This window comes from Phaethon aethereus (assembly GCF_964289735.1).
Source record: "Phaethon aethereus genome assembly, chromosome: 1".
Classification (NCBI taxonomy): Eukaryota; Metazoa; Chordata; class Aves; order Phaethontiformes; family Phaethontidae; genus Phaethon; species Phaethon aethereus.
Window position 1 is genome coordinate 97,556,788 of NC_138575.1, and position 288,358 is coordinate 97,845,145.

General features: G+C 38.8%; 1 protein-coding gene across 1 annotated transcript; it reads right to left on the minus strand.

The window, feature by feature from the left end:
* Positions 1-28,282: 28,282 nt before the first annotated feature.
* Positions 28,283-155,460, minus strand: CBLB (Cbl proto-oncogene B; the record flags this gene model as incomplete). The annotated part of the gene is made up of 19 exons (XM_082011107.1): positions 28,283-29,494; positions 34,840-34,959; positions 37,260-37,397; positions 38,700-38,831; positions 38,931-39,019; positions 43,516-43,659; positions 51,403-51,497; positions 54,031-54,396; positions 56,693-56,878; positions 64,960-65,163; positions 69,062-69,193; positions 71,486-71,573; positions 73,051-73,188; positions 75,347-75,468; positions 79,621-79,777; positions 91,338-91,484; positions 144,718-144,968; positions 154,013-154,171; positions 155,314-155,460. 19 exons carry the CDS (start codon positions 155,458-155,460, stop codon positions 29,232-29,234), a joined length of 3,078 nt encoding a protein of 1,025 aa, XP_081867233.1. The 3' UTR covers positions 28,283-29,231.
* Positions 155,461-288,358: the final 132,898 nt, after the last annotated feature.

Consider the following 288,358-nt stretch of genomic DNA (forward strand, 5'->3'; position numbering starts at 1 on the left):
GAGTTACGACTTGCAGTATTGACAGGACCCCTCTTGCCTTACTGAAAGCAACAGTTTCTAAGTCCTTGGTCAGCTTTATTCATCATCACTGCAGAATGCATGAAACTTTCTTTAGAACAAAACCATTCTTTTACTCAAGATTTCACATAGTTATACTATTATTGATTTTATCCTGGAAAGAGGCACTGTATGTTAGGTTAGTAACAGGTATGAAAGTTTGTCCATATAAAATGAAGTGTATACAAATAATTGGGTAGATGCAGAAGTTCTGTTAGGAATTACAGGAGCACTACAAAGCTCCAACAGCACCACCCGGTGTTCACATACATATACACCACTGGTGCATATGTATGTGCCACTGCTGCATCTCTCCTCTTACTACCCAAAGTAGAGGGTTAGACCATTTTTCTGTCCGACTAAGGCCGTTTTAAATTCACACTGTGGTAGCACAAGAGTGCGGAAAGCAGCTAACCACATAGAGGTTTCTTGAGTTAGTCATCAGCCGTTCTTAAAAATGAGACTCGTACATGTTCAGTGGTGCTACGTTGTGAGTTTCTCATCAGGAAAGCTGTAGACGGCCCTCATTTTCAGTGATCTTAAGTAAATAGCATTGGATACCTACTGGCGGTAGCATGGTTCTAAAGCACATAGTGGAATTACGACATTTCATATTTAGATTTTAAAAAGTTTCTTATTTAAATAACGACAGCTCTCCTTACTAATAATTTCAATACGTTAGTGTTATCTGAGATTTTAAAGTACAAGGCACTATTTTTGCACTAAATATTCAGAATTCACTGACTTTATATAGAGGATGATATAGTATATAGAGATGCAGCATTGCTGTATGCACTTTGCTATCAATATCACTGTTTTACTAGTTTGGAAAAGGGAACTATGCCCTATGAATGATTTAAAAGTGGAAAATCAGTAAATTTGGATTTTGAAAAAGTTGCAGTGTAAATACCCAGCATTTCTACTGCAATTCTATGGGAAAATCCTGTAGCCTTTTGGTTAGGGCTTGTTTTGTACTTTTTTTTCTGGACCTGGTACCTTCTGCAACATCGAGGGGATTAGATGGAGCTGAAGTTAGCTGGGGATATTTATTGAACACAGACGTTCAAATAACAGTGTGTGCTTTCGGTGCAATCTTTTACTCTAATTATTTCCTATCTTCAGATCAGTAGATCTACAGAAGTGAAATGGGCATAAATCCATTACTTGCCAGCTAAACTTACTGGATTTACCAGGAACAATATTGCAACAGCTGTTCTTATCATGAAAGAAAGTATTCTCATCACTGAACTGCAGAAGAGAGTGCTATTCATGTAGCTGTTTATTTGAAGGTTAGATACTGAGTAGTTAATGTTGGTTAACATTGTAAAATGTTAAACTGGCTTTATCTTTCATATTTTCAGAGAATACATATAGACCAATTGAAGCATGAACGTGGATTGTATTTAAACATATACAAAGAAGTGACAGCTATTCATGGTTCAAGTATTAAACAGATCATACTACCGAGTTTTCAAAGGATTTTAGACACAATTATCTCAAGCTAAAAAAAAAAACAAAAAACAACCCACAAACTAATTTTGGCAACAGCCATGATAATAGGTCACCATGTTGTGTTCTGTTTGAAATATTTTTTTGTAAATGTCTGCACTGAAGATTTCTTTTTGTTTGCCTTTATGTAAATTTTTTACGTAGCTATTTTTATACACTGTAAGGCTTTGTTCTGGGAGTTGCTGTTAATCTGATGTATAGTGTAATGGTTTTATTTCAATTGTTTTTATGACACCCTCTGAGCAGGTACATGTCTAATTCTGATTGTTATCAGTGAAGCCTCTGCTTTCTAGCAAGTACCTAAAGTATAAGATTGTCTTAAAGGAAAACGTCAAATTCCTTTTTCATTCTTTGAAATCACAGTAAAGAGGAAGGGTGACAGCTGTGACAAGAATAAACTAAAATGTTAATAAAAGTGAGCATTTAAAAAACCGTGCAAAGCTAAACAGCCAGAAAGGGAGTAAAGAGTTTCCACGAAGAAGTCTGGGTATTGAGCAAGGAACACAATGGAAAACTCCTAGCCTACATACAGACGGTGGCTAATAATCCTTTTCTTCTAGACCAAGACACACATTTTGATTGATCTGTTATTAGTTGTCTTTCATGTTAGAATTAGGATGAGGAACTGGAATTCTGGATTAATTTTGATCCCTTTACGTTATCCACTGCCTTAAAGTACTGTACCTTTTCTTCATTTCCAAAAGATACCAGTCAGAATTGGAAACTTTTTTTTAAAAAGTGGTCATATCAAAGCTGCATTTTTTTTCCACAAAAATAGAATATATATATATTTTTTGTGTGTTTTTGTTAACTATGCTACAGATATTGAATGCACCTTGAGATAATTTTAGTGTTTTTAACTGGTACCTAATTTATCAAGCAGTACATATAATTGTAACAATGAAATGTCTATGTATCTTTAGTTACATTCAAGTTTGTAACTTTATAAACATGTTTTATGCTTGAGGGAATTTTTAGAATGGTACTGACAAGAAAATGTTTTTGGGTAAATGGCCAATAGAAGTTGTACTTAAGGGAGAGAAGTTTCATCATATGCAGCAGGTGAGTTTCTGGAAGAAAGTAACAAGGCAGCTAGCTTTGATGGAGAGGAGCAGTAGAGTAAGCAGAACATCAGGTTTCCATTTACAACTATCCAGGGAAAAAGTAGGTTTTTATAGACCGGTAGGCAAAAATAAATAAATAAATAAATAAAAAGAAAAAGATGGACGTTAGGAAATGTATTTTGCCACTTTTGCATTATTTAGGGGGAAGAAAACACTGTTACTTGTAAATTTGTAAAATGTTAAATGTTTGGGCAGTAGTGACTGATGTCTTAATAAAAGCTTCCTGTAGTGCATTGCCATGGATTAAATACATAAGATGTCCTATAAACTCTATGCTGTATAAAATATTAGAGGGAAATCCTGTTATATGCCTCTAAACTTTGATTTGTTACTGTTTTATTTGGCAAAAAGAAAAAAAAATTACAATCTTGGTCAATATTTAAACCAAAGTAAAATGGGGGAAAAAACCAAAGTAATTTGTTTTGCATGGCTAAGCCATTCTGTTATCTCTGTAAATATTGTGATTTTTTTTCTTTTTAGAATTTTGTTAAAAAAATTCTAAAATTTTTAAACACCTGTTTTCCAAAATAAAACGTAAACACACAAAAAATGTTACTTTATCTACAAATATATCTTTTTCTTTTGGTGCGAGAACACTGCCAAGTGATACATGTTTTTTTAAAAAAAACACGCAGCGGGCGTGACTCTGAACAGGAGAAGTTGGAACAGCGTCCTGTGAAGGAGGGCGCAAACATCACCTCTCTTTGTTTATAACACTACAAATAGTTCTTAAATACAGAGAAGAAACCTCCAAAGATTGTAAGGGAAAGCATAGGGAAGGGCTGAAAATTTTCATACCACTGTCTGAGGAATACAGGGGGAGAGGAGAAGACAAAAAGTCCTTCAACTTCCACAGCTACAAAAAAGGAATAAAAGTGACTCCTCGCCTTTTGGGATTCTGCTAGATCTCCTATGCACTTTAAACCGGCAGTCCTAGGAGCTGGGTTTTTCACTGCTCCGAGTTCACGATAGGCACGTTTCAAGAACCAAGAGCGCAAAAGAATTAATGTTTCTATCCATGCCTAAACAACAATAAAACCGAAGTACGTCTTCGCTCGCTTGTCTGCAATCTCGGTTTACGAGGACACGCATGAACACGAGGGAGGGCGCTTGCCTGGAGCTCACGCCGTTGCCGACCCTCATCCCGCGAACGTGCCTCCGCGGCGTCTGGCTGGGACCAGAAGTCCCGCGGAGCTGGGTGGGCTCGGCGTGGGTGCGGGGGCCTTCTCCTGAAGCAGAGGGTCAGGACGAACAGAGCATAAGCGCTCACCCGGAGAGAAGCGTGTGCCCGGTAGGCACGCGCAACCTTCCAAAAGTTCCTCGCGCAGGTCTCTACCTGTGACCTGCTTAGAAAAATACACCCCAGCAGTGAATCTTACAAATCTGATTTTGTACACCACCCCGGAGCTCAACTTCATTCAGATTACTGCACACAGGAAGCGGGGGGAGAAAAAAAAATCCCTGCTTACAAATGGTTTAAAAGCACGAGCCAGGGGCGTGGGAGAGCGCTGAGCCTCTTGTTTTACGGCTGGGAAACCAGGACAGTCGGTGGTGACCGCGCGTGGCTGTACTGCAGCGGGTGTGAGCCACGCTTAAAACGTGATAATGGCGCGGGCAGAAGGTGAGGCCTTCCGGGAAAAGAGAGTGCTTGGGGTCAACACAGCAAAAAGCAAAGCAGCAGGGGAACCATGACTTGCCCACATCAACCCAGCACTACAGGTGGTTTAGGCAGTAAAGTTTGTTTTTAAGTACATCTATGAATAATTATATATAATCTATATATACAAAATCAGTAGAGAGAGATAAATCTGTATCAATTACTACTTCAACATTATCAGATACTAACAAACACGAGTTTTACCCATATTGGTACCAGCCCCTAGAGACAGACAAAAAATGAATAAACGTAAATTTGTTGTCTTTTTCTAAGATAAGATAAATGTCATTAGGGAACATCGGATATTCACCTAATATCCTCAGCTGCTGGCTGTTGCAGTTAGTTAAATCTGATTTACTTGTAGTACCACATGTAGCTGGATAACTTCCTGTTGACTTCATGTTTAGACAGCCATATGTATGTAATTACCTCCGCTAAGATTAAGCAGTGACATATGAAATGAGCTCATGACCTCCTGTGCAACTGTTTTCTGGGTTTTCTTTTGACTTGAATGCATCTCCATCCAGGTGTCTGTTTCCAAGAATCGCCCAATCCAGGTTTTTCAAACAGATTTTGAAATTCCATTCCTCCAGGCAGAAGATGAAGGAAACAAACACAGGCGGAACATAACTTCTCCTAGTTCCAGCGGGCAGGTAGGAAGGGAGGTGGACGGGCTGCAAACAGACCAACGAACCAACCCCACCAGACACACCTTCACTGTGTACGCCTCGTGTGTAATGCAGCGCAAGCTTTCGGTAGCGATTTGCTACGTTTCAAATTCTCAGAGAATCAGAAACTAAGCTTATTACTTATTATCAAATTATGTCAAAGTCAATTTTTAGAAGACTACTAACTCCACCAGCTACTCACAAGTCTTTAAATGTCCTGTAATTCATACTTTTTTCTCATTTGCTTTCTAAATAGAGACATTTATTCTGTTAGCAGCAAGGCATTCACTTTGATGTAGTAATGAATTTCAGCTTGAAAAGGTACAGCCTGACAAATTATGAAATTATACTCCGTTTAGTAAGAAAACAGTAATGTACTTCTCATCACACACCCTCCCCAAATGTTTTTGCTGTTCTCGTGTTCCCCCGGTGATACAGATCAGGCTTCCGTGGTCCTCTGCCCCTTGTCCTCGTGCTCGTTTTCACATCTCCTGCTCCAGTTTAGTTCAGAAGTGCCAAAGCACCTTGAGATAAGTACCAGCACTTTAACACAACTATAAACATAAAATGGGCTGTGAAATGGCAAAAAAATAGAAACATACCCAACTTCCCATCGTGGGCTTCTACATGTTCGTATCCGTTGTTCTGGAGTCCCCTGGAGTTTCTCCATTTTGGGAAAATTGCACAAAATCTCATCCACACTACAAAGGCTCAACTGTAATCCCACAACACATACTTACACCTATAGCACCAGCGTGACTAAGGCTTTTACTCTTTTTTTTGGCTAATGCTTTTCCTGTCACTCATACAACTAGAAATAATGTTAAATAAATATCATCAGGAATCTTTGTACTGTAACGCCAGCACAAGTCTTACGTTTAAGGATGTGATCTTTTTCATATATTTCAGTCCAGGTAGTTATGATGCAAGGATTTATTGCATACTATCCAGCCCTGGACTTGAGAGAGAGCAGAGTGAAGAAAGCTACATCCTATTGCTCTAAGAAGTAACAGATTAAATTCTGTTTAAGTATAGTCATTTCCACCCATTTACTTTTTCTAGGAAAAAGACATCCCTCTAAATACAAACCTACATTCAACCTCGCTCAAAAAAACCCTCTGAATAATAACGCTTATATTAAAAGAGGCCAACTATAAATCCAGAAGAGGAGCAATGCTTCCCTCAGCTCAAACTTGCATCATCCTAATGCGTATTTTGTCCCGAGATTCTCACCGGAGCCATCAAGTAATCACCTGCATAGGTACATCACTGATGACAATTTGCGCTCTCCAGAGCTAGAAAGCAAATAGAAATTCAGATTGTGCCATAAGTGTTCAATCATGTCTGCACACCAGATCCAAGATTTCATTAGTATTTGCATCTGTCACAAGAAGAGCTAGTCTAGCATGGACAACAAAATACATTTAAAAGGAAGAACATAATTGAATCTAAATTCAGGAAATGAAACCAATTAAAGAGTCAAATAAAACCTCATCTAGACAAAATATTTCCACAAATTCAATTTCAGTGATGTTGATATAAAAGCGCTCTCTGTTTCTATTACTCCGGATAAAGAAAGATCACAGTAATTTCCATTAATTTAAGAAAGTAAGCAAACACAACAAACACAACTGGCCAAAGTGACTGCACTTACTAAACAGAAAGAAACAGGGTATGGAAATCAGATCAGACAGACTTTCTGATAAAGTTAGAGTTATCAAAATTACCAGTGTGTGGAATAAGGTAGTTTCACTTCTATGTGCAATGTCTTTCTAACCCCCACTTGCTGCACCTCGAAGAAATCCATTTTGCAGTGCAGCCAGATTTGCTGCTGTGTCTTCTGCACAGTGCTGGGTCCCAGATTTTCCTAATGCAGACTCTATCGGGAACAACAGTGGAGAAGCAGAGTGTTTTCACTGAAATTTTTACACATATTATAGGCAAGGTTAAGAAGTACAAACTTGGCAACAAAAGCCAGCAGTGTTTAGAAGCTCCTGAGAAGGTAGCATTCGCGGACCACCACCTCTTTTCACTGGCTCTGCCTGAAAAATTGATCATTTGGTCCTTCAAAAAAGGGGTGCGGGAGAGTAAAATTGCCAGTAAATAGGAGCATAACTCACTAAAACTTACCTTTAACCAACAGCTAGATCTTTTTCAAGTACAATTTTTCTTTAAAAAAAAATAAACAAAGCTGAGATGAGAATGTTGCTGGGGTCACTGCCCTCTGAGGATGTAGTCCTTTGACAGCTGCAGTGCTCCATCCTAATGCTCTCTGCTGTTCTCTCTGGGGTGCTTATTCAAACATTTGCTCTCTCCTCCTCACGCATATGCTTTTCCACATTTACACTAGCTAAAAAGGTGCTAATAGCTACCACCAAGAATGGATCTGCATCCCCAGGCAGCCAGAGCTGTCCTTTATGAAGCTGCTAGCCTTAGTGTCCATCCTTCGCTCCAGCGGAGGAAGCCATCACATCTCTTCGTATAGCTCTGGAGAGGGAGCAATACATAGTAGTGGGCAGAGGTAAATTCAACAAATGAACAAATCCATCTACTTCCAGTCACAGCGGGACAGAGATCTAAATGCTGAAAAGTAACTTTAACCATTACAGAACGTATGCAGAGAGCTGGCATGAAGCTGGATATATTTGCTTCCAAAGTTTTAAGGAAGGTCTAACAGCTGACCCAGCAGAAGCACCTGGAGCAGAACTTGTCGACGCACTAATCCAGCCTCAACATAGCAGTAGGTACCAAGAGAACTTTTTAAACATTTGCATTTTTCCCATCAGTACAATTCCACTCAAAAGTTCAGAGGCGAACTGAGAGAAGAAAACTTTCTTGTGATCTGTGAAAATAATCAGGTTGGACAGGATAAGCCTTTTCAGCTCTAAGAGGTATGGTGACCAACCCAAACACCTCAGCCTCCTCACTATACATAATATTGCCTTTATTATAATTCAGCTTTCAATGCAAAAAAAAAAAAATCTACATAATTTTCATGAGGAAAAGTATTCAAAAGCATTTCAAGGTATTATTAACTAATAAACCCTTACCAAATGATATTTTAATGCACTCAGCTCTTTCATCCAACTAGATCTTGACACAAGACATGAGTATAGTAAGTAATCTGGCATAACAATGCATTATTCACCACCCCCGATAAATACGCTTGAAATACAAGGCATGGCCATTTGTTGCTGGCTGGGCGTATGGAAGAGACACGGCCAAAGAAACAGTGAACATGGCTATATTAAACAGCAAAGGTAAGAGAATATCTGAGTGGGAAAACAGCCTCTCGCTTTCTACCATCCTGAAGAGAATTTTGGTGTGAAGATGTCACAAATGGCACATGCAGTTTGTATTACTGATGCTCATCCCCATGGGAAAAACACTAAATTTGGCTAATTCAAAAACAAACACAGCAGGACAGAGGTGGTAAGAGAGAAAGTGTCAGAAACCGAGGGGCCAAGATGGAACATACACTGAAGTGACTCACAGGCCATTAAAGCCGACCAAGAATCATTAGAAAAGATCCAAAGGAAATTAAATCGGGAACATGAATTTTCTCAAAAAGAAACCAGAACAACATCTGTAGATTTCACAGCAAGACAATAAAACAGGCTGCCCAGGAAAAAATCCTGCCTGTAACAGCAGCTATAAAGTATCCAAACAGATTTGGAAAGCCGATTATAAAGTTCCAAGTAAAAATTTTCACACACATCCCCCTGCCCAAAACAGGTACCATAAGCTGAAACTAATCGGAACCAAAATATGAGCAACCGAGACAGTCTTGACCATGATAGTAACTAGTGAGCTATAACTGGGAATAAAAGAGCTTTTAAATTAAATACATCATACAAGAGGAATTCAAAGGATTGCAGACTACTCTGGAAGACAGCCTAAGTGGAGGAGGATTCAGACTGATAGTTAAGGCATGTTTACGGCAGTTCCTTACTGTCTCGGGTTCTACAGAGACACAAGTTGTACAAGGTCCAGTTTCAGAAGAATTACCTGCTAGGTTGTTGCCTCAGGGTCTGACCCTCCTCCGTTACGTTGCAGGCTTGAGACACTACTGATAGGAACTATAATGCTTATTGATGAATCAACAGATTACTAACAATTAATAAATCAAATAACCTAATTAACTAATAAACAGACTTCTGTTACCAATTTACATTACTTGGCTTGTTATTACACACCACCAGAAAGCCACTGTTCATCGCTATTAAATCCTATTAACTACAGACAGCTACTCCTGAAACACAAATGTGTCACCCTTCTCTCCCCACACCACTTAACATTAGCAAATAATCCCTCTGCACTCTACCCTCCTGCACCAGGCCTTCCCAAAGCAGACCCGACGGGAAGTCCAGTGAGTTGTCCCAGGGCTTCCCTCCGGCATCCCGGTGGCCTTGAGCCCACAGGGCAGCCACTCTGCCATCTGTAGAATTTCGTACTCTTACTGCTGGAAAATCTGCCCTCCATTTTTCTTTACCTTACTTTTAATTTTTCCATTCCTGAACCCACCTTTTTGCTCCCCTCGTACCTCCTTTTCTCCAGCCAGTCTCCTCCCAGACAAACACCCTGCTTCTAGTTGCTTCTCCATTGGTTACAGATCTGATATATCCCTACCCAAATTCAGTGGTTTCGGTATCAGTACTGAAGTAATCTCAGCTTTATCTGGTATTACTGATACAGTTACTCTACTGTGGGTGGCCTTGCAAATCAAACTCCCCTACGGTTGCCTGGTTCACACCAGCTACCTTTAGCTTACATGCCTTCCAAGACAAATCACTCTACCTGAGCCTCGATAACACTACCTGGTTCCAGTTAAGTACAAGCACATTCCTACCCTCTGCGTGAACAGAGTGCCCGTGACAGCAGCTTGTTTTTCCAGACTCTCTTCGTTCGCATACACCATCCTGCTCTCTCTTAGCTGATGCGTTGCAAAGGGTTGCCCTTGACGTGTGCTTTGGACAATCTGGAGGTTTCCTGCAGAGACCTCAGAATACAAGACCTGGTATTCCAGCAGGACGTCTTGCTCCCCCCCTGCAGGTTAACTCCAAGTGACCTGAGACAGGACAAAATCCATAGAGGTCATGGCCGAATGAATAATTTGTGAAATAGAGGTAACCCAGAAAATGAGTTGATTTTAATCCACAAATTCAAAGAGGTAGCAGAAATGTTGTATTGCTCCCATCCCGTTGCCCCCCAGATCGAGTTAAGAGAACATAGTTTAACTATGCCAGGTATTTTTTTGCAGCAAAGCCCTGTGTGAAGAGAGCATCCAACGCCAGTCTTACCAGTGCCTGAAGTAACCAGCAGAAGCAGAGCTGACTGCTTTGAGCAGAGAGCTTTGTTCTCCCTCTTCACACTTCTGGTGCCTGAGCTAGTGCCAGTGAGCATGCTTGGCAGGAGGAATTGTCCCGCTTGAACCTATCTGGGGAAGGGGAGGGTTTTAGGTGGGATAAACATCCCAGTTAACACGAACAGGGTTTTAACTGTAGACAGCTAACTTTATTAGCCACAAAGATCAAGCAATCGTCACAAACATACCCTTCTGATCCCTAATCATTCTTGACAGCAGGTGGAATTTTGTGTTTTGAATTAGCAGTCCGTCTTCCCTCACATCAGAGATCATTCCCTTCCAGTACAGCCTCCGCGCCTGCAGAGCAAGGCAGCATTAATAGGTTTTTTTCTCCCCTGCTGGTGCCGAACAGCCTATGATTAATCACACTGTCACCGGATCCTGTTCTGATGAGAAAAGTAAGCTATGCGTTATTTGTATTTCTAAATACGTTAGGCATTTACAACATGGTTTGAACAGTTGCTACACTGAATTTCTGTGACACTGGCTTGAATGGCAAAATGACAACCGTTTAGTATGTGGAGATCTGCTAGCCATTTCTAAGCCCTGGCTGAAAGTACCCAGGCTCAACAAAAAAAATACAAGAATTATTTTCTCCATTTCCTCTAAAACCTGTTACCAGTAAAAACTCAAAGTCCATTACCATTCCATTGGCAGTTGCTTCTTACATGTAATTAGCCTGCTGAGAAGGTGCTGGTGACATTGCTTGCTTTACTGCTTTCCAATGAAAAGGTTCAACTGTCAGAATCGTTCAGAATTTTTTCAGCATTGAACTGGGCTGCAATCTCTGATGGCTTAGCCATTTTTTATGTTCCTATATTCTGCAAAATAAAGCCTTGTACAACAGCGAGCTCAGGGCCCTTCAGCTGGGACATCTGCCCTCCTGAGTAGTCACCTGAGGCAAACAGCAACCTACCAGATTTTTCCAAACCTACAAGTTTTACCTCTTCCATTAAAGGCAAAGATTCCCCTCCCTCCTTATTACTGCTTTTTATTGCAATGAAGTGATTTGATAGTTCTGCCTGGTTGTTGACTAAGTCCCAGTGCATATCCTATGATATTTGGCAATTGTCTCAAAGACAACTGGATCACATTCAGAACCTCACGAGGAAGTCAAACGCTGTCATTTTATTACCAGCTTCTTATTGAAAGCAAAACATCAGACTGAAGCTGATGTATTCTGTTGACACAACAAGCTGCAAACTCCTGGCTTACTCTTTCCTAATCAGAAGCCTAATCAAATTTTACATGTTGATTTGATCTGATTATTAACCTGCCCAGGAAGGAAACTTCTTTTTTCCCCAGTTATGCAAGTCAGGACCCTCCTGGGCTCACTGCCGAAGTCCAGACACTGGCAGGCGCTGGTACGGACCTGCCATCTTGTTTTGCTGGGGCGGAGTTTTGTCACCTCTTAAATAGCGGGTGAGACCAGCCCCGGAGAAGCAAAAGCCCCACAAACACGGTGCTGGTGGAGGGGCAGGGGCGCGCCCACAGGCCGCGGTCCGGGCTGCACCCCCAGCATCTCCCACCTCAGTCCCGCTGCCTGATGGAGCTCCAGGCCTCCCTCACCCGCCTCCGATCAGAGGCTGCTCCTCTCGCCGCCCTCCGCCGGGAGCCAAGGCTATGGCTGCTCCCCCGGCAGCCGCGACTCGGCCGCCAGCTGCGCTCCTCTCTGCTCTCCTGCCTCCCCCTGCACCCGAGCCCCGGTGAGGCTGCAGCGCGTTTGCGGGCGCAGCCCGCGGCTTGGCACGGCAGCGTGAGAGCGTCCCCCCGCCTGCTGCTCATCGGGCTGCGACGCGGTGGCCGGGGCTCAGGGACAAGGCGGAAAGAGAGAGCGCGCTGCGGGGACGACGGGTGGAAATGCTACGGAGCAACATCAGCAGGCACATCGGGGAGCAAAGGGGTGCAGGTGACAAAAAGGAAAGTGGGGGGGAAATGCCTTCTAGAAAATAAGGGAGAGATCTAAAACCTACAGAAAAGCTGAGGAGCGGGAAGGAGAGGAGAGAGCGGAGATCTGAAAGACCAGACTGAACATGCCAATTCAAACTAGAGAGAAAAGGAAGGCTGGTGAAAGAGAAAACACCACAGGACAGAGGAATAGGCTGAGCTGACAGTAGCAACCATCAGCGAGATAGTGAAACACTACGGAGAAAGGATCCGCTGCTCTGCAAAGGACAGACAAGGAATGACACAAGGAGGACAATAAAAGGACTTTTTTTTTTTTTGAGATGGTAGGAGAGTAACATCCTCAGTGCTTTTTCTTGTTTTGTAAACCGCTGTTAATAAATATTCTGCACTGAAAATATACACTAGATTTGTATGTGCAAGGAAGCATTACAATAAATGGAAAATGGAGAGGGAAACAAGGAACAGAGAAAAAACAAATTGCCTAGTGAATTCTACCCTGTGCTTCAAATTTCCATTGGCAGGCATTCAGAATGGATGAGGTGAGTTGTTTGCACTCATACTGGGGCAATGCTACTACCTGGAGCTTGGGGGAGGGAGGAGAAGGGCTTTGAATGTTTCTGAAAAATGTACGCTTCTTCAGAGCACAATCCCTCAAAAGAAAGGAGCAGTGAGTAGAGTGAGATAAATTATAACACGCTCCCTCCACCACGTAGCAACAAAGATAAGCTCTCAATACAATTACTTGATTTTTCATTTTTTTGGAAGGGGAATAAGTAAACATCCATCTAATGATAGACGGACATCACCATGGATAGTTCAGAAAACAAAGTATTAAAAAAAAAAAACATTCTAATTACAGCAAATCTTAGTGGATTTAAAGCATTTGGGGGTCATCTATCAAAATTAAAGCACACTGTCATTAGAGAACCGCATTAGGACGGGATACATCTTGCATTACAAGGGAGCTTTCCAAAATTAAAAACAACATACAGGGAAAAATGTCATTCCTTTGAGCTTGTACTGAAATCTTAGACAACTTGTAATTAATATGCATGCACAATGACTTGTAACTTGGTGGGTAATATCACTGTCATGTGCCTTTATAAAACTTGGTAATTTTAATGCCATTTTTATTAATATGATTAATGCAAGCCAGTTTGTGTAGATGGGAAGGAACAGAAGCAAATCAAAGTTAGCAGTCGGCTTCATTTAAATTCAGGTTGGTAGGAATGTATACTGCTCCCTGGCCTGAGATATCAAATGGAAAGGGGAAAAAAAGCCCTCAGAGAAATTGAACCATTACTTACAGAAGAGGATTGGAAGTTGTCATCCATTTAATGGAGCTTGTTCAACCATACTTTGGGACATAATCTTACCTTCTGCAAAACGCGAAGATAATGGATAAGAATTTCAAACAAATTTTAATAAAAAACATTATTTTGCAGGCTGTAAAGGAGTTTTAGATTGACAAACACCCTCCAACAGTGAGTTGGAAAATTAGAGGGGCAGTTAAATCCACACTGCCTTGATTCAGGCTCATGAGACTCACAAAGTATCTGCTGAAACGTGGGACTGCCATTTATGAGAAATCAAACTTTCTTCTATAACTTGAGACCCTGTTATAAATGAGCACGTGACCCTGCAACTCAAGCTCAAGAAAAGAGGCGGCAGAAGCCGCTGGCCTCCCTGGAAGCCAAGGCCGTAGCGTCTCAGGTTAGAAGAGCTACACGCCCGAAGAACTGCTGCTATGTACGCACAGCCAGCCTTATACTTCAGGAAGAGTTTTATTTCAGGGTTTACGATACACATGCAGTAAGTCCTCTACGCTCAGGAGGATGTGTCCTTCATGTCCTCCTGTGCACACACACAGAGCGGTGGACTGAACGTGCGGGGGACCGAATTTTTCAGAGAAGCTCTGGGCAGGGTTGTGTATACACACAGAGCCTGGCCTGTGCAGATGTTGTCAACTCGGAAAGATCCTTCAGAGATGGACACAGTTAGGCCCTTGTTTTATAGAGCACGGGCTTTCATCAAACAGAACTGAAGTCAAGGGGAGAAATCACTGTCCATATATTCAACTAATTCTGAACTCTGATGGGAAAGTCTTTACAGAGAGAAAGCTGAAAGAGTGGAATTAAACCAGTGCTGAAGTGAGAGTCCACATGGGTGCAGGTGAGCATTAGAGATATTGCACCAGTACTGTGTAGGAACTAAGGCAGACAGTCAAGGTTTGGAAAGAACGTGCCTTTGGATAAGGTTAAGTGCACTGGACAGTCCATACTTTGGTGCCACACCATCTTCAGAAGAGCTGTGCGTCCACCTATCAACCAGTTCCTGGACTCTTTCTTTTTTGTTTGCTGTTTCTCCTTTTATTAACAAAACCAACCACAAGCAGGAAGACTCTACTTTCCCCCTTCCACTGCCTCCTACCTGTTTATCTTTTGCCTGATCTCCATCCTGGAAAGCCTCCCTCCAGCTAGTTTTGATAGAAAGTGAAGCAAAAAGAATCAGTCTTCCAGCAAAAGCCTTTTTGCCTGTCATTAAATTCCCTTCAAAGCATCTCAATGGCTATAAATCTCTCCCGCCAGCTTTATATATTTGCCATAATTTTATCCTTTATCTTCACTGCTGCTGCAATTCTACCTCCCTTCCAGCTTCAGCCTTGTTTTATTTGATCGTTGTCTCCCATTTGTTTTTGATCTCATGGCCACAGATTTGGATAGTGATGTGACTTCCAATCTTCCTTTAAGCATGTGACTGGCACAAGTAATTAGACAAAAAGAGGAGGAAAGTATCCAAGTTCTTGCTTAACCTACACACTCTCAAAACAAGATCCCAGTCAGTGAGGACGCAGACAACATGAGCATTGTGTTGTCAGGAATGACAGCACTCAGGCTGCTTACAGCACCTTCTGCCGCAGACAGATAGAAACCGCAGCAGCTGCAGAATCAATCTTCCCGCAAAGCACAGTTAAAGCAAATTCTTCACTCCCAGGGCAGAGTCAAGATACCACCTCCCCCTGCAGGCAAACAACGGGCAAAAATATTTTTAAAAAGTAAATTAAAATAGTGCAAATATCCCACAAAAGAGGTGGCACACCATTGAACAAACTTTTCAAATAGCAGTGACCAGCTGGAATCCTCCCCTTTCAGTAACAACCAAGTTGACACAGAGTAGAAACTGGATCATTTCAAAGCACACAAACATTCCACATTCCATTATAAAACTTAAGATTTGCTAAAAAGTGGATTAAAAAAAAAAATTGTAGGAAAAAAACCTAGAAAAAACCTGTTACTTTCACAGTCTATAAAATCAGTCCCTTCTCTTCAACATCATTTCTCTGCACTATTGCAACCTGCAAGCTCTTACAAATTTGAGCCGTTTTTCACATGTGTAGTTCAGTGGTCTCCTACTTAAAGGGAAACTACATGTTATTAATAGTCACTGTGGAGAAAATCACCAGGCCAAGTAGATGACTTTCTATCATTTGTATCTTCTGACTCACCCCAAGGAAACAGCAAGCACCATAGCCTTCCTGGCTATCACACTTCACTACATCCCACAGGACATGCTCATATCTGCATTTTCATTTTTTTAAAAAAGAAACCCTCTCCTTTAATAACAAGGGGCCAAGATCACCAGCTTAAACCTGCTGCCAGAGATGGCATACCACAGTGTCCCTCTACCCATTTTCCTATGAACTTCCACGGTTCATACTGGGTAAGGGTAAGGTAAGCACAGGGTCTGATGCAAGGAATAGTATGGGAATTCTTGCCCAGCCAGCAATTGCACTTCCCTCAACTTCGTAGCCGCTCTTCAAGTAACAGGGAAATAGGATGTCTTAGGCTGATAAAAGCAGTCACATTGGTGTTGCCTCAAACAGCAGCCTTCATCTGGAGTCAACACCACATCAGTGGTGGCCTGATCTGTTGCAGTTGTACAGCCCAAACCCTCAGCAGCTATACCACTGCTCACATCTTACCACAAACCACAACATGCCTTCTTCCTGAGACTCCCCTAGAGTCTATTTAACTTAATTTGAGAGACCCCACATGTTCACAACCTGAGACTCCTGTAACCAAGCCATTCCACTTACAGATTAGGAGTTACCACTCAGCATCACAGAGAACACTGAGAAGGTAACAGCACCATAGACGCGTACAGACAAGTAGGATTCCCCCAACCAAACACTGAGAAAAGATACCGATGACTGAACACATTTAAAAGCTTAAGGCTCTCAACATTGCATTGATATTTGACTGTCTAGACAAAAAATTACTGCACTTAAAGTAACACTTACAGAGCTGGCCAGGCAGCTAAAGGAAGCTGGGTTCTTCAGGATGGCACAAAACAGCTGAGGAACGGGTAGCTAATGAACAGCTTGTAACGAGATGACAAATACTCACTGTGGAAGAGAGCAGGGGCAAGAAAGAAGCAGCACATTATTGTTGCTGAATGTTCCTAGGCAATGAAAATTGTAAAGGAGAGGGAAGATCACAGTGCGACGTGGATCTTGAAGAGAGGGGCACAAGTTCTCCTCAGCTGAGGTACTTAAGCTGAATAGCCAGCAAGGGTGGGAATGCACAATTTCAAAATTTGCTGAGGAAAGTCTTAACAACAGAGGAATAGTTTCCTAATGAGCAATGAAAAGGGATGAGGAAAGCTTAGACAATATATAAGAATATATAATATGAACCAAGAGAAAAATGTGAAGCATGAGACTGAAGAAGTTGAGGGAAGACAACTAGGAGAACACCATGAGAAGAGAGCTGTAAGAGTGTAATTAAAAAATTTGCATGTGCTTTTACAGAGAATGGAACTGGGAGAATGAAGGTTCTAAGAAAGATCCTAAATATTAATAAAGGTATGAAGAGTTCCCCTGCTGCCATATTTCAGGTGTCTGCAAATTAAATCTAATTGAATTTCACACATATATGCAAAGGTATCTCAACACTGTACAAATTTTTTTGTGGTTGAAATTCCCATGCAACCTTTCACAGTTGTTGATGTAGAAGAAATGGTGCCCATCAAAGTATTCATTTCCTTGTACTCCCCTATGTGTCTATTTTCTCAAATTTTCCCTTGTCTTATTCCTATTTTATACTACAATAATATATTAGTGTATGTTTCTACCTTCCATTAAGGACAAAATTGTTGGTGGAGGACATGGCATTTTATTCTGTATTCTCCATTTGTCCAGCATCTAGTTCAATGGGGTCCTGTCTCATGACTGTAACAACAGTCTTTGTCCTGGATCAGATGAAGAGCAAGAATGATAGCAACATCTCTTTCATTCTTTGTTTCCTCTAATCTCTCAAACATGAGAAAAAAAGCAAGCCAAACCCACTGCATTTAAGTGTCAACATCCTGACAGTTTCTTCCTGTCAACCTATTAAAGAAAAAAAAGAGAGAACAGTTAAGGGAGAAAGGAAACAAACTGTAGATGCCCACATGATGAGAAGCCCTGTCCCTTGGCCGACGTGACTTTTGTTTTCCCAGCACAGGGAGGCAAACACCATTACTTTTACCTGCCCTTTGAACTTTTCATAACATCTCCATCTGAACTCATGATGGTTCGACTCTTCCTTTAAACTGAACTAATAAAATTTTTGTCTTTGCAAAATGACCCAAAATCACCAATAAGAAAGCTTGGAGAAACAATAAAACTGACCCTGTGTTGCTTTGTTCCATCCATTGATCACAGCACTATTGTAGAAAGGGCAAATTTCTTATTCTCTAGACAGAATAAGGAAACGGTGTTTTGTGGCTTCCAGTTTGCCTTCTCCAGCATAGTGTACAATGCCAACCTCCACTTTCAGAACTGCAAATAAATGATCTACACTTGTGACGTGTATTTAAATTCCAATTGGCATACAATTAAAGTACAACTATGCTTCTCAAGAAATAATATGCTCTTAAAGCGTAAACAAAAGATCAGCAAAATCACTGAGACTGTTTCTTAGAGACATAAACCATCTTCATATACTTCTTACTGCTTGCCACAGGGACACTGTTTTACATGCAAAGGATGCCTCCCTCTATACATGTGGGTTGTGGTATCACCATTCCTACAGTATCTTTCAAAGCATTTTGAAAACCATGTGCACCAAATCTTGTGGAACCTGCCTCCCCCCAATTAATCTGATAGAGCTTTCATAAGTAAACCAGGTTGCCCCTTCCCAGTCAGGAACAAACACCTCAGAAACCATGGATTTTACTCAACAGAGTTTAAAGATTAAGATCTTCAAGGTAAAGGACTGAAAATAAATTGTCAAACCTCGACTCAATGCTGCACAACCAACCATCCTGTCATTATCTTTACCGGGTATTTTTAGTTTGAGTCTCAAAGTCCAATTTCTCTCTAAACTCAAAGGCAAGTTCTAGCAAGACTTCCTCCTCTCAGGATATGGCTTTGTAAAACGGATCTCTTGGCTTGAATAAGGCTCAATTCATTAATGAAAACGTAGAATACAAAAAAGTGCCGAAGTCTTAAGGACTTCCCCCTTCTTTCTTATTCTCTAATCCAAGAAAGCCCACTGTCATTGAAGCTTTGAATTAGCTGACACGCAGCCCAGAGATCAGGCAAGCATTTCTAAGCTTATTGTAGGCTCTTTTTTCTGGGACTCTTCCCCCTTTCTACATGTTATTCAGCAGACATGCAAATGAAGTACTGTCCAGTTTGTTCCCGAGTTCCTTACACAGACGCAGGAGCAGTGCTCTCCCTTGCACATTTGTAAGCTGGCCTGGCTCACAAATTTCTGCAGTCTCCAGATGTGCTTGTGTGTTTAAACTGACTGAAACACAAATAAATTGCATTTCTTAAGCAACAGAACTCACACAGGCTTTACTAGTACCACCGAAAATAGCCTATCCTCTAGACTTTAGGGAGATTAAATATTATAGACAGGCATGGAACTAAAAAGAGGGCATCTCCCTCTCCTCTCTCTCCCTGCTTCTGCCTTCTACACACTGGAACCCCTAACCAAGGGCACCATTACAGAGCTTCTCTGGGATATGTATTTTTCAGTTGCGATACCAAAAGCAGCTACTGATTTTAGATAATTTTAGGTGCAGCAATTGCAAAGTCTTAAAAGATACTGGACGATCAGGAGGTCACTTTCGAAACGGGACCACCTGAAACTGAGGTTTCCCAATTGCCCCCAAAATAATCGCATTATATTTGTGCAATAACAATGTTCCAGCGTGCCTAATGGCTGTATGAGTTAATGCCAATGATGAATATAAAGCATAATCACAGCATGATTGCTCTGTAGTTGGAAAATTATTTCCACCACTGCATTGAAAAGTGAAATCCAGATTTCAATGCTGAGAAAAAAACCCAACCTTCCATTTCAGAGAATAACCTGTTGCAAGTACTGCATGCAAGAAGAATGAATGTGTAACCAGACTGTAGGCTGCTGGCACTCAATACAGGGTAAAGTATAACCCCTAATACTTAGTAATTACATGACTGGGTAAGGCTTAAACTGACATTCCTGTAACACACAATTGTAGCCCCAAATTAAATACACCCTGTTACTTACATGTATTAGGAGCCTTCCAAAGACTTAAGGGGAGGTCCTCTGCTGTAGTAAGGGGTCAACATTTTCTAGATTTAACTGGTTCTCCAAACTGGGCTCTGAATCAAAACTGCTGAATGACAAATAAGGTTTTCTTTGCTTAGTCATTCATTTGCAAGATTTGGTGAACTTTCTCATTATCAATTTCAAACCCACTTATTTTTATGAACATTTTCTAATCTTAGATGTTAACTAAACATACTTTTGTTATAATATCAAGAACAAATAAAAGGGCCATTCTTTCTGTTTGAAACTTGCTGTTAATTTAAAGCAGCACTAAACAGGATTATTAAGTCATATTATCTACCACCATTTGTGTTTTAGCTAATGATGATATTTGCATTTCTTATTTACTTCTGGTGAAATAATGTTCACTGAATTAATGATTTTTCTTCCTCCTTTTGCTCTTAAGAGTATTTCCTTAATCTGTTTTCATTTTCTTCCTTTGCAGGTACCTCTGTCACATCCCACTTTCCCCTGTTTCCTCTGATAAACCTTTTTACCCTGTTGTCACTGACCTGCCACCAAGCGATAGATAACAATGTCTTGTTCAAACACTGAAACTGTTGAGCAAGCATCAGTAAGTTGGCATCATTTCATAAACTATATAAAGAGCAGAAGTTTTCTTACTTGTTGATTAACCAGGGAGAAAAGAAAATAGCTGGAGAATACGTGGCTCTCTCAACGGCACTGTTCAACATATACCTTGAAAAACAAGGTGTGTGGGGGGAAAGACTACCAGTATCTTCCTTTCTTTAAAGGCATGTGTGACAGCTTCCCAAAAACTGAAAATTGATTGATAAAAGCTTTTCCGTCATAAGAACCATTCTAGGGGAAAAAAAATAAAATAAATAAAACCAACAAAACAATGCTTCTCCTAAAATCCCTTTTATCCCACAAACACATGCTACTAACAAATATGCCAACCAGTCCCCTTCCACTCTTCTCATACAGCCATCTTGACAGACTTTGCTACAGTTTTCAAAGGGAGAAGACCAGGCAGTCTCAAGAGGCATGGATATTACTGTAATGGAGAGAGCTCAAACACAATGATGACACAGTACAAATAATATAAGGTCCCATAAGGGCAGATCAGTGGAAAATAAATTTCAGCTCAACCAACCAACCCAGAAAATCAATCCACATTGCTAAGATAGTTTGTACATCAACGGCAGCCTCTGTGTATTAGCCGTTAGTCCACGCTGCTCTACCCATCAATAGCAAGGAATTAACCTTTGTCCTGTGCACCCCATCACAGGAACCTTGTGTACTTCACAAGACAAATTATATCAACCACTAAATAAGCGTGGAAATGACATGGGTTTCAGGACAGGTTGAATTTTCAGTGTTATGCTCGTGCCACCACACGTGAATAAAGCAAGTTACACAGCCACAAAAAGAGAAAAGCATACCCACAACATCTTTGAATGAAGCCACAGACAATTTTAACTTGGTCTCAGGCCCTTAGATATTGTTATGTGATGTGGTTAAAAAGGGAACCAAGAGTCAGTTTGATGGCAGATTCACAGCCTGCAGCGGTGCCCCATAAAAACAAAGCACAGATACAATTAAGACTCTGCCTCTTGAAGACTGTTTACTCAACACCACCAACACATCAAAGGAAAAGATGCCAATGCTTGAAGACAAATCTGTTTAACTGTGAGCCAGCTCTGTTTATTGACAACAGTCTTCTTGCTAGAACTAAATCTCAAAATAGATAGAAAAGCCTTGAAGGGCCTGGAAACCACCATGTTAAACCACTGACAAAAAAAAAAATGTTGCTATGAGAACTGACTGAGCAGCCTGCCACACAGAATTTCAGAGCTGTGCCAGAGACCACAGCAAAGTGAGGGTGAAGAGTAGTATTGTGAGGTTAAACACTAAAATAAGGGGATTAACTATGGTGCAGGTCACCTAAGAATGGTACAGGCAGCCACGTGATGCCCTTTCCATGCGATTATGCTGTGCCTCAAACATGGTAAGGCATGGTGACCCACTTCAGGGCACCCTTGCACACTACAACTCAAATTCCCTCCTCCACCCACGCTCTGAAACACTCAAACATTTTTCCAAGATGTCGGATTTTTTCTTTTTCCCTTCTGCTTTTTGCTGTTTGCTCCAGACTTCTACCCATCTTCTCTCACTCGATTCACCTCAGTTTCCTCTCACCATTTCCCCTTCACCCCTAGTCCCTTCCTCCTCTTTCCATTACACTATTCCTGCTGCCCCAAAATCATGGTTTTAACACACCACCTTCACCACCTCCTTGCTCACTTAGCTTGTACATTCTCAACCCTTGTCTCTCCACCTAGCTGCCTCGTCTCTGGAGGATCTCTTGCAGGTGGGTAGTCTACATTTGTGTGAGACCTAATATAAACAGTCCCATTTCTGTGAGATTTTGGGAAAGCGACAATGCTTACCCCAAGGCAGCAGCATGCAAACCCAGGAACCCTCTATCTACAGTCATGTTCACAAATATTGGTTCACCTAAAGAGCTACAAAATTATCATCATCACAACCAACCTGTGGGCAAGGCTACCTAACAAATGAAGAATAAAGTTCTTTTGGGGACCATTGGTAGAATCATTCAGAAGTCGTGCTTTTACCTTTTCTGTGTGAGAATTTTCAAGCTACATGATACTTCTTTCTTTGACATCAAAGGTATAGAGTTCATCTTTTATCCCAGCCACTCATGATAATGTTACCTTTATCTCAAGTGACTTCCCAACTTCATTGACATGTCTTATAAAATTAACTCCTTCAACCTGCACCTCACTCAGTACTAGAAGTAATCAAATATAATTGTGACTTTCCAAGCTACAGACCACATTCATGGGACAAACTTAACTCTCATATTGAGACACAAACCATCTCAAACACAAGGACTGTAATTAGGAGAAGATGTCTTTATTGTTTTCACATCTCAGAAGGAGAATAGGGATCTGCTGAAATTAGCAGTGGATTTCATCTCTGTCCCTGACAAACAAATAATGAAACACAAGAATGTATTTCCAGGCCAAGAAAGGAGCAGGAAAAAAACCCAGTGATATTAACAAAGAAAACAGGCTTTCTCACAGAATTCTGAATCCATTTTGGATGACTGTGTTCACAGGGGCCATTCGGATATGGCACAGAGAATCTGTATAATGATTGAGACAGAGAAGACTAGCAGAACGCTTATGAAGGATTACAGAAAATACAGATGTGGTCCAAGCTGAGATGGGAAACTGTCAAATGTCTGTTGTTACTGAGATGGAGGATGCGCTGGTGGTTGATGCCGCTGTGAAGAGATTTGGGGTGGGAGGAAGAGACGAAAAACCGTCTTAGAGAGAGCAGATGAGGATGCAAAGTGATGCATCTGTTGCAGGACAAAAGCAGGGCTGAACTTGGCCCAAGCTGGGATGTATGACAACAGGATAACTCTAATTTCAGTCTTACAAGCGCAGATAATAAAGATACTACTGATAACAGCCATAATGAAAAGCCATGGGAAAAAAGAGAATAAAAATTTTGAAATAATGGTCCAAGAATTATATATGGATAATATTGAACTGGTAATGAATATGTAAACTTCAAGAGGAAACACCTGAAAGTCACATGTTCAAGCAAGATAATAACTTCAGAAAATGCCAGCCACTACGCTGAGCTATTTCTCAACAGCTGATGATGTAGACTCACTTACCTTTGGACAGCATTTGAAATTCAGTGATATTCAATCAGCAAATTAACAAAGGACATGTTCTCCTTAGGGCACCTATTGCCTTGTGTTCCAGTGAAAACTAGGGACCATTTATTATTTTCACTGTCCTAATCATTACACGTACACATAGAAGAAAGCTATCTATTTTGGAATAAATATATGCACCTCCCCAGCTATCTAGAGAGAAAAACTTGCCTTTTGAAACATGGATGACTATAGTAGCTTGATTATTCTGCACATTCCATTCAGCTATCCAAAAGGAACAGATATTTTGCAGAGGTGAGTACTGTGGCCTAATTCTGAACTCCGCAGGTTGGCATCAGTTGGAATACTCTCTCCTCCATGCTTCACCAGACTAGCAGGTAGATACGCATGTACATATACACACCCGTCAAAAACCGAGATGATGAGCTTTAAAACAGAGGTGTTTACTTAAATGCTTATGAAGCTTTTGGTTGTTTTGCTAGTATCAAAAAACATTCTGAGCAGAGTGCTACTTCCCACTTCCCTCTGCTGCTAAGATCCTGGCATCCTGTTCCAAAACACCATGTCCTTTAAAGAACTTCTTGGAGAAGGACACAGTAATCGAGACTGGAGTAGTCTTACCAAATACTCCTTCATTTGCACTAGACACCCAGGCAGTTCAAAACATCTTGTACGCCAACAGGAGAGAGGGGCTTGGATTGTTAGAACAAAACTATCATCTTCTATGGAGTTCTCTGCCCTTCTCCCATCTTGATGGCTACCATGGCAGCTATTGCAATAAAAAAAAAAAGCTGACTTTTTTCATTATTGTAGTTAGACTTGGTGATTCCTTCACAGATCACGACAGATGCAAGCAGCTTCACAGTGTCAGAAGACCAGTATTCAATGGGTTTGTGCTTTTGTTTCTGGCAGGTCTAGGAAGCAAAAAGTTTTGTCATGGTTCATATTATTATGATGCCTTTGAATTCCTTATGATGTTCAGGAAGGTTATGGGATTTCACAAATCGAAGATTTTTTTTGTGATTTAAGATTAAGAGGTTTGGGATTTAGGAATTATTTTGAATAAGAATTTTCCCTGATAGACATGAAATCATCTGCGGACAAACTGAATGTTCAGGTGCCAAAGTAACACACAGTGGTTTAAAATCTAAACTTTCATTTTCCTGATTGAGACTCGTTGCAACTGATAAAGGGAGGCAGGTATCTTGTACAGAATTAATAACTTTGTCTACCAAACAAAAATTCCTGAAACATTCCTGGAGCACCCAGCTGCTAAAATTTGATTATAACACAACTGAGGTGACAGCTGGCTTTCACATCAGAAGAGTACAAATGAAAGAAACAGGCAACTATAGTGCTACGGACAAGTACACCAAAGAGTTAACTTCCCCTATTTAGTAATATGACTAGTAACCTATATAATGGACAAGGATTTAACATAGACTGAAGAAAGTACCATGAAAAACTCATCATTGAAGGTCTAATCCAACCTGTGGGGAATGGTGGTGTGCTTTAAATAGTATCAGCTGTATTATCATGCATAGTAGAGGGGTCAGATTTTCTAAACTTCTTTCAGAATGCTGGAATACAGTAAGAAAAAAAAAAGTTTTACACTCTAAGTATTTTTTACATTAAAAGTACAATACATGAGAATGTAAATGCACAGAATGTTAAAGAAATATCAATGTGACCTTACTGTAATTTTCTTCAGGAAAACAATCCTGTAAATCAATGTACAGTCAGACTACACGTTCACCACTTTGGATTCTAAGTATTTAATGATTATCATCTTTCTGCCATACAACTATTACATGGACATTCTGAAATAACTGCCAATTTATAAATTTTTACCATTAAATTTTGAAATTTAGAAATGATGTATGGGGATATAAAGGAAATGCCTCAATGCAACGATTAACCTTATTTTAGAGCAAGGCCTCATTTTTTTGGCTTACAAAAAAATGGTTTCTAAGACCGCTACAGAGAATTGTCTATGTTTCTAAAGCAGCATATGAAAAGTGGTAAAATTCAGTAACAGAGACCACAGAGTCTTGAAAAATCACAGACCAACCCGACATTCTGTTAACATTAATTTTATAAAATACCTTACATGAACAGATAAAGAACTTGAGCTTACATAATAACCAAAATTTAAAAAGAATGTTGAATAAAATATAAATTAATTGAACACATCACTAAGTTTGCCACATGTTAGACAAGTTTATAAAAGGCATTTTCAGATAAAATAGTTATTTGAAAGAAAATCCTTCAAAATGGAAACTACTGAAGTCCATTTTCAAGAAGTCATTCCTAAAAGCGCTAAATTCCAGGTCAACAGGTAGTACCTGAATTTGCTTAGAATACTGTGTTTATTTGATTCAAAATCTGTCAAGCTTTTAAGACACAAATTTAAATGCTTTCAGGTCAGAGTCATCAGTGCAAAGTAAAGTTTCAAGCTGAAAATGAGAGAAATATAACAGAAGAAATGATCCTGGTACAAAACTTCCTTAATTCACATTATGAAAAAAACTGTGCCAGATGCACTCTTGAGATACGGAACATTAACAAATTTTACCAGTGGCCATTTTAAGGTTCCAGCCAAGCCATTAACATTGATGATCATATTAAATTAATTTATTTTATCACAATTCCAATTTTTTTCTACTCATAGTCTTTGGAAGAGATCCATGCTGCTGATGTCCACTTACTTTGCTCAAGTTCTGATTCAGCCAATTTGCTTAAACTGCAGTAATTTAGCTAAAGGTAGGTAAAAGGTGAGGCCAGCAGACATTAGAATGATGGCTGAAAGCCTGCAGTGACATTGAATCGGAAGAAATATGATAGCACATGTTTCTGAGTTTAACCAACTTCGTTTATTCAAGCACTCTCGCTGAAGTCAGTCTTCCTTAAAGTTATATATGTGCATAACACACTACCAGGCTCAAACCTTTAAGCCTTTCAAAGGTTAAAATATGTTCATAGAACTATGTATTTAGAGAACTAGACTGTAGCCAGATTAATTCATTTTAAGCCTATTAATTCCTGCATAGTAAATATCGACACTCCAGGCAAAGCAATTTTGCTGTGTTTGACTTGAAGACTATTTCAAACCTGTTTTGGTTAATAGTTTTAATGTTCCACTATTTAGAAGTGTAATTAACACACTCATTTAAAGATTAATGGAACTCTTCTCAAGTTACCACTCAAAATATTGCTCATCAAGCTTTTTTTAACATAAACTAAAAAAACAGAAGTGTCACTGTTGGTCACAACCAGAAAGGAAAAGGAAAAATTTAAAAGCCTTAATCTATCAGGCAGCAGTTCCAGCCTCTAATTGAAACATAAGGCTGTCATTTATACTAAGCTGCTGCATAAAAATGAGAAAATGAGTTTTCCATTACAATTCCAAATTTCAAAACTAAGTCTGCAGATTGTTTGCTCATCCTGGTAAAGTGTTCTTTTTTCCACTGTCATCATTGCTATCCTGACAGTTATGCTAGAACCTCATTTAAGTAATTCCAGTACAACCACAGTGTTTAATTTAATAGTGTGAATAATTTTGATTTATAGTCAGCTAAAATCCTAGAGGGATGTTGTAAACAAACCAAATGAACAAGAGGATTCATGACTACACAAAACCTTCCCCAAAACAGAGGAAAGATACACTTACTTGAACTAAAAGAACAGAATATAAACTTCAACCAAAACTTTTTATACGCTGTACTCAAGGAATGAACATTTAAAGGAAGTCACAAATGCCCTTTTCTAGGACATAAACTCAGAATCATTTGCTTAAATCAAAATGGAACAGCTCTTCCCTATACCCTGAATTCTCCTGATCATCTTTTATCACTGAAACAGATTAATGATATCCATACTATGCTTTGTGATGCTACAAAATAATTTATTTAATTAGTTTTAAGAGTAAGTTCTTTGATGAAATGATGGACTTTGAGATATCACAGTAATTTCTACTGGGTGTTTCCAGTTATTTTGAATCCTGCAATTCAGCCATTTGCTGTCTTTAAAAAAAAAAAAATCTTTTAAAACAAATGCATTGGCTGCTGAGATCTAATCCTGTAAGTGATCTGAGAGAAGGAGAACACTGACAGCTGAAAGGGAACAACTGATATATACCTCACACCCAGCTTAGCACACTGTGAAAATTCTCATATACTGGTCACATCTCAAAATGTGAAAAATATTCTAACTACCACATGGTTTTATCTTTTTAATTCTAAGAAAAGGAAAGAAGATTTCAAAGTTTCGTAAAAAACAATGAACAAAAACAAACAAACAAACAAACCCAAAAACCAAAACCCAAGAAAGCAGCAATCTTAAGAATTATTCTGGAAATATTTGGACTCAACTTTGAGTGTACTAAGAACAGAGTTGTCTTCTCTGTCTTTTAAAATTGGGAAGATTTTTAATTTGGCTTGCATCAGTTTGGGCTCAAAAAATAAAATGTCAAAGCCTGGAGTATCACTAACCATGTAAAGCAAAGATGTATTTCCAACTAAGCAGCTGGGAAGTGAGTGGATGAATTTGGGTATTAAACACATACTTGAGAATAATAAAGTGTACAGAGGAGGAGGTTACTAAAGAACTTTGCAAAAAATATTGCTACAGTAGCATTAGGAATTAACAGTGCATCAAAGATTTAAAGTTTCCATGTTAATACAAACTGCTCCAAGCCATAATGAACCACAGGATAATCACTCAAAAAATTAACCGCATTCTACGTTACAGAAGCTAGAACTGGAATTTACCTGAATACCATTAATATGATTCAAAAAAGATTCCTTCTAGTCTGGCAAGCCTCAGTTTACATAAGTCACAGAGAACTGGTGCCAGTAGTGTGTAATCAAAACACAGTTGTTATCATGTGCATTTGGCTTTTTTTTACATGTCGGAACTCAGTATCACTGCTCCATGAAGTGTTATTTGTTGGTTGGGATTTTTTTTGTGGAAACTATATATAAAAGACCTTGAGGATTACAGGTCATAGAATTCATGTTAAACAGAAAGCTGCCCAACATTACTGTCAAAATACCTTTAAAAAGGCAGTTCATAGATAGAATAATGCATTTTACATTCAGATATTTCCTCTCTCAAAAGCAAAGGAATCTCAAAAGAAAAAAAAATCAGTAGTGAAGGCCACATACTTTTTGCATTTGATGAGCTGAAATGCAAAAAACAATTAAAGCATCTCCTAAGAGAAAAAAAAACAAAACAAACACAGAATTTCTGGAAAGTGATGATTTAGTTGATGGGGTGGTCAGCATGGAAACTGTTGGGAATGCTACAGCAGAACTGACCACAAGTACAAGGGAATATGAACAGGAACATAGTACAGGTATCAACTAGAAAACTGTAACTTGCCAACTTGTAAACAAGAAAAAGCATTTCACAGATTAAAAGTTCTAGCGAAGTAAACTTCTTTAAATTATTTTGTCAGTTCAACCCTGATTTAAAAAAGTATGGCTAGCAAAAATACATAAGCCTCAGCATATTTGTAAGTCTTGATCAGAGCAGCCATGAGCCTTTGATAAACGGCTGGAAACAAACACCCTTCTACTAAGGATGAAAGAAAAATATTCCATTCTCTTCTTCCTCTCATTCCCCAATCCACATGTGTTTATGTAGAATTCACATGCTCCAAGAATATCTTGACACTGCTATAGATTGAGTCGTGGGGAGACCGGTGGAGGAAAACAGACAAACTCTCTTAAAATACTACGGGCCACGTCAACATTATTCTGGGCAATTTCAAGTGCCCTCTTGACTTCTTCAAAGGAATAGCCCTCTCCCATAAGTTTTGCTATTTTTGCATCCACATTTTCCGCGGAACTGTCTGAGCTGTATGCTTTCCTGTGGTGTATTTCTGGTGCAGTCCTCCGAGGAAGTGGTTTAGGGGGCCTGGCTGGTGCTTGTGAACCATCTGTTTCAAATAAAGGAGATAAGAATAATTATAAATTGGCTTAAAATATAGGTACGTCAAGCCTCATGAAACAGTTTAAAAAGTAAAATTCTAAAGAAACATGAAGACATATTTTAATTCATAGATAGATCTCATTTTAAAATTTGGTCAGAAGCAAAGAACATCCAAAATGGACATAGTGTAGTGAAATACTATTATAATAATATGATAGGAACATGCAAGTTACAATCTGAATTATCCAAAGTTGGAAGAAAAAGAAAGTATGATGAAACAAAGATGGTGAAAATAGCCAGCCAAAATTTTAAAGTTTGAGAACTTTTTCTTAGTCTGTTTAAAAAAAATAAAAGTTTGGTCACAATTTTGTTCAGGACCATAAACTGTGCAAAGAGGAATCCAGCCAAATATGCCTGAGGGAGAAAAATTCTTCACGTGTTGGTACATCTTGCAGATTCTGTTCAGTCAATTGCAGTTCATTTCACGCATAGCAGCTATGCACGAGTATAAAAAAAAACCCAGCTTCTTAAAAAAAACCCTCTAGTCCAAGTATTTTCAGTGGTGAGGACAGGATACAATCCTTCTTCTCCAGTGCCCCTTTGGAAATACCTCCTCTTTCCTTCTCTTCTATGGAAAGGTTAACCTTCACAGTTAATGCTGGTGCTAAGAATCATGATGTGCTGATGAAAAAAAAAGCGCTAATATTCAAACTTGCTAATCTTCTCAGAGTCAAGAGTTCTGTGCTTAAGTAAACTTAGTACTTTACTTGAAACCTCTTCATCCTCACCGATTCCACAATAAGAAGCTTAAATACAAGCAGGCATAGGGCAGAAAACACTTTCAAGAGCAAAGTATTTAAAAAAAAAAGGAAAGTCTTTAATCCTTCAAAAAGGGTTCTAAAAAGTTCCATCAACAGTGACTTTGATAGATAAATTGGAGGAATTTCTGGCTGTGATACTTTCTGTTTACTTACACTGACAGCAATGGCATTTTGCAGTGTTAAGTACTTCAGAGGCAGTTTTTTTAGTGATGAAAGAATGTTGTATTTCTAGTATTGCTGTTACAAGATGCTACCTTATCATAACGCTGGATAAAAAGAACTGTAATTCAACTGAGTGCATTAAACACTTCAGATGAACGAAAATAGTCCACATTAGTGAACGTCTAACCACGGTGTATTTCTCTCTCAACTTAGTTTCCGTGCATTCAGATGAGAGTGTTGCTATAAATTTTAATTCCATTTCTTAATTCAGAGAAGATAACCAAATCAGACTTTTAGCAAGATGGTGATATTTGTATGATAAATACATGACAGCAATTTGGTTAAAAATTTACAGTAAAGGCTAAGATTAATTTCGTCTTAATTTCATTGCCTACTTTCCTTGCAAATAGTTATAACACAACCTAGAGATAGTAAGGGCTACTTCATATTTGTTATGATTTTTTTATCTTTGAAGATTAAAAGAATTATATGAATGCTGAACATTCTAGTAAACACACCTGAAGCAGACCCAAATCTGCTATGAAGGTGTGGAAGATCCATGAAACATATTTGTTTGAGAAATTAACTATAGCTCCGAAAATGTGGTTAATAACTAAAAACAAAATAAGAAACAACTTCAAATTTCTCATTTCACTTATTTTAAAAAACTCGAGAGCAACAGAATAATATTCTTTGTATTTAAATAATGGTATACCATGTTAAAAACAATCAATTTTCTTTCACAAACATTTAAAACTGTTTTAATATGCACATTTTATTATGGACTTCATTTCTATAGAGGATGAAACAAAATTAATTTGCAAACTTTATATTTTCCCCTGTGCTTGAAGCACAGAAGAAATTCCTTATGCATAGATCAGATCCTTCTGTGTGTGTGCTACATGGGATTTTTTTTGCTCTATCCAGTCTAATACAGGCTTAAAACTGAAGTATAAAACTTGTATAAAACCTTCACTTTGCTGAAGCTTCCAAACAAACTTTCTTAAGCAATCACATCATTTAGAAAGGTCATTTTTAATTCTGTCAGCAGATCTGCAGCACTGGCATTTTATTCTCACTACAGTGACATCTCTCTATAGCACAGATACTTCAAGATCTTCAGCCTTCTCTAACTCAATTCCCATTATTATTTTCTTAAGCACTGACATCTCTTTCAGTATCTTCAGATCTATATAAAATTCTAGCTGAAGCTGGGTATCACATTGGATCCTGAGCTTAAAGATACTAAGCCTAAGCTACATGTCCATCTGGACATTGAGATAGAGGTATTTAAGCAGGACTTTCCTTCCCAACCTCCCATCCTCTCTGATGTTTCAGCCACCATGCATGTCTTATTAAAAACTCAAATAGATTTTCTAATTGTGTAATTCAATTAACAGTTTCTATAGCAAGGAATTTCCTCTATCACTCACATTTCTGTAATTCAGCACTAGATTTAATCCTCAGGTAACGAGTTAGTATAAAGCCAGAGACAGGCACATTTAGTAAGTGTTTAAAAAGCGTGGAAAAAGATGAGAGATCTGTGGCACAGTGGGAGGATATTTGTAGTGATGCCAACTGTCTATTCCCCTCTGCTGTGAAATGGCCCTCTTCTTTTCTTGCCTTGCTGCTACTCCTGTATGTTCCATGGTCTTTCACTGACAGGCTGAGAAGCATCAGAGAACCAGGTGACGAAGGCTTGTTGTGCAAGGACCTCTGTGGAGCAATGGCAAGCAGCTGTATCTAATCTAACTGGAGTACAGGAACAAAGCATATCCAGGGGATACCTATACTAAGGCACTGACAGGGAGAAAGTGAGAAAGGAGTAACTGCGCATATCAGTCCATCAAGCTTTTATGCCTTGTCTTCATATTTTGCATTACTACAACAGATTAGTTCCCTTAGGGTTAATTGAAATCCACCCTGAAATCATATGTGACACCCTCCCCCCCATCATTTCCATGTAAAGGAATTTAAATTTGCATGCAAGAGCTTTAATAAGGCCAGATGAGTGAATAGGAAGCAGAAAAATATACTTAACCAGCGATCTGAATCCATTTCTTACAGAATAGCTAAATTCAGTAAAATACAGCAGACATCTGTATTAGAGGCCTAATTTTCTTCTACTTTTCCCAAGTATCATTGGCTTTGCGTAGGTAAAATATGCTATTAGCAATATCTCCTTCTCTTGCTTTTATTGTAATAATTTTAAAAAGTTGTACTGAAGAACTTTGAAAAAACATGCCTTTGGGATACTTAGGTGCATAGTTGAGAACTATTTCTTAAGTGTTCAATACTAAATATGTTGCTGAATTAGAATAAATTTCTCATTACATGTTAATGATTCAGTTAAACATCATGACAGAAATCTTAAAAACAGTTAAACCAAAGCACAGAAGTTAAAGGACTGCCCATGCTACTCCAGGGAGCCCAGTGGCTAAATTATAATTAGATTTTAGTGTAAACTACATTTCTTTTCCAGCTAGTCCAAAGAATCACCAAACAAAAGGGCTAAAATAAAGCTTTTTTAAGTGAAGTGATTAGTTCACAATAAATGCAAAAACAAAAGTTCTGAATAGAGTTACATCTCTACATTGTCTTTTTAAATCATAGGTGAAGGTGAATCAGTTCATCCTGAAGCTCATCAATTCTGTTCTATGGTATTACTGCCACTGTAAAAACAACTTTCCAATTAAGATGATGACATGATCTATCACACAGTTTTCATTTAATTGAAATTAAATTGAATATTTTGCTGTACATCATGCTGATTTAGAACAATATTTGTAACAAACGTCCACACATGTGGGTGTTTTAGAAGATGGCTCTAGGAAACATACAGATAGAAAAGTATTTATTTAAAGTGACATCAGAATGTACCAAGATCTTAAGTAGCAAACATCTTGCAGCAATTTGGGAAAATTAAAAATTGTTCTACCACAGAACTGCACGAAAACTCTGTAGCTTTAAAAGGTAGTTATATCACTGTCATAATTTGCATTATAAAAGAATTTAAAATGCCCTAAATAAATCAGGTTAACATTGTAAGACAAATAGATCCCTCAGTGTCACATATAAAACTTGCATTATAAAAAATTACAAATTAATATATTTAATTAAATTTATATATTAATTAATATAAAATATTAAAAATATTTAAAAAGAGAAACACTGTTATATTCGTAGAGGTATCCTCCCAAAAGTGCTGGTATTTACCAAAGGCATCATACTACTTCTCAGATATGCTATTCATTAAAAATTCTGTAGCGCTCCTCAGGCTTACTTAATTTCCCCCATACTCCCATACTTTAAGTTGGAAAAATATATTCTTTCATTCCTATACCACAGCAGAGATGAACTACGTATTCCTAAGAAGGAGAGATATAATTACAATTTAAAAATGTATCATTTTTCCACTCGTGACTGTTGCAATTAAACACTGATGATCATTACAACTGGAAGACTGGAGAAGTAAGTCCCTTCATCTCCTCCTGCATTAGAAAGAGTTTTCACACACAATTCGCTCTTATCTGGAGAATGAATAATGATTCAAAGCATCACTTGGCTCTTTCTTTGTGTGGTCTCCCCACACAGTAAAATGATGCAGGTGGGACAATCCTCCCCCTTCCACATATACCATACCATGCATATCTAACAAAAAGGAAATTTGTTTACGAATTGGTGAAAGTACTTTGAAATCCAGGTAATATTTTATTTTAGATTTTATATCTTATAATTATTTTAATTAATTTGAGTAGCTTCCCCTTAAATAGTATTCATGTTGTCTGAAAACCATAAGCAAAATTTCTATGGCAGAGGAACTGCTTCTGCTGGACCTGTTCCACTGCAAATGGAAGACTGAATTTTAATTGGTTTTGGTTCTTCTTGTTTTATTAAAAAAAAAAATTCTTAGAACTTCAGACAAACATATTAACAAAAAGGATCAGTAAATAATAATACTTTAGAGTGAAGCTACTGGTTTTTTTTGTTTTTTAGAAGTAATAAAACTAAGATGGAAGCAAGATGCCCGTGGTCCCTGCAGGACTTCTATCTCTGGTGAGCTTTAAACATGGCAGAAAATTCTCTGCCTTTCTCAAACAATAAGGAACACTAGAACTCATAAAAGCATTCAGTTTTGCAGCTGGTGAAATTGATGCCATAATATCTACACTTACAGACAACAGGTAGCCACTTTATCTTTATTGCTGAACTTCAATCTCTGTTATCCTTTGATGATTTCGTATTTGTGTAAAGCAATATTACCATTGCCATTTGTAGCCCAGAATGACAAAAACCTTATTGGACATTATGGGTGAAAGTTATTTGCTTCAGAAAGTTGTAATTTTCTACAAGAATAGTTGTACCTTACCTGAAGAGGGAGGAAGTTGATCATAGTCTTGAGATGTCCTATTTGTTTTGATGTTTTCTCCAGTTACTCTGCGAGCAGGTGGCAAAGGAACATGACCAGTTATTGGATCAAAATGGGGATCTGCAATAACAGAATAAAAAAGGTGTCTTAGAATAATTAGAATTATTATTTCGGGGAGGGCTGATGCATTAAACCTAGGCTTAAAATGGCCTCCCTTCAGACAGAGGAGCTATGAATACAAACAGAGGTGTTCCCCCACAGCATGGGCATATGCACATATACTTCCAAATCCAGCACTTGCACAGTAGCCATGTAACTATGTCTTGAAGTGACAAAAACAAGAGCACAGCTCAAAGGTGGTCTGTTGTGCACTGACCATGGCTCTTCTGTTTACATCCATGAGGTACTTTTAATTACCCAACCCTGCTAGGACTGTGGCCGGCAAAGCATGGAAGAGGCTGCTAAGCCTGAAGCAGCACAGTTAGAAACATCCCAGCTATTTAGTTTGGTTAGAGCTTGGTAACACTTCTATGCTTTGCATTTCATAAAGACTGCAGGGCAGATTTCCCATTCACACAGTCCCAGCTATGGGTATATATTACAGGGACTGGTAAAGGCTGTGACTAGGCTTCTCTCTGCTGATTACAGGAACAGAATGTAAAAGATGAGAGAAATATATAGTCCTGAAATATTGCATTCTCCTTTTTTTTTTTTTTTTTTTTGGCCATTGAGGATGCAGCTGAGCAAGTGTTAACATCATCCTGGACCTGGCTTTTGCTCTGGACTCATGAAAGTGTTTGTGTGCGAGTGCAACCTTTCGCTGCTGTTGATGATAACATTATTATTCTAATCTGACAGACTGATGGATAGCTGAGAAATCACCCCCAAGACTTGTACGGAAACCATCCATCAAAAACTCATCATAAATCATCTACAGCAGTTTATTTGACAAGATGCAAACTGAGTAATATGGCTTAGAAATAACATATGAATAAAAAAGACCAATCCACAGAACCACATATGCCTAAGTAGATTTATGCACTTATAAGATTAATGGAAACTGCTGATTTTATTCACTATGCAAATATGAAGAACAATACATGGCTGTAAATACATTTTCCAGGTTTTTATTTAAAAGCTATTAAATGTTTTTTAACACTATCAGTGATGTTTCTTAGGTTATTTGGAAATAACACTTAGTAATTTAAAACCCTGCATGTTTCCGGGAACTGTGCACAGATCAACAGAGATTGTGTGCGTCTGTGTGTGAGGGCTTCTATTTTTCCTCTCCATTCCCATTAGAACTGAATGGTGCAGTGTGTGTTTCTGCATCAGATGATACAATTGAGGCACCCATTCAGACTGGACTGAATAATAAAAACAGTCCATAAAAGGTCATTCCAGTTCAACCTAAACTAGCTCGCTTTCATCCCACAGCTAGTATCACTCACAAAGGTCAGCCAAACACCCGACAACCTGCCAGGCTATTATGGAGTTGCACATGACTGCTTGTCATCTACATTCTGGCATTCCTGTGATACTATCATCAAAACATTTCATTTATCCCTCTCCATGCAACTTCTAAGAAAAATAAATAGGAGGAGGAAGACATCTAACCACACCACAAGGTAGATAATCACTGAAAATATTCCTGGGACAGATAAACTTAAGGCACCAACATCCTTTGGAAGCTTCCAGAGAGACAAAAAAGTCAATTCACAGATATGCACTACAACTCACAAAAATCCTGTTGTAATCTGTACCATCAGCAGCAAATGTATTCAACTTAATTATCCTGACAATCAAACACTTTTCAACTCAAAGACAAAATTCATAAATAGTGAACAGAGCTTTTATACCTTTTACAAGCAAAACACCAGACTGAAAAAGTGTCACAGTGATTCATGGGGAGAAATAGGTGAAAAATTGACTTATCAAAAAGGTTATGAACACAGTTTCCTGAATAGAGTTTTGCAGCAAAATTTTACAACAATTCTAACAAAGCAGGATATTCTTTTCCCCAAGTTCCAACTTGAAAATAAAACCTATGAATTATGTTTTACTATAGAAAACAATGGAATTGACAAAAGGATACAGACTAGTATTACAGATTACAAGAGAAAACTTGACACTTCATGAGTAACAACCCTTACTAGAAAAGTACAATCTACCAAAATGTCTAGCCTGGTATAGAAATATTGACCTTATTTCATTACTTTGTGATAATGAAAAGTGAAGTCTCTTTATATTCTGAGTTGTTTCATCTCCACCAATAAAAAATAAGGTGTTTTTAATATTTCGTATAATGAAGTATAGACAAAAGAGACTTCTGAAGTCTGATGACAACTTTATCACAGAACAGATAAGCTCCTGACGTAAAGGAAAATGAAATAAAATACATGTTTCCTTTGTACTCCTACCAGAATGAAGGAACAGTTCATGTCCTGAAGGAGGTCGGCTTCCTGAGCTAGCAGGTTTTGTGTGCTCAATCATGCTGTGCCGAGCCGGTGGTGGCGGTGGTGGTAGTGAAGGGGGTGAGCTATCATATGCATCTTCGCCTGCATTTTAGAAAAGAATTATTAGATGAACAAAACTTCATTAAGGACTGTAGAATAAAGAGTGTAGCTTAAAATTTATTTCTCTCTGGCTGCTGAGGCCTTTAATCCTAAGGATTCATGTAGCAGTTCGGTGACTCGGTAATGAAACTGTAAACCTGACTCTTACTACGCACAATCCTCTTTTTAGGTCATGCTCTGAATGACCTTTTGCAGTGCACAGTTTCTTTCCTGGGATGGGGGGAGAGATTTCTTTCAGTGGCTCAATTGCAAAGTATGTATTGTAATGAAAGCTCCACTGAATACCTTGTAGAATAACAGCTATGTTTCAGTGGCTAAGCAGAAATATTTATATTCAAACACCAGTGCTGACTACATTGAATCTGCTACATTTATGCCAGTATTACCTTTATCTGCTGTTCTAAAGCTCTGACCCCAGATATAAAATCAATTTTCTACGGCTTGGCAAAAGAATGTACCCCTTACACAAAGGTGGTGAAGACAGGACTGGGGTTACCAAGCAGTGTGATTTTCGTGTGTTTTTCTGCCTTCCATTCTCGCAACTCAGGAACACTTCAGGGACCAGAGAGAGTATAGTGCAGGAACATGGCAAATGTTCAAAAGGCTTTATGGAACCAGAAAGTTGGAAGATGACACATAGATGACATACAGTCTAACAATCTTGCAGCTGCACTTATCAATGAAGGTGTGGGTGGTGGCCAAGCCCAGCACCGGTACGCATGCAGAGCTCACTAACTTTTGTGTAGGAGAACAGAACAGAAATAAGGGTTGGAAAAGATAGCTTTTGGTGACTGTAGGCAGCAGTGAGTTTTGAAGTGGCCCTTGATAGTGGGAAAAAAACCCAGAAATTAATTCATTAGTTTAATTTCATTTTCTTTGACTTAAACACTACCTCTTCAGCATTCTTCTTTGTATTTGATAAAAGAAATGGAATTATTTAAGCTACAGTAGGAAAAAGCCTCCACTCTTGCATTAAATTGCAATGCTCAAATTCATATTAAAAGGACAAAAAATTACAATTTATTTTAGGGAAAGCAGTTTTACTTTTCTTTATAGCTTGAATACAACTTTAGTATGCCTTTTTGTCCATCTTGCATGAGACCTTACAGACAGATACCAAGCACAGATCATTGACACAATTATTGACTTACAGCTGTAACATTTAGCCCATAGCTTGTTTGGTACTCTTAACATACTCAACATTGTTTGTTTTTCAATGAACATGGCATTTGGTCCATCTAGGCAATGTTAACCATTAAATATAATCAGCAAAAAGTCTGCAACCTAAAGGGGGCACCAGAAGATCATAATCGGAGGGTGTCCTGTTGAGCAAAGAGCTGTGTTTTGGGTTGTCTCTGGTAGGAGGTCGTGCAGGTGGCAAAGGTACCGGAACAGTAGGCGAGTCATAGACATCTCCTGAATGACACAATCACAAGAAGTGAATGTTTTCTTGCTGTACCCCTAGAACAGCACAGAGTAAATTTTCTTGCTAAATAGTGAAAAATAAAAACATACCTAACTCTGGATGTTTTGATTTCTTCATCTCAGAAGTATTGCTGTGTCCCCCATTCGTTACTCCAGCACACTGACCATTCTCACACACCCTGAAGACATACATTAAACAGGAAGCAATCAACCACTTATCCAAGTATCAATTCCCAGAATGACCAAGTACCTTAGTTGGCAGTCCATTATGTGGAAACAAATGAAAGACAGTAAATTGCAGCAATTTTAAACTTCACAGTTTTTATATTGAGAGCAGATACTGGTAAACCATCAAGAAAACTCCTTTGAAGGATTATATTGCTTTCTTAGTGGGATACTGACATGGCTTAAATAACTTACTCAAGGCTGCAGTACAAGATCGAGGAAGAACTAACATTAAACATAGTCCTCACTTCAGAGGTCATTATTTTATTCACACAGTTAAGTCACAGACTCAATCATTCTATTTTGCCTTCCCAGCTGTTGAATCTTCCCTAGCAGAAATATGGTACGGGAAATGTAAATTTTGGTAATCATCCATGCTGAAGTACACAGAAAAGTCATTAAACAAATAAAACAAAACAACAACAAAAAAACCCCAAACAGAACACCACAACACACTACTAGCAATAACAAATTTCAACTAAACTCTTAGCCAAACATAAAAAAAAAAATTGAACTAGCTAAAGCAGTTTTGCAGGTGCCTACTCATTTCTGTATCAAAAAGGTGAGTCTCACTGATACTTCTACCACAGTTTACTATTTTTTTAAAATGGAAGCATATTACACCCTCAAAATCAAACAACAGTATCAAATTAAATATGAACATCTTCTCAACCAAACAATACAAAGTTGCCTATAATCTTGCCTGTTGAAATACTGCAGGGAAAACACAGAATAAAAGTCTTTTCATAATATTAAATATTGTTTAAATAAATGTGAAAGAACTGGGAAATTACTCCTACCATTGGAACTGTGGACCCTGCATATTCAGAAAGAACAGAGAGTTTCTTTGGAAAAAGGCCACCATGCTAAACAATTCCAGCTTTAAAATAAAAATCCCAACCCACGATGAACCATTATTACTAAATACTGGCAAGTCTGCTAGAGTTATATACAGCTAAAATTTCAGATCTTGGGTTTTTACCAATAGTATGAACATGAATAAACCTATCAGCTTTGGCCATATGGAAAGGAGGGATGAATAAAGGTCTGGAATCATTTAAAATATATAAACAGGAAAGAGGAAGTGAAAATTGTGTTTGCGGTCCCAAGAGTTTTAACTAGGAGTAATGAAATCAATGTAAGAATAATTACAAGATTTTAAAAACAAAACAAAAATATAACGGTAAGAGCTATTTTGTTATGAATTAATTTCCCCAGGGAAGTAGTAGAGGAAGTGGTGCTTCTAGCTTTGAAATTAGATTGGTTCAATTTCCCAAATGCAGTGGAGGCAACACTTCCTTTGACTCCTCAGCATATACACTACATAACTGAGAATACTTTCTACTTTGATTTGTATCTTCTACATTTTCAATAATCTAACCAGCCACAGGCACTAACATAACTTAACATAACACCACTTCAGAAGTCTTCAGGTCATAATGAGCCCAGTTAAGTGATCAGTTTACAAACGATGCTGAAATACCTGTTTACATCAACAGTAAGCACCAGAAAGAACAGCAGCAAATGAGTACTAACAAGCAAGCCTTCTGTCCTTTACTTTTCCTTTTGGAAAAAGCTTTATTAGGAAAAGTCAGTGAATATAATAAAGTATCATTCTTCTAATAGCAGCCTAACTAGTAATGCTGAAATTCTTTCCCTCCATTTCTCATTGCTGAACTTGTCCCATACCTGGGAAGAGATGATCAGCTGTAACAAAAAACAGACAACTGATCTGCCAGAAAATAAGACTGTGAATTTTTTTTTGCATTAATCTTGCAATATTTTTAGCATTGTCATATCTACCGGTAAAAGAAAAAAGACTCTTAGAGGCACTACAAATTTGGAGGTAGGATGGAAGCATGACATAGTTCCTAAACTACAAAATATTCAGAAGAAATTTTGTACGCTCTTCAGTTTACTGAAAACTCTGAAGTACTATCCAAGAACTGAGGAAGCAACACTTAGGAAAGAGATAAGAGAAAGTGACACTGGGGGACACAACTGAAAGGTGCTAAAAATCTATGACAATTAAAAAATAAAATAGTAAACTCTTCTGCTAAACAATACTGACAAATTAAGCTTTTGTTGATACTCTCTTCCCTCTGAGATTAAAAGAACACAGCATCAACCAAAATCAATATTCTTTTTGAAAGCTTTATCCCAGCTTTCACATATAAGCAGTGACATTAGCTAAAAGGAGACATTTTAAGTATATGGAACATCATATATATTCATACACAAATATTCAGTAGGATTTTCTTTTTTTTTTTTTAATGCTTTGTTTTGAGCTAAAATTCAAATGGTTTGTTTTGAGCTAAAATTCTTATCAGAATCTATAATAAGAGCTGTTGGTTATAATCATAGAGCAACCTAAATGGTAAACTGAGGTATTTCTAGCAAGTCCTGGATTAATGCCAAAACACCCACCATAAGCACAAGACCAAGTATGCTAGCTAAAAAATAATCGACAAATGAAATCAGCTTTCTATCTACAGCCTCTATTAGTAATTCTAATGGCCTGGTGAAATCCTTGTACCAAACAATTGAAAACACTCAACTCTTCTGCAAAAGAAGGATACTGGAAAATGAAAAGTTTCTAGTCTTCCAGCTGGTTATTTTCTCAAGAATCTTGCAGTGTGCATCTAGATACTAGTGTTTTAGTTCAGGTCAGGAGCATAATTTGAAACAAATCTCCACAAGTCATCCCCACTTAACAGCACGTCAGTTTACATTGCAGAGAGGTCTCAGAGCATGCAGACTCAAATTGCTTCTGGATGTTGTTAACTCAAAAGATGTCCTGCAAGAGCTCATCCAATGTGCTGCAATCACTGCAGAGTACTCCAGCCACAGGACCATGTTAGGGCTAGTCTGAATCAAAAAACTCCTAAAACATGCAGCGTGGATGTGGGGTCCTTGCCGTCAACAGTCCCTTCTACAGACCCACTCCTATAGCACCACACTACTTACTAACCTAGACACAGCCCTCAGAAGCTGCTAAACCAAGGTAATCTCTTCACATACTGCTCTTCTGCTGCAGACTTCTTGTTTTAGAAAGGTTACATCCTGTGTAACTCTAGTCATGCAAGCAACTCAGCCTTTGTTAGGTGACTTTGCGTGGTACAGAAAGACATTCCCATGCAGAACCACACCACAGTGATAAAAAAACCAGCATAGGTAAAAAGGATTAGAACCTTCAAATATTTTTTTTTTTTTTGTTTCTTGCCATTTTTTTCTTGGCCAACGTTGAGAGTTTTAGTCTTTTTTTTTTTTTTTTTTAATCTCATAGGATAGATAGGAATTTAAGTACTCAAGACCATGAAGCTCAGCCAACTGTGTAATATTCAAACCTACTGAAGGTTGGATCAGCATTTCTAATAAAAGACAGAACTTTCAACCTGCATGCAAGAAGTGATCAGACTATGACCTTTTTCCCAGCTGGTCTAAATGTCAGATTAAAGGGGTCTAAAGATTGTAATTGGTTAATTTTGGGGTAAGAAACATGTCAAGCTTTATTGATGGTGAGTCCTTGACATCACATTCTGACAAAAAGAGGAAGAAATGGCAATAGGTCACTGCATTTTTTTAATAGCAGAAGAGTCTGAACTTTTTAGATCAATACTTCATTTTAATATCATAGGTTTTTGACCTACAAGACCAGTACAGAACTGGCCCTTCTCTTTCCCAAGACTTATTCTCTTAATTCCAAGACATTAAGATTTTTTTATATGAGTCAAAGACCAAGAATTTCACCAGGAATGACACAGCCTTCAGTTGCCGTGTCCCTTGGCTCCAAATCTCCTTGCCATAATCCATTAATAACTCAGAACTGTGAAAGTTTGGAGATACTACATTAGAACATGTTTAAAGCAAAAAAGATGTATTTAATGTGAATTTAAAAAAAGGTTCTCTTCCTGAAAAGCACAAAGAAAACATACTGTGAAACCTTTGGCTCAAAAAGCCAAAAAGACATAGTCCACACGGGACAAAAAGAGATGTACATACAGCTGCCAAGTCACATATTTTTCAGTACTGCATTGCTTCTTAAAATTAATTATATGAAATGTGAAAGTCTAAGATTTTCAAAGCTCACTTTGGGAATTTCAGTCACACAATGCTCTTAAAAATTAAATCTGCAAGAGTTGCGGGGGTTGAATCTTCTGGTCAGTTCTGAAACTTCAACCTAAGTGAAAAAAGGATCAATCGCAGAAATGGTATTCAAAAGCAAAACCATCCAATTCTGACACAACAGAGATACAATAAAGCAAACCTCACAGGTTTATGACTGTGGTCAAATGAAACAGATGCATAAGTAATCCAAGCTTGAAAAGATAAGACATTTCAGAAGGCGGGCAAGCTTAACTATTATTATAAATGTTGAATCCAGTTAAACTTTGGAAAAAGCAGAGGTTTTTTTAAATCAGTTGCCTTCAAGGCTGCTAAATGACCTTACCGAGCAAGAGGTTTTATATTATGACTATGAGGTGGTTGTGAGCTCAGTATTACGGGATGTGAAGAAGGAACTTTGTATTCATCATCATCATCTGTGTGATCCCTTGATTTATCAGACACAGAATTTGCTGAAGGAACAGGGCACCTAAGAAGATGAGAAAAAGATCACTTTTGCTTTGACTGTTACATAATTGACCTCAGTATATTACAGAAAATACTGTTCTTTAGCTTCAACATCCTTAATACATATCTGGTACACATACGGTAACAAAAACACCGTATCAGATTAAAACTTGTAAACTTCCCGGCTTTTTTGTCACTGAGAATGCATAAAGAAAAGGGCAGCTGACCTTTTAAGAGTTAAACAGCTACTTTAAGCAAGCACAACATAACAGAGAACTGCAAAGAATTACAGTACTAAATAGGCACTTACAAGGCTTAACCTGTTGGCACTTATCAAAAAGAACTAAACAAAAGTTAATTCAGGGCAAATAGTATTTAGCAGGGCTCAGTGAGGCAGTAGACATTCACCCTTTCAGTGAAGTCTTGTTCCTGCCATAACATTACCAAACTCCCAGAATTTGCCTATATTTTAAATTATTTTTACTTCAAACAATAATTGCCTTTAATTATCCTCCCAGACAGTGATTTAAACCACTTCTTGAAAGCAGGGGAGGCCCAGGAAAGAGGTAGACCTTACAACCTCCATTTACAGGTAACAAGTTCCATCATGGAGAATACTGCTGGGTAAGAGATTTCTTTTAAAATTAAAACCTAACTCCTATCTAGTTTTCTGTTACATGAGTGTAAGCAAAATGATGGACAAAAATTTCAATTTAGTGAGCAGTATGGGGAAAGTAATTTTGTTAGATAATAACAAGTTCAGCATACCTTTTGGCCCTCATGAAATATAGCTAACTAGGTTATAGGTCTAGCAATTAACATCATCTACTCTTTTATACTTACAGCCCCTCCATTTATAGCAATTACTCCAATACATTAAGATAAATAAGAAACTCACAAAACATCTGAGATACAAAAGCTCCCATCAAGGACTTAAATTAACTTCAGCTTGATCATACATGAAAACCACAAACAGAAGTTTGCCACAAAAAAAGCCAATAGCTGGAGGACCTCAAATAAAGATGTGCAATGCATCCACAGCCATTTTGATTTGTGGCTTGAAAGTATGCCTAATGGCCCCTGAGCTGAACTACATGCTACATTACAAGATACATCTACTTCATACATCATTTAGGGAAGTTCTTAAGGACTGTAAGGAAATATGAGAAGGGAGTGGATATACTTTCTCTTCCTGTGGTCTAATTCGTTTGATTTTATCATAAGGGCAAGAGCTGAAATGACAGGCCAGGCCTATCTCATTTTTCTCAACACGAGAAGCACCTGAATCACACAGCACACTTCTTCACAAAGGAAAAACATGTGTCTCCCTATTTACTGTAGATGATGCCACATGACTTCACAACATTCAGATATTCCATGAACAAAAATGCATAACTAACTACCATGAGTATTAGCCAGTCACTAAATGAAGAAATAAATAAAGGGAGAAACAGAGAAGGAAGGGGGCTGATGTGCTGCTTTTGTTTGAACAAAGTCTAGAGCTCCCTAGGTACTTCTAACTTCTCAGACACTCTTTCCTTCAATCAGTAATATACTTTTGACTTCAGAAACAAGCTCATGAAAGATGGGAATCCAACTTCTTTTGCAATGACATACTAGCCAAAGACAGGCAAAAGATGATTTACGCCACTGAACTGCAACCTCTTCAGCCACCCTCTGTAGAGGGAGCAAAATTCCACACAGTAATGCAGTGTGAAATTCATTTTTCCACCTTTGATTTCTTAGATGGACAAGATGTTTGTGTCACTCTTGTGTGGTCATTTAAAGAACAGAAGGTAAAAATGTACCAGGACAGTGGGAACTCTGTAGCATTCTTAGGTAGACAGTCGAAAGGCCTACAAAGAATAGATTTTCTCATTCCTGTGGACCTGCAATCATTCTTACACGGCAATCCAGCATGTTCTGGAGATTTTTTTTTTTTTTTATATATATATATATATATATATACACACACGTGTGTGTGTGTCTCTAAGTATATATAAGCCTGTGTTTTTTGAAAATAATCACAAATTGAATTGCAGACTTCTGCAGATAGCAATGTTTGAAGTATTAGTATCTACACCAGAAACACCCAATATTGACCAAACCACACTGGTAATACTGTTTGAAGCCCTCTTCAAAGGCTATTCCTGGGGAAAAAAAAAAAACACCAAAAACCCCCTTCTCTGAAGGCCCTATCTGAAGCTGGTTATTTTGATTCCAGGAATTTTGATTCCTGGAACACTGTGAATTATGTTAATTTTTTTTAAGGAAATCTACAGAGTAAAACTGAGAGCCTAATCACCACCTGAACTAAGTACGGCATTGTAATAGCTAGTCTTATCAGCTTCCTGATAGAAACAGTTCTCAGACAGGAAGCTGCAGGATTTACTTACTGACAATTTACAAACTAAATAAATTCAGTATACTCAAGGAATACATAAAAAGTTTTCCCTTCTTCACCATGCCCCTGCTTTTTTTCTCATTTATTCAGCAGACACAAGAACCTAACTTATGTTGTAACAAAGCTATACCTTTATTCACAGGATACCAGTGTGTATACATATGCCAAAATCAATTTCCCAACATCACTGCACTGCTGAGAAATTGTTACTGGTTTGGAGCTATTATTAAAAATGTAAGTTCCAAGTCTCCTGCTTCTGAAGAGTGTGCAGCCTTAGACAAGTCCTTCACACTAGGTAAAGACTCTCCTTCCCTACCTTGAAAGTAAGGAAAATATTTTCCAGGTTGTAAATATTGCTATGTGACTAATATCTGAAAGGTGCTTTTTATTTGTAAAGCAGTAGAAGAGTTAGAGTACTAACATACAGCCAATATACTCTCCATCAGGGTCCTATAATTGTCCTATATTTACATTATATTTTATTAATAATTCAGAATTATTATTTTTTGAAAATAATATTGCTCTTCCAATTTCCTCCAGTTATAACAGTATTTGACTCCAAACATCTTTTGCATTGTTCTGCTAGAGGTCTACCCGATTTTCTCCATGATTATTGAAATTACTTCAAGATCAAAGTGTTTTATTAAATCTCTATCATTCTAAGACTAACTCTATTGATCTACACAAAACCACCTAGTAAGATAAAGAGACAAATATTTTACAGGTTTTTGTAACTAAACAGATGAACATTGTCATTGTAAGCGAAGACATGAAACACTTAGGCATCTGTTTATCAAGCTGGTGAAACTCTCTGTAATTAACAGTTTACAAAACTTCATTACTCTTACATCTTTAGAAGATTTGTGTACAGAGGAATACAGAACTGACCAGTACATTGTATTTATATACTCTCTAGTTCCCCTTCCTGTTCCTTAAGTGGAAATACTTTAAAACTGAAAGTCAGAATTACATTCTGGTAAGTGATGACTTTGTATTTTCTGGTTTGTTGAACAGAAGGATAGATGTCAATCTCCCTTATACTACTGAGCACCAAGGGTCAAAGGCAAAATAGGAAAAGATGTGAGAATTCATTTTTGTCGAGTCACTTAATGTCTAGCTTAGTTGTAAACAGAACTCCAAGGAAACCAACATCTCACACTTATTTAAAAGTATTTCAAGGGAAGTTTCCCCTTCCATCATTTACTGGTAAACTGATTCACAGAACTTAGGCAGGATAAACTTGCAGTCCATGTATTTCAGTCTGGATCAGGACTGTGCTTTTGAAATGAATCCCTTTAATCTCCCCATTTACCATGCTTTGATTTGCACCGAGGAGTGCATTAACTTGAATACTTTCCAGATTAAACTACAATACATGATATACTCCAAGTGTGCCCGTACTATGTTCCAATTGCTAAAGACTGTTCACATTCATGGGGCAAGACTACAGCTAGTTGAACTGCTGCCCCGTAACGTGTATGGTACAGACATCAGGCCCTTACTATCAACTCTTCCGTCCTATGCAGAGTACTATTTGCTAGTGCAGACAAAAGCTTTACTCTTCTAAGGCCTCAAGCAAACTGTTTCAGAAAAATAAGTGTTAAGTTATATGGGCCACATGATCAAGTCAACTGCCCCTGAGTGCACTCTACCCTTAAAACCAAAGGGTACATGAAGCAGTTCACCTTCATTCGTAAGAGGAGGACACAATTTTCTATTTGTCACAGAGTAAGCCTGCAACGCGACGAGAATTACGACAGAACAGCTGATGCATCCAAACTCACTGGCCTGTCAAGCTATGAGCTAAGGGCACGTTGTGTCCTCCAGAACATCATCTCTGACGTCTAGAACCTGCACGTTAGTAGCACCATGCCAAAGGCTGATTTCAAGGGAAGCAGAATTTCTAAGCCACAGTTGCCTTTAATGGAACTATGATTTCACCTTCAAAGTTTCTTAGCAATACAGAAGGGATAGCAAGAGGAGAAATACCTTTAGGTGCTACTTTTCCCTCAACTACCTCAAAGCAAAAAGATATTCCTAATATATTTATAGAATACAAAAGGTACTTGGAATTGGATGTCTCATTATATACTTAATAATAGATGCGCTCTCACAGAAAATACCACGGTAGTATAAAGCACTTTCGAGACAAAGAAGCCGATTTTCTATTGACGTGGCAAAATGGGACCTTCTTACAGGAAGAAAACAAACACTATTTAACTCGAAAATTTCTAAGTTTGGGGGAAGAACGGTTCTGTATGTTTGACACAAAAGTTTTATTTATTTTTTCAAGACTAAAATAGCAATTTGATCAAAGCTGCTAAAAATAAGCTGACATAATTGCAGCAGTCCAATAAAAAGAGTAACTCTTTCAACATGTAGGGTCAGCAACATAGCGGCTGAGTAGAAAATAAAAATCGGATGCTTGTAAGTCTAGCAGCTCATTATTATAGTGTGGTTAATAATGATCAATTTAGTAAAAGGAAACTAAATAAATAAATCGGCACCATTTCCAGAAAAAAGACACTAGTGCTTTTATATTAATGTAATTGTATTTTCTTTACTAAAAGTCATATTTGTAGTGTCTTATTCAGTAAAGACTGATCAAACAAGTTAGGTAGAGAAATTTTAGAATTGTGACGTTTCAACTAATGGTCATTTTGCCTCCTCACTATTTAGACTAAGATATTTCATTCATGGTCAATGTATCCTTCAGTCAAACCTGTGAAAGTACAGACTTACGATAATACCTACAAAAAATAAAATGCCTTGCAGCTTTATGAAAGAAACTAGCTCTCAAGCCACAACTCCACAGAGAACGGAAAGTAGAAAAAAATTAGAAACTTGCACTAGACTGACTGCAGTAGCACAGCTGTGGAAAGCAAGAGTATTTTGGATTAAGTCCAATTCAACATATTTATGAGGGCTTATTGCAGTCAATTTAACAGGAGGAAAAATACACTGTAACAATATTCACTCTGACATTTCAAATTAAATCATGCTAAATATTATTTACGTTATCTTTTTGAAAGCTATTGTCATGGTTGGTAGAAATATTTAACCTATAAAACTTGCTATTTTTGAAGATTTTGAAGATTCCCCACCACCCAGTTTTTCCACTTACATATTGCCATGCACTATTACAGATTATTGGGGTATTTTCTAGTAGTAACAAAAACCTAATTTGAAATAAATTTTAAATAGACATATTAGTGTTTCAAGAAACAACATACAACAATCAATTTTTAATTTTAACAGTCATTCCATGTGAAATTTTAGTAGTTGTTAATTCATTTGAACTTCTGAACCCTAAGTTATATATTGATATTTTTACATTTTAAAATTCAAAATTTAAAACATGCTGTATATTTCTTTAAAGTACGAAAACAAACCAGAAGTAAAAGTTAATTTCCTCCTGAAAAGCTTATGGAGTTTGGTTTTACCAAATTAAGACTTTCTTCTGGTTGTTTTCTATTAGTTTTCTAGTATAGTTTTCTATTCAGAAGACTTCAGCTAATGAAGATGTTTCTTTTGACCAAGCTAAATTCACACAGCCTAGTTTTGGATTGGCTTGACATGGATTTTGTGCCTGTTCACATTGGAAAGTTCACAAGATATTGTAGCAATGAACACTGTATGGTGTATGTATACATCGTACTAGGCTACATTTGCAAAAATCCAAGTAAAAAATGGGATTTTCGTGAAGCAGAATGTTTTGATATTTCAACACCATGAAAAATAAAAATAAGAATCTTCCCTTCTTCAGAATTCAGTTTGCTTTGGAATATGAAAGTATTTAGTTTGTCTTTTGGATTTATTGTTTTCTCTTTCTGACTGACAGGCGGTGGAACATCCCAGGGTTTGCACTGTATCATGGAAGTAGTCATCAATCCAAGGAGATCAATCTATAGAGGGGATTGATTACATGAGGTATCCAAATGGTACTACTGTGATATCCTACCTCAATCAGATTACATCACAACATTTAATTACAAAAATGTCTGGATAATGTTCTAAAATTTGCTTCTGAACTGAAAGTAAACATAGATTTCGACTACTTATAAGGAAGAAATGTACACAAAGGAAGAAATATCACAATGAGGGTGGTGAGACACTGGCACTGGTTGCCCAGAGAGGTGGTAGATGCCCCACCCCCAGAAACATTCCAGGTGAGGTTGGATGGGGCTCAGAGCAACCTGATCTCATTGAAGATGTCCCTTCTCATTGCAGGGGGGTTGGACTAGATGACCTTTAAAGGTCCCTTCCAACCCAAACTATTCTATGGTTCTATGGAGAGCTTCAATTCAGCAATTATTCCACCTGAACACATGTCTCTGAATGAAAGTCAATGCTCCACTGCACCTTTATTCTAGCACTTAGGAAGAAAAAAATCCCAACATATCAATAATATGCTGAAATATATGTGTCTTTTATGTTACCACTAACTGAACAACGGAGTGAGTGCTGAAGATATGGCAAAATTACACACTAATGAGAAAATTCTCAGTATTAATATGTACCGACTGCCCAATTACTTTATTTGACAGCAAGAATCACAAGCAGTACATGGGAAAGAAACTGTAGGATAACATCAAACATTGCGATAAGCTCTGATTTCCTTAGAAAACCACAAAATATTGACAAATAGCTTTATAGCATTTCCAAGCTTTCTAATGTAAATATCTCTTGTTGGGCAGAAAAATCTGTGTGATTCAGAGTCCAAAGACACTTGCTATGCACAGCAATGTCTTGGTACCAAATAAACAGCCATGTTACTGGAAGACAAGAATAGTCTACAACTTGAAATGACAAAATTTCCTAAACCATATTCTGGAACTCAGGGAGGTTGACTCCATTTAAAATGGGTATAAAATGTTTTTCTTTGTTTTTCAGCCACAACAAAGAAAAGATACTGGTGTGAACCCTGGGCTCCCTGCGTACAAAGCCCAGAAAGCATGACTAGATTGAGGGCAGAATGCACACATATCATGCTCTTTATCATTAGTACCTTCCCAGAATCTCTCATCTCCTGCGATAAATAGCTCTGACCACACTTCTGTAGTAGTAGAAGCAAAACCAGTGTCTGCTCCCACAGCCAAATGCCTGTGAGCAAGATCTGCCATAATTTATTCTCTCTTCCTAGCAAAATGTAGTATGTTCAATTAACATTAGAACTGCTCCCACTTAGTCAATACAATTTATGTTTCCTTTGTAGAACCACATTAAAGTTAATGGAAAATGTATCACCAAGTTATATTCATTCATTTTACTTCTTTCTTTTTCCCGTTTGTCTTCTAGCACCAGAGAATCGGTGTATTATCTAACGTTAACACATTTCTTTTACAAATAAAGTTAACTTACTTCATACTAGGGATAATGGAGGCAGCTGGAAGAGGTGGTGAAAGCCGTGGAGGGACATCATATTCTTCATTTATCAGATGGCCATTTGAAAAGACCTAAAAATCACAGAAGTGTTACAATAGGTCCCTCTTCCTGTTTATCACCATGGATGTTCATCAACAAAACCGACCTTGAGAAGATTACGGGTAAAGGTTTTCCTAGTAGTTCATGCTATGGAGCTGTTATCCGAAGTCACTCTTTCATACCTGTTTCAGCTCACCCCATTTGGAGCTGCAGAACACGTTAGCTTAAAACTTCACCAAAAGAGGAAGTTCCACATCATGGTTACTAGATGGACTACTCAGTTACAGCTGAACTGCTTGGGGGAAAATTAAGGTTTTGAGATTGCAAACCAATCAATGTGAGAGAGATAAGTACAGTGGGAAAACAACAGGTACAGCATGCTAAACATATTGATGTTTTTAAAACTCTGATACAGTGCCTGCCAGAATCCACGTCCTACCCACCGCACTTTCTGATTCTTGGATTTTACCAATAGCAGAAAGATTTATATATGAATCGGGGATAAAAATTCATTAAATATTTCCCTTGTGAATGTGCACACAGCCTGAAATGGTAATTCAGAGTTGTCAGTTGCTCCATTTAACCAAATAGCATAGATCTGTAACCTGAAGATGACAGTTCAAACAGCATTTGTTTAAATACATATGTAACTTCTCCAGCCTACAATGCCACTTCTACACTGAGTTATTATTCTGATTTGAGAAGTATTCATTCCATCAGCTTCAATACTGCACCAGACCACAACTGGAATGCTATATGAAGACATAAACCCAGTATCCTTTTAAAATCAGATGAAAAGCTACAGCATTTTGAACAACAGCTTAGCTGTAAGTAAAATTTTGGTGGTTTGCCTCAATGCTGATAAAAGGACATTCTAATTATATATAACATCATGGACCTCTTAAGCACCTTTCATCATATCTGTCAATGTTCTTTACCAGTACTAATCGAATTTCAGTAACATACTTTCAAAATAACCAAAATATCCATGTAAAAAAAAATTAAAATGGGGGTAGAAAGGTTAAATAGCTTGTAACCTTGGGAAAAGCAAATAGAAAACCTGATGATTTCTAACTACCGTGACTTAACCACAAACCCATCCTTCTTAGCACAAGCTATTTAGTCTTCAAGGAGGAAAAAAAAAAAAAGAAAAGAGCAGCTTTGAGTTAATAACCTGTTTTATGAATAAATTAACTCAGCTGCTTTGATAAAACTGATTAGAGCAGAACTAGGAATTTTTTCTTAGGCCATCACCACTTCATCTCTTTTCAAACCTAGGCCTCCCCAACAGTACATATTCTTGCAAGCTGTCTGAAGCTGCCTAATGCCAGAACTACTCCCCCTACGCTCTCCTCCCCAGATATCTTCAACTAACATACAGAAACAATCCTTCAATTTTTTTTTTTTGGCAGAAGAAACACCATAGTTATAGACATACAATACTATTCACTGCAACCAAGGACAGGAAAACATACTTCTCCTGTGGGTGACAAGTAGATGTCCCCTCACTAAACCATGCAACCTTTCTGCCGATTGTCTAGCAAGTGACAACTCTGAACACCCTCAGCACTGAAAATGGATTATTGGACGTTACACTGGACATTTGTACAAGAGAAGTCAAAAGCTGCCATGGACAAATTACAACAATGTACAACTCCAGCAGCTGGAGTTCTAATTTAAGTACAAAGAAGGAAAAATTTAGCTGAAGATATGTGTATTACTGTAAACAACTGACAAAGAAAAAGGGAGCTGTAGAATATTGATGATAATACTAAATCAAATAATACTGGGGTTGTGCCACTGAACACTTTCAAGGATACTGCCCATGCAGCCAGTGGTAAAGATACAATAAATGATTCTACATTAGCTTGTCTTGGGATGTATTTGTTTCCTCTTTCTTAGGGTCAAGGCAGGTTAGAACTTCTCCTTTAGAACACAGTGAACATCATGACTAAGTTAATGCTCCTTTGAAAATGATGTTTTACTGATGAACAGCACAACTGACCTTTAGAATATTTAGCTTTTTATGTTAATGCACACAATATATCTGACAATTTAAGTATATTTGTATACATCATCTGTAGATATTGCATACTTTACAGATTGAAGGAGTTCCAAGTCCTCACCTCACCTATGACACAGGTAACTGGAATATCTACTATTCCATCAGCACCTGCATACACAATTTTGGCATAAGACACTTCCAAAGTGGACCTGAGATGCTGTATTACTATACTACAGCATATAGTGCTATATTATTATCATGCACCAACTGCATGAATAATTTGCTAAAAGAACATAGGAAATCTAGAATTTTCTCTCCATGCCATTTTTTGAAGGTTTTGTGTCAAAATTGTAACTTAGACCCTCATGTACTGTTGCTTTACAAATTCACAGTATTTAACAAACCATTTATTTATGACCAGCTTATTATTAAGTACTTACAGGAAAGAACTGGAAACAGCAGATCAACACTAACCAATATAAACGTAACTTTGGCCAGTGCAAAACAATGCTGCAGTAGGTTATCAAATTAGGATTCAACACATCTAGCTCATTTCATACCTTGGCACCTTCTGCAGGCAGCTCATGACGTCTATGTTTCCTCATAAATCCTGGATCAGAACTTAGACGGTTGTGCCTTCCATTTATGTTTGAAATTGCAGTCAGTCCTGGTTTGGGAGAAGTATCATTCCCTATTCGACATCCTGCTAACTGACTTGTCCCAAACACATCTCTGGGACACCAGCCTTCAAGGGGCATCGGCTGGTCTCTGGAAGGCACGCTTTCCGGATGATGCAGGTGCCTGCTTATCCTGTTGTCTGGTGGAATTGGAGGGGGTCTCTCCGGTGGGGGTGGTGGAGGATCACGCAAGGGAGGTGGTGGTGCTGGCAAAGGTTTGTCTTGTTTCCTCACCATACAAGGAGAAGACTAAACAACACAGAAAGTTAAACAAAAAGTTAGATATAGACTATATTTCCCACATGATCAAGTATGGCTTGAGATATTTTCAAGGCAGCACAAGCGTACTTGCCAGTAGTTTAAATGTTAGTCTTGTCTTTGCATTCTGCAGACAACCTGGCCTCTCTTCAGCATGCCCCCATTTCTGCTGTTGCATGACTAACCCAAGGAAGGAGGTGGACGTGAGAAAAGAAAACTGAGGCAGATTTATCTGACCCGTAAATTTTTTTTCCAGAATCCTTTGCTTTGATACTTTGAATCACTTATTTAGCTGCTGAAATGAATTCTGAGGAATGTTTGGAAAAAGCTGAAAACCAAGTTACCAGAAGAAAAAAACCAAACAACATATCCAAGTAGATGTATAGCTTCTAAGAGCACAAATCTGGTAAAAACAGAACATTTTCATTAGGAGTGAGTTACTAACAGCATTTGACAAAATAACACTTGGGCCTGGTCTATTATGAAATGTTTTTCCTCTTACCACCAGCTACCATAAGAAATACAGGGAAGATTATTTCCCTTGGAAGATGTAATTTTCATGGACTCTGGTAAGCCTGCATATTATTGTTACCACTTGAAGAGACGGAGGCCACAAAAGTTTTAAAGTAAGAATAGTATTTGCTCTCACTTCACAGGCTAACCCACCACTAGTCTTCGAGCAGCACCTCAACATGTTACTTAGATTGAAAATAAGAGTTATTGTACTGCCAGGTCTATTCAGATAAATAGGACAGTATATCAAATATAGCAGTGTTTAATTCAGCTTCTACTTAAGAAAAATAGTTATTCTCACTGTCAAGGCAAGACTTTAATGGCTAGGTCCAAATTTTTTGTTATAGGTCATAGTTATAGTTTTTCATTGCAGAAACAAAGAAGAGTTTTTTGACTGAAGTAGTAGTCTTGTCAGTACTAAATTGTCTTTTTTTTTTTAATATGAAATTTTTTAAGGTATGAAAAAAATCCCTTGTTGCTCCCATCTTCTTTCCTTTTCATTCCTGCAAATCTTTTTTTTTCCCTCCAGGAAAAGTTTCAAGGAAAAAACCTTGCATTTTCAAAATAATGTCACCAAAAATTTAAAGCAATATTAATGCTATTTCTGAATTTCTGTTTTTTATGAGACATGAACTTTGTAAAAATATGCTGCTGTAAAATTTATTTTTAATCAATGTGCCAAATGTATTATAAATTCCCTTGTATAATACAAAAAGTGATGAAAGAAGCTTAAAGAAACTATTCAAACATCTGTTTTTTTTTCTCTGAATTATAAACCGCTAGAATCTTAATAAGAGGTTGATTTTTCAAGCTTGAAGTAAAAACCTGACAAAATAAATAGGGTACTTCATACTGGATTATGAATACACAAGTTTCAAGTCATGTTTTGAACTTGAATTCATCATCTAAAAATCAAAAGGCAGATCTAATTCCCCCTCTCTATACAGCAATCACAACAAAATGATCAACTCATAATAGAGAGCAACAAACACAGTCTTTGTTCTCATTCATGCTTATCCACTCAAAAAATCATTAACTCTTTAGTATCATTAGTTTTACATAACACAGCATACAGTTTATTAGCTATAGAGTCATTATTATTTCCCTTGAAACTTGAGTCCTAATATATGCCACTTAAGGTTTTGAAAGCAGAGTATCTGCACATATTTTTCTTGTAAGTATACTGTGAAATTGAGCATTCATCATCATCAGACCACAACATATAATTTAAATGAGATAATGACCTTAAAATCTGTTTTGAGGAAACTTTCATTTCTGTTTACTTTCTTGAATTGGGGTTTATTACAGAATTAACCCATTACAGCAATGTCTTTAAAATTCTGACCATAACCCAGTGCAATGCAATCATCAAACAGAGGTCACATTTGACCAACATAAGGTATTATGCAAAAGGACAGGCACTCCTCAAAGTCAGCTGAGGGAGAATCATAGAATAGTTTGGGTTGGAAGGGACCTTCAAAGGTCATCTAGCCCAAACCCCCCGCAATGAGCAGGGACATCTTCAACTAGATCAGGTTGCCTAGAGCCCTGTCCAACCCGACCTTGACAGATAAGAGGTGTAATCAATATGTATCTAATCTGTGGTTTTGCTAAACTACAAGGAATTAAAGTTCTTTTGGACAGAGCAAACTCCTGAGAAAGAAAATACACATGGAAAATTTCATAATAGTCTATCTTCCAAAACAAAAAAGCGAGCTCACCTTGAAAACAACCAAATACAATTTTTCAATATTTGCGTATCAGTAAGATTTACCTTTGGTGATCCAGTTGGGCTAGCACATGGTGACCGTGCTACTCCCTTCTGAATAAGATCCAGACGAGGAGGTACAGGTGGAAGACTAAGATGTGGGACTTGCAGGGGGTCTGGAAGTGGTTTTCTTCTTTGTGCAAGAGGAGAAGATCCCGGGGAAGTCACTGGAGAATTCTGCCTCTCATTGCACTTCAAGACAGAGGAAAAAAAAATGATTAGTATTTACCTGATGACCAAGTATACAATTTCCATTCAATAACTAAAACATTTGATACTTGTCAGGTACTTACTAATAGTCATTTATCATAATGGACACTCTGCTACTCTTAATTAATAGACAGTATAGGTGCTCAGCTTACGGTTACTGAAAAAGAAGTCAACAACTCATTCTACCACAAAACTAAGATACATGTCAACTTGTGATGAAAATAAAAGAATATATATTCCAGTAATTTGCTTTAAAAACAATCATTGCTATACAAAAGGAAACAATCACAAACAGAGATTCTACTGTAGTAGTGCTACTCTTGATGACCTTTTTATTCATAGAGAGTACTCATCTAAAATTCTATACAAGACTGCTAAAAGCCAGATGTCTATGATATTGTCTGTTAACTACAGCCCACTTTCAAATCATACTTCCATAGAAAATGTAATGTATGTGTCTTCCGAAAACTTATGAATCAAAATCATCAGCCATCCAGTAGGCAAAGCATTTACTTCTTTCCTCATTTGCTGATTTACAAAAAATGTTTTAGGACAATTCAATTTACCATTTTAGTAAATATTAAACTAGTGACACACACACATGCTTAACATCCCCCCAAGTGATGAATCATGATTTTTTTTTTTCTTGACTTGTCCTTTCAAGTTCATCAGACCAAAGATTTCAATTCTCAATACAAGCTCCATGCATTTTTGCAACTAGTTCCTAAATCTCATTTGGCCAAGTTTTAACAAAGACAGTTTAGTTGTTTGCATATATCAAATGTGTGCTTTCCCTGACAGTAAACATGAGTAGCTGTAAGACATTCACACCAAGCATCAGCCTCAGGCCATTTGTGCAGAGGCATCCAAGTATTCTTGCTATATAACTTGCCTATAGAGGCTAACAATCTGCCATCTTCTTAAGAGGAAAGCATATAAAATTGCTCACAAAAACGCATCCACCTCAAAGCTAAATCACGTTGATGAAAACCTTTCTCCTCTTTTCATAAGCTTTTTCTCACCAATGCTATACATCCCATAGTAATGACAGGGATGGGACTAGGAAATTCTTTAACAAGGTAAACAAGTAAACAGCATTGCCTTTCTTTACATATAGTGATTATGTCAAAAAATTTGAAAAATTCATAAATTCAGGAGATCCAGGAAAAGACTCTAGTGTATACTCACTCCTTGCCCTGTGTACTACAGCTTAGTTTAATATTCTGTCCTATACAATTGGGATAGCTACCAGATTTCCTTTTGAAACCACAGTAATACTACCACAGTATTACTGGATAATACTGCAAGAAAAAACGAGACAGAGGAGTGAGGAGGTGTTGAAGACCTAGAAGGCTGAAGTTCAGTTCCATTGCTAGAATGATACTATTTTTGGCGATATGTAGGGTCTTACCATTTGGCCTACATGTGTAACTTCAGTGTCATAGCTACACATTCAATTTCAAGAGAATTGAGCAACTCAAGATTTGTGCTCTTCATGGCTACCAGAAGCTTCCCAGTTTCTCCTTTCTATAAAGAAGTGGCCACAATGTTCATAGTAAATAGCCTGACCATAGTCCTTAAATTTTCTTTGTTTCCTTTAACTGGTCAATGTGCCTGACCTTGACTGGAAGTCCAGCCGGATAAACACATGAATGATTGCGAGGTGCTTAGCCTCTCTGAACATTATGGCAAGTTGAATAACCAAGCTAGATATCTATCTCACAAGCATGCCTAAGCGACCATAATTATAAAATAACTATACAATGAACGTCAATTCATTTTCCTTAACAGAAAGCATCTACCAGTTAAATAGCATAATAAACACTGTATCATTTAATAGCATTAGTTTTCAAAGTTTAGCTACAACTCCACCAAGCATTCCTAAAAGCCAAGAGCAATGTAATGTAATATATTCAATGCTTTGTCTTCAGCGTCAGACAGAAAATGAATTTAATTCCCAAATTATTTGAAATAGAACCAAATAAGGAGGTGTCTAACCTCCAAAAAGATACAATTATTTAAAATAAATGAAAGGGTTGTAGTAAGTCCCTACATTTTAGGTGTTGCCCAACACACTGTGTCTCAGTCAGCAGGGAATTGCTCCAGAAGATCCAAGAAACAATCCTCTCTCTATATATAATAGGAGTTGGAAACAAAGAATAAGCAAAATAGGAAATACTGAAAACAGAGTACTGGACTGGAAACATTTGTTTGGAATTTAAGGTGTTCGTTAATCACATTAATTAACTTGACTTCCTGATGAGGGTAACCTGACAGAGCCTCAAATGTTGCACTGTGTGCTGTTATGTGAATCCACAGCTAAATGAACAACACTGTAGTGACAGCATTTTAAGAATATCCACCACTGTTTCTCTACAACAACTTTCTCTTACACAGTTCTGCTCTAAAATAATCACTAGGCAAAATTATACACTCTTCCCTCAGTAAGTCCACTGGTCTCATCCATGTGAGAGTTCTTTTCTCCAGCCGTCAGTCCAGCTCCAGCAGGGAGAGAAATCATGGAAATATTCATATTTAAAACCCACTGGGGACTGATGTTATTTTCACATTTATGGAACTAAGTGCCTGAAAGACACACCTAATATGTAGTAAGCAGTAACAGAAACTAGAACAATGTAAAAATTTATTAAAAAATTCAAGATTCTTAGACCCTGACATGGTTTTAATCCCATTGAAAGAGATAAATTTATGTGATAAAATTCTGGTTCCATATGTATTTGGTATTTAGCTCTCTCTACCCACCCTATTCCATGAATGGTAAATCACAACTGCAAAAATTGAAATTTTTTTCCAATGTCTTAAGTGTGTGAAAAAATTTCAATTTAAGCTTACACCAGTGTCTTGTGTCAATATAGCAAAATAATCTTTCAGTCCCTTGAACTACTACTGCCTACAGCCACAATGCTATCAGAGCAGGCTGTGGCCCCAGCGATTTCAAAAAGAGAACTGATGATGTCCCACAGGTTAAAGAATAACTTCTGAGGCACAAGGGAGGGGAAAAGAAGAAAAAAAAAAAAAAGGAAAAAAAAAAGAAAATAGCTGATAGCAAAAGGTGTTTCTCTCCCCTGCAAAGAAGCTTAATCCATGTCACCTTTTGGTGCTGAAGTAAGAGAGAACGCTTTGCTGGGAAAAACTAAAAATTATGATTTCTTGTTTAGATCTACTGAAATTAAAAATAAACCAAAACTTTTCTTCAGCATTCAGTATCAGATTTCCATCATATTACCATTATAAAATATTTCTCCTGTCCACCCCCACCAACACGTCTAGCTGCATCATTTGATATTTGTTGACACCTAGGCCAGTAAGATAGCTGCACTTCATGTGGATGCCAGGGCATTAACAGATGTACATAATACCTACTCTTTCTGGAAGACTCCCTAAGGACAAAGAGATTTAAAATTTCTCTGTTTGTCACCTACTTGGGATTTCTGTGTATTTTCTGTTCTCTAGAAATAAAGCAGCAATGAGAGCAGCACAGTGACAAAAAGATAAAACAATCAAGCGATTAAGACACAAACTAATGCAAATGAACTGGCAGTGACAGAAGACAGACCTTCAGTGTACAAAGGGGCTCTGCTGCAATACACACAGACCTGTGCAATAAAGATGCAATTTAAGGAAAAGAACACAGACTCCTTTGTAACAACATGGACTGCATCTGGTTGGCATGACTGCTGCCAAGGGAAAAAGCAGCTGTGACTTACCTTGCAATTGTACTGCCAAGCAGACCACACTTGTGTTATTTAATCAGATGTATTTATTATTGGGATATACTGGTATCTGTTTGCTCCTAGTGGTTGTGAATTCAAGAAGCAAGGCTGCTTTTGTCATTGATTACAATTTCTAGTGAAGGTTTTTCTGATGGAAATATTAGCAGTCGGGCTATTGAATCTAGAGTTTTAGCTTCAAACATCTTCCTGCCAGATGGGCACATAAGAAAAGCACACTCAACACAAACCCTAACAAGTGACTGACTGAGGAATATTATCCTCATTGTTAATGTCTTGCTGCAGCAAACTCAGTAATTTATAAATTGCATAATGAGACATCCAAGGAGGTCCAAGCAGACCTATACCAGAAATGGACTTTTCATTTCCAAGTAGTTCCCTGAAGTTTGTTCATTTATAATCAGAGTAACTCACATATTTGTGTTATTTCTTGTTAGGATAAGTTGTGCCTAGACAGATTAGTATAGTCTGGACTTAAATATTTGCATGAGGGTATAAAGTTACATCACTTAACACTGATGGCTCTAAACCTGTCTATGTAAAAACTGTTTGTTCTTTATTTGATCTTTCCTTTGCTGATCCAAGAAAATGAATGTGAAGGAGAAGGAATTAAAGCTGTGAGAGTCAGCACCACACTGCCCAAGAGAATCAGTAAAATACATTTTAACTAAGGGAGGCACACCGCCTCCCAGCATTTATGCCTCTTTCAAATACTAATAAATTCAGCATTTATATGATGAAATTAAAAACATTATTACTATGTAATACATGCCTTTTTTCATTACCAGAAAAAAGTCAATTTAATAATATGGAAATGAGGGGGAGGAGTCAAAGCCATAGCCTCCGCCCACATTTTGACAACCAAGGTCTTTTGTCATGGTTTGTTAAGTTTGACGTAAGAAGCCTAGTCATAATAAACAGTGGCTTTCAGCTTTGACAATTTCCTATAACTGTTCTAAAGTAACAGTGTGAATCAAAGTCAGGTTTTGGTGCATTCACACAGTTAGAAATTAACTCCAGAGAAGAGGGTAACTCCTCAGACAACCAACTTCATCTAGTACTAGAAGAAAGTGTTTTTAGAGAATGTTAATTCACTTTAAGCTATTGAAAACCTCATAATCTCCTATACCTAGGCCCTTCCTCTATGTTTTCATGTAGTATTATTTGGATCAAACAATTATCTTAGCACTTATGAATTCAAAATTATTTGCTCTTAACAAGAACTACTGCACTAGGCATTTTCCTCGTTTTCTTTCTTTCTTTAAGAAGTGTATCAAGTTATGTCTTGTACAAGGTAAAGTGACTGATAGCTGAATTCATCGGGACAATGGAATATTAAACATTATGGAGTAACAAACACAGTCTACTAGAGACTCAAATGCCCTCTTTAAAAATGAAAAAAAAAAAATTTTTCAATATTTACCTGAGCCTGTAATCTGCACTTTTTTTTAACATGCATTTCATAGTGTCATGCTTAGCTAGCACAAACAGTATGGAGCTGAGAAAAAGAACACTTCAGGCAATAACTGCATTAGCTAAAATCTCACACCACAGGGCTGGAAGTTTCTCAGCAATGAGGTAATTAAGAGAGGTTTGGGCACCACTCTTCATCTATCTTTCATAAAGAAATATCTGAAGACAATTTGGAAATTAAAAAAATAAGCTGCTTGATGGGGCAGATAAACAGACTAATTTCAGTGGATTTCTCTAAAGCCTGTTACAGCTGATCTGCTGCTGCTGACTCATACACAACACCTAGCAAGAATGATTCATTTTTCTTAAGGTGTATCCATTTACTCATTCCATTAAAGAATGAGTAAGTAGCTTTGTGATTATTCTTTTCCTTAGAGCAATTTCAAGTCTGAGGTCCCTCAGGGCCTTAATTCAGATATCTTTTGCAGTTTATGAGTATGCTTCAGAGATAAAGTGATAAACTACAGAACTGGTATTTTTCTGATATCCAACTTATATTCATAATTCATACAAGTACAGCAGGTGATAAAAAATTGTGTCTTCTTTACACCTTAATGAGAATTCCAGGAAGTGATTTTCTGCTTTTCATTTTGTCAAGAAGAGCCCACTTAAAAACCCATACAGGCCCCTTAATCAGTGATGAACCTAACGGTGTGTGCTTCTAAAATGAACTTAACTGCAACTATTCTTTGCATTATGTATATTACTGTATTATATAAATTTTCAAGTACAAGTCTCAAAGATAGTGAAAACTGCTAGTAACACTTGGAAACATTTCAAGAGTGCCCCTCCTAAAAGGCTTCCAGGACAATAAGGACTGATGTGAGTATTTCCACAACACCTCGTAAAGCCCGACAGTCACTTTCATCAGGACTTCATATCCCTGTAACTCTCCTCCTCTAGCAAGTTTAATATCCCAGCTCATTACTAGCCAGATATGCCACAAGAAGATTTTCTCAGTAATACCAGATGGTCTAGACAGGTGATATGAGACAAAATCAGCCCATTTGATTTTCAAGGATTAACAGCTTTATGTTGAGAAAGCATATGACAATCCTTGTAATAAAGTAAGAATTGAAAAATTTGTTCATTGGGATTACAAAGTAACAACATTATTAGCAGGTTGTCTGCAAGAACTAAAATATTGTCTTTTATTATGTAACTTCCATTGTTTCAACAAATCAAATTACTACAACACAGTCGTTATGCAGTACCACGTTCCTATTAACAGCATTAACACAAAACAAAAGGAAAAGTCAAAGAGTAAAACCCTACATAATGTCATAGAGGGGAAAAAAATAATTTCTTCTAGCAAGCTCTGGAAAAAAAACACTGTTTAGCAGGAAAAATAAATGATTAGAAGAAATAGACAAAACTGATGAAGGCATTAGTAACAAAAAGTATATATGAGTACTGACATATTCCACACAGGTGGTGTGGTTAAGCACATCACTGTACAACCATTGGTAACAGTTTTAAGATGAAAACAGCAGCTGAAAATCACCTGATAATTCAACATTTTCAAGTAAGGATAACAGAGTGGAAAATGCTGTTCCTAAACTTCAGGGATAATTAGTCGGTTTCTTCAGCTGAACAATGAAATTAATGACATAAAACCAGCAAGCACCAAAGCACTCAAGCACTTGGGGCATACTGGAAATAAGCTTTCTTATAGTAAAGCCTATTGGTCCTGCTTTTGATAAAAGCATAATGCATTTTTGCCTTATCATGGAAGTGATAGTGTTATAAAAGCCCATCAATTCAAGGCTATCTCACAGAGGTCAGGCTGCAGACTGCAATTTAAGTCCAGGCAGGAATGATAAACTGTTCCCAAGAGTAGGCCATGTTGTATTACATACACAACACAAGAATGATTCATATGACTTAAGAGGTTAGGAAGGATACCAGAAGTATGTATATTAACTGACACATACTCTCAGATATGAGAGTATTTTTTTTTAAACAAATACAACAATAAGGAAATGGAAGGGTAAGATGTTACAGAATTAATTCCAAATTCGATCTAGATGACCTTAGAAAAAGGTAAAATATGGAAAATGCATTGTAAAATTAGTGTTGCATGGCCTATGACAATATCTATTCTGGGCTAAAATACAGTAGTGAAAACTACCAACATAAAATAAACTTTTGTTACTGATAGTGCTTATTTTATCAGTGATAAAATCACCTGTGATCAAAGAAAGATCCCAGAATTTAATGTAGAATGCTTTCAGGACAAAAAACATCCCGAAACACAAAGTCACTATGAATAATTTCCGATATACTTTTCCCGCTAAAAATACCTAATACTAAAAACACGGGGGGCGGGGAATCATAGACAACTCGCATGAAACATGATTAAAAGCTACTTGTCTGCAACATAAACTGGGTTCCAAGTCACCTTTTCAAAGCAATAATATTTATAATCTATTTAGAAACTCAAGTTTAATCCCAAAACATTCTGTACATGTGTATACATAATAATATATTCTATATATATAAAATCTTTTGTTCCTTTCAAATAGAAGTTCAGGGAATTGTCCATACAGAGTATTTTGGGCAAGAGTCTCAGCTGGTGCAAACTCATGCTTCCTCCATTATAAACAGAGTTAATTCAGTTGGTATCAGCTGAGAATCTGGCATTTATTTTTTTTTCTCCTATTCAACTTCAGTATTATTGCTGCAATATTGATGCATTTTGTTTTTTCAAGCTGAGGACTGTTCAGTGAGTTGCTGAAACCTAGAGCATGAAGTGCCACCTCTCATTACTTATAAGTTACAGGCAGCTTCATTTAAAAACATACAGCTTTATCTATTGTACAGTATTTGAAAATTTACCTTTCGGACTGAAGCCAAACGATTCATCATTAAAGACTCTTCTCTATCATCATCGTCATCCAAGTCCAACATGGGCATACTAAAGCTATCAATAATACTGCAGCACCTAGAGTTTTCATCCCTTGGATCAAACGGATCCACAATGATTGGTTCAGTTCCTTTGATTTCACAGCGGCAGAAAGGACAGCCTTGGCCATCAGATTCCTACAGCAAGACAAAAAAAGTACATAAATTTTTAAAAACAAAAAATGGAAGTAATTTTAAAAGTAGCTCTTATCTTTCTACACCAAAATGCCTTTAACAGGTCTCTTAAGAGCTTATAGAAGCACTGGCATAAACAGGGAACAGATTCACAGATATTTAACGATATTAAATGGTAAAATGACTGCACTTTTAAAAGCTATCTCTCTTCAAAAGTTTAAGCTTCACTTAAAAATAACTAGTCAAAATGCAACTATTATCTCTACAAAGCCCCAAAATTGTAGTTATCTTAGTATTACAGGTCAGGAAGTAACACCTTGCCTTTTAGGATTACAATTTTCCTGTATCTTCAGATGAAAGAAGGCAAGTTGCGTATACAGAGATAATGCATTTTATTATATATTTTTATATTACATATAAAGTATTTATTTTCCATTTTAAGTTTAAAAATGCAGATGAGCTTTATGGCATGCAGCTCTTATTCTCTGAAGATCATACATACAGTCCATCATGGCTGCAACATTACCATCATTCAGTGATATGCATACAGAACATCTAAAGCTACAAATATTTTTTGACATGTTTAAATACAAGCCAGGACTTTGCTACCTTTTCAATAAATTATGTAAAACAAGATACTATTTTCACATGTTATCAGAAACAAGAATTACTTGAATATTAATTTCTAAGTGGTATATTGTGTTAAATGATTTTCAGGCAGCCATATTTCTATTCCTTTTACTCATTTCAGAATTTTTTTTTCCTCATCAGGAGCAATCAAAAAGCTTTTAAAGTAGATTCAGGCTACTAATGAACAAACGTATCAGACAGAAGTTTTGCAAGCACTTATAAAGAAATTTTTCCATCAAGAGGCACAATGTAGATTTGAATTTAAAAAAAAAAAAAAAATCAAACAAAAAAAATCCACACACCCAAAACAGCCCTGACACTTTGAGAGATCAAGATACTTCAATCTGAATTCAGAAATCACATTGTGTCACATACATACCTGCAGTCAGGTAGACAGACAGCTATAAAGATAGGAATGCCAAAATTAATTCTAAACCACCTACCTATCCTGAAATATCATCAAGCGAGCAGGGCTTTTTGATTTCTCAGAGGTAAGGCCCGCTTTAATTTTTTCTAGCTTTATCTTTATCTTGACAATCTTACTAAACTGACAAATGATTTTACAGTTTGTGGAAGAACTGTATCCCAAGGCCAGATAACTATAAATGATCTCTCCTGACAACAGTCATGTCTATTTGCATGGTTAGTACTGGATTTTCATTTTGTATGGAAAGGTGTATGTAATGTACTTCTAGTAGCCTTGCATCCTAATTACAAAGGACTAGTCAACATCACTTACTACCTCAAAGAGCACCTCCAAATTATATGGACCTAATGAAGTAATCACTGCCAAGTGAACAGAAGTCCTCCCTTACTCATACAATTCTTCACAGTTTCATTTTCTAAAAACAGCCTTACAGATGAGGCACAGAGCTTTCCATTTTCAAGGCTTTCTTGTACCTGTGCTGTCAAACAGTTCTATACTAGCAGTTTCCTTCCTTCCTTTTCAAAAGCACTAAGTTCACCAAAATATACTGGGTAACAAATGACAGCAGCAGACACTTGTATTCAACAGTATGAATATGACTGAGAAACTAAAACTGAGATCTGAGGTCTGTATGACTACAACGGTTTGTCCATGCCCGCAGAAAAGTTATTTAGAACACTGAGAGAGTAGCTATTGTGAACCTTACAACACCGCGTATATGCCCATATGCTTTTAGTCCAGAGAGGTAGTTTTTAGACAAGAATAGATTTCTGTGGAAGAAAATGACATTTTACTTTTGTTGCATAATACAAAAAGGAAAGAGTTAAATCAAGTCTTTTTTCAGAGACTGATCTCCATAAAGGTGAACAACTCTGAATCATTCTTAGTATTACATGCAGATCTGATGTTGCTTACTCAACTTTTTTTTGTTTAGTGAAAACATCTGTGCTGGGCCTCTTGAGGCATGTCTAATGAGCCTTTATGCTGCCAATTAAACACTAGCCCACCAGAAGCTAGCTGATGCTGTTACAGTGTAATGTTTCTTCATTGCCTCACTAATTATACAAAAGTTAAATTTGTAATGAAGTCCGAAATGTACCTGGCCAATAACAGCTGGTTCAAATGTTCTGATGAAGCTTGATGCTTTCAAACATGTCAATTCTCTGAGCCTAAAATGCTTTGTTGTCCTCTTCCTGAATCCCTAGCCACTGGCCACAGTACAGAGGACGTTAGCTTTTCAAGTCTCCAGAATCAGAGCACACCACTGGCACCACACTGGAACATGCTGCTACCATGCTATGAGACATCCGGCAATCAAAAGTACAAAGATTTCAGACCTTTTGCTTAGTCCTTTCAGCTAAGCAGGAAAAAAAACCCCAAAAGCTACAGATCTCAGAATTTCAGTTTTCTTTTTTTTTTTTAAAGTCAAAGATTAACACAGTCAGACCTCTGTTTGTCATTCAGAATGAAAACAGTAAGAACAGAGAAAGGGTACTCTTGAAATGAGAAATATTATTCCAGCTCAGCAGCTGCTTAGCAGTGAAATAAATATTCTTATTTGGGTATGTCTAAAATGGAATTTTCTCAGAATTCTCAAAATCTCTGATCTGTGGGCAATTTCAAAGATTTGTGTTTGGAGCATCAAGCTCAAATTTCAGAAAGAACAAAAAAACAGAAACTGAAAATACCCCCTTTTCAGCAAGCTTTATTGCTAATGGAAGAAAAACTCAAATGATACTTCCAATACATCATGTTGGCTTGCCAATGATGATTTCTTAATTAGGAATTTTAAAAACTACAGTACTTTAAGTCATATCTCAAACACAAGAATGAAAACTCATTTACTGAGATGAACTCATTTCAAAACAGGTCAGAAATGGACTTGAGTCAAGGATTCTTTTTACCCTTCTCACTACACTTAACAACCAAAGACTGGTGCCTAACTGTGGAACAGAGTCCTGCCTTAGAATGAGATGACCCATACTTCTCCCCACATAATACAGATACAAAAGAAGAAAGGGACTGGGAGAAGGAGGCAGAATTGATTTAGTTTGAGAAGTACCTATTAGGAGAAATTCTGAAGTTTTAAAGAGGAATGACCTCTGCTTTTGATTTTAAGTCAAATGCTTGTTAACTGCACTGAACTAAAGGCACCAGTCCTCCCTCTTCCCACAGACTGATATGTCCATGAACAAGATGGACAAAACACACCAACCTTTGCCACCAGGAAGTCTCTATGGTTTTTTTAGGATATTCTGTAAATGACAGTGAGAGATTAGTTTCCCCTCCACTCAATCTCTTACCCCAGTCACCATCTAAAGCTAGGTGGTTTAGTACTTTATGTATTAACAACATGAAATGCAAGAATCCTAAGCTTATTTTTCCACAGGCCATTTCATGACTGCTACTATTGATTGAATCCTTCTCTCCCCAAAGACATCCTGCCTCCTTATAAAACACCACCTAGTCAGTTATCCCCTTCCAGCTGCTACCTGTCTCTTCCTTAAATCATTTAAATACATCATGAAGTGACCTGGGTGGCTGAATTGGCACCAAATGCCCAGCTTTCACTGTCTAAGTAGATATTGCGCTCAGGACATAATTTCCACTTCGCAGCAGTCAGCAAATAGTCTTGACAAGCCCAGAAGTCCAGATTTTAATGACTCCTGGAACTTTATTTTTCACAGATTTTGGTTCATAAATTGAAAAAGTGTGTAATTTTAAATATGCATGTCCTTGAACCCTCTTACTGAGTACCTGGAAAAGTAAACATATACCCACACTGTAAACAGGACGTAACAGAGAAATCCATCCTCTTCTCCACTAATTGAACTATGACAGTACCTGCCATGCTGTAAGACAAGAAGTGCACATAAGGTGTCCACAAGGCTCTATCTTCACATCTTTGTCATTCTCTGCACAGATTTTACACAGCTGAAAAGTGGAACCCATTTCACAGTACAATTCATACTGCTCCTGTAACAAAATAAAGTCATATGATTATTTCTTTACCGTGATCTGTTCACAAAGAATATACTTAAGCAACAGTAGTGACAAACATCTCTCCGAGTCTCCTGTTTTCCAACCCACTTTACTTATTAGTCAAAGAAACTATTGCTAGTGATCTACTTAAAAGCCACACCAAGGTTACTGAACCAGCTTACTTTTTTGCTTCTTCAAACCTATGATATACTACAATGCATGCTACAAAAAAAGTTTAAAATATCTGTGCCTATTAGGTTTTCTACAGACTTCTCACATGTAACTACTAGGCAAGCCATAGATCCTGCTTTTCCTTGGCTACAGTTAAAAGGAAGCTAATGAACACGTAGTTGTAAGTGAGAAATTAAGTGATGAATGGGAACAACATTGGGATTTCCTTTTCTAGGTATCAGTTTAGGACTAATAAAAGTTATTGGATTGAAAACTGACAAGCAAAAGGGCTTTCTACCTACAGCAAGGATGTAGTATGGTAGTATGGTTAACTGAAGTAAACAACCCTTGTGAAGGAAGCATGGCAAGAATACATCCAGGTTAACACGGCAACAGTCATGCACAGATCATTCAGTACTTTGTATCCTTACAAGACTGTCAGGAAGGTATAAGTACACCTTCAGGAGGAATAAATAGATAAAACTTGAGTCCAGAACATTTTTCTAGAATTAGGTATTGTTGGGGAACGGGCAATCAAATACATTTGTGTAGAAATAAAGCTTTTTTAGTCTTGAAAAAACAAATTTTGAAAGCTTAAAGTAAATCGAATCCAGGTCACAGGAAAATAAGTAGCTACGGCTGAGTAAAGGGAGGGAAGATGAGGCTAAGAAAAACAGAAAATAAAAGACAGCTCCTATCTGCAGCTGTAGTCAGTATGTACTAAAGATGCTTATGGTAGAGCTCTCGCAAAGAATCCATCTCCAGTGATCTAACCGTAACTTCTATACCACCTTGTCATAGTTTAAGCAGCTCTAGTGACAGCTTTAAACTACTGCGGTTATATATTATCTAAGGCAGTATTGACATAGTTCAGACTCTGTTGAATTACCATCAGAATTAACTAATGGTGTCCTCATAACTACAAGTTCAGAAGCAACTGGATTCATTCCCTGAATTTGAAATACAACACTGAGAATGTCTAAGCTGCTTTACCCTTCCTTGAGGAAAAGTAAGGATATGGGGCTTGAAAATCGTTCTGTGCAGCACAAATATCTGAAACTTCTGCATTACTCTTTCATTATCATTTTAAGACTAGAAGGAAAAAAAGGAAGTCAGATAAGTGGAAGTACACTTTCTTCAGGTAATTGTTTTTGGGAATTCTCTTAGTTAGGAAACAGATATTTTCATAGTGGTATTCCTGATAATAACATAGATAGTAATGAATACTTATTTTCTAAAATACGTCCGGAGGTGGTATGCACACAGAGCACTCAGAATTACAGAAGATTCAGCAGGACACTCGGTCTACTCTGAAGGAATGGAAGACCATTTGAAATAGTATGGCTTGTATCTAGTCTGATGTCTTTCCTTGAACATATCTTCAAGTCTTCCAGATGCTTTTATCAGAAAAAAATGCTCTACACAATATAACTTAACCTTCTAGTGTTATTTTCAGCACCACTTTTATTCAGGCATTTGTCTTGTGGTGGCTACTTCCTATCAGCTGAGTATCAAACATCTGCACATTAGTTTATCACATCACCACTTAACAGGACTACAGGCACATCTAGATATTCTCATTTTCTCTGCAAAGCAACTCCCTTTAGGCACTTAATTATTTCTGTTGCTTTTTCCTGATCTCTCTTGCACAATAGACGAAGAAGAAAGGATAGAGATCCTTGAACCAGTATCTTTGTGATATATGAACTATACTTTTCCTTCCGGGTCCGTCAACAAATTGTACCATTCCTATTCAGGCTTCAAAACTATCGTTTGATCTCGATTTTATTTCTGTATTTCCATCTGCTATTAGCAAGGAAACACTAAGATACATAAACCTGTAATATAAATATCAGAAAAACCTTTAATAACCGTTAACTCATTTCTAACTTGGAAGAGGCTTAGAATAAACAAAACTTTCCAAGACATGCATCACCATCAGCTCTAGAGTTTAAAGGATTATTACCCTGTTTTTCATTTAAGTCCTTCTATCAACAACATATTTTCACTCTTACGAATTTATTTCTCATGTTTAATAAAAGCTTGTTATCATTGCTAGATGAAATACTAAGGGAAGCGAAGATTACAAAATAACTGACAAACTCCGCAACATACCTGTGTTACTTTTATGTGATCATGTGGTGTGGGTTCACATAATCCTGTCAAATCAGGATTATAACTTCGTCCATCTGGGAACAGATAGCTGCATGACAAGAAAGTTGTTATAAATATGCACATTTAGCTTTATTAGCTAAGTAATACCTATGAAATTTCAAAGGGGCAGAATAAGTTATTGTAGACATTAACTAAAATGCATCCTTACGGTTTGGGTGCAACTGAATTTGTACATATGCATTTCGACACATGCTCAAGTCTATTTATGAAAGCACAGGAAAAATTTTGACATCAAATGCATAGCTACCACCAGAATGTATCTGAGCTTTGATTAGCAGATAACTTTCTGGGGGTAGCTCAACAGAATATTATTTTACATCTTCATTTCACAGTGATCTTATGCTTGTCTGTGTTCCCAGTGATCTCTCCACTGCAAGCATCATGCTCGGTGACACGATAGACTATTTTCAAGTAACGAAGCAGAACAGAAGGTAACACACATCTATTAAGATATATATAATGTTTTATATATGTCATAATAGATATGTGAGTATCTGTGTATATGATGACATATATAAATCTGTGTATATTATGATAAGAATCTACACTAAGAATCCAAGACTCAGACTGGACTTCAAGCAAGAACTGATGGGGGCATCTCAATCCTGTGGGAAATCAATATAGGCTAGATGATATTAGAGAGACCCTAAGTTGTTCTATATTCAGATTTGTTATCACTAACTTGGAAACATCTTCTTGAAAGTCATGTTAAGTCACACTGTGAGAAAGTTATATTTACATAGGCTACAAAAACTTTATTCTGCATTAAATATTCTCAGCTCTAGTTTTTGTTTGCTCAGTTTCTGTCAAGTAGAAACGCTACCATTAGTGTGTTTTTTATTACAGGTATGAAATCATCATACCTGGAAAAAAATTACTGGACTGTGCACAGCTGAGAAAAATTGCAAGATTGCAAAGGGTTTCTCAGTCTTTGAGGATTTTTTTTTTTTTAATTATGATCATGTCGGTATATCAAAACATGTATCCCAGTGAAGACTTGAACACCAAAAATTTGTCTGTTACTTCAGTCAGCGTAGTAAAAATGTACTACTACTCCCTATAACCTTAGATTCTTTTATAATTATAAATCTTTTCAGTAAACTATTAGAACCTGGAAAATGTTCTGGCTGCACAATATATAAAAAAGCAATTAAATAGCTTTCAAATCATTGTCCGGAGTTAGACAGATGAGTAACTGGCAGTAGTAATTGTTCAATAAGCTTAAGTGTATTTGGGACTCTTATTGGGGTAGCATGGGGGGAGGAATCGGTATGACAACTTCCCAATTTTATTTTCTCCTGGAATTATCTGCTATGAGATATAGCTTTGCTTAATTTTGGTTAATGGAATTACCTGGAAACAAGGTCCTTAAACTCCAAAGGAATGCTTAATACCATATACAGATTCTCCATTTTAAAGATCTTTAACAACTACCCATATAAGTAGTAGAAGAACAAGGAAATCAGGATTTCATACCTATGGGGACTACAGGAATTCGTACTTACAATCCTTCCCGGCTGCCATCAATCAAAGCTTGAAACAGAGGCTTATTGTGAGGTATGGTCTGCAATATGTTCCCATCACCAGTCACATATCCAATGGCCCACTGTCCCAAGCGAGTGCAACTCAGCCTGAAAATGTAACTTGATAAAAACAGGATGAATAAAAAGTCAGTGTTAATCAGAGTTCAGCAAAACAAGTGAAGAGAGCAAAGATGGCCTGTGGTTAAGACACTGAATTAGGTCTCTGAAGATTTGGCTCAGATTCACAATTCTGCCATGTGTTCTTTGTATAACCTTAAATAAACCTGCAAGTTTTACGCTGTCAGTTCCTCACAGGCAGAAGTAAGGTAAGAGTAGCACCCTACCCCCAACTTTTCATTTGCTTGCTTTTTTAGTTCTCCAAGTGAAAGGTGCACATTCACTGTGAATACTCTTATTATGTACATTTAGACATGCCCATAAACTTTTTCAAGAACAGTGTACTATACTGTCAAGTCTCCATAGCTACAACGTATACCTTCTGTGCATAGACAGGCCAATAACCTGAATGAATGTAAGGGGAAATATAAAACATCTCTAGAGGCAACAGAAATATGAATGAATAATAAAACTGCTTTACTAGTAATGCTAATTTTGTGTGTACCACAGGAGGTAAACAGGACAGAAGAAATATCACTTCTACTTCAGAAAGTACCAGATAATACCAACCCAACTGGACTTAAATTTACATTACTTCTGTGTGTCACAGGTGATAGCTGGGAGCACACATAATGTAGACAGTGAGCACAGCAGGAGGAAAAGGAAGATTATAGGCAATAGTATCGGGCATGTTTAGTTCTTCTTATGAAGAACTCTAGTCCCTTTCATGTCAAACATCATCTCATATGCAAAAACCTCATTCAGGAAAGCATCCCACAGTGAAATACCACAAACTCAATTTTGTATTATAAAGCAGCTTTTCTTAATTATATATCACTACTTTAATTCCTTCCAAACTGTTTAAAATGAGAAATCTTAGCCTCCCTGAAGTTCGGTATAGCTCTTACAAGCTTCAATAGGGCCAACAGTACATTGCAGTAGTAACTATTCATTTGAACAGAATCTTGTAATTTCCAGGATGTTTTAGAGAGATTAAGAAGCAATTTCACTTTGTATCTCTTCTTTCACACTCCAACATTTCACCTAAGCAATTCAGAAAGTAATTTTCTGATATGCAATAGACGTTATCTTAAAACTAACTCTCTATTTACAAGGAACATAAAGGCAACTTTGGGTAATTTCTCTATTACTTCTCTTTTATAAGCACAGAATCAGAATCAATAATAGAGAAAATACAAAGTATAGCAACCACTCTCAAAATCAACCTAGGTATGTGACTTCCATAGTAGTATTCATGAGTGCCAAGCTTAAAATCAATGTTATTATACTGGAACCACAAGATTCTTGTATACATGCCCTCAACCCATCACGTAACTTAACAAGATATGGTATATAGTTTGCTACAAATCCAAAGCAGCCAAGTACAGAATATGGGTATAACCGTTGCTAGATTTCTCTTAACAAGTTTCAAAATTATGCACCACATAGAAATTATTAAAAAACCCTACATGTCATGGTATTTAATATGACAGATTGCTCTTCTAGATGCAGAGTTTATGATACAGAATCATTACTGGCAAAGAAAAAAAAGGAACATAAAAAGAGCACATAAGCACTGATTAAGATCATAATTTAAGTGTGCTACCATGAAACATGTTAAGATGATTTTTACTTTACTATTAAGCAACAATTCAATGAAAATTTTGAAAAGCAAATTATATTTTCAAACATGCTTTCCAAGAATGCATTGCTCGTTGCACCTAATTTGGAAGAAGAAAGGAAAAACAACGTAATTTCACTTTTTTCTGTTTATTTGTACTTATTTAGACTTTCATGTGCTAATACAGCATTTTTTTGCTTCATAGCACTGTAGAAAGATTATGGCATAACAAAACAGAACATGGCTACAAAATTCCTATGTCTTACAATCTAAAAGGTCAGAGTTTTTTGAATGTGGAGTTCTGAGCATTAGTATTAAACTATTTTTAAAAATACTTTTTAACATAAAATCGTAAGTATTAAAAAAATACCTACTACTACTCTGATTCTCTGTTACAAAAAAAAAAAAGGGAAAAAGTCACTCCTTCAATATTGCAGTGAGTACAAGTATCATGCAATATAGAAGTATGAACTAGAATAATTATGTAGCTTCTGAGACAGCAAGTTTATTTGGAAAGCAATAATGAGCAAAACTTCTCACCTCCCAGGCTTAGTGCTGTATTTTTGCAACCTTGCCTTCACTTCATCGTATGTCAGGAATGCCATATATCCAGGATGCGTCACAGCTAGGAAGTTCCAATTCCTTAAGATTGAACCCCACGGCTAGAAAGAGAAGAAAAACAATTAAACAGATGCAGCCAGGTAGTTACATATTTCTAATAAAACTCAAGTCAATTTGTCAGTGAGACTTACAGTGTTTTTAGGTTCAGCTGGAAAATACGTACTTTTAGTTAAGGTCTAACAGTACAAAAGACTGTCCTATATACCTAGCTTTGCCTCAAGGGTTTCTTCAAAAGAATTATTCCAAGAACATCAAGTGTAAATTTTTTGATAAAAATTTTGAAGACCTTGAATTTAAGGGATCTTCTATTTGTAGCTACATGAAATATTAAACATCATGCTTAGTCAGAACCTGGAGAGTACGGCTCCACAGCGGTTTAATAAAAAAGACAATTAAGCCTGTTCTTGAGAGGTCCTGAGGCACTTTCACAGCCAATGGTAAGTAACGCTAACAAATGAAGGCTAATAAAACCACTAATTTGAGCTGTCATTCCGTTTCTTATTCTCCATTTCTCGATTTCTTCAGTTACCATAATGGTAGTACAGACAGCAAACAAAACCATTGACAGCACTTCATCAGAGGCTTTGCTGACCTGAATAGCAAATGCTTAAGAAAACTCAGTGAAACATGCCTGATATGCTATCACTTCGAAGAATACAGAACAGTCCTTTACTGTAAATGAAGGATGACTTTTAAGCAGTGAATTAATACAACTATATTAAGAGTTCATTGCCAGCATTTGGAGAAACAAGAAACTTCCTCTGAACAATTTTGAGATTTATGTATTTGCCAAAAGATCAAGGCAGGTGAAGTTAAGCAACACGAGAGGCTTGTGTTCTCATGTGCCCTGCAAATTCCCTTTGAAAGGGCTTCTAAGAGCTAGGAAGGCGGAGTTGAAATGCCTGTGTGACACGCTTGAGCAGAGTATCCTAACAGGTCTGCTTGAGATTACGATACATTTCCCAGGCAAACCCTAACCACTACTTAAACATGGATGAACACGCGTCGTTGTTTTTTTTTTTAATTAATACCTCTTCAAATCAGACACATGAAATAGAACAGTAAGGTTTCAGCACAGAGGCCATAAGAAACCTCAAGTGTTCAAAATTTGTACAAAATAAAGGAGTGGTGGGGGGGGAAAAAATCACACTCTTAGATGCAAGACAATATCTTGCCAGCTCCTCTCTGCATCCTCACCAGAGATGGATGTCAGGAGGCTTCATCACATGAAAAATTTTAGTTGCCCTAAACAGGCAAAAAAAAAAAAAAAAAAAAAGAAGAGGGAGTTGACTCTTCCCCTTTCACTACACCAACACTGACACCTCCTTCACAAAAACACAACGTTCTTTCTCCTGTTGTGTTACTCAAGTGCAGGCATGTAAATCAAAAACGATGACCAAATACTCAGTACTTTGACATTTTGTTGGACCATGGTAATAAGAAGGCTTGCTACAATATATTATAAAACAAATTCAAGTAGTGTGCAAATTCCTTGGTTAATCACAACCACCAAGCTTCTAAGTTGACAGCAGACAGTATCTTCCTCAAATGGCTGGACTCTCTAAGGCGTATCACACTACTGCTACACCTAGAAGATGATGTGGCAGTACCACTGAAAAACAAAGGGCAAGAACTCCTAGCTTGCCTCACACACACACACAGAGTATTACAAAAGCCAAAATGTTAAATGGGAAAAGATTTGTACGCCTCCTCTTCTATAGAAATATTTTTGCATAAAAGGACAACTTAAGTGAACACGTTAACAGTGACAGAATGAGGTTCCTTTCCTTCGAAGCACCTACATATTCTTCTGTGCTAACTTTATCTCTGGTCAGAGGACACAGCACTTAAAGCTGTGCATGCACACAGTAGGGAGGCAGGGGGAGCAACTTCACTTTCACACGATCTCCATAAAAAGTCATCTTGCTTTTTTCAGCAAATAAGCATAATTATAAACATAGTTTTTCTGTAACACAACTCACAGTTGGCAAAACAGTATTTTGATTACTTAAACAATTGGGATTTTCTCTCCATGGGTGTGTGCATACATAGTTACAGAAGCTGTTTAAAAACTGAAGAAGTAAAATGTAACCTCTGGGTGAGGTTCTCAGACCAAGTTCAGTGCAAGTTCACTTCAACATTTACGCATCTATTGCGCCAGTTGGTAATCTGTTTGGCAAAAATTCTCCCTTTGCTTCGTTAAATTAAAAGTTAATCCTAACCAGTCTTCTCTCCTTACATGTATCAGTACTGCTGATCCCCTTTTTCTAGCACAAGGCACGGTACTGAATTAAACCAGGAATGGCCTCACAAAGAAACTAACGTAAACAGATATCCATTGGCTTACAGAACAAGGAAAGTAAATCTCACTTGAGGCTTCTGTCCTCAAGTTTAATGCAATCTATAGGACCCCACATAGGGTGAGAACAAACTGTTACTTCTCAGATCACTGACTTTTAATTTTATATTTCAGGTACAGATTCAAACAAAACAAAAAAATCCCAAACCCTGTTATTATTAATAAGCAGAGTGCTTCAGCGGAAAAAATCCTACAGAGAGGAACCTTAAATAAATGCATTTCATAGTGATGTATGTTGTAGCCAACGGGCCTCAGATATCTTGCAGTCAAATCTGAGATCAAGATTTGGGCTTCATTACTAACCTGAACACTGTATTAGCTTGTCAGATACTGAATAAAAGAGAGAAACTTTGACAGAGTAGAAACTGATCCCAAGGCAGCAACGTTCAGACAGGAATGCTTGATCATATCAAGCTCCACATAAAAGGCAAAGCTTAGGGGAATTTTCCTAAAGCAGCATAAAGTACAATGATCTATATTCTCTAGTTTATTACTTCATCAAAGAGAACCCCCAAAGATTTATTCAAACCTCCATAACCTGTGTGTGTTTTAATAAGAGACCAATGTTTGTGGTTAAATTAAACAGAGAGATTACTTACACCATAACATTTTCAACTTTGATACAGTTTTGACTCAGAATAGAGAAGAGATGATCAAAGTCAAAACTCTGTGAACTAAAACCATTAATCATCTCCTGCCAAATCTTAATATCAACTTCACAATGGAACCCTTTCCCATAACAGCAAAACCAAGCAAGCTAAACAGAGATTACCACAGAATAACATGGAAGGCAGAACAAACATATGGCCCAGACTGTAACGTAAAATTGGTATTTTGAATATGTCTCCAACAGGCTAAAGAATAACCACAGAAACATAGAATAATTTAGATTGGAAAAGACCTTCAAGATCATAGAGTCCAACCATGAACCTAGCACTGTCAAGTCCCCCACTAAACCATGTCCCTAATAGCTTGATAACCCTTTCTGTGAAAAAAGTTTTCCTAATATCCAATCTAAACCTCCTCTGGTGTACCTTGAGGCTATCTACCAGTTTATCACTGTACAGGGTAAAGTAAGTAAATGATCAAATACGTGGTTGCATTCTTCAAAGATTCCGAAATATAAGAGAAATACCCGAAGTGGCAAATTCAGAATCAATGTATCAAATATGGATACAAACCATCATGGCCTTCTATACTGACTAAAATACTTGTAAGTATGTTCTGTAGAAAGGATAGAAGGTTAACAGAGGCACATAACATACATACAAGCTGATTTCAGATAAATATTACCTATTAGCAATAGTAGAATTAAAGCTATATCCAAAGATAGTCCCTTATTGTAAATAAATGGCAGTGTATTAATGGTAAAAATATGTTCACAAAAAAAGTTAGCCCTACATTTACCGTAAATAAAAGTCACATGCTACTTTCCTTATGTATTTGTAGAAACAATTCATATAAGCATATATAGATATAAAAGCACAATGAAAACAAGTAAGACTTAGACAAGTACCTGCATGTCTGCATTTCTCAGAATGCATTTAAGAATAGCAAAAAGTAAGTACGCAGCAAACACAAAGATATTGTAATCATACTAAATATGTGCGGCAATGAAGCAGGTGTTGCTGGATGTTTTCAGTTTTTCAGATGTAGGTGTTGATGCCCCAAAAATCTTTGAAGGACTAAAAAAATGCACAATTTATTTCTGAATTCTAGTGTTTTAGTTATTTCAGTTCTTCAAAAAAAATCCTCTTCTTTGACCCACAGGTACTTGCCTCAGGGCACTAAACTTCTCAAACTCATACAAGTAACTAAAATTTTCAAATCTTACCTGAAATAATCTAGTGAAGATATCAAATTCAAAAATTGAAATGTAGTCATTGCAGGTCAAGTCAATAGTAGATTTAAGAGCCATTGCTTCCAAACCAGAGCTTATCTGATGAACTTCATGAAGGCACTGCCTGAACACTTTCCATGGCACTATAGTTCTGTGAAAGGGATGGAAATAATAAATTTAATAAAACTGCATATTTAAGATTTGATACCTTATTTAGACATCAGAACTGGACTTTTAGAGAAGTCCATTAATTTGGTTTCTCTACAGACAAAAAAAAAAAAAATCAAGTTTTCTGAAAGCAGCCTAAGCAAATGAAAGAACAGTTCGCCCTCCTTTACACTTCAAACAAAGTATCATTTATTTTACAGTGTTAAATATTCAAGCTTCTTTAGGAGGACAACAAAGAGAACACTACAGAAACTGAAATATCCTACCAAGCAGGTGTAGTAACCAACCTCACATCCTCTCAAAAATTATGTAAAGGACCAGCTCTGTGCTTGGTAAAGACCTCCTTTCTCCACAGCTTCTCAGAATGGTAAGCATCAATTTAGTATCTACTGTGATAACATTTTTTTATAGCTAAAGCTCATAAACACTGGTCAAGTAATGTAATAGCAATCAACTAGATACCACCAATACTGGTCCAAGGCTCGTCATAGCCCATAACAGTTACATGAATATTGGAAGACACATCTTCTCAGTTCTTCACCTGCGAATTCTTGAAGGATGGAGAGTACTTTCAGACAGTGATGAATGTGCAAAAAGGTTGGAAATTAGAATAGAATGAAATTAAAATTATGTTCTCTAATACAAAGCCATGTTCTGTGACATTCAGTTTCTATTTGCATAGTTGGCAATAATGCAGATTAGTTACTTTGCCAACCACTTGCTTGTATTTGGAATCTGACATGAGGCTGATCACTTGAAAAAGCTCTATTTTATTACTCTCAAAACTATGAGAAATTGTTCAATAATAGCAATTCCTCTCATGTCAATAGGGTCAAATACAAATTTTGCAATGCCATAACACTTTCTCTTTATAACTTTCTGCCTCACATGGAGAGGAGATTATACTATATATTAAAAACATTTCAATTAGCTGAAATAGAATCAACATGTAACTATTAACCAATATGTAACTATTTTCAGGACTTAACAAGACCTCATACATTCATAGTAGTATTTTGTTAATAACTGCTAAAGTGACAAAAGATACAGGCCTCTCAAACTCATTTATATTTCCTGCAATTTTTATTAGTTCGCATCACCTTATTTTTATAAGAGCCAAATATTTTATTCCAGTTTTTCTAACCATTTTCTTATGTGGAAATGTATATAACTTGGTTGTAATATACCTGGGAGGAGGGAAAGACTCACTCTAAGTTGATCCTGCATAATAAATATTGTGCAGTTAAATGCACTAAATTAAAGCAAGCAGTAATCTGAAGTACAACACTAAAGACATGCTCCTGTATTTCTACCACATCAGGCATTCACTACATTTATAAGTGCAAAGAAATTTACTTGTTACTTGGAGGCTTATATTGAGAAAGTCATAAATGATGAAATGTGAGGTTTAATAGGTCTCAGTAGATACTTTCATCTGCATACGAAAAACAGGAAACCACAAAGAACTAAAGAGAGATACCACATCAGATGCCATTTAAGAAAGAATGCACATCAAATTTTGATTATGGTAAAGAGAGAATGAAACGTTGCACTAACTTCAGAGAACAAAGCTGAAAAACGTCAGTGCTTTTAGTGGTGTTAAAAGCTGTCTTAGTTCAAGTGCCTACTGCTTTTTTAGTTCCTGTAACTGTGGCTCTGAAATGTTTTCTGATTCTCTTTGTAAACCACCCTAAAGGGTTGCAGCATGGGGGTCACACTGAAATGGGGTTAGAAATCTGGGGGTTTTGGGGGGGATAGTGGTTGTTTAGGGGGTTGGTTTGTTTTGTTGTTTTGGTTTGGGGTTTTTTAATGGCTAAGACAATAAATAAAAACCAACAGAGCATCTATGAGGAATTACAGCCATACTACACCTTAAGAAATATGCTTTTTCATGCCTCACCTGAGACTGCTTCACAAAAACATGCTCATTAGATGAAATTAGTAAGTAGGATCTTTTGCTATCTATTAACTAACAGCCTTCACCCCCAAAACCCCACCAACAACAGAGAAAACAAAAGTCTTCAGGAGAGTATGTTCTTAGAGCTCTGTTGGCTAAGACAGAAACCAGATGTTGGGAAATGAGTGATTAGCTAATGAAATAACATCTAAAGTTATTGGGTGGGACTTCTCTGAGAACCAATGTCCAAAAAAGTGGTGGCCCCAATTGAAAATTCACTAAATTCAGCAGATTTTTTTTCCCCACAGCTTTGTGGAATAGGTCTTTTATCTTCTGCTTTCCTAAATAAAAGGTGAGAATTGGTTGTTGAAACACCGTATCTCCTATTTCTCAGCAGCTACTTTTATACAGTTATCATTCCTAAATACTTTGAAACAGCACCAGCCAGGGATCATTTCACCAACAACGTCTCTCTCCAGTTTATATATACAAATTGCTGCACTCTTCTGAGACCTTGCAGACAGCACACCCTCACTCAAAACGATGATGTTACCCAGCTTTCACAAGGTGAAGGATTCTGCAACATCCTCTTCTCCTGCTCCTACACCAGTGAAATCTGGTGACCTTTCAGGCACACTGAGAAGCACCCTCCTCCAGCACAGATCCAGGAGGGGGTCACGCAGGATGCTTCCCACAGAGAAGAGAGGATGAAAGAGGTTTTCACAGACAGCTGGCAAGTTGAGTTTCTGCTTGAATTAACATTTCACTGCTGTTGCTTTCTTGTGTTTTAGGGGATATACAGCCTTTGAAGGCATCTTTTCATTATTCAAATCTAAAGAGTTATTTTAACTGTTTGGAGAGGTATCAGGGGCAACGGGAGGGAGAAGGGAACAGGGTCAATCAAACCAAGGTGGAAACTGTGACTGTTCTAGTTCATAGCATGCTTAGATCGTTGTTTAAATATATATATTTTTTTAAACAGGAAAAAAAAAATATTGCCTTTATAGAAAGAAAAAATAGGATCCTGTTTGTAATGAAATACTGCCTGCATCTTTCAGCTCCTGAGCCATAGAAGGTACCTCCTACTAATACTTTCAGTGATCTTTGTCCTTGTAATATTTGTTGCATCATGTCCTAATGATACCCTGCACTAGATCTGCACATGCCTCATACCATTAGGCTGACCCATGGACACTTGTCTAGGAAGAGATGAGTTAGTCAGCTCTGCTACAGCTCATCAGAAAAGTGTGATTTGACATCCTGGTAACATTAGTTCTCTATAGAATTAGGTTGAGAAGGGCAGTGTCTCAGTATTTCAGGTATCTAATCATAGTTACGGAAGCTATCCCTGGCAGTGGAGCACACGACTCCAACTGAGACAATGTTCTGCGGAGTATCTCACGTGAGACTACGGTATAGCATAGTGACTGTACTTCCCTCAAATGTTTGATGCCCGAAGTTAAGAGCCCTACTACTCATGCACATATTATGAACAGATAAACGAAGGGCTTTGGTAACATTTTCTCTTTTTATAATATAAATTGGGGAAAAAACAGGACACCGAAGTAATACGAAAATATCTGATTACATTACATGTGCATACTGTTATTGTGCTACATGTGTTACTTTATTATGACCTTCAGTTAGATCAAAATCACCTGAAAGATAATTTTAGAAGGAAACAAAAACATGAAGGAGGCTGAAACACACACCTTATACAGCAGAGAAAGGTTATGGAGGACCTTTTACAAGGAAAACCTAATCTCTATCTGCCAAGCTTCTAGGAAATGTTTCATCCATATAGTGTCTTTGTACTGCGTTTCCTCATCATTAGAGTAGAAGCAAGCCCATACCAATTTAAGGAACAAAAAAGCAAAATTAAATGAAGATCCTGAATAATTTTTCCTGAAGAGGCTTTCTGCATGCATCTTGCCTCTCTCCTAAGTCAACAAAACTATCTGTATATTGGCATTTATCTTGTGCTGGTTGTCTTATTTAAGAGTCCTATTCAAAAACCCTAAAGTAAACCGTTTCTCGCCCAAACCTCTCAAAATGACACTACTTCTCCACATTTCATCTGCAATAGTAAAATTAGTAACTGTATTTGAAGAATAACAATTAATTAAAAAAATGTTCTGATCAAAGTAGAAGCTTTTTAAAATTACTTTTATACAAGATGGTATCTATTTACTGTTATTGACACTCAAAGGGAAGTGTCACTCTATAGTCTCAAATACAGCATTTTAAACACCACCCACACAACTTCCATATGCCTGAAGGAGAAGGATTAGTGTCCAGCATGTAATTTTCAAGCAATTTAGCAGAGGAATTTAGGTGGTCCCTTCCCTCCTGCCCTGATCACATGTATGGAGGATTTTCTTAAAACTCCCTTAATGTTGCTGCATTATTAAAATGTAAAAGACATTAAAATAAACCTAGAGAGGAAGCAAATATTTTCTGAGTGTGCAAAGTACAGCATTTGAGTAGAACTGCAGAGATGCAGATATTCTGGAATGTCAAGTGATACTGCTCCCATTTGAACCAGAGCAGACCACAAGTATGTCTAGGAAGGTAAACATGTACCTGTGTAACTTACACTTACAGTGAACATTTTTGTCTGCAAGAGACTCTCCCAAATGTTCCCAGAAAACATAACATGAACAGGGCATTACTGTATCCAGAGCAAACTCAAAAATATTCAAGCAAATACTGACCCAGATAGAAACAACATTCTTTGCAAGTCTGCAGTGAGCAATGTGGATTTTAGTTTATCATCGCTGAACAGAGCATTTTCTTAATACTGCTGCTTCAGTTTTAAGTGAGAGGCCACATGTTTTCATTGCTTCTGAACTGCAGAGCAAACAATTGACACACAGAAGGCTTGAGAAGTTGAGTCCTAAGGGAAAAAAGGAATTCTGCCATATCATGCCAATACAATCGTTAAATAGTTGACATCATGCAGAACATATATAGATGAATCTAACGTGAGAAAAGAGAAGATAAAACAGCGAAAATGAGCCTTAGGAATTGGGAAAATGTATCACCTGAAATAGCCACTTCCAAAGACACGTAAGTGGACGTTGCTGGAAAGACAGCAAGTTAGTACTTCCTTAAGGGATGCAGGAAGTCCGCATTTCCTGAAGTGTCCCCAAAGGGATACATTTATCTATATATTTTCAGCTCTGATCTCTAACCACAATCCAAAGCACACCCATGCTTTTGCATGTCCTTTTATACTTAAAGCAATACCTCTACTGCCTATCCACTGAGAATCTGTTCTCCCGTCTCACAATCTTGTGTGCCAACTGTTAACTTTCTTTTCTCTATCCTTCGTACATGCAATTTTACCTTATTCTTAGTTACCCAGAATAGCTATGAAGACTGTTGTCGTTTTCTGGGTTTTTTTAATCATATCTTGTAACTTCCCCTTGACCAGCTCTTGTCTAGAATATTATCTACCTTCTTGTTCAAACTTGTTTATTTCACATTTGTATGAAAAACATGTAGCGATATTTATATCTCACTAGCTCCTAGGGAACCGTAACTTCTGCCTCTAGGTCAAGTTTTTAAAACAAGGGTACCAATAAGCCTGTTTCCCATGCTGCTGATCAGCTGAGGCATGAACCACCCTCTAAAAGCCCCATTCCCTTCCTTCTCTTCAATAGTTTCTGTTGCCAAAACACCTGTCTTGATGGTGATGAAGGCTATAGCAATGGGATCGCTGTCTCTTCCTCCTTCATCTGTCTGTATCTTTTGGCTGCCCTTTACACTTCAGTTCATACTCAGACGTGAAACCCTCTGGGCCAGGACTGCCTCTTCACTCCATATTTGTATAGTGTTCAGACAACAGTAGGGGTCTTAGGCACTATCGCAGCATGAACAGCAAGTCAAGTAATAAATTAAGGTGATCAACAAGGTGTTAAAACCTAGCTTATCTGAGGTATCACCTTCTGACAGCTGAATGTTTTCAAAAGTTAAGTCGTGCATTATGGTCTGCCTGTTTTACTGCTTCTTCTCCGAACCCAAGCCACACAAGCTACGTCTGTTCTATCCTGAGCCAAAAAGCACTGACCACAGCAGAACCACAACTACGCAGAATTTAGAGTATCAATCTGAAATACCCTGTTTAACTGCTACTGAGAAATCAATAGCCACATTTTTTCCTAAATTCCCATAAAAAATAAATACATTTCAGGCTTCAGTATACTGCAAAAGTATTAGAGCTTTAAAATAGTAACATGTTTGACCCTAGCAGTGAAAGAATTTGTTTCCTAAAAAAAAAAAAAAAAAAAAAAAAGGTGGGGGGAAAATCAATTTATCTGACAATAACAGAAATGCTTTCAATTTTTTAAGGTTCCACAATGAAGAGTAAAACCTTAAAAGTTAAAATAAATTGCAGAACTATGGAGAATTAAAAAATCTAAGAACACTGACATTTTGCTGCTGATTCATTCTGCAACATGAAGACAGCCACAAATCACAAATTTCAACAGTCACAAAGCCCTGCATGATTTCACTGTAGCTTTCAAATTCAGAGGCTGGAAAGATCTGTTAGGTCATCCGCCCACTCTCATTCTCAGTTCAGGATCGCTCCCAGTGGTATTTTGCATGTTTTTGCTCAGAACAGAAAACTAGCAAAAGCTGTAAGGTGCTATTAAAATGAGCAAGGAACCAAGGGAAATTACCATCAAGCACTACACAGTGATAAAACATGGATAATGAAGAAGCTATCAGATTATGTTTTATATGCATATTTACAACCCACTGGGGGTTACTAAAATATCTGTAAACAAATGTAACTGCTGATTACATGCCTTACAATTTCACAGTTCCACTTAACATTACTGTTTAGCTGTACATATAACTGTCATTTGCTTCAGTGCAACTGTAACAGTAAACCATGGGTGACTTCACTAAAACCACTTGCTCTAATAACTGTATTCTAGTAATCAGTACAAATTAAAAAGCCCACATCTTCTCAATTTCACAGCTTTCCTGCTTTTGACACTACCAAGGTTTTTCGTGGTATAGAACTTAACCTAAAAAGTTGACCTTCACCACAAGTGTAAAAACTTGTGTCAATTTATTCCTTAGTTCTCTTTCAGACAGCTCTTTTATTTTCTTTAAGAGGCTCTCTTCCTCCTCATAGCCTGTGAATATACCAAAGAGCTCCATTCCCAGCCTGCTCCAGTCATTCAGCCTTTAGAAAGTTCTCACTCATTCCTGATTTTTGCTTTCACAAAGCTAATCCAAAATTCTCTCTATTCCCTCATCTCCATGATAGCTTTTCTCAGTCAGCTTCCTTGACAAAGTCAATACACCAAAACTAACCTGGGCCTTCTATTTGGACACTGCTGACCTCCTCACCCACCCTGTAATTTGGATACATATTCTACTTTGCCTTTGCAGAGAAATCAATTCTTCCATTTCTTCTTTCATCATACTGCTCTTGTCCACATTCTCCTTCCACCTAGATAATCAAAATGTCATTACTCTCATCTTGATTTATCAATCCTCTCTGTACATTACTAAACAATGAGCAGCATTACTTAGCAACCTAAGTAGTCCCCCCAGACCCTTTCCAAACATCCTATCACTTCCAATGTTTCCCCTTCCCACTGAAATGTTCAATACTGGAAAACCTCAGGATTATAAAGGCTCTGACTATTTACTCCTTTTGCACTCTCTATGTGAGGGCTGGCGATTTCCATTATCAACATACATGCTGCTTTCACAAGCACCATAGCATTCTCTCCCATCCCAGCTACTCACATTATCTAGAAGTTTTTTAGAGGTCTACCAGAAATGTAAAAATTGAGGAGGTATTTGAAGGCCAAGAATGTGTGAAGTGACCTCAGCACTTTGCTCTGATGGAGCCATTCAAATTGCTTGTTGAGTTCTACTTCTCTGTTTTCTATAGAAATTCAAAGAGTAGCTAAATGTGTGATCATCAGAGACTTTAAATAGTTAGCCTAGCCATTTATTTTGCTAATAAGTTTAAGTCATGTGAACGTAGACCTGACTAGCTTTACACAGAAAAAGAATGTATCCTATGATACTTATTAATAACAGGATGAATAAGCTTAGTTATAACTGCACAATTTTGCAGCAAGTGTTCAGACAGACAAATGTAATCAACAAAACTAGAAGTTCCCCATTCACTGGGGAAGAGCAGTGACAGAAATCAGATATAGATTTATTATTTTAAAAACTACAAACTGGACTCTTGGGAATTTTTCTTTTGGATTTTATTCCTCAGCAAATTATAATATATTGCTTTCTGTGAACAGAAGTGTAGATTGCATTTTCAAAAACTGAAAGCCAAAGAGTCGACTGAAAAACAGAAATGGCTATTGACCTCCTTTTTGCTATTCAGAGTATTTCAAATTAAAGAATAAAAGATGTCAACATTTCAGAAAGAAATCAAGGCAGAAGATTGATTATATAAAAGCTTCCAATTCATTATGTTTAGAAACAAGAAGATTGTTTTTGTGATAATATTACACTGAAAAAAAATCATAAATTAATCTAATAGTTCCAATTTCCTCCTTCTAAGCAAATCAAACAATGCCTCAGAATTACTTCTTGTGCTATAGTTTACCCATCAGAAGCCAAGGTTCAGCATAACTTACTTTTTATTTATGCTCTAATCTTGAGCAGCATTACTTAGCAGCCTCAAGTAATGGCTGCTTTTTGCAAACAAGTGAGGAATCCAGGCTTGCCCTGCAGAATAGAGATGCAGCCAAGAAACATACAATATAGTTCCTCCCCGCGCTCCTTCATTTGCACTGCATAACTAACCAGAGTTGGAGGTTTCAGATAGTCCTAGGGGCCTATCTTTAGGTGGTCAGGTTAGAAAGAGATTTTATCAGTTGTTTGCAACATCCAAAACCTTTAAGTAGGCTCTCCTTCCAGGGAAGTGATACCAGTATATTTGCAAACTAATTTGTCGTAACAGGCCTATTGTAAAAGATGTGGCTTGCAGGCATACCTGCCATATATTTCTAAGTGGATTCAAAAATAATTAATGTTTAAAAAGCTTCAGGCATTTTGTTTAATGAAGAGGTTAAACATAATGCCAAATAAATCTTTTTCTCATGTGTTTATTTGACATACATGCTGTTACATGTTTTACAGTTACTTAAGCACAATTAACTAAACCTGAGATAATGGCAAGGCTGCCAAGCACAGATCAACTGTTCACTGCTTAGAGGACAGGTAACTAAAACAGCTTCAGTTTATTAGAAGAGAGCTGGGAACACTAACAACAGTGGTTATTTACCTAGTCTGAAAGTAAAGCACCTGACAAGACAGAACTCAAAAAACTTCCAGGCTCTAATAGACAACCAAGATTACATATGTAATTAATTCAAAGGCCCAAAACTGCCTTGATTCCGAGACATTTTTGGTTCATGGAAGCTTGGGGAAAAAAAAAAAAAAACAACAAACCCAAACCAACCTTTTCAAAGTACACACAGCAGGCAGGGAGGAGGTCAGAGGGTTAATACTAAATACAGAGTTCATATTTAAAGTCACAATTTATGAAGAAATTTAGACAAGCAGGAAAAAAATTTGAAAAAGGCATGACAAGATCTCTAGGGCCCTGAAAAGGACAGAAAGAAGCACTCCAGGGAACGAGTCAGGAAAGAGAAGAGTCAAGTGGGAACAGAGAGAAACATAAGGGTAGAGCAGAGTTGTTGAGATGGACTGATGCAGTTGAAAAATTCTTCTGATAAAAACTTATTAATATGTTACAGTATCCTACTGCCTGATACCTCAAGTAGCTATCTATTGTGCCATCTCTCAAAGGAAACTGGCAGGATCATTGAAAGGAAACTTGAAAGGAAGCACTTGAATCTCAGACAGAAAGTACAAGTTAGTAGAGAAATACAAAGTGAGCATGATAGTGAATAGGGAAGCTGATGAATCTGGTTAAGATGAAATGATAGAAAGGAACAGCAGCTTGCTGAAGAGATCTGTAAATCCCAATGACAGAAATGCAATTTGCAATCAAGACAGCTGGTGAAGGTCATTCAAGGATCGAGCCGAACTGGAAAAGAGAAGAACCACAAGGAGATTTAAATTCTGAGAGTTGCTAAGCAAAGCAGAGAAAGAGAGGAAGAGAAAACAGAAACACTGAACAAAGAGGATCATGATTAAGTCATTTTTTCAAAGATCCTGTTTTTCTGATAGATGTGTTTTTTAAAAGCCTCATCTGATGGAGACCCCTACATATCACGTAAATTAGTCCTTCAGATAAAGTTCTCTGATCTTTTGTAGGTATTTTGAAGATCATCTTCACATTAAAATGGGTAACACAAAACATGGTCAGATTCCTTTCCTCTAACAAAAAGGAGATTGATATAGTGACTTGATCACACCCTAACATTATCTACATGGGAAAGAAATTTGTTAGAAGACTGAAGTTACCAGATATCACTATAAAGAAACCAGAAAGCTGGAAGCTAGCAGGAGGTGTGTTTAGACTAGCAAAAAAAGGAAGTGAAACTGCTGTAAATTCACACTGAACAAAATTAATCTGCAAAAGCGTCAACCTACTACACTCGTATGCTAAATAAAGAGCGAAATTTAAAGAGCTTATTTTAAAGAGCTGCTCTTGCTCAGGAAACATAACAGACCATTGCAGGAATTGTTCTGTGACTTGCTATGGCCTACACTGTGTAAGATATCAGACTTTATGACCATAATGATTGCTCCGTTATATTGCAAAATACACAAACCTCTTGCCTCCTCCCCCTTCTATCACTGTTACACTAATACACATTCCATATGAGAAAGTGATGAAGCTATGCATCATGTATTAGCCTATATCTGTATCATAAAAAAAATTGTTTCCCAGGAACAAACATAAAACTCCACACCCACACCTGCCTACTTTTACATTTTCAATATTGCATTAGCCACATATCTAAAAGTCACACTTTAGGATTCATTTTATGACCAATACTTGAATACTAAGTTTCTCCAAAATCTGCTTTTGATTAAACCTTCCAAAATATCCCCAGTTATTCTATCTCTTTCTGTAACAGAACTTGAACAAAAGAAAACAGTAGTCCCCTGTGACTACATTATAAGTAGTACAGTTGTAGAAAAAAAATGTTTCTGTAATAAGGGATGAAAGCGTTACTTCCATTACTTAAAAACCACCTAATATTGTATTAGTCAGAAAGTTAAAGGTGGGATAAGGAAACATACTGTCCATGAGACCAATATAAAGTTCCTAATTCAGACTTTAGAGTTATCATTTGTAGAACATATATATATATAATACGAAAGGACATGATTTGCCATGTACATTATAAAAACAACGTACTATCTTCACCCTAGAATGGAACCAACCAATAAACTTAATGCAGTCTAATTTATGATTGAGTGTAAGTGCCCTTGACAGAACTGTCTATACGTTTTTAATCATCGTCTGAGCAAATTATAACATTGCAAAAAAAAAAAAAATTGTTAATAATTAATTTAGCAATTTCAGCCAATTTGAAGACTTGGGCAATAAATGACCTTTAAAACACTCACCCACATACTTAGAACCATTATTTGGATTTTTGAAAATACCATCTTTTTTCATGCTTCTGATTAGAAAGAATTAAGGATTTTGCAAAGTTTTAGTACTTACTTATCTCCAAAGAATTTTCTCCAGAAATCTGCAGCATCGGCTTTAGTGATACGAAAGTTATCACCCTGGAACTGGCCATTTGGAAAAATAGCCTTGATTTCTGCTAGCATGTGGCTGAAGATGAGGGACAGCTTTGTTAGGTTTCTCCTGCAGATATAACAGAAAAATTAAAATCAAACTAAATCCTTAACATTTAATAAATTGAATCAATCTTTCAGTATCATGTATATCCTGCATATTTGTGTAATAATCACTGCATGACACAAGAAAAACACTGAGCTTTCAATGGAAAACACAAAGTCTCCATAAATATAAAATCATTTGTTCAGCAACAGAACAGATTTGAGTTCTCAACTGCATACCCCAGATACAATTCTGATCCCCATAGAGATTAAGCTTCTGTGTTTCTATTTCATTTAAGTATAAATTCCTGATTCTACAATAATAGACTGCTAATACATTAAAAAAAAAAAGAACAAACCACCACACCAAAACCTTCAATATAGCATAGGACTAGGTTTACTCTTTTTTCCTACGACAATTTTATTCTTTTTATTCTTTCCAGCTTTCCCTTACTGTAGCTACTCCCCATTCTTTTTTAAATGCCTTCTCTTTAGTTAAAGCTTGCTTTCAGTTTTCAGTGGCATGTTAGAAACAAAAATCAAGCTTCGTTGCCATAAGTTCAGTTCCATAAGCTTTCCAGACTTGTATCAGTTAATCAAAAATTATTTCATTTTTGGCACAGAAATCCCATTTAGTATAGTGCAAAGAACAGAGCATCCTTAAATGCAAATAACCCTTTTGTATGGAAAAATCTGTGGGAGATGGTGGGGAGAGGAAAGAGAGAAGGGTGAAGCAATCTTTATGAGTTTCCTTCTGGAGATTCTTTAGATGATCCTGGTAGTAAAAAAAGGGGCATTTTCCCTCCTGATATGTGAAATAGAGACCACCCAGGAGACTGAGCAGTTTCTGACGAAGAATTTGTATTCTTATGTATTTTAATGAGTTAGAAGTGTCCTGTGTCAAGCCCATTCACCTCTCACGGTCTCAGGTACTACTTCATAGTGCTTCAAATAATTTAATGAAAAACATAACAAAATGTTTATCAATCATGTAACTTGTAACTGCTTATAGAGAGTATTTTAAATAAATTCAAACTTATGAATAAGTCCCCAGCCACATGAAAAGATTCAACTGATAGATTTTTTTACACGTGCATACTAAATAGCTTTCAGAATATGAATATTAGAATTGCTCATGCCCAAAATCTCAAAGAAACAGAAGAACAGATTTCCTGGGGCCTTCCCAAAAGAAGATAGACTTTAGTGCTGAGGCAGTAATTATTTCAACTATAATTTGTGAACAACTTTATTTAATAGAGATTCCTGTGGAAGCTGTATTGCAGGTTTTACTATAGGTTTTGCTACCAGGAGAACTATGATAAAGATAATTATTTTGAAAACAAGTAATTTAAAACAAACACACACAAACAGACCCCTGAAGAATACTCTCTCCCTCCCCTCAAGACTCAGAATGGTTGTAGGGCTAGTTCTTTCAGAGTCCTTTAATTCCTTCAGTATAATCAGATGTCTATAATTACAACACCCAACTGCTCCTTATTTTCTGGATTTGTTCCTTGCTATCCCCCTTCCTATTTCCTTTGTACTCTAATTACACACACGTGTTCTTTATTATTTCACTCCTCAGAACTCAAGCCTGATGCAGCAAGCAAGCAACAGCTATTTTAATGTGGCTTCCTCAGTCTGCTCTAGACCCAAGATTAAGCAAGAAGCTTTCTGTACTCAGGACAGATGAGAACATCATTCGGTACAAGTTTGAGCAGAGCTCTCCCTTGCCTGGTACACCATATACCTGTCTACATTAGCAATGTACCGTGCTGCAGGGGTTCTTTTCAGGTACAAACTTACCTAATGAGCTATTACAAAACTTGTTGGATTCGTGAAGCTTGAGCTGTGTAGTGAATTAAAAGATGAAGTCATGTACTGGTGCCATCTGGGGCACCTCCTTGCCCAGAGGGGAGTGTGTGTGTGTGTCTGTATGCATGCATCCACACACATGCATTGCCTATTAGGTATAGTTGCACGGTACGTGACCAGAACCAACAACTGGTAGGAACTGGATAGCAAGTGCACAGTATAGACATGCACCCAAATGGTTATCTGAATCACAAAGCCTGTTCCTTCCCTCTTTGAACAGCACCAGTCACTAAAGGTATTAATACACTTTTGTTTCATTATACAGATTGGTTAAAACAAAGAAAAGTAAAAAGAAAGTTATGTTTTGTTTGTATTTGTATAAACAAGAAAAAATGTTCCAATATCAAACTAGGATACCGTCTTTTTATCTGACTGCAAAGTTGAAATTTGAAACCAACTAGAAACTTATCTGTGCCTGAACATACATCACAGCATGTACGTTTTTCAGTCATATTCTATTATTTGTTGCCAGGCATGCTTGTACATGACAGATCTACTTGAAGAACCACCAAGGTTTGAACCAACCCAAGAACACCTAAGATATAAAACTTAAAAATTAAATTGTCATTTAGTATAAACTTGTAAAGATTTATTGAATCAGTAAACACCTTTTTGTTAATCAGAAGAAAGATTCTTAACTCATTAATCTTAATTCATTTTCTTAATTTTAAAGTTAATCTGCCTTTTGGAATTATACCTCATCAGGAAGTTTTCTAAAATATAGACAGTAAAGCCTGAAAACAAGAATTGTGAGTTTGTTCACTTTTCAGTAACCAACTATGTTCTGAATCAATTTTCTCTTCTGCTACGAGGACACACACACAAAGGACAGGATGACACATTAGGCTAGAGAATACTGCAAAGATTTCATAGTTGAAGGTTTTTTCAAATACCCAGTCAGATGCAATTTGAAAACAGGGCTTAATAAGGGAAATATTAACATCCCAGCCATAAACAGAGCAGCAGCAGCTAGTAGTAGAAAGTCTGAAGCAGTCCTACCCTCCTGGATCTATTAAACAGGGAAGTGAAGCATGACCACCATGCAATAACACAGATAAGTTTTGGCTGTGTTAACTTTGAAATCACTGTATGAAGGCTAATTTTACTTTTTGGAAGGCAATATGGTCTAGCACACAGAACTGGATAGGGAATCGGGCAATGTCACTTCCTTTCTGCCACTGGCTTAGTTGATGAGGTGGGAGGAACACCTGTGTCCTGCATTTACTGCCTGCATATGCGGATGAACAGAGTAAAATACTCGAGAGAGCTCCAAACTTGGAGAGCTCGAAACAAACATGCTTGGCAGAATCAGCATATCCATAATTACAGAAAGCAAAGCATACATCTGTGCCCTGATCCTTCACAGTTACTGGATTTCACAAACGATAACCAAGACGAATCATTTTAGCAACATGTACTGATATCTGATGCAACAATTTGAAAATGCATAAAACTGCTTACATACTATAGTGTATATCACTTCTACTTTCATGCTTGTGTAGTACTGTCTCCCATGAAAAACAATTATTGTTACTTTACAACTGTACACACTTCTAGAAAAAAACAGTGTAGAAAAGAAGTCAGACTGTCTATCTTTGCAGTTATGTCGTTCCAAAAATTACGTTAGTGCTGGGTTTCCTTCTTCATTGAATCTAGTAAGTGTTTAATCTTTCTGCATCTACATAGACTTTGTTAACAACAACCTGCTGTAATAAACAACATATCAACTTTCCAAGGTCATAATATATAACTCAATCACCTGGCACAGAAAAACAGTCTTTAGAGCTAGAATAAAATCAATTTGGCAGCCAAGAATATACTTCCAGATAGATTTGACACAGAAGTATACCAGACTATTACTAAACAACAGATAATTCCTCTACAATTCTATTTAGAATAATTGTACAAAGACAGCTCTGTTAGCTGGCAAAACTTCAAATCATAACTGCTTATGAACCAGGATAAAAGAAAGTTTGAAACACCTTCATAAGGTGAATTACTGATTTTAACTTTATTAAAGCTTCAAAAACCAAAGCACATGTACAGAGCTCATTTCACATAATTAGTTATATTCAAAACAGATTTCTGATACATATACTCGAGTTGCAATAAAACACAGGGATCCTACAAAATACACGTTACTAATTTGAAGGGACAGAGCAGAGTCTTGTGATTCAGGTACAAAACAGGGAAGTGGAGACCCATGTTTCAAGCTCTTCTGCTCTGCTCTGAGTTCAGCATTTACATTTTGTGCCTCAGGATTCCATTATGTGAAAAAAGGCCCTTTCCAAATTACTTCCGATTTGTATTTTGCCACCATGAGGAAAATCATAACTGCCCACAAAGCCCCTTGACAGATTATACTTCTGCCATTAACTACTGACAAGTGACACAGACAGGAATGCACTAAAGTTCAGGACAAATAACACACAAAAAAATTCTGAAGAAACATGTGACTTTCCAAAGATCTCCAGAAGGCACAGGAACGTGACTAAAAAAATATACATGCTGCTAGCAGTTCACTCTGGATAATCCAGTACAACGCTGACTCATTTATCCCCCTTCCTCTTCCAGAACTTCCTCTTTCACAGACAGTAAACATAGGAAGAAAAAACCACACACATGCACACCTGCCCCCAAAGAAAAAACAACCTAACACTGCTGTTTAAGAAAACTGCAAGTGTAAAATACAGTCAGATAGTCTCAACAAAGGAGCTCTCCTTAACACTTCAGAGGAAGTAAAGGAAACCAAAGGTTCCTGTCAACATGCCTGCAGAGAAAAAAAAAAACACCTGTCTACCATCATATTTGGCAATCACCTCAACTCTGGATCTGTGCAATAATTATTTTTTAAATCTATATAAGGACAGGGTATTGTTCAGGGACCAAAGTATATGGGCCTATTCTTGGGATGAAATATTGCTGGGACTAAGAATAACCATGAGCTCTATTTCCTACTTGTGCCACTGACTCATGGAAGGAACACAGATGAATAACTTAATTTTGCTGTGCTTTAGTAATCCCCATCTGTAAGTCCAGAAAAAAAAAAAACCTGCCTTAAACATGGCAAGGTTCAGCCAACAATTAAATTCATCACATGTTAAACATGAAAAACAAGTACAAAATTGCAAGAAACTAGCTGGAGGCAACTACTACTTTTCCTTGAATCTTGGAGGAGTTGAGCTTATCAAGGTTAGGAAAGCAGTACCCTTCCTCAAATGGCTTTCCATGCAAGGAGCATTGTGCAAGTCTATTGCAGCCATTCACAATGGATACCAAAAGGAAAAAATGGCAGACTTTGGGTAAGATGTGGGAAAGGACGTTTGGGAAAACAAAGAAAGTTCCTTGAATTTTCCTCCATCTCTTCCTTTGCTTAAAAATCATCTTACATTGATACACCAACTTCCACAAGCAGTCTGGTTCCTCTCATTATCATATTTTAAAGACCAGAAGAGTATCAAAATGTAAGAAAGCCATGCTTGAAGAATTGAAAATTTCATTCCATCTTTCAAAACTTCTTATCAGCTGTCATTGCTTCTATAGTAGGTATTTGCTGCCCCATTTACGCAAAAATAAAGAACAAACATAATACACAATAGCTCAGTAAAGAAAATGGAATATAAATACAAAGGAAGGAAGATGGCCAGGTTTTCTGCAAATCTAAGACTCTCTAATGAGTCTGTCCACTCACTACTGCCCCTGATCTTTCATTTATGAACTGGCATGCCATTGTGTCTACCAACATCTCTTAAGCAAAGCTCTACCCAAGGATTATATTTAATTTTTTGCTTAACAAACACTCCATTCAGCAGCAATCATTAATAGCTCTCGTCTGCTGGACTTTACAGTCCACATTTTGAAAATTTCACTACTTCCAGTTCTGTCCAAAGGACACTTATTCAGCACAGATTAATGTCTCAAGGTACTCCTGAAGTGATTTAATCTCTTTTCTCACTAGTACTTAGGTATACGAGGTAAAAAGTATACCCATGAAATGAAAGCACAGTGTTAGCAGGAATTAAAGTAACAAAGGAAATACAGTCCGCATAAAGCAGAATGCAAGTTGTCAGAAATGAAAAAAGGTGTGTTGATAAGATAAAGATCTAATAATTTTCTCCATAAATAGTTATTATCTCTACTTATGCCAAAGGCTAGAGGTAACAAAAAAAATCCTTTAGAGAATGCTACTCCTGGAAAGAAATCTGAATAAAACTGACAAACTGACATGAATATTTACAAGTATAAATACTTTGTAAAGGATAGTCAATCCTATAACATTAAGTAGTAACTTAAACTAAAAGCTAACATATTTATTGATTTTACTACCAAAACTTTTAATTGAGCAACCATATCATCTTTACAAAACAGATGATTTAACATACTTAATCTGATATGTAAAAAGATTTAAAAAATAGAGCCAGACACTGGTTTGTTTAGTTTTATTTGCTGCTGTTTAACAGTCATTTGCTTTTGCACTATGGTTCCATTCATCAATATCAACAAATTTAGCACTGTTCTGCTTTCTCCGTCCTCCTCTTGTACATGTCTTTGTCTACCAAGATCCAATGGTATTAACTGAACACTGACTTGAGTGTAAAGCCAAATATTTGCATCTCTAAATGAAACTGAAGTTGTCACAGAAACCCCCAGGAACAAGGGCACATACCCTTTTTTAGAAGATGGATTAAGTCACTGAATACATAAATTTGTAAAACTTTTTAACAAACATGAGTGAATTAATATGAAACAAGGAAGAAGCATTTAGCATGCTTTCACCATCTTCCAAAGCCTTCAAATGGAAGGAATATTCAAAAGAACACTTGGCCAAAATAAACAGTCTACTAAAGGCAGAGGTGTGGCCAGTGTAATTTTTTAGTATCCAATTAGGACAGTAAACATTTTGAGTTTTATTGTAAAGTCAGGTCACTGCTATAATTCATACTATTCATGTATTAGAAGTATAACCAATAGCATCAACAGGTGTTAACATTTCCCCATATTAATCATCACCCTCATAGTTCTTGTGGGGATTACTTGGTTTGGAGATTATCCATATCATGGATAAAGCACATCCATGTCAGGCCAAGCAAAGCTGCATAGAAAAAGGGACAGAGCAACTCAAGGAAGGGATACGAGGCTGAGTTTGGCACAAACCCTGCCACAGCCAATGGCAGCAGCCCAAAGGCCAAGGATGGCACAAGGACATACTGATGTGACTAAATGTTTTATCTACTTGACAGCAATCTAGCATGAGCAAAGGAAAGTGGTTTAATTCTGTGTTGTGCTTGATGCAGTGTGCTGTCATGCAGTACCAGAAAGTCAGTGCTCCTGAGGTGCTAATATCAACAAAGCAGGTGTCCTGTATAGCACCCTGAGCACATCTCTTAGTATCCAAGTCCGTTATCAAGTACCTAAATCCAATTTTGGTATTTAACAGGAAAAGGTCTTTGGCTCATATATGCCTCCCAATACTCTTGTGAAAATGCACACAAATTAGGCCAAATGATGGAACTAAGGGAAATCTTACCCAAGATGGCCCAAAAGAAAATAAAAAATTCTCAGCTCCTATGGTTGACTAGACTACATATGAAACATTCACAGATAAGAACTCGGCATATAGCTTGCAGCTGTGGGGCACAATTCTAATTCTTAAGTAGTGGGCTTTCAACACCAAAGAGAATACAAGAACAAAAATTCTCCTCTGTTTCTCTCAGTGAAGCCCACAACGAACTCAGAAAGGAAGACAAGCCATTTGATTCAAGGCCAAAGAAGACAGAAGCTAGAGAAGGGACATAATAGACGACAACACTGAACTCAGTGAAACTTGAATTAAAAGGTATAATAACGCAGGGCAGCATAGGAAAGTCCATGAGAAAATGCCAGCCCTTTTAGAGAAGAATTTAAACAGCATAAAAAAAGTGAACCACAAGCAGATGCATTACATATGAGGAACAAATGTGTATACTTTATGGTTGCTTGCTAAATGAACATCCACCCTGGGCATTTAGGCCTACCCAGGCAACAGTCCCACAGAATAAGAAAATTTCATACTGTATTTAGAGGCTATCACAACGTGCAAATACAAAGGGGACCAACCATGGTCACACATATAACCTTACTTCTGGCAATTCTTTTGAGATTTTACCTTTTCAGTTTTAAAATACTCTATTTTTTTTTTTGTTAAGTCATAAGAAGCATAATAGAATTTTTACCGGTCAGATTTTCTGATACAGATAAGGGATTTGAACAGAAGTTTTAAAATAACTTAGCATTCACTTTCATGTGTTAGAAGTATACAGAAGTATCAGAACTGCTGCTTTTTTTTTTTTTTTTTTTAGACTATTTTAAAGTGTGCCATAACCTGTAGAGGTTCATATTACCTGCTATGCCACACATGATTTCCACTGAGTGCAAGCCAACAAGTTGTTCCAACATTCCTAATAGACTGGACAAAAGGGAATTTTCCTGGCTGAGCTGCTTTCTGAGACTTGGTTAAGAGACAATGCTGAGCTGCACATTTTGCTCTAGAACTCAACTTTTTCTGAAGTCCTTGGATTTTATATTTCGAGCCTCTTGTACATCATTACTTCTATGTACTTGCTCTGTGGCAGTGGTAGGAGCCTCTCATCAAAAGCAGAGTTCATTGTTTTACAAAGACTAAGCCTCTTCATCCCATGTATTCTTCCTGTTAAAAGTACCACCATTAAATGAGTAGAGGAACTCTCCAACTCTACATCTTCACAAATATATTTTTTCACAGATCTTCAAATATGTCAAAATAAGAATTTTTACCCTAAGCCCTGAAATAAGATTCCATGTAGCCAGCCGCTTCCATTAAAACACTCTAAGAATTGTCTGTTGGTTGTTTTTCACGTGAACTAAAATACAAATGATATATACCAAAATGAAAGCCCAAATGAGAGCTAAATAACCCACCAAAATATAATAATCAGCCTTCAAACCACATCTCAAGTAATTCCTAGAGCTAAAGTTATTGAATTTCTATCAAACATATAATAAAAATTTCCATTTCCTCGGATGAACTTTAATCAAATCCACCTGAAATCATTCACTGAAAATGATTTAAACATTACTTAGTGCTGAGATGCAGCTTGTCTGCAACATTCTGTTAACAAAAATCTGTGTTGCATAGCTAAGTGGTGTCATACTAATGCATGTGGCACAGAAATATAGAAAATAAGATATATGAAGTACTGAAAGTGTACGTGGGTCTTGGAATAATCACTGTGTTTACTGAGAGAATGTAAAATGACTTTCATTCCAAGATGACAGTTACCACCTCTGGCCAAAAGCAGTAAACAATACAAAACTACCTATTCACTTTCATATATACCCTGAAGTAATCAGCCTCCTGTCCTCTTGCTTATCAGGAGCGCCTCTAAACCATTTAAAATCAGATCCATTACTGCCAGGTTGTGTTAGGAACTTTATCTGTACAGAATAGCAAAGAAAGAAAAAAATAAAATACTTGGTTCCAAATTTTTGCTTGAAATAGTTTTGTGACGCTATACGTACTTACAGCCCATGGTCAGTAGACATCCAAAAGGACAATTAGGAACAATCTGACACCAACTGAGACTACAGCACAAATAATAGATTTCCTCTTAACAAGGTATGTGATTGCATACTAACTATAGAAAACAGAACTGGCTGAAATATTATCATCAGTCATTTGGATTAAGTAAAAGCAGGCGCTAAAAAATGCAAAGATATAACTAGACAGACAGCTGTATTTTTCATGAAAACTGAGACAGAATCTTTACTTTCATGAAGTACTGATGTCAAGTTTCAGAACAGGATCTGTCTGTACAAATCAAAATAAAGCATTTTGCTTCTTCACTCTTCATCTCCCATAAGGAGAAAGGGAAGAGAACAAAAAGAACAAGACTGAAAAGTTCTTTGTGAAAAACTATTTTTCTTTTTTGGTCTGAAGTACAGTTACCAATGAAGAAAATTATACACTGACCTGCTTACTAGATTTTTTTTCCCCCCCTTTCAACACTAATAAGCTTATCCTATTTCAATGACTACATTTATGAACATGGGTCATCCCCCACTGCTTTCAACCAGTGGTAATATTTTCTTATGTGGACACTTCAATATGGGAGACAATCAAAGGTTTTAAAGTAAGCTACATAGCCATGGCCTAAGAGGGAAGGTCTGGCACAAATAAATAACCGGTCTAAAAAAATGGAAGAAGAGGGTAGGCATTAAGGCTTTGCGCTCAAAATGGAGGGAAGTACCAGCTGAGTTATACAGGGATCTGCTCAGTTCAGCACATTCACAGGAAAACAGCGAGCAGCGAAGTGACAAAGTTTGCTGATTACATAGCTATTCAAAGGCTATAAGGCTGACAAATAACTGCAAATAGCTGCAGAGTAACTTGACAACAAAAACAGCAGATGAAGTTCAGTATACCTGAAGGCAAAACAATGTATCTGAAAAAAAAAAAAATCTTGACCTGATGTACGAAAGGGCAGGCTGCGAGATGACCATTGCCACTCAGAAGCAAGACTCTGGATTATGATAGGTAATTCCATGAGAACATCAGCTCAGTGCTCATCATCAATAAAAATGCAAATCAAATATTAATTATTAGCAAAGGAGCAAAGAACAAAACAGAAAACATAATTATGCCACCATATAAAATCAATCCTAATCAAACCAGGTATTTAAGAACCAGATATCTAAGAGATGCTTCAAAAGACAACAAGGATTATCAAAAGTGAGAAATGGCTTCAAACTGAGGAGGAACTGAGTATGCTGGGACTCCTCCTCTTGGATGAGTAACCACAGAGAAAATCAGACAGAGGTGTACAAAATGTGAGTGGTATAAGGAAGATGGATAGGGACCGACAGTAACTAGAACATTAAATGAAGCCGATGGGAAGCAAGCTCAAAAAGCCCTGATCCACAGAAGTTGTTGCCTAAGGATACTGTAGAGGCAAGTTTAAATAGGCTAGAGAGAAGACTGGAAAAACACTAGGAAGAACAGCTTCACTAAAGGCTGCTAGAGTAACAAAGCACAATAGGCTCACGAAATCTTAGAGAGAAAAATGGCCAGAGGCCATTCTTCTTCACCCCCACAGTTAGGGTTGAAAAGTTGAAGTTGCCCAAAACACAGACTGTATCAGGAGTGTGGCTGTGTGTCCCACTGGGAGGGTGGCCTGGCAAAGTCTGGCAGTAGGAAAGGGCAGGCAATGGTGCAACTCCGCGTTAGGCAGAGATCCAGAGAAATAACCAGGGTCATTCAGAAGCAGAGCACTATGCTGTGCTTTAAAATGATAGCTGCAACAAGAACCTAGAAGAGTACTTGCCAACACTGGAGAATTCAGTAGTGTTAAGAGAGCTGATGGCGAGGTTGAATCACAGATGTCTTCCAAAATAATCAACTTTAATATCGAGAGACAAGAAAGATAGCGTTCCTAAAATTAGATCAAGAGGTTCATAGAGGGCAAGAGCCCAAAGAGGATGAGGAAAGGTTACTATACCGCAGCTGCAGTGGAAACATCAAAATTCTGAGTGGCAACATGAAAAACTGTACATTTTACTCACTGCTAAATCTTATCACATGCAAGCTATTAAAACACATGAACCATCACAACTGGAAATAAAATAGACTAAAATGCCTTCCAGTAAAAATATTTTTTTTTAAGACAGTAAGGTTTTAAGAGTCACACCCAATTTTTATTCCCCTGGGACTAAACACTTGTGCAATTTTGCCTAGCAATGCAGTTTACTTTGCTACTTGCAAAAGTAAACATTTTCTGTGATTATGGATTCATGGAACAATCAACGAGCCCCTGAAAACAAATTGCTTTGAAACAGGAACATAAAACTAAGGACAATAGTACTCTTCAATCAAGTAAGGAAGCATTACAGCTCTTGGTACCAAAGCAAGTAAGAAAAGAGAAAACAGCAGACACAATTCATATATTAAGTTTAAACAAACAAACATACATCTCTGGATATCAAGAAATCCAGCTGCAAGTTTCTAACCACTCTTTTTTTCATGAATCATCTTAAAATCACTGCACCACATATTCTGGCAAGTTCTCGCCACCTGAAAATACTTACATTAAGATTATATGAAAAATGTATGTAATATCTTTAGTTTGGTTTAGTTTGTAGACCCAACATTTTAATTTCTCTAATTACTTGAATGCTGTAGCTAAATAAAAAAGCATATATTCTAGAGAACCACTGAGCTAAAATATTTCACAGTTAAAAATATATTCCCACTTCTAGTTTTCAGATAGTCTTCCTGGGATAGGAAAGGAACTTTAATTCCCAAAACGTACCATGTATTTAACTGCCCTTTTATACTATGAATAATAGGAAGACTGTTTAGATCTGAAGTGAAGGGAAACAGAATTAAAGTGCATTTCTTCCATCTCTGGGAATCTCAGAGCACCAGCTACCACGGCAGATGGCCTGCTGAGGTTTGACACTTGTTTGAAATACCCACGACAAAGAGCTCCACTTGGTGTGGCATATTTGGTGTTGGAAATCACTTTCACTCACACTAGCAGTTTTCATCCTACATAAGTGACATCTGGCATGAACTGGCTGACACAAATACTATTATTGTTGTTAAGTCATATCTGAGCTATCATTTGATCTTATAGTCAAACAAATTACAAAGCCTCTATCAACTAAAGAGACTGAAAAAAATATTACCAAAATAAGAAATATTACATCTGTCTAGAACAGTTATATACTAAAGAGGCTTGTGCAGCCAACTTTAAAAACATCTCAGTTTGTATCAGCAAAAAGGCAGCATTCTGGAGAGAAGTTTTTGTACCCCAAGTCCCTGCACAGCCTGCCCTGTCCCTGGCTGACTTCCCAGAAAAAAGTAAGGCCCTGTACACCAGTTTCCACCAGAAGTCCCACAGTACTTCTTCACTCCTCCTATTCCCTGATGGCTGAAAGTAAATTTTTCATCTGGCTCCCAGAGAAGAGAGAGTTAAGGAGGTGACAGACAGACAGGAAAGGGGGAACAGAGGAGGCAAAGGCCAAATAGTTTTTCTGGGGCTTCTTGCTTCCCACCCACCAAGCCACATTCCACAGTTCCACAAGGGAGAGCCCCCTCCTTAGTACGGACATAAAATAGTATCTGATATAGAGCGTTCTCTTACAAAATGCTCATCCATGGAAGAGACTGAAGCAAAACATGAAACATCCAGTGTGTTGCACTCACATGCTCTCATACCGGCCTAAATTCCACCAGATCACAGTGAACATTTGGGAAGGGAAAGAACCATATTTCATGTTAATACCCTGAACATATGAAATTCCCAAATACTTCTCCAAAGAGTCTGAGGATTAAAAGGCCTGGTATGTCATAGTGATTCATTGCTTATGCCCAGAATATTAAAAAATTAGCCAGCCAGAAGAAACTTTTATTTTGCCATGAGTGACATTAGTTAAAAGGTAAAGTTATCTAAAGACAGTATTGTGAGAAAAATGGCAGAAGAAGGAATAGAGAAGGACATTAAAAATATGTTTTTAAAAAGGTGGCGAGTAAAGAAGGATACTAGAAAACCCGTTGAAAGCTGAAAAATAAGAGAAGGATAAAAAGGTAGAAATGAAAAGTGGAAAATATATGTTTCTGATTCTTCCTTAAAAACTTTGCAGTTCACATTTTCCTCCAGATTTAGTCACCTTAATTACACATATGATTCACAACAGGCTCACTTGGTAGTAACAGAAGATACATGACTAACAAGGCACAGTAAGTTTTCATTTCAATAGCTAAGTAACACCTCAGTATATTTGAAAAATTTATTTCAGTCAAAATGTACAAGTATGTGAAGAATAACTCTCAATTTGATTTTTCCATTTGTTGGTCTTTCTACTCCAGGCTGCAAGGAGTCCAGTAATAACAGCAACAATGCACAAACACTGAGCAGTTCATCAGTATCTCACACCAGGTGTACATTAACTCTCTTGAGAATATGAAAGCTGTTTACTTCCAAAAGCAAGTATCTCATTTTGGAAGAAAGAGGAATGCTAAATAAATCATAGCTAATCTGAACTCTCAGCTCACTTAATTGTAATTTTGAATGGAGATGAAGCAATAGGAATGTGTTGAAGAGAGAGACTGCTTTTCCTGCAGCAGAAAGTTGAGTCCTCAACTAAGAAGTTTAATAAACAGAGAACATTAACATTGCAGAGAATCTCTCTGAAACAGGCATGACCCTCTGAGCAGGTGCTGGGAGGTCACAGACATCTTTCAGCAGGCTGGGGACATCATGTGAGGTTCTAGCTTTCCACACTTGGCATCTGTGCAAATTAAGCACCAACAAGTGTAAAATATCACCAATTCAAACTTCGTACAGCTGCAAGTCAGTGCACAGGTGCAGCTTCCCTGTGACTCAGGGCCAACACGTTTAATGCCATGACCACATACCACCATTTCTTCCTCAGGCAGTCCACAGCCAACCCTCTACAATGGGTATTTAAATACTTACAATGGTTATTTTTATCATCAAGACTGCGTGGGGGGAGCTGGAGGGGGAAAATCCTGGAAGCATTCAATAAAAACATCCATCCCATTTGTACATGGGAAACTTAAGCCCCCTTTCAAGCTGTACGGCAGTAATTTGACAGTCAGTTCCTAGAGCTCAATGGATTCTGCTGTAAACAAGTCTTGGATGAAAACAAAGTTCATCCCACAGTAAATCTGGTGCTATATTCAGATGGCCTAAATTCCACCTAGCTCACTATGTGCTTATATTTGAAAACTCAAGAACCAAGGCCCACTGAAGGACCTGTGATACAAAAAAAAAAAAAAAAAAAAGTGTTATAAGCAGCAGATAATCCCCTTCCTTTGATCTCAAACTATGCTTTTCCCCAGGTACTAGGCATGTAATTGAAAAACACTTCTCGATTTAAAAAATTACGAAAATCATAAACATTTATGCTTTGTTTCAAGAATTATCAGAGCACTTGTTTTTAGTAATACTTAGTATTCATCAGAAGTATCTAATAGCTCACAATCCTACAGAATTGCAAATAATTCCACTTCGGATAAAAAAAAAAAAAAATTTTCCTTTGCTTCCTCTGCAACTTCCTCCGCTAAAACAAAACCAACTTAAAGCTTTTTGATCAAAAAATAAAAGATTTGCAAAAGTTGCAGGTCAAATATTTGTAAAGAAATCACCGGAAAGGTACCTTTAAAAAAATTTATGGAACATTACTTATACTTGACACTTACATAATCCAGCTCTCTCCATATTGATCAAAAAGACCCTTTCAACCTACAAATTCAGGAAAATCCTGAAATAACGGAAAGGCACAGAAGATAAACCACTGTATGACTTGCTGAAATAACAGCTTACAAACATCAATATATGTCACTGAAGCATTAGTCAAAATGCAATCAACATTAGTCAACATTTATCAGACTGCAAGGACTTCTTCCCAGATCCAGCACTCAAAGGGATGCCTACTACTTTAATGGGAGCCACAAGAGCTGTCTGACTATTAAGGGACAAAGGCTTCATCTTCAATGCTGAAAGAATGTGCCTTGTATCCATGAGTTAATTTGCATTAGTTATTCTATTAGGAATTCCTAATCCAAGGAGAGATCTCTAATCGTACTGAGATGAATTATGAGTCAACCTCAGGCGAGGGTTATAATACTGATTTTGTCTAACACAGAACTTCTTTGCAGGTACCCTGCCTCTAACAGAGCTTTACGTGAAGCAACTATCTCACATCAATTTTCCATCACTTTCATTAGCATCCCCTGCCATTTTTCTCAACAGCAAAGCCATATACCTAGATTCAAACAAAAACCAGAAATCCCCTTTTCATGAATGGCTACAGTCTGCAGCACCCAGCACCACCTGCTGAAATCTTGCCCTAATGTACCTCTTACACAGCATGAATTAAAAATAAAGAGGTCACAAGAAGTATCACTCCGCAGTTTATCATCTGTCTTCTTACAAGTAATAAATCCTTATCCTAATTACTAATCCTTACCTACTAACTTTTCTGATGATTAGCTTCCATTATAATCAACTGAGAGAGTAACAAGATCCCTCTAAAGATAGTGACAGGAAAGCAAAAAAATGTGTAAGAAGATTTTGATTCTACGTGGATGTCTCCTTACAGATGGCTTGCTCAGGTGTAGGACTGCTAAACAGACAACAAAAGCCAATGGCAGCAATTCAGTGGATTCTTGCAAGGTCCTCCGGAAAAGACAGCTAGAGAGTGGTCTGGGGATCTGATCAGCCTCTGTGCCATCCTTCTGACCACAAAATATTTCATTTCCTCAGTTAAAGAACTCTTCATCCAATCCTTCACTGTTCATATAGGTTTCCTGGGATTAGTTCTCTCCATGTCTGAAAAAGTTTCAGCTCGTGGTGAGGCCAGGGATATGTCCTTCCTGAAATTTCATCAGAACTACCGTGTTATGAGATAACCTCAGGGGTACTTATTGCCCCTTCAGCACCATCATTCACCTTCTGGAGACTGTACAGCCTGGCAAAAAATCACTTCAACAGAGAACATAAGACTGATGTTGGTTATCCTTCATTACACAGGAGATGATCCTTTTTTTTTCAAAATTCATACAAATCATAGTATCAAGAATATATGCAATATACGGTGGGATTTTTCTGCAACCCATGTCATAAAAACAGTATGCTGTTTCCATGTGGTAAATGTCACATTAGCACATTAGAAAAAATAACATTTTCTCCTGTTTCTAACTTTATATGATCTTCCTAGTCTACCACATTCACCTCTGGCCTTTGTTATTTTCTTTAGATTACTTGCCTTCATTTTAACATTTATTCAGTTGACTTGACACATATTTTTCAGCTACGAGTAGGAGCGACGTAAGCGTCAGCTATCTAGATAACCAATAAACCAGTTTTTGGTTTTTTGTCTTTCGTGTATGCCTATCAGAGTGTATCAAGATATATGCACACACATATATATCAGAGGTGGGGTGTGTGTATGTACATATATACACCCTCTATATATAGATATTTAATTGGCAGTTAGCTCTTCTGAAGAGGCTGAAGACAACAGTAGGCCACTTCCACTCCAAAACCATAAAAAAAAAAATTAAATGGACATGTGTTTGTTCAGACTCTAGGGCTGAAACATTTTCTTTGAGTGTTGCCCCCAGCCCCACGCTTCCCATTCATGTTCTCAGTTGCAGTTAAGACTTCTTAGGTGCATGACGTGTTACAATCAGACACCAGGAATACATTTACATACCTTGTGTCAGATTACACATTTTGCCCCCTCAAATACGAAAAGCCTTCCCTTGTATAAACCACAAGTCATTCTGGCACTCGCTCTGTGCTACCAAAGCACCTCAAAGAAGAGGCTGGACCAGGCACGGGTTCCATCACCGCCTACAAACAGGGTCAGGGCCCGGGAAGCGCTCCACCCATGGGGAGAACAACCAGCTCCACCTAAGCCCTAAAGTCCACAGGAAGAAAAGAGCCGTTACACCTTTCCCAACAGACTATTATTATGTAAATGACTGAACTAAGGAGTTAAGCCTCTGCCTGCGTTACAACCAGGTGACGGATTTTGCTTTAAACGGGGTGTTAAAACGAACCGTTTGAAGAGAGATTTTGCTACCTCCTACAGCAGACACGTGGCTAACGTTTGCTTCCTTGATTTTAGGAAAACGTGAAGGCGGCAGAGATAAATTTTTAGTAAGTGTTGAATAGCCCCGGGCCACACTGGCTATAGGTTATTAGGAAACAAAACAGGGTCAGGGCATGAGCGCTCCTACCTGGAGGCCCCACAGAGTCCCGGCTCACAGGTGCTCTGGCAGGACCCTGGCCCAGGCCGGCCCGCCTCCTGCCATGCAACACCCAGGTGCCACACGGGTGACAGCTCCCGTGACGGACTGTCCCCAGCAGGCCGTACGGATCGGGTCTCCTTGTCTTGAGGGAAAGGCATGTTCTTCTAGACATACATGCCATACAGCGCCACCTCCCCCGAGGGTCACGCAATGAACATTGGGTCATTTTATTCATGGGCACAAAAATGGCCATTAAGTATAGAATAGAAATTACATCTCGGTAGTATTGGTAACCAGGGATCTAACTCAGGAACATACTTATGGCTCCTGGACAACAGTGAACCTCAGCAAACCACTAAGTGCTTGATCAGTTGAAAGGGAAGCCTAAAGATACCTGAGCTAACCTATCAAAAAAAGTTAGTGGTGATTCAATTCAAACTACTATAATGATCATTTCTGGTGAAGCAAATATTTCAGTTGTGAATGTCAGCAACTGGAAGCAAGAAAAAACACAGCAAGGGAAGAACAGTTTGTGTTTTTAAATAGAGGGCAAGAAATTATTTCGCATGCACCTCTTCTAATAAAAACATACCAGAAATTTTACAGGGTAAAAACCTGAATATTCACTCTCAAAAGCACAAAGCCATTTCAGTGTCTGTTGAAAACACTGCATTATCTCAGAATGTAACTATGACACAAATATACAGAACTATAAATACAATTACATCTGTAGTTTTTATCTAAAATAATCAGATGTTATCCATGAGAATATCAAAACCAGAAGGAAAACATCAGGTTTTGATAAAGGTTGAGATATTCTAGGATTTATATGGCATTAAATTTTGCTCTAAATCGAGACAGACTAGTTCCTAGCCTAAAAAGGGAGAAATGTCAAACTTCATGAAGTCCACTTGAATTTCTGGCACTCCCATTGTTTTTACAGGAAAGGTGGTAATATGTAGTCAAATACAAAAACCATTAAAGCTTGCAGGAAAGAGTTTCTCCTTTGCCTATACTGACAAAGTTGTATATTTTGTTTACAGTTGAACCTAGTATTTTAAAAAAAGAACATAACCCAAATATTAAGGAACAATGCTACATACTCTAAGATTACCTGTAGGATGAAAGCAATCATATGAAGAATTGTTAGTTGTTTATTCTTCTGCTATCCAACATTTATTGAGACCACTTGGCAGAAAAACCCAGATCCTCTTCCTATTTTAAACTGTCGATTTTTTTTAACTACTTTGTTTAACTGAACTCTCTCACATCACTAAAACATCAGATTTTTGCTCACACAAAACTACTAGGGAGAATCTGTCCTCTGAAGTGGCAAAACCAAAGAACTATTCCAAATTTGCCTATTTTAAAATTAACAGCAGTTTCCACACTGAAAATTTGTCACCCTACTGAATGTTTAGCAATTTCTATCCAGTTTAATAGGGTCAGAATTTGAGCTGGTAGGAAACAACACACCCTTCATGAAAAGTAAGCATACAACTGCTAGAGAGTTTTCTGCCTGGAGAAACTTGTCAAATCCAGCAGAAAAATGCATCAAAACTCTATATAATGATTTTTCCAGGCACAATTTATCAGGTGGTATTATTGAAGTTTCAAAACAGAATGTTATGATCTACCTGTAGTTTTCTTTTTGCATATGCCATAAGGAAAATAATTTAACATAATTATACTTTGAGGTGCAGTTTCATAATGCAGCTCCTCTGAAGTCCGAGCTGATGCTAAGTGGCTTGCTTCCCAATGTTCTTCCTCGCGTCGTGCACCACTCCCTACCCTTGCATGTGCTGAGAGTCCCGTGCCATCCCTCCCACTGCCATGCTGTCACACAGCTCAACGGGGTGATTCAGCAAGGGGGGGGGCGGGCAGAACAAGGCTTAGTTTCTCCAGCTAAAGCATGACTTTTCTTCTTTTCTTCCTGCACTAAACTTGCACCAGAAGAATTGCAGGAGAGGTTAGGGAATGAGGTAATAGCCCAACCACAGATCTTACCAGGAATAAAGGTCTGGGCTTTGGGGTGGTTGCCTTGGAGGTTTTTGTGTTGGGGGGATGGGGGTTGGTTTGGGTTTTTGGTGTTGGGGTTTGTTTTTTCAATATAAGAATCAGAACACCAAATTAAGTTTTCTCTTTTCCTTTTACACTTTTTTCAGCTAAAATGAGCAAATTGTTTTCCCCTGTAACTTTACTATCAAGTTGCAAAACCTCTCAAAACAGATATATCTAATGGAAATATTGACACATGCTTAGTTAAAGCCACTCTAGCCAGTGCTGGTTTGTGCAAGTGCTTTCCATTTAAAGGCCTTTTGCCTTTTCACACACGAGAGATTTTCCTGTAAAATTCTATATTTGGGATGGCTTTTCCTCTCTATTTAAAAATCACTGATGTGCTCTTGCCTTACAGAGACTGTTGAAATGCAGACGGTGTTTTGTTTTGGGGTTGTTTTTTTTGGCAAAAAAGAAAAAACTGAATGCATTTTCCTACAGCTAAGAAAAGTCAAGATGTCTAGCACTTAATTGCTTTGCATCCAGTCCATGTGAAACACTGCCAAGTCAAAGTGGCAAGTGAAAATAACAAGCAGAAACCACTGTGGACATATATAAGTAGCTACTTGAAGTAATGGAGAACAAAGGCTTGCATGGGCTAATTGGCCAGTCTAAAGTCATATGATATATAGATCTGTATATATACTTCTTAGGTGCCAAAAGCAGTATTGTGCTTTGAATGTTTTTGGAGAGTTAGCAAGTCACAGAAAGCAAATCTCTTTCTGCTTACATTCTGATGAAAAAAAGATCTTGGTTATTTTCTGTCTTCCCACTGACTCCTGCACTAACACTATAATATTTGCTTATAATTCATTTTTATAATGATCAAGTATAGTTAAAAACTGTAACTTCCCCCCTGCCCCTCATCTGGATCATTAATATTGAAGCAAAGTATACCTAGCTGTCTTTTCAACTTCCACAAATCAAGACTGGAGTTCCTCTAACACTATGTACATATTCTTGTGCATCTTAAGGTAGGTCATTTATACTCTGAGTAAGGAAGGTGTTAACGCTTCTCTTACACAAAGGACTGAGTAGTTATGCAACAAACAGAAAATTTCCAGAGATCTCCTTCACTAAGCAGTGAATATGTTGAGAATGTTGGGATTTTTTAATTATTGTTTTTACTTTTCATAAAGAGCAGAGGGTGGAGACAGAGTGACTAAGAACACTAATCAAAGTGAAAATCTGATGGTTACAAATTTTGGATTGGATGCACTTCTTCAACTAGGTATAAAGTTTAACAATTAAAAAAAAAAAACAACCCCACACACAACAAATGGAAAACTTCTTGGAAGCTTTATCTCACCACTGAAACGGAGGTACTGAAAATACATAGTCCCCACCCAAATAATCATTTCCCACTGTCTTCCCTTCCTGTCTGGAAACAAAACCAAACCAGCAAAACCAAAAGGCTCAACACTCTGTCTCACCGCACTCCTTTTGCTTACCATGAGCAAAAATTTACAAGTCTCTTTCAGATTTCTTCATCCCTGAACATGAATGAAATCATCATCATCAAGAGCAGAATCATTTTGCCAAAGGGGTACAAGGTTATCCTATACCACATGATACAGAAGGTAGTTTTACTCAGGTTTACTTTAATAAGCAGAGATTTCACCTCTGGAGCTGATAAACAATTGCCAATGCATTTTCAGTTTGCAACAGGAGATGGAATACTTACAGAAATATCTATTTTGTAGGCCCTTATTCCTGTAATAAAAACAAAGTAGGAAAGTACTACTGTATGTGATCTGTCCAAGCAAGCCCATGAAAGGCCTTTTAAGTTCCATCCAACCCTAAAAAGATACATCTCATTTAGCTGCTTTAAAAAAGAAACATATCACTATTTGCAAATTACATACTGCAAATGAAGCAAATGGAAATCACATTACCTAGATAAAAATCAATTAGCATGACACATGCTATGTTCCATGGTTATCTATACCATATTCATACTCAACAAATGAGAAGTCATACTACGAAGAGCTACTTCTTTCTCTCAGTATCCTCAGTAGAATTCATAAATGTGGCCATGCCAGGACCCTTACCTTATAAACAGGAAACTGAGCAACAGGAAGTCAAAGTGAGTTTACGCAAAGTCGTCCAAGAGGCTGGTATGAAACTAGATGGAGGCTGAAAACCTGGGTTCCAGGCCCTTTCTCTACCTGTTAGAAAGCATCATCTAGGAGAGAAAAAGACATCTGCCCTGCTGTTTGAGCCAGACCGCACCACTGGTATTTGCATAGCAATTTAAGCAAAGGCGACATTCTGATAGCTTCTGTACAAGCTCTTCCCCCACCTCCCAATCCATAACTTCACGTAAACTATTGCTGCTGTGGCAGAAGTAAATGCTCATTCATTCGCCAAAGACCCTTCAGTAAATGAAATAACTACTCTTGGTCTGACACTAACACAGCGTATCGCTCACATAACTTAGATCCTTCCCTACCTATTTGCTTAAACAGCTTCAAGTTCTTTAATAAAAGCTGAGCCTGTTCTTGATAGCTTTACCTGTCATTTTAGATAAAATTTTAACTTGTGATTTCATGTATTTAAAACGTTTCATACATTTTCATCTTCCCATTCTACTTATAAAGTGCAATCTGTTTGGCATCTACAAAATTTTCTTTAAATTTAATATTATTAAGGTAAAGCCTGAAATGGGCAGAGAGCCCAAGCACGGTTTTGTGGCTTGGCTTGAATTCAAACAGAAAGTAGTAATGCAATCTGACGGCAAAGAAACCCACCTATCCAAGTGAGGGATTACCAAAACAGCTCTGAAGCTTTTCTGCTTTATGTACCCACTTCCTCTAGAGATGCTGCAAAAATAAGGGCCAGATGCCATTCTGTCCTCCCCAACATGTACCACTGTAGAACCGAATGGTAGGGATGACAGACCACAAGATACCCAAGCTGCTCTTTTCTGTCTTCTACAGTGGCGTTAGTGAAAAATAACCAAACAGGTCTACTGTATCAGCGCACAGACTCTCCTGAGCAAGGGAGATACTAACTACATTTGCAAATGCACTGCCAGATTATTCCTCATTCAATGATAATGACCCCAGACCTTATATAAAAAACAAAAGTTCAGTACAAAACGTCCTAAGAGTTCCCCTTCAAAGGGATAATTATCCTTCCACTTTGCTGAAGTGCAAACTAGCAGAATCAGAGCCATTTAATTAAAAAGCCATATAAGTTACATGGTTATTTTACTGCCCTGCTGTGCAGCTTGACAGTCACCATGTAGGGGGAAGGAGAAAAGCAGGGAAAGTATTTATAAGTGACAAATTAAGGACTGTATTTTGCAGCCAAGAAGCAGTTAATGATGGAATTAGTTTATAGACCCCTTGAGAATGAAGGCTGCCTCACCAGCATGAGGAAGGATTACACAATCTGACAGAATGGGCTGGGCAAACAGATGAGGAGATAATACATACTGGGAAGGGCACTGAGAAAAATTACACACACACGAGATAAAACAGTTGATCATTTAATTAAATCCTTTTTGTTCAAACACTTTTTAAGGAGACATTCTCTATCTCTGTGCCAATATTTTGAATTACTCGTTTTCAGTAATAGTTTCAATTATAATTATTTACTACTTTTCAGACTCTGTACTGTCTGGAGAGCAAAATTTCCCTGAAACTTTCTTTCTCTCTGTGCCTCTGTTGTGTTAACTGGTTATTATCTTTTCTAGCAGCTCAAATCATTGCCCTAAGTTTATTTCTTCATCCCAGAGCAAGGACCAAGAAGTCAGAGACTACACTGTCAGAAATGTCCACAACTTCAATCACACAATAGCAATACATCTCTCAACACACAGATGAACACCACTTAATTTTGCTTTCAAAATACTGATTAATTAGCTATGTTGTGAAACAGTAGACAGCACATAATCAGAAACAGTGCACTATACATTCTGTAAGCAAATATCATCGTGTACAAAGCATACCAATTTTTTAAAATAGCCCTTCAGAGCCCTGAGGATGATAGTTCACTTGAAAAAACAATGGTAACATTTAATCATATCCCAAGTTTAAGAGTGCCTATGGAAAGTTTTCACAGAATCATTAAGGTTGGAGAAGACCTTTGAGATCAAGTCCAACCATCAACCCCACACCACTGTGCCCACTAAACCATGTCCCAAAGTGCCACGTCCACACGTTTTTTTGAACGCTTTCAGTGATGGTGACTCCACCACCTCCCCGGGCAGCCTGTTCCAATGTTTGACCACTCTCTCAGTAAAGAAATTTTTCCTAATATCTAGTCTTAAGATATAGCAATGAACTTCCACAAAAGTTACGCTATGTTAATATGATTAAATCTTTACATTAATATACACTATTGCTTTTGTGTTGCCTAAATATGATAGTAAACACAGTATCAAGTGACCTTCCAAATTAGACCACAGCTGCTTCACATCCTGAGCTCACAGTTCTCACCCAGAACATCTCACCTTTGGCGAGTTGTGGCTAAACAATTTCCAAACATGTCTTTGTTTATGATCATTAACTACAAATACATATTTACAAATACTGATATTATTTGTCCTAATGAATATTTAGAAACATTAAGACTTTAAGAAGCCTTAGCAATGTACTGTCTCTACAAATACAGTTGTTCCTCCAAGGAAAGATTAAATGGTTAAAAATACTTTAAAATCTCTAGATATTTTTTTCCTATGCAAAATACTTCAAAGTTGAAGAACTTTGCTCCCATTTTAGCCAAATGAATGATAAATATAAATACAAAAGACTGTACAGAGTATATAATTCCATAGTCTACTCATCTTATTAAATCTGTGAAATAATTAATCCAAATTAATTAACCTAACTCACTTTTGTGACTCAGGTAAAACTACCAAAGGACTATTGCTATTGCTTAAACACAGATTAAAGTTGCTGTAGCAATACCCTGCTAAATGGTATCAAACACTGAAACTTTACTCTTTTTGCCGAGATGTAACATAACATCAGTTCATGTATTTATGACTACAGTAGGAGGCTGGAGTGGGATTGAGAGTAAAGACAATAAAAGAAAACAGTAAGAAGTCAACACAGTCATGGCTGGTTTATACTCACCATTGAAAATGCTTAATTTATTTCTAATATTACTACTTCACAGCAATGATATCTTCACATGGCTGAACTTGTTCCTTGCCTGTATCTGTTTTGGTATATTTCGGGTTTTGCAAATAAACTGTTTCATAAACCAACCACACCCCAAACATTTTAAAATCATACCATAAGCAGAGAATTAATTTTTACCTAGAGCAATACACTTATTAGCATTAGAAAGCTTCCTAGCCATGCAAGGGCTTATTTTGAGATTTTTCTAACTATTTGACCAAAATTTGACTCAGAAAATGAATTACTTCTTACTTCAATTAAGAAGGAAGTTATTCAGGACAAGGGGACTCCTAAGAATGTTTTGTAAAGTTTGTGTTTGAAATTATCATTTGGAAGGAAAAAAAACCCCAAAGTGATTAATACAAGCATAAGCCTGAAGGAAGACAGATTGAATGGAAAATTGGATTTTCAAATGTACAGCACATAGATGGCTTCCTGAAATAATATTGAGTGTCAGAAAATTCACCATCCATTGTTTGACACAGATTTTTTAAAACTATGTATTTGCCAATTTTGAGGCATTTAAATCTTTATCTTGATCTTTAATCAAGAAAAAATTAGTCACAATACTATCATCACTTTTGAAATTTTATTATGCATTAACTGTAATGCTTTGTTTCAGTAAGTTTTTCACATCATAGTGCTGAGTGTTTCTACTCCTTTTTAAAATAAATCAAGACAGTAAAAACATCAGGCTACTGGTGAGAGTTCATAGGAATAATAATCTATCAACAAAAACCCAAGGAAATACTGCTATTTCAATATTTACCAGTAAGTCTGTGAAAACTACCTCCATCCAATGTATAAAACAATCACATATTTGTCTGCATTGAAAACTACTACAGGTTGACTAAACTTCATTAATACATAAATATTCAAGAAACCCATGACAAACATTTATTAAAGTAATAAGGGAAGATCAATTAAAGCAAAAATTTTCAGCTAGCTCACTCCTTTCTGATAGTAGTTTCTATCATCAATCATTTTAATTCCTTTGCAGTTGTACATCTCAAATGCAACTTGCTGATGAACAGTGGGTTAGATGTTCAATCTACCACTAAAACAAGCAGGAATTAGAATCACAAATACCTTTGCTAATGACCGTCCCTCATTATGCAGGAAATATATTACATAGTATATAATATTATCATCCATTAAATACATTTCCTCAAAATATTTTGGTACTATTTGTACATTTTTGCAGTGTAAGGAATGTCACCAAAAACCTGCCATGTTTGCTGTAAAATACACATCATGTATTTAGCCTGGAGATTCATATGTGAGTAAAAGAAATTTCCATTACATGAAACATAGAATGTATGTTTGTTGGATCGGAACTGAATCTCTTACAGGGTAATAAGTACTGCAAGTTGGTCACAGAAATGTTAAAGCAGCAACTTTTGCCATCACGTGGAAAGTCTGACAAACCCAAAACTATTTTTGTAACAGTTAGGTTATTTCACAATATGTTAAGATCATTATGACATCTCTTGGGTACTTCACACAGTTACTTTAATAGATGTAATTTTCTTTCTTTTATTCAAGCCATACTATTCTTCAGGTTTTTAAGCTATTCTCTCCAATTTATAGTAGTTAATAGGATTAATTTTTCTATTAATCCAAATGAGAAATCTTTTCTTCCCCTTTATAACTATTTTCAAGAATCATTAATTTTTTACTTTCTCCTCCAAAAGCATAAACTCATTCATTTTGTGACCAGTAAGCAGATACAGAAGAGGAACACTGAAGATTTCTTTGCCTAGCAAATTAAAAGCCAGATCATACAAAAAAATAGAACCTCCTACACAAACATACTTTAAATACATTTCTTAGAAGATAGCCAGTAAGCTATTAAAGATCACTTATGATACATGTAAGAAGCTTCACCTCTCTGAAACAGTGAAAGCATTCTCTCTCTGCATGTACCATATTTGTTAGCAACATCAGAAAAAAGTTTTCCTTCTCCATATTTAGGCACAGTATTTTATATTCATTTCCCAGATTGAACCTCCCCTTTGATGTTAAAAAGATGGAATACTTTATGATAAAGCTTCTAGTAATACCAGGAGAAATAATCTGTAACAGTTGTCCGTGACTGTATAGACATGGGAAGTAGGATCAAACAACCATAAAAATTTAACCGTTTAGAGAGCTTGAAGTTTCCCTTCCAGAAGCAAAAATCAGCACTGGAGAAAAGTCAGTTGGAAAACAGAATTTCAAAGCACTGCTTGAAAACAGGAGATAGAGGAGGACACTCCTCAGCAGGCAGCAGCAAAGATGTCTGTCAGTGGTAATACTGTAAGTGCCATTAGCATATAGACTACAGCTATTATAAAATCAACATTACGTCCTCTCACAGTCAGTCAGCATAGGTAAAGATCCAGTCCTGCACTCAGGCAACACAACAATGGTTGAATTTCAGAACATATTGTACAATTCCTTATGCTTTAGACAACTGTAGTAAAGAAATGCATCTTATAGCAGCTGGAGCACCTTCTGTTTCTCATACTTCCTTATCTGGTACTCCTGAGGGGTCTCCAAAAAAAAAACAGATACTGATACTCAGGATTTCTGCCATTTGGCTAACTCATGAGACAAAGCTATTCTTTGGACCATACCTCAGAGCTCTATAACGAATTCCATTATTTCAATTGCAAGAAGAACTTCAAATATGCTCCTAGAAGCATCTGCCCAGTCCTTTTTAGGATACAAGACTAAATAAGAGGTACCATTTCTCAACCACTTCTGAAGTCACTAACCAAAAATTAGTATGAACAAAAGCAGTTTTAACTGTGCGCCTTTACAGGCTCTAGGCATAGCAGATGAGACCGAACAGATTCCTGCTCATTCAGGACACAGAAAGGATTGCCTCTGAAAGGGATCCGTCATCCATGAAGCTGTTTGTGACTATCAAACTCCTGACTGAACTGCTGCTGATGTGGAAACTTTGAGACATGTCTCAATCAGGCAAACCAAATTAATGGCTGCTTATCTTTACTGTTGCTCTTTCAATTTCCCTACTAACAGCTACCCTCATGCAAATGCTCTGAACAAAAATTATTATTGTGAAGCGCTCAGACACCACTGTGATTTGTTTTACAGATGCCATAGTAGAAATTAATAGATAATAGACAAGGCCAATAGGAAGAAAAAAGCTTGAGATTACACAAGGCATAAGTAAAATAAAAAAATACCACAGGATTCTGAATTTCTTAGGAAATACTGGCATTATGTAAATACTGTGCTATGATAATATATAGTGTTGAATATGATGCAAATGAAAACTGTATCCAAATGCCTATATACAAAAGGGGTCCTCTAGTATCGTATCATGCAGATCGCCAGAATAAAAGTAGTTGTCTCCTTTCCTGAAAGAAGTGGGACGTTATTTCCAATCTTTTGTACCAAACTCGTAAGACCAACTAAAGAAGCAATCCTTGTTTTCCTTAACTTTCAAATACTTGGCATCATAACTTTAGTGTTCTAAAACTTTTTAAAATTCATGTTATACTGGCACAGAGTCTATGAAGCAAAGAGTAGCAGCAGATGTTGCAGGGCAGCATTAGTGGAAAGAACAGAAAGAGAATAAAGCAGTATTTCAACTACATTACAGGTTAGACTATAATCAACAGAAAGATAAAATATCACACTAAAAAAAGAACGAATTTACTGCCATCATCAATCTCAACTGAATGTTTTGAGATTAAGACTACTTCTTTACTTAAAATTCAGTCACAAGGTTGTCTAAATACTAACCTTGAAATTGTGTCCTTCCTATAGAGACAGGCAATAACCAAGAAAAAGGTAATTTTTCTCCTGTTTCAATATTAGTGCCTTCAATATTTTGATATATTAGTATAATCTTAAAGAAGCCTGACAAGCCAGTCCACTGTACTTAAAGAGTTCCAACTTCTAACTTTGTCTCTTCCATTTAGTGCTTGGGCTTCAAGCCGTGGACATAACTCATATTCCTCAAATCCCAGCCCAACTTTGGGTTAAAAACAATCCTTGTTTTAACTGTATGATGTCTTTCCTTGACTCATCAAAAATAATATATTTACAGAAACTGCAAGCAGCTGTAGTCTTCTACTATAAATGCAAATCTTTCTTAAAGGATTTGTTAGACAACATTCTGGTCTAGAAAGACAAATCAAAATTCAGTGCTTTAAAAAACTTCACCCACTATAAAATAACTCAGCAAGGGACCAAATAGCACAGGAGTGCTCACAAAGAACCCCAACACAAAAAGATACTCTATTTAGTGTCCAACTCAAAGAAAAAGTTTCCCTGAATAAATTGCAAATGCTTTCGGAAATATCTGAGACTACTTTTTAAGTCCAGTCCCGTTTCCTGTATCACCACAAGTTTTACATTATTAGCCTGTTCTAGCAAAAAGGGATTTCTTAGGTTGGCTAGTTCTAGTCACTAGCAGAATCACGAGCAGTAGCTTTCATGGAACATGAATTTGTCTACTTACCCTTTTCTGCAGAAGCTATTACGTCTGTTAATTCAGCACAGAGAGGCCCCAATCAATTTGTTTGTTAGACTGTACAAACCATAACAGGAAGCCCTAAAGACTTTCAAACAAGGAGGCACCCTCAGCAAGTCTGAAGATGATACAAAACTGAAACCAGTGGCTGATATGCCAGAGGGTTGTGCTACCATCCAGAGGGACCTTGACAGGCTGAAGAAATGGGCTGACAGGAACCTCAGGCAGTTCAACAAGAAGTGCAAGGTCCTGCACCAGAGAAAAAATTACCCCATGCAGCAGTACATGCTGGGGGCCACCCAGCTGGAAGGTAATTTTGCAGAAAAGGATGTGGTGGTCCTGGTGGACATCAAGCTGAATACAAGCCAGGAATGTGCCCTTGCAGCAAAAGGGGATAATAGTATGCTGTGCTGCATTAGGAGGATTGTTACCATCAGGTTGAGGGAGGTGATTCTTTCCCTCTACTCAGCATTTGTGAGGCCACATCTGGAGTACTGGGTCCAGTTCTGGGCTCTCCAGTACAAGAGACAGAATTACTGGAATAAAAACAGCAAAGGGACACGAAGATGATTAAGGGATTGGAGCATTTCACAGGTCAGACAGCTAGAGAAGCTGTCTGGAAAAGAGAAGGCTCAGGGAGGATCTCATCAATGTGTAAAAATACCCATAGGAAGGGTACAAGGAAGACAGAGCCAGGCTCTTTTCAGTGGTGCCCAGTGACAGGACAAGAAGCAATGGGCACAAACTGAAACACAAGAGGGTTCCCTCCGAATATCAGGAAACACTTTTTACCTGTGAGGGTGACTGAGCACTGGCACAGGTTGCTCAGACAGGTGGTAGAATCTCCATCCCTGGAGACTATCAAAAGCTGTCTGGTTGTGGACCCAGGCCACTGGCTGTAGGTGGCCCTTCCTGAGCAGGGGCTTGAACCAGATGACCTCCAGAAGTCCCTGCAACCTCAACCATTCTGTAATTCTACAATTCTGTGACCCTTTTTTATTTTACAGACTTAATCCTACATAAATATTAATTATCTATGGAATCATATGACTCATTAATTCTAGGAATAAATGCATGATTAGTAGTATCATACTCCAACAGTAATCTAAGAACAAAACTGATGCAACATCAAGAAGTTTATCCTTAATTTTACAAGGTATAAATACCTATTGGTATTTTAGATGATCATGTAAAGATCCCAGGTTACTGTGAGAAACAGTAGGTGGAAATCTCAAAATATACATACTCATTTATATTAAAAATTTGAGAGCAGGGGAAGAGCATAGAATACCAGAGCAAAGTAAGAACGTGTAGCAACTTTTAACCAATGTTTACGTATGGAAACTTTATTATACCAAAAAGCCTCAGTTCACTTTGATTGTCACTTACTATTCTAAACTTAACCCCATGCCTGAGCACTGTCAATTAAATTAATAGCTCAGACTATCACTATGTGCCATGTGATGGGTATCTCAATTTACAAAAATTCTTACTTGCTTTAAACACTAGATTTAGCAAAGCACATCCTTAACTTTAAAATCAAAACAGAAGCATCCCTTTTGGAAGTGACTGACTCTATATACATAAAGACTCAGCTGGTTATTTGTGTGTGTCTGATGCCTAGAACAATATGCTAGTCAGGCAAGGACAAAGATCCTGACTGGATCATACTCAGGATACAGTCATAGAGTTCCAACAACACTTCCTTATAAACACAGACAAAACCTAATCAGCTTTACAGACACAGAAGTAAAAGGAGTGAAAGTTTAAACTTTCACAGCTTATAAAGTTTTATATTACAGCTGGCAAAGGTAAAGAGTCTTACAGAGGTGTTTTATTAATTTAAGCTTAAACAACTCTTTAAAAGAAACCTACAAAATTCCTCCCTGTGCAAAACTTCTGTAATGCAATGGCACCCTGAATACCTTGCCATACACTGCAGTCCATTGATTTTTGTCTTGCAGGTCTACTGGGGGAGAGGAAGTCTGGAACCGTGGAGGGGCTCCTGCTCAGCACATACTCAGTAACAGCTCAATAAGGGGTTGCCCCTGTCAAGCCAAGATTTAATCAACAGTATTTGAAATGTAGTTCAGACTGCTGTGCTAGCAGAATTCATCCAAACACCTCACAGGGAGGAAGCAGACCATGACAAATATTTCTTTTTACTGGCACTATACATAGAGAAGAACAGCTGTTACAGTGTAGTACAAATCTGCCTACTATTTTCAGCAGAAGCAGGAGGAGAGTCATTCTTTGAGCTGTATGACCTCTCTGACGGCAGAAGTTGTTGAACTGACTTGCTCTGTGCTGCTGTTTGGCATAACTTTGGACTCTACAAAGCAGACTTTCCAGTTTCATGAAAGCTGGCCTTCTCTCTAGGCTGAAGGGCGTAACTGGTATGGATTCTATAAATTGACTATATGAGTTTCATAGCCCAGAACATTAAAGGCAAACCGTTTGCCATCAAAGTGTAACAAGCATGTGTTTAAGGTAAACACTTCTAGGGAAGATGCTGCAGAGGATGTTAGGATGACACGCGAAACCACCTCAGGGAGGTAACACATACAGTCTTCCCACAGCTGTGGGTGCTGAGCCAGCCCCAGCCCTTCAGTGGCAGCACTGCTGCTCCCACAGCCTCTTGCTCCAGAAAGAATGGGGATGGCACTGACAGATGCAGATCACTCCTCACTGTTTTAATCAACCTTATGTATTAAGGCATGGATTCCCTCACAGCCTGTTTACGAGACTGGTCTGCTTACTGTAGCCTATGTGAAAGCCCTTTCAGAAGGCTGCTCTACAAACAACCATGATGATTACTCATACAGCAAGCAAATTCAGTGAAGGAGCTACTGATTTAAAAAAGCAAAGTGTTCTGGCAGGTGCAGTGGTAATAAAATCTTCTACTTAGTGAACCACACGAAATTTTCAAGGAAGAGATAACTGTATTAAAGGAACCCCTAGAAGTTTCAAAGTCTTTCAGATCTGCTAATATACTGAAATCTACAAATTCAAAAAACATGAAACTAGAATTATTGCTAGATGACTATATTTCATCATAGGGCCTTAAAAATTATTTCACCCTACAGAACAGCTACTTTGAATACCATAGTCATAACATTTAGGGTAAAAAAACAGAAAATATAATACTATGATAAGAAGGAACACAGATGCATATATTTTTAAAGGTTAGAATATAAAAATTAATTCAATAGCAGCTACATATTGGGAGTCATGCTTATCCAAAATAATAGAGCTTTTCATTGGCAGAAGTTTCACAATGTGATTCAAAACTTATATTTTTATGGAAATTAAACAAAAAACCCAGAGCATTTATGTTTGAGATTTTAACTATTTATCTTCAAATGCTAATGGTCTGTGGATTTTTTTTCTTTTTTAATAGAAAACTTAAAATAAGATGCTTCATTCCTATAAAGATTTAGAAAGACTTCACACATGTTGACTTCAAGCAACTTTTCGAGTGGTCTGCAAGCATTATATTCATTTTTACAACACCCAAACCCAAATATTTAAAGAAGCAGCAGCTTTATAATTATATATTCTCCTTTGGAAAACCCCTAGTTCTCTCCACACACATTACTCATCCAAGGAGAAGTTTATAAATTTCCTTTAAAATTCTAACTGTGGTAAAATAAATTTGACAGACAACTATACATGTGCACACACATCACCCCCACCACGAGCAGACATGTTAATAAGGTGTATGTATGTAGAGACCATAACTAGATACACAATTGCCCAAGTACAAAGAACAAAAGTACACACTTAGACCATAGCAGTATCTCTCAGTGTTGGCCAGAAATTAAGAACACCTTGTAGTAAATACAAAGAGACAAAGTCAGTAGAGGAGTAAAAGCCCAAGGAGTTACAATACTTGCCACAGTAAAAAGAATCACAAAATAAAGACACATATAGTGGAAGAGAACTATCTCAGAAATTTCCATCCAGATGTACTTGCCTAAATTTAAAGGCAGCTTTTCAGTATTTTACTGACAAATACACATCTTACTAACAAACTTGCAAATGTAAATTGCATCACTGAGGCTACGATCTCACTATTCGTAATCTAGTGGACTGCAACCACTTCTTATGTCAGCAGGCATAAATAGAGCAGCTAAGGTAATGAGTCCTCACTAATCACCTTTCCTTGCTGAGGGTTTATATATTTCCCTTCAGAACACAATGTGAGAACTAGACTCCTGGGAGCAAAGATGGCCACGATGGCCAAGAACATCTTTTGAGTTATTTCAAATCAGTAAAAGTACATGTGAACTTGAGACTTCTTTGAGTTCATTAAAGGCTTTTCAAGAAAATAAGCATGTCTCGCACATTAGAATACAACCTGAGCTTTAAAATGTCAGTCCGTCCCTATATTATATTTATAGTCTAGCAAATTTATATTCTGCTCTTCCAAGCATAACAAAATCCTGCATCTTAATAATCTGCATGGCTGATGTTTTGAAGTACAGCCTTATAAGGGCCACATTCGCCTTCAACATGGACAGGCCACTTACAATGAAGGACTTCAGGGAAACATTATTATAGTCAGAGCTCTACCATCTTCAGACATACAGCATTTCATGAAATGCTGTAAGATTTCTTCAAAGTTCCCGTAACTCTACTTTTTCTCACCTACATCTAAATGTTATTAACAATGCTCTCTTAAAATACATCTAGACCATGGGTTGTTTCCATGATTATTCCCTGTTCAAACTAGGGAGAAAGCCATGTTGCTATATCTCAAAGATATTGCTCTGTTCTTTATTTTGAAAGGCAGAGGCTGATTTTAGACTAAGCAGGTACAATAGCCTGTGCACACTGCACGGCTGGAAAAAAGAAAATTATATTACTGTTTTTTACCTACTTATATAACTTGGGTAAGGCTTTGGTCTTCCATGTACTATCAGTTTCCTTGCAGCTCAATTGCACATACCGTTCTGTAGAAAACATACATATACAGTAGTGTACAAAATCAAGTAACCTTGCATCATCCTAGCTGCCTTCTTCCCTCCAAAAATGGAATTATGTTAGCTCAACAACTTTTACAGCTTAAAGACTGAATAGAAGTCATGCTGCCTGAGCCACTTTCTCATCACCATGGAACATTTTTTCAGTGTATCTTCTCCCACATTAAGTATCCTCTGTTGCAACATCACTCACTTCTCCTAAGTCACATTACCCAAACTAAAGGTTGCTGAGAGGTTTCCTCTCCAGTCATTTGAAACCGAGGCCTAAATTTCTCTATGTGGAACATCATTCAGTGAAGGCAGCATCAGATCTTCTCCCACCCGCAAACTCCCCAGAGGAAAAAAAAAGTGGAGAGGGGGAAGGAAAGCTGGGGGAAAAGGGACAGGAAGTATCTGTTATCAATAGATGACATCCTGTTACTTCAGTCACACGAGTCTGTATGATATATACTTAGTAAGTGTTAAACTGAAACCAAAGCCTAAAAAAAAAAAAAAAAAATCTTCTATTTGGTGCCAGCTGCTACAACATTAAAATAGATAATATTTGAGAACAGTTATTTATACATAGCTATGACTGCTCCCTGTAAGAATCAAGATAAAAGGTAGGAGATGGACCTGCCCTCAAACTATGAATTTGTTTTCTTTTTTTTTTTTTTTTTTTTTCTCCACCATCCCCTCTAGTCCCTGGGCAACTGGCTGCAGGTGGCCCTGCTTGAGCAGAGGGGCTGAACCAGATGATCTCTGGAGGTTTCTTCCAACCTCAACCGTTCTGTAATTCTCAGTTATCTAAGTCCTGAGATCAGCATGTCCACTGGAAATGCAAGTCTAACAATATGTAAAATTGAAGAACTGACTCTCCAACACTAACAACAATTGCTTTTTCAGAAAGAGACTGAATTTCCATTATAGAAAGGTAACTAAATGAGTATCAACTCAGAAAGGAGTAAAAGATGAATAAGATTCCCATGAGATTCAACTTACAAGCTGTGTGAATCAAAGTTTGAAACTAGTTTCTGTGTATCCCCAACTTTGTCCCAAAGTACTATCTGTTCAGGAACCACAGTCCAGCTGGGCACATTTCTCCACTAAAAATGGAGACACTCAACACCAGATGCTGCAGCACTCCCTACACTCAGGCAGGCACAGCAACAACAGCCAACAGGGAGAACCATTTCTGTTCTTAGGGTAAGATCGTTTTTGAGAACAGCATTTCTTCATTCAATACTGTTGAAGACAAAATTCAGTGTGACCTTCGGAAGTAAAAATTACACCAAAAAAAAAAAATCAAGGCCTGTTCAATTTAGTTTTAAAATCTTCACTTCCTCTTCATAGATAGTGGAATACTCAAATATAAGAGCAGTAGTATGACTATAGGTTTAATCATGAATCATTAATGCCTATTGCTCAACTTGGCACCTTTTTCACATGCTGTCACAAAACATCGTGTCTTACCTCTACTACATATAATTAATTCCAAAATGCTCTATTTCCAGTTACTGTAGCAGATACTAAGTTTATTCTCCTGTTTTCAAGCAGTTAAAAAACAAATGCTTATAAATGATTATGTCCACTTACTCTTGTTCTGTTCAAGAAACGAAACTAGAAAAATCTAACTTTTCATGGAAATTTAGTTACGTACTGTGGTTCTACTATTATTCATTATATCCACTATGTGTATGCATAATGCCAGCCAATGTCTAAAGAGTTTTTAATCCAGCTTGGCTACCACCCACATGAAAAGCAAATCTGTCCTAGTGACTCTACATCTAATGTGCTAGCTCCTCCAGGAAAGATTGTCCTGGTCTTACAGCAAATCCCTAGATCAGAACGTGGTTCAATAAAGTCAAATATTTTCTTATATATCCTCCCCTTTCTAAATAATATATGGAAGCAGCAACATCTTTAGCATGATACAGTAATACAGAAATTAAAGCTGGAGTCTGAAGGTCTGGAGACACTGGCACGGCAGTGAACAAACTGCATAATCCTAGGAAAATTCCTCTAGTTGAAGAAAACACAAAAATGCTTTTATATTTAAGAATTAAATACCATATAAAAGCTAGGAATATGACCAAAATCCCACATTTCACACCTAACAGTAACAGGAATACCTTTGTGCAATAGACATTAACCACTGAGGGCTGAGGGTGGGAATCAAATGCTTCAGAATCCTTGTCTACATATTGGACACTATTAGGTATGATCATGCATCAACTTTCAGAAATATAACACAATTATTTAAAAATACTATTTAAAAAACAAGGCTGCATGTGCATTTATCTTTCGTCAAGTTTTAGATGGGGACATGACAACATGCATGTAACATACACATAAACCAAGTCCTCGTATAAACTTATTATTAAAATAATTGTGCAAAGTTTAAACAGAAGTTTGGGTTTTTTGGTTTTTTTTTAAAACCTTAATCCTAGAAAACTATTTTGCCAACTCAAATTTTAAAATTTAGAGCAACTGCATCTCCAACAGTGAGATAAATAATACAAACCAAGAACCACAGAATGCAGCTCTCATGAATATTTGTTACCTGGGTTGATTTCCTCAGACCCTCCAATTCAAAACAGTTAAGTAAAGAAAAGAGCAAAAGCTCAACTTCTTACATCCTTAGTATGACCTCTCAATCAATATTACAGATAGAGTAGAACTTTGCTAATTCAAATACATTCGGATAATACCACCTTTCAAAGGAGCAAAAGTGTGTTGCCAAATTGTGATGCATATATTCCTTACATATGTTACCAATGTCATCTTTACCCTGAAAATGAGCATGGGCAAACCGGAAGACGCACCAACTTCCAAAAGCATGCCCTAACAACAAGTTTTTGACAGACTGGCAGCAGGAGCAGCAGAGGCAGCAGTTCAGGCAGGCAGGATCTCACTGTTCAGAAGATTTCTAAACAACCATTGTCCAGCATTCCCCTTAAAACTTGCGGTGTGGGACAGAGAAAATGAAACCAAAGCACTTAAATTATCCCACTTCATTTAAGCTAAAAAAAGAACACATGACAAATTACATGGTGGGTAAATTGGATTTGAATAGACATTCAGCTGTCTAATAAATCTTACTTAGTTCTTCATCGTGAAGAACACTCAAACCCTTCAACTGCCTTTGACTTAACAGAGGTGGATAAACTTAGTTCGTTCTCAGATTTACCCACAAATTCCAGATTAAATAGATACCATAAACCAAATGGAATCAAATTAAGTTACACACACTGAAACACTCCTTGGAGAGAGCTCTTGACCGTGAATGTTGATTTTTCAGTAACAAAACACTGATGTCACATATAGCAAGAGGAAATTAAGACACATCCAGTCACACAGACAGCATTTTGTGTTCTCCTTGTGAACTCTGTTAATAAATTTGATAAACTATTCTAAACGATTGAGCCTCTATCCATAAAAAGAGATTCAGAGAGAAGGAAATCCAAGGAGTTACCTGCTTTTATATAAAATATAAATAACTAAATAACTGATCATGGGGTATTAAATGTATAACCTTATAACAGAAAACAGAAAAATGCTACTTCACTTCATTTTTACTGTTCTTGCCAAAAAGTCATGGGCCACAAAGTTACCAGATTCAAGTATGGGTCAGTCAGGACTTCATGTATTTTCCCCCTCCTTTACTCTTCCCCTGCAAGCTTGTATGCTCCGACCCTCTCTGGCCATACAGAACACCTTTTAAAATTGTTACTCACAAGAGCAGCACAAAGCCAAATGTAATATATCCCAACTCTGACTGCATCAAATTCAGGCCACTTACAGAGGGGTAGAAGTAAACTGGTCTTTTTTTAGCACTCATTTCCATGATACTGCTTCGTCCCACACTTCAGAAATAGAATTTCAAATCAATTTGCAGCTTTATTACCTTATTAATACTTTGTTAGGACCAGAACACTGAGAAAAGGTTTCTGCTATTTAATTTGGAAAGCACAAATTTAAGCTGTATCAAGTAGTTATCCTCTAGCGGTTCATTCGTAGATTTCTCCCAACAAATTATACTAGACAGGGCACATACTAAATTGAGAAGCAAAGCAAAACTCCCAGAGCAATCAAGTAGCTAAGTTAAAAAGCTAAAGTGTGGCTGTTTAAAAATAAATCTCTCTGAACATAAAAATCTAACTACCCTTTGAAGAGGTAAAATACTACACAAATAAAACTGCCACTCAAATATTAATGACATCAAAAAGAATAAAGTAAACTTTCTGTGAGGGTCTGGCAAACACCTCCCAGACTAGCAAAATAAAAATGTATTCTAATTATTCAAAGATGAAAGAGTAGCTATTTAAATGCATGTGATTGTTTGAATAGTCCTTGATGGGACAGCATTAGTACTACCTATTTCTCTCCATTATAAGGTAAAGAGTATGTAAAATCTCAACTGTCAGTGTAAAACTATGTTACAACACTGCAGTCACTGACAGCTGTACTTGCCGAGTATATATATTTTTCATCCCCAGGAGGCCATACATTCATCCTAAACTCACAGGGGAATCAAGCATTGTGGAAGAGTAAGCCCTGGGGACCTTTCAGCAACACTGTGGTGGAGAAGGAAGGCTAATCATGAAAATGAGGCAGAACTATTACAATAGGAGCTCCAGGGCATGTAGGACTCATACAGAAATGAAAGGAGTAGTAAATAAGAAATATGACTAATCCAAGGCTACTTGAGCAACTTTTTTTTTGTTATCATAACGGGTATGTATTTTACCATCCAGCTAGCTACACAGAGTATGCCATGATAAAGAAAAAGTATTTTTGTACTGTAAATCTAGAAAAATGTATGGTCTTTATGAAAAATGCCAGAAGCATACACGAAACAAGTGTGTTATCAAGTACAGTTTGTTAAACAGAATCAATTCTATACAGAATTTAAATAACTCTCAAACTCCCAGAATCTTTTCAAACACTCAGACTTGCATATGCATCCATCACTGTTCCAATATTATTAAATGGCATCTTGAAGAATAAAGGCCTAGAAGAAATTTTAATTCTGTCTGAGGTTAGTGCAAGTTGCTTCCATCTTTGATGAGGAGTATTCAGAGGAAACACATAAATATGAGCATGGGCACCAGACACAGGAATTTAGTCAGACATCAGTGCAGTCCGATGTTAAGAAGATAGAAGCACTTACAAACATAAATAAATTAAGTAAACAAACACATTTTGCAGATGGAGACAGTTAGGACACAGACTACCTGTGTCTTCCAGTGACATTAATGACCATCATCCTGCAAAGGTATTTACTATAGAACACAGTATTTGTTCACCATCTATGCATATTTATTGCACTCTAATTTACAGCTTTACATGGTATTTAATGCCTTAGTGACCTACAATACAGTCACACAATTTTCTTGGACTAACATTAAAAGGAACAAAAGGCTACAGTGATTCATCTAATCAGAAGGGCAGTTGGATTGTGTACCCAACACATTAATGTGCCATGAGCTCTGCTGGCTATCTGATTATATCCAGATCCAGGTCATCACCTAGATCATTCTACCACCTGCAACCTCCACCCAACCCAGAAAAGGGCCAAAAAGGTATACACTACTGTTTGCTTCAGGATTTAACCTCTCCAGCTCACAGAGGCTGCTAAGCTCCCGCAATGTCTGGGCTAATCGTTCTTTGTAGTCAAAGTTTCAGGTTCCAGAAAATTCCCTGAAGTTTGGGGGTTTTTTTTTTTTGGTTTGGTTTGGGGTTTTTTTTGGTTCAGCAATTATAATCACATATAAATAAATCCTAGGCTTATAAGACAACAACATTTTGGTTATGACATGTAGTTTTTGAAACTATACTAGCAAGTTCTTTTTTACGCACATAAACTACATGTTAGAAGTCTGGTAATTTCAAAATACAATCTGAACTCTGCTCCTACACAGCCACCCACATACTACAGAATCAGCATGTCCTGCTGCATCTATTCAACAAGATGGCTTCTGGATTAAAGAAAGGCTTCTATCACAAAAATGTTACAACTTGAGGGAATACAGTTTAAATACAAGGAAACCTGACTCACCCCATTTCTCAGTATATAAAAAAAAGACTAATTTGACATATAAGGGAGACATCAATTAATTCTAGACTACTATGATGATAGAAAGAACCTCAATCAGCTGAAAGAAATTAAGTTGAACTGGAAATTCCTCACACTCAAACGTAATTATTAGAAAAACATAATTGCTTTTTAGACGAGGCAACAGCCACAAGAACAAGCACAAGGCTACCTTATTTTACGGAAAATCTCTTCAACAATTCTTCAAAAATTGTGGCTTTAGTTCACTTAATGATAGGGTACTGCTTCAGAATAAAAAGGTAAGAAGACTCTATCATGACACCATGCCTCTAGAGATCTTCCATTCAATTTGCATACATTAATTTAATTCAGCTTATGTTCACCTGGCAAAAAATCACACTTGAAAACTATGATGGCTGAGACTGCGTGTGAAGTTCCAACACAGCGACAACTTTCACAGGCAGACTAAAACAAGGCTCTTAAAATAGGGAATTATTCTGGAAATGCTGACACATCTTTAACACTGTGAGTGGGCGCCAATATAATATGCACATTGTGTACACATATGTTGCTGTCTTCCTGGGAAGCTTAACTGAAAGCCCACATGGTTGATGTGGGACAGCAGGAATGCCTCTTTGAAAGCACTCATCCTGCTTATTCATAATATCTCAGATGAAACTCAAGGCATATGGTAAAATTATGCCATTTCACAAAATAGTGCTTATGATTCTATGACAGTGAACAATCCTTTTGAATCAAGACTAACCTTGATACTTCAACAAAAAAAAATACCTTGCTGACAGAACTTAGACACACTATTGAGCATTTAAATAAAAACAAATCTTAGGAGCTAGAATTCTGAGGTCATCAACACAGTTTAATAAATTGAGTTGCTTCCATTAGAAAACTTATTTTAGACTTATTTTAGTTGTCCTTTTTTTGCTAAAGCATACACCCACGATAGAGGTCAGGCTCCCAGAAGAATAATGAAACAATAGATGGACCATCTGCTGCTACATAGAGCAAATTGAAAATCCAGGAAGACTACATGGGAGTTGTACTAAAAATCAGCATTACCTTTCCATTTTCTTTCACACCAGATTCTTATCTTAGCTAAGCTTTTAAAAACAAAAACAAACAAAAAAGCCACCAGACAAGAAAGCTGTAGGAGCTTCCAGGCACAAATGTACAGGGTAAAGTACAACATGACATGGCCTTTGAGAAATTGTATTTTTTTTCTCTTGGCAACACTAACCCATACACAAGGTTCCAGTGACAAATATTCTGCCCCTTTTATACAGCAAATGGCTGGCATTTATGGAACTGTGTACAGAAGGATATGACAGGTATCTTAAACACCACCTCCAATGGATACCCACAACTTAAACAATGTCTTCACAGCTGTCAGTTGATTTCACTCTAAGGCTTACTTGTCATTGTTGTGTGTCCCCCCAACTTTTATGCAAATCAAGCATAAAACAGTCAGAACTCCCTAACAGGCTTAAAACAAGTGTGAAGAAATAACTACCCAAGGAAAAGATTGCCTTGGAAAGACTTGCTGCAGAGTAGAGGATTACCTGAAAAACAAGTGCAAATGAACAGAGGAATAGTACATTTACACTTCTTTTTTTCCTGACAGCTGTTCATAAATTTGGCATCAAACTGCTGTAACAGATATGATTCTTCTGTTCCATTATACTGGAAGGATTTAGCCACTAGATACTTTTACCATGTTATAACAGATACTATGAGGTGGGTGTTTCCATTTGTTGCTTTGTGTTGAGTAAACATAAGCTAATTTATTTCTCTAATATTTTAGCCATTTATTTCTTCCCTAGCTATTACCTTTCCGGTAGCCGTCTGGGTTTATAGGTTTCGAGAAAGCATTTATGTCAAAACTCCTTTCAGTCATCCACTCCAAGAAAAAACTGCATCCCCAGAAGTCACAGATTTAATAAAGGACTGATTTTTAAAACAAATATCCAATAGTCCATCCTCTAAGTCCACTTAAAAATATATTTTAATATCCTGACAAACTACATTTACCTTTTATGTTGCCCATTACATTTTAGCATTAGTAATGCTAAATTCATACAGCACAAACAAATGAAAACTCTTTAAAACCCTTAGCCCTTTCAGAAGAGCATTTTGTATGGACACTTCCTTTAAGCCCCTAAAAAACTCTGAGGTGTTCAAACATGTCTCTTCCTGGCACCGGGCTTCATTAAAGATTATTTCAAAGTGACTGCCAGAACTCATGAACCTCACCCTCACAGAACAGCTTCTCTCCCCCTTTTTTTTCTCCCTCCCAATGAAAAGTGGAACAATTGAGAGAAAACAAACTACTCTTTCTCAGTGGCACTTAAGACAACTTCATAAGGCAAGGTACCAGCCTGTCAGACAGATATGCGTGTAGTTAATGAAACCACATATGCATAGACTGGAGGACAGCTGCGTACCAAGTGGGTCACCAGTGCTCCATACTACTGAACACCCCCCAGACGAGCACCGTCTTTTTACATTACTGTACTCTGGAAGCAATTACAGCCCCATTCCTCATAGGGCATTAATTATGGGGATTAACAGTAAAAGGAAACACATGAACAGGATGTTACGTACTTTTTTTTTTTTGCTTTGAATCTTTGTGTATTTGCTACAGCCATGAATTACAGAGTAAAAAGGATATGCAGAATTCTGAACAAAATAAACAATACAGTCTTCCAGTCTGCCATCCTAAAGTAGTACATTTAAAGAGCAGAGGGAGAGAGGATTTCAGCCTGCTGACATATGACTTCCTCAGCTAGACAACGAAAATTGGCAATATATGCCACATTTTCTGCATTTTCTCAATTGCAGCACAGAACATGTATCATTAAGTTGTAAAAACACTGAAGCATTGGCCACTGGGAATGAGCTGTCAGTAAGACGCAGTTATGAAGTGGATTAAAAATTCATACAAAGTTAGAACAGACACAAACCTTTATCAGCACTCCTGTCATCCACCATTACTCTGCTACTATAGCCGAAAAAGCATAGAACCCTACTCTTTATTCTACGAAAAGCTGAAAGTGCTGCACTGTGAATTAAATGGCATAATACTTAACAGACATAAATTACTTACGATGATTGAGGTAACCAGTAAAAAGTAACCTAACTAGAAATAAAGCATAGGGGTCCAGATGCTCTGTTCTAACAAAAATACCAATATGGCCCATTAATTACGACCTACTCAGCATTATCAAGATGACCTAGCAACTGAATATGTACTTTTCGTATTTTCGTGTTTCAGAGCTGAAAGTTAGGACAATATGTCATTATAAAAACACTAGGTTTTTCTATTATTTAAAAAACAATTACTTGGAAATAAAAAAGGATAAAAACAAGCGAAGTTATAAAATAGACATCTTTTTTATTGCTAGTATATTAGGCGAGCAGATGTTCTTATCAGAGACTGTCATCACTTTTAACGATAAAAATATTCAGAACACAGGTTCAAGGTTTGTGACATCAACATCCACTTCAGAATTTTCACAACAGGTTGTACATTTGAACAACAATAACAAACAAAAATGTTTTCAGGCTCTATTTGTTGCATTGTATCTTCCTTAAACATGCATGACATTTATAAAGTACTAAATACAACTTACACAGCCCTACTCTAAGCATACTGATGGAAAGTGTGTGTACCATATTTGCTGAAACTTACAATTTTAAGCTTAAAGAAATTGTTGATTTTTCTTGTCAAAACTAAGTGTTCTCCAAAAATGTGTGCCACAAGTTTTATATTAAACCCTAAATAAAGTAATCTAGTAATACCGTAATTTCATTTTTTAAAGTTATGTAATGACTAATCCTCTGTAGCCCCATAAACCTGTTTAAAATCTTGACATGCAAAAATCTGAAGGTGCTTCTCTTAATCTTTACATACTTTCCACTAAAGAGTAGGTAGAATTAAAGGTCTGGTCCTGGATATACACCTGCAAGGTCTCACCAATTAACACTGCTTTAAAAAAAAAAAATTAAGTATTGTTCTTACAAAAGTTCTTAGGTACAAGATGTTTTATTACTGACCCTGCATTTCATACTTCCCATGACAGACGTTCATGACTCAGAATCAACTGAGATGAGTTCACAGAATATTCTGTTGGCTAAGGACCATTTTCCATTGAAACAGTTTGAAAACAGATGCTAGTAAGTATGCCTGTCTTGCATTAATGCCCTTTAAGTTGTTACAAGAGAAGCAAATTTTTTCTCATGCAGTCATTTTTTAAACAATACAGTATTGCCCAAAATGTGCTATTTTAAGAGCGGTAACTAAAAAAATGAACTTATCTCCTCTTAAAAAGGCAATAATATTTCTGATACAGAGCTAACAAAGCCATATAGTTTCACTATTTTATCTTAGGGGAAAGGGAGACGTTGTTTTGTGAACTCTCCCACAACGCTATCAAACAGAGGGAGAAACTGTAATTAAATTTAATTACTTTTCCCAACATTTTTCTCCCACTGTACATTCACAGAACTTGCCAAAAATCAGCTAGTAAAAGACTATCTCATCAGGTGGGCCATGCAGGTTCACAATGGAGTCCTGATACATACAACGCATCAGATATTATGCTGAAATTACATCTGCACTGTCTGACCATTCAAGAGTAAAAAAAAATGGAAGTCTTCTTATAAGAGATCCTTTCAGAGAGACCACAACAACCTTACCCACACAGAAATTAAATTTTGCTGAATCAATGTGTTACCACTGATTACAATCTTTCATTATATATCAAAAAAATGCTTGTTTCTTACATATGTGCTACTTTCATGTGCCCCCCTTAGTTTACTGTGTTATATCACATCAGGAAGAAATAACAGTTAAATCTACCTTTACATCAGATGTACCACAAAAACAGTGAAGTCACAATTATTAGGACCAACTATTATCGAAATGAACTAACATAATTATTTGTTCACCCATGTTCTTTAAGAAAGAAAGAAAGAAGCCAACATACTAATCTTACCAGTAGCAAAACTGCTCTGCGCGGACAGCAGCAAACCTACTTTTTGAACTAGTAAACCTTGTTCCTTCAACATCAATTAATAATATTAAAGCTTCACCTCACTCTAGAGCATGCATAGTATTATTGGATAAGCTGTAAAGACAAAGTTAACTTGAGAATGTGCAGCCACCGATAAAACCCGAACCATAGAAGGTACTCTGAATGCAACTTACTAAATAACTATGCTAAGTCTTTTGTGCTTTAAGATGACTAAAGTAAATTCACTTAATATTGAAGCAAAAAGAAGAGAATAGGATGAAGAGAAGCTTATGTATGTCAAATGATTACAAAATATTTTAAAAAAATCATTAAATTATCAAAGTACTCTCTCTTTCTTGCACTTTACATATCAAGGAATGGAACTAGTATTTCCATCCATTATCATCTCCATCAACATCTCATTCTGTCTCTTTTGTTCTGAACTCAGTTAAACTTCAACTGTGTTAATCAAAACGTGTAATTTCACCCCTTTTCAGATGCAGGTTATTTCCTACTTTGTATAAGTTAATGAAACTTTCTTTACTATAGGCTTAGATACATAGCAAGCATGTCTTCTAGCCTGATTTTTGATCAAGCATTCTTTGGATAAAAGGATTATCACTTCAGCATGTCTGTTTTTATAAACTGGCTTTACTTTACTTTCATCAAAGACAAGCAAAAGAGCTTCTATTAACTAAACAGCAAGTGTACCACTTGAAAGTTATTACTCTTAACTTTCTTTTCATTTCTCTATAGAGTAAAAGCAGATTTTTATTCTTTCATGTTTCTAATTTTTAATGAAAAACGACACCACAGAACATTAGGGAAAGGAAACCATTTATTTTTATAACCTGAAATTAAAGTTAGATATGCTTATATATTTAGTCATACATTCCATAAAAATGGACACGTTTTTCTATAAGCTTTCTCTGTGCTGCTTCTTGCACGGTAACTAGATGCCATCACAAGGCTAGTGTTGAGGCACCATGAAACAAATACCTAATTGCTGAATATAGAATACTTCTGACAGAGAAGCAAAGACCAAATTTTCTAATAATCAACCACACACTGAAAAGTGAACGATGAAAGATCCTTTCAGGTTCATTACAGGAACCTTACTTTCTACACAGTAAATTCAGGAGTCAGTGCTGTCTGTTCTTCAAGAAGATCTAAGGTTGCTATCTTGATATGATGAGCTGGGCTTTATCACACCTAAGAAGATAGCTCTATTTATAGTTGGCAACCATGGCCTGCCTCCACAAGCACAGCCATTCCCTGTAGAGACCATGCAGACAAGTATGGTGAAGGGGTGTGAGAAATTGAGCTGTTCCAAAGCAGAAACGTGTACTAGTATCATCAATGCCAAATCAGGTAGAATACTTCCAGACCTCTCTGACCAAGAGAAAAAAAAGCTTGTTTTCAGAAAAGCACCTGTTATTCCTAGCCCATTTTGTCATTCTATATTGCCTTCTGAAGCTGAAGCGGAACAATGCAGAATACTATGTCAGCATAGACATTGCATCAGTCTCAGTGTATAATCCTAGTAGTAGAACTGTTACTAGCTTTCTTACTAAGGAAATTAACATACAATACATGTAAAGTCTTGAGGACTGCTTCCCCATAACCTAATGCTTTTTGAGAGCATTCGCACCTGCACAAAGTGGGTATAAATGTTATAGCTTCTTAATTTGGCGACATTATCATATACACTTTTCACAAGTATAAATGATTATACAAAGTGCAACAAGGAAGAGATCAGACTGTATACACCCCCTCACAACCAGCTGAACTCTGCTTAGATGTGACTGTCAACACCACATTACTTGTAAGAAAGTATTTGAAAGAGACCTTACACTAACACAGAAAATGCTGCCTCATTTTATAAGAGTAAAAAGTAAAAGACAAAGAGCACATATTACCCCTCTTCTGCCCAACTAGATGTGAATCAAGGATCTAAACCAATCATAAGAATTTACAACCGGTTATTTTTTCTTTTGGGATCTTCTGTGGTTTTAAAATCCTTGTCTTCCTCTGCAATCTGAATAAATAGTTGCCTTTAAGTTATTTTGGTACTAATACCCCCTTTGTTCTCATTTCATAATACCCTCCCCCAAGTCATGAATATGATCAAAAGCATCTAAAAATTTAAATATTGCCTTACAACTGCAGTCACACAGCCTGTTTGCATTTATATTGAGAACAAGCTGTGATAACACTCCCCTACCATTTGTAACCTCCACATGTTCTCACCTGCCCTCTGCAACAAGAGTCTCTTTGTCTGAAAGGTGTGTTTGTGTAACATACCTTGTTTAATTTAGACTAGAACCAAATATAGCAAATGGCTTGTGCTTCACAAAATTTGCACTAAAGCTCAATTACTTAAGTGTTTCAGGTACACCAAAGGATTTCTTAAAGCTGGTTTGGTTCACATCTGGTCTTACATCACATCTAAGTAACATCTTAGGGATTAAGTAACAGGGAGGGGAGAAGAGGGTGCAAATTCTCACCATAACATAAAAGCTTCAAAAAAAAAAAAAAACCCACACAGCCAAAAACCCACCTCATTGCATTTCTTTCTCTTATGCAAGCCCATCCAATTAGTCATACACTCTCTTTTCCTTAGAAGAAGCATCTTTATTAGAGGTTATTTATTGTAGCCAAGTTCCATTCCCAATTACCATATTATAGGTTATACATTGAAAGTGTCCTGTTTTTTCCTAGGGACAGCACAGGAGTTCAAGCTATGAGTCAACACTCCAGAAGCCTTTCAAGCAGAGTATGGCAACTTCTTTTTCTAAAAACCTAGTGAAGGAAGCATCTAAAAACACAGGTAAATAAATACAAGAGAGGAAAGGACAAATACTAGTTATTTTGCCTCAACTTCAGCAAGATTAGAATAAAGCAGTCAATACATTTGATCCCTGAAACATATTGACATAGCTTAAGCATAGAAGTTTACAGATCATGTATTGATCTGTACAGATTATTGGTATCTGTAGCCTACCTGTTCAACTCAGAATTTAGTGAACACCGAAAACTACATAATATCCTTGGAAAACAGGACAAATCACAGGATTCTAAGGAGCTGGTAACTTTCATCACAAGATCACAATCCAATCCACTTTCGTGAAGGTTGCCACCTTTACTATCCAAAAAATTACTGAGTTACCTATATGACATTAATCAATAGCCAAAACTCCCTCTATGAAAAGAGCCGTTAACATCCTCTTCTGAATCTGTACATTCTGCATGTCAAACAAGAAAACCACCAGCCAAAACAATCTTAACTCGTCGAAACAGAATCATCCTGAATTAAAAATATACCCTTCCTGACTCTTCTCTCCTCTGTCTGGAAACAAAAACAAGTTACAAGGCTAGCTAAGTTATAAACTTCCTAACTTCCTGTAAACAAAACAGCAAGTTTGTGGTATGAGATGAGGTAATTCAAAGTAGTAGGTAAGCTACCTCACTCACCACAGGACAGAAGTACACAAATGGCTGTTATTGCATTGCAGCTGACATAACTGAGAAGTTGATCCACATGCTTACCTGTGTAACTTCTTATCAAGCCCATATTTCTCAAATAAGGAGGGAACAGGCTAGAAATTTCAGCAGTGGAAAGGTCTTTACCAAGAATGAGGTGTACTTTGATGTGTGAGTTCAGGGACTTGATTCAAGAACCTTAACTGATCTCAGTTGTCAACACAGACTAAAGGAAGGGAAATGGAATACTTCATAAATTCACTAACCAACATGAACAGTAACAAAGGAGAACCTGATCTATCATGTGAACCACAGGTGTAAGATCTCCTTAGGAGACTTAGAGAGTATAAGAATTCTGCACTAACAAAATAGTTAAGCAAGCTGTAAAATCTAGAAGCATGCAATTTGAACCAAGACATTAAATGTGCAAGAGAATTCAGCGAGACTTTCTGTACAGGAACAGGAGTGGTTTTGAGATCATCTTGAAGGACTTCCTTGACTTTTCCCTACATGCACACCTTTTCTACAGCGACCCCAAACCTCAGCTCTTCTGCTCTTGCCATCTTCATCTGTACACTACTTACTTAAGAAATATCCATCTTTCATCTTATCTTCCACTTCCACAATGTCGCTTAAAATTAAGTAGCCAAATAATTTTGGCTGAACTAAGCAGCATTTAAGAGATTATTAAAAATAAGTATACAGCCTGGTTTTATACTTTTCCTCTTCTCCTCATATAAACAGTATATATAGCAGAAGGCAGGCAATATTAAAACAGACAACAAACAATTTCCGTCTCAAGACATATCCTTCCACGGATGTGACTTACAAATAAGCACAGGAAAGCTTACACTTGTCTTCATTACTAAGAAATGGTTGTGTTAGCCATGAAGACCATGTCCAGCATCTTCAATGAATGCAAATGTAATCTCCCTGTTGCCACTTTATTCCTCCTCTATTCTTATTCTTGTAACTTACATGCTTGATTTCTATACCTGGCTAACATATTTGTCTGAAAAAACTGACAGCCTACAAAGTGTTGGGTTTTTTTCCTGGATGCATAATTCTGGAATGCAGCAAGACAAAGGAGGTTTGGGCTTCATGGAAATGATGCCTCCCAGCTTTATTCTCCTTTCCAATAAACAAAGGGAAGAAAGAAAAAAAACAGAAACAAAAAAGCACACACAAAAAACACCCAACCCAGACCCTCAAAGACACAGAATGCCTTTTAAGCAGTGGGGATACCTGAACCACAGACAGGTATTATTGGTACCTGAACCAGTAATTTTAGTAAGCCTGTGTTAATAACCTTTAAAAAGTAAAATCTGTGACAAAAAAAAAATCTTTAAATTATTTCATACAGAGAAAAATTTCTGTGCAGCCTGTATCTAGTACAGTTTACAGAATTTATTGAACCTCATCTCTTACTTCATTAAGCAAGTAGACTGAGAGGACATAATTTTATACTAGACACCATACCAAGAAGGTAAACACAGTTCATATATAGTAAACACACTTGTAAGCCATACTTTCTCTGCTTAGCAAGACTCATGCCACAGAGTACAGAATGACAGCACTACCTACTCTTAAATGGATATCATAGGTTTGACATGCAACACAGGATAGAAGCGCAACACCATCACAATGTAAGCTTTTGTTTTAGCCATCTGTACATAATCTGACTGGCACACTATCTTGTTTCACCCACAGGATCTTTGAGAACTAAAATTCATGACAAATTCTTCACAACAGAGTAATTTTGGTGTCATCAGGCAAATAACATCACATGTATATTGCCATTTGTTCCTAAATGTACTATCACTATAAAAGTTAAAAGATTATTCAATAACCCTAATAGGTTAAAAGTATACCAATCAGTTGTATATACAGAATGCTTCCAAATGCAGCCAGTTTCTCTTCTTCATTACAAACTTTCATCCAGAAACCAGAGAGACACTAACAGAAAACAAAACAGAAATTTAAGATTGAAAACCACAAAAACTCAGGTGTCAACATGAGAGGCTTTTGGCCTGCTTTTTTTTTTTTTTAATTGACTACACTTCGATTTGACAGTCATTTTAGAAACATCTTCAAAAACACTTATATAAATGATCACTCCTACATTTGCATTACAACATTAACAAATAACGTATTTAGGCTAATGCAGGTGTATTTGGAAGCAAAGAAGCTAAAAACAGTAACAACTTCTACTAACTTACCAAGAGTTAATATGATTAAGTATGTTGAAGCACTGCAGAGCAAACAGGTACCTAGTCATAGGGCTTAGCAAACAAGTATGCCTTCATACCGCCATTCAACTTTAAACTAGGACACGCATACAGATAAAAATCACCAGTACATGAAAGACGGTGCACTGAAGTCACAAAGACATAGACTTTAATGGCATGAGGCATGAACTGCTAGAACAATGCTTACACTATCTTGTTTTTGTTTTGTTTAAGCATTCTGACATACACAGTTTGCATAGGAAAGACAACTAACAATTTTAGCACAGGAGAAACATTCCTATTGTACTCCTTTCATCAAGCTTCAAACTCCACCAATGAGGCAAAATAATGTAGTTGTCACCTTCTGCAATACAAATTCAGAGAGCCTGAAGTAGTTACTGTGATTCAGTGCACTTCACTACGGTGTTGTGTTTTAAAACCCCTCCTTTCCCATCATCTGACAAGAATGGCCCAAATAAATGACAGTAAATATGCTCACTGCACCTTCTTCAAAAAGTGTTTGCTTCACAAAAGACACCCTTTTAACACCACTGTTACACTTATGCAGGAAAAGAAGTGGGTAATTGGAAAGCAGAAAGCAACCCTGGCAACTATTAAGACACCGTTTGAATGACTGTACAGAGCATATAGCAGACTTTGAAAAAGTGACACTGAAACTGGCTTTAATTTTTTGCTAACTCTAAGTAAAACCATAAGTAAATCTGGATTTCATACAACATAGGGAAGTCAAAATAAAACCTGTTTACATAATGCAACCATTTATGTCAAGTTTCCCTTACTATAAAAAGTTCTTATTTCCTTTGTAACACAATGACTTCTGTACATACAACAAATGGGATATTAAAAAAAAAGAACCCATAGGCTCAGTGCTGGGCAAGTCTTCCAGGGGTTCTGGTAAGAACGCATCTACAGTGAAAACATTCCTTTACATACTCATGAATTCAAACACAAAAAACATTCATCAAACTCTTTACTCATCACTGAAGCAGTTCAAACTGTGTCTTTTGCTCCTCTTAGGCAAATGGCTCCAAGTGTATTCACAATTGGACAATCTGTACATACTTTAAAAAAAAAAAAATCCTTAGATGTTAAGCAAGCTTCAGACTCCCTATCAAGCACAGGAGACCACCACAGTATACTGAATAGCTATAATCATTGCTAAAGATCCGGAAGGAACATATGTATAAATCAAACATAACAGCAGTGACATTTACAAGAATGTAGACACTTCACTGCTCTACCAACACATTCACCAGCTGTAAAACTATACTGCAACCCTGCCTCTGAGCTCAGGTGCAGACAGAATGGCAGGGATTCAATTCTCCATTCACTTACTCTCAATCTCGCATTCCCCACTATGTCCTTTAAAAAGGGCAGACTCTGGAAAGAGCATCATATCTTTCATCTGTATAGATTTAAAGATATACCACACATGACAGAGTCCAACTGCCACAACACTGCTGTACCCCTTCCCAAAACAAAACCGTAAATTTTGCACAGAGTTCTTGAGATATTTTTAAAATATTGGGTAATAAAATACTAAAAACCTCTTCACTCACCACCAAGAGTACACATAAAGTAGACATTAACCCCTGTTATTAAAATTGAACCACTGCAAATCAGGAATCTATCAGGTTTCTGAAAAGGCTTCCCAGCACCAAACTAACATTATCATAACCTTATGCTAACATCACACAATATCTCAAAAACGTGACCATTGTTTTGCTCCATTGCATCACTTGTGAAAGCTCTAAGTCCATCATGGCTCCCACAGTTTTAAGAACTGGGGTAGGGAGGTCAAACTCAATCCAAGTAACAGTCACTCTCTGACAGAGGAAAAGCTACATATTGTAAGGCCCTGTGAACAAGTAATTACAATGAAATGAATGTTTTATGAAGGAAATGCACTTGGTTTTAAAGGTCACAAAGTGACAGATAAGAGCACATAGTGGAACAAATCCAGAAAATTACTGATTGACCTGCAGGGTCAATGAATCCAAACAATAAATATTTCTGCTCTTTAAATAATTAAAAATGTCAAAACACAATAGCTGCAGACAAACATTGTTAAGAATGCAGACAGGTCAGACAATCTACTTCATATTTAAATATTTCACTTACCGGTCCTGTGACTGCTCCTCATACATTCTTTCCTTTCCTTCTTTGAAGAGCCTTATAGCCCGTTTTGACTTTTTCATGAGACTGTCAATGTAGATTTTAAAATATTCATTCTCACTGAGCTGTGCAAGTTTCTGGTTGTCATCGTATTTGCTCAGTATAAGTCGCAAATGTTGATAAGTGTCAGGTAAAATGTCAAGTATGTAAGGTGGGCTGTTTTTGAGTTGAAGCTTTGGGTTTTGGCACAATCTTACCTATAAGCAAAAACAAAGAGAATGTAAAACACAAGAAATAGGCTGGGGCAAAAAATGATCTGACATCTTAAAATTAATAGCTGTAACCATACTTCGCTAACCTCTAGGCACAAAGAATTAAATCTTACTTCATTTATATTCCATGAAACCCCAACATAGTCTCTAGTGTCAAAGGACATAAAATTTGACTTAATCCCATCACATCTATGAAAAGCAAACAAGCTTACTTACATAGTTTGGGGTTTTGCTTTTAAAGTCAGAATGTCTTTGCCTGCTTAATACATGCTAAGGAGTGTATTATCAAAACACAATATGTAACTAATGCCAAGAGCAGATTTTGTACAGATCTGTTTGCTGCAGGTTAACTTCCTATGGATGTTTAAATGTCTACTAAGAACTGACCCTATAAATTACCTTTTCATCTGCTGGCGCTCTCTTTTCTGTATTCAACAGTATAACCTCTTAGAACTTATAGGAATTAAAAGTTTGAGGGTTCTACATATATGAAAATGGTCCGAATGTTGCCAGTAGTGCAAAAGCTATTAGCTACAACAGACAGAAATTAAGTCGCTCTCAGACAGATACCGCAAACCAGGAAACAAACATTATAAACTCGGTGTTTTCCAGTTCATGGTCATAACCGAAGATAACATCTGAATGGACCTGGAATCATCACGCTCCTAAACAGCACAAAAGTTAATTGAATAATATGTAATTACTTAAAAGAATGAGCTTCAGATGAATTGAACACCTTTATTTGAATCTAGGCTCCACTAGAAATGTTTCTGGAAGAAGGTGGTACTGGTTTGTTTCCTGAACTTACAGAAGGTTATCTCCTAGCTACCTAAATTTTCTGGTATTTTGTTCTGTAAGTTCTGTACTAGAAAGTGAAAGGGATCAAAACTAGCGGGTAGTTTTTGAGTGCTATTGCATTGAGCTATCCATGCTCAGCTAAAACACTGCAGAGAAACATATTCTAGACATGTGTGTGCAGCTGTACATATGCAAATACTTACGAAAAAATTAAGTCCATGTGGTATAAAAGTTTTATAGGTACCATTTGGATATTGCCACATTATATATTAGTGACTTCGACATTCTTTTGAGGTAACTAACAAGGCTGTAAAAACATCTTAATACTCCTGAAAGCAGACTCCTATTTTTACTAATGAATCAACTTCAGAAAAGTGCAGTCTTGAGCATTTCCAGGGAGGAACAAACTTGCATCCTCTAACATTCACCTCTCTAAACTCAAAGCTATATTGCTATTGCTGACCTCTCCTTCAATTTCTAGATCTACACCATTAAGAAATCCACTGCCTTAAGACTGTTGCCACCAACAGACCTTCATACACCACAAACAGAAAAGCAAATGCATTAGTTGTTTTTTCCCTCTGAAACATACACACAAAAACACACCGGGCAATTAAGATTTGGGTAACCGAGGTCATAGTTAGAAAAGTGGAGGTAGAAGAGTGGACAAAAGTCCAGCACTAACAATTTTTAAAAAAAGAAGTCTAGCACCATTAGAATAGTGTGACCTCATAACTGCTACAGAAACATTAGCACCATTCAAAAGCAGCATTTAAAACATGGCATTTAGAATAGCTCCCCTCGTTTCACTGATTCATTGTTACTTCAGTAATTTCTATTGTTCTTTCACCTACTAGACCAAGTAATGGATCAGGAACCCTTCTGATGTGTTGTAGAACAGAAAGGCCTTCCCACAGAGAAATTTACAATTTTCCTACTACGGAAACAAAAAGTCAGCCGGTGGATGCAGGCAAATATGAGTACATGAGCACAACACCATTCACCATACTAAAGAGTGGTTCAGGGCATCAGCAGTTAAGTATTTCTAGATACAAAATGCAAAGAAAAGTTTCAAGGCAAGCTCTAAAATTATGTAGTGGCTTATAAAGGAATTCCTTCTAAATTGAGGAAGAAGCTGGAAGCAAACAAATAAAAAGCAAAGCATAGAGATATTTGGTCATCTCTTCATCAGGTAATGAAGCCTGGAACTGCAATCCACAACTGCAAGAACAAGACTGCAAGAGACTTTGCAACTGATAATAACTTGTTTATATTTCATGTGATAAAGAGAAGGTTATCAGGATAAAGGACAACAAAGTGTCCACCTTGTGGGTCAGGAGATACCTGCAGCAGCATTCTCAAAGAATTAAGGTTGGTTATGATGGCATTCTTTCAAGGTCAGAAAAGCAAAGCTGAACTTACTGATACACAAAATACCAACTGGACGAGAGTTTTAGGTGAATGAATGGATTGATGCAGAAGGTTTTATTTGTGAATCACATCTCAATCCGAAAGATTCAGGCACAACTTTTAAACAGCAGTTCAAGTAAAGGAGTTGTCTAAGTGAAGGCAGGATGATGGCACCATCCCAGAAGATCAAGAAAGGAACAAGAGAGACTTATGATGGAGATTAAACATTTTCTTTTAGTCACACTGAAGTTAAGATGACAGCTAGAGTTCTTTAAGGAGATTTCAGAAACATGAGCTAAGAATTTTACATGTGTAGACAGATCTGAAGATCATCCATGCAGAGACATACGTGAATTTATTTTTGTAGAAGAGTTAGAAGAACTGGAATCCCAAAGACAGAAGTGAAAATCTTTATGAAAAACAAACATTTTGCATCTGAACTTTTGTTCTCTGTGATTTCTGATTTAGTGAAAATTTGAAACAAGACTGACATTCTCCCAAAGCCAACTACAAGATTGCACAAATCAGTATCACTGATACCGATATACAACTTTCTGAAGCAACAAGCACAAGGGAAAAAAAAACAGCTGAAAAGGGGGAGATATTCAGGGGAAAAAAGTCATCAATGAGAGCAGACAAAGCAGAGAAGGCTGCAATCATTTTGAATTGCTTATTTATCCTAACTCATATCCCATGATCAAAGAATTCTCTTTATGAAGTCTATCTTATGCTTGTGCTTAGGCTGGTTGGTGTGTTTTCAACAGTCGGTCCATTCAAATATACAAAAAGTACATCCGGTTATAAAGAAGAATTAGTTTCTCTTTCAGATGTTCTAGACAGATGTTCTTCAGTCCAGTATCATTACATACAGTCATACACGCATCAAAACAGGATCCTGTGGTCATTGTGGTTTACAAGGCTTCACCTTCCGCTGAATTTGTAGAGATAAATACAGGACATTACTAGAATGTTCAACTCCAGAACAAGCCTTTAAGAAAGTCATACAAAAATTCTTCTACAGTACATTAGTTGTACACATTCTCATTGAAAAAATGCTAACATTTAGTTCAAGTCAGTGATCCGATGAAGGAGTACAAGGCTTTCTTCACTTTATAAAGTACACAAGGTTTCGGTACACAGGAAGTAAGTTTGTAAAGAGATGGCTGGTGAACCATATGGTTTCCAGAGTCAGGATGTCCTGACACGTACCACAGCAGTTCACAATTAAAAGTAAGCCATAAGAAATGACATCTGCTGACGCAAAAGATTTACCAATGCACCAGAAGTGGCACAAATACCTTTCTTCAAAAGAAAACAGAACTCAAAAGAAAACAAAACAAAAACAAAAAAACCCAAGCAAAAATAAAGACCTCCATATTGCACTTTACAAAGCAACCCTCACCAACACTTCAGGAGCGGACATGAATCATATCACTGTGTGATTTGTGTATTGTTACAACTGGAAGTAACCATGTATATATTTAGCAATTCAGTCCAAAAAATGAAAAGCAGCCAGTCAGCAAGTTTGTAAGAAATGTCTCTCTCATTGAGATAAACTGAGACAAAGCTAAGCTCCTTTCACCACCTCACTCAGGGTAAATCCAAGTATTTACTCCAGAATCACAAAACCAATAAAATGCAATTCTGATTGTGAAGAACTAAGGCATTATCCCAATCTGCCAGAAACAGATTTTGAAACCATTAGCTCCGGAACTTCCAGGCAAGCTTACTCCAGTACCTATGGAGAAAAAACCCAACCCCCTCTTTCATCCTCTCCCCCCTCCTCAAACAAACAAAAATACCGCTACTCCTAACATTTTTGAAGATGTTGGACATAAATTATAAGCTGTTATTTCACAGCATCTTCAGAGATGAGAGTAATGGATGCCTACTGTATTTAGACAATGACTTTCTTACCGCAAACTGTATCTTCTATGCACTTTTTAAAGCAAACAAAGTTGAAAGCCCTGGACTCATTTGACAAAAGAACTTTTGTTCAAGCAAAGTATAGCAGCCCTAACACAATCTGTTTAAATACCTAATGCTAGTCAAAGACAATACAAGGAAAGTAACACAGCTAAAACAGAGTAAGTACCTGATGAGTAGGACATCCGCTAAACACTTTTCAGCTGCAGTGAATGGACTAGAACAATCAGAGCACCAGTGCTCGCACACTTACAAAATTACACTTCAAAACCATATACTGAACTCTTATCTTCTGCCGTGCAAGTACCAAAAAAAAGTAAAACACTGATATAGTACAGACAGTGTAAAAGTAGCTTGCAGTAACATACCGTAACAATTCTCCTGAAAATCACAACACACAATGCTACCAACAATGAATTCGAAGAACTTAATCAGGGAGGGGCTAATCAGGAAAATGGATGAAATCTGAACGTTATGCTCCTTCATCATAAAGCCCCCTGCCAGAAATTACATTAAATTCGATGTATTTTATTTTCCTCAGAAGAAGGGTTCTTTCTGAAAGAAGCCTTCTTATAATCACCCAGTCTTTTCAGCTGAGAATACAGTAAGTGCTTGTTCAACAGCTACCACACTGCAACGGTGCTGTATGTTCACATACTGGAGGAATAAGCAATAACAATTCTGAGGCTACATATGCACAAGGAGAGCTGATTTTGGAGAGTCATTTATACTTTCTTCTGATTAGAAAAAGAGAAGGTTCCATTTCTCTGCTTAAACTTTTATTCTTTTTTGACAGTGTATGCAGGACATAAAGCTTCCTATCAACTTCGACCAGGTAATACATTGAAGAATACCATGGTTATGATTGATGATTGTCTTTTCTAGATCCTCTCTGGAACAATGACATTTAATTGACTTGGAAGGTTGCACATTAATGTAACAATTACAGAAAATGTTGCAATTAATAAGCAACACACAGTTTCAACTACTGTGCCCTGTATACTCACTTCGAGGCAGTTGAAAACTTGGATGCTGACAAATGTTAATTTAAAGAAAACCACACTACTAAGTTACACAGGTAATACAGCTTTTACTAAGTCAACAGTATGAGCTTTGGAGACACACTCTGATTTGCGTTTAGGTAATTATTAAATAGCAAATCAAATTGCCATCCCCATTTATACAGAGTCAAACAACTGGGTGGGCCATGACACAGTGTCCAAATAGTTTAGAAAATATTGTTAATCTTCACAGTAGAAAACGTAATTACTTTCAGGCCCAATGCATAAGAGTAGTGAAAGTGACTGAAAGTTGCTGAAATATTCCTGTTTTAAAAAATCCTGTTCAGAATGTGTCACAATTTTATCAGCTTGAAACCCACAATAGTAAAGTGTGCACAATAGTACTGCCAATTCTAAATAGCCTGAGCAGTAAATTATCTTAAATACTCCAATGTTTACATAATAAGCATACCCTCCCAAAGTTTTTCTCAAGACAACCGTTATCATCTAATAATAATAATAATAATAATACATGGCTCGTTTCTAGGTTTTCAAATCACTAGGTTTAGAATCTCAGGAGACAAAGAAATACCATGTAATTTATGCATAAAGGAAGACTTAAGAGTTATTTGTTAACAGTATTTTTTTTTATTTACAGGATATGAACTTTCTGAAATACGTATCGTGTTTACAGTAATTTCCTCCTAGAGGTTCAGAGATATATGGACAACTTGCTTATACAGTCTAGCACTGGAAAGCAGGACTAGCCTTCCAAACCATAAAAGGAGTATTATCCTTTGCATTGGAAAGGAATTGAACAAAATATTTTTGGTTCTTAATGGTAAAGCTACAGCTTACCCCTCAGAAAAGCAGCAGGGAAACTGGACATTGATGTTAACATCCGAGGCCCCTTTAATAATGCAGTTAGCACTGTAAATTCATATAAAAAAAGACGTACCAGTAAACCTCAAGAAGTACAGATCCCAGTGGATCAAGTATAAAAAGGAAGATGCAGATATAAGCTAGACAGACAGATAACAATTCACATTCACTGATTACTTAAAACAAGCCTTTTTTTTTTTTTTTTTTTTTTATTCCCTGCAAGGATGTTGCTTCCAGTAACTTTTACAAACAGGGCTCTAACCAGGAGCACTATCCCAACATTCTGTCCTGCTAAAGAACTCTTTCACAACCCTTGATTTTTTCAAGCTGGTAACAGAAGTTTGAAGAGAAGACACTTAAACAGAACTGCAACCTTCTGCCTATTTTAACAGCTGAAGCATCAGCCTATGAAAAACAAACACTACCATGAAATCTGAACAATTCAAAAGCATGACATACAACCAATTCTACAAAGAGAAGTTTGCATGGTATCTAAGTAGCCAGAACTTTTACACATACCATAAAACCACTCTCATAGTTCTTATAGAGTAGCAGTATTTGTAGTATTGGTTACTCCTGTAGTGTTGAAAACACATAATTCATACCAAAATTATCATCTGCCAAAGGAAGAAATTACAGAAAGAAATGAAGGAAAGGTAAAGAACGGCAATTTTAAGAAAGAAAGAAATGTATACCAGAAATTATTGAGCTCTGCCCCTACTTTTTAAGACTTCTCTTTTTTAATTCTTTGGTCAAGATAATAGCTTTGCTTTGTTTCCATTCTCCCCTTCCCTACCGTCTTTAGAATGGGAGAAAACTTTAGCTACCTCATTGCAGCAAAAAAGATTGTTATCACAGCTATTATAGTTAAAGAATAAGCAAGGATAATGACTGTTATTACAACAAGCAAATAGTCCTCAAAGTCACAGTCTTACCACGGGTGGCATCCCACCGACTTTGCAGAGCCCACCACTTTTGCAGAGCCCACCACTTTCACTAGGTATTAATTTGATCCGTGACCCACTACAGAAATCAGTTGTAGGACACACTCCAGAAACAGGATTTGAAACAACAGTTGATCGAGCAGGTTGCTATTTTTTATTTTAATCCCTGATTTTGATCTAGGCAGAGGAGAAAATGACCTTCCTGTGCCTACTGCCACATAAGGCTAAGAGACTTAAATTTGTTTGCCAACGTATTAAATTTGCTTAAACACATCCTCTCACTATAAGCACCAAATGCTAAAAACTCAAGCAGCAAGCTACAGCATTCTCACACTATGACATCATCCTGTCTGGTATACTTTAATATAATTTGGAAATAAAATTTGATTAAGTAAGAGCAGCTTAAAGAGGATACATTAAAGATCCAAATTGAGGACACTTACCCAGTAAAATGAAAAAGAAGGCACAGCGTAATGTCCAGCCTTTCCAGTGACTTCTACAGAACAGGCCTTACTGGCTGTTCTGATGCTTTGTTGTAATAGTGACAAATACAGTGAGCCTGTGAGCTGAGTAAAAGCAATCCAAAAGTCCAAGCAGTGGGGTTAAGATTTTCTGGTAACTATGAATATATAAACCAATCAGGGGACAACCTTATCATATAGATTTGTAAATGGCCTGACACAGGGGGAAATTAGGCCATACATTCCCCATGTAATTTCAGCAATGACAAACCAGATTCCTGGTTTCCAAGCCAAAAACTTCCTTCTACTGAAGAAGATTTCCTGCTTCCAAGTATGTATACTTGCAGTTCTTATTACAAAATGCTCCCCATTTAGAGCATCCTGATCATTAACAGGCAAATGTCAACAACGCCTTTGTGATAATAACCATTTCTATCAAGGCTGGTTTTTAAGTTTATGAACATCATCAGAAATTGTGGTGGAAATACAGATACTATTTTTGGAACATCAAAGAGAGCATACAAGGCCATGATCAAATACTTCAAAATTACCACTTATCAAGGCATATAATGTGAAATGATCTCCACCACATCAGTGTAACTACTTAGGAACTTTAAGAAATGTTAAACACCTGCATTTTACAAGAGCTACAGGCAAAGCAAACAGTTACACTAATTCATGAAGAATCACTGAGTTAAAAACTTGTAACTCTCTTGCCATACAGACCCCAGCCTAACAGGTAGCCTCACTCCCCAGCAGTTTCAAGAGGAAACTCTCAAGTATCACCTCATATGCAAACCAGCGCCTGCATCTCCTGAACTGTTACCCGTGTTATAATCAAACTGTTCCTAACATTGGTAAGGAAGTCTCCTAGCTAATCTGTTATCATACAAGCTGTCATTTTGTATAATGCTAAACAAAATGTATCAGGCTGGTGCAGAGAACTACAAGATCTAAAAAACTATGGTCAATCCCCCCCACTTCCTGAAAACCGAGTTTCAGTACAGTGTATTTCTAGTTTCAAAATGAAGAGTAGAAGTACTTAATCATTAAAATGCAGAACACACACTGAAAAGTTAGGCGTGCCATACTAATCTGTTTACTAAACTGACAAGAGTGACATCCCCCAGTCATTCCTAAAAGCACAAAACGTATCTGTGTTGCCATCACAAGCATGTCTCACAGGACAATTAAGCTTAACTAAAGTTTCATACTTCAGACGTCTTGTTTGCAGACTAACAACGTGATCCAACACGAAACACAGAGAATATGTGATTACAAGTCTAAGTTAAGCAGCTTTTCGTTAGGACAGCTCTTCAAGTTTGAGTCATTTTAAAGGATCTGAAAATAACAATAGCCAAAGGCAAACACACACATTTGTTTTCCCCTCCACAAACCAAGATTAAAAACAACATAGCCAGAGGCCATGGCGGGGAGGGGAGAAGACAAATGGTGCTTAAATAACCTAAAACATAAGTCCCCTGACTTCCCGAGGCACAGGCAGCACAGCAGTCAGAGCTGCAGGAAGAGGCTGTTTCCCCAAGCGTACCTACTTAAATAGCCTCATTCTTCACCGCGTGTATACACGATCGTACACAGACACTCACCACTTTGTCCATAAGCTTCCAGGTCTTCTCCACAGTCCTGCGGTCGGCAGCTGCCTGCTTGGGGGGGCCCACAGCATCCTGAATGGCATCAATGAAGCCCAGGATCCGTCCCTTGCGCGGGTTCCGGCCGTTGAGGGAGTTGGCCATCTGGGAGCCAAGCTGGCCGCAACGACAGAGAAACACAGACTCACAAGGTGCTGCGAAAACATCTTGCCATAAAACTCGCCGCAGCCGGTGAGGTAACGCTTACTTCTTCACAGGCAGGAAAGGGCAAGACCGGGGCATGTTTAGGAACAAGTTTAACTTTTCCCGACAAAAACAGCGTAAACCTACCTGGCCCGAGTTTACCCGGGCCGAAGCGATCCCGGATTTATTGTCAACACCAACAAGCGGGAGGGGGAACGCACCCGCGGCAGACCGAGGGCTCGGCCCACCCCACGCCGCTCCCCTGCCCCGCCGCCCAGGCGGCCGCGGACCCCACCGCACCGCCGGGCAGCGGGCACATCCCCCTCACCGGACAACAACAGCAGAAGACGCGCAGCGGCCGCGGCGGAGAAGAGGAGGAGGAGGAGGAGGGAGCAGGAAAGCAGCGAAGGCAGCAGGCAGGCAGAAACCCGCAAGCCACGCGAGCGCCCGGGCAGCGGGGGCAGTCAGGGACCTCGCTCGCGGCGCACGCATACGTACAGCTTAGCCCCGCGCGGCTCTGTGCCGCGGGCGACAGGAGCCGCCGCCAAAGCCAGGAGCAGGCGGGAAGGGCGGGGGGAGCCTCCTCAGCCCCCCGCGGCGGCCGCTGCCCCCGTCGTCAGCCCGGGGGCCGGGGGGGCGGCGGCGGAGCGGCGCGCAAGCGAAGCGCCTCGTCGGACGAGGCTCTCCTTCCTCCCTCTCTCCGGCGGCGGGATTCACGGCCCCGGGAGGCAGGCGGAGTGCATCCCGCGCAGCCGCCCGCGCCCCGTCCCGTCCGCCACACCGGAGGCGGCCGTTGACGATCGCCACGGGCGAGCGCGGCGCCGGCTCTGGGCACACGCCGGCCTCCCCGCAGGACTCTGCCCTGCGGCGCTGCTGCTGCTCCTCCTGCGGCTGCTGGTGGTGGCAGGCAGCCGCTGCCCCGCAAGGAAGCATGGAGAGCTACTGCCCCACCGCCCGCATCGCCCTGCCCGTACCACAGCCCAGCCTGCCCGGTGGGCGGGTATATGCGCGCGTGTGTGAAAGGAGAGAGAGGGGGGAGAGAGAGACAGAGAGGAGTCCTACAGGCACATGCAAGAGAGATAGAGATATATATATATATATATATGCACACGCACAGGTCTGTATGTGGCACCGCTCGCAGCCCCCGGCGGGCTATGGTCTCCCCTCACTGCTAGAAAGTGAAGCTGGCTCCCCGTCGGCGGCGGCCCCACTCCCGCCCCCTCCCCGCGGCGCTCTGGCGGCCGCTCCTCTCCTCGGTACATGCCCACCCCCCCTCCAGGTCAACACTCGGCCCCGCGCATGCGCCCCTAGAGGGGAGCGGGGGAGGACGGGCGGCAACGCTGAGAAACCAAGCCCCCTTCTCACAGGCGGGAGCCACTGCCTCGGAACAGCCAATCAGAGGGGGAAATTCTGTTTCCGTGACGTGCCCGCCAGTAAATGAGCGTGGAGCTGGGAACGGGGCGGGATTGCGGCTGGGAGAACGCTTCGGAGATGGGCAGGGGGCGGGATGGGGGGGGGGAGGCTGGCAGGTCTGAGAGTGATAGGAGAACTGACCAGTGGTTGAGCCCGGAGAGAAGAAGGCGGAGCTTCCGGTCCCTCCTCGTCATGCTTGCCCGCCTGCTTGGGGTTTGAGAGCGCAGTTTGAGGCCTCTCAGGGGCTGGGGAGGGTGAGTGGTGTCCGGCTTCGAGGACACTCTTAATTCGTCCCTGGCTGTAGGGTTGCTAGGGGTTAAAGGTATGGCTAGGGGCTATGGCAACGTGTCGCTCCCCCTCCCCTCTGGTGAAGTTGCTGTGCCCCTACCTGCTGGAGCGCTTGATGTGCCTTAAACATCAATAGTTAATTGATAGTATGCAAACCATATTGCTACCTTTTTGAGTGTTCTGCGTTTGCACTTCCCCCTTGGTGCGTTTGAGAGTTTGTTGGGGTTTTTTTTGTGGCCACAGAGAACAGGCACTTCCTTCTGTATGTCTGGTTTCTTTTCTTGGGTGTTTTTTTGGGGGGGGAGGTTTGTTTTTAAGCCTGAGATTTTCCCATGTCGGAAATGGGCTGGAGAGCCGCAAGAGGCAATGAGGCCTCTAAGGCATGTGCTGCTGCTCTGAAAGGTGGTGAGGGAATATGTAAACACTTTCCAGTTAAAAATATCCCTTTGTGTTTGTTTATTTTGATACAAGCAGTTTTTGTGGGAATAAGCTAAATAAAACCCACCTGATTAGTATGTTACTTTGTTATTTTATGTTATTTTTCCTCTGAAATTTATGTATTGCCTCCGAAGGCTGGAGAGAGAAAAGGGAGGCTTACCTGCATAGGGTACAAGACATTTGACTTAAGGTTCTTTTGAAGATGTTCCAGGGAGTAATTATGCTTTGCAAGTGTTAATCTTCTAATTAATTATCGTACAAGGAAATGAAAATATAACACTTAAGAACATTGAGGCTATTTTCTGAAGACAATTACATTAGAGGAGTGTTTCTAAGTTTCAGATTTCTGAATATCAGCAAGTGTGTTTGCCATAGTAGTCTCCTTTGTAAAGATTTTTAAAAAATGGTTTGCCCTTTTTCTTGATTTTTTTTTCCCCTCATTTTTATAATTTTTGTCTTTCAACAAAACAAGAGTCAGGGAAAAGAGTAGAAAAAAGTTGTAGAGTGTTTCAGTGTTACTTTTATTTATGTTGTCATTTATAGGTATTTTTAGTGCAGGTGTCTTCCTGTTGATTTAAAATGTGTCAGGTTACTCCTCTGGGCACAGATAGGACAATAAAATCATATCAATAATGTCTTCCTCAAGGGTCATTGTACTCCATAGCTTTAAAATACAAATTTCCAGGTACTTGCCTTAAGTGGGTTGGAAGCATCTCATTTCAGTGTAGGCTCTGTAAATTATTCTTTTCCCTCTGTTGTTTTAAATGTTGGTTTAAAACTCTTCTCTGGCAGCTTTCCCTGCCCTTTTTTTTGTTTGGAGCTCAGCTTGCATAAGATTAGGTTGGTAGTGACTGCTCGCTCTTTCGTTATCTCATTTGTTGTGGATAAAGCAGAGGATCTGACATTTTTTTGGAACTTGTTAAATCTTTGGTTCTTTTTCTCAATTGTTTTGTTTTCATTGTTGTTATGTCATTCTCTTCATATTCCACACACTGCCAAGAGCTATGATCTGTGAGTTTCACTTGGTAGCTGTCTCGGGCTGAGTCATGTTGTCTTGCAGTTCAGCTGAGTGCAGAGCCAGCAGGAGCGAGCAGCTTGGTTCTCTGCATCCCTGTGTATGTGTGTTGCGTTGTGAAGAGAATAGCCAGCTCTGTGGGGGAAGTGAGTGGTTTTCAAACAGCCTTTTTTCATTGCCTATGCTGTGCAGTACATACAGATATTCTGGGAATTACAGTCCTCAAAGGGCCGTATGAACATACGTAGGAAGCAAGCCAGCTGGGCAAAGCAGGTGAAAGAGATAGCTATGGTTTCAACATCAAGGGTGTTAAAGATGGGTCAAGCTTTTGCATGCTATGCTATGAAAAGACTGGAAGACGCAGCATTACTTTTGTGGTTTCAAGCATGCAGAGTGAAAGGACCATTTGACAGAAGACAGCTGAGAGGTAAGGCTGAGAGAGGAGGAGAAAACAGCTGCTGTGTGTTTGAAGTGCAAGGCATGTGCTAGTTAGCAGTGGAGAACATAAGGACTTACCTTGCCCACCCGATCTGTGGGGTGCATAAGGATAAAAGGCCCTGGAAAGGGTGGTGGCTGAAGATGTTGGCCACCTGGAATACTTTGAAGCAGGCCAGCAACAGTATGTTAACGTAGCTGTCCAGAGGGACATGTGAGAGGGTATTCCCCCTGCCCAACTTCAGGCTCTCTAACAGTCTAAACTAAAAAGCTAGTCTGCTATGTATAGGTCCATTGAGAGACCACAAGGTGATTCAAAGCAGAAACCTAAGTCAGACACTTTGATTTCTCTGTGGGAAAGAATGTCTTTCTGTTTGGGCTATATGTAAGGCACATAGGTGAGTTTGATGTCTAATTAAGGCACGCAAGTTATGTACGCACAATTAAAATGCCTTCCCACATCTCTCTTACTCATAAGATCTCTGACTAAATATTTTACTTGTTATTATACTAAAGAACATGATGGTTTGGATCTGCTCCTTTAACACTTTACAGTGTTTCAATCACTGTATGACAACACTGCAGAATGGAAATGAGGTAAATCTGAGGTGACAAATTTTGAGAATTCCATGTTACATAGCCTGATTCTCAACCTACTGAAGGTACTAAGCAGTTATGTAATGATGTCTGGATGGCTGCTGTAAAGATTGTGTAAAATCCTGTAATGAAAATGATGGAATGAAGGTGGCTGTGAGTCAGGATATGATAAAGGAATCAAGGCCGTGTGAAAGAAGCCTTGTTTTGAACTCTTAAATCCCTTTGTAAGGTAAGGATTTCAGATCTGAGCATTTTACTGAAAGGCAAAATCACGCGACCTCTTGAAAAGCCCAGCTGCTTGGTAGACAGGGGAAAAAACCAGACATAAAAAAGATTAAAATTAAACTAACAGTTCCATTTATCCATTGCAGTATTTTCCTATCTGTTAACTGGTTTTGTAGGGTTTTTTTGCTTTGCTGGTTACTCTCATTCCTCTGGAGCTGTTAGCCTTGTGAATGAAACTTCATGTTGCCGCTCTTGAATGAATTCCATCAAAGAGCCATTGATAGTAGTTGGAAGCAAGAGAAATGTTTTGTTTTGGTTTTCCTTGTTCACCAGCTATTATTGATTTTCTGCAGTCGGTCAATGTATGTGGTTTGGAAGCTCTTTTCATTTGTGTGGGTTTTTTGCAATGGTACAAGTGACTTTTTGCCCAAATACGCTAAAATGTAAGAACAATGAAGAGTAAGACTGAAGAATTAACATAAGAACAATAATTTTTTAAAGGTTGATATAGTATACAATATGCTGAGTTAAGTGATATGGTAGCAATGCTTGTAAAAGCTTAAGTCAGCTATTTCAAAAGTTGAATGTGAAGTGACTTCTTGCTAATTGTAACACAATACCCTGGCTATCCCAGCATCCTTAATCTTTCAAAATAATCTCTTGGCGTTTTGACTGAATATGTACAATATTATGCAAAGGCAGCTGTTCATAGGGGTGTAGCATTCTGCGGTGCACTGTCAGGCAGCGGTTTAATGTGAAGAGCATGACCTTGTCAGAGCTCAGCCAGAGTCTGCAGTGCCCCAGCAGAAAGCAGCTGGTCCCTTTTTGCAGGGGAGCTGAGGCTCTAAGGGCCACTAGAACCCGTTGTCGTTTTGGTGCCCTACATCCCATCTGTTCTATAAAAACACCAAACAAAAAACCAAACCAAACAAAAAAAACACACCACGACAAAACAAACAAATGGTGAAAGATAACTATTGTAACAACAGATACCTTTAAATTCCAGGACTATTTGCTTAAATACATTTTCATTAGCCCATTCTAGAAATGTACAATGTCTTATGCATATCCCCCTCTCCCCAGTATCCAATTATTACGTAGTCACCTGTAATAGCTGTTAAGAATATTAAAGTGGAGCAAATGGAAAATCCTTTCATGTTATTATTTTACAGTGCCCTCAAGGATGCTAGGCTCTTCAGATCTATAAAAAAATTAAGCCATTTATTGATGATTTTGAGGGTTGTTAAGCTACAAGCCACTGTTGTGGGTAACTTTTGAAGTAGATTGCAACATATTTACCTGTTTTATTATAGCAAACTCAGAGACAGCAAAACCAATCATCTGTGGCACTCAGAATTCTTTTACTGATAATTTACGTTGGTATAATAATAGATGCTTTTCCTGCCTTAGTGGGTAATCACTTACAGAAAATTGGTGATAACAGTGGCAGTTTGTTCTTGGGTTATTATCTAGTTAATTCAGCTGCGTCTAACTATTTTTCCTCTACTTAGATTATGTTTTTCATGGTCATCAAGTACTCAAGCCTACATTATTTTAAATTTTGTCACTAGTTTCTAGAAATGAAAAAAGATTATTATCACACATGAAATACGAATAATGTAACAGTTTAACCCACTTTGCTGTTGAACTATTAAAAAAACCCAAAACCCTGCTTTTCAAAGGTTCTGTGCACTGTAGAAATCCATCACTGCTCCTGCAGGCTGTTGCAGTACAACTGATGATAATACAGTGCTGCTGCATTAGTTGTCTCTGCTGAGGATTTAAATCCTCTTTTTAACTTTGATTTGGAAAGACAAGCTAAATTAGTCTCTGTCTGTACCTGTAAATAAAATGGGCCAGGCAGCATGGCATGACAGGGCTGGTTGCCATCATTCTTACTAAAATTGCACCACCACCCCCTCACCCAAAATACCTGCATCCAGGGAGTGATCCCTGACCTGGGCTAACCCTGAACCTCCCTGGGATTTGTTTGGGAAAACAGCAGCTGACATGGGCCAAAACTACTTGGGAGTGTCCTCATAACTTAACACCATAGATCATCATGTGCCTAGGTCATCATGACTGTAGTAACTGTGTACAGATATAGTTGGAGTGTGTGCATACACACATGTATTTATATGCTCACACACACTGTAATACAGGGTCTTTCATCTTTGTTGATTTTGTTTGGACTTCAAATAAGGAAATCTGCTTTCAACTGGCTTCTTGAGGAGTGAACTCCTTAAACGGCACATTAAAATTCTTGCCAGCGTACTTCCACTGACTAAGGTGCTCAGGCTTACGTTTGCAAATCTTTCATTCACACTAGGAGCAAATCAACTTAAGTATGATATTGTTTCCCATGAAGAATATAGCAGAACAATTTGCTTGGCTATGAGCAATTAGAAAATACATTGTCTGTTTGCAGAATGAATATGAAAACTAATTGTGGGGCCAGGCCTGTGTTTCTCTATACACCTCACTAATGACTTCGTTTGCTGTAAACTAGACAGCCCACTTCAAAACACATCTCCGCCTTAATATATTGTATTAAAAAAGCGTGTCAGCTTAATTTTAAAACAAGCTAACCCTCAGGGAGCAATTTTGCTTGAATTCTTCTGTTTCTTTTCTGTTATTAATTGCATCCATCTGCCAGAGCAGGTGCAAAGGCTTTAACTAAGTCCTATCAATTTAGCACTACCTCTTGAATTTACTCCATCTGTGTGATAGCATAAAAATAATCAATGTCAATATCTTGGGTTTGTTTTTTTTTTCTGTTCCTGCTGTGTACCGTGATCTTAGTTCTTCCTAATCTAGGTCTGATAAAACAATAGCAGCAATATTTAACTCCGACATCCTATTTAATATCCTGCCCAAATACAACTGGGGTTTCTTTTTTGACTTAAGGATAGGAGCTTTCATTTTTTTCCATTTGAATATCTCTGCTTTCACCATAATTTCTAAGATTTTCAAATTGTGGTAAGTGGTTGTAAAATATGTGCCTAAGGACTTTCCATTGCCATTTTTCTGTGGAGTAGGAGATGTGCTTTGACAGGAAACAAGCCTGTGTCCATTGAACATAGTTTAGAGTAGAAAAGACTTCCTCTGTGCTTCTGCAAGTCGAGGAACCTCAATTAGTGGAGATTTGAACTATATTACTAGTAGATTTAATTGGAATATTCAAATGAGATGCTGTCATACAGACTTTTTTTTCAGCAAGCAGCAATGTTTTCAGTTTAGTAGGATAGTGTCTTAAACAGGGAAATCATGCAGTGCTAGGAAATCATAATTTAAGCACTATGATTTATTTGCTTAAATTTCTCCTTGTGTGCCACTCATTATTGCAGCTTCTAATGTTCTGTCCATCCTTCTAAAAGAAGGCAACTTTTTGTGCTATAATCTGCTTGACTCCTTGAGTATGAATTTGTGGTGTATCTTGTGTTTCCTGTATGCTTCAAGTTCTACCAATATTTTGTTTGTGAGCAAAGACAGGAACACTTTGTCTTTGACTTGTGTCAGAAACATGTTGGATTTTTTTTCCCTGCTTACTTACGTTCATTTAAAATAAGTTATTTTATCCAAACTGAATGTAAACCGTATGTTTTGTAGGGCAAGTCACTATTTTAGTAGAATGGAGTAATTTTTGACCTTTTGCATAGGTCATTTGCAAACACAAACTGAATGCATTTGATATTTGTAATTATTTGTTAAATGCTTCAGAGCATTCAGTTATTCTTAGAATAAGTTTACAAGATTTTTGCATCAGTCACTGCATAATGCAATTGGTGATTGTATTTTTCTACTTCATTACAAGACTACTTTTTTTGAGGAAAATTAAAAATAGTGAATCAGACTTCTGGGGAGAGGAATAAGTGGGTTTTTTTTTTTCCTTTCTGAAATGTTAATTTTAATGCATTAAGCAGTCATGTTTCGAAGAACAGTGAATACTACATCAAAATGTGCTTTTTCATTATTCTGTTAATTCTACTGTACGGGAGAGTATAATGCTTGTTTCCATTAAGTTTCAGATTAAGGCATGTTGTGTCAAATGAAATACAAAGAGGTCAAAGTAAAATTAATAATGAAGTGAAGCTTGAATTTCTCTCATTTTCCTGTCCAGTTTTCAGTGTATCCAGTTCTGCATGGATACCCCCGTTGTCTAGGCAGTCAGAAAGTGTCCAGCAGAACATTGTCACCCTTGTATCAAACAGTGCAAAAGTGTCTTTAATTATTTTGGATTTGTTTGTTGTTGTTTTGTTTGTTTGTTTTCCCCTGCAGTGTTTTTATTTTGTTCAGTTACCAGTCACTTGCTGGTAAATGCAAAACCAGCTATACTGGCTTATAAGCCTGTTGTGCTGGTATTTTCCTCTCTGCTTTCTGCAACTCGTGTTGTTTTTTTTAAGTATCTGGTACAACTTTTCTTTAAATTGTGTAACACTATAGGGCATAACCAAAAATGTCTTCTTACGTAGTTCAGTTCTTCTCAAACCCTTACTTCATCAGAGCTGAAGATGAACAAATAGTCTAAGACAATTTATCTAGCCAGCAGTCATCCGTGCTCAGTGACAGCTTCTCATAGGCTTTATTCTGCTTTTGCACAAATTAGCCAGACTGCACTGTCCCAGTGCTCACTTTTTAAGGAATAAAGTATTTATCATTAAAGCCTTCTATCTCTGAACAGTTGTATAGTTTTGGTACCAGGTACAATACATGGTTGGTACTCAATAAAGGGTCTGTCATATGAAGTGAAAATTTCTCTTCAGTTTTTCCATGTAGATTTGAATAAAATACAGTCTTCATAATATTTCCTACATTGTCCTTAACTTTGAAGTTTGACTTATTTTTGTACTTTTCCCTTTATGAAAGAAGGATAGGCTAAATGTTGCAGGTTTTCATAACATTTATTGTTAATATTCTTATCTGTTAGCAGCTTGGAGACTGTGTTGTGCTTAACTCCGTCTTGTTAGAAGGAAATACCAGCAATTGAGTTTTTAATGTTTGATGTCATTGCTACAAAGAAAGACTGGAGGAAGTAGGAAAGTCCTATGTCTTGGAAATTTTTTTCATGTGTTTTTCTTTTATACATAGGCAATGTATCCAGAATTTTCAATAGTAAGTAGTGATCTGTTTAGATGCCCATTCATGAATCCTTGAAAAAGCAGGCTGATCTTATAAAAGCAGGTATTTAGTGATTTCTGAAAACCTACTGAATGCGAAGATTTCTTTTTTTGAAGGTGCATTGAAGCTGCAGACTTGCTTGGTAATTCTAAAAACTTTGTATGCTTTCATCCGCTTGTTCCCATTTTTCTGAAGTTGTTTTGGAACAAACACTCCACTTCTGCCATAGATACATGGCTCAGGCCATTTATTTTACATGTGCAACATAGTTAAATTTTGTCAGATTAAAGGAGAATAAAATGGATTCATTAATTCCTCAGTTCTTCTGTGCTATATAAATTGAGTTTGGATGACTTCTGTCAATACGCTTTTGGATATTCTTTCTAGCCCGAGGCTATAACTGATAAATGGTGACATGCTTAGGGAGATCTCAGCTGCGCTGCTGACGTGTGAGACGGTGCTGGGGGTTCGGATCAATGTGCACAGAGTCTCAGCAAGACTGTCCCTGTGCTGTCCATGTGGGTACGATGGACTTGCTCCTTAGCTGTCTGGCTTCACTGTCTAATACGGGTGAAGAGACTGTATAGCTTCTAGGGGATGAAGTCTATATGCTGGAAGGAATGATTGAAGCTTTTCTCAGGACTTGCCAAAAGACTTTTTAAAGGCATCTTCTGAATGAGATGAACACGTCAAAATAGAAAAATGAATATAATCTGAGAGCTTTCTCCATTCAGTAACATACAGAAGCTAAGTGTAGTAATTTTGCCCCCTTTTTGTACAATCTCAACGCACCTTGCTGAGTTGCATGGGAATTCTTACTACTTTTCTTCTTCATAACCCTGTGGTCAGCTAAAGCAGGGTAATGTCAGGAGTAATTTACTTTGTACACCCTGAATAAAGGCACATTCTGTTACTCTTAAATTCAATGAGACCTTACTCCCAAAGCTTTTCAACCTAATTTGATAACCTTGCACAGCCTCATGACATCGTAATGTCCACAGAGTTACCTTGGCTTAGTTCAGCTGAATGTCTGTTCCTGTACATCTGCCGTATCTCCTGCCCACGTAGAATATCTATTTTAACTTACGGGCACTGGGATTATAGGTTGTTGTGACTTTCATGGAAACGAGGCATATCTGCACTTTTAGAAAGCAGAGCATGGTAGATACTGAGGTGTGTGTGACAGAGTGCATGCCAGTTCAAATATTTTAAAAATGCAAAACACTTTGTAAAGGGAAAACAATTATAACATGCGTCTCCTTTTTTTCCTTTGTCCAAGGCTGAAAATATTCTCTTGTGAACTTGCTTCCCTTGACTCATTGGCCTTCTATATTTTTTCCTTCCACTTGACTAAATTATGCCAGTTGGATTTTAAATCTATCAAACATAGTTACTGAGCAGTGAAGCCTCTGAAGAGTGTAGTTGGTTGAGCCAAAAAGCAGAAATATAGCACATAACTACTCAGAAATCTCCTTAGGATAAATGGTGAACATTTGCAGGATTTATCATGGATGAATGCTAAGCAACTAAAGTTCTGGAAGGGTACTTGGAATAAGACAATTTGGACAGTAACAAAAACCTTTTAAAAATCTTCAAGGAATGCAGTGATTACATAAACACCCTCGTGGAAAATGTGTTTAATTTCAGGTCGTCTTGTGCTACTGTCTAAAGGCTCTGAAGGAGGAAGAAAGGAATCAAAGAGGCAAACTAATCATAGAAAGTAGTCAAAGTAAAGATGCTGTACGCAGTAAGTTGGGATTGAAATCTGCTAAAAAATACAGGCTTGTGACTCCAGTTAAATGGCTTAGTTTCACTGATATTATCATACAAACATCACCTTTGGATTTTATTCAGGCAAAGTGCTCCCAAGTCTTCACCATTTTGGATGAGTTGAGGGCCCCTTCCTCAGCCTAAATGAGTAGAGTTGTCTTCAAACAAACAGAAGAATAATTATGCCAAGTACGTGTTCCTTATAATGGTGTAGGTGAATGGTTTATTACAGCTCAGCATTGTGCTGATAGCAGCAATGGTGTGAAAGCAAAATATTGTGGAAGATTCCATATGGTTAAATCAAATGCATTTGCTTACCATGTTTTCCAGAGTTTCTGAACCCTTCCTTGTAGGTACTACAGCTAAAACTGTATTTACTAAGGTGCTACTGTACTAAGATATTTATTTTTATAAGAAAAATGTGGGATCTTCTTCATTGTTTATGCTAATAGCACTTGTTCATTCCCAATTACTTGCAGAGCTTATCTGTTAGTTTATAGTTCAGATTCTTTTACAAGATACTGTACACTGATGCTCACTCAAGCTTTCTGCATTTTCACTTTGACTGGCTTATCTGCTTGGCATTAGAGAAGTTGCAGTTTACTTTGAAAGAATGCTTGTTTGCTGAAATAGTGAAATTTGACTGAATACTGGAGGCAATGCCTGGGAAGTGAGTTGAGCTCAAAAAATTTTATGTTCTTTGTGAATATTTGAATGTAACTCTTTCATCCACTGAGTAGAACAGAAAAAATGCCATGACACTTTTTTAATTGGGCCTGCCAGCCAGAATTTCAAATATTAAAATACTCTTTATAAGATGCTTGTGAATAAGGAGTAGGCTAAGAACTAGTCAGACCTTCAGCAATAATTTAGTGTAATAAATTTGCTGCAGTTGGAGCTCTTCTATGAAGTAGCGTACCCACAAATGCAGCGATATGAAGCCTCATTTGGATATTTTTTGCGCAGTATTATTGTATTTTAGTGGATTTTAATATGATCTTGGAAATAATAATAATGTCAGATTAGCCCAAACAAGCAGTAGAAAAATGCAGGACTATTCTTTTCAAGTGAAGTTACTACAGGCTAATAGGAGTATGAGTAACATTAGATAAATTTGGTTTTCACTCAGCTGGTGTTCTTTGCAGAATGATGAGCTTGTATAATCAGCAGGAAAAGCATTGGCACTAATTATGACTAATATTTAACTGTATTGCATGAAGCATTTAAGCACTGTGTAGTCTGAGGTTAAATTTTACATGTTCTCAAAGCTTTTTTTTTTTTTTTGAATGGTGGTCTTAGTGTAATGTTAGTATGATATTTTTAAAATATACTGAGCCTTTTTCGGGAGAGATGTGAAATTACAGTAAATTGACATTAGTGAGACTGTCTTGGTTTGTAAAATCTGTCTCTCCAGATAGCCTTCTAAATTGTAAAGCTTATTTGCTTTTGTGGATTTATGTCTTCAGTTGTGCTTTCTCTGTTTAGTCCTATATTCACTCACTCCTTTTTAAAGTACTTACTTATGCTTAAGCTTCATCTGTGTCCAAGTGCTTTGCTAAAATGAGCTTAAATTTTCACTCTGGCTTTTCAGGAGTGGTTAGCAGCATAAATGTAAAAATGTGTATTTGTAAAATGTGCATGACTTCTACAGGAAATTCTCCATTGTTTGGGGTCTCTCTCTCTCTCTCTCTCTCTCTCTGTCTATCTATATGTGTGTGTATATATATATATATGCATGTGAGGACTAGAAAAACAAACTTGGGCAACTTCTAAAATCTTATTCATAAAGGCAGGATTTTATCCTGGGGCAAGTGGACATGTTTGGTTTCAGACTTTTTCCACAGATGAGCTTGCTTAAATGTAACTTTAAATCTTGACTGCATGGTTGTAATTCTCAAAGGACCTTTTTTAAAGTGGACACCAGGTACTGCCTAAAAATAAAACTGTCTCAATTTCTTTGAGTTTTTTCTCTTTTTGCGTTAAAATTTACCCATACAGCCAAATGTTAGTTAGTTTCATCTCCACGTACGGCTGGTGTAGTAGAAAGAAATGGTCTTTTTAAATAACCCTGACAGTCATAGTTATTGCAAAAGGGTGAATGGGGGAGGAAAATGAAAGAAATTAATTGGGAGAAAGTCCAGGCCAACGATGACTAGTAGTGTGATATCTTACAGTAAAGAGAAAATTACTTAAACCATGACATGAAAGCTGTGTATTTATAAAAACTCATAGTGGCATGTGCCCTACATTCTGTCCTTGCTCTACATTATACTGGCATGATGACTGGGAGAATGTGAGTCTATGAAATCACCATTAAAATTAAATGTAAAAAAACCTCTTTACTTATCAGACTTAACATCAAATCATTAAAATATTTTGAAATTATAAGAGATGAGTAAACCTGTTTTACAAATATACCAATTATGTAAAAATGGAAATCATCACTATGCAGAGTTTTACATTTCGTTTTTAAGATGAAAAGGTTTACTTGTATCCTGAGGGTGCTGTATTCCTATATTTGCCCAGTCTTCTCTTTAATGACTTCAATGATTACAGGATCATGCCTAATTTTTACACAGATCAGAAAATACCTTGTTCAGTCAGAGGCATCTAATTTTCCCATATGCTTTTAAACTGCACAATTGACTAAGATATTGAGTCTCTGTCAAATTCCCACCAGCATTCTTAGTTCGTCCTGCACATTATTTTAGTAAAACCTTTTTTACATGATTATCCAAGGGACAAAAGGAAAATAATTGGCTATCAAAGAGAACTTGTTTTAAAATAATGGATGTTCTTACTGTTTATTTTGAGAAAAAAGTCTGATAGACTTACCAATAAAGAATTAAACTGCTTAGAAGAGATCTTCAAGAAAATTCTAAATCCACTTTGAAGTATTTAAAAAGGTGTAGAAGGAAGATCTGCCCTTTGTTTCTGCCACTGTTTGTTCTTTGTTTTTTCTACGTTCTTTTTTTCTTCTATGCCCTTTTCTTCTTGGCTCCTCAGATGCCTTTGCTTAGCGTGTGATATTGTCATTGTGTGTATCACAAAAAAAGCAATACAGTAGTTCCGTTGTAATCTTAGCTCCTACTGCCCACACAAATTCATGAACTCTCTTCCCTTAACGTTGCGTATTGGTAACTGGGAAGCTTGGAAGGACAAATAAGATAGGAAAGAAAGTTACGTACCATATTGAGCTTCTGTTATTTTTCAAAGCTGACAAAAAGACATTTCACCCCCAAAAAACAGATTTGAAAAAAAAAAAATGTTGAAATGGTCTCTGCTAGGTTCCTACTGCTGTTTCCTGGAGAAATGATCTGGGTAAATTTTACTTCTACTCTCTGTCTGTCATCTTCCTGCCTAGCCCACCTGGTCTCCCATGCCAGTCACAGGCAGAAGTGCTGAGTGCTCTGTTCACTGGACTAGATTATGAAATTAGACACATGCTGAATAGGAGATACTGTATTGATATTGTTGAATAGGAAGCAAGAGACTTGACTATGACTAAGGGCATCTCTGTGGGCTTGTCTCCGTGTCTTTGCAGGGCTTTGGAATCTATAGCAGTATGTCTAATGGAAAAGAAGAATAAACAGGAGAACTGAGCTCACTTTTCTACAGAGCATTCATCTGGAGCACCTTTCTTGGGTATAGCACTGCTACTGGCTTGCAGCTGCTAGAATGCATGCAAGCAGGGGACTGACAAGCAGTGGTGGTCAGCCGTGGTGAGAGAACTTCACTGTGCAAAAACTTGCCATCTGATTATTTCAGATCAGTTTGGTATTGGACAACTGGCTATTCAGGGCAACTCAGATGGAAATCTAATCTGCAAAAGATGTTTACTGTAACCTCCTGGGAGCCTTTTCAGTGCCCAAGACTTACTGCTTTCTTTTTGTGCATAGTCAGAGCTTCCAAAATACATGGGTCTCCTTAAGTTGGCATATACTTCTATTCATTATTTCCTAGTGTCAATGCAACTGCTTCAACTTCAGAGGCACTGAAAGGCTTCTTTTAGCTTTGTGGAAGATATTTTCATACACTGAGTGTGCAGAGCTGAGGTCTTGCATCATGCAGAAGTATCTGGAACTATAGAAGTCTGCTGGAATGGATAATAGAGCATGGCCACTGTGGATTGTGATGAGATGGGTCTTTGTTATTGTGTGAGACTGGATGTACCGTTTCCTGGGCTATGAGCTTGTTCACTAGGCACTTATGCATTGGAAAGAAATGCTATAAACATGAATGCAAACTGTCACAGCAAGATATATGTTGGAGTCCAGAAAATGAAGTTAGAAACTAATTACCTTCGTGTTGAAGGCAAGACCTATTGAAATTCATATAATATAACCGTATTAATATGTGGGTTATTAACAGAAATGGATAGTACCATGCTATCTTCAAGCAGGTCTGACTCCATTTCCTGGCTGTGTGACTTTGAAAGAGCTTATAAATAGGTTTCCTGAGTTGAGGTGCTTGTCATGTGTATTCTTACTTGCTGCTGTCACTGTACAGTTTGGTTTTAACCCTAAGACATTTTGAAAAAAAGCAACAAAAAAGGGCTCTCACATCTGTTTGTGTCTGCAGTTCTGCATTGTGTCCCCTTCCGAGGCCAACACATCCTTGTCCATTGAGAAATGCTGCAGGAAACTGTTCCTCTAAAACTCTGCAGTTTTCCACCAGCATGAGTTCATTATTTCGTGGAACAAAGCTTCTTTGCTCATTTCAAAATTCATCCGTTTATTTTACGGGTGATGGATCTTTAAATAAACCCTAGCTGATAACGAAAATGTAGAAAGCCCAGATACTTGCCATCCTATTGCTAGTCTGCTGTATTTCTGTTCCTACACTTTTGAAAAGCATTAGCATCTTCTATTCACTTAGCTGTGACAAGGTTCACTTTCAAAAGAGCCTTTTCTGCCTTCCCTCTGGGCTGCCAAGAGGTTTCCTAAGTTACTATCCTCAGCACTGCTGCTGTGTCACAAAGGCAGGTGTGTGGGCAGCTGTCTTCTGTGCAGAGGGAAGCAGCCCCTGGATTGGTAATTGCATGGGTGTGCTTTCAGTTGGATGCCCTTGGAAGGCATTCATGGGAGTCATTATCCCTGAGGGGAGTCGGCACCAAATACAGGCAGACAGTGGGGAATGAGGGGGATGGTCAGTTTGTTGTTTAGCAGAATTGTCTCTGCCAGTTGATGCGGGAATAGAATAGAAGATGGTCCTGAGACAGCTGCTTTTTCTTGCACTATGCATACCAAACTGAACTGCTATCTTTGATTTCAATTATCTTTTTTTATGATCTCTATAGATAAGGGTAAAGTGCATTGCCGAATTAGAGGAATTCTGCAGTGCTTGTTCCAGAGCTGTAAACATTTTGAAATGCTTTGGGTCACTTACCTCAAGAAATCTCAACTTCAGTGAAAGCTGAATGCAGGAACTAGCCAACATTTACTTTTTCAGTTGTTTTTGTTCGTTTTATTTCCTTCATATATTGAATATTAGATGCAGTCTGTTTAACTTTTAACCTGCATGGGGTATGCTAGAGTTTAAACTGCTCAACTTGCTTAACAGGAGGACAAGAGAAGAGAAAGGGGAATGAATGTGGACAGAGCACACATGAAGACAACAAACTTAGCTGACTTCTGGAATTCCAGCTGGAATGTTGTAGAATTTGATACAGATGGAAAATAGAAGTTGAAAAGCATAAAATTTCCAGTGTGAGTGCCATTTTGAGTAGGCTGTGTGGGTGGAGAATGGTGCTAAATGCCAAGCAGGCAAGTAGAGTCTCTTTCCAACTAGTAACAGACAGCTAGCAATGGAAAAAAAAAAAAAAAATCATTTAAATGTCCCAATACAGCTGTTTTGTAATAAATCACTAATAGTTACTGGTAAAGCTCAGCTCATCAGCATTTGCTGCTTTCTTGTCCATAGAGTTCTTTTCCACAGTAGTTTCAGTATGATTTTTATTTTATCCTTAATGTCTTACTGTAGGTAGTCAGATGATTCATGTGGCTCTGAAATCTTTTTTTGGTCAGACAATATGACATACAGCAGGTCAAAAGTGGTTTTGAGTATTCTGGTTACCTATCATTCTTCAGTATGAAAGTAGCATTACTTCTAAGAATGAAGTGCTGTTCCTTATAGTTTGAGCATGTAATACTAGTGTTACTGGACATCTCTGCTCCTGCTTTGTTCTCAGATTCTCAGTTCAAGTTCTGATGCTTTGTTTTGGCACCAGGCCCAGTTCCAGGAGCAGATCTTTTCATTTGCTCCAGATGTATTTCCTGTGTGTTCATATGAGTGTCCTTCGAAAAAAAGAATGACCATACAGCAAACAATAATTAAAAAAAAAAGAAAAAAAGGTGGCTTTCCCTTTAGGAAACAGCTCTAGTAACTCTTAAGAGGCAGTTCCCTGCCTTGAGAGTGCATGACAATACTTAGGCTGTCTGGTACATTATCATATGGAGGAAAAGAGGAAGGTCAAAGTTATTCTGCTTGACAATCACCAAGTATTGAGAGTGCCCTTGGCTACTTCTCAATCAAAGGTAGATCCGAAATTACCCAAAAGAATCTGATATTCAAGATGGACTCATGCCCTTTTGATGGCAGAAATCCTTTGCAATGAATGGCCCAAAAGTTTTCTTCCCTTATGTGAGGCTTTAGAAGAAGCTGTAAAATCTTTTGAATATTTATATGTATAATAGTTCTGGATCAAATTTGAACTAAGCGGAGGTAATTAGTAACAAGAAAGTGTTCCTTAATTTTTCAGAAGGATCTGACTATTAAAATGCAAGGCATCTCTGTTGTAATGGGAACAATTTAACTCTGTGTGTGTGTAGGAAATGGGGTAAAGAGTTGTAATCACTTGGCTTTTATTGTTCTAGGAGAACCTTTCTGTTAGTTTCCAGCTTCTAAGAGGAAGGTGTAGTTCTCACAATCTCGTCCTCTGCAAAAGACTACAAGAATCCCTCACAGTAATATTTAAAGATCTGCTTTCAGCTACAGCCAGAAAATAAGGCTGTGCTATAAGTAGTGCATACCAGAATTGGAAATGACTCAGGTCAACAAGCTTCCAAAATTTATAGGTGTTTCCCTTCAGAGAGAACTACACTGCAATGCATGTGGTAATTATCTCTGTGAAAGCAGCACACATGCTGTTGTGATTGAAATTTAGAATTTGGGAGAAACCTCGGGTGTGAGGCAGTAGTTGGGAAGTCATTTGAGATGCAAAAGCAGTGAAAAGGGGATGGGTCTGTATACAACCAAAAATGATAACCATAGGTTGTTGTTCATAAGTAATATTAAACATCAAGTTTTCCTTCCACTGAATTCTAAATGGTAAATATAGGGCTTGGAGGAGGGAGGTGGTTTGTTCTTTTACCCTACACATTTGTAAAGTGTTTGGAATGCAGTCCTGGTGCTTCCAAGTCTTCCTGCTGCAGCTGGGGAAGAGACGTCATAATGCTGATGTCTGTTCACGACTGGCTGTGTGTTGAAATCATAGCTCAAGCAAAGGGAAATGCATAATTTTACCACCTCTCCCAGCTGTTGTCACAAGAAACACTGACTCAGACACACCTGTGAGTCAGAATTCCTCTTGTTTCCTTCCTGCTGCCTGGTAGTAGTGATTTGCATCTTATTTCAACTGTAACCTTTACTCCTGTTTTGAACCTCTGCATTGTCTCACTTAATCTGAACAGGCAGCAGAAGTGAAATTAAACTGTCTCTTACTGTTGCCCTCCAACCCACCTATTTGGAAAAGAAGGCAAACAGTCAGAAAAGTACTCCGTTCCTCTCTGCTTGAGCACAAAATTTGGGTATCACAGAATCACTAAGGTTGGAAAGGACCTTCAAGATCATCAAGTCCAACCATTAATCCAGCGCCACCATGTCCCCTAAGCCATGTCCTGAAGTGCTACATCCACATGTTTTTTGAACACTTCCGGAGATGGTGACTCCACCACCTCCCTGGGAAGCCTGTTCCAATGCCTGACCACCTTCTCAGTGAAGACAATTTTCCTAATATCCAATCCAAACCTCCCCTGGCGCAACTTGAGGCCATTTCCTCTTGTACAGTCACTAATTAGTTGGGAGAAGAGACCAACATCCACGTCGCCACAACCCCCTTTCAGGTAGTTGTAGAGAGCGATAAGGTCTCCCCTCATCCTCCTTTTCTCCAGGCTGAACAAGCCCAGTTCCCTCAGCCACTTCTCATAAGACTTGTGCTCCAGACCCTTCACCAGCTTCATTGCCCTTCTCTGGACACGCTCAAGCACCTCAGCATCCTTCTTGTAGTGAGGGTCCCAAAACTGAACACAGTATTCAAGGTGCGGCCTCACCAGTGCCGAGTACAGGAGCACAATCACTTCCCTACTCCTGCTGGCCACACTATTTCTGATACAGGCCAGGACGCTGTTGGCCGCCTTGGCCACCTGGGCACACTGCCGGCTCATATTCAGCCGGCTGTCAACCATCACCCCCAGGTCCTTTTCTGCCAGGCAGCTCTCCCCAAGCCTATAGCATTGCATGGCGTTGTTGTGACTGAAGTGCAGGACCTGGCACTTGGCCTTATTAAACCTCATACAGTTGGCCTCTGCCTATCGATCCAGCCTGTCCAGATCCCTCTGCAGGGCCCTCCTGCCCACCAGCAGATCAACACTCCCACCCAGCTTGGTGTCATCTGCAAACTTACTGAGGGAGCACTTGATCCCCTCATCCAGATCATCGATAAAGATATTGAACAAGACTGGCCCCAGAACCGATCCCTGGGGAACACCGCTTGTGACCGGCTGCCAGCCAGATTTAATGCCATTCACCACAACTCTCTGGGCTCAGCCATCCAGCCAGTTCTTTACCCAGCGAAGACTAAACCTGTCTAAGCCACGAGCCACCAGTTTCTCCAAGAGAATGCTGTGGGAGACACTGTCAAAGGCGTTTACTGAAGTCCAGGTAGACAACATCCACAGTCTTTCCCTAATCCACTAGGTGGTCACCTGGTCATAGAAGGAGATCAGGTTGGTCAAGCAGGACCTGCCTTTCATGAACCCATGCTGGCTGGGCCTGATCCCTTGGTTGTCCTTCATATGCCCTGTGAGCACTCTCAAGAGGAACCACTCCATGATCTTCCCTGGTACGGAGGTCAGGCTGACAGGCCTGTAGTTCCCAGGATCCTCCTTCTGGCCTTTCTTGTAGATGGGTGTCACATTGGCAAGCCTCCAGTCTTCTGGGACCTCCCCTGTGAACCAGGACTGCTGATAAATGATGGAGAGTGGCTTGGCAAGCTCCTCTGCCAGCTCCCTCAGTACTCTCGGGTGGATCCCATCGGGCCCCATAGACTTGTGGGTGTCCAGGTGGCTTAACAGGTCCTTAACTGCTTCCTCCCGGATTATGGGGGGGGTTATCGTGCTCTCCATCCCTGTCTTCCAGCTCAGGGTGCTGAATACCCTGCGGATACCTGGTTTGGCTATTAAAGACTGAGGCAAAGAAGGCGTTCATCCTTGGAGACAATGTTCCCTGCCATATCCAGTAAGGGATGAAGATTCTCCTTGCCTCTCTTTTTGTTGTTAATATATTTGTAGAAGCATTTTTTATTATCCCTTACAACTGTGGCCAGATTGAGCTCTAGCTGGGCATTTGCCTTTCTAATTTTGTCTCTGCTTGACTTAACGGGATCCTTGTACTCTTTGGGAGTTGCCTTCTCTTTCTTCCGGAGGTGATAAACTCCCCTCTTTTCCCTGAGTCTCAGCAAAATCTCTCTGTTCAGCCAGGCCGGTCGCCTTCCCCGCCAGCTCTTCTTACGGCACATGGGGACCGTCTGCTCCTGCGCCTTTAGGATTTCCTTCTTGAAGACTGTCCAGCCTTCCTGGACCCCTTTGTCCTTCAGGACTGTCTCCCAAGGGACTCTCTCAACCAGTGACCCAAACAGGCCAAAGTCTTCCCTCCGGAAGTCCATGATAGCAGTTTTGCTGACCCCTCTCTTTACTTCGCTCACAGTTGAGAATTCTATCATGTCATGGTCGATAAGCCCAAGATGGCCTCCGACCACCACATCTCCCACCAGTCCTTCTCTGTTTGTAAACAGCAGGTCAAGCAAGGCACGTCCCCTGCTGGGCTCACTTACCAGCTGTGTCAGGAAGTTATTCTCCACACACTCCAGGAACCTCCTAGACTGTTTCCTCTCTGCCGTGTTATACTTCCAGCAGACATCTGGTAGATTGAAGTCCCCTACAAGAACAAGGGCTAGTGAATGCTAGGGTAGAGAGTAAAGAATTATAAAGGGACTTCTCTTTTTCTCTGAACTTACAAGTAACGAAGCCATAAGCTAAATCAACAGGAACTGGATGGAGGAAAATCAAAGGTCATGGTGTTTCTTAAATGCAGTGGAGATTCTTACACAAACTGCTTCTGTGAAGGATAACCCTGTGGTTTATTTAAATTAGTTTTCTTTCCTCTTGTTTCACAGGCAGTTGTGCTGCCATCTGAGTTTCCTTTGTTGCGCTACACTTTGACTTTCCAGAACATAATTCGCTATTGATTTTTAACCTCCTCTTAAAAGTACCTACTCTTTCAGCTTATTTCTTTTTCAAACACGATCCATTTATTTTTGGTGCCTCACTTTTTTGTTGTCTGCCGTGGTTCCTTCAAAGGCCCTGATAGAAGTGCTGAATTTTTGCCGAGACGTTTCAAGTTGGGTGTCTGAAATAAGGAATCATTTAGGAAGAAAAATGATGTCTTTGCATTGATAATTGTAATGATAGAATACCTACTTAGACATGCAGACAATAATCTCTAACAAGTGAAAAAACCCCACCCTACAATATATTTAGACATCAGGAAGAAATGAAATGAGTTAATGACAGAAGAAACAAATGGTCAGTGGTTAATTTGATCACTTCCTTTGCTACAGAAAAGCAGTCATCAAGTTTTAGAAGGCTTGTTCGAATGTGATGGGGACAGTCCCTAAGCAACAGTAGCAGTAACATCCACTGCTAATCTTTTTCCTTTGCCAGTTTTTATTCCAGTCCTGCAATTGTTCTGCTCACAAAGAGGAAATGTGGCAAAGATGGTTTTGTTTGAATGATGACAGTCAGACTTAAATGTTCAAAAATACAGCTGCTGAAACTTCTTAGAGATTCACATTTTCATTAAAAAATACTTTATAATAAAATGTAGCGTATGTAACATAACTAATCTTGTGCAGAAGTTGTCTTTGCTCCCCTTTTATTAAGCACAACCTGATTCAGGCTGAGGAATACTGGAACAAGAAGTAAGGGTGTTAAAATGCTAAGCGCTTTTTGCTTTATGAGAATAGTGGGACAGAATCAGAGAATCCTATATAAGCTTTGGTTCGTTAAAATTCAACACGGTTTGGATTCTAAGCGATACAAAGAAATTTAAATTTAAGATGGAACCAGAACTAAGAGGCATATCTTATGGATCTGATTTTGAGTCAGATTGAGAGAAGAAAGCTTAAAAAAATAATTTTAAAGTTATTAATTTTATCATCTAACCCAAACTCTAGTTATGACAGCCTAAGAGCTTGGCCCTGGCAGATCTGAAATAATTCTGATCCTGTTTCAGTATCAAGTCTGAATTTGGCTGTTGTTTAAAATACAGATTAAGAGAGTACATCCATGGCAGATTTTTCATTTTAAACAGCTTATTCATTATTTGATAAGCAGAGTCATTATTTTCCCTTCATCCCACATCCCAGCGTTTTCACACTCTATGGCTGTTTCATTGCGTGTTAACTTTTTGCATACAAAAACATCCTATTTAAATTTGCAAATTCAGTATATGGAACTGCTCTTTCCCTTTATAAGCAATTGGAGTATCTCTGCAAGCATTTAGTAATAAAACCTGCAACTGTTTTTCTTTATAAACACTTAACTCTTAGAAGTTTGTTGAAAAGTTTGTCATTGCTTGGCAAACAATCCTTTGGGGTGTCCTGCTAGGTTGAAAGATGGTCTGCCTGGATTTGGTATTCATTCAAGATTTCTCACCTTCAAAGGCTTGTCTTCCTGAGCAGTTGCTAGATTCTTTGCTTACTTGGCATTATCAGTGTCCAAGAAATCTCATAGTAAGTAAATGCAACCCACTCACCAGCGACCCACACTGAGGAGGCTTAAGAGAAATAGGTCAGAGCTACCAAGTTCTTTAGGTAAAAAGACCAGAAGAGTTAGCCACTAGGAATCTCAGAGCAAAAGTAGCTTCTGTAATGCAACACAGTGTCTATATGTATGGAGCTCTGTCAGTGGATACATGTCACATCTGTATGACATTTAATTAAAGCTTTCAAAGAAGCAGCTTAATCTGATTACTAACAAAAGATCAGCACTTTTGCTAATGGCAACAGGCTTTCAATGTATTATCTTTGCACTGCAGCAAGAAAAATGCACTGATCAGTAGTCTTTGATATATATAATTTGCTGTCTTTCCATCTTGGGACAAAATTTTGATCTTTATTTCATTTAAGTTCTGTATCAGATATTTGTGTATTCACCTCTTTTAGGATGTGAGACCTAATTTTGTATTTTTGTGAATTTGCTTTGGATGATGCTGGCCATCCTCCAGTTATCCTCTGTGAGGAAAGTGGACATTTGCAACCAAGAAGGTCCTAGAATTTGCAATAAATCTTTTCTTAAGCACCTAGTCTTGCATGTAGTTGGAAGCGGTTTGGTTTGGGGTTTGGGTTTTATGCCATAAGGCATAAAATTCTCGTGGGACAGCTACATGAAAAGTGTGAAACACACAAACTCAGGGGAAGAAACAGAGTAGTCATTAGATTCTTTTTATCTTGTGAGTTTTTTTCCTTCTCATTACTACTATGTTGCATTTAATTTAAAGACTAACATACTGAATCTCCAAGTGTAGGTGGAAATGTTGAGGGCAACTGACATGAAGTTTCACTTGTAACAGATAACTATAATCTATAAACTCTTCCAAAGAACTTTTTCTGTCTGATGAGTAACCATCTCATCTGACAACTAAAGAATTGTGGCAAGCACAGCATAAACGATGAACATGGCTCAGCTAAAAGGAGGTACATTGTATTAAAGAATACATTTTACTTGGGTATTCATAAATACATAAATTTAACAGATTCTATTCCTTTAGCAAACCATTTGTTATAGTTTATTTTCTGTGTTATTGCTGTTTGTACTATTAACAGGCTGTCTCTACACCTGAGCTCATACCTTCTTAAATTGAGTAAGAGTCTGCATCAGCCATCAGTAGGAGTGGGACTGGTAGTCCATTCTCTCTCTTCCTCTTTTTGTGACGTTTACCACTGTAACTTACACTTTTGGGAAGCACCTCCCATATAAGTTTTTGACTGTCCAGTCTGCTTTCAATGGGCTCCAGATCCTGGGAGGCTTACATTACATACACCATTAATGAATGGGGGAATTCTTTTCAGAAGCAGGAAATGGTAGTAGCTGAATAGGAGTATATTTTTATTCTACCAAGGGTTCAAAGCATACTTTCAATGCCCAAGCATGTTTTTCTGCTTGCATTTTGATTTCTGTTACTTATTTATATGCTTTTGGAATGAGCTTCATGGTTTTCTCCATGAATTGGGACACCAAGGATTTGGGCCAAACTCCTGCCTGCTAGAAAATATTTCATCACAGATGCATCATTTTCAGGATAGGTATGTATAACTTAGCAGGTAAATCTTAAAACCTCTTAATTTTACTGCATTTGGAAATCTAGGACTCAGTGGAGATAAATGACAGATCTTGAATGACAAAGTGGCAACAGTAATATCACTGAAAGTAAGTGTAGCTCCCACTAAAAATGTATAGAAATTATGTATATGCAGTATTTTGCAGACTCTAAAAAACTTAAAATCTCTGACAGCTGTGGAGATCTTATGGTTTCTTTAACTACATACGTGCTCTGTACCCTTAATAAAGATTGTAGTCATTGTACATTCATGTTCTAAAGAATTTTATCAGTCTCTGGCAATGTGGCTTCATGACGATCTTGACTCAGGTTTTGAAAGATATCTGTGGTTAGTTTTCAAGAGTGACTTAAAGTTTTGGGGCTGCAAGTTCCCTTTACAAAAAGGAGTTAGGAGCTGCTATTGAGTCCTTTCTTTTAGGTTATTTATAGTAAGTAATGAGTGGGTGTTACAAGCTAACCTTATAAAACAATTTTATATGATCTACTCCAACTATGTGCATAAGCCTAGGCTGGGCAGGTAATCATTGATTGTGTTTGCAGGATTGACATCTAGAGGAAACAAGAAAATTTGGAACACGTGGTGAACATAGTTCTAGCTCTTTGCTACATAGTTCCTGTTCAAGGTTTATATGTCAGTGTGATTTACAGTGAAGTGAGTGTTGCCAATCTCTCCTGGTTGTCCAGTAAAACAAAGCATGTCTGTCTCTGTTCGACTGAGAGCTGAGTGAAGGAACTCTGCAGGCTGTACCACCAAACCCAATCCAACTGAAACATTGCAACAGTCATTTCTAGTGCTAAAGTCCGTGCTTCTTTCCAGGAGTACTTAGTACTCCAGTGTCACCTTAAGCGTAATAGGGCCTGGAAAACAGAACTGATCCTTTTCCAATAAAAATGTCTCTTTGTCTTTTCTTTGGGAATGCTGTAAGGAAGCATGCTATGTATAAAAGGACTTCCTTCCAAATTTAAGCAGGAAGAGAAGTACATGTCTGTATACAAGGATACAATTAACTGCAAACCTTCCTTTCCTCCTTCCCCCCGACTTTGCTTTTTCAATTCTGTAGCTGGAATCAGAATTACAGTAGGAGAGAACTCATGTTTCTATGTACTCGGATAGGAACTTGAAGCATCAATGCATGTCCTTCCTAAGCTAACAAGACAAATATCAAGGCATTTTTAAAGATCTGTTTTCACTCTTTAGCGCTCTTCATGAAGCTGCTTACAAAGGGCTTCCTTTTGGTTTACTGCAGTATAATTTTTAATGCTGCTGGCAGACTTGGATGCTGAAATTCAACCTCTGGTTATTCACAGAGCAGATAGACAGCTGCAGTTGCATTTTCTTGAGACTGATTCACAAGTAAGACTTCTCCCCAACCTTTGGGACCACTTACTTGGGAAAGTGGAGAACTTGGTGTTGGTATTTATTCAATCCTTGGCCTCTTTTCTAAGGTTATGCAAAATGTCATGGCAGCATTGTCATAGCAACCACCACTCACTTGAAACCGAACACTGACTACCACTTTCACATACAACGGCTTTTTCTTTCAAACTTGTACAGATTTGAGCTAGTGACCTGTGAGTAGAAATGCTTTGTATGCCAATATTCATGTGCTTAGCTAAAAGCTAATTTTATTAGAATATAATTGGTGGTGGCAGTGTAGGGAGGTAATTTCGTGCTTAATTTTGACATTTGAGTTAGGTGCCTGTTTCTCTCAAGTGAGGGGGCGAGTTGGGCTCATAAATTTGGTTTTCTGAATTTTAAAAAAGTTAAATTTCAAGTAAAAAGTAGATTAATCTTTCTAAATATGTCCACTGTACAAGTCTCTAGTGCTTCTGACTGAATAGACACCATACAGAAGTCACTGACTCCCTATCTATCAGCCCTTTAACTCTTTCTCTATCAGTAAATAGGCAGTCACTTTGACTGTAAGCTCTTGAAGACTGGGAGATGTTTAAACATTTGTATAGATATTGTCCTATTTTTATACACTTTAGGCCATATTATTGCATTTTTATGTAAGTGCAGGATCTTAGTCAGGATCTTGTCCTAAACAGATAGTGAAGTGTTATATATGCTTATGATACTATGTGAACATTTAATTTATTAAACAGAAGAATGTAATTGAACACATTTGAGCAGTATTTATAGTTTTAAGAGCTGGAAAATAATGGGTGAAGACAGGAGAATTTAGCAGTTTACAGTAATCCTGTTCCCTCTTGAATCCTTTCATTATAATACATACTAGTATTGTAAGTAACACTGTATCTATTCCAGCTCTTAATGATTCATTCTGAACATATAAAATAAAACTTCTATTTATGTAGACAGCTGTGTAATTTCTGAAACTTTTAAGGGTTTGGAATTGTCCTGCAACATGGTTAATTCCCATGTGGTGCATATTTCTATTCCCTTTTTTGTGAATGAGTACGTTTTGGTTCCTCCTTAACATTTACAGGAACAGGAAGCAACAATGCTATTACTACTCTGGGCCTGGATTTCTGGTGTTTTCCAGACAGAGCTCCTAGCCATGAGAGTGAGTACGTCACTCCGCAATTTGAAAAGCTTTACCTTCTTGAAAAAGAAGTTACTGGCAGTACCGGATAAGGGCATGAGTTCTTTCTTGTTGAGCAACAAGTTTTTGCTAGTAGTGACTGTTATTTCTATCTCCTGGAACATTAAAGTTTAACAACTTTATACTTTTTCCACAGCACTTCTGTGTACAGAGAGTTTGGCTGCTCCTAATCTGAAAATTTATGGAGCAAACGGGATCTGTAACAGAATAGGAAGCAACTCAAACAGCTGGAGTATTTTATCACCACCTCTGTAAAACAAAACAGTCAAGCTAGGATGGCATTTCAAAGGTTGGTTTCTAAGGTGTGTTAGGTTTTAATTAGGGAAAGAACCTACCAACTTACATTGTTACTTAAGAATAATAATATTTACTGTACTAAAACTTTGTAGATTTTATGTTGGACTGCCACTTCAATTCTAATTCAGTGTTTGCAGTTTTTCAAGTTTTACTTTCTTTATTTTAAAAGTATGTTTCAACCAGTATCAATAATAAGATTGCCATGATAAGTGAAGTTTTCCACCTGAATTAATTCCACTGATGTAATAAAAAGAATAAATAAAGGGTTTTGATTACTTAAATGCCATTCTAGGCTATAATACAGCAGCTGTTTAGCAACAGCCCAGCAACTGTGTTTCATTTTAGGATAGTTCTGAAATCCTTCTTTCTCTCTCTCCACCCTTGTAATATTTCTTCTTTGCCTTAAACTCAAAGGATTAAAAAAAATAAATTTCCCTGAATCATCCTTTGCTGGACAGTGATTCCATAGTTCTGGTTTTCCCCATTTAAAGATCTGACTAAGGACCATATCCTGTCCATTGCAAGGAACACTAATGAATTGTCAGAAACCCTGGCTATTAGTTTGTGTGGAAAGAGGAAGGAAATAGCAACCTATGAAGCATTCTTCCTTACCTAGTAGAAGTCATCTTATACCTCACTTTCTCACCACAGGGTAGAGAAACCTGTGTGATTTTTGGAAAAAAGTAGGCTTCTGCCTGCTACAGAAGGAACAGCATTGTCAGCTCCCTTAATTTTATTACATGTTATATAATGCCTGATATAGTTACCTGTGCTCAAATTTCCAGCTGTGCTGATTCAGGTTATCACATCTGGAGCCTCTGAATTCACTTTTAAATGAAGCTCCTAACTGTCACAGCAGCAAAGAAACACCTTGGAAGTATGTCTCCTAACACCTTAACAACAGAAACAAATTCATTCCTGCAACTCATTATTAAAAATGTCAGCCTCAACCAAAATTCTGTGATAGTTGAGTGTTTGAGGTTGCTTAAGACTGTCTGTTCTGAAACCAAGAAATTAAAACCAACATAGAGGTTGAAATGGGAACTTAGAAACTTTAAAAGTCAGGTGGCCACAGAGACCATACTTCTTAAACAAGGTATCTTATGGGGCATAAATTCTGTGAAGCACAGCATATCCTAAGCTGCAGTGTCTCAAACTCTGACCTCAGCATGGCTGGCTCACAGAGTTTGAAGTCTGCAGAAACACGCTGAACAACAACTTGTATGCTTTATAGCTCTGCACATCTAGTTCATGGTGGTTTGCAAAACAGTGTGCATTGACAGGAATACCCTAAATAAAGCAGTTTTGTAGCAATGCAATGTATTTTTGGAAGTTGTCATGTCATTTTATATATCTGCAACCTCCTGCCCTCCCTCCCTCTCTCCATTAAGAGGAAACATTATAAAGTTAGTTGTTTTTTTACTTTTTAACACACTTTTTATTTTAACATGGACAAGGGGTTTTTCTTCTGAAATGTGATTCAGCAGAGTAGTCAACCATTTCTTTAGCTTTAAAGTTGTTAAAATGGACTCTGGGTTAAAAAGAACAGCTTCTCTCTAAAAACAATTGCTTCAGGCTAAAACCTGAGTTTCCTTTCTTGAAGGAGCCTGGGGGATCGTTGTTGTGACCAGATGTGTTAAACAATTATCTAATGAGACTTGCCTTCCTCCCTTCTCAGTTGAGTTCAGTGCTACCTGGTCTTAAGGCTTTCAACACTGTACCACAGGTTGTCATGCTTTGGGAGTGGTTGCGTTCCCCTAAAATGATGTGGGGATCCCACTTTGGTGTCACAGGTGTGAGTTGTGCCAGGCATTTAAATTGTTGAAGACTGTGGGTGTGCCTGTCAATTATCCTCTTAATGATATAAATAAAATGAAGGCCATGCTAGTGCCATGAGACTTTTTGTCTTGCCTTTCATTTGTAGTGTGGTTGCTACTAAATATTACATATTTGGTGAAATGTCCTAATAGAAAACATTGCTTTCTAATTTAAACAACATTTTTTTTCTTTTTCTAAGTCCACCAGTAGCTGTTTTTATTTTGATATACACATTGGGTCAAGCAAACTTCTGCTTGAAGTGGTTGTGGAAGTGTCTATGATATCAGCAAATGACCTAAGTGTAACTTTGGAAATTTTTTTGCATGAGTTCCAGGAGCTGTAGGGCAACTGAAGTAATAAGCGATGATGACTCATAAAGAATAAAAGGAGCTGAAGTGGGAATTTACAAGAAAGAGCATAAGCTACGGCTTTCCCCCTCTGTGATTTCAGGGCTATTTTTATTAGAGGCAAGGGAACTTTTGCATGCCTAGAGAGAAGGCAAGATGACCAGGGAAATAGATATTCTTAGAGAACAAGGTAGATGCATGGACTAAGGTATTGATCATCCCCAAATTTTGGTGCAGGTAGAACCAGGAACTAGCCCCTTTTTTTGCTACAGTAATGGAATCTTCTGAGGTTAAGGGGCATCTATACCACCTTCAGGGCCTGAATAGTTGAAGTTGTGTAATTTGCAATTGAATTCTTCAATTTAGAGCTACTGAAGGAGTTCACAGGTGTCCTCAGTATGCCTGGATTGTGAAAGCCTCTATCAGGCTCTATATTTTACTGTAACTGGGGTGAAGGATGCAAAATGTTATGACCAGTGTCTTTCCGAGCTCTGTGTTACACATAGAGAGGCTTGCATATGCAGAAGCCGTTCCGGAAATTAGAATAAAAAAAAGACAATACTGCTTTCAGCAAAACAGAAGAATAACAAAAAGCAAGCTAGATGTAATGTCTCATTAGTACAACAACCCTTCCCTTCCAATGTTTGCTAGGTTTTCAGAAAGCTCTTTTTGAGATGGACAGAACTGCTCTATATAGCCGGCTGAATTCAAGGTGGATGTTTGTGCTTGTGTTATCTTTGAAGGCCTAGCAGCCAAGAAACATTTGATAATTTGAAAGACCAAAAAGAAAAAAATGTGTTTTAAGGAACCTCATAAGATAAATTGTTACAAAACTCTCTTCCTACCCCTCAGCAAGGAAACTCTACCTACAGCTGCCCTGTGTGTAGCCTGTGTGTAGCATAACTCATCCACACCCACAAAGGCATACAAAACTATTTCCAAGGCTTTTGCTTTGTGCTGGCATAGTGCCATCCAGGAGTAACAGCCAAATGGAAAAATTCCTTTCAGTGACATTCATTGCCCTAAGCCAGAAACAAAGTAGAAAGATATCCTTCTTTCTTTCACACTTGTGAAGTTAGGGGCAGTGCCAATATAAACTATGACTGAGGCTCTGATACGAAGCAAGTCGACATCACTACTTCAAATTCAGTGGTGCAACCTGAGTTTACACTAACTAACTTACTTTTAAGGAGTCAACCAATTTAAAGCTTTTGGAATTATCTGAAAACATTCCTACTGGTTTATTTTTCTCATTTACATGTGTTTGTTACCTGCATCTCATTCAAAGCAGACAGGCCTGGTTTGCTTCTGTTTGCTCTGGAAATTTGCATTAAATACTATTGTTAGAATCAGCACTCTGATCTAAGGCTATAATGAAATATATTGCATTCCCATTTGGAAACTGGAGAGGAAAATGTTGATATATGCACATAAAATATACAAAAACAGCTGATGTTAACCTTATAAGGTGGAAAATAAGCTATAAACCTGAGAAGCAACAGGTAGTTTCTATGTTGTCTTTGGGGAGAACGTGCTGTTCTATATTTTGCTTCTATACAAACTGCTCAGACTTCTACAGTTATGTTGTCAGTCATCCAACCAACCATTCATTGCATTATGTGTTCCCCTGAAAGTAGATTAAGCACTGAACACAAGACCAGACAGGTAAATAATGCTAACGTGTCAAATTAACTTCTAATTTTTTTTTTTTTTTTTTTTTTTTGTGTTTCCTATGCACCCTGTGAGCTGTACTGTACTTCAGTGAGAAGAATGTCAAGAATGTCTTCCCGTCTGGACTGGAAGACCGGTCCAGGTCCACCTGCTGCAGCATCTTCTTTTGTTACAATACCTTATGGACACCAGAAGGAATTGCAGATTCATAAAACTTAGATAATAGAAAAGTTCCTTTTCTTAGTATTTTTATTCTCTTTTTTTAATCTCCTTTTTTGCCATACAGTCTTAAGATGAAGGTCACACGTTTCTGGCCTTTGGCAGACTGCAAGGTATTCTGGGCAATTGGATATGGAGAGCATACTGGAACATTTCACATTATGTATATTATACCTGTTTGAAGTTATAATTTCATACCTATAGTATGCTGCAGGCTCAAAAGTATTATCCTATGCCCCAGGTACTGTGTTTTATGCCCTTGCTTTTTTTATTACTTCCTTGTAAGGTTTCAAAAGGGAAATGAAATTATCCCATACAGAAGGAACACTGCTTACCTCCAGTTGTTTGGGCCTATATTTTTCACTGAAACCAAAGGCAGGAGTGTTACTGACTTGAAGAAAGGCATTTTAATTTGTCTTGAGTTGTTTACTAAGGAAGAAATCTGAAAGAAACGTGCATCCTTGTATCTGAAGAGAAGGTGAAAGAACAGCTAAAGTGAGGAACACAAAAATCAAGTTGGGCCAGAGTAATTTGAGACTGTATCTGAACTTGGAGTCAACTTCCAGATCTAGATGAACAATAAACATTTCGGCTGCAGTCTATGAGGCAAGTATGCACAAGCTCCCTGGAGCCAGCCAATCTTCCCGTGACCTGATAAAACAGAAATGCATGCACATAACCAAATAAAAGCCATAACATTTAGCCAAGTTCTTGACCTGAATGGTGAGTGGATCAGGACCCAGGAGTTTATATATTTATATGCATATAGTTTATATACAACCTAAACAAATACTGTAGTCAGAGGTCATAGGGTCAGATCTTGAAAGGTCCCTGATACAATTTGTCAACAGTGTTCGGTCACCTAACTCCCCTAACTAATGCGGAGATACTACTGAGAAGCTGAAGATGGTCACCTTCACCTTTAAACACCAAAGAACTAAGATTTATGGTAGCACGCAGTGGGGGAATTTGGTTGGGAATGCTGATGTAAGGCAAACCGTTGAGAATCAGGAAAAGTAGCAATGGCGGTCATTAACAAAACAGTAACAAGAACGCTAAGCAGATTTCAGAAAGGAATGAGAAAATATTTGAATTCCTACATTAAGAAATTTAAAGTAGAACAATTCACAATGAAAACCACTAAATGTACCAAACTAGTAAGTTCTGTTACTGTGGATATGGAATAGAAACTGCTATGTTCACTTTCAAAGGGGAGCACTAGGACATAAAAATCTGACATTTGTATCAATTGATCTAAATTTAGCTTTTAGGAGTCATTGTCTCCTATGCACGTCTCTGCTCATCTCCAGGTTAATTTTTTTTTTGCCTGACAATAAAAAATTAATAGAAATACTGATACAGGTGATAATTATGGAGCATAAACTCAGCATGTTTATGTGGCAAGGAAAGTAGTCAAAGAAGAGGTATTCGAACCTCACATTGTTTACACAAACACACCACACAGTTTGATATGGATGCTAAGCAAATACAAAACTTTCTAGAAATCAATTAGCATGCAGTATGTTAAAAGCAGTATAAAGAATTTTGTACTTTAATGTACCAAATTCATCACTCAGCATGGAAAGCGATGTTAGATAGTAGAACATCTCTATAGAAAGACCATCACAGCATTACAGGGAAAATTTATTTCTGGATCTGTGTCATTAAAACTAAAATAATTCAATATATCCTTTGTAAATATGCACAAGGTAGAGGAGTTCACCAAAGCCACAGAGGTATGGATTTTCTCACCTTTTTAACGTGTGCTTAGGATTCAGTTACTGGAAGGCAAGGAGAAATATTTCTCTGTTAGGCAGCATTAATGTCAGTTTTGTCTCAAACAGTAATGATTACTCACAAAAATCCTTTTACTAATGACTATATGGAGGAAACTTAGATAAACCAGTTGTTTTGCTCTGCAGTGAAATACTTCCAAGTTTTCTGCGCATGGCACAATTTTAAGAAGTCTGTGCAGACAGCATCGGCAACACTGAGCCTCAAGAAAAAAGTAACTTAGTATGTCTGTGATTTATGTAATGCTTACTCAAAAAAAATTCATATCTCTCGATGCAGTCAAAGCTACCTGCTTCTTCTTTGCAGACCTGTTCACTTTTTGGCTAACTGCATTAAAGCCAAAAGCCAAGAAACTTAAAAAAAAGTATTGTATTCATTCTCCAAGTAGTCATTGAATCATTAAGGCGAATGAAACTACAGATGCCTTTGTTCATTATTATACAAAAGCTTTGCGAATTAGAATCAGCTCTAGACCTTTATGCCGTTCCTAACTTCTTTGACATTCTTCTCTGGGAAAAAAAGCTTACAAAAAAATTTATTTTTCTATCACAGAAAGAGATATAATGTAGGCAATTAGACCAGTAATATCCAAAAAGTGTGAGGTTGAAATGGATTCAGAAAGGAATTTTACATGTGATTGAGAGGATTTTTTTGCTTACAAAGTGAAATGACTCCGAAATTAGAATGCTTATTTCTTCTTTGGTGCAAGACATGTTCACTTTAATTACTGAAGTCGCTCGTGCTCCCATCTCATTTGGTTTGTTTTCTTTGATGATATTGATGCTGCATTTTCATTAGACTTACATCTTGATAATAATTTGTAAAAACGTCCAAAGTTCAACATCAGTGAATGAAACCTCTATAATCAACATGTCAGCTGAGGATCTGGCCTCTCCTTTCCAAACCAGAAACAGTATCTACCATACCACAGCACATTTCTGTACATAGTCCGACAGCTTGTTACAAGCACCACAGTTCGCTGTTTTAACGCTGAAAGTCGCCTAGAGGTTGTGCAACAAAAGAGGCCACCCCCGTGGCCTGAATAATGACTTTCATCTGGGGCCATTGGAGAAGACAGAGAAATAGTCAGATGCAGTCTTATTCCCCCTTTTGCTCTGGATTGCTTTTCTGGAAGGTACATGCTAGGCAATGTGCAAAGTAATTACTGTGCAAACTGTTTTAGGTAATGTAATAGCAACAGATTTATCCTATAGGTTTTGGCCAGAAGGCAGAGAGGAAAGCTTTCAGAGAGGGCTGAACTAGAGAATTTCTTAAAGTCCCTGGTCCTAGCCGTGCATTCCTACCTTCTTGTAAGGTAGGAATTGAAATAGTCCAGAAATAGTATGAGTGCTTGTAAAATTTGTGCAAATATTAATTATTCTCTTGGGAGAAGGTCCATACTAAGGTTCATTGGTGCACAGCATATAACAAAATTTTATGTTTTGGAGGTATAGATCATGCAATGGTTCTGTCTCTTGCTGATGTAATCCTGGTGAAGGCATATTCAAACTACCGTCTGTCTTTTCAGGTACTTCAGCAGCTAAATGGATTTTAATGTTTGATGATATACTTCCCACATTAGAAGAACTGGAAAACACTTAAACAGGGAGCTATATTGAAAGTCATTATTTTTTTCACAATTGGCCTATAATGCACCATGTTTGCAGTAATCTGCCACTTACCCCTGTTTTCCTCAGTTAAATCTACCCCATGATCAAGCTTAGTAATTTATGTAAACAGATTGGTATCCTGTTTCTACAGAATAGCTATTTGATCTTTCAGAATTTTTTCTCATTACTAACTTAAGCGAAATACTTTTCCTAATAACTCCACGACAGTGCCTCACTGCTTGTTTAATTTTTCTTTAAGTAGATGTCTAGTTCTGCAGTATACAAATGCCAAGAATATTCCAAGTCTCAGAGCACAGATCCCAGAAAAGCAAATCTAAATAACACTAGTGTTAAGAAAAGTAATTCTGATTGCTGTCTTCTTGATCCGTTATTACTAGACAGAGAAGAATCCATGATGACAATTTTGCCTTAAGGTTGATTATTCACCATAGACAAAGTTCAGGCTCAATGCAAATTTTCCTCACAGAATGACTAACAGAAGTGTGACTCTTGTGTACCTTTTTGGAGCTAATTAATTAAGTCAACTCTAACCACTAAGCCCCTTCTCAAGTTATTTCTATTGGTGGGAAAAAGCAATCAATCAACCTTGAAAACATTGAAGCCCATTACATGACCCTGTTCCACAAGGTCTCTTGGCTCCAGCCTTGTTCAATGAAATCTGCTGTGACTGGATCATCTGACCTGTGCCATGTAGGAAGCTATATAGGAAACGTGAGAATGTGGGGATTGTAACCCCAGTGGAATTTGAGGCTCAAGTTACTTGTCTTGTGGGTTGGTTTCCTATGATGGTTCCTACGATCTTCATTCTTATAGTATCTAGGATTTAAGTGATGCCTTATTAGATTTCTTGTCCCTTGCTAATTCTGGAATATGATAGTTTTAAGTGATAAAACATGAATTTATTTTCAAAAATTTGTTTCAATTTTAACAAAAAATAATTGGTGCTGAAAGCAAAAAAGTCAGTATCAATTTGATGGTCTTGGCATTTAAAAATTTTTTTAGTAGAATGTAGAAGAGAGAGCATGCTAGAGTTTATCCTTATTTTGTAAGTATCAGATAGCTGTATATTTATCAGTGTGAAGTTCTCAGACCATAACAGTTAGTTCATTAGTAGTCAAACTGGTTTCATTATCTTTATAAGTTGTTTTCAAAGATTTGGGGGTAGGAGTGATTCAACACACTTAGTATCTTAAATGCAAGCAAGAATCTCACCAGCTGCAATTTGAGCTGTGGGTGGCAGTGCTTCTGGAATACTAGATAACTTTCACCTAGCTGCTTAATTTTGGTTTTGATGGAAGATCCAGTCTGTGTTTATGTTGCTTTTTGTTTGTATAACATTTTTAAAAATAAAGTTGCCATTAAAAAGAAAAAATAGTCTAGAGATAGTAGCTGCAGTGATCTAAAAATTACTGATTTCCAAGGGATTAAGAAAGAAAGAAAGGATTTGTTACTGTATGAATGAATATAGACTTGGGGAAAAATACAGTGGTTTTGTTATATCAGACTGTGACAATACATATTGGTTAGGGTTAATATTGCTTCATTAACATAATTTTAAGGGTAGTAATCGGTCTTCCATGTTTAGCTTGAACTATTGTGTCAATGTGTATTCAAGACATTAAAGGGTTTCTTTTTTAAATTCCTTTACTTTGCAGAATATTCAGCCTCAAGGAGTGCTCATGTATGAAGAATTTGTGGTTAATTTCTAAAGTTGTGCTTAGGATTTATTGTGTATATGAAAATCCTTGCAAATAGAAATTAATTTGTTCTTGTATTTTGTTTAATTTTATTTTCTTTGGGATATACTTCAGTAACATTTTCCTGTATGTATGTATGTAACCTTAGCTAAGATTTACTGTTCTTGGTAAGCCTTGTTCCTAAGAGCTTTGTCTTGTGTCACGCAGAAGGAGAGGAAGGGTTCTTGGCAGAAAGGTGCCATTTAAGGGGATACCTTTTGTTTCTTTGCAGAAAAATAAAATGAGCTAGTAGTATCAGTGCAAATAAATATTTCATAAGTGACTTAGTAGCAATGTATACGCAAATGAAACTGTAACCAGAGGCTTGTCTTGGTTGCCCAAGGCTAATGCCACTAGAGCAATACAAGCTCATGCACTGAGATAACTACAGACTTATGTAGATTCTCAGAGTGGATGGATTTGCTTCTGTTGTTACCACCTAGACAATGTGTTGAGCATGGAGTTTAGTTTCCATATCTCTAATATGGGAATAATCCTCCGCATTTCTAATGCACAACTTATGTTAAGTAGCTGCTTGTTATGTTGAACACCGGCTACAACCTATTTTAATTTGTTGTCTTTGGTGTGACTGATTACAGCAGAAGTAGATCTGAGATTCTAAGCAGAGGGAATAAATCAGGACATTTATCCCTTAGAACGCTTTTTTGGAAGTCTAGAAAAACTGGCAATAGTAAATTCAAGCAGAAGCGCAGACCAATGGTACACTCTGTAATATGCTGTTCTGTACTTCCAGCACATAGGTGTATTAGTCCCAGGTTATCACATATTTCAAAACATTAAATAGTTGTAATGGGGTGATATATTCATATAATTACAGGTGGTGGTGGGAACAGAATTTGGAACCTGCTCCTGGGCACTTCAAGGGCTGTGCCTAGGCAGCTGAATAGAACTAGCTGCTTAAGACTGTGACAGGTACATCATCTATCCTTTAAAAATACCTCCAGCAGCTTCCGCTTCCCACCAGTGCTGTTCTGTCAAAAACTGCTACTACTCTGGCAATGTAGACAGTGCTTTCCATATTACCTTGTACCCAACCTGTTTAAAATTTGGATTTAGCAGTTTTTGCCTTCGAAACTGGTAGTGATGGTAGTCTGTAATGTTATATTGTTAATTTAAAAGCACATTTTGTAGCTTTAAATACCAGGCAACAAAATTCTCTCTGTTTAATAAGCTTTTTTCATTTTCTTTAACGAAAAGGAAAACAACCACAACCAACACAACAAGACCCCCACAACTGAATACAGAGCTTAGCAGAACAGCTTTCCAGTTTTAAGAAAATAATGGACATTGGAAATACAGTTGCATACTTCTTCCTGACATGGGACTTTGCCCCTCCCGAGGTTGTAAAACTGTTCACTGCATTTTGTCTTTGGTGCTGAGCTTACTTCCAGTCTCAGTCATAAACTGTATTTGTACCAATGAGCTCAGAGTGTGCTGATCTGATGGTGGTTTCACCAGAAATACCAGGTGAAACCATAATTCTAGACTAATTAGATGGCATTTCTAATGATTCTCTTGGTTTCTCATTTCCACATTAGTTTTAAACCTGGAAGATTAACTGTCTTTTAGAGCCAGTAATTGATTTGTAGGGATTTTGTGAACGTCTGTCTGGAGATTATTCTCCCATAGGAGATTCCCTCATCCACTTCAAAATTGGACTGCTACCTAAGACAAATGGGTAGGTTTGGCATAAAACTCGAGGGGACGTGATTTTTGCATGTGTATGTGTTCACATTGCAGAGGGGCTGGGGTTTATTATTCATACTACTATTATTTCTGCTGGCTTTGACAAAATAGCAGCTGGTTCTAGTCAATAAATGTTTAAGGTGCCCATTTTTTTTCTCCAGTCTCATGCATGCTGCAGGGAAATAGATTCCAAAGGGAACATTTCATGACACAAGTATTCATGAAATGACAATATAGCTCCCAAGGTGTATTCTCTGCTTTATTTCCTTAACAGACCTCTTCCACTCTTTCCTTAAGCTTACAACTGTGAAAGTCAATGGTGAAACTCTTAGACTTTAAAGAGAATGTGGCTATGTCAGCATTTAACCTTGGTCATTCAGGTTTGAAATGGCTCGTATAAGCAAATATGTGTCCATCCAGTCTTGGCAATGGTATCAAACTGTGTTTCTTATTCAGTGCATGCTATCCAAATTAAACTGTTTCTACAAGCAGTTGACCAGCTGATGTATTCAACACTGAAATTAATTTCTTTAAAGTCATCTTCATGAAACTATAACTTCTAGTAATTTATAGGCTTTTGATTTATATACTGTGAAAACAGCAGTTACTTACAAACAGTACATTCTCACACAATTTCACTTATTTTAATGAAAATAACACAAAAGCCTCACTGTGATACATATAAAGGATAGATCACTGCCTTAAACTCTGCAGCCCAATAAAGTATGGCTTTTGACTGTCTTTTTTTTTCTGTATTACATTCATGATTTCAAGCTTTTCTCCAGAGGGCCTAGAATTCCTTCTACTTTATTTGTAAATATAGTAAAATGTTTATTTTAATTGCATGATTTGGTGAAGATTTGCTGAATATTATATCTAATAAAGGGTAGAAAATCCAGCATAACCTGATACTTATTCCTTCCATTACAAATTGATTCATTATCATTTGAATTTTTGTCCTGCTTGATGAGTAATGTTATGATAACACCTATAGTTTCCACTGGAAGTCAAGTCTGTACTGTATTAGGACTTTGTACTGTAAAAGAACACCCTCTGTAAAACTGCCTGCCAATTCCAGTGTAGATTTATCCTGATGGGGGTTTAGTCATTGCTCTCTCTCTACCAGCTGCCACTAAGAGCTAATAATTTATGTATTGTTTGCTTATCTTTGGTGAAACCTGTCTTCCACATCTCCAACCAAGTGTCAATTCAGTTCTCAGCTTTAGGCTTCAAATCAGCAAGGCTCACTTCCAATGTGAATATCTGAGCTGGGTTTGTATGGACTATGAAGGCTCTTGCTCCTTCTTAGGGAAGTCTTCTTTAGGTGGAAGGCCTCAAAAGTTTGGACCAGAGCTCAAGACTTGCACATATCTAGAGTAAAAAAAAAAAAAAAAGTAAAGAAAAAAAATTAAAATTTATATCGAGGAATAGTATAGGCAACATACAGGTCAGTGAATCATACATAGATTTACTAGTAAGGAGGTATTGACGACAACTGCTGTGGCATATATCTTGCAACAAAGCAATGAGTGAGCGCAATCATGCTACCACCCTTATCCATCCATTTCTTGTATGTATCTGATGATGATGTAAACTTTGAAATAGGTATTACTGGCTGATAAGCTCCTGAGAAATGCCCTTGAACAATTGCAGGTGAAACAAATAATGTTTTTTGTTTGGATGAATACCCATGTGCTTTTCAGGTATTTGTTTATCTCTAATCGCCTACAGCCCTTTCCCACTTCACCCATTTTGGACTGCCTTGGTAAAACCAAAAGTTAGAGGATCCAGTTTAAAGGTCTTTCCTGGAGTTTCTATGCAACAGAAACACTAGTAAGTGAAGCTTAGTGTTGTCCAACTCTAAACACTTGGTAGCACTGGCTCTGGGTTTTGTTTCCTTTCCTCCTGTCCACCTCCCACCTTTTTAAAGGATAAGGTATCAAAACACATAATGCTCTTTAAAGTTACATCACTGATGGTACATAAGAACAATACAAATCTTGCACTCCCCCATTCTCCCTACATGAAACAAAGAAGTAAGAGGCAGCCACGGGCTTCCATTACCTATAGTAAATCTGCAGGATTAGTAGGGATCTATTCTGCTTTCATGAGCACATGTGCAATCACAAATTATAAACATCTGAAATAAGTGAGTTAGTTATTTAGTAACACTCAGCTGTGCAAATGCCTCTATCCCTTATGATTTTCAAAATACTGTACAAACACTGTATGTAGCTATAATGATTAGTGGTAATTTTACCTAGCCCTTTATTTTGCAGTTTGAACATGCATTTACATATTTTATTGATCCATAAGCTGGAGCCAAAAGAGGAAAAAAGCCCAAGCTGTCTCTACTAAAGGCAATGGGGAGGGTCTGTACTGCTTTTAGAACAAATTGGATCAGATTATGAGCATCTTGCCTGAGGCCATTTAATAAATAGTTTATACAGGTAGGAGTGGAACACAAGCACCATAGTTCTATAATAATTGTGTTCTAACAGCTCAGAAACGAAAGCATAGCATTAAATGTGTCTTTCGTTAATGTCCTTCTAGCAGCAACACTGTCAACTCTGTAATTTTTTTCAGGAAGCAAACCATAATTTAATTTTTTTCTTTTTTTTCCCTAATGTTTTCTAATGTTGAAGATATATGGTCAAATGCCATCATTTATGGAGTTGGAAATTAAGTGTACCTATCAATGGACTAATGTGTCATGCATTTTCACTGGTGTATCGGAGAGCAAAATTTGGCCCTTTTAATGTCAAGTAAGAAACAAGTCGTCTTAACTGGGTAAAACTGGATAAAATCTAATAGTCCTCTGTTTATTAGTGGTTTTAATGCTGAGCTGTAGATTTGGAATAAAGAGGAAATTATTCCCGATTTTCATGTGGCTATAAAGCAGATATTTAAGAAAAAAAAAAACATAACCCCCAAACATGTTCATTCTTTGTGCCTTTTTTATCTGCCTGTACTTTATAAAGGGAAGAACTTTGGGTGGTAAGGATGATATTGTGTTTGCTTTTGACAGTCAAAGTGGGTTGAGCTTTTGGTTCCATCTTTAGATGCCAGTGAGGTGCCTGAGGCAGCATGAGTAGAAGATGGAAACAGAATCTCTTAAAAAATATTCAGAAATCATTTTGATAAGTCTGTATTTCCTTGCTTGAATTGACAGTCTTATTTCTTTCTAGTGCCACTGGCTATTGCTGTCTTTGATTCTCCTAACTCAACATACTGCAGTAAAGCACTTAATACCTTGCAGAATCTGAAATTGTTTTTACTAAGGTGAAGTGCGGGGTTTGGAGAGGAGAAGCAAGGAAGATGGTGGATTTACTAACAGTTGCAACTAGCTCAGTACAGGGCTTTGAGTTTTGGTTCCTGTTGGGTCCCTGTGGTAATTCAGTTTTAAGCAACAGAAGTCTTGAGAGATGGTGACATGAAAGCCTCAAGGAAGAACAGGGAAACAAGCTGAAGCAGATTAGGCAGTAAGAAGATATATATGCAGCAGAAAATGAAAACAGCAGATAATCTTTGTCTACATCAATATACTTGTTGAGTGATTTTTTTTTTCCAAAGCCTCATAAAACTGTTTTAGATATGCTGTGTGGCTTTTGATGCTATGTGTCCACTTGGAGCTGCTCTTTTTCTGATTGCATGCTGATCAATATATGCACAGTAGGGTGGGACGTAGCGTATCAGAGCTGCTAGACTATGTCACTCTCCTTTAAAGTAGTTGGGAAGTATGCATAATGTCCTGGGCTGTGCAGAGGAGACAGAATGGAAAAAAGCACTTCCATCATTAGGTTCAGGAACTGTACCTTCTGAATTGCATCTTGTAAAAAACAACAACAAAAACCCAGACAAAAACCCAAACCCCCAAACACTTGGAAGTCTTAGGCCAGAAGGAGGAGGTTATGGTAGCCATGAGGTTGGTCATAAGCAAAAATAGTGGTGGTTCTTTGTCACATGGTAACCATCTTGTGCCTGGAATTGCTTTCTCCGTATTGATAGAGTGCTCCCCTAAGTGGAGGTGACAAGGGCAAATTTTTTGTTGTTTTCTGGATTCTCACTGGAGTTTATGTATAGGAAAACTTGATGGAAGAGAAATGTACTCACTAGGCTTGTGAATCTCACATAAATATTTGGGGTTTTTCTATTTTTATTGAACTAATCAAGAGTGAAATTTTATTTTCTTCTTCCATCAGGTCTGTATTCAAGAAATTAGGAGAAAGGGGAGGGGCACCAAGCTGGCTCTGGGCAGAACAGTGACATTACTGGCTGCATGGTTATCACTTATCTGCTGCTTGAATTTGGACATCAGCACTTTTGACAATGATAACTGGAATGGGAAAGGTGCTAACAGGTCTGGAGTGCTCTCATTCTCCTCATGCAGCACTAGGCTGGTGGGATGATGTCACTGACATAATCGACAAAGAGTTGCAATACCAGACCATTCTAATTTCCTCACTCTATATGTTGATGAGAGAAATACTGGGTATGTCCAAAGCTTTATGAGGAGCTAGTACTGCTCCTGACCCTGCTGCCTCATTTGCATACTGTTTTAAGAGCTCTGGCAGAGCTATTAATGAGGCTTATGACAGGGTGAGGGAGGAAAGAAAATGAAATTCATGCAACAGCAGAGAAGAAAAGACAGAGAGAGAAAGCCTGGGGAGAAGAAGAGAGACGAACATGCCATTTGGGGGGCTTTGAGACAAATTGCCCTCTGAGGGAGGCTGTGCTCAGCACATGCTTTTCTCAGTTACTCAAAACTGAGAGCTATTTTGGAACTACAAGCCGATGTGCATATAACACGTCTACCCTGCCACACTTTTATCTCCTTCAGGGGTCTCTGCTGCTATGATCTCTTCCCAACTGAGTAAAGCACATGAAAATAATGCAACAAGTTACCACTTCCAAGTAAGTGTAAATTTTGAAGTCAGCCCATATCTGCTCTATAAGTCATTCTATTTTATTTTAGACCTAATGCACCACACAGAAGATACGGCAACACTTCTCTTAGCTTAAATGAAGCAATCCATTCAAGTAGACCTGTCTATGGGTCTAAATCCAAACCTACAGTACTGTGGTAGAAAACAGCTCTGGATTCCTCTACAAGTTGGTAAAGCTTTAATTCATTCTTTTCCCTTTTCCATGGAGGAGTATGGACTTGTGATTATGCTAGAAATCAAGATTATATAAACTTGCAGTTGATGTCTGTTGTGTGGCCTCTGGCCAGTTCTCTTGGTGTATTATCCATAGACTCTTCTGCCAAAATCGTGACTATTACAAGCTAAGACTTTAAAAAAAATGGAATTCCTGTAGTTAGTCCCCAAGTCATTAGGTACCTTAAATGTGTGTAATAGGCAAACTTTAGATATCAGGGCATTAAAATTCATGCTGTTGTTTATAGCTGTCTGTGCACATACGTGACACAGGATAGAACTGAATAGCTAGCACAAGGTAATGAATTCTGAAAAGTTCTAGAATAAAACTATGGATGCTTGCCTGGTATCTTATGAGCAATCATAACTTTTGCCAAGAAAGCAGACTTTTCTTTTAGAGTTATCTCTCTCTGCTCTCAGCAATAAGAAGAGAGAATATATAAACTATATAGCAGCCAAGGGGCTTAATATTCACTTTTGCTACAACAGATTTGTAAGGGTGGGAAGTGGTTGGGGGGGAACATTCTGCTTCCTTTGCTCTTTCGGAGTTATAACTTTGGAAAATGAAAAACTTGATTCTCTTTGCTGTAATACTTTTGATATTGGCACTGCTAGGCAAGAGTAATCTTCATTTACCCACTTCATGCACCAGTGAAGTTTTTCATGGCAGTGCCTGTGCCATTAGATAATACTTCTGAAATTTTCAGTGCCCAGTGGTGGGACACAAGTGAGAACCTGTGAGCTTAAAAAGTGCAGCAAAAGGTGGAACCCCACTAGATGATATGGGAATTAGAGAACCAGTTTGACGTTCAGATCAAATGAAAAAAGCAGGCAACAGAATTGTGAGAAGTTTTTTCTCTGCAAGATCCAAGTGAATGAAAGCTAATTTGAATCTCTTTATTAAGGATTTGCAAATGACATTCAGCCTTCTAGGCTGCACAAGGCTTGGTATCAAATCTAACCATGTTTGATTCTGAAGAGGTCTTGAAGTAAGGGTCCTGCCCACAGGAAACTGAACAAGAAGGCCTCAAGGTATTCGGAGGTGGTGGTTGTCCTGCAGGCTCTCCTGTCAAAACAGGAGCAAGATAGAGACAGAAAGTGAATGCTTTGTAGCTTAGAGCAGGGGAAGGAGAAAGGATGGGAAGAGATTGATACAAAAGTTTGGAGAGGCTTTGATGTAACCTCTGCTATAGGTGCTTGTTTCTAATATGAATGTCTCAGAAGGCTAGGGGGAACTAACAAGAGGGTGGGTGGAGGAAGGAGGGTATGCTGGTTTCTGTGGGCAATGCATCAATTCTTATTCTTCATGGCCTCCCCACTCCCTTGTCTTGTCATTTCTTTTTAGCCAAAATGACTAAATGATGGTTACCCAACTGCTTCAGAAGTGATATACAACTAAATCCAGGGGAAGAAAGTATAATTGTGACATGCCCCTACATCTATTCATCTGGCAGAAGACTGTGACAATCTCTCAGCTGGTCCAAAGCAGCAGGTGTCTTGGGGTGCTCATAAAGGCTGACTACTATAAATGTTCCAAAAATCTATGAGTATATCTGTACCCATAACATAAGCTAAAGATTCATTATGAGAAATCCGATATACTTATTCAGTTCTTTTCCCCACCCCCAGTAGGACAACTTCTGCTGCTTAAAAATGAAACTGAGGGTGGCAGGCGAGATCGGAGAGACACTTTACATACCTGACAGCAGTTAATTTTTCACATCTGAAAGTCAGGTACATGTTTTGAGTCCTTATTCATTGAAAGGTGATTCATCAGCTAGGCTAGTTTAATAGCTGCTTCCTGTTAGGTATCCACAAAAAAACCTCCCACGATTTGTATCCAGTGTACCTGGAGGTAACAAGTTACTCTGTGCTCTACCTAAAGCGTGAATAGTAATACTTGGAAACATCTGTTTTATGTAAGGCATGGAGAGTGTTGTGCGAACCACAGATAAAAAGCGCTGAAGATGTAAAGCAAAGAACCTTTTCAATACTGAATACTACCCTGTTTGCCTGGCAATGAAAATACCTGTGTTTTTCATCTGGACAAGCAGTCTGGAAGTTGGAAGAAGTAATAGCAGAGGCCTTCTTCAGACAACTGAAACAAGCCTCATGTTTTCAGGCCTTAGTCTTCATGAGAACTTTAACTGGTATCTGCTGAAAGGTTAAGACAGAAGGGCACAAGCAATCCAGAAGGTTTCTGGAGAGCATTGATGATAACTTCCTGACACAGGTGGTGAGGGACCTGACAAAGGGAGGCACTCTTTTGGGCCTGATACTTACAAGTGAGGAAGAACTTGTCAGGAATATGAAGGTAGGGGCAACCTTGGCTGCACTGACCATGGAATGCCAGAGTTTAAGATCCTGAGAGAAAGAAACAAGGCAAATACCAGGATTGCAACCCCTGGACTTCAGATGAGCAGATTTTGGCCTGTTTAGGAGTCTCCTTGGAAGAATGCTATGGGGTACAATCCAAGAGAGCTGCTTGGGTATTTTTATTGTTGTTGTTTTCTTCTTAACGATTGCCTCCTCCAAGCTCAAGAATAGTCCATCCCAATGTGCAGGAAGTCAAGCAAAGGTGGTAGGAGGCCTGCGTGGATGAACAATGATCTCCTGATTAAATTAGGTATAAAACAGAAGTGTACGCAAGGTGCAAGAAGGTCAGGTGACCCAGGAGGAGAGTTGTGATCAGAGGCATAATGTCCAGCTGGAGATGAGTTACTAGTGGTGTACCCCACAGGTCAGTATTGGAGCCAATACTGTTTAATATCTTCATTAATCATGTGATTGATGGGGCAGAGTGTACCCTCAGAAAGTCTGCAGATGATAAAAAACTGGGAGGAGTGGTTGGTAGGCAACATAATTGTGCTCCCATTCTGAGGCACCTTGGCAGGCTGGGCAGAGAGGAACCACATGAAGTTCAACAAAAGAATGTGCAAAGTCCTACACCTTGAGAAGAATAACCCCATGTGCCAGTACATGCTGGGGGAAGCTTTGCAGAAAAAGACCTGGAGGTCCTGGTGGACACCAAGGTGAGACAGCAATGTGCTCTTGCAGCGAGGAAGGCCAACTGTATTGTGTGTTGCATTAGGAAGAGCATCACCAGCAGGTTGAAGGAGGTGATCCTTTCCCTCTACCCAGCCCTGGTGAGACCACATCTAGAGTGCTGTGTCCATTTCTGGGTTCCCCAGTACAAAAGAGTCATAGACATACAAGAGTGAGTCTATTGAAGGTCCACTGAGGTGATTAAGGGACATGAGGACATCAGTCATGTAAGGAGAAGATGCAAAAATCTGGATTATTTGATTTTGTGTGTGTCTCATCAATGTGCATATATGCCTCTTGGGAGACAGTAAAGTAGATGGAGCCAGACTCTTCTCAGTGGTATCATGTGAAAGGCCAAAAGGCAATGGGTGTGAACTGAAATACAGGTAATTCCATTTAAGCACAATTTAAAAAAAACAAAACCCATGTTATTACTGGGAGAGTGCCTTTTCACTGGCTTGCTTCCCAGACAGTTTGTGGAGTCTCCATTCTTGGACATGCTCTGTGTCCAGTTAGACTTCAGCTTGAGCAACCTTGCTTTAGTTTACCCTGTTTTGACCAAGGGGGTTCGACTAGAAAATTTCTAGAGGTCCCTTTTAACCTCAATGATTCTTTGTGCTAGCCTATGAAACGGAAATATGACCACCACAGGAACCAGAAGCCCACTGAAGTCTCATGAAAATGATAGTAAATTATAACAATTGAACATAAAATTATAAATACAGCTAAGTGATGGATTTTGCATTCTTTTAGGAATTAATAAGTGTCCTGATCTTTCTGTCAGTAGCTGAGTCCCAATGTCTGCTTGTGGATGGACTGAATATTTCACAGCATTGCAACCACTTTGAAGAAAAGAGATAAGAATCCCCACCCCATCAGAGACATCCTACCTACATGAAAGAGATTTTAAATCTAGCTGGTAGCTACAAGATAGAAATTTCATTATAGGCTCTTTGAAGATAGTGAGAGAAAAGTTAAAACAATGTATAGCACAGTGGGCAATAAAATAATTTTTAAAATGTTAAGTACTTTATCAGATTGTTTAAATTCAGGTGTATTATGTGCATGTCATGGACTAAGATCTATCAATGACATGCAGCCTAGAATAAATTTCCACAAACATGACACGCTAATGTCAACTGACACGCTAACATTTCGGTCAGCATTGTCAGACTGGTGATACTTGGCTTGGGTCTAGTCCCTGGGACTCTTAGTTTTCCTTATAGGAGGTAGAAAATGGTTAGTTGGGCAGCTAGCCCATACTGCTGGGTTTTATGTGCTTGGCCACATGTACACAGAGACATTTCTGCATCTGGGGGGGGGGGGAGGAAGTGGTATTGGAGCCAAATCTCTTCTGTATGAGTCCATGAAAACATTGTCTGCAAAGAGAAGTATCAAAATGTGACTTTCCTCTCGTCAGCTGGATCCCTTTAACTATGGGACTCCTGTGTCTGAGCAGGGGTCACTGGTTTGTTTTTTTAAAAAACATCTGGAAATAGTAATGGTAATATCCATGTTTTTGAATGGGCTTTAGAAAAGTGAGCGTATGCACTAATAAATTTAGGATACTCAATTGTTGATTCCCTCTTCTGCTACTGAATTCCAGCTTCACATCTACCTCACAAATGAGATCTGTTCTTATGTTGTTTTCCTGTACATTTTCCTAATTTGAAACCTCCTATAGGTCTAAAGTAAAAAGGGGAAAGTGAACAGTGTATGCCTCCTGTCATGAGAAAAGCTCTATACTTTTCCTTTATGCCTCTAACACTGTCACCAGTACTTTGGCTCTAAGCAATTTCATCCCCAACAGCAAGTTTAAGTGTTAATGCCAAGTTGGTTTTCCTTGTTGTTGGCTCATCTGGCTGGTTGATTGGGTTGATTCTTGCTATTCATTGTCTTGGCAAATCTGATTAGCTGGAAGGGCAAGACATGTCTTCGAGTCTGAGAGGGGCACCTATCCTCTCCACATCTGGTTATATGGAACTACTATGTAATGGAGTGGACTTGTATATTTAGTAACACTGTGTGGCAACTACATGGTTACATACAGTACACTCCCAATTATCCAAACCTCCATTTATAAACAGTCTCTGTAATTCTCTCTTCTCTTGACTGCTGATCATTTGAACTCAACATTACCCAAATACACTGGATAAACCAAATGTGGTTTGGCAACCAGGCTTCTATTATATATACGCTTGATTCATAATGTGGCAACAGTCTGGTAATGATACATATCCAGTTTTCCATAACGCACTCAAAAACCTGAGGATAAAACACGGTTGCATAAATGCTAGGACTGTTTTGCTTCAAATTACCGTGGTAGGAGAAGAGAATGTATTTTTAAGGGCACTCAAAAAAGAACGTTTCCTGCTTACTCATTTACAAAGAACTGCAAGGAACAGTGTAAATGCCTCCATAGTGCTTTTTCTGTGATGCTTTCCCTCACTTCCCTGCAAATATTCTTGGTATGGAACCTCTTACTGGGTGTGAATAAAACCATTTGAATCTGACCCTTTTTTTGTGTATTGCTACAAGGTAATATTCAGTAAGTTGGTAGCATGATGCTCAGCTCCTACCTTTGTCCGCTACTTACGCTATGGAATAGTGAAACCACCTCCACTTTTCTTCCCCTGTGGAAATTGTTCCTTCCCCGCTGGCAGCCTAAATGTGGCTCCAGCCACAGCCCTATTTGTATCTCCTGCTTTAAAACAGGAGATGATAATAAAAATTTCCTGAGGCTTGTGTCGTACCTGAGGGAGATGCAGCTTGTGTGATTCAAACTCGTTACTTCGCAGGCTTAGTCCTCTTCTGCTGAGAGGGTTATGACAACCTGGTTCCAGTTCAGTAATCCACAGAAAGGAGGTAGAGTTCACTCTTCATAGCGTTCTGCCTGCTCACCACCCTCGTAATGCAAACAGTCCTACTCACAACTGCTTCAGCTCTCTGATACCGCCTTGGGTGCCTGTTGCTGGAGGAATTCCCCTGCGTTTCTCCGGCAGGAAGGAAGTGCTCTCAGGCCTGTAGTCAGAAGTGTGTGTTTCTGTAGAACCTGTAGGCAGCTCTATGTTAAACAGTTATGTTTTATCTTTAACTATCTTAGGCTAACCTGGCTGTGTGATCCACATACGCTGTGTACTGCTGTGTGCGGCCTGACCCAAGTCTATGGCAAAGTAAAGATATGCCCAGTGGAAAGAAGTTACAGGATTGAAGCCTTTGTTTCTCCTGGCAGATGGCATTGTTTTGTTTACCAGTGTTCGTATGTTACTAAGCCATGTTTCCTTTAAAGAAAAAAAAAAAGGCACTGCTGTGCAGTGCAGTAGGGGGGTTATATGTGAGGCCCCTTGTTTGTTTTGCTGTAACTAATTTGAGGTAGGGCGGGATGTTCTGTAAGCAAAGGCGGTATCTCCTTCCCTAGGGTCCAGCAAGACTCTTTTGAAAGAAATGTACCTTTAGGGTATGAGAGGGAAAGCCAGAGACGGAAAAGGTGCGCCTGTCTCACACATGTATACCCAGCTCAGAGTCGGTATCAGGAGAAGGGAGGCTGGTGGAAGAACAGTGAGGGGTGGTGTGACAGCATCAAGGCTCAGGTGAAAAAAAGATATTTTTCACAGACTCCCCAGGGAGACTGTACAGAGTTGGATGCAGCATAGAAAGATGATTAACAGATTGTTGGAAAGGGAGCACACCTGAAAAAAGGATCCTTCCTACCAGTGGACAGGCATACTTGATTACAATATTTCTATACTGAGTTTTTATATATATTTCTAGAAGATGTTTTGAATGTATTGTTCTAATAAAACCTAGTCGCCAGGTTTCAAAACCCTTTTGGTGTGTTTTGAGGAGTTCAGCTTGTGAGAGAGGTTCAGGAAGATTCTCTTGAAACTGCTTGCTGATTCTAGTAATTTTGAATTTGAAACTGTTTACAAAAATTCCTTCCTGAGGACAATAAAACCTCACAGGTTTGTGGGTATTTTTTGTTTGTTTGAAAATTGACTTTTCTCTTATCTAAAACAGAGATACCAAATTCTGTATTTGACTTTTGAATACTTTTAAACTTTTCATACTTTCAACTTCTTCTGCAGCCTAGAATAAATTTCCACAAACATTTAAATAAATGATGGTGAACACATTGGAAGTACCATTTTGCTATGGAATGTCACCATTGTCTCACTTAATGAGAAGATACTGCCTTGTATTGTCTCACCGGATTTTTTTTTTCTGACTGCTAAAGAAATTCCTGCTGATGACAAATTGTCTTTGTATGAAGTGTGAACCAGAATCCTTCTGACCAGTTGTGCTTGCTAAAATTCCCACACTATTTTTGCAGTGAGTGGAAGTATATTTGTTTGCCAGACTATTCAGTCCAAAATTCTATTAACATCAGGTATGCTGTGCCTAATGAACTTACTCTCCTACTTCTACCATGTTCTCAATGCAATTTTAATGGAGTCTAATACCGTTCTTTTTGTCTTGTCTAAAGCCTTAGCTTTCCCCGCCACCCCCCCCCCAGTAAAACACACAGATTCAGAAAGCTCAGATTCAGACTGTAGCTTCACTGCAACTCTACATGGCTGTGACAGTTCACATGACTTAATGATATGGGGCATCAAGTGTTTCTTGATTTTGGGTGATTGGAATAGATGGACCTGAGTGTTTTTCTAGCCCTGTGGTTGAGAATGAACACAGTGGTTTGGATTTAATGTCAAGATTCCTGCTGAATTCAGGAGACAATGGATTAATACCGGGAAATGGCTGTTGGATCTTTGGCCTGTAGAAGATGTGGTTAGAGAAGTTAGCATGTGACCTTTGAGAAGTCCTTCCACTTCTGCTTTTTCCATTTTCAGGAGGTAAAGGATGATAATGGTTACCAAATCTCTTAGGTTTATTGTGAGAATTAATCAACTAATAATTTTAAAGCCTTCCACCTCATCAAAAGATAGTTCAGACTATTATTCCCTCCCCACCCCCCCTTATTAATGACCTAAGAGGCGTTTGAGCTAGTGAAGAAGAAGTCAAAATATATATCCCATTATTAGTTACAAGAAATATTCACCACTTCTAAATCATAAAAAGGAAGCACAAATTGTTTGGCAGGGTTTCCAACCCTGGCCATGAATGATTCTTGTTGGAATTGCTGAATCATTCTGCATAGTGTTTTATGTTCTTTAAAAACCTGCATGTTCAGTAAATCACCCTGCAACTCCAATGTTACTTAAATTAACAAATGCGTTTTATCAGGCCATTAATTCAGGCTTTAAAAAATTGTATACAGCTGCTATAGATTTGTATAAAGCATTCAATATGCTTGATCATTCTGCATTGATTTTAAAAATCAAAAGCATCAGCCTGAGCTTTAACCTCATTGGTTTGCACCTCCTTTAAGTTAATGTCCTTAATTTGCTTTAACTGATACTTGTTCAGTGTGGAGCTGAGTACTAAACTAAAAATGGTGAAAGGCAACAAGAATTGTAGAACACCTTTAGGAAACAATAGATGTGGGGTAAAGGGAGATAAAGTGGATTTGGTCACAGTCCGGTTGGAAGAGAAGATGATCAAAAGAAACAAGTATATACAATGATCCCAAAGGCCACAGGTGGCATGGAGGTCTTGCTGCCATTTGTGTCTTTGGCAATTTCCTAAGATTTGGAAATCTCCTAAAGCCTTGATTCTTCTCCTTTTGAATTCGATAGCAAAGCTCCTGTGACTTTATTGGAGCAAAATCAAGCTTTAACCATTTGAGGTATCCCACAAAGAGGTCAAGGAGAAGTTGTTTCAAAGGATATAGGAACAATTAATAAGCAAGTATAGGCTGTATTTGAAGAACAGGTGGGATAATTGCCCCTTTTTACAGCACTGATAGAGAAAGCTGCAAGGGGTGTTTGGAATAGACTGATACTTGCTTCTAGGATGTGGAGTAGTGAAATCAGTTTTCTTAGAAGTGCAAATTTTGGCTTCCAGTTTTTTCTATCTGCTCCAAGTTGGAGAAGTATAAGATTTTTTTAAGATTATACTTCATATTGTTTGCTCAAGGTTTAGAAGATCTTTCTCCTAGGAATAAGTGGCATTATAGTAGTAAAAGTCTGGCCAGTACATTTGTTACCCTAGTTACTGTCCACTGCATCTCTTACAGTCCAGCTGATTAAAGACTTTGTGATCAGCAGCTATGAGGATCCTGTCACTTGGTCCTGTAATCTTCTAAGCCAGCTCTGTTGCTTGTTCTAGCAAGAGTTTTTTGTGGCTCACTGTCTGATTCAGATTTATGACTTGATACCCTATTTGGGAGTAATGATGCTATTGCTCAGCTATCGCTAAATCCCATCAGTAATATTTTTCCATTGTCTCCTGATTTCCTCAGTCACTGTTGTACGCTCCAGCTTACAGGGCATCTAGGGGGAAGATATGAAAGTGAAATTTGTATCTATAGACATTCCACTCTAAAAGCATCTGGGTGTGATTAGAAAGTAATTGCTTTGAAATAATAGAAGACTTGGGGGAAACGTGTAGTATAAGCACACTGCTTCTGGGATTTCAGGATATGGCAGTGCTTCTTCCTGGTCAGAGGCTGTGGTGATGGACATTTGCACATCACAACAGTTGCACACATCACAACAGTTGCACAGAGCTTGCAGGTCCCAGGTGAATGCTGAACTGCCTTCAAACTGTGCCCAATCCTATGTTCTCATGGTCAGAAAGACCATCGTCCACAGTGATGGGCTGATGCCTGACAGGCTAACGTTGTTAATGTTCCTAGTGTTGATTGCTTGTGTCATTGTAAGAGTAGCTACCGGTAGTGTTTTCTGTTAGGACACTGTGGGTTATGGAGAGTAGGTAGTCTTTTGTCTGGCCCAAAACACAAGAGGGAAGACCAATACAAAATAGAATTCTCAGCTACTTTCAGACATGTCTCAGCCTCTTCAAAATATCCCTGCTTAGCAAACCTGCAGGAATCCCTCTGGAATTTACATGTTCCAGGACTAACCTGTGCTTTCCACTAACAACCCACCTTTACATTTGTGGAAGAAGTAATGGTGGGTATACTAGTAGTAGCCTGGTTTGTCACTGTACTGAGAGAGGATAAAGTGGCCACAGAAATGGTGCAGAATGGCTGGATCTTGGGACAAAGTCTCTCATTCAACCTTGTTGTCCTTATTAATCAATATCATCTTTTGGTAGTTGAAAGTAGAACGGTATCTTCCTAACTACAAACTCTGATAGATAGGATAAAATGCTGTACTGAGAACTCTGGAGGAATTGACTATCTTGTTGCTGCCTTCTGTTCTGCGCATGAGATGATACAATACTGAATTTCTGCACAAACATTTGGATAGAATCTGTTTCTTGTTCTGTTAGCATCCTGTTCTGACCAAGGGGAGTAAATGCTTGTGGGATCACGTGCTTTTCACTGTCAAGATCAGTATCTGGTCCTAAAGCATCATAGACATGATGGGGTGGTGGGTCTTTAGAAGCTGCATTCTAAGAACAGGTGGGATAATTGGCTCTTTTACAGCTCTGATAGAGAAAGCTGACAGTGGTTGCTGCCACTGTCTTCTTTCACTTGTAAGGGAAGTTCTATGATCCTGCTGATACATGCTAATGTCTCATCTTTGTGGTGACAGATGCTCTCTGGCAAATCAGATGCAGTTTCTGATTCTTTCTTCTGTCTTGTTTTATGGTGTCAGTCTAGCGAACAACTTGATAAATGCACTCAGTTATGTTGTTTTTAAATATAAAACCTGTTCGGGCCAGAATAGAAATCTATCACTTGAACAACCTGAAACCCACCCTGAAACCCACTTTTTGCTTGCTCTGAAACTGGAGATGCAGATGGGAATTCTGTGTGAGCCACATGGAAATACTTCTTAATTTTGATGGACAATCCAGGTTGAAATCCCAGTCTGAATTGTCACATAGTGTATTCTCTCTGTTTTACTTTTTCTCCATAGTTCCCCAAGTAAACTTCAAAACCTTCACATTTTTTAATGTGTCTTTTCCCTTATTTTGATAGAGATATATTTCAAGGTGTTTCCTGCAACAATTACTGGCATGTATAATCAAATTTCAGACTAATAGTGGTAAAATATTACTTTTTTCAATACTTTCCCTATGTCGATATTTGTAGGCTTTTTCACAAAGGTGAAAATAATTTCTGTGTAGGCAAAGCATACAATCTCCTGGGGAGGAAGGTTAGAAAATGCAGTGTGCTGGCTCTTAGGGGGAAAGAATATAATTTTTTTAAAGTGAATGCTCCTCTCGAGCTTCCTATACTTACAGCTCTCAAGGAGACTCTAATCTGTGGTAGGTGCTGAGACCCTCAACATGGCAGGGCAAAGTCTGGCTGACAGACTTAATACAGACCAGTTTTGAATCGCACTTGCAAGAAACAACCATGGCAATAGACTGGCACATTTTTCACAGGTGAGATCTTTTGAGCTATGGCCTTTAGTTCAAGGGCTCTTGCTGCTAGGCTGTAATTGTTGAATTTGGGAGCAGCTTCTCAGGTGACCTGTGATAGGATGCTGCTTCTTGTCTGTTGAAGAGCAACAGTTGGAGCTGCTTTGTGTTTAGATCTGCATGCTGAAGATTCACTAAGTTCAACCTGCTTCCTAGAGGCAAGCTGGGAGAGTCATAGACCACCTCCAGTACTTTTGCCCCTATTATGATTCAAATGTCTGTACAGAGCATCTTTATAGATCTTCCTTGGGTGTTAGAAGCCTTTCCTCTCTTATCAGCAGAGTACAAACCAAAGCTTCAGTGTGCTGAAGAAAGAAATAAATGAGGTTTGTGCCTAGATAGGCACAAACTAGATAGGACTAGACTAGCTTAGAAGAGGCAATGAAAATGTACGGGTAGAGGGAGGATAAAGTCAGATGCTCAGAGGTAGTATTTCTGTCACATACTCAACTAGGAGAGAATGGTTTCTTACATATTGCCTTTTGTATTCAAGATACTACAGAATTAGTATTGGTTTGCAATAGTGAATTAGAACTGCAACACCTGTGTCAGCAAATGTAGCTGCAACTATGTGTTTGGCAAAAACTCACATCCTGTCTAGAACAATTCTAAGGTGTTACAAAACACAAAGATGTTTGGTTCAGGACTGGAGTGTATTGTCCTCCAAAATTGTCATATAGTCTTAAACATGTCTAGAGAGCCAGTGCTAAATATAAGACTCTCTTAATCTTTCCTGAGCATGTGCCTCACTTAGACAAAAGTTTATTATACATTGACAAATTCATTGTACTCAAATATTCTAGCTGCATCTGAACTCAGAGAAGCCCACACTTGTATGACTTGTTATGTATTCTTCAAAAAAATATTAATAATTTAATATATACTCTTAAGTACAGATACCTCGGCAAACTCATGCAAAATTGTTAAGAGACTATTACTGATGTTGGACTATGACTAAATAGGTAATGTAGGAAAAAGTAAAATTTACTCAAAGTAATGTGGAATCAGCTTCAAAATTATTCACATTCTAATGAGGATTTCCCTCAAATTGTCAGAGTTTTTTTTGAAACAAAAAATAAATAAAAGAAAAGTCTTCCAACGCCCTGCACAATCAGGGTCAGCCAGACCAGCTTGTCCAGCTGGGTTTTGAATACCTCCATGGATGGAGACTGTGCAGCCTCTCTGGGCAACCTGTGCTAATTTTTGATCATCCTCACAGTAAAAAAAAGTTTCTTCTTTTGTTCATACATAATTTTTTTTTTGTATTTCAGTTGGTGCCAGTTGCCTCTTGCACTGCTATATCTTAGTTTTGCTGTACTTTCTCGAATTGTTATTATAGTTTGTATACATAAATGTTATCAGAACAGTAAGTTTCTCAGTTTTGATTCTAAAACTTGCTAACAGGGAAAACAGATTCCATAAAACTTAATATTTTAAAAGGGGCAGGAGGGGATCAACAGGCTGCAAAAAAAGATATTTCTCTAAGCAGACAACAGTTAATGTCATTTGTTTCTGTTCTGATTGTGTCATGGTTATAATAGAGTCGGGGCTGGGGGAGATAAACAAACAAAACAAACAGAAAGAGCTCGAGTCAAGTGATTCTGGGCCTTTACATGCAGACAAAGTTAGATAGGTACTTATGACAGCCAACTGATGGCTCCAGTAAAATCATAGCCTTAGGGAAGAGTACCATAAGAAGAAATTTATTTTTTTAATTTTTCTTTTTTGTTCTCAAGAATGAGGGTGTTACAGGGTTTGGTTTGTCCTTTGTTGACCTTTGTTACAAGGTAAGGTTTGTCCTTACCCCCGGGGGTGAGATGATTCAATTTTGCAGTCACAGCAAAATTGTTCCTCAAGGCAGGCACCCTTTCACTGTATGGCTGATGACACCAAGCTCAAACTCACCCCCTTAGAGATGCAGGGCAACAGGTTAAAATTGGGGTTTTTTTCTTTTTTGTTTTTTATATACCAGCATAGGTAGATACCGTGTCTTTTCTGTGGCTCTGTCCTTGCTGTGCCTCCACACTGTACCCTCTTCACGACCCTGCTGAAACTATTTGTTGGTCAGGAAAGAAATCTGAGAGAAAGTATGGCTGGTTTCTATCCTCTGGTTATGATCCCCTCCCTCCTGGCTGGCAGAGCCAAATGCAGAGTGGGGCCACGGATTTTCTTATCTTTGAGCAGTAAAATGCAACTTCATCTACGATGTGGACAAAAGCTTGCACTAGTCCTAATCTTGACTATTAGCATGGAAAAGACTTCTTCCCAGGCCATTATAACAACAGCTAAAACTCTATGCATAACCTCAACTGTTACTCTTGAGCACTTCAGAGAAATGCATTAGTTAATTACTAACTGTTATTACTGCCAGCTGGTACCTGGTTAAGTCTGCAGTTTATTTTACTGCAGCCTGCTGTGAAATAGCTCTGCTGTTCCATGGTATGCAGCTGTTTTCCTTGAATCAGAGCAGCTCTGTCTAGAGGTAAACACACTGTGTGTTCTTAATGGCAGCTTGTTCGTGTACCCTTATTTCTCAGTTGTTTCCCATCTATTCTCTTACCCATTGTCTGTGAGTTGAGTGCTAGGTTCTACGCCTGCATTCTGCTACCTATGGATGACATAACATAGGCAACAGAAGTTGCTTCATGCTGTTTTGCAGAGGTGACACCTGTAGGAAGATCTTCATTTAATGACTCCAACACATTAATTCATTCTTGCAGCAGTAAATGCTAAAGATGCAAAAGCTGATTGTTAGCTATACCTCTATCACATAGTAGCTCTGGTTTACTTATTTCAATAACTATAACAACATCCATGCCTTTCATCTGAAGGGTATCAGCATGAAAATGAGCCTGTATGAATAATGAGTTATCCAGTTTAGTGACCAAATTGGTTTGGAAGAAAATGATTTCAAGTCAACCAAAGCATTCTTTTTACCTCAAACTAAAATGTTTTTCCCTTACATTAAATAATATCTATTTCTTCTTTATTAGAAACTATATTTCACTGTTTAGATTACAGCATTTAGATTTATTGAAATATTTTTTCTGTTGGAATGCTCTTCTAAACTGTATGGATTGCTATGGTAAACTTCAAATTGACAACTTAAATGACACTTTTACTTATTTCTGTAATATATCAAATATAGCATTTACTTGGTTTTATTGTTCTGTCTCATGGCAAGTGTTTATACACTTACCAACACAGCGATATTTATGAACTATTTAGAAATCACTTGGACCCAACAGAGGCTGCATTCTACTAAATGGATGTGGCCCTTCTCAATTTAAGAACTGTTTTTCACCTTTCTGCTGAGCAAACCTCATAAAGGTACAGTTTATCATACCACATCCTCCCCTTACCTTCAAGAAACTTATTCACCCTATTTTTAATTCTTACTGAAATAAATGTTTCATAATGCAGCTATTGCTAAATGACTACTTCTGGTGACATAACACGTTCAGAATGGCAGTTAAAAAGAAGTTGTAAATACATTTGATACAACAGTTCAGAGAAAGGTGAGGGAGGGGAAGGTAGAATAAATCCACAAGAGGTTTTAGTATGAGGTAGCAGAGATTTTGACTTTCAATTTTTCTGTGAAGTATAAAAAGGCAGGAACAAGAGCTTTTCTTAGTATCATCTCCCTTCCTTCTCTTCCTCCCCCTGTTTGCCAACCCTCAAGGCATTAAATTGCTTTCTAGTTTTTAGTAAACAAACTCCTAATATGTTACACAGTGGCGAATAGAATAGGGGATACTGTGAAGCTTTAGCTTTAAAAAAAAACAAACAAGCAAATCTTGTCTTTATGGCTTTACCATTTTGAATGTGTCAGGGGATTCTGTGTTGGTATTGGTTTGCTAAATAGTTCATAATTGAGCATTTATGAACACTTGGTGTATACTGAGTTTCTGATTTATGAAATGTGCCTAGTGGTCAAAAGATTTATGATTCATAGCAGTAATTTATGTGTCTGGTGGCACCTGATTTATTAATCGAGAAAATGATTTCCCAGTCAGGCAACTTCTTTGTGAATAAGAGTGATTTATAAGCGTAGGAAATAATGGATAGTTCATGTACCCCATTTATAAGTAGCATTACTGTCATACAGATGGTTTGAAACTCAATACTTTATACTTTGGATGTAAATATCTACTTTATTAATAAAAAGGAACTGATTTATGTGACTGATTTGTAAATCTTGATTCTAGATTTTAGCAGAAGTCACGCTCTGATGTACTTTATTTCTCAAACAGGTTATTTTCCAAGGTCCAGATTTTGTAATCACAGTTTAGTTTATGGATATTTATTTTACATTCTTCTCGCTTCTTGTTCTTACCAAGATGAATTACTTTCTTTGTCCTTTTTAGGGTACTGCCTTGATGAATGTTGCATATGGGTGTTTTTCTATCACTTCACACCTTCTCTCATAGTGATGCTTTATGCACAGCCTTCATATTTACCAATAATTTCTGACCTCTGTTTTTGTCTGGATGCCACTTCAAGAGCATCTAGTACTTTTTCTTAGTAGCTGTGTAAAAATTCTCACAGCAAACAAACTTATGAATGGATAGAAACTGTAGCCAAGGTTGATAATGCTTCACAAATCTGTTAGAGGCTTGTGGATTTGGGCTATAAACCAAATACTTTGAGATAGCAAGCTTTCAGTTACACAATTAAATCAAATGGCTTGGTTCCATCTGAGATCAAAGAGAAAAGAAGGTGCCCTTAAGGTGGATCCTTCCGATGTTTTCAATCAGCATTGGATTATATCTAAAACTTATATTGCAGTATTTAATCTTATTTTTTTCCTCTCCATACTGTTTCTCTGTTGAGGACCTATACTCAATTTTTACTGAAACATATTCTTTTCCACAGTGGAACTCTTGAATAAAGAGCAAAAATTTTGAGCTTTTTATTAAAAATAAAATAAATTAAAAAATCAGTTAAGTGGAAATTATACAGCAGATTTGAGTCCATTTTTTGGTATAACTTCAAAAATATTAGTAATTTGGAAGCGTACAACCAATACTTTATATAAACACTTTCTGATTGAACTATTCATAGTGGGAATTCAGATCATTATTGAAATGCATGTTATTGGTCATATGTTTTTGTTTTCAGATTAAGGGTTTAATCTTCATACAGTCTCAACAAACTGCTGCTAAATGAGTTGTGATTACAGATCACTAAAATCTGTGCAGGAACAACAGCTCAAGGTTACTAATTTCTGGACGAACACTGTAGATGGGTCGGGAAGACGGGGGTGAGTGAGAATTTACAGTACTAGTTACATGTAACGTTACAGTAGTATTTTGAGGCCTTGACTTAAGTTTGTGTCATGGTTTAGCCCCAGCCGGTAGCTAAGCACCACAGAGCCACTCGCTCGCTCCCCCCCCAAGGTGGGATGGGGGGAGAGAATCAGAAAAAAACCCAACTCGTGGGTTGAGATAAAAACAGTTTAATAGGACAGCAAAGAAAGAGGAAATAATAATATTACTGATAAAGAAATATACAAAAACAAGTGATGCACAATATAAAAACAATTGCTTATCACCTGGTGATCGATAGCCTGTCCCGGAGCAGTGATTCCCACTTGCCAGCCAACGCCAGTTTTATATACAGAGCATGATGTTATATGGTATGGAATACCCCTTTGGCCAGTTTGGTTCAGCTGTCCTGGCTGTGCCTCCTCCCAGCTTCCCGTGCACCTCCCCGCTGGCAGAGCATCGGAAGCTGAAAAGTCCTTGACTTAGCATAAGCACTGCAACTACTCAGCAACAACTGAAAACATCAGCGTGTTAGCAACATTATTCTCATATGAAATCCAAAACACAGCACTATACTGGCTATTAGGAAGAAAAATAACTGTCATAGCCAAAACCAGCACAGTTCGGGGTGTCTCATTTTGCAAGGCAACTGTCAAGGAGAAGAAAGAACAGTGCATAGACATGAATAACCCCGATCACTTTCACATTTAAGTTAGGGTTAGATCCCACTATAGTATAAATGGTACATGGGGAGTTGCAACATGCCATGAGAGAGGAAATGAGACCTATGACCCTTTTAGTCAACAGTATAAATTCTTGACTGTTTCAGCAGACATTCCAGTTAGTTTACCAGCTTACTGAGAAATTGTATCACAGTGAATGTGGGGCATGATCAAGCCAGATTGCCTGGGTGTAAAGCCAAATGGAAAGGGTCAGGAATGCAAAATGTTGCAGGAGCTGTTAAATGTCATACAATCATATCGTGACTACTTGTCACCATCACTGGAAATGTTCAAAAAACGTGTGGATGTGGCGCTTCAGGACATGGTTTAGGGGACATGCTGGTGTTGGGTTAATGGTTGGACTTGATGATCTTGAAGGTCCTTTCCAACCTTAGTGATTCTGTGATACTGGTCATATCCCTGATCTGTAGAGCTTAAGGTGGGTGCGATACATCGATGGGGATGGAGAGGAATTTTGGAAGTCAAAAGCAATAAAGTGATTGGCCCAAGGCCAGAGACGGTGAGAATGAAACCCAAATATCCCAGTCCTGTGATAAGTGGACTCTTACAGATTTATAAATAAAACTTTGTTCGTGTTCTCCCTTTTCTAGTCTTCAGTAACTCCATGTAAAACAACATGAACCACAATAAACTGTAAAGGTTTTTGCATGGCAAAAACTTCAACCAGATCTTATGTTAATTAGAATAAGCTTGAGTAGCTTCAGATCTTGTGAAGAGCATAATTTTTATGATCAAATTCATGTTTAAGAGATTCATTAACAGCCCATTAAGTCACTGTAAAAGATCTGATAAGGTTTAGATGAGCTACAAAATAGACTATATTTCTTGCAACATTCATTACAATTTAAACTTTAATATTCTTACAACTTCTGCTTTTAGAATAAAAAGACAATTTAAAATGACAAAATGTTATTTTTTATGGATTCTGCTTCATTTACACTGCCATATTTTTAAGTTATTGTGGGATTAAATACTGTAACTTCAATTTATAGCTGTCTGGAAAATTTCTGACAGTTTTTGTAGAATGAAAATTTGCAGCTGGAGAAAATATTTAGCAATCATTTTCTCTAATTTTGCACTGTGGAAACTGAAAAGAAATATATTGGTCTGGCTGAAATCTGAACATTTGACTTCACAAATCACAGAAAAGCAGACTTCGGTACCAAACTGTTCTCCAAATTAAGAGAGCGTTAGAGCTGTCTGAAGCACATAGAAGGACTTTTGTTATCTTCAAAGTCCTGCTAACATGGTTTGGGCTTTTTGTCTGAACTACAATATCCATGATGCATTGTGTCCTACCTTTGCCTTGGTCCCATCTGTCCTTTCATGTATACACCAAAGCCCTGCATAGTCTTGTCTACTGACTCAGAGTCAGACAGAAGGAATCGGCAAATAATGTCAAACTACAATTTCCAAAACTACAGTTTCCAAAACTACATTTTGGAGGTTTCACTTCCTTCCCCCACTTGAACCAGTGGGTATAGACATACTTGAAAGTAAGCTGTGAATGCTAGGACAGAAAAAATCAACAAAATGTGCTTGAACCTCCAACGTTTGGTTGCTATCTAAGGCCAAACCCTAACCAAGAAAATTTTGTATTAAGTTTGTGCAAAACAAATCTTTTCTATTTGATTTAACAAAATTGTTTTAGTCCAGTTTGAAATGTTAGAATATTTTTTATGCATTTTCAGAAGTATTCTGAATTTTCTCTTTTTCCTTTACCAGTATTTCAAGTTTACATTCCAATTCATTAAAAAATCTTAGAATTTCTTATAGGACAAAAGCAATGATTTACAATGAGTTTCACTTCTAGCTGTTTCACTAGCGTTTGAGTAGGCACAAGGCTTTAGATTCATGCATTCAGTTACAGCACTAGTGCCTGTGTGGTAAATCTTGAGGGTCTTAATCAGTACCCATAGTAAGTTTCTTTTATTCCAGAATTGAAAAGACAACAGATTGGATTCTCAACTGGTGTAAACCATTGCTGATTGGAGTATCCCACCATTTACATCAATTCTTTGTTAGTTTCCTTATTGTTGACTTCTCATTCACCCTTACATACAGAAGCACTTTAATGGTGTTATGTAATTGCCTAAGTGTTTTTCTTTGTTTCTCACCTTTTATTTTTGAACAATTCTAGAAATATATATACACATGGTACATGTGGCTGTCTTGTCTTCTATCCCTCTCTTTAACAGGGTTGTTTTACTTCTCATTGTTAGGTTATGAATATAGCCTATGAATTTATCATGAGTTTCAGGATGTTCTTTGCAGCTGTAACTCTTGCATTCCACTCCAATACTTTTTCTCATGAGACATTTTTAAGATGAAATTAATGAGAAACATCACTGGATGAATTGCTCAATTCTGCGTGTGTGTGTCCGTATGCGTCTAGAACTCAGGAGGAGAGACCTTTTGGAAATATCTGTTGTTGGCAAGCCATGAAATCTCCTACTAACACAAGGAATCTTACAAATGTGACTAACAAGTGAGTGTAATGTTGTTTGTATAATGCGTCATCAAGAGATACACAGTCATTTTATGTGAACTTACTTCCTGTGTCATAGAAACATAGTGACTATATTATTAACTCTTCTGATGGCTAAATCTTTGTGCAGCTAAGCTCCTGTGTTTAGGCTCTTTTTCAAAGTAAAGTACTGCAGTAAAAGTCTTAGTTTTGGTCTCTTGGAATATTAAGGTAGATATTGCATCTTCTGCGATGACATACCAGCTTGGGTAAAGAGCTCAGAACCACTGGAAAGAAGCAAAGCAGGCAGTGTAGCAACTAGGACATAATCCCCTATGTGCAGATTCTCTCATTTGCAGGTTTCATTTCCTTCCCCCACTTGAACCAGCAGGTATAGAGATGCATGAAAGTAATCTGTGAAGGCTAGGACAGAAATGATCAACAAAATGTACTTGAACCTCCAAGGTTTGGTTGCTACCTAAGACCAAATACAAAAACCAGAGTTATTTCTGTGTTTTACCAGAGCTGCTGTGCCCATTTCTCCCCTACTCATTTGCTTGTATTTTGAACATCACGCTGAGTGCACAAGCAGCAGGATACATTGCATTATTAAACTGCATCACAGTTACTTGGATCCAAGCACCAAGCTCTGCAGTAGCCACCTAGGAAGTGCACATTGCTGAACGAACATGACTGATGGAGTTAAAATGATGTGGTTATTGGAGTACAGTGTTACGGTGGTGTATATAATTCCAAATTAGCTTCTGACAAAGCCGAGTCCCAAACAGTGCTGAAATACTGAAGTCTTATAGCCCAATGTGTTGAGGCGCAATGGAAAGCATGTATTTAAATATTCAGAAAGCATTGTCTTTAAGAGCTTTCTTGGGAAATTCAGTAACTATAGCAGTTAAAGGCTGTTTTTAGCTGTGAGAGATAAAATCTTAAAGAAATACTTACTATTAGAAGGAATATGGTGTCCAATAATGGTACTAATCAGTTATTTTCTGATCAATAATACCTGTTGAAGAATGTAGTGATAACTGAGACACAGCTGAAGTTTGGGGTAACAAGTTTCTTATTTAATTACTTGCGTTTGTGTGTAAGTTTCTTATAATAACTTATTCATACTAAGCATGCAGGGTGGCAGCAGCACAAACAAGGAGAGGATAAATCAGCAGTGAGGCAAAATCACATCTACTTGCTGTGGCTGTGATGATAATATCAGAGGATGGTGGCTTGCTCCTGTTTTACTTGAAGCTGGTGAGATTTTGTATGGATTTGAGGAAAAACTGGAGTGGGACACTGAGTAGACTTCAAAATTGTGAACTGTTACTGCAGCTGAAGTTGCCTTAGAGTCACTATGAGGCTTTAGCTTCAGGTGTTCACACCACCCTTCTGCTAGAGGCTATTATTGCCTCCAGAGTACGTTTAGCACGATGTCCTTGTGAACAACTCTGACGACTTAAAAACACCAACAAATTGTTCAACCGAAGATGCCAAAGCATGAAATGAAACCATCAGGATGCATGCAGGTGCTCCTTCCTATTGGCCCTTTAGGGATGGGTGGACTGCTGGGTGAAATAAGGTTATAAACTGCAACAGCATGATTTGCTAAAGCTCATCTGTCAAATCCACCGTTAGTTTCATTTTAGTTAACAACGCCCTGGCTTTCTTCAGAACACAGTCTGGCCTTAATAATTGACAGCAGGTTGGATGCTAAGTCTGTGAGCTCACAAAATGAGGGAGAGCTTGAAAAAGATAGCTTCTTTAAGTATTCTAGTTTATATTTGTAGCTGCATTTTTGATGTTTCTACAAACAAAGCTCCATTTTTTTGTTTGTTATAAAATAAAAAAAGGACTGTTGACTTGTTAGCGTAACACTTAGAAAGTGTGTAGGCCTTTTAATGACCTCAGTCCCACGTTTGGGTGACTAAGAGTTGCATTGCTATGAATTTACTTTAGCTGCCACTTTCTTGGCTAGTATAATCTGCCAGAATTTACCTGATTAGAGGTATTTTTTTTCATTTTTTGAGAGCTGAAGGTTCAACTGATGTTCGTGTCTCTTTGCATGTGCCAGTCAGTGGAATAAGGATAATGCCCATTGTCCAACAGACCTATTTGCTGTCCAATTTCTCGCAATATCTCAGTGATATTTTAGATGTTCTTGTGGAGTCCAAACGTTGTGCCTGATGCTTCCTCTGTTAAAATTGTGCTAGGGACTTGAAAGCGGGGAAGGGCTGGGAGCCTTTCTTAAAGAAGGCTATTTTAGCTATGTCTGTGATGTCATTAAGCGCCAGTGTCCTGAAGAAAGCAGCTTTTCCCTCTCTACTTTGTAATATTAAAATCGGTAAAAGTCAAATAGCTGGCTTGCATCATATATTTGACTAGACTAATGTCTGTAATAAAATTCACCTTAAAGCATGAGTCACAGTTTGTAGAAGAATTATGAACTTTAGTAACCACCATAATAAACCTCATTTTTTTTTTTGCCCACAGGTGTACATATATAGGTTATACTTCTTGTCCCTGGATAGCCAGGAAAGTGAGCTTGGATGAGCATGTGCAGCTGCTGTAGTCCTGAAAAGACTTAAGCATAGGCTCACCTTTAATTGCATGATTTCACTGAATTTATTTAGATAGGTGTGCTCGTCATTCAAGGAAATGCAGCAGCAGCTATTGCCTGGAATAAAAATTTTGTTCATCTCAGGTGGTGTAAGGCCAAAGCAACACCCCAAATTAGTGGACTACCTTCAACTGTTAGTACAACAGATTATTTTGACTTCTTTGTCTAACCTTTCAAAGTTGGTACAGTTTGGTACACAGTTTTGTGATTCCCAGTGAATTTACAGCATTACACATTTGTGCCTGTGCGAAAAACTGAGAGCAGACACTATATCACCAAAGTTGGCAGAAAATGGTGAGTGGTTGACTAGTGCCAAGATAAAACATCTGTAGGACAAAAAAAAACACCACTGAAAACTGTGGGTTTGGGGAGTAATTTGCTTAAACAGGTCATATTTATGTCGGCAAAACCCTCAAGAATGTGCATCGTTAATTGCAATAACATAAATGTTAATAATCAAGGACTTGACTTCAGGAAACATTACAGAGATGACAGCATTCTCTAACTAAATTATTAAACAACGCATTACTTTCACATATGAATCCCAATGAGCTTCTGTACTAATGTGCCTAGGAATTGCTTGGCACTGATTACAGGAAAAATAATTCTCTGTGAGGAGGCGACAAGTGTGATTTTGAAATCCAGACTTCTGAAAAATTAGTGATTTTATTTCCTGGCAGTTGCTTAAGGGGAAAATGAAGCACAAATAGTGTTGCTGAAGATGTTTTACAGTAGGGTGAATTGAAAGTAAAGACAGCAGGATACCACTACAGTAATAACGGGGGTGGAGAATGGGTCTGGACCTGAGTGGGTGGGTGGGGGACATCCTAGCCATTCCTCATTACATGAGCCAGATTGTGCACTGCCACAGGGGTGGGGCAACGTGCCTTAGAATCTCCTTGTAAATCCATGGTAGCTGTAAAGAAGAGGAGGGCACGAGAGAATTAGAATGTCTACTGATTAATGCATAATATTTTACCAGCTCATCTTTCCAAGAACAAGATTTAGGATATGCTTATGGAATGAGCTGCTTTTTCAGGAGCAAGCAGGGAGACAGGGAGGGGTTAAGTTAGTCCTTAGTATGTTCTGTGGTGCTGAGGGATGGGAGCACGGAAGAGAGATGACATCTGGTGCTGATCTCAAACACCCACACAATGAGATGAATAGATCATCGCTCCATCCTTAATTCCTATTTACTAGGAATCCCAGTTCTTTGCTGGAATTGTGTCACCATACAAAATCAATCAGTATCCAAGTCAGGTTGCTTTGCTTATGGTACATTTCTTTAGTACGGAAAGTAAAGAATGCTAGTCTTTTTAATTTATTTTAAACACAGTTGGAAGAAAAAAATATGAAAAAACACAGTCCATAAGTAGCACCTCATCTTTTTATCACATGCCTAGCTATCTTTGTAGGTCCAGATCCAAAAGAGAATTTTTCTATGCTGGTCATCAGTTCCTTATTCCTGCTGCATAGCTTAGAATTTTCTCTTTCCTTATGGCGTATCCATGGGGATTAGAGGTGAATTGTTCTTTGAAGCCTTGATCACTAGAAGGCTTTTGAAAGAGGCAGGCTTTGCACTGTATTCAGTATTTCTGAAGAAACCAAGAACAACCATATTTTGTGTTTTACAACCAAGGACTGTAGCTTAAGGGATTTTACATGCCTGATCATGTTGACAACCTAATGCTTTAAAATGTAATTGAGCAGGCAGGGATGACTACTGATCTACCCTGCATTGCTTGCTTTGAGGGTTAGTTTGTTTCTGCTGGTTTATGGCATTATGGGAGGGGGTGTTAAGAGCTCTGAGCCATCTTAAGATCCTTTTACTCAAACTTATCAGTGCCCTTTTTACCCGTATATTTCCACACTGCATGTCTAGTTGATCTTCTTTGCCTCAGCATGCCACCCTGCAATTTACTAGTTGATTTGCATCCCCCTGTTTTCAGACCTATCTTTCACTTTTTTTCAGAATAATTTTGAATTCTATTTGTATCCTCCAGCATACTGACAATCACTCCCAGCTTGATCTACCTGAAAAATTAATAATCTTACTGTCTTTTTCATCAGAGAGCTTATTAAGGAAAGCATCAAATAGTCCTATACTTAGGATAGGCCCCTGTGGAACCTTCTGGTGTGTATTCCAAAGATGGTTTCAAAATCAGTTCCCATAATGAGGTATACGTATTGGCTAATAAACTTTTTGAAATTACTTTTTATATTGCTTTTGGAACTCTAACGTATGGTTTCCTCATAAATTTTGTGGCATAATATACTACCTTAACAATCAGTTCTTAAGTTTGGATGAGTGAAAAAGTTTACTTTGGTTTGCTTCTTCCTAGAACACCAACAGCTGTAAGATTGTTAGCAAGGATTTTTTGGTTTATAGGTGTCGTGGTTTAGCCCCAGCCAGCAACCAAGCCCCACGCAGCCGCTCACTCACTCCCCCACGGTGGGACGGGGGAGAGAATCGGAAGAGTGAAAGTGAGGAAAGTCATGGTTTGAGATAAAGACAGTTTAATAGGTAAAGGAAAAGCTGCGCACACAAGAAAAGCAAAACAAGGAATCCATTCACCACTCCCCACGGGCAGGCAGGAGTTCAGCCATCTCCAGGGAAGCAGGGCTCCGTCACACGTATGGTTTCTTGGGAAGACAGACGCCATCACTCCGAACGTCCCTCCACCCCGTCCTCCTTCTTCATCCCAGCTTTATATACCGAGCATGACGTCATATGGTATGGAATATCCCTTTGGCCAGCCTGAATCGGCTGTCCTGGCTGTGCCTCCTCCCAGCTCCCCGTGCACCCCCAGCCTGCTCGCTGGCAGGGCAGCATGAGAAACTGGTCTGTCCTTGACTACTTAGCAACAACTCCAAACATCAGCACGTTATCAACATTTTCTCATCCCAAATCCAAAACACAGCCTCACACTAGCTTCTGTGAAGAAAATTAACTCTATCCTGGCTGAAACCAGGACAATAGGGCACTGTAAGTGAAGGGAACACTTGAAGAAGCATGCTGCTATCTGCAAGAGTGACAATAAAATCAGGATATCCCCTAATATCTGCAATTATACATGCTGCATCCCAGATGGTAAGAAGACTAGGCTGATTTATGTTCATCTGGTCCCACAGGCTGCTCGTGATAGAAATGTTCATGACCCTGCTTCAATGGCATAGATCTGCTCTGAACTTGGAATAGCAGTTTTACAGAGGGATCTTCCTCTTATCTTAGCAGGGGTCTTTATGTTAATATCTATTCTTCAGTAAGTTACAGTAGTTGTTATGGATGGGAATAGATGCTGTTTTCCATTTTCTTACTGCTGTGCTCAGAGAAACTCTCAGGGATGTATTGTCAGGGGCCTCAGAGAAGTGGATATGGAAATAATCACCTTGCAGAACTCATGCAAGGGGCCAAGATATTGTATGAGGACTGATGAAGTCATGTGGATGCTGTAAAAGGAGGCATAGCATATTCTCCAAGATAGAGGACATCTGATCTAGTAGGTCTACCCGGCACTGTGCCATACAGAGTTACCAGTTAGGGCCTGAAAGCAGCATTGCAAATTTCATCTATTAAGCTGGTGCTGGTGCCATGTGACGGACAATATCTGGATCCAGGCTGGTAGTGTCCAACCAATTTGGATGTGTACACTGTACTTTACTCATGCTTCCGTTTTCAGGGCTAACACTGCTCTCGTTTGTCTGTAATCAGCGGCATACACCTGCCTGTACCCCATACATGCTGACACTGTTGCATCAGTTCAGCCAAAGGCAGACTTTAAAGTTTTCCTTTTCTTGCTGCTAGCATCTCACTTTTTAACTGAAAGCTGATATTTTGATACGATCAAAAGTTTGGTACTGTAGTTGTTGTCTAAATACAAATCTGAAGAGATGCTGGAAAAACAGAGGCTTTCTGTTTCATCTTCTAGATATTTTTGAGTGTGGTGTCAGGGTGCAGAACAAGCTCTATGTGTGAATTACATCAGCTGTATACTAGTCTCAGCCTCAAAACATATAGAAAATAAATTAAAAGGGGGCTATTCCGCATTTAGTTAAATGGCCAGTAACCCCTGTTAATGAAAACTGGTATCTGCTGTGTATCTGAAAGTGGTGTCCTCTTGAAGAAGTGAGCTTCCATAAACCTCACCCAAGCTGGTGGGTCTTTGCCAGAAGACTTGCATAAGTTTGGAGAGATTAAGAAAAAAGAAGGGTCATGTGCTTTAATCAAAGAGTGAACCTTCTAAGCATATGAAATACCGCAGCCCCAGAACCCTGTGTTGTGCTCACAGGCTGAAATATTTTGCACTTCATGGATCACCGTCCTTAGTGGGCTCAGTTCTGTTCAGTGGGCATCAGTTGACTTTGTAGGCCCTCTCCTGATGATGAAATTCCCTGTTGCCACTAGAGTCTAAGGAGGAGTTAGCTGCCAAACTGGTCACAGGATATCAAACCTCTTATGGTTGTATTAATGTCTTTTGTGGTAGACCTGTGTCTCTAATCACATTTGTGATTAATAAGTGCCTTAACAAATAAGTATCTGGTAACAAGATTTTTCTAACAAGAATCACCTCTGACACCAACAATGAAAAAGCACCTGTACAGGCATGCTGATAGCTTCTGCATTTGAAAAAATGCCCTCCACTATGTATTTTAAGCCTGACACTTAGTGAAGGTAGTTTTCGTAGCTGTGGACTCTCATGCCCGTGAGGGAAATTTAGTACCTCCAGTTAGAGCAAATACTGCCTTTCTCTGCAAACCTGTCCTTAGTGATTGAAGGATGTGTTAAACCATTATGATCATTAAATATGTGAAGAAGAGGGTACACTTATTTCAGTTTGCCTTTTAAAAAATGGCTCAATAATTTAAAACTCTTTGCTTCAGGGTTTTTTTAAACCCCTAACTAAAAATTAGACCCCTAATTACATGTTAATAGTACAGTGGCAAAATGGGAGGGAAGAAGAGAATTGTAATTACTTATTCTCCCTGGCCTTATTTCAGCAAGTCATTTAAACACATGCTTTAAAACCTTCAGTAGTCAGAGAAGAAAAGGACTACAGACACTAAGTAGCATAAAGACGGCAGCCACAGGAAAACCAAGGCTGTGGAGTGGAAGTATTGTTCTATAGTGCTTGCTATTAAAAATGTGTGAAGGGTGGAGGTTCTGCTTCAAGAGAGGCTTTGAATGTGGACTGAAGCCAAAACTGGAGTGAACTATCGTTTACAAAGCAAAATAGAAATAAGCATACTGTTCTATATCAATACAGAGATTTATTCTCAACAGAGTCACAATAGTTCATTTTGGAAGTTGACAGGAGAAGGCTCTCTGGTGCACTTATTTCCATCATAGATATCCGTGTGTGCTTTTCAGGAAATGAGGTGGCTTGTGTTCATGAGACTTGGTCCTGGATAAGTGTGTGTACTGAATTGCCTAAGATGTGATGGTGGGCAAATACTAGTGGAATGGATTCTTGCTTTTTAAGGTTTCTTAATGCACTATTCTATGAAATAGTGGCAGGTTTTGCCAGGTTTTGCTGTTATGTTTCCAATGAATCATGCATGTGCTAAGTACTGGTGAAATAGTTTGCTGCCTTGACTCACTCCTGATGGCAAAATATAGCATTTTAATAGCTTGTAAAGATCAAGAGAACCTTTTTAATTGACTTAGACATATCTGCTAAATTTCATCCATCATCACCAACTTTTCTTCTGTCACTAATGTTCACATTTCTGCTCAGTTTTCTTCATTGTGTCTGGGTGGCCAGAAGAAAAGTAAAGTATCACATCAAAGGTAATAGAACATAAGAGCACACCCTGTTTTAAGTCCTCCTCTGACATGTTGGTTTTTCATTTATGTAAGTACCAGATCATCTTAGTGATATGATTGCATAGAGTGAAGGATAACACAGACCTGTGATATGTCTGCATATTGCTGGTATCTTGATGACTATTAACTGAGCAGCTCACCTTATAGCTGCTGAAAAATATTGCAGGCTTTTGCAGTCTTTAGACATTGTATTGATGAATCTATAATTGAATCAGAGTTACTACTTTATCTTTTGGTTCAGAAAGTAGAAAGTCTCAGCATCCTACTTTAAGGAAGATCTTTTTTTACTGTTGTTAATGAACTCTGGATGGATTGAATGTTCTTCATCTCATTTCCCAGAAATTCTTTGGCTAGTTTCAGGAAGTCAAATCTTTAGCTTTCTCATGGTCTTTTCACTGTAGAAGCAAAATAGCAATATAGTCTGTACTGTACTGCAGCAACAAAGCATTTGGAGGCTTGCACTCTTTTTGATGTGAAAGACATAACCTAGCAGCAGATTCTTCATTTGCTTGATTCCTTTTATAATGTTACATGTTTTGGAGTCCAAAGGGTTAGAATTTTTCCCTGGCTCATGAAGTTGCTAAGTGACCTTGTTCCACTTCTGTGGCATGTTCTTCTTTTAACAACATTCAAAGCAGAATACCATCATTTTCTATAATTCTCAAAGGTATAAACATATGGTTTAAAGCTTTCAGCCATATAGGCAACATTTAATTTTACAGACACAAAAATAAAGCTCCTCTTGCAATAGAAGGGAATGGCAAGCAAGAAACAGAAGAGCTGGAACAGAGGGGAAGGCTTGCTACTCTTGCCTGGAGGGTGGTATGGGTGAAGCTATTAAGTGGTGCTGGAGGGAGAAAAGCTTTTTCCCTTGACGGTTTCCATTGCCTCATGCACAGATTATTCTTGCTGGGAGAGCAGCCACAAGTTTGGTGTTTTATACAACTAAAGGCCATGGAAGCATGACCACATCTCACTCCACAACAGTTTATGAACCTGGGCTGCAGCCTATTCTATCAATCCTAGGACTGATCTTGCTCGTAAATTCAACAAATGCCTCTATCACTACGAATGTTGGGATTAAGGCAATAACTAAAAATGAGAGCCTTTTTCTTTGACCATGTGGGGTAGGTTTTTTCATAGTCTTCCAAAAGATACTGTCATCATCCCAGCCTAATCCAACTTTGTGGACAGCAATACATCCTTACTGACTTTCATGGGTTTGGACCTACATCAGCTGTTATGGGGGACTGTAAGTGCGACTGTAGCCATGGATCAGAACTGTCAGTAATGGATAAGGATCATTTTTGTCAGCTGTTCCCTATGTGCACATAGGTCTGAATGAACAAGGCTGTGAAATACGCCACATGCTCCCCTCGAGGAGAAAGCATGATGCTGCTGCTGTGTGCCTACCACTTTCACTTGATATTCTCCACAGTATAGCAGTAAGGCAGTGACTGAGAAATAATTTCTAAGTAATTCAGAGAGCCACAAAATAACTGGACTGGATCCCAAGTTTTACTTAGTGAATACATAGCACGACAACTCAAAGGATTTGTAAAAAGTCTACGTGATTAATCACGATGTCCCTTTTTAAGGTTTTTCCTGTTTAAAGTAAATATAATGGAAAAAATGCTTTTCCTGGGGGAAACAAAATCAGCTGATATCCATATTGAATTCAGTCAAGTAATTGCAGATCCTGTATTTTAATACCTTGAATGAAGCAGGAAGTTTCTCTCTCATAATGCCTAGGAAGAGGACCAATGGGGAGAGGTAATCATTACTGAAGGCAAGTTATTGCTTTCCTTCAGCTTTCTTCCCTTCCTATTTCAGTTGCCCAGACTGTGAGCTGAGACTTTCTTACAAACTGCATGCACTTCTGTAACAAACAAAAAGTTTAGCAGAAAGAGAAATAGGCTGTGCTGTCATTTGGGGAAATAAATGAAATAACTGTTTAGGGAAAAAAAAAACCAACCCACCTCTCCAGGTCAAGATAGCCATCTAGCACAGAAGAAGAGTAACCTAATTTTAAACATACATTTATCTATACATTTATACTGTCCAGTGATTATAAGCAAAGTCCCTGGTCTGCCAAAAAGCTGAGGCACACACTGAATACTTAGCTTTATTGTCATGAAGACTGCAGAAGTAAATTTAAGTCAAAAAGCTACAATCTTTTTTCTTGGGATTCAAAGGAGCTTTGGCTTTGACTTTCACTAAAATGACAGAGTAGCCTGATTTTTTTTTTCCCCTGTGTTTTTTAGAACAATAGTATTTTGTACCTCTACAGCTCTGAAAGCACAAAGTACAAAGGTGGCTAAGAATAAATAGAGAAGCCTTAGAGATGGGGGAAAGCAGGAACACATTGATAAGGAATTGCACGCCCCAGGATCTTAGCGAACAAATAGCAGAACTGAGAACTGAGCCCAGGTGTCCTGATTTCTCATCTGGTACTTGCTTTATACTGCTCCACACTCTCTCTAGTGAAACTATTCAATTCACCTCTGGCTTTGCCAACTGAATACATAGCTGCTTCCCTAGTGGTCGCCTTTCTATAAACAACCAAGGTCAGAGGGAATTCTTGCCATGAGGAGTTTAAAGATCAACAAAAATACGGGAAGAGGGCCAGGTAATAAATGTGACTTGTTTTAGAGTTTAGAAATTTGGGAAGTTTTTATAGGAATTGGAACTGTAGTACACTTGTATTTGCAGTAGGATTTACAAGCCATTTCAAGGGCTCTGTAGAAGTGGTATGGGAAACTGTGGGTTGAAACTGAGGACAAAGAACAGCTACAAAAAGTCTCTAGAGTTTCTCCAAGGTTAACTGGATTTCCTCTTTTTAATCTCTACATTAGTATTGGAATTAGAGACAACCTATTTTCAAACAGTTCCAATTTATATGTCTCTGATCATCCTTTATTATAATAAGTATTTATGTATTCAGAATTTTATGATCCCATCAAAAAAAGTTAAGTGATTAACAGCAGCAAATTTTACTGCAGGTCCGATAGTATATGTAGTCAAACCCAGACTCGTAGCTTTATGCTGTCTTCTCCATCCTATATTGGTTGTGCAATGTGTTCTTCAGCCTAGTAAATCTCTGAAGAGATCAATCCTGAAAACAGAGGCTATCCAATGTCATACAGCAGGCTGTAGGCAAATCATGGCTGAAAAAGCAACATGAGCAATGTGCGTGTGCTAGAACAGCCAACAGGCTGCTCTTGGAGAAACCAGTTTGGAATGGAAACCTTTCCAGTCGTATGAATGTACATAGTAGCTTATGCTGGGTAGTGCTCTCCAAGCCCATCTAAGATGGATGTGTATGCCACTGATATGCTGAGAGGATATATATGAAAAAACAAACTCTATCTAATAGATGAAATGGAAGCTGTTAGAGAGGAGAGAGGGAATTTGGAAAAACACCAAGCTCTGTTCTCCCCTTAACCAGAGGGTAAAATTATGTGTCACTCACATATTCCACAACTTTTCTTTAAAGTTAAGCTGCTACTCTAGAGTGCTCTTGACTCTAGAGAGTATTTCAGAGAATAGCAGATGAATCAGGTGACTGTACTACAAAGCATGGCTTCCTCAGAGCCTTGTCTTCATCTTGGGATATCTTGGGATGCTGCTTTCCTGAGCTGTTTCGTAGACTCATTTCCCATTATTGCACATTGTTTTACCACAATATACCATGTGCATTGGTGGAATGTCATACACGTGCTACATCAGGGCTAACAGAAACAGACCTTTACTCTTTTATCAGCTATCTGAGATTATGAAAGAGCTGCTCAGTAGGCATTACTTTAATTCGCAGTTAAGGTTGTGATTGATACCGCAGAATTTGACATCTAGCAACAATCAAGTTACTTAGTGTGTGGAATTCCTCTTTCTTCCAGGAGCTGGCTTTTATCAGCACATCATCAACAGACATTAACTATGGGTCCTAAATAACATTAAAAGTAGCTACACCCCCTACTGCGGCTTTCCAGACCAAGTGTCCCTTATGTGCTAGGGTTTGTCTTGATGCTCCATTTTGACTCACAAGATCTCCATGTACCACCCTCAACAGTTTTAGGGACAATCAACTCAACAATTACTTGACACCTCAAGCTGTTGTGGTGATAGCACAGAAGAGGGCCAGTATCTTAACCCTTTTCCAGGGTATATGTCTCTCAAACTCTCACTAGTGCCCCTTGTTTATCCCTCTTTATTTGGGAGACTGTTCTCCCCATCATTTTAACCACATGAGGGGCTCTGTGTCCCTGCTTTTGCCATAGCATGGTTCCCTGGGATTCCTTTATGCCAGTGGACCTGTGAAGCCCATAAGCCACACTCCTTTTTTTTTCTTCCCAATTCTGACAAAAATTCTGTCACTGTCTTCACACTTCCATGTTGTGGTGTGAATTTCCCTTTTCCTCATGTTAGCAACCTGGTATGCACCCTCCCTTCCCTTCTTACACACAGTTAATCCCCTGTCCATTTTTATTTTCTTTCTGAGTTATGTCACTAAAATGAGAATTGTCTAGATCACAGATGCATAAAACATTATTCCTGATGAAGTTACACAATTCACTGGATGTGCAGTTTACATGCTACCATGTGATGCACAGAAAAATGTTAAGTTGAATGTACGGTCTTGTTTTGCATTCTGAGCCGGAATGGAAGACATTCACTGTAAACTCCTGCTTGCATCATGGTGATGTTAAATGCAGGGCAGGCTCACTCTCAGCAGGCTTGAGTTAGGTTTTTCCATCTCCTTTGACAAATAAAGAAGGTGTTTGGAATTATTTTAAGAACTAAGGTAACTTAGTAATAATGGTGTAATAGAGAAGAAAATATCTAAAAAGGATGCACTGACCATAGTTCTTACAGCAGCAAAATGCGAGACATCTACAGTTTTCCATTTATTTCTCTCCTGCTTCTGAAATAACTTAGAAACAAACAAAAACCAAAAACACACAGAAAAGAAGTCTGTCTTGGGCATAGAAGGGTAAGGCCTTTGCACTTCATGACTGTGTCCTTGTGGAAGTTGCCAATGCTTCTGCTGAAGGCTAATGTAAGCATTGTTAAGCACCATTTAGCTATATGAAGCAGCAATATTGTCAGGTCTTAAGATTTTTGTGGTGGTTTGTATGAAGCCTCAGGTCTCCAAACTGTTGTTACAATCTGGGAATCTCTTTCATCTTCTTTCAGGAACTGATATTCTAAACCACAGGGGAACCAGAGAAAAAGGTTTCTGCTATTCCCCAGCATTCAAAAGCTAAAAGGAAAATAAGAATACCAAAGTAATGACTTAAAATTCCAGCAGCCTGACTTGAGTGTTTGGATTTTGGCAATACTGAAACAGTTTTACAGCAAGATGACTGAAGCAGATTGCATCTGAATACAGGGAATTCCCCCTTCTGCTTTCTGTAAGATGTCTTTTTGTTGAGGGTTGTGTTAAAGAGCACCTGTACATGCTGTGTGCTGCAAGGATGTGCTGTGCCATGTTTGGAAGGGGTCTGGTGAAATGAACAGTGGACTTGCATGCACCTGGACAGCTGGATGGTGTGTCCTGTTTGACTTCTTGCATTATGAACAGTCAAGCTGATTTTAATCTTGATTGACTGGAGATTCTTGAGGGAAATCTCAGGGAGTGGAAAGAGCTGTTAGTCTTGTGCCGTTCGCATAGAAAAGCTGTTGCCATGTATTATTTTTTACTTTTTCTGGAGAAAACATCTGCTCTCAGATCAGCCCAGGACTATGTCATTTTTAGAAAATAAGCCATTTCTAGAGCTGACTGCTCTGAGAACAGGCAGTAGTTTGCTTGGGCAGGGCAGGAGAATATACCCACTGCCTTCCTAATATTGTGATGTACAACTGACTTCACTCTGTCCTTTGAATGAGATGATAGTCCTCTGAAAGCCCTCTCCGAATTTGGCGGGATCAAGGCTGCCTGCAAGCGATTTCTTTAGGCTGCAGGCTGTTAAAATGAAAATCACTGAGGTCTCCTGTTGTGGTTGAGCAGGGAGACCAACCTCTCTTTTGCCTCAGGCAAAAGATAGTAAGTCTGTGTGGAAAAGCAAGTATAATCCACTTTTCTGATATTTAGTGGTGATAATGGCCAGGGATAAAGGCTGCACTGTGCTAGACACTGTTAAGTTAATCCCTGCCCTGCAGAGCCCTTGCTCATAAAGACTGCAACAGCCAACAGGTGCTACACGTACAGGAAAGATGGGCTCATCTTTGCATAAATTAATATCGTAGTGATCTTAATTGACACAAGGGAGGCACTGATCTAACCAGTGCCAACAGGCAATAATCTGTCAGCATCAAATCAGCTGTAGCATGACTCTGGTTCAGCAGTGGTAGGGGTGCAGACATGTCAGCTGCTCTGCCAGTGCAGAACCATGGGAAGAAGAATAGTGGTTGCTTTTGTCTCAGACTCCCTTTTCTCCTCCCTTCCTCCCCTTCTTCCTTTTCTTTCTCTTTTCCTCCTCTTGCAGATGCAATCCACTGACACTTTCTTTCACTTGAACAGAAAGGCTTGGGGCAGAGAGTTGGTCCTCTGGAATTGAAAATTCCTGTTGGTGTGCGGCTGAGGGAGGGCTCAAGGCCAGCTGCTGCATCAGGCAATGAAGTTTTAGCTCACTTTTAACCATTCCTATCTGTCTCTTCAGGCAGAACAACACTCCATGCAGGAAGCTTCCCAGAGGCATCAGACCCATAAGGACTCTTGCTCTAATGGTCTTTTAAGTTCAATAAATTGCAGAAAGAGCAGGCAGACTAGCTGGCTCCTTGTGTCTTCTCCGCATGCCCAGATTTCAGAGGGACTTTGGTGTGGCTGAGAACTTTCCACTTCTCCAGACATTTCGCTCTTCCATTGCTCTGCTGCACTTTATTTTGCCTGACCACAATCTATGTTTCCAGGTGTTTGGCGGAGAGAGCTTTTCAAATAGGACACTTAAACTCTTTTTCTTAGTTGGAGAGGGGCCTGATAAAGCAGTAAGTCAGACATAGTTACAGCCTGCAGTCCAGTTGCTGGCGTAATTTTCTTGCTATAACAACTTTCTGTGGACTGGCTCTCCTGAGAGACTTTGGGGAAATACTAGTTTACCCAGCACTTAAAGCAAGAGATTCTAATTCCAGTACCAAGGCTTGCCATAGTAATACAGAGGAAAAAATTCCTTCCTCTTTTTGGGGTGGGTGGAGAGAGGGAATGAGAGACAGGTAGATGCTGAGGCAAGTAGCCAGGCAGAAAAGAAAGTATAATGGCTTGAGAGGAAGGGATTTAAAAAAAAAAAACAAGAAATCAAAATCAGATTCACTTGAAATGTACCTTCTGCTAAAATCTAGTGTCAGGCAGTGTTGCATTCAGGAGAAAGCTGAAGTCACTGTGGGGTGTTAGTGCTTCTCTAGCCCGTTCACTAGAGGAAGGCCAGGGCTGGGTATCATTCTGATGGGTTTGCCTACTTGGTCTAATTCACTTGCAAAGAGCTCAGGCAGCAAAACACCACTTTTTTCCTTCAATAAGGGAAGCCCCCACCTTTTTTTTCCCCCAATTTCTTAAATGGAAGCTAAATTTAAATAAACTGAGCAAGTTCTATGTACAGTTTGCAAGTTCTGGTAAACATTTCCTCCCTCTTATTGGTTTCATGACCTCATTCCCCCTTCTCCTTCAAACACCTATAAAAACTGTTGATGAGAGAGGTAAGAATTGATTTGAGCCCACTGATGTAGAAAGTCGAATTTATCCATTTTGATTTTTCTCCTGCTTTGGCCAAGTGTTGGAAGATTGCTTTTAGATCATAGCAAAGACTCAAACCTAAAAAATTTGTATGAGTTCATGCTTATTGAAGGGACCACAAAGCTGTTTGTTAGCTATTTTGCTGCTGTAACTTTTATTTGCAGGTTTTACTTCAAAGGTTTATATTTGTGGGCTTGAAGGATTCCTCCACTCAGAAGCACTTGAATTGACTCATAGACTCGATTGATAATGTAAGCTCTGTGTGTGTATCCTCTGGATAGGGATTTCCCATGTCCCCCCTTTGAATTTCCAGGGATTTAATTCCATTTCCTCCAATAGGAATCTTTTGTGGTTTTCCTGCATGTACCTTGTGTAAGGCCTATTTTTAGGTAGTCTTCCTACCATCGCACTTAAAACACTGGGCAGAAGCAAGAGGCGTTCTCCAAATCTGAGCTGAAACAGTTTTCCAATTTTCTGTTTTTTTCATAGGGAATTTAAATCTTGGGTCCTAACCAATTGCAACAGTTTTTACACCATGAGGTCCTGGTCAAACCCAGTGACTCACCTGTCTGTGCATAGACCCTGCTGACTGTGTAGACTTCTTAAGAGAAATGAGATGGCATAATTTCCTCTCCTGTGTTACAATTTTTCTTTGAGGGATTAAATACCTATTGCTTACCAGAAGTGGGGCTGAATTTCACTGGTGCAACCACAGGGCATAGGGTAAACTCAGAGTATTTGATACATTTGGGGCAGTGGGTTTAGTGTGAGATGTGTGCCTGCAAAGAGAGCCGTGTGGAAGCACCAGAGAGGCTTGAGGAGCACGTGTATGGAGAACACAGGACAGAATTAAACTAGATGCTGTGATGAAGGATACAAATACAAAATACAAGCCGATCAGAGACTTCTCTGGGGACTAGCTCAAAAGAAAAAAAATGGGGACAAACACTATTTAAACTGAATGAATTCTCTGTTCAATGATACTGCAAAAGGTGTCTGATTGTATTATAGGGTACAGATACAAAGCAGTTTCTTCCAGGGCAAAGAAGTTATTTTTGCCACTTTTCACTGTATTGAAGAGACCATATCAAATTTTGTACATATGTTTTCGGTCTCCATTTTCTGAAAAGAAATTTCAGATGACATGGACCTCTGACTAAAAGGAAGTCAGCTAAAAGGATATGTTTCAAGAGTATGACCCAGGAAGGGCTTCATCCTCACTGTTCTCCAAGGTTTAACAAGGAAAAAAACATTGACATTAAAAAAAAAAAAAAGAGGAAAACAATATAGGTTGCTAATTGACATCTATGTTGGCAACATAAATATAGAGGTAATAGGAAGAATTAATAGAGCATTTTCAGACTATAGGGGAGCTATATTTTTAAGGTGAGAGTGTTTGGTTTGCCATATGTATGAAGACATGTAATACCTGGCATAGGGTTAATGGAAACACCCTTTCTTAGGTGCATCAGTTAGACACTTCTAGAAAATAAAACACATGCTTTGAATCTGATCCCTTTAAACTCAGATAATGCTATATAAGCTTAGAAACAGAGAGAAGCAGCACATTTGAAAAAGTCATCCATAATAATGTTTAGGAGAAGTTTGGTAAATAAACAAGAATTGGAATGGACATCTATCTTTGTTTTGAGGAAGCTGACCTTTTTTATTTTTCCCCAGCATTTTCACCTTTGATTCAACTACCACACCACACAAAAATCATCAGAAGATACAGACATGTTTTCTTGGGCATCTGTCAGCTATCTTAGAGAAAAAGAATGTAAGCGTATGAATTATGATCCTTTGTTTTCTAGGTTTTCTGTGAAATCAAAATATAGCTGTACGTTTACATGTGCATACTAAAGATGAGTAGGTGTATGATACAGATTTGTGGATTTTCTTTTTTTCTGCCCAGCTGCAAGAATGAGAAGAGGAACAGTGCTATGGGCAGGCTTTGCATGTAAATCTCAGTTCCACAACTCAGTCCATGTGTCTGTATTATAGCTGACCTCTACTTTTTAGGAAGCTCTGACCTGGTTTGAGAAACCAGATATGGAAATGACCTGAACACCCACATTTGAAAGCTCAAAAGTACAAACTTACTTTGCCATTGATTTTACTCCACAAGACATTTCTGGTCTTGAAGAGTTGTTGGATATGCATTTATAAAAAGCAGAAATTATTTTTGTAATGTTCAGGATCAAAATGATCATTCTGACCTAAATTGGCTGAAGTTATGTGGGTCTGATTTTGACTGCTGTAGAAACACAGACACTGACTATGATTTTAAATCCTCTGCCCAGATTCATAATCTCCATTCTAATGGGATAATTGACTAGCAGCAGGCTTATCAGAAGCTCATCTTTAATGACTGGTCGATTAAGTTCACCCTCCATCTCTTTAGCGTAAAGTTGAAAACATAATACCTTGCACACTGTTTTGGAAGGTGGGAGCTTTGTCTGGTTGGAGCACAGATTCTCGGAAAGTCCCACCACACTGTTGGAAATGAAGGCAAATGGGGTGTACACAGCCTAGGAGTGTGATTTGGAGTGGGTTTGAGTATCACTGTTCTTTTATAAGCTTTCACCTAGATAGTAGGACCATCCCCAAACTCCTGAGAGATTTTACAGTGCCATCCTTTGTGTCCCCTCATGGCTGCTGTAAGGAATGATGTCACCTAGACTTGTATACTGTACATCGATGTATGTGAGGCCCTAGAGATGCATTTTAAAGTCTGTTTTAAAGTTGTTTTGAAATCAGCTGGTCTTGTTTTATGTCTTCTAAACACACAGAATCTGTAGATAATTAACTCACTGTAAAAAGACAGTTGTTATGGAAAAGCTAGAAGGCACATTCCTCCCTCAGGCTAGGTCTGACATGGCGTCTGCTGAAGTCCTATCAGGCCATCACGTCATTTATTTTTAATTTACTGAATATGTTGCCTCAGGGTCATGTTATTGCTAGGAGATCTGAGGTGATTTATGTCATGCCTGTGCAACTTCCACACACAAAGTTGCTGCAGACACATTGCAATGTTATGATCATCAATAAGAAAGAGGCAGTCCCCTCACAAGGCAGTGGGTCTCTCAGGCTTCCTGTGCTGAGTGATGAATTACAGGGACACAGAAGAATTGAGGACTCTCTTCAAATAGTTTGTAGAGGTTTTCTCTTCAAAGTCATCTCCTGAAATGTCAAGCACTAAAATTTGCTTTATTGACAGGAGTGCTGGCAATTTTCCTGAACCCTAGGGGCCTCAGCCAGTAGGCACAGGTGTTATCTTTAAACAGGGGGTACAAATGACAGAACCGATGAGGTTGAATGCGTGGAGTGGAGCACTGCCTGATGGAACCTGGAATTCACCACTGCCTAGAACAAGACTTGAGAGTCAATGACTCATGTCTCACTTATGGGATACACTGTGATCCCAGAGCACCAAGTGTTGCTGGCAGGTGCTGCCTTGGAGAGACCTCCCCTCATTTATTTCAGTGTCAGGCTTTAAAAAAATCAAAAGCAAAAGAAAAAAAAAAAGTTCACTTCTGTCAAAACAAAAGGAAACATCCCTAAACATGTCTTGTGGGTGTTTAAGGAGAAGACAGTATCATTGGAATTATGAATTTGCAAAAGGCAATTAATAAATAGTAGGGAGGTGAGCACGGCAGGTTCTGTCAATGACCCTATTGGATCAAGAAAGTCTCACTGACTTTACTGAGAGGAACATTAACACTGGGTTAATCAAAGACAGTACTGCAGTGAGAAAAGTTTGCATGAGTTGGGAGCAACAGAAAACTTGTATCTAAGCTTGCATCAGAAGTGAATTTGTGTGAAGAAATGAGGACAGATGGGAAGCTAAGCTATGCTAATTGCAGGTCCAGTCATTGAATTTATCAGAAACATTCATCCTCATCCTTCTATTGCTGGTTCATCTTTTTTGTACCTTTTGACCAAAAGAAAAAGGTCCTCAATGGTAGCAGGTGGCCAGCTACCCTTTCTCCTTTTTCATTCTTTTGTTGGATTATGAAAGACCGTTACCTGACCATAAATATTGATAATGTCTTCCTGGAACATCCTGAAGGGTTAATAGACAAATACTGTGGTCTGCTAGGAGGTTCCTAATGAATGCAAGGACTTCCTTATGGCTTTCCTCGGAAAGAACATGATGGAAGTAGCTTGTGCATGACTCTAATTGCATTCAAGGCCATTAGAAAATATCTTGGAGTAGACTCTTTTGAGTTGTGTTTTAAGGGTTTTGTCTCCCTCATCTGTAGCAAAACTCATTCAGTTGGGCAGTTATGACAGGAAGGATATGTAGGAGACTTTGAGCAATAAATGTTTAATGTTAGCATCTGCATTTTCTCAGCATCACTCTGACACTCAATCTGTAAAGGAAATACTGGCTTTACAAGGATCTAGAGACATAATGCCATGATAATTTATTTTTTCAGTTTCAACAAGCACACATACAAAATTCAAGAGCCACAACATTCATATTTCAAAGTTTTTGCATGCAAGGAGGGCAAGAAAGTACCCAGAAAATAATTTTAGCATTGACAAAACCCAGCAGATAGGCACATTATTCCTATTATGTTCTTCTGGCAGACTTGCATGATAATAGTTATCAGTGTACAGACAATAGCAGAGTCACTGCACGGCTGTGTTTCTGTGGAGTAATGGTGCCTGTGATGTATTGGCTTCAAACCTCCTTTATTAAAATTCTTCTTCTGAGTCGGATCCTCAGATGGTGAAAAGACATACCTGTATCCTTGGCAGAGCATCTGCCCCTTATTATAATGTTTTTAAGACAGAAAAGAAAAATCAAAGCTAGTTGGATGCAGCCATGTGTGTATTCCTTGATATGAATTACTGACTTGCAGTCTTTTACTTTCACTTTTCCCCTTTGGCCAACTGGTATGATGTTTGATGATTTCTAATTGTACTTGACTAGATGACAGTCAACTATGGCCCAGTCTGGGCGCAGAACCACACGCATCCAAGCAAGGTTGTTGCTGCCTTGAAAAGATACCAATCTAAGCGTCACCAAAGAAACAATGAAAGGTGATATTACTATAACTAGGTCACAGTGTAGAAATAAACTATTTCAGTGTGTTATGACTCTATTATCCTACCTGGTTGGGAATTTATTTTATTATTGTTGCAGAAATTCCAAGTGAGTAAAATACAGCTGTGGAAGAAGACTAACCTAGTCATTGCTGAGGGTTTTAGGTGACACTTGTATCGCGGAAATAGATTTATGCCATCCATATCAGCATGGATGATTTTCTTCTCTACCTGACTAAAATAATTGCATTTGTGCCAAGATTTAAAGGAGAAGCTGCTGCCTGAGCACTCACACACCGATCAAGGAGTCGCACACACACCACCCGAGACTTTAACCGCTAGGACCAGAGTTCCTTCTCAGCAGGCAACGCCAGTGAGCCAACGGGTGCCCTTTCTGACTCCTCACACACACACATACACTCACTCTCGGGCGCTTCTCTTCCCTCAGTCTCCCTGGGTTTCCTGAAGCAGAATCTCCGACGTGACGTATGCCAAATGAATTTATTAAGTAGTACAGCAGTGTAGAACAGCTCGAGCTGGGTGCCTCCGGAGAGGGACCTCGAACGAAAGAATCTCTGGGCAACTATACCCTTACAATTGAAGTTCCTCTCCTGTTGCAAGACGGTTCGGTCCAGTTGGAGTGTTTGGGTCTGGGGTCTCCTTGTTCCTCATTGGAAGCTTTCACCGTCTCCAGGCGGGCCATTCTTTTTCTTTTCTCAAGGAGGCAATTTCTGCTGATGGATGTGACTATCTTATCTTTCTAATTTACACCGGTTTCGGGGCCTTCCCTCATGTAACGAAGTCAGAGTTCAGTATAAGTTCATCAGTATCTAGGCGAAAGTTCACAGCTTGCGGCCTCAGGCTTTTTACTAGTGCTGTACAACAGATTCCGTCTGAACTAGGAAGTGACTGCTGTAACACGGGGTAATATAGTTTGCACGCCATGCTCCAGTTTGAAAGTGTTACGTGATGATGGAAAAGTACCAATGCATGTATGTGGCAGATGAAGGGCGCAGGCCTGGCCCACTCAAGGTAAATGGCAGGTTCTCAAGGATGCTGGTGGCAACAGGATGTTAAAGGAGTCGATGAGCAACAGGCTAGAAAGCCTGGACTAGAGCCTAGGTCGCTTCGCTCCCCCTCCCCGGTGCTTCCTGTCAGGAGAGATGGCTTGTTACCAAGGGCCCAGATCCCAAATGCCTCAGCTGAAACGTGTGTCGTAGTAGGCGAATTTTCAAGTAGGTCAGGCAGCGTGACCTGGACTGTTTTTTAGCTGTGCTGCAGTGCGATCAAAGAGACGAGTAGGAGGGGATGCAGCTAATGTGCTGGGTGACCTTCACTGAGTGACTTAACGTCACTGCATCTCTATTTCCCGTAATGTGCCATGAAGATTGCTACACACATCTCTAAAACTACTGTTTAAGTTTCTGGATATGATCCATTATTTAAATGTAGATTATACCTCTGAATGTTGCTGACTTTCTGAGATGGTCTGTCAGATTTACTCTACACATTTAGTCTGGGGAAAGGGAGTCTTAAAGCATGCTTAGTAAAATGGTACCCCTGTTCTGATGCAAAGTAAGAAGCTCCATTCGAGATTGATAGAACATTTAAATCCCCTACTCTTAGAACTGATTGAACGGTTATTTTTAACTGCACACTTTAAACAACAAAAATGGGTTTTGCAGTTTTGTGTATAATGAATTGCAATGAGTTTATTCACACTACTGAGAGTGGAAAATATACATAAGATGCATCTCAGCTTCTTCTTCAGCATAGTGTTAGATTCAAAATGAGTGGATCAAAGATGATTAAATCTTTCTCACCCCTTACCCACCTCCCCCAAGAATGTTTTGGTTAAATTGACAGAGTTGTCCCTATGCTTTTAGTCATGTGAAGCATGTCATAAGGGTGAATAGTGCTGTAGGAAGGGGAAAAAGCTTGGTCAGTGATGCAGTACAGGTGCAGACTCCAAACTTTCATATCTCCTGGTTTTTCTCACTTTTCAAATTCCATTTACCACTCTAGAAGCAGACACTGGATTCTGAAAGCCAGTAGCAAAACAGGCAGGATCATGGAGGAGAGATGTATAAAATGAAGCTCGGGACTATGGGAAGCCCAGTTGTCTTGAATAGGTTAATGGCTTTGAAAAATCTTTGAAAATCAGTGGCTTTTTAAGTGCCTGACTTAGAGGAGCAGGATATATTCCGTTATACTGCTGCACTTGCATTATATTAGGATATTACATAGATAGCTTGAGAAGTGGGCCCTTGTGAGCTTCATGAGGTTCGACATGACCAAGTGCAGGGTCCTGCACATGGGTCAGGGCAACCCCCACTATCAGCACAGGCTGGGGGATGAAGGGATCAAGAGCAGCCCTGCCGAGGAGGACTTGGGGGTACTGGTGGATGAAAAGCGGGACCTGAGCCAGCAACATGTGCTTACAGCCCAGAAGGCCAACCATCTCCTGGGCTGCATCAGAAGCAGCGTGGCCAGCAGGTCGAGGGAGGTGATTCTGCCCCTCTGCTCCACTCTGGTGAGACCCCACCCGCAGTGCTGCGTCCGGCTCTGGAGCCCTCAGCACAGGCAAGACACAGACCTGTTGGAGAGGGTCCAGAGGAGGGCCACAAAAATGATCAGAGGGCTGGAACCCCTCTGCTATGAGGACAGGCTGAGACAGTTGGGCTTGTTCCGCCTGGAGAAGAGAAGGCGCCGGGAGACCTTCCTGCAGCCTTCCAGTACTTCCCGGGGGCTTCTAAGAAAGACAGGGACAGACTTTTTAGCCGGGCCTCTAGTGAATAGGACAAGGGCTAATGGTTTTAAACTGAAAGAGGGCAGATTTCAACTAGATAGAAGGAAGAAATGTTTCACAATGAGGGTGGTGATACACTGGCACAGGTTGCCCAGAGAGGTGGTTGTGATGCCCCATCCCTGCCCAACCAGGACGGGTTGGAATAAGATGGCCGTTAAAGGTCCCTTCCAACCCAAATTGTTCTATGACTCTATATTGCTTGTGGTGTATTTTGAAGATGAAATACTTCCTGTAGTTCCTCTCCTTTTCTTCTTTACAACTTTTTTCTGATTCTGCATAAAGTCTAATTTACATTTACAGGAGTCCTACCTTTGTATCTGAAACCTCTTGCACTGGGTGCTGCACTTTGCACAAAAGCTGTGCTGTCTCTGTCTAAAACAGCTTGCAATCTAAGTAACTATGGTACGATCATCTTCATTTTCTGCAGCCTTGTGTAGCTGTTGACATTTGCATGAAGAAGATACAAAATGCCACCAGATTCCAATTAATTAGCAAATTCTGATCTTTTAGTGAGACTTTTCCCCAGCTTTTTGTAAATAATAGGGGAACATGTAGGGCAGTGGGGGAGCAACGTTTTATATTTGAAGCATAGGGTGAGATTTTAGTTTTGCAGCATGCTGACAACACAGGAAACAAGAAATGTGAGGATGTGATCATACCATGTTATCCTGCTATTTGGTTATTTAGTGCCATTGCAGACTTACTGCTGCAGGCTGTGATTTTTGTCAGCTGTTAAACTGAAGTTAACTTCATCTTTTTTGGATGAAGGGTCACCCACGGAAACTCACAGTGAAGACAGTAGCGAGCCCCTCAGTAGGAGATGTTCTTCTCTTTCAGGGCTGACCCAATTTGGTGATGCTAGTGACAAAATGCTGTTTCACACAAGTCATGGGATGTGGTGTGGTGGGTGAGCTGTGCTCTGACTGCAGGGGCTGGCCCCTGCGTGGCTGAGGAGAGCAGCCGAGAGTCTTTCAGCTCTGCTGCCAGTGTTCCCAATGGCCTGCAGGGAACCCTGCAGGGTGCCGAATCTCTACCCGCGCTGTCTGCCTTCCACTCCCCGCCAGGACTATTATGGTAGAGATAGGGCTGTCTGCTGCAGGGACAATTTTCACCCAACTTTAGTGTCAGCTTTCCTCCCACCCCCTGTAAAGGAATTTTCTCTCTGCTACTCATGTCTGGAGTCCAGACACTTCCCTGTTAAACCTTCCCCTCCAGCAGAACCACAGGTGATGAAAGGCATTCTGCACATGGGATTTCCCATTAGGTAAATCCCCCTTACCACTAGCTAAAAGCTTCACCCTAACAGAGCGATGCTGACTGCGCTTTGAGAAACTCCTCTATGCCTTTGAAGCACTGAGGCCTGAGGCTCAAGTGGAAATGAAGGAGAGGCAAAGGAGTGCGGATGGAAGCAGCATTTTCCGCTTTTCAAATAATTGGGGTAGACAGGGACGCCCTTTAGTAACTGTTTGCCACTGAAATACTTTGTGTGCAAGCTGTGTGCTACTCTGATTTTCAGAGTAAATATCAATCAGAAAACATTTGATTGACCCTGTGTAAATGGCCAATATATGATGGACAGGTCCCTTACATAGTCTTAGTTTGCATGCTCCCGCTCTTCCAGTATGTACTCAGATTTTGTCAGGGTAGAGTCATTGCTTGCACTTGTGTTACCAGGTGTCCTATTTTTCTTAACATAGCTTTGTCCTAGACCCTTTTTTCAGAGCATACAGCACAATTGTCAGGGTTCATTTTCATCAGGGTTGAACTCATTTATGTGAAGGAATTATCTGTGGGGTACTTACTCATTATACAAAATTCTCACACTGTCCTAATAAATTTGGCCCTAACTTAGTCTGCATAGTTAAAAAAGATATGAACAAAAGCTGAAAACAAATAAACCTCTTCCATTCCTTATTTACTGTGGGCGTATTCATTATTGCTGCAGGTTGTGTTTGCCACTCATGCTTTGTTAAAGTGCCCATTAAATGTCAGACCTGCAAGTTCATTTTTAAGGATTAATATTAAATTTTGTCTTGTGCAGTCTGTAGCAGCATTTTACTTAACAGCAGGTTTTTCCTTGGGCTATGGGAGACTCTCATCAACCTGTTCATTTCTACCCCATTCATAGCCTTGTTCATAGTTCTGATAGAAATGGTTGTTTAAAGCAACAGAAATGGATGTCTAAAGCAATAGAAATGAAAAGGCCAAGCCAGACATTGGAAATGGCATGTTGCAGGCATGCACTTACTTGTGCACAAACTTTTAAAAAATATATTTGAGAGGTACAAAATACATTTGAGAAGAGGAAAAACTATGTCATGTGTATTATTCACATTCTATACAAACATGCTAAATCAGAATGACAAAACTATGGACCCAATTCTAATGAGGCCTCAAAGTTTGCCTGCTGGCTGGAGGTCAGCTGCTGGGTTATAGGGTTGGTCAGCTTAGATGACAGATAAAATCCATATGCCTACCAAAGAGGGCAAGAGGGTATAGCACAACTGTTTAGCTTCCTAAGCAGTGAGGACCCAGAAATTTCATTTCCAACTCTGTCAGTGACTCAGCTGTATACATTCTTCGTGCAGTCATAAGGATAACACTTCAAAGAATGTCCATTTGTTTTGAAGATCTCAACATCTGAGAAATCTTGGTCTTTTTTCTTGGAAGTGGTGTGAACTTTTAAAACTGATATTGGAGCAAAGGTACCAAAGCATCTGGTACTTCACTTATGGAGAGATTTGCACCTAGAATACCCCTAACCCCCAAGGTTTCAAAAATTAATAGACACTTTTGAGAATGTTGCCTTTATCTTTTCTGGATCTGGTTTTCATCCTGTACAATGGACATAGTCATGCCTTACAGTTTACACAGGTATTGCAATGTCTAATTAGTGTATAGGAATGCTTTATGGTCCTTGAATGATGGATTTTCCAGATAAAATTCAAGGTGGTGCTTACACTATCAAGAGCTTTGATGAATCGTTTCTTCAGAGACTGCCCTAATCATGTGACTACTTTTTTTGAGTAAGGTGTGTATGTTAGTGGTGATTAGACCAGGACAGTACCCCTGACTCATACTTATTGTCATGTGGAGATTCACTGAAAGTTAGGGATTCAGAGACTTACACTGTGAACAATATTTCCTTGCTCTGCCCTGACATTGAGTGTAGCTTGAAGTCCCTCTAACACTGGACCAACGCCATGAGCTCCTGTTCCTTGCATGCTTCATGGAAGGTATTTGCTGTTGGTAGATCATAAACTGTTCTGATTGTGGTATCACAGTTGTTGGCATCCCAACTCCAGAGTTGGAGAGGAGGACAGTAATTATCTTGGCGTTGTTTTTCAGTCTGTTTCAATGGAATTTCTCCGGTTTGCAGTAGCAGCAGTGAATGTATTGCACAGAAATGTATTAATAATAAAAATGCATTATACCTGTTTAGATTCAATCATCATCATCGTCGTCATTGTCATCCTGTTCCTTTACTTGTAACTTTAAGCACGGTCTTGAGTACCTGGCTAGGTGCCAGTTTGTCAAATGAGTGGCTTAAGCCAGAGGACATAAGAGTCAAGAGAAAGATGTCCAGTTTTGCACTGGAGCAACATCACCAGGTTTGATTACTCTCTTACATTATATCAGCATTTGTAAGATCAAAATCAGGCCTACTTTTCAATCTGAAGTTTATTTTCCTAAGGATAACTCCTGAGATTGGAATCTGACTTGTGCAAAGGAGAGCATTTGTATGAACATAAAGCCAAATACAACTGCGGGAACGGAAGGGACAGAAAGAACAGTGTTACATTTAGCAAATGCTTGCGTCTGCTAAGGTGTTAGTATTCATGCAGGTTGTAACTATTTTCTGCTTCATTTTCTTTGAATCTGTAGTGGAAAAAAGTGGTGTCTTGAGTCATTCTACCGTTTATAACCATCAGATCAAAGGGCACAGAATTAGGTTTGTGTTTTCACAGAGTATATTGATGCTGACACACAGCTGTCCTTTCCTCCTCCTGAGCACATCAAGACTGAATGTTTTGCAGATTGTAAGCTTGGCCCTGATTAGGACTCTGAAATAAAACTTCTATTGTCTTGAGTGTTTTGGTGTTTGCTCTAAAGATATCATCAACCTTGGCTGTTTATTTTTTCTTTTGCAGGAAAGGAGGGGGGTGGGGTAGTCATCCATGCATCTGTATGCAACCCTGGCTTTAAAGGTCTAAAAATAAGCAAGCCCCACAGTCCACCCGAAAACTGTGTTTGCTGGAACTCTTGAATGAGGGACAATGTACGCTTCAGAATCAGTTTAGCTTAAAAAATTGTATAGACTGAAAAAAAAATCAGTGGTGTAGTTTACCACTTTAAAATACTTTTTTTAAGTATTTTTAGACATCTACACAAACACAAATACTTATTTCTAGCAAGGCCAGAACACTACTATTTAAATTCCTCTTTGTAATCCACTTTTTCTTTCATCTCTTGTTCTGATCCTTCAGAGGATTGAGTTGGATGTGAGAAACCACTGAACTACTTCTGTGCTGATATGAAAGGTTTAAGAACGTTATCTCAGAGACAGGGTCTGTGCTCAGTGTTTTTGCACACAAGGCAAAATTAGCTTAAAGCATGACAAATCTTCTGCAGGGCAACGCAATGAGCTGTGATTTATATATGGCATCAGTTAAGGTTTCTACCATGGGATCTATATGGAAATACTGATAACTAAGAGGGAATGGTAGAGATGCCTTCAGGACAGACTGGACACTGTGGTATCTGTAACCCTAAAACGATTGCTAACCTACAGTGTTGCTATTGTGATTTATGGAATAATAAAGCAACAGCAGGAACCTGTAATGGGGGTGTGTTTGCATGTGTGTGTCTGTGGCCCCTTTTGAATTTCCAGGGATTTAATTCCATTTCCTCTGGTGTGTAGAGGTATTTACACAGCCAGAAAGACAGCCAATATTCAGAGCTGAGGAGGCAGCTGTAGCACATGGATAGACACTTGTTTGTGTGTGTTTATATACCTGCATATACATAAAATAAACACAAAAATCCACATCACACTCATAATTAAATTAGAGAGATAGTCAGGGTTAAGATTCCCACAGTGTCCATTAGTAGCCATGAAAAAGCTCATTTTCTCTGGATCTGCTCATCTTCCCCCCGCCCCTTTCTTTATTAGTCCCTTTGAAGCCTCCTAGTGTAGAAGAATCCAAAGCATAAAAAGCAGGATTGCCTGACTGGAAAGGTCATAGCATTGTCATCTCTGGTTAATTTGGTTTGGGTGGAAAAACTACTCACAGAGTCATATTGCTATTAGGAGTTGATTTGATGTCTGTGGGTGGGGATGGGATCCCTGTCCAAACCCTGCAGGTTGCAGGGTATCTTAATTCTTCTATGTTAGGGTGCTTAGAGACACGGTGGTCTCTTGCAGAGAATATAGATACCCACATCGTCTCCAAAGACAGAATCCGGTTTAGTTGGAGAAAGCATTAAGAGGCCCACACAAAGGCAGGGAGAACTTTAAACTCTGGAGGGGAGGGAAGGCTCACCTGGTGTTACGCACCAGAAGAAATCCCCTGTGGGAAGTCAGTAGGCTGTCTTTACGAACTCCTAAATTTCATTCATTTTTTGGAGTTCTCTCATGAGTCTCAGTGGATTAGTTGCTCTTTGCTGAAATTCCTGCAGCATGTTCTTTCTTAAGAAAAAGAAACTGCCTGGGGCAGTCTGTTCTTAATTTCCTCAAGCAGGCTGGTGTGTTTTCTTGTTTATTTAAATCTTTGTGTCTCCATCTCAGGATAGTTTCTTCCTTCTGTAGCTGTTCAGCTACTACACACAAGGTCAGATGATTACTCAGAACTTCCTGGAAAGCTTCTTGTTTGTTTTAGACAAAAGTACTCAGGAAGTTCCTCAGCTCTTCCAGCAGAACTATACTGGCAACAGCCTTCCGATCCTCCAACGGTACTCATTGCATTTTTGGAAGAAAAACTGAAATAATTTTTAGTCTAGTACTAAACCCAGCATATGTCAATATTGTTCCATATTTTTCAAGTGCTAAGACCATTTTTGAGATCTCCCGCACCTCAGTTATATGGAAAAACGTCTCTTTGCTCACTGCGATGGCAATGTGACAGTCAGGCTTTTTGGTGTTCCCCACTGAGCCTGCCATCTTCAGTCTAACATGTTCCAGCTCCAGGTGCAAATTTGACACCTTCGCAGCTCCTCTTCTCCTTCTGCACGCAGGCTTTCAGTCTCATTTGGTTGGTGAGACTTCATCCCACTTCAGCCACTTTCTGCAGGGCACAGACTCAAGCAACTAAACGTATGTACGTTAAAGGAGATAAAAGGAGGAGAAAAAATCCCCAAACACAAACTCAAATGGCTTGGCACATGGATTCTTTTTAGCCTCATGGCACCTGGTGGCTTGTTTCAAAGTGCTTGGATCTATACAATTAAGCTGAATGTTTCCTGTGATGTTGGGTGATGGAGCAGTCATTTTAACATGTTTATATCTTGATGCTATATGCTTTCATAGCCATCTACGAGCAGAAATGTGCCGATATGAGTAAGGGAGTGGTGAGAGACTGTTGTGTGTAGTCTGTGTGTAAAGTTTTAATTCTCCTAACAGCCGTCACGCACTGGTATCGGCAGCTCCTTCCTGCTTCTGCACTTTCGAGTCCCCCACACCTACACAACGAGAGGTCCGTGGGAGGGAGGCCTACAAGCTGTTGAATTCAGCTGTTGCCTTAGACGTGATAACTCTCTGTAAACAAGGCCAGCCACTACCAGTGTGAAAGTACTACCGATGTGCCTAAACCAGTTTAGAGACTTGGTGCGTGAGAGCACTTGTAGGACTGTCTTTAGTTAATACAAGTTCTGCTGGCATCTTAGCTTCAGCCACCATCAGTTGTATGACATTTTAAAAATTGATTACAAGGGCTCCACAGAAGAGGCCTGTTACTAACTTGGTTTCCGTGAGCTGCTCAAATACGGCTGTTTGTAGACTAAATCATTTTGCAATCAGCTCTTCAGTTTGCAGCCTGTGTCTGTGTTCCCCCTCCAGGAAGAAAGGCAGGAGGGAAGGAAGTTGTTGGTGCTGGGGCCTGCGCTCAGCTTGAACGGCAGGACGTGGAGGCGAGACGGTCTCTGAGCTGTTACCTTTCCGGCAGCCCTGAACGTCACTGGGGGCTTACGCATCTGAAGGAGGAGGGTGAACCTCAAAATGTACTCTAATGATTTCCCTGAAAAAAACCAAAACAAAATAAAACCACAAAACCCCCAAACACCCTGAAGTACCCGTGCCTCTACTACAGGAACCATTGCTCTTCAGCCAGCTGAATATCACTGTTGGACAACATTTGGTGGAACCTAATCCAAATGCTTTTGGGCTGAATTGCTTTCCAAATTACCGAGACTTTGTATAGTTGCTTTTTGGCAGTGGCTTACACGTGTATATTCTTTAGATACACCACTGATTTGTTTGGGTCTTTTCCTCCACAGACAGGAGGGTGCTGACAGAAGACAACGCAGGAAAAAATAACTTCCATGTTCAGCTCGGTGGATTCAGTTCAGCTGAGTGAGGTTCACTTCTGTTTGTCCCTCCAGCATGCCAAGAAGGCACGCTTTGCAAACAGGTGGGACCAGGCAGAATGTAAGTGCAATTTATCATTCCTATTGTTTTATTGTATCAGAAAACTGGGAAAGTTGGTTTTGCTAATTCTAGATCCTTGTCTTTTCTCTTTGAATGCAGATCTTGGAAATTTGTTCCAAAGTATCATGAAGTACTGAGTTACATTGAAACTGTAGTTTACTGCCTCTGACAAAGTATTAGTCAAGGATGAAATGACGAGAGCTGGTAGCACTAAGCGTGCTCTGCTCTTTAGTGCTCATAGGTCATCAAAACTTGGTCATGACTGGAGCTTATGCAGAGCTTGCCTGGCTCACAGTGCATGAAGGCAAATTCAGACTACTTGGCAGGTGTTTTTAACATCGAACCTGCAGGTTTTAGATTATAAGTGCAATTTAAATAAAATAATCTTGAATGATTATTGCGGCAAATAAATGCTGTACATGTCCTCTGTCTTTATGAAATACTGCTGCCAAATTATAGTAATTTATAGCTGTTTCAAAACTGGATCCATGCCCCACAAATATGTTCACAATGCTTATGAAAACTGTAGCGAATTAACACTTTACTTGCTTGAGGGAAAAAAAAATGCTCATTTCAACCTGTTAGTGCAGAATTTATAACATTCTTTTTGTTGGACAAGTTCTAAATCTGTCTAACATAAGACATTATAACTTCTTTTCATTTTTATGCATGGGAGAGCATGACATCTTTCTCTAGGTCAGCTTTTTAGCCTTAATGCTTTTGAAATTGAGAGATTATTATTATTTTGAATCACTAATCAGAAACTGGCCAGACATTTAAAGCATGACAGTAATTCTGTAGTGACAGGAAAATGATGGTCAGAGCAGGCAAGGAAATTCTGTAGTAAGAAACAGATTACATCTTGAGGAAAATAGACAATGGTTGTGGATGCTTATGTTTTGGCCTGCTGCTTCTATTTCTTGTATTCATGATGTCTAAGAGCTCAGAAGTCAGTTATGTACAGACACTCACAAGCTTTGCTCTATCCTTGTTATGATGCCAATACATTTTTGAGAAGGCTGTGCACAAGTGTGCAAAAGAGGAGAGGAAGAGGTTGCCGAGTTTGCATTTAGTAGGACAGGAGAACGTCTGCCAACTCATTTCACAAGGACCAGTTCACAGTCAGACACTGGAGGGTTACAGTGTCTGTAACCATTATTCATGTCTACTAATATGGATTGGATTCAAACCAGCAGACCAGAGATGAAGTGATTTGTTTTCCTTTGCTAGTTCCCTTAATTCTTTCAACTCTTGCATTCTCTCTTTCCTAGACTTGATTATATTTCTCACACAACGTGTTTGTGGCTGAATGAGTATGTATGAAGTGTGCACCACTTGTTTAGCAACTGAGCAATTGGTTATGAAAATTGCCTGCTGGAAACATTTTCTACCTAGGCAGTTTTTCTTAAGCTGTATTTTTTATTTTTTATTTTTCCTTTCTCCACCCAGCCCCCTTCCTCAATTTAATTCTCAGTAAGTCATCCTGCTAATAGGTATCCACTCAATTTGTAAGAAGCAGTTTGTTTATTGTACCTGCAAATCGATAAGGATGGATTGTTTGTTCAATAAATCTTGTGGTCATCCACTCTGTAGTTTAGCTGCCTAACAAACACTAGACTGAGCCTCTTCCTTACCTGGATGTATGCTTAACGTTTTTTTGAAATTATTAGCCTGTTGCCTTCCTTAGGCACAACTTCTTTCTGCACACTGTCTGTGAGTATTTCTGCAAATAACAGAAGCTCAGTGTTTCCATGAGTAGTAACCACGCATCTTCAAGTTCCTGGAAAAATAGCCAGAGGGGAATAAAGGAGGCCAGAACAAATTACAGCTGGGAATGCATGAGTATATCTGTGGATATTATTTTCCTGTTGTTCTGCTATTCTTAGCATTTCACATAGTCTTATGCTTTTTAAGACAGAACAAACTTAATGAGACAGAAGGACAACGGTAAATGCCTAGCAGCTTTGGTGATAGAAGCATGATCTTCTTTAGTTCCGATTTCAAGTGATTTGTTGGGCTTATATTTGAACTATCATTTAATTTCTTTCTTTAGAAGGCTGAGGTTATGAAAGAGGAATTGCTGAATGCTTTGCTTGTTACGGATATGCTAAAGCTTCCCAGAAAGTCTTGGAGATCCTGCAGTTCAGTACTAACAGTGATAGTCATGTGTTTTATAATCTTTCCTAGGCGGTACATCAATCTAGGGTGAAAGGAATTCATTACGATGGATCTCAAGGAATGGCATTCTAAGTCTTGCTTTTCCGGCAGAGACTCTGTAGTATTTCCTTAATAGCAATTCACTTCAGGAGACTTCATTTTATAGGTTTGAACTTAGGGCTTGTGAAATTTGCTATATCGGTAACCTGCGGGGTAAGCACAGAATAACATTTCTCCTACTGCTCTTTTCTGCTTCTGGTGGGGGACCTCAGCCAGTAATGCAAAATGGTAGTTAAGACCCCATGGCTCAGATGGCTCAGCTAGCGAGTACCATTTGTGATGTCTGTGTCAGGTCTCTGAGCACTAGGCTGAATTATTTTTTACTATGAAAACTGTCTGTCAGAAAGAGGTTATTTTGAATTGCTACCAATCAGGGCTGAACTATTGATTAAAGAGGATAAAGTTTTGTATGCTATAACCTCATACTTAACATGAGGCATGTGGCACTTCTAAGTAAGGGGAGTGCCAGGCTTGCTCCTGATATGCATGCAAAAGTTCCAAAAAACCTCAATACTGAACTTTGTTTGGAGGGGTGGGTGGGCAGTGATATGTGCCTAATTCTAACATTTAAGCTCACTTTCCTTCCAGATTTGCATTCTTTGTGCTTTACTCTGTCAGACACAAGGACCAGGTTTTTCAAAACCGTAGGTGACCTACAAGGGATAGACTTTGCAGTCCTTTTCTGTGTGAAGCAGAGTTTTGTAAATCTAGCAGTTGCTTAATGCTCCCTAAGATGATGATTTACTACTTCCTGTAGTTATTCAGCTGTGTCTTCATTTTTGTCCTGTGAATCTCCAGATCTCATGGAAATGTATCTGAGGGCAGTTCTTTCTTCTTGGACTATCTGGCACAGACATTATGCTGTCAAACATCTAATTTGATTAGTAGGGGGAAACAGCAGCTCTAAATTTACTGCATGGGTTTTTTAACAGAGACTTGCCAGCCTACTCTTGTGCATCTAAGATATTTGATTCATTCTGCTGCTCAATGGGACTGCCTCATCTTTACATTGTTTGACATTTAACAGTTCACTTGAATTTGCCCAAAAGAGGGTGTGGGGGGAGGGAAGTGGGAAAAAGGCAACTAAAATGTATTTTCTTGCTAAATTTAAACACAACTTTAACTGGAACAAGTCATTGCCAAGATGACTTGTTCACTACTACTTGCACTGCTAGGGAGAGCAAGCAGCAGAGACCACGGATATCATTCAGGTAAAGAGAGAGAGGTGGAGTGGTCTGTTGCATTTGCTGGGCTCACTGATGACAGCCAAATCTAGAGTGAGCATGAAATGGCATTCGCTTTAGCGCTGCTGCCTTGGAGAGTCATCGGGTGTGACAAGAGCAGCTGAGAGAACTGCACCGAGACGAACTCGGATCCTTGCAGTGAAGCTGCCTCTCAGCCGGAGGTGCTGGTGTACACTCTCATGGATTGCTGCCTTCCAAACACTTCCTCAGCCATGTTTTCATTTGTTCATGTTGCAAGTGTCTCTGACCAACACCACTGAAGTTTCATGAGGGCTTTTTGAGGTTGGGTTGTTATCAGAGAGGTTTTCTTATTGGGGCTCCTCTTTCCAAGGAGATAAGAAATTCCTAAAGCCCTTTTCCATCTGTGTGGCAGTCATTTGCATCACCAGTTGTTGCCTACCATCTGGAAGAACATTTCTTATTATTTTCGTGAGCCAGACTTGGAGCTTATCTCTATTTGGCTTACTTAAAATTATTACAAGGCACTTTTATGATGTTTTTAAGTAGAAACAGAGGCTTTGCATTTCTACAGAAAGGCATTTTCTGTGTGTTTGACTCCACACCCAGTAACTGGAGTGTGCTGGTTTTGGCTTGGATGGAGTTGGTTTTCTTCATGGTAGCTAGTATGAAGCTATGTTTTGCATTTGTGCTGAAAATGGTGTTGATAGCGCAGGGATGTTTTCATTATTGCTGAGCAGTGCTTGGATAGCATCAAGACCTTTTCTGCTTCTCACACCACCCCACCAGCGAGGAGCCTGGGGTGCACAAGAGGTTGTGAGGAGACGCAGCCGGCACAGCTGACCCCAACTGACCAAAGGGATATTCCATACCATATAATGTCATGCTCAGCATATAAAGCTGGGGGAAGAAGAAGGAAGGGGGGATGTTCACAATGATGACATTTATGTTCCAAGTCACCATTGTGCGGGATGAAGCCCCGCTTTCCTGGAGATGACTGAGCACCTGCCTGCCAGTGGGAAGTGGTGAATGAATTCCTTGTTTTGCTTTGTTTTGCGTGCGGCTTTTGCTTTACCTATTAAACCATCTTTATCTCAAGCGAAGAATTTTCTCATTTTCACCCTTTTACCCAATTACCTCCCCATCCCACCATGGGGGGAGTGAGCCAGCGGCTGTGTGGTGCTTAGTTGCCAACTGGGGTTAAACCACGACACTGAGCAAAGAACAAAACTATCAGATTGACAATTATCTTTTCCATCAAAACCAATTGTATCTGCTTTTGAGTAAAACCCTAAGTTTTGTTTTTCAACAAAAAATATTTTTCTTAAGTTAAAAATCTCTGATTTTTTTCACTTTTTGACAAAAAGCCATAGAAGAATCTAGATGACAACTTCTTACAGGTTTTTCTTTGTTTAACCAGAGGTAGAGGACAGAGGTAGAAAAAGAAGCAATGTTATTTTTTCATCATTTTAAGAAAGGTAAGCTAAACTTCAAGAATAACAGGATGAATGGGGGTTGTCTTGGTTATAGACTCTGCTTGTATTCCCCTCCATACCTGTTCTGACACCACAGGTGTTACTGTTTCTTGAGCAAATATGGGTATTAATGTAATTTAATGATTTATTTATAGATCCTAAGAATAAGGAGTACCATCCTTAGAGGGAGTATAAACTGGCAGCAAGCCAACATGCCTTAAAAAATGAAGTCTTCTGGAGGGTTGGGCAGTGTCCCAAGAGGCCTCAGTAATTTCATGTAACGTATTATACCAACACTACCACCTACAGGAGTTCAGCAAAAGGAATATAACTTTATAAAAAGCAAAATAGAACAGAAATCAAGGCTCTTTGAGTATGGTCCGACCTTCCTCAATATCCAGCATTTTGGGGTAAATCCTTAGCTGTATCAGGAACTGTTAAGACACAATTCTTGCCTCATGAATCCAAACATTTCTATGGGGAGCCATACTTTGAGAAAGGCATCTGTTGTTGCATTGTTACCCACTATGCTAGAAATTTCCACTCTCTTGTTCTTCAGGTTTTAACTGTGAGCATGTATGATTTAAATCAAAACCTCACAAACATCCATAGATCAGAAGCACATCTGCGTAAAATCTTGGATTAGGGTAATATGCACATTACTATTTTTGGTTTATGTGTAGGTATACCACAGTACCAGTATTTTAGCCTGTGTGGTAGTTGCATTACTTGCACGGATGTTGTATATATCTCATTGTTTTTTAATAAGCTGCTGTTAAGCCAGCAGAAGCAGAAACATCTGAAAATAGATGAAGGGGATTTAAAAGAAAATACGTCATCACTTGTGGTATCTTTCAGTCTTCTTGGACTTTGAGAGATTCTGTTTCCAGTCATCCACTATCATTGCTTACACTATTTGAAATTATTTAGCCGAAGAAATTAAATTGTGAAGCTGTAGCTCTGCAAAGTATTTACGCTGAATGAATGGCAAGTTACATTTCCTCACTTTATCACTTTCTGGTTGGTCATTGCCAAGCTGAGAGACATGACCCATAAATAGCGGACAAGTGTAAATTTACATCTTTAAAGGAAAAGTGTGCTAAACATTCTTGTCCTGGGCACTAATGCACTTACAATTACACTCAGGCTTAGTGGATTTCAGTGAAGCTTAGCTAGAGAAAAGTGCTAGGCATAATATGTAAAAGCCAAGGTTGCCTAGCACCCTATGGAATCCACTTTTCAATAAAATGCACCAAAATGGCAATTAGATCATTCCCATCAAAATTATCAGTGAGAGATAAATGTATTGAGAGTTGCTGTGGTGGCTTTTCTTCTGTGTTGTCTCGTATCCTCATTGGCATTTTGATTTCCTCTGCTGGCTAGCAAAAGCTCAAGTTTCTGAGGTGATACCTATGAGATTCACTCTAAATGCTCTGTATGTGTGTGTTTATATCCCCCAAACTTTATAGGAGTTTCATTCTTGTTTTTACAAGAAAATTTCAGGCTCGATCCATTGGTGGTGTCATCTCTGGAGGTAGTCGGGTCATATCCGCAAACCTGACTTCCAAGCATTTGGCCTACATAGGAGAATATGTACGATAGGGTTCCTGGTTAGCGTGGGGTAGAGAGGGCAACCCGAAGGGCTTTCCTCGCTCGGTGACTCTTGTAGTAGGTGGCTGCACTTCCCAGGTGGCTGGGGCGTTTTCAGTGAAGGCACTGCTCAGAAAGAAGAGTCTCCGTTTAGTAAAAGGAAGTTAAAGGCAGCCAGGGAAAGAGGGCAAGAAGGCAATTGATTTGAATATTTAATCCACAACGTCACCGTTTTGTTTTCCTTAGCTCTTCTAGGCTAACTATGTTGCTTTCAGATGTGTTTTCCAGTTAAGGAGGTAAAATAATGAGAACTTGTTAACCTTTTTTAACAACAAGTGAACTGTGGAAGAAGGCAGTAAAAATTGGCTTGTGGAGGAGTTGGGCAGCAAGACTCAGGGGCTGAGCTGAGACACAGAGGCAAAACTCCTAATAAAGCATTAAAATAGAGAAGTAAAACTGACTTGCCCAGAATTGTTCAGCAATACTTCCTGTCAGCTCTGAGAAGAGCATTGATATCAAATGATAGAATACAAGGTTACTGATGGTCATCATATCTGTAAATGAGTCTTGAATAGCTGCAGTTAGCTGCAGGATGTCATATAAGCCTTCTTTCATGCTACACATAAAACTATTGCTGTGAGATATATGAGGAGTTCTCGGCAGGCTTTCCTGTGAGCTCTGAGCAGTAGCATTTGGGAAGCTTTTCTTAATTAGAATTTCAAACAGGAAAAAAAAACACCAACCAAAAACCAAAGGTGTGAAAGAGAAAGAAAACCACTGAAACAATTGTGTCTGCAAAGTCAGACATCCAAAGGTCACAGTTCTTGGTTCTTCCCCAGTGTCCCTCGGGTGTTTAGCCCTAGTATGCTCACAATCTTCTCTGTATTAAACCTTGTAAACCACTTAAGACACTTAAAATGAACAGTGCCAGTGTTAATTTATCTGTCCTTGGTGTTGGAGGTTAAGCTTTGGATTGACACATTACTATATAATATAACATGATTGAAAAGTCCTGGTATGAAAAAGATAAAATCAATGTTTTTACTCAAAATAATTAAAACTGAGCAGTAGAATAATAATAATTAGAACCTTGGAAAGTCATCATGAAAGTTTACCATTCTCTGAAAATGATCTCCTCTGCTTTTTCCATGATAGAGAAAGTATGGCTTTTTAGGCAGGGGGATAATGAACTCCTCCTCTTGGGCCTTTGGCCAAATAGTGTGTTGTGAGATCGAAATACCCACACGCAGATATCACACACTGCATGATGGTACTGAAATATTTTCTATACCTTATTTTTGAGAGTAATTGACTTGAGCAAGTTTTTCTATTAGTATTTTACAAGTTTGCAAAGGACACAAGGATCCTTGCATTTGTGTCAGTACTTACACATGTAGTATGTTTTGCTTTGGGGATGACTGCTGACACATTCTGCTTGGGTTAGGTGTTTGCAGAATCAGGGATGAGTAAGCTTTTTGTTTTCTTTTTTGTGTTTATTACCACAATTACAGTAGGTGAAGGCGTGGGTTACCAGCTCCAAACATGCTTCATCTTTTCACAAAAAAGACTGAAATACAGTTGTCAGTCCTTCTCCAACTACCTCTGTTTAGATTGTAAGAATGAGTTAATCAAATACATGGTTTTATTGAGGTTTCTAAAAGTGGCTTTAAAATGGAGTATCAGACCACCCTCATTCCTCAACATGTTGTGTGCTATTTAGTCTATTTGCAAATGTAAATGCACTGTATTTATTTCATTGAACTCTCAACTTGCACTAGGCTTTGCAGATGGGACCTTACAAAGTATCATTTTCTTTCTACGCTGCTGAAAAACTCATCCATTGTCCAGCCTTAATGCCCCAGTATGATTTTGCAGGTGAATCTCAGCAAACAGCCAGGGACTTCACATGGACTCAGAATAGATCTGACAGACTGTCTGCCTGAGGGAAGGCCAGTGCCCCTCTCACATGACCCATTACACTGAAGTAACCCTAAATGTGACACTCTTGTCCCTTCTTGCACCACTTTGTCTTCAGGCCTCCCTTTTTGCTAAGCAATGCCAGAACTTTGAGTTGACCTCCATTTGATGGACAAAATCAGTAAGGGAGAGTCTGAGTGACAGTTATGTATTTTTTGTATATATTCTAAGGAAGTGTTCCTGGAAAAGGGATGATAACAAAAAATGCAGGCACTTTCTCAGAAACATGAGCTCCAAGTTGTTCATAGGGAGCAAGTCCAGTTCAAGAACTGACTCTAAACTATGAATTTAGAGAGTAATCTAACTCTCGAGCAGCTTGCACAACTACACCTCGAAGGCCCACTGTTTCAGTGTAAAGCTTTGCATAATATAGATGAACAGAGAAATATCAGCTTTTCCTAAGTTTTCCCAGAAGTAACAGCTTTCATACCAACAGTTGCCATTGGCATTAAGTAATGTGACACATGACCTGGTGAGCACAGGGTAGGACCTTGTCAGGCATCATCTGCTCCACAGAAGCACTCTGTGTGCATGCCCTGAATCTCAACAACCATCAGTAAGTGAAAGACAGCTTGGGCAGTCTGCCCCTACCTGGGCAGAAGTTAGGGGACCTTTGACTTGCTACAACTAAAAGCCTCCATGTGGTCAGTTACTAACCAACTGCTGGTGCATTATACCTCATGCACGTGGCAGAGATCTAATAAATCTGTAGCCTGAGTTTCATGTGTGGCAATGCAAAAGGCTCAAGTGCTTTGCAAAAGGCTCAAGTGCTTGATGAAGCACTTAAAAGATGGCTCATGACCACTATGTTTGGTTTTACCAAATTACTGAGTTTTGATTGCTTCATTTATAAATTGTGACCAGTATTAGCAAGTGGTGTGGGTTCAGTGAGGACGTTGTTTCAGCCAGCTTTACATCTCTGCGAGGCTGATTATCTCTACATGGTTAGGTTAATTCCCAATTTACACAAAACTGAGATCAGAATCGGGCAACCTCTGTGAGGTTAAATGGGGTATGTAGTAACTATGTGCTGTTTTTAAATAATATTTATATGCTGACTGTGGTGCTGTATGTGGCAATTAGCAAGATCTTTAGCCCTGTTTATCTGTTGATGCTAAGAGAATGCAGAAAGAATTAAAAGGTAGTTTGGAACAGTACTAATTTTCTTGTTGTTCATTATTGTAGCTCATAAAGATGTTGATTTGCATACTGGATATATTCCTGATTTGTATTTTAAGGTTATTTCATTTCCTGTTATGGTTGTAATGCAGATTACCTTTATATATAGAGGAATATTCTCTTTTCTGAAAAAAGGCTGGAAGGTGTTCTTTTGGAAAGGTAGGGTGCAGGTAACATTTTTCAATTGCTATGTTTTCTCTGTTCTCATTTTTTATTATCAGTGAAAGTGAAAGCTCTTCTTAAATCCAAATGTATAGTGCTCTGCTGCACCCACCACAGCAAACTCCTCTTAACAGCAGCTGAATTCCTTTAATTGAGTCTTCCAGAAGACCAGCTCCAGGCAGACAGCAGGGAAGAAACCCATTGCATCAGTGGTCTCATTGGTGTTGCCTTCACTGGAGCAAAGAGAGTAGGATTGGTCTAAGAAGTGGAGTTATGAGTGTTGGGGGAAAAAAAAATGTAATAAACCCCCAAACTAGGAATGAAAGTATTCAGGCAGTTTTAGCTGTAATTATCACCCTGTTCTTAGCTATAATGATGTTGAGATTTATATAACACTTTTCATATGTGATTTGCTCATCAGATTGCTAATTATCTCATAACAGACAATTTCTTGCCTGAATGTGTCTGCAGAAGAGTGTGAGGATCATACAGGCAGCTATTGCAAATTTCTTTTTATCTTGCATCCTTAGGAGATGATGCTTTTGTGACCACACCATGCATCTGTATCTGTGTGCCTGCCTGATAATGTCAGAGCACTTTCAGCCAAATATGACAGAACACTGGAGGTCCAAAAAATTCAAATTTCATAAACATTTTTGGGAAATAGAAGACTGAGTGCAGGAAAGAGACTAAATTACTATTTCCACTGAGGGAAAGGCTGCAACGTTTCCCATTTTCTATGGGACGCCAGAGAGTTTACATGATACATACAGGAAAACAGCACAAAACTCTTCAGTCAGTTTTCACCTCCTTAGACACAAGAGAATCCAACCACAAGACAAAGGGTGATAGGAAACCAGATTTCACTGCTTGTGATATGGTGGAGGAAGAGTTAATTCTGGCTTCTTGTAAAAACAGTAATTCTGAAGAAGCACCCTCATCTGAAGAAGCTCCCCTCCTGTGAACAAGCAGAGACAAGAGAGGCAAGACGACAGAATTCAGCCTCCACTTTTTCAAGCTTGGCAGTAAATGACTTTCCTTGTCATCGGAGATGGGTATCATGAAAGGGATTGAGACTCTAGAAAAATTCATTGAAAAGACATTTTCCTGTTGGAAAATGCTATTTCACTGAAACCCAGGTTTTGTATGGGGACATGTCATATTCAGTACAATTGCCTGTAAAGAAATTAAAAACCAAATATCAATAAGACTATGCCTTGTTTGCCTAGACACTTGTCTTTTGTTCACAGTGTATTTTGCATTATATTATAAAATAAGAGAAAATATGGGAGAAACTTCTAAATTTGATCAAAGCAAAACATTTTGAAAAGCCCCAGGGGGGTGTGTGGGCGGTGTTGGTTGTAGATTTCATGAGAAATTCAGGGTTTTTTTCAGATTCAGCAGAAAAATAATTTTCAGAAAGTTGACATTACACCTCTCCTGTGAGGACAGACTGAGAGAGTTGGGGTTGTTCAGCCTGGAGAAGAGAAGGCTCTGGGGACACCTTACTGCAGCCTTCCAGTACTTCAAGGGGGCTTCTAAGAAAGACGGGGACAGACTTTTTAGCCGGGCCTGTAGTGAATAGGACAAGGGCTAATGGTTTTAAACTGAAAGAGGGCAGATTTTTACTATATATAAGGAAGAAATGTTTCCCAATGAGGGTGGTGAAACACTGGCACAGGTTGCCCAGCAGGTGGTAGATGGAAACATTCCAGGTCAGGTTGGATGGGGCTCTGAGCAACCTGATCTATTTGAAGATGTCCCTGGTCAACACAGGGGGGTTGGACTAGATGACCTTTAAAGGTCCCTTCCAACCCAAAGGTTCTATGATTCTATGATTTTCTGTAGACTACAGTTTTATTTCCAGTTGCTGCCACTATCAACCATTATGGCCATAGGAGCCTCCTTCCTCAGAACTCTATCCTGAAGCATGTCTAATTCCTTCTAAATAATTTATAAGTTAAATTTAATGAATTTTAATGATGGAGATCTAGCAAACTTTGTCGACTAAAGAATGCTATCTTGATTATTTTTATCTCTGTGTATGTGTGTTTGCTCACACCACTTGAGTTGAAAAGGCTTTTTCCATATTTAAAAAGTATATGCCAAGGGGCGGGGGGAGGTATATTGTGTTGTTATTGCTAAATCCTGGGAATACAGCCATAGACCCAAGTATGGTACAGCTGGTCAAATTTTTTAATTTCTTTTTTTTCCTTCTGATTGAAACATAGGATTTGGTAAAAATGTCACTGCCATCAGGATTTTTTTTCTCAACCAAATTAAAAGAGTGTTTCTTTAAAAATCCACTCTTGTTTTCTTCCTTTAGATTTTCTTAACAGGGTTGTAACAATGAGGAAGTCTTATGTATAGAGTAAAAGAGCAAAAATATTGACATGGCAATTTTTTGTTTTCTTTTTTTTTTTTCATTGTTAAAAATTCTAAAATCTGGTGCATTTTGAAGATTTTGACAGCAGAAGTAACAGTCAATAAGTCCGTGCTAAGAGGGATTTAAAACATGCAACATCTTGAAGAGGCCAAAATTTTCTTTGGCTTAGGCTTGTATTCACATCACAAAGTGGTGATGACGACACTGCAAACTAATTGGGAAAATGATAATCTTTTACAAAGTCAAGCACTTTCAAATACAGTGATTTTTCTGTCTTGAAGCTTAGAAACCAGGTAAAATGATACTGCTTTGCTCAATTTCTGTAGTGTCTCTTGGAAACTGAAATAATAAAGATATTCTGAACTTGTCTACAAGAAAAGAAAGATCCTTTTCACTGGAAAAGGGCTATACTCAGTTCAATATATTTAGCATTGAAGGAAGAAAATGCTGTTAAGGGGAAATGGTCTTAATTGTGGCTAAAGTTAATATGAGAAAATACATTAAAACCAAGTGGAAGCTTATTATTTTATGAACCTGTGGCTGAGGATTTTCTGCATCTGGGAGATAGTGTGAGGAGGGCAAGAGAAAAGTACTAAGCTGTAGACGTGTAAAGTTTCCTCCGGGTTTCATACTCCCGGGCACCTTGCTGGTGGCAGAGGCTCCAGTTCTCTCTGTTTCACTAGGCCATTCCTGTCAGTGTCTCTGAGTTGCCCAGCTTTGGGGGAGAAAGCAAGCTAAAATGAAACACGATGATGGCTGGACTAGGCAATAAACTGGCACACTAAGCCGTAGTTATGTAGAAGTTATCAAGTCAGCTGCATGAGAAATAGTCCAGCGAAGCTGCCCCCGGCTGTTTGCCAGATTCCTGGAAGTGCAGCCGGGAGCAGAGCAGCAGTCCTGGCCCAGGAGAGACGGTTTGTGGTGTGGGTACCAGGGAGATGGTTCACTTTTTCCACTTGCGAGCTGTGGAGTGCTGCGTGGGACACTGCTGGTCTGACCTGAACTGAGTAACGATAGCTGGAAACTGTGAGACCTGATTTGGTACAAAACCCGTGCTTGCCTTCACTGTCACTTCCCTTCTTCGTTAGTCACCCGGGGCTGGATTGCTCACGGGAGCCGTGTGCGGTGGTAGGTTGGAGGTGCTTCCTGATGCATGCCGAGTTGACCCTGACGTGTACCGAATGCTGTGGCCTTAATCCAGCCTAACACACCAGCACGTGTATGAAGTTAAATTTACAACCCTGCTCACTGCTGGAGGAGGACGTTAAGGGCTTTGTACACTACATAAAACTTTAGTAGCTGCACCTGTAAATACAGAAGCAAAGTGGAATTTTGCTGCTTGGACATCTGAGAGGAGCTGGACTTCCAGGTGTCTTTCTGAACTAGAAGCCTAGAGTAATAAAATATATGGCACCTGCATATTTTACAGTCTTGACCTTTGCTAGAGCATCTAGTTTTTCTCACCCTCTACCCCGGCATTTTTCATCAAAGAAGAAACATTAATCTGTTGCAACTTCCTGCCCTACTCCGAAGCGTGAAAGATGCCTGAGTTTTACCTGTGAAAACACATTTACCTGTGAAAACACATTGCAGCTGTGGTAGGACAAGTGTGAGTGGTGGCAGTGCTTGAGAGAGATGAGGTAAAGCGGCTATTGCATAGCTGCAGAGGTGGGCAGCTTGTGAATTGTCGAAGGTCCATCACCTGACTCCCAGCACTAGACAGGCATGCTCTGTGCAAATAGCTGGCCATAAATAATTATTAATAGTAATCCACTGTAGCTACAGAGTTCAGACGTCAATATTAATGAAGTGAAACTAGCAGCAGCTTTCTGTGTGAATTAAGTGTTATCCATGGCAGTTGATGTTAATCAGTTGTGAACACCAGTGAGGTCAGATGCATGCAAATGAAAAAGATCTTTCTCAGACTGTTACTTATGGCCTTGCCAGCTATCTCATTTCTTTCCAGTGTTTACCTTCTTTGCCCCATCCAGGTGGTAGGTAAAGTGGTACGGATGGGTCTGCATAAGAGCTCATGTGCCATAAATAGCTGCTTCTGCTCTTGGAAAATGATCAATATCACCAAGATTGTGTTATGGAGTAAGGCAAGAGTGCAGGGTGGCATATTGGTGAGGCAGAAATTGTGTATGAATTAGTTGAAGCGAGTTTTCTTCTGGGAAGTTTGAATCTTGGTGGATACACAGTTCAAGAAGCGTAGAGAATTCCTGTAAAAAAGAGAGAAATGATCTAACCCATTTTGAGCTAGGCAGTTTGTCAAAATCCACAGCAATCTGGGTAGGAAGAAAAATTTATGTTAGGAGTCAGGCATTTCCTTGCATGTAATCCTGCTTACTTATAAAGAATATTCATGGTGGCTTTGTTCATAATTCAGTCTCTTTTCTAGCCAGCCCTTATCAGAAGTGTATTTTTTTTTTCCCCATAGGATTTTCTCAGGGCTGCATTTCCTGAGCATGTGCTGGCTGTCTTCCTGAGGACCAGAGACGGTCATGGCTTGGATCAGGCTATGCTGCTGCTGCTGCAGGGAGCAGCAGTAGAAGTAATGGTGAGGGTTGAGCAATGCGGACAGGAGCTGCATCTTTCTTACTTCCTCATGTACATCATGTAACACTTTATGGCTTTCTGCTGCTTTGTTCTCTGCTGCTTTGGTGTTTTGCTATTTCATTTTCTGTCCTCTTTTGTGACTCATGTAGAGGTTTGTCTCGGGTGGCAGCGGGCCCTATGGATTTTGTTATGGCTACATAGAATCATAGGATCATTTAGGTTAGAAAAGACCCTTAAGATCATTGAATCCAGCCATTAACCTAACACTGCCAACTCTCCACCACTAAGCCATGTCCCAAAGTGCTGTGTCTACAAGTCTTTTAAATACCCCCAGGGATGGTGTCCTGCTTTCAGCTGGGCTAGAGTTATAACCACAACATATGGTGACTCAGCTACTTCCCTGGGCAGACTGTTCCAGTGCTTGACCACCCTTTTGGTGAAGAAATTTTTTCTAATATCCAATCTAAACCCATTCGGCACAACTTGAGGCCATTTCCCCCTGTCCTATCACAAGCCAACGTTGGCACAGTTACTTTGTTAAATAGTGGCAGAAATACCTATTCTAGTCTACAAGATTTCCCTTTCTTCACAAAAAAATCAAACGCAGACTGCAATCTCCTTAATCATCCTTGATACTGATCTTTAGAACATGACTTTGAATGCCACCATCAAAGGCATCACAGACAAAAGCACAAGTCTCATTTCCTCACACAGAGGAGATTCTTTAGGCTGTATCGTACAAAAAGTTAAAGGTCTAAAAAAATATATATTTTAAGATAATGTCATTTCCTTTGAATTGGCTTAGTTATGGGAAAAGGCTCTTCATTTTATGAGAGTGATTCTAATTTCTATTTTAAGGATCAATTGAGCTTTTGCGACTTCAGCCCTTGTTGGGGAAAGCAGCAGGATAGCATCACCACAGGAAGCATCATTTGAGGATATGGACCTTGCAAAAGCTTTGGGTTCCCTGTGGCTGCAAATCACCAGTCCATCTTAAATAACACAACCTGTTACATTGATAGTTTCCCAGTTTTAGCAAAGAGTCAGATGTGTTGGACACACCTGCATTTCTGGCTGGAATTTCCCATATAGACTTGGAGCCAAATCCCATGGCTTATGAAGCACAGTACAGGAGCCAGTGTGGTACAGAGAGCGCGTAACTTTCTGTTCTTCTCTTCCTGGGACTGCATGGAGATTGCATCAGTTCTTGGCATATTTTAGAGCATCCAAAGGGTGAGTTATATCTCAAATCAGCTGGAACAGTGCCCTGTGCTCTGCTCTCAAATACTCCATGCTCTAGCCATTCTCCATCTCCTACCCCAGCCTATGAGAAGTGCCCCTGTTCTTAGGTAGGACCTTTGTTATTTTTATAACAAAGTTATAAACAAAATAAAGTTATAAATAAAGTTATAAATAAAATAAAAAATAAAATTTTTCTGCCTCTGTGGCAGGAAAACTCTGCCCTTGTGCTAGGACACAGAAGTAGCACCGAGGAGAAAAATTATGGGGTTAGGGTCTGACCCTTCAGGTAAGGTTATAATCTGTAGTCCTTTGAGTAGGTGTCTCAACCTTTCTGCGGTGCACTGAAAGCAATGGCAGTTTCATGTAAATAAAGACTTCTGCCCTCATCTCTCTGCCTAAAATTTAATATGTTCTTCATTTGATTATTTTATCATTATAGATTTCTTTTTTCAATATGGTTAGAATGGTGATCTAACCAGATAATGGTTGTGTTTTGAGAGCTTGCTTGATGGCTGGCGTGGTCCTTTGGCTTAAAGCATCTTTTTCCAAGGTCTTTTGAATTGGACTATTTACTAGTAGCTGCAAGAACTTAGGATTCAGACAATTGGTTCCCCCTGCCTTAATCTTGTTTCTGAACATTTCAATTAACATTTGTCTGAACTGGTTTTTCATTGTGAATTATTTCAAATGAGTCTGCCGAGTCCTGCAGCCTTGCGAATTACTTTCATTTAGAACCATAATTTTGTGAGAGCTTTCCCAGAGAGCATGAGAGCAAACAAGTGGGAGACCCTTTCCTTCTGAGCTTTCTCAGGTTGCGTTGGCTGTTAGCTGCCAAACCATGTCATTTTAAGAACGTACAGAAACAATCAAAGCCTAGCTTAACTCTCCAGTTTGATCCCAACCTTGCTAACAGCAGACTTGGGCATGAATGCCACATGTTGTTATGCTAAAGAGTTTGCTCAAGAGCTGCATTTCCATGCACTGACCCCTAAAAAATGCACTAGAGTTCCCATCTGCTTCCTGCTGTGACAACATAACATTGTCTGAGGGAGCAAGGAGATGAGCTTACATCTCCTTGCCAGCACTTGAAAGCTGTTAGAGGAGACATGTGGAGAGATATATGGGTCTCATCTTGTAGTTCCATTCTCCTACACTGGATCAAGAAAGGTCTTTATGTATATGGAAAGGCCTGAAAAAAGCCCACTACTAAATTATTAACTGAGATTTCCCTTTGCAGCTACGTAAAAGGAGTGCTTGAGTTCTGCATAACCTCCCTGGATATGTAATTAAATTATAAGTTGTATGCTCTCTGGTTGTCTTTAAGGACTATATACTTGGGAACAATTAAGCCTAATCCAGAATATGCTTAATATATAAGCTATACTAGTAAGTTTGGGAGTAAGTAAGTGTAGACATACTCAAAATAGCCTTCTGTTACCATGCTATGCATGCTTGATGCAGCGGCATGGAGCCCTGCATAGTTTAATTGAGCTTGGATTTTAGGTCTGTGGCTTAATCTGCCATATCTACAGTGGTAAGGTCCTGAGCTAATAACTGTAAAGTTAGCAACATCATGTTACTGCAGTCACTGAAGTGACTTACTTTGAGAAAAGCTTGGCCAGAGGATATGTAATAAAGAGTTTATCAAACAAGCATTCATCCATCTGGTTACAAACTCTAATAGCTGTGATGTGGAGAAAGAGGCTCATTACAAACTGATTTCGTTTAGGATACAAGAAAGTGGGAGAACTGAGGCCTTACAGTTCCAAGACAACGTGTTCCTGTGAAGGCAGAAACTTGATCATCTGTTGTGCCCTGTTTTGCTCCTTTCTAATCTCTCAAACTCATAAAGAAAAGGGACATTTTTAATCATAAGAAGTGTAATTTATAAACATTTCACTAAGCCTTATTAATAGAAATATTTTAACAAAATATATCATTAAAAATGTTCCTATGCAGTAGATGTTTACTTATGCTAATCTTGGCTCTGCAACTATGTTTTTCCATTACTATAGGCATGCTGGGAACAGGAGTCTTGGTCTGTTGTGAAGTGCTTTGCATGCTGATGGCCAATAGTAATTGATTGCTATCTTCTAATTTTATTTCTCTCCATGAAAAAGCCAAACTGCAAAAGCAACCTTTTAATAAATAGATAAATAAAGCCTTCTTTCTGCTGGAGCCTCCTGTAACAGGAGACGATAAGTTCTTTTCTACATGAGCCTCTAGAGAGAGCACAGAGCCAGAGGTTGGTTGACTTTACATTGGAATAATGAACCCAAAAAGTGAAAATGTGAAGTTGCTTTACTAAACTTTACTAGTAGCCCGGTGATCCACAAAAGACTTGCCAGGGAAGAAGAGGAGGTACTAGGAGCATTTCCTTTTCTGTTCCCAGTGGACCTATGGATGTGATGTTAGGTGTGTTAACTGTTGCTTTTTGCTGGGCTTTTGCTTGTCAAGCAAATATTGCCAACCACAAATTCCATGTGGTGCCTGGGAAGTATAGTGCTTATAGTAGGCTGGAAGTCACTTCATGGGCCCTGAACGTCTTCCACTTTTGCGTCTTGCTGACTGTTAAAAAGCCCAAATTGTGTTTTTAAGTGCAACTACCAACTATAGGGCTGATAGCTTTTTCATAAGACGAGCATTATAACTTCAGGTATTCTTTAAGCCACAGAAGCAGATGGTTTCATTCAAGTAAAACCTTTGGTTTTTTTCATGGCAGAGAAGAAAAAGATGAGAAACCGAGGAAAAATACAGTAGAACCATAATTGTTCTAAACCAGAATATTTTCCAAGAGGCATCAGAGTCCCTTTGAGGCATGCCGAAGCTTAACAGAACCCCTTGGAATGTGCTTCATTGTGAGATTGAAGTTTCATTGGAGTCTTTGTCCAAAAAATAAGATAAGCCATAACATTTTTTTCCTTTAGTTTTGTTTAGATTAGTTTCCAGTATTCTTCACCCAGATTGCCTCGTTAGGCAGGTTGTTTTGTCAGAAGCACATGCTCCTGGGGGATTCCAGCAGCAAAGTGGGAGCAGGTAAGCATGATTTAATGACATAGGTAAATAATTTTTTGTGGCTTTCTTAATGTTGCTGTACCATATTATCTAAATATTTTCAGATGCTATTTGTTCTGAAATAGTTTATTTTAAGCCTTATGGGAACTCTTCAGAAGCAACCTTCCTTTTATTTCAGCTCCAAAAATGGGACTGTGGCATATCGGGATGAAATGATTCTACTCTCCTACCTTCAGTTAGAATGAAATTGCAAGGGGCTTAAGGTGATATGTGTAGATAGGAAACTGTGACAGCTTTACTTTAAAATTTTTAAACATTCCCTACATATAAAGGGGAGACGTTTTGTTGTTGCTTTTTTTTTCCCTCAGGGTCACTGCAGCCTGTTGAAGGCATGGTGTACATGTATGCAGAAACATACGAGCATGCCCAGTTATCCTGTACCTTTTGCTATTCTCTGTCTTTCACCTAAGATTTCCACGTGTACAGTTCAGGCTGTGGACCACTTCGAAGATAATGATGGAAGGTTTGAACTTGGTGCAGATCCCCCGGGCAGAGTGTTGGAGGTTTGATGTGCTCCTGGCAGCCGTGTTGCTGCCAGGAGAGGTGTGGGGCATTCTTCTCTTAGCTGGAGTTTTTAAAGGGCTGTGGCTTCATGCCAGATCACTGTGCTGGAGTTCAGATAGGAAGAGTCAAAGCCAGATCAGCATTTTCCAGGATGGGATGGAGTCTCCAGCCAACTGGAGATAGTAGAAAGTGTTGTTCATGGATGCTGCCAAGACAGAAATTATTATTTTCTGAAGAATCCAGGACTTCTTCTAAGCTGGAGATTGACCTAGTATTGGTATGTTCATGCTGTGGAGCTCTAAAAGCTCTTCCTTTTTTCATATTATAGAGTTACTGCTATCTGATACATAATCAAAGTCAAGCAGTAACATAGCTACGCTTAGTCACAGGGATGGAAAGATGCCAAATCTAACAGACTGAGCAAGTCTAAAAACTGTGTATTTGTTTTACTTTTATTTTGGAAACTGAATTACTGATAAATGCAAGAAATCTGTGGATAAGAGTGCATTCTGAAGCTGTCTTTACTGACAAAAGATGTAGAGAAAATAATTCAGCCATGTCCTTGCCAATGGAGACTTTATATTCCCATGTGGAAGAGTCTTGCTGATAGTTCCAGTCATTTGCTAATTTTGTTGAAAACAATTACACTTGCTAACTAGACAGGTGTTTAGCTAAAGCATTTCCAACTGTCAGGTGTCCAACAATTGATACTTTTCCTCCTTTGGAGAAATTACCTTTGTGGAGAGTTTGAAAGAATGGAGTAACTTAGTTTAGAGGAAAAAGTTCTGTGGCAAGAAGGATGAGGGCAAAGTAACTTTTCATATATGCTGCTATGAAGTGAAAAGGAATATTTTTCTCATGTAATCCACTCCCGGTAGAAGAGGAAATAATGGACTTCAATTGCAGTATGAGAAATGAAGGGTAGTTGTTGAGAAAAAGCTTCTAAGTGAATCGTCAGAATAGATCATCTGCAAATGTTATGGAGTCTCTGTTGTTGGAGGTTTTTAAGAACAGGTCAGGCAAGCATCAGAGAAAAGTGAAGTTAAGCTGCATTTGAGACTGATTAGTTGTCTTTAAGTTCACTTTCAGCACTTTCAGCATTTTTTCTGTGCTTCTGTAAATGACCGTGGCAATGGCTTGTTGCTTGGCATGGCAACAAGGAGAAAAAAAAGAACTTCTTTGTTACATCAAAGGGCCATAACAGCAATTTTTCAAGATAAAATTACTGTGACAGATACTGTCTTAATCTCATTAATGCCATTTAATGAGCAGTTAAACTGGGCACAAATATGTTGGTGGGAGTAGGGAGAGGAACAGACAGGCCTGTTGGACGGGGAGAGAACGGAGCCTGTAATATGGTTAGCCCATGGTTCCAATTCAGAGAAAAGTTGCATCTTGTCTGGTTCCCCTTAAGTTATAAGAGGGAAAACCACCAACAACAATAAAAACCCAAACAATCTACCAAGCTGCCAGTCCTGCTCCATAGTAAAGACAGCAAAAGTGAATGGCAGAGCTTTGCACTGTAGCAAACTGGCCAGAGGAAAATCCTGAAAAGAACTCACTTGTTAATCTAGAGAAAGATTTAACCGGTGCCTATCAGATCCCATCTGCTCTGGCAGACCCACAGACAGGCCTGGGGACCAGGATTGTCATAGCTTCTACAGTTTACAGAATGGGCTCCAGGGCTTTATGTAGCCATAATTGCCATGTCGCTGCTCCAACCATGTCCATACAACATACAAGGGACTGTTCAGAATAAAGACGTTTAGCCTTGATCCATATTGCCGGTGTGAGAGGCTGTATTTTGCAATAGGGATGGGGGCTCTTTGGGGCCCTTTTGCATTAGGGAGGACAGAGTGGCATCTCCCCCTTCTGAAGAATTCTCATTGATCTTTTCCTTTTCCATACCCTTTCCTGAAATACACACTTTTAAATACAGAATATTCAGCAGTGACATTATACTCATTTGCCTTTAAAGCTTTCTTTGCAAGTCTCTCACTGGCATTTATCCCCAAAAGATGTTAAAATTATATCATTGAGGAAACCAGGTTAAAGCTTACTGGAAAAGAGTTTTACAGTTCAGTTGATCTCTTCTGTTTAATTTTGGTATATGCCTAAATAAGCATAATCTATATGTTGCAAGATTAAAATATGTCCATAAAAAACTGTCTTCACTAAAATATGTACAAGGCATCATGACCAACCCAATGCCATACCCAATACTTCAACTCATATTTTCCTGTTAGTGTTGAGGAAACCCTATTGGGAAAATAGGAAGGAAAATTTTATTTTGGTATTTCTGGCAGCAAAATATACTATTGTATTTTTTTGTCTTGAAATTTCTCTTAGGAACAACCACATCTCATAACCGCCTCAGTAAGGGCCCCATGCTGTAAGTGATCCTGACAGTAAACAGCTGGCGTGATCTTATCACATGTATTTATGTAACAAAAAGACAGTACCTCCCTTGATACTTATATTGATATTCCAGTGGACTTCCACTGCCTTCCAAGAACAACTGATGCAGCCACTATGTGCCTTGAACCTATAGCAATATGCAGTAAAGCAAGAATTACTGTAATGATTAACTCCTTAGCTAATAAAATGTAAACTCATTAGTTTACATTTACTTCTGAGAGAAGAGCTGTATAGCCAGAAATATTGCCCATAAATTGAGCCATGGTGTCTTCAGATCAGGAGGCTGAAATATGACCTTCTTTGCATGCAGGGGTTTTGGGACAGTGTCTGCTGAGGGAGGTCTGGCATCTGGATGTACTATTGTTTCCACTGCCTGAGAGCTTTCCTCTTATAGAATATGTAACCTCAGTCCTGAACTTTGTTTATACCACAGGAGTCATGTTCTCTGTGACTCACAGAGCCTTTGGCAAACAAAAATATTTAGCCTTTTTTTGAAGGGTAAAGAGGCTTCAGAGCAATGCTGAATTAAGAAGACTGTTAGCTGTGCTGAGGAGAAAGCTTCTGGAGAAAGCTGCTCACATGGACCTCTGGTTAGAGAGAGAGGATCGTGGGTAATATTCAGCAGCGGTATGAAGTGAAGGAAAATGGGAGGAAAGCTTGGGGTAGTGGTGGTGAAAATTTATAACTAAAAATCTGTGGCTGACAGCGGTGAAGAGAGAACCCATGTGCCTGATCCCTGAATACTGAGCATCCACATCAGGCATCAGATCTCTGGGTCTGACCTGCCCTCAGAGGCCATGGTAGGATGCTGAAGTCCCTCAGACTGTTTTTCCACTTCTCCAAGTCTTCTGCTCGTTAGATGTTGAACAGACCCTACAGAATTATGTAAGGCAGATTTAAGTGTAAGAGTCGCCACTAAACAAAAATTGCCTCCAACCTCCCCTGGTAAAAACTCTAGAAAATTCCTAGGAAAGACAACGTAAGATATCTTTTCTGCTCTTAAAATCCTTCTGCCATTATCTATATGATCCAAATCACAGAATCACAGAATCTCAGAATCATTAAGGTTGGACAAGACCTTTAATATCATCAAGTCCAACCATCAACCCAACACCACCATGCCCACTAAACCATGTCCTGAAGTGCAACATCGACATATTTTTTTAACACTTCCAGTGATGGTAACCCCACCACTTCCCTGGGCAGCCTGTTCCAATGCTTGACCACTCTCTCCGTAAAGAAATTTTTCCTAATATCTAGTCTAAACTTTCCCTGGTGCAACTTGAGGCCATTTCCTCTCGTCCTATCGCTAGTTAGTTGGGAGACCAACACCCACCTCACCACAACACCCTTTCAGGTCGTTGTAGAGAGCGGTAAGGTCTCCCCTCAGCCTCCTCTTCTCCAGACTGAACAACCCCAGTTCCCTCAGCTGCGCCATCTACGACTTTTATGCTCTAGACCCTTCACGAGCTTTGTTGTCCTTCTCTGTACATGCTCCAGCACCTCAATGTCCTTCTTGTAATGAGGGGCCCAAAACTGAACACAGTATTTCAGGTGTGGCCTCACCAGTGCCGAGTACAGGGGCACGATCACTTCCCTACTCCTGCTGGCCACACTATTTCTGATACAGGCCAGGACGCTGTTGGCCGCCTTGGCCACCTGGGCACACTGCTGGCTCATATTCAGCCGGCTGTCAACCAGCATCCCCAGGTCCCTTTCCACTGGGCAGCTCTCCAGCCACTCTTCCCCAAGCCTGTAGCGTTGCACGGGGTTGTTGTGGCCCAAGTGCAGGACCCGGCACTTGGCCTTATTAAACCTCATACAGTTGACCTTGGCCCATCGATCCAGCCTGTCCAGATCCCTCCGCAGAGCCCTCTTACCCTCCAGCAGATCAACACTCCCACCCAACTTGGTGTCATCTGCAAACTTACTGAGGGAGCACTCGATCCCCTCATCCAGATCATCAATAAAGATATTAAACAAGACCGGCCCCGGAACTGAGCTCTCGGGAACACCGCTTGTGACCAGCCGCCAGCTGGATTTAACTCCTTTCACCACAACTCTCTGGGTGTCCAGACAGTTCTTTACCCCATGAAGAGTAAACCTGTCTAAGCCACGAGCCACCAGTTTCTCCAAGAGAATGCTGTGGGAGACGTTGTCAAAGGCTTTACTGAAGTCCATGTAGACAACATCCACAGCCTTTCCACTAGGCGGGTCACCTGGTCATAGAAGGAGATCAGGTTGGTCAAGCAGGACCTGCCTTTCATGAACCCATGCTGGCTGGGCCTGATCTCTTCGTTGTCCTGCACATGCCCTGTGAGCGGCCTCCAGATGAACCTCTCCATTATCTTTCCTGGTACCGAGGTCAGGTTCACAGGCCTGTATTTCCCCAGATCCTCCTTCTGGCCCTTCTTGTAGATGGACATCACGTTGGCAAGCCTCCAGTCTTCTGGGACCTCCCCTGTTAACCAGGACTGCTGATAAATGGTGGAGAGTGGCTGACCTGTAAAAAGATGGTAATTTGCTATAATCAGGCTGTCCTGTAAACAGGGAGAAGAAAAGGTGAAAGGTAAGTACCGAGACAAGTGCAGATAAAAAAAGTGCTGGGAAAACAGGGAGGAATGGAAAGCAATAAATCAGAAAGCACTACTGTATCATCTCAGGAACAAAAATCCTTGATTAAAGTTTGTTGCTGTCTGATGTGGAGGGAGAAAGGAGGACACCGGGAAAAAACAGCTGGGTGGTGAGGGGCAGCCTGAGGTTTCCCTGGGCGAGGTGTCTCTGTATGAATCACAGCCCCTGTGGTTTGCGCCTGCTCACCCACAGAACAACTCGGGGGAGGTTCCTCTTCCACCTTCCCAGGCCTGGGGTGTGCCTGGGGGCTATCACAGCGTCATGTAGCCCTGGTTCCTTAACACAGCCGCCAGGAATCCTAGGGAAGCTCATTTACAGTACAGAGGGAGAGTTTTCCTAAAGGGAGAATGACCATGCAGGAAAAAGCTCTCCATGGAAAAGATGTTAGAGTCCTAGATAGTTATCTTCCCCTTGGGAACCTCCGGAGAGCAGAGAGGCTGGAAGAGGTGCCTTCTCTGTTTGCTGTGCCTGTGATATCCACACCTTCGTGGGCCTGTGATTATCGTTTTGCTTTCAAAGGAGAGTAAAGCATGCAGAGGACTATAAATCTTGGGGATGGGTGTGGGGGGACCACGGACAGGGGAAGAAGGAGGAGGTAAGAGACTGACAAAAGTCATGTTAAGAAGACTGTCTTAAATGTCCTGTGGATGTGTATTCTGGAGGTATCGGTAGTTCTCTGAAAGAAGTGGTGAGGTGGGTCAGCTTTCCGTTGTGTCTTGGGTATCTTTGAGCTGATAAGAGATGTTTCCATGGGGCAGCGTCCCCGAATTACTGTGACAATTTAGCAGACCCTGCACAAAGTTCACTTCCCTTTTTTGTTTTGCAAGAAAAATGCAATAAATGGCATTGCAGTCATACGGAAAAATGCTGTAGTATCAGCTTATTTTGGAACAGAGTAGGCTTGGTATAAGACTAACATAAAATAGACCAGAATTGGTGTTAACTGTGAAGTTCACATGCTCATGCAGCCAATGAACAGAACACGGCACTGGTAGTAGTACTGTCGTATTAGTTTCTGTCTAGCGTATCTTTTGATCCCTTCTCTGGTGGTAAAGCAATTCCAGACAGGCCTGTGTAAACCCTGGTCTTCCTTGTCGTGCAGTTAAATAAGAAGCACTAAGTGTTTGATGTCCATTCGTGTGCATACCATGGCTCATGCTCATAAGCTTTTGCCACAGATAGGGAAAATAAAGTCCCATATTAACCAGGGCTTTAGTGGGGCTCTGTGGCAGAGCCCTGTAAGGCATAATAGAAAGTAGTTCACTGTCAGAGACAAAGAGGCCAATTCTCAGTTGCAGCAGTTGGTTGAAGTGTTAGTTTATATTCACTGAGGATCTGGCTGCGAGACCTGGTTTGGCACTGTTATCCCATATTTATGCTAGCATAAGTCAGCTGGAAATTACCAAGGATTTTGGGTGTGGTTCCTTACAGGGAACACTCTGACACCCATTTTGGTTTAGTGCTTTCTTACCGGGAAAAGTGAACACATTCACAAATGTAATAGAACAGAAAATTAAGAGCCACCTTTTGGCAAGAAAGCTGCTATTACCATAAACCAGCATGAGTTATATGCCAGTTTTTTTTTTATCGGCATCTCTGAGCTGCAGTGACTTTATTCAAGCTGCGCATTTCCTAAGGACAGCATGTAAATGCTCACAACTACAAGATTCCTTTCCTTTTGTATTCAATTTCAGCAGGTTTTCAAGAATTATTTCCAATCTTGAGATGGGGAAAGCATTCTCAGTGTATGTATGTGCATTTCATCATACACCACCTAAGATGCTCTTTTATTCTCAGTAATTCAGTGACATAATTTCACTGTAGTTACCCAAAGTAATTATTTGCTGTCGAATGAGATCTAAAAAGGAGGCTGGAGATAGGGTTTGCTGGTGGGAGGAGGTTTAGTCATTTGCTTCTGAGCTGTGACCTTTAGAGAATGAGCCGTGCTTTTGCTATGTCCATGCTGGCTTGCTGAAATGCAGTTGGAGACTTTCCCCTCCGCCTTCTACCTGAGACTTACTGAAAGTGTCTCTTAAAGGAGAGAAGGTAGCCTGTTTTCAGCGCTGTGTCTCTTGCAGGGTGAAAATACTGGAGCTCCTCGTACCTGAATTAGCTTCCAGCTCATTTAGAAGTCCAGCTCAAAGGCTCTCGTCTGATTTGTAAATCTCGATGTGATTTGCATTTTTTTTGCACCACTCACTGCTGATGGTACTGCAGCAGCTGAGATCTGCTGATGTGTCAGAGCTTACAGATAGCCATTTCTTGGTCTTTAATAGCAAGGAGCTCTGTCCCTGCTTTTCCCTAGTAAAAAAACACCCCGAGCCTGTGGTGCTCTGTTGCATTGCTCATTTCCATGCCCAGCTCTTCTCTGATAGGGTATTTTGGGTTCAGATGAGTGTGTTGTGGCATGGAATTGTGAGGCCCTTGAATGCAGCTGCTGGGGTAATTGGCTCTTCTGTTCTGTACTTTGTCCAAGTGCAGTTCAAAAACCTGCATAAGAATACAATACAACTTCAGATACCATTTCTGGAAGCTCCTGATGCTTGAATACAGGCAAATCAGAGGAAATTCAGCACACAGTAACACAGATGATTAGAGGGGCTGGCGTGATCGCTTACAAGGAAAGACTGAAAATGTGTAATATGCTTAACTTGACTAAGCAGCAGCTGATGTTGCACAGGATCATCCTCTAGGTGGTTCAAGTGCCAGATGAAGACAAATGGGAAGAATCAGTGAGAGCACGTGAAATGGGACAAACCCAGAGGCAGAAAGCATTTAGGCTGAGGAGCAGCCACTGTTACAAAGGAAAGACTTAGGTGATCAGCAAGTCCCAACCTTTTTCATACTGGGAATTCCCAGCATCTCTATCTCCTCTCCTGGGAGAGGCTGGAAAAAGAGAACAGACTGAGTAAGAAGGGCAGACAGGTTGCAACCCAGCCTCTTACAGGTGGAATAATTTGTGTATTAGATGTAGGATGTTTTCCAAAGAAAGTGGTGGAAACTCCATGAAACATAAACACAGACAGACTGGTGTACCAGTGAATGCTCCGCAGAGGTTGATTAGGAAACTGTAGAAGGATGTATTAGAGGGACTATTAAGACTTGTTCCATCTCTAAACTGTAAGATTTATGCCAAATGCACTCAGCAAAGGTAAGCTAAAAATAAAATCGCAAGGCATAATGATTTCCAGTTGCATTTACTTCCCGCCTTTTTCCAATGATCAGACAGTAACGTTGGCAGCTTTTATCCCTCTTAATCTGTGGGTCACTGAATGCACCATTCTCAAATTGCAGGGCTCAGTTTGTGCTACATGGATTTCTCTCTGGTGAGCAGTTTCTATGACAGAGTTTGCAACTTTTCTAACTTTTCTTTCTGATTTTTTAATTTCTTTTGGGTATGTGCAGCCAATGCATCTTTCCAAGGTAATCAAATCATTACTGTATTTAAGGCATAGGAAAAGAGGAAAGAATAATATCCAAAGAACACCATGGGTACCCACTTTCTATTTAGCCTAACCCAACAGCTGTTCTCAGTGTATGCAGGACATACAACACTGCAATCTTGTGTGTAAAAATATGTCCGATTGCCAGTTACCATATCTTCTAGTATCTTTTACCTTTGGTCTAGTAGCTAGGGATATTGCCAGTCTAGGGATGTCCATACTTATTCTTTTCAGCCTTTCTGAAGTTAGGCCTTGTGCAAAGGTATGGATAATTTACAAACCACTTGAACAGCTACATGGAAGCCTAATACAAAATTATTACTGTGCTTGTCAAGTTGTGGTAATGTGATTATATGCCCAAGAAACAGGGACCTAGACATGTTTTTGTCTTTTGTACACATATAAAATCTGCTACTACTTACTTAATTTTCCTACTTAAAAAACAATGAGATTAGGAAAGGTCTACTTTCTTTTTTCCCCACTGCTATGATGCTTTTTGGGAAACCCTGCTATAGTAATGATTCATGCTGACTAACAGATGAGCAATTTTTGATGAGATCCAGAAGCCACTTGTTTCTTTTCCTGGAATTCTGTGGATTCTGTTAACACAGTCACTGAAAAGTTAAAGAAATAAATTTAGCAGCAGAAACATTACTTCTAGGACTCTGTCTGGCTAGCACCAGTCACACAAGTCTGGAAAGAATCTGACAATGGAAGGGTTAAATTCTGTTGTTAGTTTGTGTGTTTGCTCCTATTGAAAACAGTAGCTGTATGGGAGTAATAGAGCAGTGCTTGGCCTTAAGCCGTTCTGAACAGCCAAAAAGTGCTGCATTATCTGGACACTCTTTTGCAGACTTTCTCCCTCCAGGAGAAAATTGTATGTACTGGATGTTCTTGAAATAAATGAATAGCGCTCTAAGCATACAGCCTCATAATTAAACCATCTTCTCTAAAATAAGTGTCTTCCTAAAATGTGCTGAACCTTGCTGGGATGATGGTGTTCAAAGCCCAGCTGTGGTAGACAGCTCTGAACTGAAGCACTGTAATAAGGAGACAATGTGTCAGAGGAAACCTGTGAGATTAAAAAAAAGTGATAGATGAGAGAGAGTGTGGAGGCAAAAATCAGAATATGGCATGTTCCTTCCTTCCTTCCTTCCTTCCTTCCTTCCTTCCTCCTTCCTTCCTTCCTTCCTTCCTTCCTTCCTTCCTTCCTTCCTTCCTTCCTTCCTTCCTTCCTTCCTTCCTTCCTTCCTTCCTTCCTTCCTTCCTCCCTTCCTCCCTTCCTCCCTTCCTCCCTTCCTCCCTTCCTCCCTTCCTCCCTCCCTCCCCTCCCTCCCCTCCCTCCCCTCCCTCCCTCCCCTCCCTCCCTTCCCTTCCCTTCCCTTCCCTTCCCTTCCCTTCCCTTCCCTTCCCTTCCCTTCCCTTCCCTTCCCTTCCCTTCCCTTCCCTTCCCTTCCCTTCCCTTCCCTTCCCTTCCCTTCCCTTCCTTCCCTTCCCTTCCCTTCCCTTCCCTTCCCTTCCTTCCCTTCCTTCCCTTCCCTTCCCTTCCTTCCCTTCCCTTCCCTTCCCTTCCCTTCCCTTCCCTTCCCTTCCCTTCCCTTCCCTTCCCTTCCCTTCCCTTCCCTTCCCTTCCCTTCCCTTCCCTTCCCTTCCCTTCCCTTCCCTTCCCTCCCTCCCTCCCCTCCCCTCCCCTCCCCTCCCTCCCCTCCCCTCCCTTCCCTCCCTCCCCTCCCTTCCCTTCCCTTCCCTTCCCTTCCCTTCCCTTCCCTTCCCTTCCCTTCCCTTCCCTTCCCTTCCCTTCCCTTCCCTTCCCTTCCCTTCCCTTCCCTTCCCTTCCCTTCCCTTCCCTTCCCTTCCCTTCCCTTCCCTTCCCTTCCCTTCCCTTCCCTTCCCTTCCCTTCCCTTCCCTTCCCTTCCCTTCCCTTCCCTTCCCTTCCTTCCCTTCCCTTCCCTTCCCTTCCCTTCCCTTCCCTTCCCTTCCCTTCCCTTCCCTTCCCTTCCCTTCCTTCCCTTCCCTTCCCTTCCCTTCCCTTCCCTTCCCTTCCCTTCCCTTCCCTTCCCTTCCCTTCCCTTCCCTCCCCTCCCCTCCCCTCCCCTCCCTCCCCTCCCCTCCCTTCCCTTCCCTTCCCTTCCCTTCCCTTCCCTTCCTTCCCTTCCCTTCCCTTCCCTTCCCTTCCCTTCCCTTCCCTTCCCTTCCCTTCCCTTCCCTTCCCTTCCCTTCCCTTCCCTTCCCTTCCCTTCCCTTCCCTTCCCTTCCCTTCCCTTCCCTTCCCTTCCCTTCCCTTCCCTTCCCTTCCCTTCCCTTCCCTTCCCTTCCCTTCCCTTCCCTTCCCTTCCCTTCCCTTCCCTTCCCTTCCCTTTCTTCCCCTTCCCCTTCCTTTCCTTTCTTCCCCTTCCCCTTCCCCTTCCCCTTCCCCTTTCCTTCTTTCCTTTCTAAAAAAAGCAGGGGGGCAGGGAGAAGGGGAACAACTCCCGAGGCAGGGCTCAATTGGAAGTCTTAAATCCCTAAATAAATGTCTTGGGAATTAGGTATTGATCCTTGCCCGAAGAACAGTGCCAAAGACATTCATTAAAGTGGCAGGTGAAAAGGCTGGTGTTTTTTATGTGTTTCTTTTGTTGTACTGTTTTTTTAAAATGTCCTATGAGCACAAACAGTCTGAGTGGGGACTTTTCCTCATCCCATGCCACTTGCACATATACTTTTGAAATAAAGGACATGAAGTAAAATTGTTTCCATCTCTTCCTTCCCTGTGGTCTATTTAGATGAAAGAGTGTGCAGTAATCACTATTAGGCATCTGGCTACCCCCACAGACTGGGCACATGCCTGATTTTGCTTATTCTTCATAAATGTTCTTGGATTTTTCCCCTTCGCGTTTAAAGATGTTAAACTTACAGCACCATGCCTCAAGCTCCGTTTATTGAATTTCATGCTAGGATGAGTGAGAGCGGGTTAATGAACTCGTGCTTGGTGTTCCTCTCTCTATAGATGTGCTCTTCCCTGACCCTGCAGCTGCTTGGTCCATCTCGCACGGCGGTGGCTGGAGTGTCCTGCGCTGCTGGTGCTCCTTCACATGTCTGGCCGGGTAAGTGGAAACAGGTATTTCTGGAGAGCACCAACTGCTCTCTTCTTGTATTTTATCTTTGTTCCCAACAGCTAACAAGGATGGCTAATGCAAGGGTCATTTACAAGTTGGAATTTAAAGGGTCTCTTTTAAAACTGGGGAAGGGGCAAGTTCTGCTCTCTTTGCAATAGGCCTGTGTGCATGGAGGACTTAGCCAGTTTACCTAAAAGGAGGACACAACATGGATTTAGTTTTAGCAAAGTAATTTTATCTGTGGAAGTACTCTTATCTGTCTAAGCATGATCTGTCTTGTCTGAACTTCATCCTGTGTAATTTTAAAACTGTGGTGAGAATGCTGGAGGACTTTTGACCTGATTTATTGTTCTACTTAGTTGTTTAGTTTTCAGTGTGTTAGGAGATTAAGAGCATGCTTAGAGGTTAATCATGGTGACTTCTGCAGCCTATGTAATTCCACATCCAACTATACAGACTGGCTATAGCTTGGACTTGAAATGTTCGGGCTGTGCTTAGGTGGAGCTTAGGATAGAATAAGATGAGCCTGCTTGGTCCTCGATATGTAAGATTTACTCACATCACCAGGAACAGAAAGGTCAACCTGTGTTTACCTTGCTGTCAGTGTTCAGGCTCCACCTCAGGGAGTTCCTGAGACTGCTTGTCCTCAGTCTGTACCTGGGTGTATGTTTGTATATAAGCAACAAAGAGATTGAGCAGGTTTGACCTGGAGAACAACTTAGAACTTGGGCTTGACTTGCAGCGTAAACATACCTTTAGAGGCATTTGAAGAAACAGCAACTTGTGCTTAGGATGTCCTGAGAAACTGCGGAAACATGTACCAACCTTAGATGCAAACCTTAACAAATAAAAGCTAAATACTTTAAAAGTCATTGACAGGAAGTGTGGTATGCGAAGGATGTGTTTCAGCTGAGGTTAGACTGTTTAAGAATTAAAGAGCAATGACTATGTATTCAAATTGTTGTTCCATAAAACATTTAGGGCTGGTTAGGAACAGGCTGAAGTGCCTAAAAGTGCAAATATATATTAATTTAGATAATTAGGACATTGAAAAAAACCCTAAACCCAAGCATCTTGTCTCCATGTATAGAAGTCTGACTGCATCTGTAAATTTGAGCCCTCAGATATTCCAGAAATGGGAGATGTATAAATGTCCTGCAAACTGACAGCTAGCTAGATAAGCACAGATTGGAGAATCAGGAAAAACTTGACACAGCCCAGTAGTGGAATTATAGTCGTGAATATCTGTCATTGGTCTGTTCTCTTTAGCAAGCCAGTGATGTAGCAAGAGCATCACTGTGATGTCCTGGCAGGTTATCAATGACAAAAGATACTGTGTTATGAGATCTGTACTAAAAGTATTAAAATCTGCTGGGGTAAAAAAAAAAATACGGAAGAGACAAAAGGTGAAAGAAAATCTCCTCAGAATACTTTTTCTCCTCATTTTGAGAGTTGCTTTTTCAACTCTCTAACATTTCTTGAATGAAGAAACTACTGGTTTCTTATCCATGTGTTACTTTTGTCTAGTAGTGTTCTAGGGTACTACAACTAGCATACACCATCTTGTGTAAAAAAACCAGACCACTAGAGAATTCAAGAAAAGCACCTGCATTTTAATTTCATTAAAGTAAGGAAAGTTAATGCATTTGGGAATTTTGCTTTAGAGTTATTTCTTGTGTAAGAAGCTGACATAAAAGCAGGAACAGAAATGTTCATATTTTTATGTTGGAACATATCCATTCATGTTTGTACTGTATTTCAAAGCTGAAAGATGACTGAAGTCTCATTTAGACGTCATTTAACTGACAGTATCTTCATTAAGTGCTCTAAAAATAGCAATTTCCAAAAAGACAGTGACTGCAGCAGTGGAAGAGTGTTCTTAAGAGTCTTCTACAGACACCTTCTGCTACAGACACCTTCTACTAAAGCAATGACAAAAGAAGGATAAACTCTTTCTCCTTCAGTTTTGGTGAACGTATGCACCTCTTCTTATGCACATAAATAGTTTGACAATAACCAGCAGATAGCTCCCAGACAGCAAAGATGGAGATGGCAACATCCAGCAGCTATGAGGTGAGAAATGAGTGTGGAATATTTATTTTTGTTTTGAATGTTGCATATGTAGAACAGTACGTAGGTAATTCACTTTGCAAAAATGTGAAATGATCTGCCTTCTCTCATAACCTGCCTGTATGAGGAGGTCACAGCCAGTTCATTACTTGCTCAGTTTATGTAGGAGATCATCACAATATTACTGCAGTCCTGTAGGAGGGTTTTTTGAGGGCAAGGATGTATCGGTATGATGAGATTTAAGTGCCTGTGTATAGCTTTACGCTTGTGCAGGTTAATACGTCTCATTTCAACTTGGAGCTGCAGAATAGTTCACGAGATGTTCACAAGTACAGATGACTCAATCCAACTGGAAACATTTTCTGATTTATTTTTTTTTATGTTCCATTTCATTGTTTGTAAGTGCTGTTGAAGGAGCATTGTGTAGGTGGAATTACTTAAAGGTTAGTAAGGGTGATGTCACCTGATGGGACTATTTGTTTGGACTCAACAGGATAGCTAAGCAGTAAAGTATGTCTGATTTCTTTCTTCACACAAAACTGATGTAAGAAAGTTCCCAAATAAAGAATAGTTTGCACAACACATGGAGAAGATTAACAGTCAGAGAAGAGTCCCAAGATAAGAGAACCAATTTTATATGTGTACAAAACAAACCCCAAACCATCTTGTTTATCCACCCTTACTCAAATTGATCATTGTTTACTCTCAGGAATAATTGCATTAAGGTTGTTGGGGTTTTTTTACCATAATCACAGGGATTAAGATGTTTTCAATTCATTGGTGCTCTAGCTCACTGGTGAAAAAGTGAGCATATGGTGATTCTCTGACAAAGACTTTCAGAGAATATTTGATCTTTCCTTGCAAGTTTGTAACCACTTTGCTGCTTTAGGAATTGCTCTTTTTATGTGTCTATGAATTTTAAGAGAGGCATCCATGAGTCAAGTCACAAACAAGTGTCTGTCTGGGGACATGTACACAAATGATGGAGATGGGTTCTTGTCTCTTTACTGAACGGTTAAGTGCGAGGGGAGGGTAGAAGGACAGAAAGACTGGACAGAACAAAGGAGACAACTGAGTTGAAAAAAGAGGAAGGGGAGAGGTGGATGGGAAAGAAGACATGAGTATGAAGGAAGGAAAATGATCTGAGAAGAAGAACTGAGAAGCCTCAAGGGAAGTAATCTTTGAGACTGAGAAAGTTGTCATTTTCAGTATGATTATTCTGAGATTGGTATCTGAAGCTTAGAGAGTCTCAAGAGAGTGAGCCAAGATGTGCCTGTGGTTGGGTTTCTCAGGAGGGGTGTGTATTATTGTGTGCAAGATACTGCCCTCAGCTAGGTGAAATGTACATCAGAGGTGCCTGGGTTATACAAAAGGTGCATCTCAAACTGCTGGAAATCACTCATTGAACACATTCCCTTAATAATCTGAAAATGATTGACTGGAAAAAATAATACATGCTGATACAGGTTTGGATAATACCTCTCAGTGAGAGTAATCTTACTGGTAGGCTGTGGAAATCAGATGAGGAGAAAAAACTAAACGATCTTCAGTTCAGAAAATATAGTTTTCATTTTTCAAAATTAAATTTGATAAGACTGGATTCCATTCCCAGAAATTGTGCTATAAAGGTGAGCTGTCATTAGACGAGATACTGCTTCCCTCCATGTCAAAGGCTTATGTCTCTGAGGTACTCTGACAGCAGCCTGGGGCTTTTATGTGGGACTGAAATTATAGGAATCAAAGCAGAGAAATAAAATACTGAATGCGTCTATGCAAAGTACAAAGAACCTGCAAACTTTTAGCAATCCAGTGGATGAGCATTCCTTCATGCTTTTTGACAGGACAAGAGAAGAATGTTTTTGGTGAGGTTCTAATTAGGATGTGCAACTTTTTCACCAGGGCTTAATCATCAAAGATATCTCTGCTGTTTTGCTCACCGTGTTTTCACTCCAAGGTTTTGTGATTCAGCACAGAAAATCTAAAAAGTATTTACATAAGGCCACTGTTTGCAGAATCACTTCCTTAGGTATAACTGATGATGCAGTCATGCTCACATTCGCAATTCACACATGGTGACTGAGGTAGCAGAGTAACAGCGAAGCTGAGGTACATGAAAACTGATCTTTTTCCACTCTTTGGTCTTAATTTTTGAATTATTCATGTTGAGATGTTGTTTTGCTTGGCTGCTGGCATCTACCTATGTCTCAGAGTGGGAGTGGGAGGGGCAGTGCAGATCTGCACATCTCTGGAGAAAAGAGGTGGGACATCACATTTCAGGAGTCCAGGAACCATTCCTGGAACCATTTCACTGGTCTGGAGTACAATAAAATCATGTCCAGTTTGCTCCATCCCTGTGACCTGCTCTCCCTGGCGTGGCTGCTCAGTATTCTGGTATACTTCTGTTGTGGTTTAACCCCAGCTGGCAATGAAGCCCCACACAGCTGCTGGCTCACTCCCCGCCCCCGGTGGGATGGGGGAGAGGATTAGAAGAGTAAAAGTGAGAAAACTCCTAGGTTGAGATAAAGACAGTTCAATAAATAAAGCAAAAGCTGCGCGCGCAAGCCAAGCAAAGCCAAGCAAAGCAAAGCCAAGCAAAGCAAAGCGAGGGATTTGTTTGCCGCTTCCCGCCGGCAGGCAGGTGCTCAGCCATCTCCAGGAAAGCAGGGCTCCGTCCCGCGGAACGGCGACTTGGGAATTCAAACGCTGTCTCTGCGGACGTGCCCCCTTCCTTCTTCTGCCCCCAGCTCTTTATTGCTGAGCGTGCCGTCCTATGGTCCGGGATAGCCCTTTGGTCAGCTGGGCTCAGCTGTCCCGTGCTCCGGGCCCTCCTAACCTCTGGTGCCCCGCAGGCTCCTCGCTGCTGGGGCAGGGGGAGAAGCAGAAAAGGCCTTGACGCTGTGGAAGCACTGCTCAGCAATAACGAAAGCATGCCTGTGTTATCAGCGCCCTTTTCAGCACAAACCCAAACCACGCTTCCAGAGAAGCTGCTATGAAGAAAATTAACTCTATCCCAGCCAAAACCAGCACAACCCCTAAGTGGTAACTTACCCTGGCTCATGTTTTTTTTAATGTACCTACCTCTGTGTGACTTTGGACTAATTTTTATTTTCCCCAAGATACTTACACGCTACCAACCTAATATATAAGGTCATTTGCTTTAGAAAGAACCAGATATTATCCTTTCTTTTGGTTTTGTTTTTTTTTTTTTGGTGCGCCCTTTACTAGCCTAATGCTTCCCATAACTGATGAGGGGTTTTCCTTTATGATCATAGTTTTCCAGGTGCCTAAAAGGTTAGTCTTATTTTGCAATAGCAAAAATAAGTTTTCTTCTTAGAGTCACAGAGTACTCACCATGATTTGAAGGAAAATAGCTTCCCCCTTTTTCGCTTAACCATTTAGGTTTTTTAAACTTTTTTTTTTTTTAAACTCCTGGGAATTTGATGTTTATGTGGCATGGGTAAATGGGAGTTAGATGTCCTAGTAACCAGTGGAGAAGATGTCCAGACGTGTTTTGTTTCTGACAGTACTGGTGGGAATTCTCTCTCCAGCTTGTCATAAAAAGTCTTTTGTGCAGTTCCCCCCTTTCTTTAGGCTTTAATCCAGCAGAACACTTTCAATGCACAAGTGGTCTCATTTGCTTTCAGTGACAATATTCACAGACTTAACATAAAGCATGTGTTGGAGTGCTTTGCTGGGTCAGGGCCTGCTTTACTTGAGCTGCATATCAAGTCTGCATGTATGTTATTCTAAAAGTTTCATAACTCCACAGTATCAATTCTTTGTTGTACTTACTTAGTATTTTCATACAATAGATGTTTGTAGAAGAGCGTAGATTAACCAAAACACATGTGGGTAGAAATATAAATGTGGACCTAGCTGTGCTCATTAGAGCTGGGATATTTAGGGAAGTCATTTCTTATACAGCTATCAAGATTTACATTTTCCCCAGTTCATTGTGTTTCTTTTTGAGATTTCAGAATGAGGACTTAGAGAAATAATCAATAAAGTAATTAAAATAGCCAAATTTTGCCTACCCATGTTCAGGACAGGCATAGTGATTAATGGTGAATTTCTCACTGAAAGCACCAGTGGATACTAACATTATGGTTCACTCAGGTCTCACCACCTGTCCATCCGAAATTTTTTTTTTTTGGGGGAAAGTTGGCCTAACTTCACACAGAGTCAAGAAGAGAACTTCTAGATGAAAAGACAGGTTTGGGCAGCCCTCGCTTTTTGTCAGTAGTGAGCTAAGGACATCCCTCACGTAACTCCATTACTTCTGTTTGTGCAACCTTTGGAGCTTTGCCTACACAGGGCAGAGTTAGTGTGGGCTGGCTTTCCACAGCCGCAGTAGCCCAGCAGCCCCTCAGGTTTCTGCACTGCGAAGACCTACGAGAGCCTCCTCAGTCTGTCCGTATCCATCTGTACACGCCTGAGGGCGTAGCCCGGGGTTGTTTGTGCCGAGGCATGCTAAAAGTATGTCTGCACTGCAGTTTCTGCTTTAAGGTAAGGTGAATAGCAGAGGTAGTGGGAGCTGCCTGCCATGAAGTGATGGACCTATAACTCCTTCCACTTGTCAGCTGTCGGAACGAGCTGGTTAGCCGAAAGCTGTCTCATGTATGCCTTTGCCGCACTGCAATCGTAAGAGCTATTTCCCTAAATGCCAGGAACAAAACAGAGACTTATCTTGCGCTTAGAATATAATAACTTAAGGGTCCGTGTGACGCAGATAGGGAATTAGTGTCAAAGCCAAGTGTCCCTGAGTCACTTGAAACGGTAACCTGTGCTGATTCCACCTCCTATTTTTGCCATTTGGTCCTTTATAAATAATCTTCTAATCAAAATTGACAGCTCTGGCGTGACATTTGGGAGATCTCAGATCTGAAAACAGGTACCTGTAAATAGTTAACATTGAGAAAGAGGCTTGAGCTGCAATTTCAGTTAGACTGGCAGACCCTCACAATCTCAACCTTCCCCAAAATCCTGGACACAGAGTGGATTTTGATCCAGTACGTATTGTGCTGACTGCATTTTGGAGCAACACATAGGAAAAAATATTTTCCCTTTTAGAAAAAAACCCACTTATAAATAGTTAGACAACATTTGTCCTAAAGGTTTTCATTTTCTGTTTTGTTTATAAACAAACATTCTTTCTCCATAATTTTGTTTTTTACTTGAGAGCTTTGCTGATACTCAAGCCTGAAAATTCTGTTCCAGTTCTTAATGCTGTAGATATTTTGATTTTGATAGTGCATGTTTCAGTGGCCACAGTTTCTGAGTGAGGAAGACTTCATCTGCCTTTTGAGCATTTGAAGAAATGCTTTGACTTCCCAATTTCCAAAATAGAAAAC